This window comes from Theropithecus gelada, chromosome 2, assembly GCF_003255815.1.
Source record: "Theropithecus gelada isolate Dixy chromosome 2, Tgel_1.0, whole genome shotgun sequence".
NCBI classification, from domain to species: domain Eukaryota; kingdom Metazoa; phylum Chordata; class Mammalia; order Primates; family Cercopithecidae; genus Theropithecus; species Theropithecus gelada.
In genome coordinates this window covers 42,738,662-43,027,019 of record NC_037669.1, presented here as the reverse complement: position 1 = coordinate 43,027,019, position 288,358 = coordinate 42,738,662, and the positions used below count along the sequence as shown (strand labels likewise).

Below are 288,358 nucleotides of genomic sequence, written 5' to 3'. Positions count from 1 at the left end.
ATTCTTAGAAGAAAATATAGAAGTAAATCTTCGTGACTTTGGATTTGGCAATGTTTTTTGAGATATGACACCCAAAGCATGAACAATGAAAGAAAAAATAAATAGGACTTTATCAAAATGTAAAACCTTTTTTACTTCAAAGGATGCTATCCAGAAAGTGAAACAACAACACAGAGAATGGAAGAAAATACTTGCAAATAATATATTTGATAAGAGACGTCTATCTAGAACATACAAAGAACTCTTACATATCGACAAATAATCCAATTAAAAAGTGGGCATGGCCGGGCGCGGTGGCTCAAGCCTGTAATCCCAGCACTTTGGGAGGCCGAGACGGGCGGATCACGAGGTCAGAAGATCGAGACCATCCTGGCTAACACGGTGAAACCCCGTCTCTACTAAAAAATACAAAAAACTAGCCGGGCGAGGTGGCGGGCGCCTGTAGTCCCAGCTACTCGGGAGGCTGAGGCAGGAGAATGGCGTAAACCCGGGAGGCGGAGCTTGCAGTGAGCTGAGATCCGGCCACTGCACTCCAGCCTGGGAGACAGAGCGAGACTCCGTCTCAAAAAAAAAAAAAAAAAAAGTGGGCAAAGAATCTCAATTGACATTTGTTCAAAGAAGATATACAAATATACTAGTACATGAAAAGATGCTCAACATAACCAACCATCAGGGCAATGCAAGTCAAAACTACAATGAGATGCTATTTCACACCCACTATAATAGCTTTAATCAAAAAGCCAGCTAATAACAAGTATTAGAATACGGAGAAAGCAAAACACCTGTATATCATGCTGCATAGATGGTGGGAATGTAGAATGGTGTATCTACTTTAGACGCCTGTAATCCCAGCACTTTGGGAGGCCGAGGCGGGCGGATCACCCGTGGCCAGGAGTTTGAGACTAGCCTGGTCAACATGGCAAAAACCCATCTCTACTAAAAATACAAAAATTAGCCAGGCGTGGTGGCACTCGTCTGTAATCCCAGCTACTCGGGAGGCTGAGGCAGAAGAATCACTGGAACCTGGGAGGCAGAGGTTGCAGTGAGCCAAGATTGCACCACTCCACTCCACCTTGGGTGACAGAATGAGACTCCGTGTCAAAAAAAAAAAAAAAGAAAATAGTCTGGCAGTTCCTCCAAATGTAAACATAGGTTACATGTAATTCCACTTGTTAAAAAATAAACTGAAGAACAGTACATTTTTAATGAGTTTCTTTGAGCATTCAGCAATTCAGGAATCTGGCCACACCATAACACAAGCAGTTCAGTGAAGGAATATGAGGGGAAATTTTTATAAGGTGTTTGTGGAAGCAAAACAAAGATAAATTTGATCGGTTAAAGTGGAAAGTCCCTAGCTGGCAGTTACTTGGTTTCTGATTGGTTAAGTTTAAGTTTTGTTTTATTGTTGTCATTGAGTTGAGTTTTGGTTTGCTTACATAGGAACCCAACATGCTAGAGCAATCTTAGCCTAATGGCCTCCCAATTAATTATATTAACACATTCCTAGGTATATACCCAAGAGAAATGAAAACATATCTTCACACAAAAATTTGCCTGTTAATATTTATATCAGCATTACTCATAATAGCAAAAAAGTGGAAAAAACCCAATGTCCATCAACTGATGGATAAATAAAATATAATATACCAATACAATGGAATATTATTTGTTATAAAAAGGAGTGATGAACTTATACATGCTACAACATTGGTGAAACCGCAAAACATTATTCTAAATGAAAGAAGTCAGTCACAAAAGACCACATATTGTATGACCCCATTTATATGAAATGTGCAGAATAGGCAAATCTATAAAGACAGGAATAAGATTAGTGATTGCTTAGGACTGGAGGTGGGATTAGGAGACTGGAGAATGATAGCTACGGGGTAGAGGGTTTCTTTTTGGGGGTGATGAAAATGTTATAAAGTTGATTATAGTGATGATCACACAACTTTGTGAAACACCATTGGATTGCACACTTTTTTATTTATTATTTTTCCCATCTCCCTTTCCTGGTATAATTGCACACATTTTTTTTTTTTGACAGGGTCTCTCACTGTCTCCTGGGCTGGAGTGCAATGATGCAATCTCAGCTCACTGCAACCTTTGCCTCCCAAGTTCAAGCGATTCTCCTGCCTCAGCCTCCTGAGTAGCTGGGATTACAGAAGCCAACTATCATACCCAGCTAATTTTTTGTATTTTAGTAGAGACGGGGTTTCACTATGTTGGCCAGGCTGGTCTTGAACTCCTGACCTTGTGATCTGCCCGGCTCGGGCTCCCAAAGTGCTGAGATTACAGGTGTGAACCATCACGCCCAGCCTAATTGCACACTTTTAAAGAATCAATTGTAAAGTATGTGATATCTCAATAAAGCTGTTTTAAAAAGTAGGGACTAGTTACTTTAAAAAGAGTCCTTACCGGGCCGGGCGCGGTGGCTCAAGCCTGTAATCCCAGCACTTTGGGAGGCCGAGACGGGCGGATCACGAGGTCAGGAGATCGAGACCATCCTGGCTAACCCGGTGAAACCCCGTCTCTACTAAAAAATACAAAAAAAAAAACTAGCCGGGCGAGGTGGTGGGCGCCTGTAGTCCCAGCTGCTCGGGAGGCTGAGGCAGGAGAACGGCGTAAACCCGGGAGGCGGAGCTTGCGGTGAGCTGAGATCCGGCCACTGCACTCCAGCCTGGGCGACAGAGCGAGACTCTGTCTCAAAAAAAAAAAAAAAAAAAAAAAAGAGTCCTTACCTTAAAATAATTTACAACAGAATTCCCTTAACTGGCAGACTTAATAAGTGCATTTCAAAATATAATTCAATTACCATATATTTAAGGCAGGAATTGCTATAAGAAGTGTGGGATACATATGTGGGTCAAATTCACTCACCTGCTGTAACAAAGCATCTGTGAAAAAGATGGCACTTCTTTAATTCAGTCAACCCCATGTATGGAAACAAAATAAAATACAAGATGCAGTCATATACTTTTTCATAAATGCCATCTCCCAAAGAGAATGCCACATCCTCTAAGAAAAGAATGTCAGGTGTGTGTGTAAAGCATACATTTTAGCAGTTGTTTCAATGCGGCTGCTCAAGCTGGATCCATACTCGTGGAACACTCTTCCTTCCTGCCAAACCTTGAGCAGGACACAGAGGCCTGGCTGAGCTCAGAGCCACTCAGAGTAAGCTGAGACCCCAGTCCTGGTGACAGGTGAAATCAGACAAAGGATTTGGCTTGAGGGTTTCCTGAAAATTCATTCCACTCTGGGACACTTTATGCCTTTCCTGGGACATTGACTGGAAGTTACCAAGTCTGAGTAAATAATGAACTGAATATATTTGTATAAGCATGTAAGGAAGAGATGAACCACAGGCCTGGGTCTCCCTTGAGAGTCCAACACAAGGAACTCGTGGCCCATGAGAGTTTTGTAAGAAAGAAATAGATCAGATACTTCATAAGACAGTCCGGAACTGCAGGGTCAGGGGACAAGCCACTCAGACCCCTAAGTAATCATCGTTTACTGTTTTGTTTTTTGTGTTTTTGTTTTTTTTTTTTTTTTGAGGCAGGACCTTGCTCTGTTGCCTGGGTTGGAGTGCAGAGGCACAATCTCAGCTCACTGAAACCTCTGACTCCTGGGTTCAAGCGATTCTCCTGCCTCAGTCTCCTGAGTAGCTGGGATTACAGGTGCGTGCCACCACGCCTGTCTAATTTTTTGTATTTTTAGTAGAGACGGGGGTTTCACCATGTTGGCCAGGCTGATCTTGAACTCCTGACCTCAAGTGATCCACCATCCTGACCTCCCAAAGTGCTGGGATTACAGGTGTGAGCCACCACGCCTGGCAAACTGTCTTATCAGCATATCTTCTCTGGAACACAGGACTCCTGACAGATGGAGTTCTAGTTCCCTATAACAGGAGTCAAAGGTCACAAATTCACAAAGGGGGAGACTTCTTATTCCCCATTCATAGGACCTCAGTGAATATTTTTAGAAAAAGGAGCAAAAATATTTATTTCTCCTTAAATTTAACCTTAAATCTCTTTGTACCCAGCTTTTTGCTGGAGACTTTCTCACAAGACTGTTCTCTGTGTGCATATGTATCACATTCATATGTACACATATCTGATAGTCCATTCACAGGGTGACATTTTCCATTCATGCCTTTCCTGGGCATTGATGAATTCAGAATTGCACTTAAGAGAGTAGATGAAATTCTGAACTCCAGATTCATCTGAATTCACATTAAGACAGCCATGACAAGTCTTTCCACATAATCAATGTTTTCTGCACCTAGTATTCAGGAAACTGGGATTATTAGACTTCCTCTCCCCACCACCATTATCAGCAACCGGACTTCGATTCCTCAACTGTCAAACAGGGATGATCATACCTGCCATCCTCACAGACTTTGGGAGGTCATGGATAGGGAAGTGCTTTGTGAATTGCACAGACAGACCTCAGTTTGAGGTTTGTTTCTACCATTTATTGATGGCGGGACCTTGGAAAAATTACTTCACCTCACTGAGCCATAGATCTTTTATCTGTAAAGGACACTAGTATCTGTGCACAGATAAGCTATACGGATTAAACAGGATTTAATGTATTTGAACAACACATAGTAAGTGCTAAATAAATAGTAGCTTTATTTAGCTGCTAAATAAAGCTATTACTATTTAATAGTAGTAGCACTTATTATGTGTTATTTAAATACTGTTTAATTGCTGTTACTGCTATTACACCTATGTTTATAGCAGTTGCATCGACACTATTATCAGTTTTGTCAGCATCATCTATAGGCTTGGAACAATCCATAGGCTTGGAAAAAGACATTTTAGAGCAGAGGATTGGAAAGAAAAGTCTGGAAAATATGGAGAAGGAGAAAATGCATCACAGGTACTAGGAAAAGTTAGGAGGAAATGGCATTTCTAGTGTGAAGGGCTGCAGAGAGTCATGGGAAACTGGGTTCAAGAAGTCAGCAGGAGCCAGAGACAGTGAAAGCCTCTTAAAGCAGGAATAAGACCTGACAGAGCAGGAGCACCATCTTCTCGGACAAACACCGCCACTTTAACTTCCAGCTCCCTTTCTAGCCTCATGCACTTCAAGGAAATCACTTCCTTTCTAACTATAAGCAGCCAGAAAGAACAGACAGTAAAACACAGATAAGACAGCTTGGGCACAGAGGGAGGTGGGGGAAAGTCTCTTGGGTAACTGCCAAACTTCACCCTCATACAATGGGCCCCAGTAAAACAGTGGGCCTTAATAAGCACATCCCTTTCCCTTCAGGTGCACTAAGATAGGGAAGCTAAAAGCAGACTCGGGGGATATGCCTGCAGCTGCAGAAAGATTTATGGAAACAGACACACAACTCTCCCTCCCAGATAAGCACAACAAAAAGACACAGAAGCTGTCCAAGCCTCTGATAAACTCTCCCACCCTGAATCCTTAAAAACTCTTAGTCTGTAAGAGAGCGTGCCTCTGACCTAACTCGGCCAGAAGCTCCTCTCAGGTTTGTTTTCTCTAAAATAAACCTGTCTTGACTGGTGAACCACGTTTTGTGTTTCTTTCTTCTTTAATTCTTTCAAGACCTTTGATCACAGTCCTGGGAGCAACAGTCTGAGTAACTGTTTTTAGTATTGTCCAGAATGACTGAACTCTCTTTGGTGACCCAGGTCTTGGTGCCAGAGCCGCACAGCAGCAGAGCTTCCTAGTAAATAGGGCTGTGGGCAGGGCCCTTGGTAGATAGAGGCAGCAGCTGGCTTTCGTTAGGGGTCACTGGCTCCACGGCCACGGCACCAGCTGGGCTTCCTCACCTGTTTGTTCATTGGTGGCCCCACCTCCTGGGAGGCCTGATACTGCTGGGGTGTGAGGTCCTCAGGCATGGCCTAATACCTTGGCTATGTATTTATTTTTAAATCAGTTTATTAAAAAAGTAATAGATTATTATTATAGAAAAGTTTGATACATCTCAAAATCACAAAGAAGAAAGTAACAGTAATTTCAGGCCTCTTCCCAGTTCTAATGACTGCCTTTTTGCTTCTATCTATAGTTTTAAAATAGTTTTGTAATATGCTTTTTTCATTCAGCAATAGATCATGTACATTTTTTCAAGTCATAAATATTCTGATATAATTTTTTTTAAGGATTACACTGTAATCTAGTGTATACATTAAATGAGTTAATATATATATATAGTTCTTTAAAACAATCAGTGGCATGTGGTAAGCACTTAATACATCTTAGCAATTATTAAACTACGGATATGTCTATAAGCTGTATGTATAATTTATCAGCCCTTTATTATTGAACTTAAGGGTGGCTTTCACTTTTTCACCTCTATAATTATGCTGTAGTGTCCATCCTTGTGAACAAATGCATACTTTTTTCTCTAATGATTTCCTTAGGATATATTCCTAGTAGTAGAATGGCTGGGTCACAGAATAGATAACTTTTCTGATTATCAATACATGTTCCTAAGTACATTTACCAATTTATATGTGGTCTAGGCTATTAAAAAGAAAAACTTCTTTCTCACCTGATGAGGCTGGGTTTGGAGTTGGTTTCTTCTCTGACAGTGAGAATTTCTGCAGCTGACAAAAACGTGACTGCCCCATTTTATGACAACAGCTGGAAGGTATGACCCCAGAGACTTAAAGAAAAGCTCAGACCAGCTGTGCCATGTAATTCATCATGAGATCTTGGATAAGGTACCTGACTTCTCTGCATCTTAATTTCTTGACCTGTAAAATAGTTTTAACAACACCTGCATCCCTTAGAATTGATAAGATCAAATGAGAATTTCAAATCTCTTCTTTCCATGTTCTAGCACATAGGAAGGGCTCAAACACGGCGGTATCATTAGCAGATACAGAAGCAGTATAATTAGTCATAGCACCGCAGCAATAGCAGTAGTAACAAGAACTGAAAAGCCCAGCAACAACCCTTACCTCCTCCTCCTCTCCTGGCTCTAGTCAAGTGGAGACAATGTTGGGGGGCAGTGGGCTGGCCCCTCCCTCTCCCAAGCAGACTGAACAACAATACAGGTCTTCAGCTTTCTCCCACCACCAGTCAAGGAAGTGAGAAGACCCAAGCCTCCACTGCCTCAGGCTGTCCTCACCTCCTGGAAGTGGGCTAATCCAGTGGAAATCCAGCCAGACCTGCCAGAAGGCATTTTATTTTATTTTTAACCAATCTCCTCCACTCTCCAGGTAGTCATCCACCCATGTATCTAATATATATGTTGTTAAATATGCATGTATCTTTATAAAACATGTGTTGTGTTACGGTATTTGTGTAATCATTTCTTTCCCACGGGTAGTAAATGACATTGCACAAAGTCTGATGCAAAAGTCTGGACTAATTTTTAGAATGTTAAATAGGCCACTTTTTCCACAGGACTTTAAGGTAATGTGCTGATGAATAGACTATGCAACTTTATTGCATTTATGTGGTTTTCAATGCCCTTTGAAATGTGATTAATTATTTTAAGGATCATGGACCCTTGTGACACTTAGCTCATAAATTATTAAATCCAATTAATACTCCAGACTGAACCAAACCTAATTTATTTCAAGTTCCGGTTCTCAGCAGAGGAGGCCTTGGTTCACTACTTCTGAAATAATATCACTACCTCACTCTATCTTCCCTTCAATTCATTTGAGTACTAAAACAGGTGACAAAAAGGGAAAGTAATGCATGGAGAGTTTACATTAACATATAGTATTCTATTAATTTGAAACATGTTACAATTCAGAAAAGTAGAGAGAATAGTAGAACAAACTACATGCCTCCACATTTTTTCTTTAAAAAATGATTTATAAAGTGTGAAATAATATATGAAAAGCCATTAAAGTAATATAAAGAACATCACTATGCCCAGCCCGCAGACTAAAATCATACAAATGCAGTTGAAGGCACCTCCCTGACTCCATTCCCCTCCATTGTTTCACTGCCCAAATCACCGCTATTCTGAATTTCGTGTTTATTATTCCCATGCAACTCTTTTAGCTTTTACTACTCATACATGCATCCAAAACAACAGTATTGTTTCATGGATTTTAAGCTTTATATAAATGATATCATACTCCCAATATCTTTCAACTTTCTAATTTAATTTTTGGAGTTTTTTTCTTGTTAATAAGTATGGCTCTAATTCATTCCAACTCCATTGCCACCTGTTTTTAATTGCATGATTAAAATTTATTTTTGCCATGACCAATGACGTCAATGCCAACATTATCAAACACATCCTCTTTTGTACATGTGAAGGAATTTCTCTAGAATATGTGACGCTGTGTTTACAGACAGCAAATCTAAATTCAAAAAGAGCAAAAACTCAGCCTAATTTTTCCTTAATTATGTAGAGCTCTGTAAAATGGTAGAATGTATGAGGCTCCTAACAGGACAGACCCGAGAGTGATAAACCTCATATTCCACTGAGGTCCATTACTTTATATCTCTCAAATATAGTTTTTGAATGCAAGGTAATTTTATTAAGTTGGAAAAAATCTAAATTCAATCATTTATTTTGGTGTGAATTTTAAAAAGAAGAAAGAAAGTGAAAGAAACAAACATACATAGAAGCAAAATGGAAAGAAATATTCTACTTACTGACCTCCACAGAGCTCAGAGAAAGGCCTCCCTCTGGCCTCCCCTAAACATAGAGAAAAAAATAATCAGAATTAGGAATTCGAAATGCCCAGAAAGCCAAAAGAATTCTTCTTTCAACACTTTCTGCAAAAGCCATATGAATTGGGGAGGCATCTTCTCCCACCTCCTCACTTACAACAACCTATCAACCTGCAGAGAGAGGGCCTTGCAAACATGATGTGGGCTGAGAGTAGTGGTTCACAACCTTTTTTGCACTATGGATGCTCTATGACGACTACCACTAGCACTAATACCTCTACCATTCCTACTCCTATTGCTGACCTGCATTTATTGAGAGTTTGCCATATGCCATGTTAAGCAAACTCTACGTTAGTGCTCAGAACAACCTAGTATGAAGAAATCATCATGCTGTTCTCTGTGCAGACAAAGAAGCTAAGGCACAAGACAGGTTAGGTGACTTGCTCAAGATCACCCAACTAATAATTAATAGCAGCCTGGCCAAGGATTGTGATCCAGATCTCTGTTGGCTCCTGAGCTCACTAAAGTGCTCAGCAGCTCTGCCTCACTGGCTTTTTGATGATACATAACTGTTATCATTGATAACACTTTATTAGATGATGCCTGTTATGAACACTGCTTACTGCCAAAAAATAGATGAAAATGAAAATCATCGGTCATTCTAGTAGAGGTGTTGTACTTAAAAAAAAACTGCTTTATTGAAATATAATTCACACACCATATAATTTACCCACTTAAAGCATATGAATTTGACAGTTTTAATACCTTCACAAAATTGGACAACCACCACTGCAATTTTAGAATATTTTCATGGATCCAGAAAGAAGCCCCATATCCATTCTCCCACCCCGCTATTCCCCAGCCCTGGGACACCACTAATCTACTTTCTGTCCCTATAGATTTGCCTATTCTAGATGTTCATATAAATGCAATCATACAATATATGGTCTTTTGGAACCAACTTCTTTTTTACTTTTATTATTTATTTATTTTTATTATACTTCACGTTCTAGGATACATGTGCACAACATGCAGGTTTGTTACATATGTATACATGTGCCATGTTGGTGTGCTGCACCCGTTAACTCGTCATTTACATTAGGTATATCTCCTAATGCTATCCCTCCCTGCTCCCCCCACCCGAAGACAGGCTCTGGTGTGTGATGTTCCCCTTCCTGTGTCCAAGTGTTCTCATTGTTCAATTCCCACCTATGAGCGAGAACATGCGGTGTTTGGTTTTCTGTCTTTGCGATAGTTTGCTCAGAATGATGGTTTCCAGCTTCATCCATGTCTCTACAAAGGACGTGAACTCATCCCTTTTTATGGCTGAATAGTATTCTGTGGCGTATATGTGTCACATTTTCTTAATCCAGTCTATCATTGATGGACATTTGGGTTGGTTCCAAGTCTTTGCTATTGTGAATAGTGCCACAATAAACACACGTGTGCATGTGTCTTTATAGCAGCATGACTTATAATCCTTTGGGTATATACCCAGTAATGGGATGACTAGGTCAAATGGTATTTCTAGTTCTAGATCCTTGAGGAATTGCCACACTGTCTTCCACAATGGTTGAACTAGTTTACAGTCCCATGAACAGTGTAAAAGTGTGGAACCAGCTTCTTTCTCTCAGCTTGTTTTCAAAGTCCATCCATGAGGCTGGGTGTGGTGGCTCACTCTTGTAATCCCACAACTTTGGGAAGCTGAGGCAGGAGGATCACTTGAGCCCAGGAGTTGGAGACCAGCCTGGGCAACATGGCAAACCTCGTCTTTACAAAAAATACAAAAATTAGCCAGGCGTGGTGGCAGGCGCCTGTGGTTCCAGCTACTCAGGAGGCTGAGGTGGGAGGATCACTTGAGCCTGGGAGGTCAAGGCTTTAGTGAGCCCTATTTGTGCCACTGCACTCCAGCCTGGGGGACAGAGTGAGACCCTATCTCAAAACAAACAAACAAAAAATACAACAAGAAAGTTCATCCATATTGTAGCTTGTATCAGAACTTCATTCAGTTGAATCATATTTCATTGCATGTGTATGTCACATTTTGTTTGTCCATTGGTCTGTTAATAGACATTTGGGTTGTTTCTACTTTGGGACTATTTATAATGTCACTCTGAACTTTCATGTATGTGTAAGTTTTTCTGCCCATTTGTTTCATTTCTCCTAGGAATGTAATTGTTGGCTCATATGGTAACTCCACGTTTAACTTTTTGAGGAACTTCCAAACTGTTTCCCAAAGCAACTGCACTGTTTTACATTCCTACCAGCAATGTATGAGGATTCTGATTTCTCCACATCCTCGTCAACAGTATCTTTTTATTATAGTCATGCTACTGGGTAGAAAGTGCACCCACTTTGTCCTTCAAAGCACAAAATGTTTTAATTTTGATGCAGTTTCGTTTATATATTTTTCTCTTTTCTTGCTTGCCCTTTGTCATATCTAAGGTCAAACCTTATTTTTAATAAAAATATTTTTAACAAACGAAAATCAGAATACATTAGATAAAGCACTTTGTATCCAATTTTTAATATCATATTTCACCATAAGCGTTTTCAGCTGTATTTACCTAAAAATTCCCAGCCCCCCTCCATTTTACTTTATGTTTATGCTGTCTAATTTTATCAAGGCCTCAGAGATTTAGTGGCATTAAACAAGAAGCTGGAGGGCCAGGTGTGGTATTCCCAGCACTTTTGGAGGCTGAGGCGAGAGGAATGCTTGAGCCCAGGAGCTCAAGACCAGCCTGGGCATCATGGTGAAACTCTGTCTCAACAAAAAAATATAAAAATTAGCGGGGCATGGTGTCACACACCTGTAGTCTCAGCTACTCGGGAGGCTGCGATGGGAGGATGGCTAGAGCCCCTGAGATTGAGGCTTCTGTGAGCTGTGATTGCGCCACTGCACTCCAACCAGACTGGGCACAAAGTGAGACCCTGTCTCAAAATAAATAAAATAAAATAAGATAAAATAAAAAATAAAATAAAGGAGAAGAAGAAGGTGGAAAAACATTGGGGGAAAAAAACAACCCCAAGCCAGTAAAAACACTGGGGAAAAAACCAACAACTCCAAGCCAGTAAATCTCCATTCCAAAAATTTAACAATATTTTTATTTTTAAAGTAATATAATCACATCACAAAAATGTAGTAAGTATAGAAAAAGAATAAAAGTATCCACATGCTCATCACCTAACAGCCCTATCATTATCTTTTTCACGTGTTTTCTTCTGTATTTTTAAAAAGCATATTTTTGAAGAATTGCAATCATAAATATATTCAAACTGACATTCTGCTGTTAAAATTTAACCCATCATAAGGTTTCTTCCATGTTTTCCCTTAGTTTTTAATAACTATCATTTTTTACCACCTGCAGAATATAACAAATGAATGTGCTATAATTTACATGTTCTTTTATTAGCTATTTCAATTTTTTCAGGGTTCTCTCCTCCCTCCTTTTTTTCTATTATGAATAATGCTTAGATGATTATTATTTTTTGGTTGTAGCTGTTTCTGTGTTTGAGATTATTTCCTTAGGATACATTCCTACAGCTGGAATTGCTAAATTGAAAGTTATAATCTTTTTTGTGCCTCTCAATGTATATTGCCAGATTACTTTACAAAATGTTTGAACCACTTTAAAACACTATTGGTGATGATTGATAATGATTCTTTGGGTGCTATCGTTTAAAAAATGCTTTGCTAATTTGAGTGGGGGAAGAAAAGCTCCTTGTTTTAATTTGTATTTCATTTTATTACTACTTAGGTTATACTTAAGTTAAACATCTCTTCTTAGCTAGGGCTTTCTAGTTTTATTTTCTTTTAAGTTCACTATCAATGTAAGGAACACAGTCAGACCTGTCAAATATTAAATATGTAGTTCTCTATTCTGTAGATATGTGTATAGATAGATATTTCAAGGGATCCGGTATTTTTAAGTTTTATTTCAATGGGAAATTTATGTTTATAACTTTGTCATAGAGATATAACTCCAGTAAATGTATTCCATACTGGCTGAATCAAGGTCTGTAAATTGGTGAGTTTTTTTCCCTTCTAGGCAGAATAAGGGCAAGTGGGGTGAAAAGATAGATTAGCAAAAAAACATATTCATCTAGATAAGGTATTATTATGCTTAATATTGCTCATGTTAAAATTTTATAGCCAAGTTCCCATCATTTTGTAGACATCTTTTAGTATGTAATTATTTTAAATATAGCCTATTATTTTAATTATCTCTAATTAAAAGTACTTTCACACATCAATGTGTATTCTAATAAAAAGGAACTTTGAATTCTTTCTATTTTACAATTCAGTCTCTATTTCTCTCTTTAAAGTAACTTTGTATGTAGGCAGTAAGTCCTGGGGAGTTTCTTTAGATAAGCTATTAATTTTAACACTAACTCACATTTTTATTTTATTGTGCTACAAAAATAAATGTTAAAAGACTTTTCACTAAGTGTTTCTTGCCTTCACTAAGTACTTTTCTTTTATCTGATTATTCACATGCTGCTTTGAATGAATACTAACTACTTCTATTTGGCATTCTATTTCATAGAAGTTGGATTCACCACATCCTAATTGTCATTATTATTCCATTACCCAGGTGGTCCTCAGGAGACCACAAGAATGTGTCCTGTTATTCGCAGTTACGGTCGATCATTACCACCTGAATTAATGCACAATTAAGTCATGAATATCCTGATTCAGAAATCTGTCTTGAAAAACTGGAGATAAAAAGACATTTGGAGCAATTTCAGAATATATTTTTTTCTTCATTGATTTTTAAAAGAGCCCATCAGAAGTTTACAAAATGGGCCGGGCACAGTGGCTCATGCCTGTAATCCCAGCACTTTGGGAGGCTGAGGCGGGCGGATCACGAGGTCAGGAGTTCAAGACCATCCAGGCTAACACGGTGAAACCTGTCTCTACTAAAAATACAAAAAATTAGCCGGGTGTGGTGGCGGGCACCCGTAGTCCCAGCTACTTGGGAGTCTGAGGCAGGAGAATGCCAGAACCCAGGAGGAGCAGCTTGCATTGAGCCGAGATTGCACCACTGCATTCCAGCCGGGGCGGACAGTGCAAGACTCCGTCTCAAAAAAAAAAATTTACAAAATGATATCCATTTACTTGCTACTCAACTTGGACTTCTCCATTCACATTCTCATTAATTTATTATTCTAGGCCTGCTTTAGGAAGTTCTGAGAGTGGGCTCTCATTTCAATCCAAATGAGGGAAAGCCCACCTTGCTTCCTCTGCCCCACTGCTCCACCTACATTATTATATTCATCCCTTCTTTCTTTCCCTATGACTATCTTGATCTCATCAAGGCCTCCCATTCCCACCTTATTCCCCCTTTCTTGGCACTCTTTTTTGTTTTCCCTGACCTTTCTTTGAACACTACCAAATAAATACCAAGTCTTATCTCAAATTTAATGGAATCTCATTTTTCTCAACCCCCATTCTTTCCTCCATAGTAACATTTGTTGTTTTTATTATCATGCATTATCAAAGTAATTCATGCTCATTATAAAATCTGCAAAAACATAAACAAGTAGAAAGAAATGAAAACCATCTGTTATTCCAACTTCCAGAGGTAGCCATTTTCAATTTGTTGCTGCATTTCCTTCAAGTCTTTTTTTAATTAAAAAATGTCTTAAATAAATCAGGATCATAGTAGATACATTTTGTTTCTAGCTTTTTCATCTAGCATTTCATCATGAGCATTTCACTTATGTAAAATTTTAAATACATCACTGAAATGAAAATTGGAATATCTAGAAAAATAGGATTAAGAAAATGAAAATCAATCCTAGTTTTATCAACCCAAGATAATCACTTTAAAGATTTTGATCTATTTCTGGTCTTGTTTTTCTATGCATATTTTTAAACAAAAACTGGATCATACTCTACATACAGTTTGTGAGATATGGGGTTCTATGTGAAAATTTCCAACATTTATTCAACACCCCTTGAGTACTTATCCTTTTCTGGTTTTGGGGGCAAAACGGCAAACTAGACAGAAAATGTTTTTGCCCTCTAGATCTTACATTCTAGAGGGGAAGAAAGAAAATACGTGAACAAATAAGACAGATGTGATGCTCTTGGGATAAATACTATCAAATAAAAGAAAGCAGGGTGAAGAATGGAAACTGGCTCTTTATATAGACCGGACAGAGGAGAATTTCCTGAGCAGACTCCTAAGAAAAAATTAATAGAAATAAAAACATTGTATTGTTTTTCTGGATTTTATATTATTTGTGGTATATTTCAGCTTTTTAAGTGTTTAACTTGTGATTTCCTTTTTTCAAGTAAATAGATATTTACCATTGTCACAAATTTTGCATATATTTATATATTTTTCTGAGACAGGGTTTCACTCTGTTGTCCAGGCTGGAGTGCAGTGGTGCCATCAGCTCACTGTGGCCTCCACCTCCCAGGCTCAAGTGATCCTCCCACCTCAGCCTCCCAAGTAGCTGGAACTACAGGTGCACACCACCACACTCAGCTAATTTCTGTATTGTTTGTAGAGATGGGGTTTTGCCATGTTCCACAGGCTGGTCTTGAACTCCTAGGTTCAAACAATCCACCTACCTCAGCCTCCCAAAGTGCTGGGATTACAGGCATGAGTCACTGCACCTGGCCTAATTTTGTGTGTGTGTGTGTGTGTGTGTATGTGTGTATATATATATATATATATATATAAAATGTGTGTGTATATATATATATATTTTTTTATTTTATTTATTTTTTTGAGACAGAGTCTCACTCTGCCACCCAGGCTGGAGTGCAGTGGCATGATCTTGACTCACTGCAACCTTCACCTACTGGGTTCAGGCGATTCTCCTGCCTCATCCTCCTGAGTAGCTGGGATTACAGGCACCCGCCACCACACCAAGCTAATTTTTGTATTTTTAGTAGAGACAGGGTTTCACCATGTTTTGGCCAGGCTGATCTTAAACTCCTGACCTCAGGTGATCCGCCTGCCTCAGCCTCCCAAAGTGCTGGGATTACAAGCATAAGCCACTGTGTCTGGCCATTTTTGCATATTTTTTAAAAAGTGGGTCCTAAATTGCATCAGCTTCAAACCTCAGGAACTGCAGACCTATTGCTGGCAGTCCTGCCTGTGAGGGAGACTAGGAAATGTAACTCTTTTTTTTTTTTTTTTTTTTTTTAAGAGATGAGCTCGTGCTATGCTGCCCAGGTTGGACTGCAGCGCTCTTCACAGGTGTGATCACAGTGCACTGCAGCCTCAGACTCCTGGGCTCAAGTGATCCTCCTGCCTCAGCCTCCCAAGTAGCTGGACTATAGGTGTGTGCCACTGTGCCTAGTTCATAGGAGATGTAACTCTTAAGGGAAGAACAGTGTTGGGTGGCACTGGCTCAGCAGACCAGAAACCCAACCTGGCAGTAGAAAAGCCAAGAAACAGATTCATGCTACAGAACTCTGGAAAGGCGTAGGATTTGGAGGCCCCAACTACATCCGAAAGGGAGGCTGAAAATAGGGGGATAGGCTGAGTACGCGCAATACGTATTTTCATTTGTCCAAATGAAAATAAGCGAATTTAAAAATGCGTCCAAACTGTAAGGCATTCTACACAGGTAAAGAATTATTCTTTCATACGGTTATTAGATTGGTTCACCAGAGAAATGTGGTAGATACTAAATCCAGACCTCAACAAAACATTTGACATTGTCTTTCATTGTACCCTTTAGGAAAGGTTGGAAAATATCAGTTAGAGGCTGAGGTAATTAAGTGGGTTAGGGACTTGCTGAATGATTGTATCTAGGGATGCTGAACTAGTGGATTGATGGGAAATTTCTATTGGCCTGCTACAGGATTCTAGGTTAAACTCTATTTTTTTTTTACAACATTTAAATTCTTGTCAAATTTGCAAGTGACATGAAGTTAACGATAGAAAACTTTGTCAGAGACAGAGACAGGATTGAAAACATCCTGGCAAACTAAAATTTTCAAGAAAAAATTTAACTGAAATAATTGTCTTACAGCAAAAATAAAATTTGCAAAGATCTTTAAAAATTATAATTTCCAGAGCTAACAAGAGTTTAGGAGAACAGGTCATTTCATATACTCTTAGTAAGAACATAAATAGGTAATTTTTTAAAGGAAATTGACAATATATCACAGGCTTTATTTATTTATTCGAGACAGAGTTTTGCTCTTGTTGCCAAGGCTGGAGTGCAATGGCACAATCTTGGCTCACTGCAACCTCTGCCTTCTGGGTTCAAGCAATTCTTCTGCCTCAGCCTCCCGAGTAGCTGGGATTACAGGCACCCACCACCATGTCTGGCTAACTTTTATATTTTTAGTAGAGACGGAGTTTCACCATGTTGGCCAGGCTGGTCTCGAACTCCTGACCTCAGGTGATCTGCCCGCCTCGGCCTCCCAAAGTGCTGCTATTACAGGCGTAAGCCACTGTGCCTGGCCCTACCACAGGTTTTAGAAACATGCATATTCTTTGACGCAGAAGGCCACTTCTGAAAATTCAAAAATGTATAAAATAACAAAACCAGAGAGGTATATACAGCATTATTCATAGCACGGAATAATTATAAATAGCACGTACATCTAATAAGATAGATTTCTAAGTAAATGATCACATTTATCCAGGATAAAGTACTACATAGCAACAGTTCTCAACTGGGAGTGATTTTGCCCTCTAAGGGACAAAAATATCTGGAGACAATTTTGGTTGTCACATGCAGCAGAGTCGGGAGATGCTACAGGCATCCAGTGAGTAGAGGTCAGAGGTCTGCAACATCCTACAATGTTCAGAAAAGCCCCTAACAACAATTATCTGACCTCAATGTCCATAGTGCAAATATCGAGAAACCCCATTGCATCGTCTTTAAAAATTATGTTAAGGAGAAATACCAGATGACATAGGAAAATACTCAGAATATCTGGTAAAAACTTTTAAAAGGTTACAAAATGGTAAGATTTTCGTACGTGTGTGTGTCTCTGTGTGTGTGGAAAAAAACGTTTAATAGTTATTCATGAGCACCAGGATTACAAGTGATTTAAATCTCCTTCTGTGTGCTTTTCTGCACTTTTCCAGGTTTATTATACCACATGTGGTTACCCTGAAAACCAGCAAATAAAAATATTTGGTGAAAATGAACTATCAAGGATTGGCCTTTCCTGTGGGCAGCGTGAAAAAGCTTTGATGGATATTGTTGATGTCGAGCCTACGTTCTTAGATTACATTAACCGAGATAAAAGATCTGGAATGAGGAGTTCATGGCTCTCTCTACCCTGTGTGGGCCAGGTTTCACCTGCAGTCTTGTGTTCAGGGCTGGGCACCACATTTTATCAGGCATAGAGGAGTTGCATATTTTCGTTGTGCCTATTGTGTAGAGAAAGGAGTGTGAGTGTGTGTGTGTGTGTGTGAGTGTGAGTGTGTGTGTGTGTGTGTGTGTGTGTGNGTGTGTGTGTGTGTGAGTGTGTGTGTGTGAGTGTGTGTGTGTGTGTGAGTGTGTGTGTGTGTGTTTATATTCCTTGATTTAGTAGAAATGATGATCTCAGTCTGATCGAATACACTGAAAGTCATTTTTAGGTGACTTTGGGATGACTCTGGGTGAATGAATGCTCAGGGTTTCAGAGTTCCTCTCCTCCCTTCCCCATGAGGTGTGCACAAACTTTCATGTTGTCCTGGAGACAATTAAGGAGGAGGGTCCCCCCTTGGTCCTGCAGATACTCCCTCCCTCCACCAGTCAATGCTGCGTGGGGTGGCGGCTACTAACGCCTGAGACTCAGGCACCTTCCTTCCTCCTCTAGTCCTGGCTGGAGCCCTTTGTCTTCCATGCTCGCTGGCACCACCTCTTTCCCCTTTGTGCTGTGGACCCCTGAGGCAGGCCTGTGATCTCACCGAGGTCACACAATCTGGTAAGCTCCTTAGCCCGACTCCCAGACATTGTCTGCAACCTTCTGTGGAGGTCCAAGGAAATCCTGGGTCCTGGCCGCACAGGAAGCAGGCCTGCCTGGAGAGAGTTTGACTCAGCCCTCCTGCTAAAACGGCTTGCTGAGTTATTTATTAACGGTGTGCTGTTTGTTTCCATGTATAGTTTTTAGTGGGCGGGGGATTAGGAAGCACTTTTTATTTTGACGTAGTTTCAAACTTATAAAAAATTGCACACACCTTTTGCCCAGATTCACCAGTTGTTTACATTTCGCCTTGTTTTTCTTTCTCTTTGTGTTTGTATTTATGTGTGTGTATGTGGGTATCTACATAGTAGATAAACAATTCAGAAAAACAAATATATCTACATAGTATAGCAGATACACACGTACATACACATAGATATATTTGTTTTTCTGAATCATTTGATAATTTTTATATACAGGTTTACTCTAATTCCTATCAAAATCCCAGAAAAATTTTGATGTGGACAAAATTATTCCAAAATGTATATGAAAAGCAAAAGGAACTAGAATGGCTAAAGGAATTTGGAAAAAAAAAAGTAGTAGGAGAACTCAGTTTATCTGATTTCAAGGCATTACATAGAGTAGTTAAGATGGTGTGGTATTACTGGAGGAATAGACACATAGATCAAAGGGACAAAATAGAGAGTGCAGAGATATACCTGTGTAAGTATAGCCAACTGCTATATATTTTTTTATTTACAACATTAATCCTTTGTTTTGTTTTGTTTTAGAGCTGCAGTCTGTTATGTTGCCCAGGCTGCAGTGCAGTGGCTATTCACAGGTGTGATCATTGCACACTACAGCCTTGAACTCCTGGGCTCAAGTGATCCTCCTGTCTCAGCCTCCTGGGTAGCTGGGACTACAGGCATGTATCACTGCACCCGGCTTCCAGTTGACTGATTTTTTACAGAAGTGCAAAAGAAATACAGTGAAGGAAAGATAGTCTTTTCAACAAATGGCATGGGAACTGAACCTTGACTTAAGTTTCACACCTTATATAAAAATTAACTTAAAATTGATCATATCTTTAAATGTAAAACTTTAGGATAAAAAGAAGAAAATTTTTGCTATCTAGGGCTTAGTGATGAATTCTTAGATGTGACATCAAAAGCATAATCCACAAAAAAATAGTAACATTAGACTTCATCAAAATTAAGAAATTTTGCTCTGTGAAAGACTCTGTTAAGCAGATGAAAATATGAGCTACAGACTAGGAGAAAACATCTGCAAACCACATTTCTGACTAAGAATGTGTCTAGAATATGTAAAGAAGTCTCAAAACTCAATAGTAATAAAACAATCCACTTAGAAAATGGGCAACAGACATGCAGTGACATTTCCCTGAAGATGATACACAGATGGCAAATAAGCACATGAAAAAATATTCAACATTGCTAGCCATTAGGAAAATGTAAATTAAGACTATGATGAGATATTACCACATACTAATTAGAACAGCTAAAATTTAAAAAAAAGAGAGACAATAGCAAATGCTGGTGAGGATGCAGAGAAACTGGATCTCACACATTACTGGTGAGATGCAAATGGTACAAACACTCTGGAAAACAGTGTGGCAGTTTCTTTAGAAGCTAAACACAATCATACTCCTGGGCATTTATCCCACATAGATGAACATTTATGTGCACAAAAAGATTATACATAGATGTTCACAGCAGCTTTCTTTGTAAGGCTCAAAACCAGAAACAGCCAAAACATCCCTTAACAGGTAAATGGTTAAATAAACTGTGGTACATCCATACCATGGAATGCTACTTAGCAATAAAAAGGAGCAAACTATTGACTTATGCAAAAACTTGGATGAACTCTAACAGCACTATGTAGAGTGAGAGAGGCCAATCTTGAAGGTTACATATTATATGGTTCCATTTATATAACGTTCTCCAAATGACAAAATTATAGAGATGAAAAACAAGTTAGTGGCTGCCAAGGTTCAGGGGAGGTGGGGAGGGATGTGAATATAAAGGGGAAGCATGAGATGTCTTGTGATGGAATAGTTCTGTATTTTGATTACAGCGGTAGTTATGCGAATCTACACAGGTGATAAATGGTACTGCACGAAATTTCAAGGGACGCCCCCCAAAACCAAAACAATGTCAAAAAAGAACAAGAAGGCTGGAGGACTCACACTTCCTGATCTCAAAACTTACTACAGGGCTATAGTAATGAGTGTAGTACAGACATACAGACAGACATACGGACCAATTAAATAGAGAGTCCAGAAATAAACCCTCACATATGTAATCAAATGATTTTCAACTAGAGTGACAAGACTATTCAGGGAGGAAAGAACAATGTTTTCAACATGTAGTGCTGGGAAAACTAGATATCTGTTTTTTGTTTGTTTGTTTGTTTTTTCTTTTTGAGATGGAGTCTCACTCTGTCACCCAGGCTGGAGCGCAGTGGCGCCATCTCGGCTCACTACAACCTCCACCTTCTGGGTTCAAGCAATTCTCCTGCCTTAGCCTCCCAAGTAGCTGGGATTACAGGTGCCCGCCACCATGCTCAGCTAATTTTTGTATTTTTAGTAGAGACAGAGTTTCAACATGTTGCCCCGGCTGGTCTCTAACTCCTGACCTCAGGTGATCTGCCCACCTTGGCCTCCCAAAGTGCTGCTATTACAGGCGTGAGCCGCTGCACCCAGCCTGGATATCCATTATGTTATGTAAAATACGCATAACCTAAAATGTTATATATGTTGTCTAGAGGTGTTTGGCTTCCAGGGACTGTTCTGCTGCAGGCATGGGAAGGTGATGCTTCTGGGTTCAGAAACTGGTCTGCTCCACTGCAACATAAGAAGATGTGGAATCTCATCTGGAAAGCATCAGGCCCTCTTAGGAAGACAAAGCCTATGCTCAGGGGTTACGTGACCTGCCCACATCACACGGAATAACACAGGCACCAGCCCTGCCCACAGGAAGCTCCCAGTGACTGGGCATCGCTGGTCAGAACCAAACTCTGTGCTTTGTGCTCTTACTGTTCCCCATTATTTTATCATTAAGACTTGAACAACAAAAGTGCTATCAGTGCCACTGAATAGTATATGCAAAAATAGTTAAAATGATAAATCTTAAGTTATATATATTTTATAAAACAATGAAGTTGGACCCTTACCTTACACCACATAAAAATTAACTCCAAATGAGTAACAAACTTAAACTTCAGAACTAAAACTATAAAACTTCTAGAGGAAAACATAGGGGAAAACTGCAGGGCATTGAATTTGACAATGATTTCTTGGATATAATTGGCAACAAAAGAAAAGATAAAGTGGACTTTATAAAAATTAAAAGCTTTTGTGCATGAAAGGGCATTATCAAGGGAGTGAAAAGACAACTCACAGAACATGATAAAATATTTGCAAATTATATGTTAGATAAGGGATTAATATCCCAAATATATAAATAACTCCTACAAGGGAACAACACAAAACCAATGTGAAATGGGCAACAACTTAAAGAGAATAAGAGAATATCTTCTTCTCCAGATAAGATAGGCAAATGGAAAATAAACATATGAAAAGATGCTCAAGGCCAGGTGAGGTAGCTCACACCTGTAACCTCAGCACTTTGGGAGGCGGAGGTGGGCAGATCATTTGAGGTCAGGAGTTCAAGACCAGCCTGACCAACATGGTGAAACCCCATCTCTACTAAAAACACAAAAATCAGCCAGGTGTGGTGGTGCACGTCTATAATCCCAGATACTCAGAAGGCTGAGGCATGAGAATTGCTTGAACCCAGGAGGTAGCAGTGAGCCGAGATGGCACCATGGTACTCCAGCCTGGGCGACAGAGTGAGGCTCTGTCTCAAAAAAATAAAAATAAAAATAAGATGCTCAAAATCGCTAATCATTAGGGAAACACACTTCAAAACCACAGTGAGATGCCACTTCACACCCATTAGGATGGCTACTATTAAAAACGAAACCAAATCAAACCAAACCAGAAAATAACTGTTGGCGAGGATGAGGAGAAACTGGAACCCTCATGCCTTGCTGGTAGGAACATGGAATGGTGCAGTCACTGTGGAAAATGGTCCGTCCATTCCTCAAAAAATTAAAAATAGAGTTACCGTATGACCTAGTAATTCCACCTTCAAAAGAATTGAAAATGGGATGTCACAGAGGTATTTATTTGTACATCTATGTTCATAGCACCATTCTTCAGAATAGTCAAAAGGTGAAATTGACCCAAATGTCCATTGATGGATGAATGGGTAAACAAAATATGGTATGTACATACAGTGGAATATTATTCAGCCTTAAAAAAGGTATGAGATTCTGGCTGGGCGCGGTGGCTCATGCCTGTAATCCCAGCACTTTGGGAGGCCGAGGCAGGTGGATCACGAGGTCAGGAGATCGAGACCATCCTGGCTAACACAGTGAAACCCTATCTCTACTAAAAATACAAAAAATTAGCCAGGCGTGGTGGCGGGTGCCTGTAGTCTCCCAGCTACTCCGGAGGCTGAGGCAGGAGAATGGTGTGAACCTGGGAGGCGGAGCTTGTAGTGAGCCGAGAATGTGCCGCTGTACTCCAGCCTGGGCGGCTGAGCGAGACTCCATCTCAAAAAAAAAAAAAAAAAAAAGTATGAGATTCTAATGCATGCTACATACTTTCAGGAATGAACCTTGAAAACAGTGTGCTAAGTGAAATATGCCAGATACAAAACGATGTACGATTTTGCTTATATGAGGTTCCTAGAATAGTAGAATTCATAGAGACGGAAAGTAGAATAGAGGTTACCAGGGCTAGGAGGAGTGGGGAATGGAGAGTTATTCTTTAATGGTTACGGAGTTTCAGTCTGGGTTGATGAAAAAGTTCTAGAGATGGATAGTAATGGTGGTTGGACAACAATGCAAATGTACTTAGTGCCACTGAATTGTACCCTTAAACATGATTAAAATAGTAAATTGTGTGCTATGTGTATTTTACCACAATATAAAAAGGCACAGACATACACACCTTCACTCAGCTGCAGTAGCCAAATTTCAAGTTCTCAATACTTATAGGTGGCTAATGGCTATTGGATAACACAGGCCTAAGATAGAGGATTTTGGGGCCGGGTGTGGTGGCTCACGCCTGTAATTCCAGCACTTTGCAAGGCTGCTCCCCTGTCCATGGAGAAATACCAACGAGCAGACAAAACATGTTACCGCTGTGTTCAGGCTCTGACTGCACCGCTGGGCACAGGGCTGGGTGTCAGTCATGCAGGCATGCAGAAAGCATGAGGACTCACCGGAAAGGTGCGTCAAAAAAGAGATGTACACAGGCAGGAGGCCGAGCGAGGCACCCATCCGTGGAAAATGTGGTGTAAAGATTTGGGGTTATTGTGGTCAGTGGTGGGGGCTGGTGAGCAGATCTAACATCTGCACCTCAAGAACACACCATCCCTTCCATCCGGGGTGCACAGCAAGCAGCTGGCACAGAGACCCCCTTCCCCCACTCCATTCATGCCTCTGAAGCAGCAACTTAATTTTCTTTAAAGGGAGAATGGGGAGGGAACGGAGAGAGGAAGAGAAGACAAACAGCTGGAGAAAGATAAATACCTAAGTAAGTTCCAGGAAAACACACACAGAGGAAACACACCAATACTGAAACCACAACAATCCAGAAGCTAGTGTTTGGTTACCATTTGCTTCAGCATCCCAATTTCCCTGATCATCTTTTTTTTTTTTCTTTCTTTTACTTTTCTATTTTTGAGACAGGGTCTTGCTTTCTAGCTAGGCTGGAGTTGTCATGTGAACATAGATCACTGTAGACTTGAACTCCTGGGCTCAAGCAATCTTCCCTCCCCAGCCTTACAAGTAGCTGAGACTATAGGCATGTACCCCTCCGCCCAGTAACTTTATTTTCTGTAGACATGAGGTCTCATAATGTTTCCCAGGCTGGTCTTGAACACCTGGCTTCAAGTGATCCTCCCACCTCAGCCTCCCAAAGTCATCGATTATCTTGACGTATTTCCTCTCATTAGCTTGTCATTTTCCAGCAGGATATTCTGCGATCCAGTTTCCCTGTTCTGCTCTCAAATGACTGACAGGGGGCCGGCACTCTCAGGGGTGACCTCCATGCAGACAGGGCACTGGAGCACAGCTCTGTACCTCCCAGCAGAGGTGGAAGGAGAAGGATGTGAGTATCCACCTTTGTTAGTACAGGCTCCATGAAAATAAACCATACCACCAAATAAATGGTTTAATTTTATTTCAAAATTGTACAAAATGGCCATAAGCGGCTATAAAAAACTTTGTCTTCAGAACATGTGGAAATTCAGAAACAACAAAACAGGTATCATTCACAGTGTAATGGAAAAGCTTTTTCTGAGGCAGGAATTATAACTCTTCCTTCTTTTTCCCTAGTCTTTCATGGTCTCCCTCCCGGAGGGCTCGAATATAATTGGTAAATCCCAATTCCTGCAGGGAAGGGGGAGAGAGAGAGAGAGAGAGAAAGGAGCTTTAATCCCTGAGCTGGCCATGTGCGCTCCCTCCCCACCCGCCCGGCCCCTCCAGGGGCTCACTCCTGTGACAGGGAGAGGTGGGCAGACGTCTGCAAGGCGGAGAGGGTCTGCATGGCTTCCACCAGCCCTGACCAGCAAGTGAGAAAACCCTCGGCATCTGGAGTCCAGCCTGGCTCTGGGGACAGGACATCTGTGACAACCCCTTGGGACTCTCCTCCAGCAATGTCAAGCCTCAGCCAGGCCGAGGGCCTGTGGCCTCTCGGTGCAGTGTTCCAGCTGACTTCCGCGGTTTCTGGGACGCTGCCCAGTGCTGTCCCTCCTCAGTGGCAGTTTCCCTGCCCATCAGCAGAGCGAGCTCTGGGCAGACGCCTCTCCCCGACTTACTGTGCGGTCGCTGTCATACTTTTCTGTGAACTTCCCATAGTGGTAGTAGTGGAAAGTGGGGTAGCCCTTGACAGCCTCCTGCTGGCACAGGTCTTGGTTCTTGTCTTTGACACAGTCAACAGCAGCACAGGCGATCTAGGGGGCAAGGTAAGAAGAGTTGGCACAGGCTGTCCCCAGGCTGAGGCCTGGACCCCACAACACAGATTGCACATCTAGTCCACGTCACAGGCTCACTCTGATTTTTCTCCTCAGTGGCAGGTAGGAACTGAACCAAAGCACCCTCAACTCAGGGCTCCTTGGAGACTGATGGTGCTTGTTTTCAATTTCCAGGTGGGTAAGGTTAGGGGACTTGGCCTGGAGTGCCTTTAGCTGTCCTTTAAAATCAAGAGTATGACGATCATAAAGGAAATGATGACTTGAAAGCATTTGTAAACACCACAGTTTCTGTGGTGCTCTCTGTAAGGGACTGGAGGATTCAATCATTTCTCAACTAATATTTCTGGAACAGTTGCTTGGGGGACAGTATAGTGCCAAGGTTAAGAGCAAGAACTTTCAAGTCAAGTTCCCCAAGTGCACTCTTGGTTTGCCTGGACATTAAGACTTAAAGAAAATGACCCAGCCTCTTGGTGCCTCATTTTTTTCAGCTGTAAAATGGGGATAATAACAGTATCTTGGCTATCAGGATATTGTGAAGACTGAATGAGAGAATTCGAGTGAGGCCAGTGAGCACAGAACCTGGCACCGGATTCGTGGTCAGGAAATGTCAGCTGCTATTACAGTCACTTCTTCCGATCCCATATACAAGCTCTGTCCCCACTTAGGGGCTCAGTATCTGGGCAGGGGTTGGATAAAGTGACAATTCCAACACGGTGTGATGTGAGGGATGAGGGAGGTGGCCCAGGTGCCAGGTGAGTGGGGCAAAGGCACTCTGTATGATTCGCCATCTGAGCCAAGACTGGAAGAGGAGGAGACCAGGGAAGCACATCTGGAAACTGGAGGAGCCCCGCATGACTAAAGCCATCAGAATGTTTGGTCAGAAAGTGGTTCCCACATTGGCCACTGGCCTCTTCTTGACCATCTAGTAAATTCCACATGCTGGGCAGCTTTTCTTCATCATTAGTTGTTTTTTCAAAGGAAGAGAGTATAAAGCAGAAATGGGGAACTTGTTTCCTACTGAGGGTCATACACCAGGGAAGCCGGAGAGGAGGTCCTCAATGGCCACACCCAATACAGAGGTGTTACGGAAGATGGGGCAGACTCCCATGAGAGGGAGTCCTCCCACCAGGCAACACGCACTGAAACCCTGCTGTGTGCCAAGCCTGTTCTAGATGCTGGGGGAACAATGCTGACCTTGACAAAGTCCAGTTATCAAGCGTCTGCTGTATAACAAATGAGATCATTTTAGATAGAGCTCAACGAATGCTTGGAAGAAATTAAAAGAGGGTGATTCAATAAGATAATTTAAAATTGTTGAATAGCCGAGATTCACACAGTTCTTTGGTTGACGGTTATTTGCATTTGGACAAAGGCCCCTTTCCAAGTAGGACAGTCCTGCCAGCCCTCATGGCGACATTTACTCATCATATCCCGCATGCCCAGGTGAGCTGCGGGATGGATAGCTGGAGAGAAGAGTAAGGTGCGGCCTCCCCTGGCCACCAGGCGCCATCCTCACCTCTCTCACCCTCATGCTTCCCTTCTACTCTTTAGTTACGTAACATTCTATATAGTGAGACTTATAAAACAGAGTTTACAAACTTGCTGCCTGCAATCTGTGTCTGGCTCTTAGTCCTGTTCTATTTGGCCCACATTGAATTCAACAACAACAACAAAATAAATAAATAAATCTGAATTAGCTCCACCATAGAAACGGAGCCAGAAGATTTAATACAACAATTTGGCTTTCCAGCTTCTCTTTCAAAGTCAGAAGAGTTGATGGCACTTACCCTGCAGTCTCACAGGTGACAACTGGCTGGGCGGAGAGGCAGCTGTCCTTCAGGCAGGCTAAATGTACCTTCCCCAGCATCCCCTGAAGCCCAATTCACCCAGGCCACCAGACTGGCCCCTACACACTTCTGATAACTCCAGCCCACCTCTAAAGCACTTTAGTATTTAAAAACATGAGGCAGATGCTCCCCTGGCCAAATGGTGGGGTTCCATTTCTCAGGGCAGGTGCTATGGGGCCCTGCCCAGGGGCACGGGCATCCACACACTCTCCTTCCCTGCAGCCAGCAGCTAAGGCCCCATGTCCAGCCTGGGCCAGGAGCTGCTGCTCCGCTGTGAAAGTGCTGGACGAACATGGCTCCAGGCTGCTGCTCTCCCTGCATCTGCTTTAAATCATGAATTTAATTTGTATACATGCTCTGGAGCTGTTGGAAACACAGTGTATGGTTTTATAAATCTACTAAATTAGAAATGTATACTTGTTCTGAATCACCTAAACTAGCTGCCAGCTGCACACACGGAGTGCAACTTCTAGTTGCAAAGGCGAATCCATGTGCAGTTTCCACAGAAGAGACAAATGCGTCCTCCCCAAAGGCAGCAGCTTAGACTCTTTGGAAAGAAGGCAGCGAATAAAGCTCTTCTCAGCCGTTGAAATTTCACCTAAATGCCTGCACCCCTACATCCAACTCAAGATTTGCACTGATCACCTGCAACACGAACACCTATGATTTCTCAGTTTGCTCTATGGTGGTTGGTTCAAATTCCTGGGGCACACACTGCTGGTGTCCTGCCACATCCCCTCGGACCAGCCCTTGCCACAGCACCTGCTACTCTCAGCCTCAGAGCATCCTCCCAGCCTCAAGGAGCTGGACGTAAGGCCAATGACAGATGGGGTTCTAGAACAAGGACCCTGGCTTCCTTGGCCTTTGAGTGGAACAGCTCTGTGTCATGTTTCCTGGTGAGGTTTCCCGTGGGACTGAGCCTTGGTGACTCATACAGTCATCTGTCCAGAAAACACCTGCTTTGGTTCCTCCCCTTTCATGTCTCACTTCCAGGATCCTCTGTGAACTTCCTGAGGTCACTTCCCAAATAAATTCCCTGCACATGAGCCCAGGAGCAGAGTCTGCTTCTGGGAGAACTCAAACTCTGACAATGCTTGTTTGCGATTCTCACTCTGCCCCTCTCCGGCTGAGAAACTAGCATATGATCTCTCTAAGATTCAATCACCTACCTCTTCAGCAAAATGAGCATTGTAACAATACCTAGTTGAGCAAGCTATCGTGAGGACAACATGATGTAAGTAATGCTTTCAGTGGAAGAAGAGCTCTCAGTAAACATCAAATATGTTATATTGCTCCTTCATCCAGTCAACATTTACACAGGTCTGAGGGGTCATGACTGTGGGGAGTTCAAGGACAAATGAGGTCTCTGTCCTCAGGGAGTTTTCACTCGGAAAAGGCAGTAGCCAGCCTCATAAACAGGAGGACCTACACGTCATGGCCAGATTCCGGCAGCGAAGTGGGCTCATCGCAGAGGAGGGGCCCCCACTGTCTCAGGGCCTCCCTCTAGGAGTGACCTTCACACCTAGCCCCACCCCACCCCCAGGCTGGGGACACCTTGACGTGCAGTGAAAGGTAAGCCCCCCACCTGCTTGCCAGCCCACCACAGGTCCTGTCTGCCTTGCCCCTTCAATAACACCATCTGTTCCAACACTAACACATTGCAGTCCTTTCCCCATCAGTGTGCCAACCGATTAAGTTCCCAAGTAAGCTCCCGGGAGGGGGTGGAGGCTCCCCGGCTAAAATATGAGCTGCCACACACAGCTTTATTGATTCAGTAAAATAAATCTCTGCAGGACCTAATATTGACTTTGGCTATGAAAATGGAAGTGAACAACCAACTGCATATTGATTGGGAAAGGAACAGGGGCTGGCTTCTGGGTGGAAAAACCCCACAATTCCAGCTAAGAAGTGGCAGCATGGGGTGTCAGGAGACCCAGTTCTGGCTGTCAGTGACCCACTGGGCATTCCTGGGCATGGGACACAGCTCCTCTCTGAGCCTGGATCCCTCACATATAAAGGGAGAGGGGACAGGCCAGCAGTCCCCACACACCAGCCTGTGGCCAGCACAAAAGCCAGCTCTTAAAAACCACAAATTTCCAGCACCATCCCCCAGAGACTCCGATCTGATAGTTGTAGGATGGGACCCAGTAGTCACGGTGCCATGCCTGGAGCACAGGGTGGGCACCAGTAAGTTCAGCCCCCCAGGCCAGATGGATGGCTTCCCTGATGTCATGAATGTAATCTCCAGGAAACCCAGGCAGGCCACCTGCCTCGGACAGAGAGGTTATGAAGTGCATTCCTGAACGCAAGTGAGGGTGATCCCTGGCTTGGAATAAAGGAAGCTGAAAGGAGAGACAGAAGGAATAAGAGACAGAGGGATTGAACCCAGGAAAACGCCACAACACCACTGGTCTAAGACAATCAAGCAAAGGTGCGTCAGTGTCTAAGGGGAAGGGAGCATCAAGGAAATGGGCCCCCGTGTAGCAGTGGAGGGGGAATGGGAGGAGGAGACATGGGATCTCAGTTGCCCGCTGGAGGCCTGGCAAGTCTGGCCTCACCTGCACTGATGCGGGTCAGGCCATAGGGCAGCCTCAGCAGTGGTCTAGTGGGCAGAAAGGGGCCACATCAATGGGGCTGCCCCTTCAGGGTTTCCCCAGTCCCCCAGGTGCCTCAGTTGGACCACACTCCCTGACACCATGCTCCCCAGCATGGCTGGGAGGGCAAGCCCAGGCTGTGTGGGCCAGTCATGCCTCAGGATCCTCACAGATCTCCTGGGGCCTGTGGAGACCTGAGTGGCCGGTGGGACAGGGAGATTGCACACCTCAGCCTTTCTCCTGCTGCCCAGAGCACCCAGCGTTCTGAGTGGGGTATGACGGACGTCAATGCAGAGTGGCACCTATTCCAGTCCTGTGGACTGGCAGCCCAGGCCGTGCTGGATATCCTGGGACCCCCAAGCAGGAGCAACCACCCTGTGCTGTGCACAAGTGGGTGGGGACAGTGAGGGACATGGACATGGGAAGGAAGCTTCCGCTGCCACACACCCCTCAGTGCAGGGAAAGGGGCAGGCAGAGGAGAAAATGCTTCTGGTCATTGTACTCCCTTCCGGTGGGGGTGAGGGGTGTCTCAAAGCTGCAGCCAAGGCTTGTGGGTAACAACGGGACCTCCTGACTCCAGAGAGAGTCCCGGGCTCTAGGTCTAAGTGGGAATCAGGTCCCCAGTTCGTCCCTACTCTCCCTACATGGGCCTGTCCCCAGCCTGGCTTCTTTTGGCTTTATGTCCCTGTAAAGTTCTCATCACCCCATCTCTGCCACTCTCTCTGGGCCTGTTAAGGTGATCCCAGCACCTGTATCTCTGCTCCTACAAGGTCTGGATGGTACCTTCACGCCTGACCTCCTGTTGGCCTCGATCAAAACTGCAAGCCCTGCCCACCCAGCCCTGGGATGGCCATCCGTCTCTGCTTGTGAGTGCTGTTCCACTGATACCAGCTCCCCTTCCCTGCCTTAGCTGAACCTCCGTCTAGGCCTGCTTGGCCTGTTTACCATCCAGGACTCTCTGCTCAGCTTATGTCTGGCCTTGGTTCCTTCCAGCCTGCCCTCGCCCCACCTGGGATTCCACCCAGGAAAGTAGGTAAACCCACGTGTGACTCTGGGTTTGGGTGTGTGTGAATGCAGATCCCACATGACTGCCAGCTTCTAGGGCCTGTTAGGCCAGAGGTTCCCATGACTGAGTCTCAGGGTTGGGAGGAATCTTTGCAGTCTTCTGCATCAGCACTGCCTGGCATGGATGAAAAGGGAACTCAAAGCCTGGCAGTCAATCACACTTCCCCAAATTCAGGGGTATTTCCCTGTCCCACAAGCCCTCTCCCAGCAGCAGCCCCCACTGCACCAGCTGCCTTGGGGGGATGTGCCTGGGGGACGCACCTGGCGGCCCTGCACTCTAATCCAATCTGCAGCTCTAGCTTGTTAATTTTATGCTTCATCAGTTGGCAGCTGCAGGAGCCTTTCACTTAGGCAGGGCGAGGCTCCACTGACATAGCCTTGCTCTCCTCCACCGTGGCATCCTCCAGTTGACTTTTGTTGGATTTTTAAATTTGTATTTTTAATTATATAAGTAATGCATGATGACAATCCTACAGTAAAAATGTTCAAGCACTAAAAAAGTAAACAGATGACCCTTTTAACCATCCCTCTCCTCCAAGTAAGTGCTGGAATGGTTTAGCGTATCCCTTTTAGTTGATTTTGCAGCATAAATCCAGCCTGCCCTATCTTCCTTATAAAGAGAATGTCCTGGTTCCCAAGGAATTCCCTGCTTACAGGTCTTAGCTGACCTGCCCCTGTTTGGGGAAGGGACTTGAATGACAAGGAGGAAGGTGTAGGAATTAGCTGGAGGCAGATCAGGAGATGAAGAGGGTTATCCTTACCTTTCGGTCATCTTTGAAGGCATCAGCAGCAGCAGTAAAGTGCGGAATGACCTTCTTACAGTGTGGGCACCCTGTGTGAGGGGGGAAGAGAGCACACAGGACAGTGATGCATGGGCAGGGAGGCTGCAGGGCCAGGGGCCCTTCCTGAAAGCTCCAGAGAGGGCTCTACAGGAGCCCCAACCCAGCCCGCCACAGTGTCAGGGTCCTTTCATCAACCTTGCCAGTCTAACCACCTCCCGCCCATGTCTGATCTATTGGTAGGGGGATTGGTAGGAGTCCCTGTCACAAGCATCATATGCTCCTGCCCAGGCTGGGGGGCGATGGTCACTGTAGTATAGTTCTGCTCCTTCCACAGAGGACGAGGAAGAGTCTGATCTTGGGGGCAGAGGGAGCTTTGGGCTTAAAGAGGAAGACACGGAATTCTCAGAGCCTGCTACAATCTTCTCTTGCTCCAGGGACAATAGCAAATCTCTCCATTTCCTGACTGAGAGGAAGTGGCACTGGAAAATGCAGGCTGGGGGGATTTCAGGGCACCCACTGCTCATGCTTTGCTGCTAACTTCTGCGTTCCTAGCAACTCCCACCCAGCCTAGACTATGAGCAGCCAAACCAGGCCCTGGTCCCCGGGTCTCCGTTGACCCTCTGCTCTACAATAACCAGAACCTCGAACCCAGGAACCAGAAGGCCATGGTCAGGGTAAGAGGGAGAGAAGCTACAGGATGTCACCAGGCAGTCCTCAGATCCCTTGATGGTCTCTGTCCCAGGTAGAAAGCTTGTCAGAGCAGCCTAAGGCCTTTGAACTATACAGGGGCCCCTAACTCCAACATCTGTCTCTTGTTCTGGGCATCACCCTGAGCCCCAACTCTGACCTCAGTGTCTCAGAAGCAGGGTAGGGACCTCTGTGGGGGCCACTTTCTCCTCCTGTCCTGGTGAGCCCAGGAAGCTGCAGGCTGACCCAGCCCTTCCCTCAGCACTAACAGATCAGAACCCAAACCCCCCTCCTCTCTCAGCCCTTTCCCAGCCACTGGTGAACAGAACTGCCCAGGGCGCAGTAGGGCTCTGAGGGGAGGGTTTCCCTGAGCAAGGGGAGGCTCCAGCCCACACCTCCTATGTCAGCCGGCCTACCTCAGCCTCGGGAAGGCAGAGATGCCACGGTGGGAACAGAAACAGCTCTGCTCATCTACTTTCTCCTTTTTAAAATAAGATAATAATGACTGGCATTTCAAAGGGTTTTGTGAAACCAAATTAAGGCTAAGCTACAAGTTTAATCTGAATTTTTTCCTTGATCCAGTCCTGAGATGAGCAGGACCACCCACATGACCTGGCTGGCAGAGTGGCCAGCTGGCCCAGAGCATTGTGGGGGGTGACAGGGGGTGGGGGTGTAGAGGGATTTGCCAAGTCTCATGCAGAAGGAGCAGAAGAGACCTGGGCCAGCGATGGGTTATATCAGAAATGAGACAAGCACAGCTTAGCAATGTGTCTAGCATAGCCTAGCTCAGCAGAGACTGGCTGATTTTTTAATAGCCTAAAATGGCAATTACAAGTAACACTTCACTAATTTGACATAACAGAAAGAAAAATAGCTCAAATTCACAAAAATGTCACACTATAAAGGGATGATGTTATAAAATTTTCAAAACACTTAAAGAGCGCAATCTACTGGTTAACAAGGTACGTCACAGACAGCTCCTGCAGGCAGCTGCAGGCCCCTTGTGTGTGCTGTATGCCCATAATAGCATTAGTCTGGCTGAAAATAACCACCCCTTCCTGGAAACCTGGTTTGACTATTAATTTTTCCTTTTTAACCTTTGTTCATTGAAAGTCTAAAGGTAACTGTCAGCCTAGTGTAAATTCCTGTTACCATCAATTTAAAATATCTAGGCCTCAGATTAATGGACTTCTGTTGCATCTAATTTTCTCATTATCCAAAAGAAAGAGTGGGGCCAGTGAATAATGGGAGGAAGGGCTGTTTCAGAAAGTGCATGAAGATGCTTCCAAGAGGTGTCAGGAGGGCCAGATGTGGATGATTTTTTTTTTTTAATGTGGGCTTAAAAAAAAAAAAAGGCACTGCCTCTGTGTAGCAGAAAACCAAAGAAGCCTCTCAGAGAGGGGAAAGAGGAACAAAGACTGAGGACAGGCTGGACAATTGCAGTTCTAGAGACTCCGCCAAGCTGGCCTAAGAAGGGCAGTCACCATGACCAGACCATTCAGCATAAAAGGAGCAAAGAAACAGCAGGAGGAAGAGCCGTGCAGAAGCTGGGGAGACAGGATGTGGGGGCAGACATGGTGGGAGAAGGGATGTGGGAGGTGGAGAGATGTGAGGGGAGGTAAGGTGTTGGGGTGGGGCAGCTAGAAGGGGAGCAGGAAATGTGTGGGCAGGCTGCTTTTCCTTTAGACCTCTATCAGGCATTTGACTTTACTATTTGACATTTCTGTAGTGTTTAGATCCTTCATATACAAAAAGCATATAGTATATGCTATGTTTATATATAAAAATAAGTTTTTTTTATTATTAAAAAGTCAAAAGAGATATCTTTTTTGTCCTTGGACAGTCTTCCCCCTGTAACCCACTGATAAAGATGTATGTCCCTGGGGCAAGGTTTAGGGACAGAAAAACACAGTAAGAGAGATGAAGAAACTCTAAGGAGCAAGCCCTCTGCCAGAGGTTGAGTCACTCAGCGTTTAGAGTTTCGTCAGGGTAGACAGTGAGCCTCTTGAGGCCTGGCAGGGACATGTCTCCTTCCCTTGTACCCTGGGCCCTGGACACTGCACAGCACAGAGCTGATATCTGATGGATAGATGGAAGGCAGGCAGGCAGGCAGGAAGGCAGGAAGGAAGGAAGGAAGAAAGGAATGAAGGAAGGCAGGCAGGAAGGAAGGAAGGAGGAAGGAAGGAAGGAAGAAGGAAGGAGGAAGGAAGGAAGGCAGGAAGGAAGGAAAGAAGGAGGAAGGAAGGAAGGAAGGAAGGAAGGAAGGAAGGAGGAAGGAAGGAAAGAAGGAGGAAGGAAGGAAGGAGGAAGGAAGGAAGGAAGGAAGGAGGAAGGAAGAAAGGAGGAAGGAAGGACTTGTAGATCTTTGGCAGCCCAAAGGGGTAAGAGTCTCTCCCAGATTCCCTGGGGATTCAAGCACCTGTCTGCCTCAGCAGCCAGGGTCAAGGGTGGCGGAGGGCTTATGTCTGCTCTGAAGGCCCCTCAGTCAGGGAGGAGCTGAAGAGAGGCAGAGGAAGCACTGTGGCTCTGGTCCAGAGGTCTGGGGGAAAGTATTTCATCTGGACTTTGTAAAGTTCACCTCAGGGCTGGGCAAGGGCTCCCACTCCTGCAGCCAGGTTCTCACGTGCGGCTGAAAACACTCTCTCTCTCTGGCCTGTGCCTGTGACAGAGAGCGAGCCACGCAGGCTGCGGGAGGGGCCTGCCACTAACTTGCCCCATGGCCTTGGGCAAGGCTCAGTCCGCCAGAAGGAAGACGTCAGCTCCCGAAAATTTTCAGGCTTCTGGGCACACTGTACAGACTGAAGAGGACAGCCGGAAGCTCCCTAACGGACTGGGAGGGGACAAGCCCCACTCTGAGAAGGAAAGGCAGAAAGAGATGGGCAAGCAGGCTGCCTCAGGGAGGGGGCTGAGGCTGTGGCGGCCCGTCTCAGACCCTGAGATCACAGAGACTCCATGGATTACTGACACTTGAAAGGTGGGGGCAGGGGGAGCCAACAGGAGGGCCGGCTACAACTGAGCGGGTTTATGGCTAGATTGAGCTGCCTGGCTTCTCTGTAGACCGCAGCTTTTATTATCCTCACTCCATTAAGCTGAGTTGTAACCTGGGGGAGAGAGAGAAGGGCAGCAGAGAGTGGGAAATTCTAAGAACCTTTCATTGTAAGTATCAATTAACAACTTCAAAATGGGAATACACAGAAACCCGAGGTCACAGACGTCAATGTCGGCAGACGTGTCACTTCTTCAGCTTAAGCTATGATTAAAACGAGAACAGCACAGGAGCTCAGGAGTGAATGTGGCTGTGCCTATGCCACGGCTCCAGAGCCATTTGGAAGGGCAGGGAGAGGGGGTTCCAAGTGTCTGGAGGAGGAAGAGGGGGCGGAGGCAGCTGAGGGGTGGGAAGTGTGCGAGTAGGGGACAGGGGCATGGAGAAGCCCAGGGACAAGAGGGAACCAGCACAGAGGCAGAGGGATTTAGGATACGAGAAAGGCTGCCCCAAAGGAAGGGGAGTCCAACAAGGCTGACAAAAGGAGGCCCTGGATTTGAAGGGCCTGTCAGCCTGGAATAAAATTGGAGAGCCTGGTTCATAGCTGCCTTGGTCCCTGGGGTGGGTGTGCAGGTCTTCTTGGTTTGGTGGGGCCAAACACCTCTTACTGTGCCACTCAGTGAGCACCCAAGCTACTTACAAGGGGCGTAGAACATGACCAAGGTGTGTTTCTTCTTCTTCAGGGTCTCCCGGAAGTTGTCCCCCACCAGGTGCAACACGCTTGTCTGCTGCTCTTCCCACGTGGGCTCTGGCGGCGGGGGGGCCTCAGGGCTGCAAGAAGCCAGGGGAGGGGGGAGGCAGCCATGAGGAGAGATTTTTAGATGGGCAAGGAAGTCCACCCTCAATGTCCCAACCACTCGGGGGAACGTGCATGAAGAAACCACTACAATCCTTCTAAAATTTCATTTTAAAACCGTAGTTCAAACACAAACAAATCTGTGCCACCAGCAAAGATCTTCCCTGATTCCCTCTGAGGAGCCCCTTAAGGAGCCATTTTGTAAAATATGGAAGACTTGACCCCATTTTAGGGCAGGGCAGCCCCCCAGTTGTGGGCCATGAACTCCTTGACAAGGGCATAGCGCCACCTCCACTTGGGCTCCCAGGCCCCTCCTTCCTGCCCCCTCTAGGACCCTACATTATCGTTCATTATTTTCTGCTTCTCAGCCTTTGTTCTGGTGGAGAGCATGGGCCAAGGAGTGAGGCGGGCCTGGGTTCAAGTCCAGCTGTGCAACCTTACCAGCTGTGCAACCTTAGGTAAGTTACTAAACCCCTCTGAGTCTCCATTTTTTTTTCTGTTAAATGAGGACAATAGGATCTTTATGAAGAGCATAGAATATATGTAAAGCATCTACTCAGTCAAGGAACTGATATTTACTGAGAGCCTAGATGCTCTAATAAATGCCAGGTGTTGGATAAATATTATTGCTTCTCAGTCTCTTGCTGTCCACTGGGTCCTTCCACTCTGCCTCATGCAAGGATGGATCTCGAGGGCCTTGCAATAGCCTTTGCTCCCCTGCTCCCCTCTCTATAACCCAACTCCCCTTTTTAATTCCTCATTTAATTCCCTAGACAAGTCTATGCGGAAATTACTGTCTCCATCTTACATAGATGGAGATGGGAAGCTGGGGCTTAGAGGCGTCAAAGAAATGGCTCAAGGTCACGATCTGAGCCCAGGTCTCTCAGACTCCAAAGCCCATGCTCTTGACCTAAAATGCTTAAGAAAGTACTTAAACCTGAAAGCACTTAGCCTGAGTGCTTTTCAGGCTCTCAGTAGCAGCAGCGGCACACAGAAAGGGCGGAGGCCCCTCATGCTCGCTGTTTGTGTCCAGGACTCTGGAGCACTGGTTAGTGATGATCGACACTCTGGATTCCCTCGGCTCTCTAACCATAAGTCCAAGCATCACAGGGACCTGGCCAGATCCCCCGCCCCACCCAGTCCTTTCCAGTGAACCAGCTCTGGCACCAGAGCAAGGTTGGAAAAGTGGGTGTGAACAAGCCACTTGCTTCAGACACTAGAAGGCCTTGACGGGTGAGCACCTTGTCCGTTTCAGAGGCAAACCATCGTTTTCCTCTGGTCCCTAAGACAAAGGCCTGGCTACTTTCCGAATCCTCCCAGTGGACGAGCAGGACAAAGTGGGAGAAGCTGAGGCCAGGATCACACCAGTCCATTCACCTCTTGCCAGAGGCCAGAGGTGAATCTAGTGGCAACTTTGTTCCCATTCCACAAGCTGGTGTTTCTCAGAACACCATGGCTGAGGTTCCCATTCACACCTCCTGAATCAGAGTCTCAGAGTCTGTGCTTTAAATAAACACCTCATATCTGACCAATGTCCTAACAAAGTAGCTCAGACCGTATCGGTTCAACTGTGTCCCCCTCTAATTCCTATGTTGAGGTCCTAACCCCCATTATCTCAGAATGTGACTATCTCTAGAGAAAAATTATCCCTTTAAAGGGATAATTCAGTTAAGATGAGGTCATTAGGGTGTGCTGTCATCCAACATGACTGGTGTCCTTATAAGAAGAGCAGATTAGGTCACAGATTCATATAGAGGGGCGGCCATGGGAAGTCACAGGCAGATGGCCAAGGGGAGGGGCCTCAGAAGAAACCAACCCTGCCAACATCTTGATCTCTGATTTCTAGCCTCCAAAATTGTAAGAAAATAGGCTGCACACAGTGGCTCATGCCTGTAATCCTGGCACTTTGCGAGGCTGAGGTGGGTGGATCACTTGAGCTTAGGAGACCAGCCTGGGCAACATGGTGAAACCCGTCTCTACTAAAAATACAAAAAATTAGCCAGGGCGATGGCATGCGCCTGTAATCCCAGCTACCTGGGAGGCTAAGGCAGGAGAATCGCTTGAACCTGGGAGGTGGAGGCTGCAGTGAGCTGAGATTGTGCCTCCAGCTTGGGTGACTGAGTGAGACTGTCTCAAAACAAAACAAAACAAAATTGTAAGAAAATAAACTTCTGTTATAGTGTTATATTATATTGTTGAGCCATCTGGTCTGTTACTTTGTTATGGCAACACTAGCAAACTAATACACAGGCTGAGGGGGCTCTTCAAAATCTTTATCCTCAGCTGCAAACCACCGCAGCCTGCCCCGTGGACACTACCGGAGGCCCGGCCAACCACTAGCAAACCTGGACGAAATGAGTCTAGCTCTGGCTATGAAGAGCTGTGTCTCCTTCATTTATTCAAAGGGACTGGAATAAAATGCAGACAATGAGACTTGGGCCTAAGGAGGCTGAGATAGAGAAAAAGCAACACACGGTTTAGTGTGTCGATGAAGCTGCGTCCAGAAGGACTGCCAGCAGTGACCTGCTGATCAGGACATGTGATCAGCACACAAAGGGTGGCTTTAGGGTTGAGGAAGTCAGATCTGTCTTGACTCCTGTGGGCTTGAGCCCAGGATATTGACCATAAAGTTTACTTCATCTCCTCAAGGTGGTCTCCAGGGGCCGCCAGCCGGCAGTTAGGATGTGCTATTGAGATCGTAACACTTACTTTTGCATCCACTCGAGAAACTTCTTCTTTGTCCTGAGCACGGGCACTGCATATTTCTCTCCATTCTTAAAATACTTCAATGTAGGAAACTCTGAGATGTGGAATCTTTCTGCCAGGGCCTTGTTGACAGTAGCATCGACAGCTGCAAGGACACCAGAGCTCTGGGATGGGGGAAAGGCCAACCATGCATTACAGCCTCAGATGCTGTGCTGGTGGAACACAGGAGCCCAGACGCTGCCCCCACAGCCCATCCTGGACCTGCCGGAATTTAACTGGGGTGGCTAGCCCGATGGGCTCCCATATCCCAGGGAACAATTGAACACTGGCATGGCCATTTCTCATTTAGGAGCTGAGATGAGGCTTTTGAATCTGCCCCACCAGCCACGTTGAGTAGATTGGCACCTCTTCCCATTAGCCAGGGTCCCAGAGAAGAGAGGGAGCAGGTAGAGGTCACCCGGACGGGCATGGGAACATGGCCCAATAGTCCTTCTGCCCTCCTCTAGGATCCCATCTGTCTAAGGCGTTCTACTTGGGCACACAGAGGTACTGCTGGCCTCCAGGGACCAGGGGAGCTGCAGCAGGGCTTGTAGGGCAAAGTCATAATGATTCCACCTGTCAATGATTCTTTCAAAGAGAACGGTGAGGGGAAGGAAAGGAAGCTTACATCTGCTTCTCCATGGAGGGCTTCTGCTGCCTTCTCAAACTCTGGCTTCATTTTCTTACAGTGGCCACACCCTGTGGGGAGAGATCAAGAGAAACCATTCTTATGGCACAGAGGCCCTCGGGATGCTCCCCTGCGCCGCCTCTGTAAGGCAGCTCAGCCCCATTCCTAGACACTGGGGGGACCTGGGAGAAAAGCAGCAGCAGCACCAGCTCAAAGAAAAGAAATATTTTGCTTAATCCACCAGAAATGGGTTGGGGTATTGGGAAGGTACTCCAGACACAAAAATAAAACAACTACATAAAGAGGCCTCTGAGGCCTGAGGCCCTGAGCTGGGCATAAAAATTCACAGAAGCATGAGTATGGGACATAATTACATCCCAATTGTCCCCACATGACATGATAGGATTTTCTTGGGATAGAAACTGCTCCGTCCTTTTCTTACAGCCACATGAACACAGTAAGATGTCACAAATCATAAAATTTCATGCATTAAAAAGTAATTAAGCACTTCGTGTAGATGACAGACCTCGACATTTGTACATCGTTTTCATTTTAATAGAAAGAGTACTTTCTGGCCTCCGATGCTGGAGGGACTGGGAGGTGAGGGGTCTGCAGACTGGCTTAGGCTGGAGGCTGCTCAGAAGGTGAGCCCGGCTGTGCGGGGATCATGCATTAACCAGGATCAGTGGATGACAGGTCGTGACTCAACCTTCTCAGGGGTGTGCTACTATGTGGGAGCTGAGAACACTGTAATTCTACCACTGATTGTTAGGAAAAAGAAAGACAAGAAGAAAGGAAGACAGAAAGTCAAACAGTATAATCAGAGGAGACCTCCCACTGAGCTATGGAATCGGCTTGGCTTTCCTGCCTCCAGCTGAGCACACGGCAGGGATGAAAGCTCCTGTCTCCTCCTCCAAGGCCATTTCTGCAGAACTCAGCTCCAGGTGAGACATGAACCTGTCTCATGCTTAATCTCTCCACTCCACTCCTGCCTGTACCTGGCTTCCTCAGCTCATCCTCACCCTGTCCCTCTCAGGGACAAGGGACCCTGGAGTGCTACTCCCCACTTAACTGATAACAGAAAACCAAACCGATCCTCGAGCTCCCAGGCAGTGTTGTCAAGCTCCTCCTCTGGACAGAGCACTGGAGACATGACTTGGTCAAGGGCACTGACCCTCATGGAATGCAGCCAAGGGAGTGACTACAGTTCCGAGCCACACCAACATGTCTGTTCTTCCCAGGTGGATCCAAGAAGAGAGACACTGCTAACCCTCAACTGGGAGGCTCCACAGCAAGAAGAGGAGGAACTGCTGGGTATACAGGCATCTCTGCTGCCATTATCTAGGAAGCTCCCTACTCCTGTTGGGCTATGATGCAGAAGAAAGGGTAGAAAAGGCATTAGCCCTTAGAATCTTCCAGCATAATGACAGACAGGACCATGGTCTTTGGTCCAGAGGGGAATATAGTGGCACACATGATGTCTTCAAGGGATGAACCAGAGGAAGAGCACTCCTCACCTGCCCTGGCAGCCCTGGGGGAGCTGGCAGCTGCTTTTAGCCCTATTACATATTGTACACACACTACACACTCATCACGCTGGGCTCTAGGTACCGGACAGTGACTCTCTGTTTTTTTTTTTTTTTTTGAGATGGAGACTCGCTCTGTCGCCCAGGCTGGAGTACAGTGGCGCGATCTCAGCTTACTGCAACCTCTGCCTCCTGGGTTCAAACAATTCTCCCGCCTCAGCCTCCCGAGTAGCTGGCACTACAGGTGTCCGCCACCACGCCCGGCTAGTTTTTTGTATTTTTAGTAGAGACGGGGTTTCACTGTGTTAGCCAGGATGGTCTCGATCTCCTGACCTCGTGATCTACCTGCCTCGGCCTCCCAAAGTGCTGGGATTACAGGCGTGAGCCACTGTGCCTGGCCCCAGATGGTGACTCTAAAGGTGGGACTTGAGGTTTTTTTTACCTTCTACCTCCCCATGAAGCAAAAGGATCATCATTTAATAGATATATGATAAATATTTACTGGTCAGCAATGCAGATACCTAATTAAATAATTAGTAGACAACTCCTGGGGTGACCAGGGGCTTGAGAAGACCTCTTGGAGGTGGTAGATGAAAGGACACGTGGGGGCAAGTTAGAGACAGAGGACAGAGGTCTCAGTCAGGAGGGCAGGGCCAGCCTCAGAGAAACAAGGATGTCCCCATGCCCAATTCAGCAGTGCAGAACTCCGCTGCCAGGGCTGAGCAAGGCACACAGCCCCAAAAGTACTCCTAAGGGCTCCTCTGGGACTGCTGAGCTCAGCCACCTAGAGGCTGCCCCTGGGCTGGGCAGGGCAGCTTGGCTGTTCCTGGCCTGGTTCTCCACAGCAGATGTTCTTAATGTCCCCTGCAGTCAGACATTATGGAGATCATGATCAAAGTGGTAAACCCTTCTTCCAGAAAAATGCACACAGGGTTAGACAATGTTGGGAGTTTATGGTCTGACTAGACCCCACTTGGGATCCCCCCTATCATGAGCTGTAGAGGCATCAAGATCATCATTATTTTGAATGACAAGAATATCACTTTCCAGAAATGAACATTAGCATCATCACAAGCCATGTGTCGCCTAAATAATCCAGTTACAAAAGGGTTGTTTTGTTAAGTTGGCTGTTTTCCCCACAGAAACAATTTTACACACCGATTACATGCAGATTCCCAGAGGCAACCACAAAAGCCCATTTAATAGGATGCACCTGAAACAAAAGCATGCAGTGCTATTTGTATTTCCCTGAGCCTGCTCCCAATGGGACACGTGCAGCCCGTGATCCAGTGGGGAACAGTAGGCAGGCCCCTCCTTCTAGGCAGTGGCCCCCACCTCAGCAGTGAGAGGAAGAAGAACTTCAAGAGGGACCAGGGAGAGCTGGGGCAGGAGTCTGAGCCTCCCCGGCAGTCACATTCTTGAGACTGTCACAAAAGCCTCTCTTCTCCTTCCCCACACTGATACAGATACTCCACATGTATGTATAATTCCAGCAGGATCCTCAGAACTGGGGTTAGGAGCCAGGACAAAGGAGGCCACCAGACTCCAAGCCAATCACTTTCCAATGGGAGGGGAAGCGGAAGAACACGGACTACTGACTTAATATGAGGTATATTAAGATTAAAAATTATTTTTTTGCTTCTCACTAAAATAGAGTGGAGTAAACCATCCTTTGGGGCCATGGTCAGGATGAAAAAATTCTACAGTTCTTAAAGGGATCTTCCTGCCCCTGGGGCACCCCCAGGCTGCTGCTCCCTGCACCTGTCCAAGGTGAGCCCCCCACTCTCCTGCTCTCAGGCTGACCTCCTCCGACTGGGGCAGAGCGAGGGGCTCACCCTGCATGAACGAACTGCAGGAGAAGGAAGCTCAGAGACTCGCCTGCGGCTGTGAGTGAGTTCAACCTGCTCTGGAGAGACGTGAGTGGTCCCTGCAAAGTCCTCAAAGGTCCACTGCCCTGAGACAGACTGACTCAGCCCAGCAGCACATAGTGGAGGACACACAGGGAGGCCTCAGGAAATACAGGCGTGAGGCCCTGGGTGGCCTCCGTGGGAGTTGGGAGAGGTAGGGAAGAGAGGCTCCCTTGACCACTCTCCCCATACCCTCCATGATATGGATGGTGCTGTCAGGCCAGCTGCTGGCAGGGCCCACGGTCAAGGTGGACAGTGGGACTGCAGTAGGAGTCGGGGGAGGGAAGACAAAGAAAAGCCAGCCGTTGCCATTCACTGCGAATCACTGTTTCTTTCGAAAGTGACCCAGCTGATGTGGCAGGACTCCTGAAGATGAGAATTCACTGTGTGCTGGTAGGGAGGTTTACTTCATCCCTTTATCAGGCTCCAGGCCTTTGACGCCACTGCCCTGCTAGGGTGGCAAGCAGGTTTCATTCCACCTGCCAGCTTCCATCAGCAGTGGGCCTGAGACAGAGGCTGAGTCTGAGAACTGGCTCACTGGGAAGAGGAGCCGTGACCACCTTGCAACGTCTGCCACAGACATGCGAAGCCAGCTGAGGTCGATACCAGGAAACCAGTTTCTGCAGCTCACACACGTGGCTGTCTCCTGGACTTCGGCCTCAGCTCCCAGAATTCCCTACCTCTATAAGGAAAGCACTCGCAATCTGTGCTGGGCTTCCACACTGTATTGCAGCAGCCCCACCAGACATGTGACCCAGCTCAGTAGGTCCGTTTTACAGTGCCAGAAATTGTGGCTCTGAAAGATGAAGTAACAAATCCCCCAGGGCCATCACCACCTGCCCCCTCTTCCTCCCAGCCCCTGTCCTGATGGATAGGACCTCTCCACAGGCAGCATCCACCCTGGACAACCCCTCACAATCCTGCCTTGGTTCTGGCCCCTGCTTTGAGTCTTCCCAGTTCACTGTAGCCCCATCAAATGATCTGTTTCTCTTCTAATTACAAAATACTTCTTATTCAGGTATTTCTATGGCATTTAATTTTGTGTTGCTTTGTGACTGTGATACTGCTGTCTTCTGTTATTTAAGGGCCGCTGGGGTATATTTTCAAAACATCAATCATATCAAATCCCTTTGCTTAAAACTTCCCAGTGGCTTCCTATCACAGGTAGATTCAAATCCAAACTTACTATGGCTACAGACCCCACACAGTCTAAGTCCTGCCTACCTTCAACCTCAACTCAGGTCACTCCTACTGCAGCCTCTGGCTCTCCTTCTCTTCTGCAATCACACCAAGCTCATTTCTACCCCAGGGCCCTGCAACATGTTCTTTCCCATGTGCGGCTCACCCTTTACATCAGCCACTCAGGCTTCCACTCAAATTTCACCTTCTAGGAGACCCTCCCTGACCACCCATCCCAAAGGTGCCTCACGCTATCATGCTTTCTCCCAATAACCTGTTTTGTTTTCTTAATTGTACTCAAAGCAGCTGGAGTAATCTGCTCACTTGTTCCCTGCCCATCCCCTCAACTGGAATGGAGGCTCCGTATGTGCAGGCAGGGGCTGAGCTGTCTTGTCTAGTTGGCCACTGTATTCCTGATACTGCCCACGCTGCTCCACACACTTCCTGAATGAATTAGCCTCATGACTTGTTAGGTTGCTAGGTTTACACCTGTGCACACAAGGTTTGGCAGGACTAAATTCTTTATGGGCAAGGGTCATGGCTTGCACTCAAATAGTCGTTAATATGACTAAACACCTTGAATGAGCAGAACTGGCAACCAAGCCATTTACTGTGCACGCCCCCTCCCCTCCCCTTACCACTACCATCTTTGTGCCTCCTCTGCACCTCACTAGGAGAAAAAATGTCTCCCAAAACCTCTAATATCTAAGGATGCTGTTCTAAAGTTTCCCATACATACCCTAGAATTCTCTTGATATCGTTATGGTTTTCAATTCTAGCATCAATTCCCTCTGACCCTGAATAAGACACTAAGGCTAAGCAATAAACTTCTGCAAACAGAGTTTAAGATGAGGAACCTGGCCAGGCCCACAGGAGGAGAAAGGTCTGGCTGAGCAAACACCTCCCTCCCTGACACCCTCCTGTCTTGGGGAGCTGTGATGGATAGAGCTGGCCGTGACCTGAGCACCAGCCCCCTGGGCCTGGCCTTCATGATGTCTCTGGCTGTGGGACAGCTGGAGGAGGAGGGTTACACGCGGGGAGCGGGACTCCGGCCCACTGCATTCCGTGTCCTGATTGTGATTTGAGGGGCCATTAAGTTTTATTGCTAAACTTCCTTGTTGGGCTTTTATCATCTGTGTAAGTGCACTTACTCTGATTTCCATGATCTGGCATAGAGGTCTGCACATCAACTCCTTGATCATGCTCTTTTCTGGCTGTGGGAATGTTGGCCTCCTGTCGACCCCAAGCCCTCGGATTCCTCTGGATTTCATTAAATTCAATTATTCTTATGATTTTATTACAGACCAGCTATAGGTCTTTCCTGGATGTTGGAACCAGAATTTCCCAGGGGACTAGATTAATCTGTAAAGCTCCCTGGTAGCCAGGGTACTGGGGTAGTACTTGGGCCTCTAGAAGAGCCTGCTTCCTGCCTTGCTTGGAATCTGGCTTGGGGCATGCCAGGGAGGGAGGGTCTCCTACAAATGCCAGCAGAAATACGGACACGGAGGGGCCTACAGAGACCTCAGAGCTCTTTTAAGGCTTCCAAATGCATAAGCACCAAAGTGGACTCCTTGACGGTTACAGGCATCTTGGGGAAGACTCACGCACTCACAGACGCCTCTATTCATCACATGGCCCTTCCTTTTATGCAAAGAGTTTGTTTTTTCCTTTATGTTAGTGCAAAATGTCGATAAACAAGCTTTTAAAATTTTACTTCCAGGTTTCTATCCTAAGGAAATAATCTGACATGTAGACAAATATTTATGCATTAAAATGTTCTTTGCAGCATGATTTATAATGGGAAATATGGTCAACAACTCAAACTTTCAATATTATGATGCTAGTTAACTAATTTACAGTGTCATTATATTATACAGTGGAATATTATGTGGCCACAAAAAGCATGTAAAAAAAAACATTTTTAGTAACATATGAAAATGCCTACAAGATAATGTTAAGGGGAAAATATAAAGGAAAAAGATGCATATGAAAGACTTAAATAAATAAAATTAGGGCCAGATGCAGTGGCTCATGCTTATAATCCTAGAACTTTGGGAGGTCAAGGCAGGAAGATTGCTTGAGGCCAGGAGTTTGAGACCAGCTTGGGCAACATAGTGAAATTCCACTGCTATAAAAATTTAAAACATTAGCCAGGCATGGTAGTGTGTGCCTGTAGTCCTAGCTACTTAGGAGGCTGAGGCAGGAGGATCACTTGAACCCAGGAGTCTGAAATTGCAGTGAGCTATGATCATGCCACTGCATTCCAGCCTGGGTGACCAGAGTGAGACCCTGTCTGAAAAAAAAAAAAGAAAGAAAAAGAAAGAAAGAAAATCAGATCCCTTCCTCCCACCTGGCACAACAAACAAACGAAAAATAGAGATGAATTAAAGAAAGAAATGGAAAAATACAAACATTGTAACAAAATATAGGGCACTATTTTTATATCCTAAGGGAGAATTTCCTAAACAACCCACAAACCCCAGAGGTCAGGATGGGAGAAGGCAGACTTGCAGAATGGCTCAGTGGTTAGGCTGTGGCCTCTGGGACAGCCTGGGATTTCATCCTGGCTGCACTTTTTGGCTATGCGACCTTCGGAATGTTTCTTGACCTCTTGGTGTCTCTCCTTCCTTACTTATAAAATAAGAATAATTAATCATGACATCAAATTCACAGAATTTTTTAATGAAAACTAAATGAGTTAAAATATGGAAAGTACTAGAACAACGCCTGATCCATAGTAAGTGTGATCAGTGACCAATAAATATAATAGCCATTATTTAGCTAAAAAGGATGTAAAGCTTTGTACAATGAAAGGCACCATAAACAAAGTTAGAGCAAGAAATAGACTATCGGAACATGGAAAACAGAAAACAGATAAAGATTAATATCTATAATTGTAGAGTTCTAGGTCAAGAATAAAAAGACAAATAAATAAAAAGACCTAGCAGAAAAATGGGCAAAGCGTATGAATAGGTGGTCCATGGAAGAAACATGAAAAGCTGATTATCACATGAAAAGATATCCAGCTTCCCGAGAGGTCAGATAGCTGCAGACAAGTTGCTCTTTTGCCCAGCTTAGCAGAAATATAAAAGGCAGATGGTATCCATGGCTGCGAGGACAAAGGCTCTGTCACATGCTGGGGTTGGCAAAACCTTTCTGTAGGGCAATTTGGTAGCATCTATCAAAGCTCAAGCTTACTTACCCCAGGGCCAGGGAAATTCACTTTTAGGAATTAATCACAAATATTTATACATGTTCCCAATTATATATGCTTACCAATGCTCACTATGTTGTTTGAATAGTGAAAAATTGGAGATAAATACAATACCTATCAATAGTGGAATGGTTTAAAATTTCTGGCATGGCCGGGCGCGGTGGCTCAAGCCTGTAATCCCAGCACTTTGGGAGGCCGAGATGGGTGGATCACGAGGTCAGGAGATCGAGACCATCCTGGCTAACACGGTGAAACCCTGTCTCTACTAAAAAAACACAAAAAACTAGCCGGGCGAGGTGGCGGGCGCCTGTAGTCCCAGCTACTCGGGAGGCTGAGGCAGGAGAATGGCGTGAACCCGGGAGGCGGAGCTTGCAGTGAGCTGAGATCTGGCCACTGCACTCCAGCCTGGGCGGAGACTCTGTCTCAAAAAAAAAAAAAAAAAAATTTCTGGCATATCCAAATTATAAAATACTATTCAATGGTTAAAAAGATTGAGGTAGATTTAGGTGCCAATATCTACATTTACGTGAAAATATCTTCGAGACCTACTGACAATTTAAAAAAAGCAAGTCACAGAAAAATGGATAGAAAGTAGTGCTATTTATGTTAAAAACAAAAACAAAAAAACCCAACCCCTGTTGTTTAGGTAGAAGCACTGCAGAAGGAGAAGGAAGGATCCATCCTCCACTGTGAGTGGTGACCAGCCCTGAGAAGGGGCACGGCATGGGAAGTGAGGGATTTTCACTGTCTACACTGTACTCTTATGTATCCCTTGAACCTTGCACTGCTGACAACAAGAATACTGTTAATATTATTCTTAAATTATTTGTGTAATTAGAAAATACAAGTGGCCAAGTGCAGTGGCTCACACCTGTAATCCCAACTGCTTTGGAGGCCGAGGCAGGAGAATCACTTGAGCCCAAGAGTTCAAGACCAGCCTGAGCAACACAAGGAGACTCCATCTCTACAAAAAGAAATTGAATAATTAGCCAGATGTGGTGGCCTGTGCCTGTAGTCCCAGCTACTCAGGAGGCTGAAGTGGAAGGATCACTTAAGCCCAAGAGTTCGAGGCCAGCCTGAGCAACATAGTGAGACTCCATCTCTAAAAAAATAAAAGAAAAAAAAAGAGAAATAAATGAATGAATGAATAAAGTAAAATGACAGCATGAAGGCACTTAGTGGCATGATAGTTACACAAATCTATACATGTGATTAAAAAACAAGGTCAATTTTATGGTATATTCATTTTAAAAATAAAAGTTAAAAACAAGGGGAAAAAATAAATGAACGACAATAGCAAGAATGATGCCAAAAAGTGTAAAAAAAAAAAAAAAAGTGGTTACCTCTGGATAATGGGATTATAGGTAGTTTCTTTCCTTGATCATTTATATTTCACTGTACCTTCTAGGTTTTCTACAGAGGTTATATATTGCTTTGAGAATAAGACAAAAATAAAGTTAAAAGCTTGAAAAAAAAAAAAAAAGATAGCAGCAGAAAATCTTGAGTCTGATAGGGACCTGCTGCCAGAAACAGCCCGGCTCCTGGAAGGCAGTGCAGACACTTGCTGGAGGCGAGTTATGGCAAAGAAAACATCCCATCTCAGACCTGCTGCCAAGGAAAATGGGTTGATGAGTCAGGGGGTGGGCAAGGGTAGAGCCACGTGGCCCCCCACAGGCCCTGCAGCACAGGGGAGAGGAAGGGCGGGGGTGCTCAGGATCCCCAGCACCTGCATGGGTGTCCACGGGCCTAGCAGAGACGAGCTGCTCCTCAGGAACACCCCTCTCTGGGATGCCCGCTTTGCTCCCCTGAACATCCCCACATAAATGATGTCTACTCAGGTGGTCCCACAGCAGCCTGTCCTTCCCCTGCTAATGCAGGCCTGGAGTTACTAGAGAGGGAAAAAAACAGTGACAAGCGGCGATGAGTATGGCCACACACACTCTGACTTCTCTCATACAGAACGCTGCAGAAAAACAAAAGGTGCCACGGGTGGCAGCAGCCAGTGTCCTGCTGACACACCCTTTGCAGAGAGCATCTCTGTCGCCTGCAGGGTGGGAAAACTGGGCCTGGGGCTACATGTGAGGCCCCACCGTGAGGACCAGAGGGAGGTCAGGCATGAAGCCTCGCTACAAAGGGGAAGCCAAGTGCTAGCAAGAGAGGCTGTTCCTGGCTTTGGGCCCAGGCTCTGTCACTGGCAGTGCTACAAACGCCCCTCTCAGAGCCCTCTGCTCACACTCAGCCTGTCCTGCCCAGGAGGCCCAGCCCAGCTCCTGGGGGACAGTGTGGCCTGCGGCAGGATGGAGATCACCCATATGAAGGGCCTAGCACTGTGGCTGCCTCGGGCTCATGTATATAGTGACAACTTAGGCATCAGTTGGAGAGGCCACTGAAGTGTCTGTGGAGGGTTTCTAATGGGCTGTTGCTGGGAGACAAAGGGAAGGAAGACAATGGGGAGACGGGGGAGGCTGAGGTGGGAAGTGAGTGGCGGGAGTGCTGGCAAGAGGGTAAAGGAGCAGGGCCCATGGCATCTCCAGGTCGGTCATCACTCATGGTGATGGGTAACAGAACAGGGAGGGGTGCCATGTGCCTTTCCTACCAAGAGCCCAGCAGGGCGGCCTCACAAGTATCCCATCAGTTCCAGGCAGAGAAGCAAGTGACTTGCCTCTGGAACCCACAGGTGACAAGAGAGCACCGCCTTGGGGCAGCACAGATCAGGAGGAAGCTGAAGGCCCTTTCCCTTCCTGGCCTTTCTAAGCAGGATACGGGAAAGAAACTAACATTGACTGGGTACTTACTATGGGCATAGAAGCAACAATGCAGACCAGCCTGGGCAACAAAGTGAGATCCCATCTCTACAAAAAACTTAAAAATTAGCCAGGTGTGGTGGTGCGCACCTGTAGTCCCAACTACACAGGAGGCTGAGGCGGGAGGATCACCTGGGCCCAGGAGGTTGAGGCTGCAGTGTGCTGTGTTTGTGCCATTGCACTCCAGCCTGAGTGACAGGGTGAGACCCTATGCCAAAAAAGGAAAGAAAGAAAAGAAAGCAAACAATACTGCAAAGAAAGACCATGGTCTTCTCTGGGAATCAGTATCAGGAAGCATTTTAATTTTCTTCTCCATACTTTCCTGTATTATCCCCTGACAAAATGTACATGCATTACTTTTATAATTAGCATAGAGTCATAAAAAATAAATTCAGCTTTTTAGTTTGAACCCCACTATTTTGGTTTGTTGGGGTGTTTCAAAATGTCAATGCATGGCCTGATATTTCAGCTGGTTAGCTTTTTCCCAAGGCTAACCCTGCCAAATGTGAAAGTATGCCTTTTTATATTGTTAACAAAGTTGTTGATTAAAAACAAGTACATACCCTCTAGACAGACTCAGGCCAGATTCACAGTCACAATGTATTCAGGGGATGCTTCCCCTCAGGGTAGCTCCATCCTGTCTGATTCTCCCCATCACACTCAGGAAAAGAGCCACTCATTTTGTCAAATGTCTTGATAAAAGAAAGACATGCTAATTCATCAAGCTCAGCAATCCTGTACCAAGAAACAAACCGAGCAGCGCATTCAGCGATCTGGAGTAGAAGCTGTGGTCTGCTATGTTAGATGGATCCCAATTTGTTTCTGTGAGTTTCTAAAATGGTCTGTCTCCAAATCACTCCGTATTTGGCCTGGGACTGACACCTGGAACACTGTGATTTCTGGAATTCATCCTTTCTGCACTTAGGAAACCCAGGATGACACTGCTGGTCTCTGGCCTCTTGGCATTTGTCCTTTACTCCAGGTCCCTCAAACACTGCAAAAGTGGTTTCTTGATCACTGGGGGTTCTCAGAAGCACTCTGGCACGAGGTACAAAGCCAGGCAGCTACGAGCTCTCTGCTCTCAGTTCACCTGTCCTGAGCTCTGAACTCCCTAAAAAGCATGTATATTCCATCCCTTCATAGGCTAAAGACCACGCTCCTAATGAAAGAGCGTGTAGAAAGAGAATTGTTCCAGAGCTATTACCATCTAATGGGAACATTAACGGGCGGCACATCAGGAAGCTAACCACGTGCTTTTGCCCTGATCCCTCTCACTCTGCCAGCCCAGCAGAAATAAACTCACACGCGCAGAACCATGAATGGCCAGGGGACTGGTGGCCTCTCCTGACTGTAACTGGAAGGACAGACACATGACGGTGAAGACGCTGGAGGTTCCCAAGAACTGAAAACAGCCAGCCAGTATCTGCCGTCATGGTTGGGACGGGGTGCAAGCAGGGTGATTTCGGCTCTAGGTTCAACATAACTTCCTGAAAGACCTGCTTCCAGCAGCAGCTCTGAGGCTGGCCAGGGAGTGTATTTTATAGCTAGGAAGAGAACTGCAGTGCTGCCTGGCTGGCCTCACGGTGGGCACTTCTTCGGGTACCTTTACCCTCGGGGATGCCCTCACCAAGGCCCTAGCAGACCTGAGGCAGACACCCCTAAGGCCCCATCACTGCACTTCATCAGGAGAGGCCCACAAGACTGGAGGGTTTTTGAAACTTAGTTTTGGGGGCTTGTTTTGGTCTCTTTTCTAGGAACTCAGAAGAAGAGCTATAGGAAACCTTTCCTTTGGATTCCCTTAAGAATTTAGCACTTGCAAGAAAGAAAGAGTTCAGAAAATCCATGGTAAGAGTATGTTTGTGAACAATTCCCAGGCTAGCCAAACCCACAGCTACTGTGGGGGAAGGGGAGGCGGCCAGGAGACCAGGGCTCAGGCTCTGACCCTGTTCTTCCTGGATCCTAAGGCTCTTGAGGCCTGAAGCAGCTCAGGACTCATGGAGCCGTGGGCGGTCTACGTCATTTCTCTGTGTGATGGTCTCATCTGTAAAATGGGGCTAATCGTACTCACTTTTGGCACTCTGGGTAAAATGAAAGATGACCCTTCAGGAAGACAATTTGTTACCGCCGTCAGGTGACACACAATTGTTGGCATGAGGATCCTATGTTTAAGAGGAGTAATAACATTTCCTCCTCACAGAATATGCCTGTATGGACTAACCGTCCTCAGGCACCATGACCTCGCGATTTCAGCCCTGCTCCGTGAGGCACTGAACTCTTGCTTTTCCTCCACAATCTCTTACTCACAACACTCTGTGCCTGTGCCTGCCATCCCCTGGCTCTCACATGGCCTTGTTTGCCTTCCCAGGGGCAGCCCTGTCCCTCTTGGAAACCACCGATGGTCAATTTTCCACACTCCATGGGAGTAGGGAGGACACTGGCCCAGAAAACTCCTGAGCCACAGGCCTTCCAGCCCTTATCGCAAGCACGTTTGATAGCATTTACAGCATTTTACTTCCTTGATTCACTGTGGTCATTTCAGGCTGAAACTGCAACCAGGTGAAGCAGACAGAAGGCATTCTAGATGCTACGTGATCTGCAGCTCTAGTCTGGCCTCCCCATGCCTTCTCAGCTCCTGGGCAAGCACAGGCCCTCCTGTGTGCACCACCATGCCTGGCTAATTTTTTATTGCTTGTAGAGATGGGGTCTTGCTATGTTGCCCAGGCTGGTCTTGAACTCCTGGCCTTAAACAATCCTCCTGCCTCGATCTCCCAAAATGCTGGGATTATAGGCATGAGCCCCCAGATGAGGCATCAGCCCTAATTTTATTTCCAGGCCCAGTCTGTTCTAGGTAACATCTCAGGGTGCTTCCAGCCCAATTTCTCCAATTCATGCTGACTGGGAGGAAGATGCTCAGAGCTAGGGGTGGTGGAGCCTCACTGAACTCTAGCTAAGTGACAAATGCAGCCCAGTCAGGACTTCTGTGCTGTTTCTATGGCAATGGGGGGTAGGCCATGTGCACTATGAGGGTGGGGACCTTGCCCGTCACCACTGCATCCCCCAGCTTAGCACGAGTCCTGGCATCCAACAAATAAGTGCTTCTTGGGTTCACGTTGCAAAGCGCCACGCTCATCCTACTCTGAGAGAGGGGAGGGTGTGGAGGGGGAGGAGCAAAGTTCCACTCACATGGGGCGTGGAACATGACGAGGACAGAGGAGTGTTCCTTCACAAACTGGTCAAAGTCTTCATCGGTCAGGTGATAAACGGAGCCGCCCTCATCTGCCCAGGGAGTCTCAGGGACCTGGGGCTGTGGCGGCTGCGGACTGGAAGACCAAAAACAGGCAGAGCTCAGAGCAGGCCCTGGGGCCTGGGCAGCCCTTCTCATTCCAGCCCCCTGGACACGAAGCTCCCCACAGGCTCGGGATGGCCCACTCCAGGGGCTCAGCCTTTAACAAACCAGAAACTGCCCTCATGGAGGTGTCGTGGGGTGAGTGGTGCTGCCCTGCCCACCTCCACCTTCCCCACAAAGCCCCAGACAGGTACTTAGCTGATATCCTGTTATAAACAGTGGCTTCTGGCTACAGCTCTCTAGATAGCCTAAGAAATCTCACTTCCTCCTGGGAATCTGGGGGCTTGTTAGCTTTCTCAACCTATTTCAAACTTTGAGCAAACTGGAAAGAATAAATAGCAACAGTGAATGGTGACCTTTGGAAAAGCTCACTGTTGTGTTTAAAACTGCCCCCTGGGCAGTGGAGGGGAGGAAGAGGATACAGAGAGGAGGGGGTGAGGAGGAGACAGAGAGGCCAGGTATCTGAGAAAGTTCAGATTTAGGCCATGCAAGGGGAAGCTGCCACATAGGGGTGCAGGGAAGGTCGCAGTGAGGGAAGCAAGGCTGGGGGTATCCTAACTATGAGAGTGTGGACGCTACATCACTAATCCTTCCCAGAGGCCAACAACCAACTTACTTAGTTCTCCCAGAAGCCAAATCAACTCTACTACTCATCAGCTGCAAAATCTTAGGCAGCCGCCTGACCTTTCTAGAGTCCGTTTCCGCAGCGTGACTGTGTGCCAGTCCTGTCATCATCTGCTAGGAGGAGGGAGGCTTGCAGGGACCCTCCGTTGCTCCAAAGTTCAGGACAAGGCGGCTGGTGGTGACACAGTCTCTCTGCTGCTTTATTGCCACGACTACCCTTGCCAGAGCACCTTAATTGCAGCTTTGAAAAAACCCTCGAGGATGACAAATGTGAAAAGACAACCATTGTGTCCCGCCTTTGAGAGCCTACAGGAGGAAACATTTTAAAGTTCCAGCAGCCAGGGCTGGATAATCCAGAGGGAGCGAAGTGGCTGACACAGTGGAAATCTGCCACTCGCTTCCCTCCGCAGAAGCCCGGGTATGATGTCGCCTTCAGAAGCCCTCTCTGGCCCTTCTGACTGGGCCCCACTGGCTGCCACGGCCTCCCGGGTCCCAAGAAATGGAAGGAGGCAGGGAGAGGGCAAATCAGTCTCAGCCCATGCATATCCAATGTCAGATAGGACTGGTGACAAAATCAAGCTTCAGAATGAGTCATCAGCCAGACAATGGTCCTAGACAAACATCATGCAATCTAGGTTCCTATACTTGGGCTCAAACTACTGACCCCTCAAAACACTACCAATTCCACTTCTTATCTTTACAATACACCTGCACACAGTGCACAATTATGTGCATCTGAAGGCATTCACTGCAGGTTATTTGTCATAGCGGAGACTGGAAGGACGGCTTAGGTAAACTGCTGTCCATCTACACGAGGGAGGGCTGAGCACTACAAAGAATGATGTTCTGTATGCACTGATGTGGACAAACTGCTGGAGATGGAAGGAACAGTCTAGAATTTGCTAACTTTTGCATTAAAAGGGGGGAGATAAAATATACTTATTCACATTTGCTAATATCTACATAAAGCAACACTCTAAGAACATGAAAGAAACTGGTCTAAGTTGTAAACTCTAGGGTATGGGGGGGAGGATAAGAAGGAGGAAAGAAGTGAAAGGGAGACTTTTGAATGTATTCTTTTTAAGCATCTTAAAATTTTGCCAGCCTGCGCAACAGAGTGAGACTCCATCTCCACAAAAATATGAAATAAAAAATTAGCCGGGCATGGTGGCCTATGCCTGTAGTCCCAGCTACTCAGGAGGCTGAGGCGGGAGGATCGCTTGAGTCCAGGAGTTCAAAGCTGCAGTGAGCTATGATGGCACCCTCTGCACTCCGGCCTGGGTGACAGAACAATACCTTATCTCAAAAAAAAAAAAAAAAAAAAAAAAATTGAATTATGTGAATGTAATCGACTCAAAAACTAAATTTTTAAAAAAGTCCAGCAAGTGCACAAATATAGGATGGAGAAGCCATGGCTTTGCAGGAGTACAGGCACCGTAAGGAAATAACCAGAGGAACTTCTAGTTAACCACAGAGGCAAATACACTCTAAAACTGCTAAAATAACAGTTCAGGAGTTTAAAACAAAAAACAAAAAATTTTCTGGGCAGAAAAAGCAGAGTAGGGGCCCAAGAACAACACCCACACAGAAGACAAGGCTCTGAAGGGCCCGGAGGCCCACTCCTTGAAGCAGAGCTACAGCCTACAGCTGAGAACAGGAGGTTTAGCGGTCACAGGAGTGGTCAGATCCTCAGATCCTAGGGCGCCCCCCTCTCCCACCCAGGAGGCGACTGGAAGTTTCTTTTCGGGAGAGGACTGGAGAACTGGGCACCGTGGTAAGAGGATGTACTGGGAAGAGACGAACTGAGTGGGAGTCTGAACCCAAAACGCTAAATGATGCTTTTCACTCCCTGCCTACCCCAGGCCGTGAGCTCCTTGAAGACTGGGCTCTCCCTCACCTCTTTACTAACTCCTGCACCTAATACACAGCAGACACTCAATACATGCTTGTTGAATAGGAGATTCCTTGAATGAGGGAATGCTCATTTCTCTCATTCGGGGAAAAACGGCTTAAGGAACCGGAAGTGTTTAATTTCGAGAGAGGACATAAAAGAACACAGTGGCTATCGTCAAATATTCCAAACTGCATTAAGAAAAGAAATTCAGATTTGTTTTCTAGGGCCCTGAAGAGGAGAATCAACACTAACGAGTGGAAGCTCCAGAGAAAGAAACTTCGGTTTGGTGTAAATAAGAGTGTTCTGTCTATAGCAGGGGAGAGGGAAAGAAGGCCAAACTGGGAGTCAGAAGACCTGGCTTGAGTCCTGTTTCCTCCACTAGCCACAATCAAACAGCTTAAAACAGTGACAAGACAGTGCATTGTGGTCCTTTCTTTACCTAGCTCTTAGGCTCAGCTAAGCTGAGAATGGATGTGAGATGCTTTGTAACTTTATAAAGTACTACCCCAATGCTCCTAGATATAATTTATCACCTAAATAATAAGAGTCATTCAAGCATGAATGGGGAACCTCAGAATGAGTCCAGTGGGAGTGAGGAAATGCAAACTTTGAAAGGAGAATTGCTGGGGCAGATTTGATGACTTGTATGTTCCCTTACCATCTCCCTTCATGTGACTGATTTTATGAGCTCCGCAGTTTGGAGACAGCAATTGTCCCAGGCTCTCTAGGACTGGGAGGGTCACACAGTCAGACCCTCATCTAAGCGAGATGCACGTGCCATAGATGAGAAGACGCAACTCTACACATTATGAGTCCAGAAAACTTGGTGTTTGTTAATTCAGTTCACTTCTGGTTGGTATAAAGCTACACAGGCCAAAATGGCCCTGCCTAAAATGGATCACTGCTTATGCACCCCTCCCCCTGTCTTCTAGCCCAACTCAGCATGTGACAGCTTCAAGGGGCCAATGAGATATGTGGCCATTAGGAACACAAAAGACACCAGCGCCACGATCAACGATCAACGTATCTACTCCAGAGCCCTCATACACTCAGATGCCAGGGCTGACTCCCTGCCCTGCCTCACCTGATGCCACCCTTCCCTGGTCCAACCACCAGTGTCACACATTGAAGGGCGGGACCTGGGTCTTCTCTCCTAGGCATTGGAGAGCCATCTGGAGAATTAGTTAGGCTGGCTTCACCCTCATCTTTGTATACTTGGCTGCACAGAAGCCCTGAGCAGCTAAGGGCCAATGGAGAAAGCAGGAAAGATGAGGTCACTATTGCCCACCAGGATCCAAGGGGAAACTGGAAAAGGCTTAATCCACATGGGACCAGGAAAACCCACATGCGGAGCTGGATCTGTGCAGGGGAAATAACAATATGCTATCTTTGGGTAATAGGGTGGGGGAGGACTTTTTGTTTAACCACACTTTTAGGTTTTTCTATAATAAGCCTATCTTAGTTGAGTATCTCTAAAATCAGAAAAGATTTTTAAAAATTAAGCCAGCTGGTAGCAGAATGACATTGCTAGCTCTTGCAGAGGATAAGGCCGTTAACAACAGCTCCTTCTCTCCCACGGTGGGGGATGGGGGGAAGTAGGAAGTGGGGATGGGGTGCCCAGGACCAGAATCTGGAGGCAGCTGTGGGGTGCAGGCCAGCCAGAGCAATGTGGGTGGGGGAGCCGGGATGGGGTACACCGAGAGGAGAGGAGTGAGAGGACGGGGTGGGAGGCTCCAACGGGGAGATAACAACCTAGTTCAGAAATGCCATTGATGTGCTCCCTTTGTCTAGGGTTAGCAGGTAATTCTGAACACTTAAAAAAAACACATAAACCTTATCCTTCCAAAAAAGATATGAGGGTGTTTTGAAATCAGAAAAGGTTAGAGAAGGGAAGGGAAGCAGACAGATTTTATGCTCTGGTGACAAATGAGATTGCTATTTGTTGAGACCTTCTCCCAAAGCAGAATGAGATGTGTCTGGCTGGAGGAGAGGACACGCTTATTATCAAATGAAAAAGGAAAACAGGAAAGCAAAGGCCCAGGTTAAGACAATGAACACATGATAATGGGCAGCAGCCTTCCCAGGTGGGGGCTGGAAATGAGGTGGCCGATGGGGACAGAGATGTGAGAACGCTTCCAAGAAATAAAAGACATGATGCAAACATGTGCTAGCACTTGTGTCTTATCTCCCGGGAGTAGGCAGAACAAAAGATGGAGATTCTCCACCTTTAGAAATCTAACAGTTAGTTTCATGTGCATTTTTTTTTTCCTGGTACAAAACCCACCCTTCTTTCCCATTTTGAAAATACACATTTTCAACCTCCGTATCTTTGGATAACTAATTCTTTAACCCTGGGGTTTGCACACTATGTCCCTAAGGTAACGATAAATATCCACTGTGCTGGCAGCCGAGGGGAGGGGGTCTGAGCAGAACTTGAGGAGGCTGAGTTGGACTGTAGGGGCTGCAGGGATCCATCAGGGCCCTGCCACTGCTTACCGGCAGCACCACCCCCTCACTGTGCCTCAGGAACCTCATTCATAAAATGAAGAGAATGGTAACATCTTCCTTACAGTGCTGTTGTGAGGATTAAAATGATAATCCATGTAAAGAGCTTAGAACAGTGTCAGCCACAAAGGAGAGCCCAAAAGACATTGGCTGTTATTATTCCAACACATATGCACAAATACCCATGAAGCAGCAGTGGCTGGTAAGTGCCAAACTCGTGACACACAGAGCGCAGCCTGAGCCGGGTGCGTGCTCAGCGAGGGTGGCCTGGGGAGGCTTCCAGAAGGGGACATCGTGAGCCTGTTGTGGAAGTGCTGGTGAGAAGTGGGAATGGGGTGATTTGGCAGGACAAAGCAGCAGGCCTAGCACAGTGGGGGCTCCAGGTAAGGAGGCAGGGGCCAACAGTGTGGTGGGGTTTGGCATTACAAGGATCTAACCACGTTATAAAACAGGGATCACAGGTTGCTATGAAGCAATGCCTGTGGGGGTTGAACAGTAAAGCACTCAGCAAGCCTAAGGCATTAGAATATTTCTTAGTACCTTCACAGCACCTAAGACAGTGCTGTGTTTGAAATAAGTGTTCAACTGACAATTCTATTTTCAGAGAGACCTGCAGTGGAACCTCTCTCAAATCTGGTAGCCTAGGTGAGAAATACCTCTACCCACCAGATAGACGTGTTGAGGAGAAACTTGATGTGAAATGTGGGAAGATTTCAGAAAGGCCCTGACTATTCCCGAAGAGCTGATAGGCTTAGACAGCCCCTCCCCAGTTCCAACCCGTGGAGAAGGGAGGTAGGGGAGACAGACTCCACACCCAACACCGAGGCAGGTCTGATCATCACAGGCCAAAATCACACCAAATCCTCCTGGCTCCTGCAACCTAAATTCCCACAATCCCCATAGTGACCTAGACTCAAGCCAGAGACAGCTATGCAGGCAGTACCACAATTCCCTTCCTTATTCTCTCCCCCAATCCCCAGCCAGAGCCCTGCGACCCTCAGGCCCAGCAGGTGCCCCACCCTCTGGGTCCACGCCCCCTGACACACACACACACCCCACTTACTTCTTCAGCCACTCCAGGATGTCCTCGGCCGTGGACCCATAGTTGTCATACTGGAACAAGAACCGTCCTTTCCTGTGAAACGTGGAGAAACAACGTGGGCTCAGTCAGGGATGCAAATGCCACCCTGAGATTATGGTCAATCACCAGGAAGGGAGGTGAGCTTTAGAAGGAAAGTGGGGGACGTACTCAAAATAGCAGATGGTGGGGAAGCCGCGCACGCTGTACTCCTCCTTGATGTTTTCAAATTCAGAGGAGTAGACATTCATCCCGGCCAGCACCTGGGAGGAAGCGGAGAACAGCCGTGTGGAACCTGTGCCCTACAGACACCCTCTAGTCCACACGCCATCTGTCCAGCTGCTGTCCCACCAGAAAGACATGTGGGACAAAGCCCCACAGACTGATGTGCATCAGGGCTGCGGAGAAACAAGGCCAGCGAAGCCAGCCAGGAATCATGACCTGGCGCTGGAGAAGCCAGGCAGCTGGGCCAAGTGCTACACTCTGCATGCCTGCTCCCTCTGCCTCCCTGCAGAAGGAACCACCCCAGAGCAAAACAAATGTTCTGAGGGTTGCAGAAGAAGCCTGGCCTTGCCATCAACTTCACACTGCTCTCAGAGAGGGACCACAGTTAAGGATGTGTTAACGCCTATTTCTCTGCTCATGTCAACTAGGGTTGTACTCTTTCCTAAGCAATGGAAATAAGTGGCTTTCATACACCAGCAGTTCATCTCTGCACAACGTCCTTAGACACCTTCCTCGATACCTCACGGTTTGCCCACCTAGGCTTGAGTGTGATGTTTTCAAAACTCACAGCTTATCTGTGGCCAGGGAGGCTGTGTGGTTCTCATAACACAACATGAGAAACGAGGCACCTGCCTAACTCTCCTCCCTCTAGGCTGAGCTGTGTCTCCCCAGTGTTTTCTCCTGTTGGTGACCATTACCCACAGCCTGGCTGGATCATCATCTCAGAATTCTGAACATATTCTGGCTCCAGGGGTCCACATATCCACTATCCCTGAATCAGAAAGAGTATTTTAGTAGCTGGGTAACTGATGATGTAGCTAAATACTAAGACTGACTCAAAGAATCCCCTAAAACTCCCTCTGCAGTGGCATGATCATAGCTCACTGCACCCTCTAACTCCTGGGCTCAAGCAATCCTCCCCCATCAGCCTCCTGAGTAGCTGGGACCACAGGTGTGTGCCACTATGTCCGGCTAATAATTTTTTTCTTTTTGGTAGAGATGAGGTCTTGCTGTGTTGCCCAGGCTGGCTTCCAACTCCTGGGCTCAAGCGATCCTCCCTCTTCAACCTCCCAAAGCACCGGAATTACAGGCATGAGCCAGCATGCCCAGGCAGGACTTTGAATGTGTTCTCACCAGAGAACATAGCTAGAATGGCCAGACACACAAAGGATGTTCCACAAAGCAGAGTGGCATAGAAGCGAGGGAAAAGTAAGTTAAAAAAAAAGCCAGCAGCAGTTACAGAAGCAGAGAGAAGAAACCCAGGAAGCTGGACTTCACTGAATAATATACAAGGACACACACAGAGAGAAAAATAAATAGTGGTTTCAGTGGACAATAAACTTGATTGCAAAGACAGTTTCCACCTATGAGTCATGTGACCTTGGGCAAGTCACTCACCCTCACTGAGGCCCCTTGCTGGAAGATGTGAACATCACAGGGCTCTTTAGAGAACTAAATGAGATGAGAGGTTTTAGCACAAAACTGGAGCTGAGTAACTGTCATCTTCCTACCAAGTCTTCCTGGTGATGGGAGCCACTGTGCCTCTGGCCTCTCCATTCCTAGGGGCACCTGGATATCTTTCCAATTGTTTTAAGTCCCTAGCACAAGGCCTCACATACAGCAAGGACACAATAAATGCTCACTAGACCACTGATTTTTTTTTTTTTTTTTTTTGCTAACCCATTTTAGGATGCAGCAAATAATACAGGAAGAATAAATTTGAATTCAAATTTACTTGAAGCCCTGGAACGTTCTATAAAAGTCATTCTGCTCATTTCCCAGACTGCTCCAGTGGCCTGTTCCAGTAATATTTGTCTACTTTAAAAGTCCTTTTTTTTCTGCCTAATTGATCTCCCCAGTGTCAGTGTACATTCACCACAGATTAATCTTACATGTCCTCCTCGCTCATTACATCACTTCCCTGCACAAAACCTTCCAATTTCATTGAATATAGGCGAAAATCCAGCTCCATATTCAATGCCCATATGTTACCTATTTCATTTTTGAATCTTTCTTTCTTACAAAACTCTTCATTGTACACCTGTTAGGGTCTAGATTTTTTATTCTCCCAGGAACAAGACAGTCGGAGATTTCTGCACAGGAAGGAAGTTGGGCCGTCTGCCTTCTCAGACATCTTGCTGAGTGCAGCAGCAACATGGTGCAGTGGCTGGAAGCATGGGCTCGGGACGCCTGGGTTTGAGTCCCGATTCCCCATGTGGTCGTGCATTTCCTTCACCGAGTCACAGTTGTCTCTGTGTCTCACTTTCCTCATCTGCAGCCGCCTCATGTGGTTGTTGAGAAGATTCAATGAGATAATACAAGGGAAGTATCAATAACACTCAAAATGTATTAGCTATTTTTGTTACTAGGACTAGGAGGTGCTCTATTTCTGCCCACATTTCTGGAACACTCGCTGTTCTCTCCTGGTCCCCACTTGGTGCCTTCCAGTCCCCTTGCTGAGGCTGCCCATCCCTCACCTCCTGGAGACCCCCAGACTCACCCATCCCTTAAGGCAAATCAAACCTCACCTCTCTAGGCAGCCTTTTCAAACCACCTTTGCTTGGGGTGAGCTCTTAATTCTCCAAGTTTCTGTAGCACTTTTGTGCCACTTTGGGGGCATCTATTAGTTAACGAGACAAAGGTTTTTGAACAACTACATACAAACACTCTCTGGAGTTAGAATCTGTGAAGTCAAACGAGGCGAAACACCTGGTCTCGGCCTATGGAGAAGATAAGAACACAGCCTCCCCCCTCCCCACCGCCATCTGCATGCTTGGGGCCACTCAGCTGGCGTGACATGCTCTTCTGTGTGTTCAGCTCTGCTGCCAGGAATCATCACGGCAGCTTCTCAGCGTAGGTTGTATGTGAGCTTGCACTCAGAGGAGAGTAAGATTTCAACAGACGTCCTGGGATGGGGAACCGGAGGCAAGGCAAAGAAAGATGTGGCCCAAGAAATGGAGCACATTTCCTTCTAACTGGAAGGCAGGATGCACAGAAAGGAGAAGACATGAGAGAAAAGGCTGAATGAGTTGGCCAGGATCACTTTGGGAAAGGCTTGAAATGCCTGAGAAATCAGGACTGTATTCAGGAAGTGATGGAGACCTCCCGAGGGTTTCTAAGTAAGAAAGCAATCCGCAACCCAGTTGCATCTCTCAAAGCAGAAATGATGAGCTATGAGGGAATGCTGTGGTCGGGAGACAAGTCAGCAGCCTTTGGCAACCAGTTAGCATGGCCCATTAGAGTGTGGACAGGACTGGTGGGCAGGGAGAGGATGAAGGGCGCATGAGGAAGATGCCTGATGATGCCTCAGTAAAGAGATGTTGGGGTGGGGGGCGGGGAAAGAGCCTGGCCCCTGGGGAAAGGTCTTAATGCAAAGTTCACAGTCTGCCAGATGGAAAGATACTGAATTTTCAGACATGCATTTGAGACACAAGTGAAAAAATCCAGATGGAGATGTGAAGCAAGCCATCTGACATGTGACACTGGCACTTAGGGGAAGGACTCGGGCTCCACAGAGTTATGTTTTGTTGAAGCTATGGACAGAGATGCGGTCATTGGAGGGCAAACCGTAATAAGACAAACCCTTGCTCCAATGTGTTAACAGGAAAGCGGAACCTTGGGAGCACCCCCATCTAGCCAGTGGGAGGAACATGGTGCAGGGCAGCTGTAGGGAAGAGAGGGGATCCGTCATCTTTGTCTGTGAGTGCTCTGTGGGGTACAAGGCTTCTTCCGCACAGCCCATTTGTTCCTCACCACAGCCCAGTGAGGTGGGCAGGGTTGGCATTATCATCTCCATTTTACAGATGGAAAAATGGAGGCTCTAAGGCTAAGGAACTTGGACCAAGATCTCCCAGCTGGTTAGCAAGAACCAGCACTAGAGCCTGGTCTGTACAAATCTGTCGTCATGACGGTTCTATTTCATGGTGTTTATACCCAGACATGGCCGAGGTCCACCAAAGACTGGCAAAGCTCAAAGGCTCAGTGCAGATGTCAATAACTGGCAAGGCTGGGAAGAGGCAGATGGAGACAGGGCTCATTCTAACGGTTGCTCTGAGATAGGGGGCAGCGTGCCTGCTAATGAGGATGTCAATTAGCAGGAGTAGATGGGACAGACACGATGAGTCACCAGACGTCAATGACAGCAAAAAAGAGGCAGCCCTAAGTTTGGAAATGGCAAAGGCTGTGCATCCCTGACCTGGCATGCCTTCCTTCCTAATGATATCATCAGGTTGAACACCTCCCAAGAAATCTGTAGAGGAGGAAGATTTTTGACCCTTGCCAGAGACAAAGCCAGCCAAAAAGGCTCAAAGATGACAGAGATGAAGAGGAGACAGAAGGACCTAATCCAGCTGTGTTTCAGCAGCGAGGAGGAGGTGAGCTTTGATTTCTGGGGAACAGCAGCCCATTTATCAGTCCCACCTCTTCTCTGTGTGTGAAGACAAAAAGCAATTGACACCTGTGGTCACTCAACCCCTCTAGCCCGGTCCCCAGTTTCTGGTGAGCTGCCCCTGCAGAGTAAGCCCTAGCCTCTATGGGCCTCCTACATGGGTGATGCCTGCAGTGGCCAGGGCCCTTCCCCCTTTATAGCTGGGAAAGGGCTAGAACTTTCCAGAAGATGCTTTTCTAGGAAATGAAAGGGAAAATAAAACAAAACAAACCCAAGCAAGAAAATACACAAACAAAGAAATGAGTTTACACAACCCAGATGTCTTAGGCCAAGGCAGCCAACACCTGGTCACAACTTGACTTGCCCAGCTTTGTAGACAACGCCCCCGACTTTTCTGTAATGTTGAGGGAATTGGAATGGGTAACTTTTATATTTCTAGACCTGGGCCAGGCAGGAGAAGCTGAAATTCATTTTTTCTTTTTTTTAGAGACAGGATCTCACTCTGTTGTGCAGAGCATGGCACAATCATAGCTCACTGCTGCCTTAAACTCCTGGGCTCAAGTGATCCTCCTACCTCAGCCTCCCAAGTAGCTAGCATTGACTACAGGTGTATGCCATTGCACCCAGCTAATTTTTAAAATTTTTTGTAGACATGGGGTCTCACTGTGCTGCCCGGGCTGGTATTGCCTCAAGTGATCCTCCTGCCTTGGCCTCCCAAAGCACTGGGATTACAGGCGTGAGCCACCATGCCCTGCCGGAACCTGGTATTCTGAACACGAGTGGTCTTTGCAGTTAACCTTATAACCTGTCCCACAAATGTCCTTCTCACTATGCTTCTGGCCTTAATAACAAATGCTCTGAATTCCTTTAAAAGACAGAGAACCATCACTCTTAATATAGAGCTTAAAATAAAACATACCCATCAGGAGTGATGAGCCACAAGCCTATTCATTCATTGGCAAATACCGGGTATCTAATGTGAGCTTGGCCCTGTGCTATGTGCTAAAGAAAATAGACATGAACACGACTCCCGTGCCCAAGAAACTCACATATCATAATTAGTTTCAAGTGCTGAACAAAGTGATCTGGAACAAAAGCAAAGATGAACGTATCTGGCTGTGCGTGACAGGGACAAGCTCTGTGGCAGTGTGGGAGGGGGCCTGGAAGAATACTGAGTTTGGCAGTGGATGCAGCATTGGCTGAGAATGGCCCACGAGATGCACCAAGACTGGCACCAAGTCCTCTTCTGCTTCAGTGGGTCTGGCCAGGATAACTTGTGATCTGATTTGGGGCTGAGCTATTTACCTTCCACAGCACAGAATTCAGGAAGTTGAGCTGAGCAGATTTCTAAGTGTATGCGGGTGCAGGCAGAGAAAATACTGTGGGTAATTAATTCTTTTCTCCAGGCTAAATAATCTCAAAATATGGTATCTATTGAGGTCCCAAAAATGTGAAGCGAAACTTCCCTGGAGTGATGTATGTGTGCCCCAAGACCAAATGTCTCCAGGCAAGTTACTAAAAATTCATTAGTGAGAAGCAAGCAGGACCTCAGTGTCACCCCAGAATGAGGTCAAAAGAGAAAGCATTGGCTTTCTGCAGCCCCATCTTACAGCTGGCGAGCAGGGCCATCGCCATGCCCAGGTGCTGCCACTTAAACTTTTTAAGTTGACTTTGAGCTAATCACCACTTAATTTGATCCACAAAGATCATGATGCAGTTTCAGGACCTCAGGTCTCCCTTAATGGGGCTTTGGCCACACCACTGAGATGGCTCCTCTCGATCATCTTTCATGAAAGATGTATGGATTTTTCCACACTCCCTAGAGGAGCCAGCAGCTGTTTTTATGTTGCCATCAAAACAAGATACTTCTGCTACTTGGGGTAAGTGCAAAAATGGACAAACAGAAATCGAGAAGAATTAGAAGCAGGATCCCAGAGAGGTATTTGCACACCCATGTTCATTGCAGCATGATTCACAGCATCCAAGAAAGCTGGAAGCAACTCATCAACAGATGAGTATGTGAAGAAAATATGGTACGTACATACAGTGGAATATAATTCAGCCCTAAAAAAAGAAGGAAATCCTATGACATGCTACATGGATGAACCTTGAGGATATAATGCAAAATAAGCCAGTCACAGAAGGACAAATACTACAGATTCCACTCATAGGAGTAACTTAAAATAGTCAAAATCATAGAAATAGGCCTGGCCAGATGGCACACCCCTGAAGTCCCAGCTACTCAGGAGGCTAAGATGGGAGGATCGCTTGAGCCCAGGAGTTCAAGTCCAACCTGGGCAACATAGTGAGACCCTGTCTCTAAAACAGACAGACTATATAGACATATATAATCATAGAAACAGAAAGTAGAAAGGCAGTTTATCAAGGGCAGGGGTGGGATGAGAAGGCAGAATTCATATTTAGTGGGTATAGAATTTCAGGTTTGCAAAACGAAAAAGTTCTAGAGAAAGGTTGCACAACAGTGTAAATATACTCAACACTACTGAACTGTACATTTAGAAATGGCTAAGATAGTCAATGTAATGTTACATGTTTTTTACCACAATGAAAAAATAAGACACAAGGCAGAGAACAAAAAAGCCTGGCAGGGTGGGGGAACACAGAGGTACCAGGGAGCATTTGGTGACTGACCCTTGGCCCTTCTGGATGAGGTCTGTCCCCCCTCCCAGCTCTCTTCTCCCCTGCAACACTCCATGTTCCCCTTTTACCTCTCTGCCCCATCCCAGCTGCTCCTACTTCTCTGAAGTCCCATTTCCTTAGTGGCTTCTCTTCCTCCTCCTGTGGAGGTAGGCATCCTTAGGACACGTGTCTCCATTCTGCCTACTCCTTCCTGGGAGAATGCCTGCATTCCCAGGTGTCTCACTCCCCATCCAGACCCACCTCCTCCTCTGGTTTCCACCATTCTTCTCACCCCACAGGAACCACAGAGCCTGGGAAGCCTGGACAGGCCATCAACTCTGTGAGCCCCCTTTATGCTTCTGGTCCACCCCTAAGGTCATCGCACCCTCTTCTTTGCCATTGGGCTCCCCAACAGCTGCCTCAGCTCACTTCAGAGCCCAGCCCTCAAAATTCCGGACTCATGATGTTCTGACCTTGGTCCCTGGTCCCCTGACAATGCCACATGTGCATCTTGCTGGTGTCCTATTTCATCACTGGCCTTTGGCAGGTGTCAAACTCTCCTGGTCCTAGCAACTTGGTGGAGTTCTCAACCTTCACAGAGAACAGGTCTCTGAGCTCCAAGCAAAGCTTCGATTCAGCAACGGCCCAGGCAGCTGGGTCAGCCATCCTCACCATTTCAAAACCTGTCCCCACCCCACCCCCGGCACGCTTCCTCTGCCAAGTCCAAGAGTGACCCAGCCCTGCCAGGCAATGGTGCCTCACTTACGGCGTGGCCTCGCAGCTGAGTTGCAGCCTTCTGGAAATGCGGCATCATCCTCTTGCACATGCTGCACCCTGGTCACAGGCAGGAGAGAGACCACATCTGGTTACAGGGATGGCTGAGCCCTTCCACTCTGCCCTGCCTCCCCATGGCCATCCTCTACCCAACAAGAGCTTATCCAGCCTTGAGAAGCTCAGGACTATTCCAGACCCTGGGAACACAAAAGGAACAGGAGGTGGGAGTCCCGGTCCCCAAAGAGCTTACAGTATCAGTAGTGCAAAACAAGGCACTGCCCAGAAACCACTCATAAATGTTGGACTGAAGAAACAAACATGACACGATGGGAGAAGAGCAGAGCCTAGAATGCTTCAGTGCTGATAATAAATTCAACAGAAATTCAGAAAACCAGAACAGGTGTCAAGAAAGCAACTGCTGCGTGTGCAGCGAAAAGCCACCCCCACTGCCCAGGCAGGGCTGCAAATGAGCCAGAGTCAAACGCCATCATGAAGAAAAACGTGTGACCACGAATACAATCACTTTTGGAATGTCCATGCCTCCTTTCTCTTTCATTAACAAGGATAATTAAGCAATGACCAGAGGCAGGCTGACCGTGAACAGTGCTGGCTCTGGCCCGTGGGAAGAGTGACGGGCCAAGAATCGGGATGCCACGCGGACTCTGATCTTCGCTCAACTTGCTGAAGGCCTTGGAGAAGTCACTCCCTCTCCCTGGGCTGTTTCTTCTGGCAGATGAGGGGGGCTGGACCACACAACCTCAGGCCCCTTCCAGCTCTGATAGCAAAGGGTTCTGTCTGCGATGGCCTTGGCTCAGCCCTCTGGGGCTCTGTGATCTACCATGGTCACACTCCTCTCCTAGTGGTGAAGACCCGCAGCCTTGATAGGGGGCCTTGAACTCCTGGGCTCAAGCGACCAGGAAGGCCAGGTCCCAAACATCCACTAAAACATCAGAGTGACCTTAAACTCCTTCCCTTAAACCAGAGCAGACCATGTTTCAGCACTGATCCCACAGGACATGAGCAGTTTCTTCAGACAGCAGGGATTCTGAAGTGCCAGGCTATTACCCTTTCTGACCACCTCTCTGCTACAAAACAAGGCTTCAGATGCATCTGAAGACCACAGAACCAAAGCTGCCTGGAACCATGTGTCAGGCTGATCTCAGCTTGGCACAGCGGGCACACGGTCCATGTGGCGACAGGCAGCCTAGCTCCAATCCATGCTTAGCTGACGCCTAGACAGGCTGTGAAACCAGAAGGCCAACATTCCTTCTGGGTCACCAGAACCTCCCCAGCACCAACCCTATCGGACAAGATGCAGACACAGGACATTTGGCCATGAGGCTCCAAAAATGCCCCACAGCCCCCTCCTGACATTCCTGACAGGTGGACTCACACACACCCCAGTACGTGAACCCTGGGCTTAAGTTCTGCCATCAGTCCTGGCAGGAGAGAAGGGGCTGTTTCGAGGCCAGCCTGCAGTGGGAGCCTGCCGAATCTGCCCTCAGAAGGTAAGAGGCACCTCTCCCCGGGACCTGCCACCTCAATGCGACCACCACCAGCAGCATGAAGGAAGGAATATGACACTTGTCAGGGGCATTGTTCCCACTGTGGGGATTCAGAGAGAGGAGAACAGAAGCAGGAACAATGCTCTGGGAGAAATGCACCGGGTAGAAAAACAGGAGGCTGCAGGTGGTGCAGAGGAAGGAGCTCAGCTCTGGGAAGAACGAGGCCAAGACCGAGGTCTGCATCTCCCCATAACTCCTGCTGGCTGGGTGATCCTGGGCAAGTGGCTTGGCTTGGCTTCCCTATCTGTGCAGTGGGGATAGGTGCCCCGCAGGTGTTAGATAGAGCTGGGGAACATTCAGTGCCTGCAGAGACATCTTAGTTCAACGCCAGGCCTGAGAACGTGCTTCCCGGTCCGTGGTGGGGGAAACACTTCCAGTGAGGGAAGAGGATGTCGCTCCACTCCCCAGGAAGGAAAATAAGGAGGGGACACCTGCAGCCTTTCACTCATTCTTCGCTCAGTGACTTGAGTCTGACGCCCACTGGGCCACACTCATCTATCAAGAACTTTATTTACTATCTGTCTCCACAGTGGGGCCTCTCTCTTCCTGTGCTGCCTGTTTGCAGCCTGCAGCAACAACACCCTGAAACGGGGATAAGTCGGCCAGCTGTCCCAGTGGGCAGGGCCAGCGGTGCTGGGTGGAGGTTATTGGTGGGGGAAAGGTGATGGAGGAGGAGTAGGAAACCACAGGCCAAGCCAGTTTCCAATTTAACTTTACCAAAAATAGAGCTGGCCCTGTGATTCCTGAGTTTATCTTCTAGCTGATTCCACTGGGAGGCAGGGGGAGAGGTAAGACTAACTATCACTCTCAAACCCCAAAAGTCAGAGTAGTCAGCCTTTCTATATCATTAATTCAGAAAGGAAACCTGGGGAGCCAGGTTCCTTGTCACCACCAAAGGTTCCCACTGCCTTTGGGCCCATTCACCCCACATGTGACCAAAGGGTCACAGAGTCCTAACAGACGTCCCAGTTAGGGAACTGCTGTGTATCCCAGGAATCAGCTGAATGTTGATGCCATGAAGACTTGATTAGACTAGTGTGCTAAAAGCACAAGCTTGTTTCATTTTGTGAAAAAACATACACATGTGCATAATCAAAAAAAGAGTCCTGAGGTTCCTTGGGATCTAGGAGTCCAACCAATCTGACCCTCTACCAAAAGTTTAACTTAACCTCCGAGTTTTCTCCTCCCTCCCCGACCACCAATAAGCTTTGTGACTCTGTGAGGTACCTAACTTCCCCTGCCCCAGCTTTCTCTTCTGTAAAGATGATAACTGTGCTCGCATCTCTGTTGTGAAGGGTGAGAGGAGCACACTGCCACACAGCCTGGGTGCGTGGCGGGAGAGGGCACAGCATGCAGGTGCAAACTGCCAGTGCACCGCTTCTAAATGACTAATGGCATCACACTGAGACCTGCCTGGTTACACCTGGATGCTGTCTTGTGGCACGTGCTGCATGTTGACATACACTCCGTTTTACAGCTTCATTTAACCAATGTGTTGAGTTCCGAAGGACTTTAAGATACACCAAAGGAGGCCCATCCTCTAGGAGCTGTGTGGACAAGGATAATTCCTAAAGCAATTCACAGCTGGGTAGCTAATAATATTCCTCCAAGAAGAAACAAAAAGGGGTGAAACCAACTAATGAACATCAATAAAGAGGGTTAAAGTAGCTACCATTCAGGGCAGAGCTGGATCTATAGCAGGTAAGACACCAGGGCCTTCTCCCAAAGGCGAGCACAGCCCTGGGGCCAGCGAGGAGGCCTGGGGAGGAGGCTGAGACTGGAGGACACCCAGCAATCAAAACAGGGCTGGGAGGGCTGGACACGGTGGCTCACGCCTATAATTCCAGCATTCTGGGAAGCCGAGGTGGGTGGATCACCTGAGGTCAGGAGTTCGAGACCAGCCTGGCCAACATGGCAAAACCCCATCTCTACAAAAAATTAAAAAATTAGCTGGGCGTCATGGGCACCTGTAGTCCCAGCTACTTGGGAGGCTGAGGTAGGAGAATCATTTGAACCCGGGGGGCGGAGGTTGCAGTGAGCTGAGATGGTACCACTGCATTCCAGCCTGGGCAACAGAGCAAGGCTCTGTCTCAAAAAACAAACAAACAAACAAACAAAAAACAGGCTGGGGAAAGGCTGCTGTTATGGCGAATAAATTACTGGCTCAAGTCAGGCAGAACCACCAGAGTGCCACAGAGGGGCATCCGGCAGGGGGCGTCGTCCCCAGGGCACAGATGGGGAGAACCTTTGCTTAAATAACTCAGGAAGTGGGATTCGAGATGGGCTTTCATGAGCAAAGAGAACTCTGGTTTGCATGACAAACCAGAGCCTATGACACCCTCCTGGGCCACACACACACCTGGGCACACCTGCCTTGCATCATATACAGCCCCTCTGTCACCACAGCCTTCAGGGAGACAATGATGCTGCTGGCTTCATGAAGGGCTGATGCAGCTCACAGAGGGGCAGCACAAAGGGCCTTGCCAGGCTCAAACCCAGGATTATTTTCAGTCTGTGAGTTGGGACCCATTAGAATGTGGAGGTGCCAGACAGTGAATATTTGAGGCTCTGCAGGTCACACTGTCTCTGTTACAAGTACTCAACTCTGCTGGTATAGATCGTGAGCACCCACAGACATCACATCAATGTATGGCCATGGCTGGGTTCTAATAAACCTTTACAAAAAGAGGCAGCTGGCCCGTCGGCCATAATTTGGTGACCCCTTGTCAGAGAGTTATGAAGCAGTAGGAATAACCAATAATTTTTAAATAAAACAGAACAGAAAATAGTAGGCATTACATCTGGTAAACAACAGATGGCAATAGTAAGGGCAAGAGTGGTTTTGCAAAACTTTTGTTCCAGCTTATTTGCATATAATTTATACATACTTCTAATACTGAGTTGCAATATAAAACGTTTTTAATTCTGTGAAATTCAATCAAAAAATTTGAAAGCCACTACTGTGATCCAGTCCCTTCTCTTACAGATGTGGAAACGGAGACCTAGCGAGGTGAAGGACTTGGTCAAGTTCACCCGGCTTGCTGGTGGCACAGCTGGGATTCAAAGTCACATGTTCGGGCTGTCATCTGAAAGATCCTCCTGCCATTTCCACATCCTCCTGCCTCATATAGGGACTGAGCCCAAATCCTGGAACCCATTTCTCTCTGCTCCTGGTTCCCCAATCCTCCCAGGTAGCACCTGCAGAGGATGCCAGCAGAGGATGCAGGAGTCAGAGCTAGACGAGCTGCTGCCCCCAGAGGTAGGCCAGGCTCTGGACCATGACGCCATGCCTGAGGGGTGGAGAACAGCCACAGGGTGACGGGCACTGAGGCATGGCACCACCAGCAGGAAACGGGACATGGCTGGGGAAGGTGGAGCTGACCAGACAGGGTGGAGCTCTGGATAAAGAGGGTAGAAGGACACAGATTCTAGTGGAGACAGAGTGCAGGGCGGACAGCAGGAGGGGAGGAGCCAGATGAAAAGGCAAAGATGAAGGAAAAGAGGAGCAGATGGAGAGATGAGTTTCAGCATTCTAAGCAAGGCACCGGGCTAGTCCCCCCAACTCCGCCCGCAGCCCCTACCCGCCTCCTTCCCACAAAGAGACTAAACAACTAGCTCTGGCCCAAGGGAGAAAGTTTACTCACACGGGGCATAAAACATGATGAGGAGCGGTTTCTCTTCCTTCTTCAGGAGCCGTCTGAAGTCCTGAGGCACAAAAAGAGAATACCAGCAGCTCACACACAACACAATAACAGGATGAGACCCCCTCCCTGACCCTTCTGCACACAGTGGGGTGAAGGGTAGGGATGGGGAGGGGAGCAGGAATGAGCACTTCAGAAAGCACATGCTGGCAGCTGATTTGCAGGTGGGGGCAGAGCCGCGGCAGGTCAGGAGCTGGAAGAACCACAGAGATGGTCTATTTGAGACCACCATCGCCCTCGTGTATTACAGATGGGAAAACTGAGGCCTCAAGCTAACAAATGGCTTTGGCCACCTGGTGAGAGGGAGTCGTGAGGTCCAGGCTGCTGGCTTTCCTTTCAGTTCCACCTGAACAGTTCAAAGATGGCAAAGAGCGGCTTTTGTCCCATGGGGTTGTTGAATAGGCTGCCCCTTCCTGTGACTTACACAGCGGTTTTGTTGTGGTGCGGATGGCTGTTTTCATGTGTGCCCGACTTGGCCAGATGGGGATCCGCTCACTGTGGGAATAGGGGTTAACCCATACCCACTAATCTCTTGCTAATCTCTTCCCAGGCTCCAGCTCTGCCACCACCATCCTTGTCCCCAGGAGTCCACGGAGCACACAGGGCAGAAGGAGGGGGCCTGCTCCACCCTCCAGGAGGTTACAGGCAAAATGGATTTGTAAAACCCTTAGAACAGTGCCGGGCATGTTATTAAGCAATACATAATGATTTGTTAGATACATACAATAAAGGCAAAAAGACAAACGGCCACACAGTGCTCATGTAAAGACTTGAGTGTGTGAACAGGGTAGAGAGACTTTTCTTCCAACGAGAGCCAATGATGGATGGGAAAAAGCAGCTCTACCAAGGACTGCAGTGATGCACGATGATAAGAGCATATTTTGATTAAAGTAAGCTGCTCAACCACATTTTACAGAAGAAAACGAGAGGGTTTTCTCTTTTGAATAATAAGGAAAATAAGAAAATTTCAAAATGCAGCTTTCTGGCAGCAAGAAGGCATTAGGTAAATAAATGATGGCACATTCAGCACAATGGGATACTACTGCTTCATTAAAGCTGATAAAGAGGAGTGTTTAATGTCACAATCAGATGTGCACGGTGCACTAAAGCGGGGGGAAGCAAGTTACAAAACAGCATATAAAATGTAATGACATCTTTGTGAGTAAAAACATTATGTACACATTACCTTGAAAGCCTGGAAGACTACAAAAATATCAGCAGGCATCTCTCTCAATGTAAAGGTATGGGGTGATTTATTTTTTTTCTTTATGCTGAAGGTGTATTTTCTAAATTTTCAACAATGTGCATTAACTTAAAATTTTTCAGTTAGATTAAAAAAAGTTTAAATTTTTGTGGATATCCAAAACACTAGAATAATTTCTGGAAAAGTTTACCCTCGTTTCCATAACTAGAGAGAGGGTTAAGGCACTCATTTTCAAACAAATTTTGTTTGCACTAATTTCCAAACAAAATTAGTAACCAAGATATTTAACCCTAACTAGAGGTACAGGATGCAAACGCTTCTAAAATTGTCTTCTGGAATTTCTGGAGATAAAAGCTAGTAAAAGATCCGAGAAGAGATTTTTATTGAGCCTATAGCAATTTGGTTTCATATCCTGAGTAGTAACAGATATTACATTCAAAGATGCTTAATTACCTTCACAAAGTATGAAATTTCAAGCCTACAAATGGAATCAGCCATTCAAACTTGAATTTGGAATTTTTCATTACTTATGTGGACATTCTATTAGCAGACAACCAGCTATACTTCTTATTTCCATAGGAGAGAAAAGAGCACAAAGCGGAATGAGAGGATTCGCTACAGGTGTGAAAGAAATATTTCCGCTTGATATTCCTACAGTTACAGAAGAACAACCTGAGGAAGGTTAGGACGTTGTATCTGGGGGAGGAAGGCACCAGGCAATCACTTTCCAGAGGAACTCTCAACATTCATCCTCACAGGAGCAGCTCTCCGTTTAGGCTGTTGGTATTTCCATGGTTCTAGGCACATGTGCCATTCTCTCCTGGCACTTGCCCCTCTTATGTTTTTTTTTTTTTTTTTTGAGAAGGAGTCTCGCCCTGTCACCCAGACTGGAGGCAATGGCATGATCTTGGCTAACTGCAACCTCCGCCTCTCAGATTCAAGCAATTCTCCTGCCTCAGTCTCCCAAGTAGCTGGGATTACAGGCACGTGCCATCACGCCTGGCTAATTTTTTGTATCTTTAGTAGAGACGGGGTTTCACCATGTTGGCCAGGCTGGTCTCGAATTCCTGACCTTGTGATCCACCCTCCTCGGCCTCCCAAAGTGCTGGGATTACAGGCGTGAGCCACTGTGCCCGGCCTTAAAGATGTCTTTTTAAAAAACATGTGGGCCCAGCGTGGTGGCTATCACTATGTTGCCCAAGCTGGTCTTGAACTCCTGGCCTCAAGCAATCCTCCTACCTTAGCCTCCCAAAGTGCTGGTATTACAGGCATGGGCCTCTGTAACTTGCCTATTGACTGTACTCTTAATGCTTGTTGGCGCAAAAGAAAATGATGCCTTTTTTTTAGCCTTCTGGAGGAAGATAAAAAGTATCATCATTGTAGGCCAACCAAGTGGATCAGTGGTGATTCAAATTAAGGGCTGGGCACAACATTTTCTGGGATACAAAGAGCCAGTATTGTCATCTTGAAGATATCTTTTTTTTGTTGTTGAGACAGAGTCTCACTCTGCCACCCAGGCTGGGGTGCAGTAGCATGATCTTGGTTCACTACAGCCTCTGCCTCTGGAGTTCAAGCAATTCTCGTACCTTGGCCTCCCAAGTAGCTGGGATTACAGGCATACGCCACCATGCCCGGTTAATTTTTGTAATTTAGTAGACGTGGGGTTTCACTATGTTGGTCCGGCTGGTCTTGAACTCCTGACCTCAAGTGATCCACCCGTCTCCACCTCCCAAAGTACTGAGATTATAGGCGTGAGTAAAAAATTAAAAACTAGCCAGGCATGGTGGCATGCGCCTGTAGTCCCACTTACTTAGGAGGCTGAAGCAGGAGGATTGCTTGAGCCCAGGAATTCAAGGTTACAGTGAGCTATGATCACAACACTGTACTCCTCCAACCTGGGTGACAGAGCCAGACCCTGTCTCTAAAAACAACAACAAAAAAGAGCCAACAATTTTAAAGGAAAAGGGAGAGGAGGAAGAGAAAGATGAAAGCTATGTTTTATTTTATCGAGATAGGAATGAACCTTCTCCCTCCATCTACAGAAAGCACTGCTTGACTCACAGACCATCTAGACAATCACAGAGAAATTCTTGCCCATCCTAAGTGAAGGCATCATACAAACACGGATGCACATGGCTAAAGATGCACATTCAGGTCAGGTGGGCAGGCTGTGGACGGAGGGGCAATGTGTGTCACAGCTTTTGCATTCTTTATGTTTTTTAGAGATGGGGTCTCACTATGTTGACCAGGCTACCCTTGAACTCCTAGGCTCAAGCGATCCTCCTGCCTCAGCCTCCTGAGTAGCTAGGACCACAAGCACCTGCCACCACAACCGGCCTGTCATAGCTTTTGTTAAATACTTAAGAACTAACAAAGACTATAATCTAGATCTACCCTTCTACCTCCACCCCTGGCCAAATTTGGAAATCAAAGCATAAGAGGGTAAATAATTGGTTGAAAGCTATAGGATGATCCAGAATTGTAGAGATCTGCCTCAAGTCTCTGGAAATCTAACCTAAATGTCTAAGGTTATTCTTTAAAAAAAACAAAACAAAACAAAACAAAACAAAAAACAAGATGTAAAGCCAATCCTAGCAACATCTGGATTACACAATAGAGAGAGAACATTTAAACCTATATTAATGTATGGAAAATCTAAACGTGTTCAAATACATTAAATAAGGAAGGTGAAGAATGGAGAAAATTCTCAGGCAACATGTGATCACCACTGGTTACAAGATGGAGCTAGGAAGGGGAGTCAAATATTAGGGTCCTGGCCTAGCTTCCCTAGAGGAAAGTACAAGTGATCCTGGAATAGTCCCATTTCTCAGTTCGTTGGGCTCCTTTCCTTGGGAGGCCCTAGTACTAGGGAAGATTCCAGCACCCATCAGAACTGACAGGAATACATTACCTTTTCACTGTCAAGGTGGACAACATCTTTGGCTCCAGGATCTTCCTCCCACAGTGGGGGCCCTTTTGGATCCTTCAAAAAAGCCACTATAGACTGAGGAAAAAAAGAGAGAAGAGAAAATGCATTTTAGCCCTGAAAAGAGGGAGGTGGGGGAACCAGGAACCTGTCCTGTTTCCCTGCCTGGAGACCTGGGCACACCAGGTGCTGGGTTCAGGACTGCATGTGGCATGAGCTTTGAGGGTGTGTTATTTCCACTGTCCACTGACATCATGGATAAGTGCCCCAAAAATGCACCTCCACCACTCCCATCAGGCTTTTTCAATCACAAGACACCTTGCCCACTCCAGTCAGGTGGTCCATGCCTACTATGCATCTTCATAGACAAAAAAAAGAAAATTTGAGACAATGAGTTGGCTTATTCAAACCAGAGACATACTAGTGCTTCTACTAAATCTCATCTCCTCCAAGAAGTCTTTCTGACTAATGGAATAATGGTCTCAGTCTCGTCCAAAGGAGACATTTCCACATTCCTGCAGCCACTAAAACTGTCATCCCATAAGCAGATCATCATGCCTACTTACGACCTGCTTGGTATTTCATGATCTAAACTGGTTTTGGAGTGGATTAAATCCTGATTATCCTCCACTATATGTGAATAAGTGGGGTCCAGGCTGGGAAGCCCCCAGGGCAGGGTGAGCACCAATGTGGCCTCACCCTTGTGGCTATACTTCTCTTCCTGGGCCCCTCTTCTAGACTGCCTGGATTGAAGATCTGACAAAATTCTTACAGATAAAGGGCTTTGCTGGCCTTTGTTATGTGTACAATGACTCAAATCTCTACTCCCTTTGGGGAAGACGTACAGGGGCAGGGAAGAGGGGCACTGTCCTTCCACCCTCCTCCGTACCCCCCTGCCACTCTCATCGGTTCAGGGCAGAAGCAGCATTCCCTTCCCCCTCAGTCACTCAGAGACGGTGCTCAAAGTCTGTGAAAGCCAGGATCAGGTACCAGACCCCAGTCAGATTCTGTTACTTCTGTCAACTTTGACCACGCTCCAGCGAGCAGATGCTGAACTGAGAGTGTGTGTGTTTGTGTGTGTGTGCGGCCTGAGATGAGAAAGGGAGGTACCCTTCTATAATAATAAGGGTATGCATTCAGCCCATCCACCGGTCACACACGGAGAGGACCTTAGAAAGGCTTATTATTTCTGGAAACTCTATTTGGAAAGAACTACTACGGGAGAATGGGAGACAGCCAAGACTTCATAGGATTTCATTCAGGTAGTGCTTCCTGCCTGTCCAAGTGGAGCTGTGAAACGCCTCCTGGCAAGAGAACAGCCATTTCTGCCACAGCAAAAGGCGGATCCACCCTTTCTCGGTCCCTTGTCAAAGCTTTGCCATGACAACCTAAGGAACTATGGAATTGGCAGGATCTTCCCGACACCCGCACTCACCCACAGCTGCAGAGGCACCTGTCCACGAGGCCATGTGAGAAAGATGCTGGTAGGCGCCCACCTGCCTGGGGTTCCAGAAATACCCGGTGCAGGGTTCTTAATCTAGGGTGCACGAGGGACTTCAGGAGTCAGTGAAACCCCAGGCTCATGTGAAAACATTGACTTTGATTGTATGCACACACACTGTTTCAGGGAGGTCTGTGTTCAGCAGGTGCTCATTGGGATCAGGACCCCAGAACAAGTTAAGAACTGCTGCTCTGGGGGGCTCCTGGCCCCACGCCCAGTCCCCCGCCCCCATCTCCACCTCAGCCTGAGGTCCCATCCAGTCTGAGGGTGGCCAAGAAGAAAAGACAGCAGTGGATGGAAAAAGGAGAGAAATGACCTTTTAATGTGACAACTGACATGTCCGTACACACAACCTTGCTTTTCAGGTGAGGATTATTCTCATTTAACTGAAGCTGAATAACCCCACCCATAGGTTCTCTCCGAGTTGATCTAACTGGACAAGACCTCATGGGGAAAGTCTGTGGGGAGCAGTACTGGAAGCCCACCCTCAACGGTCCTATTCTGGGTGCTCTGAGTCCCAGGCACCGCCTGACACTGCATCTGGCCTTCAGGACACCTTCCCGGCTGTGATCCTGGCTCACAGCTACTGGGCCCTGAGGTCATCAGTGAGTCATCTGAATGCAGACTGCCAGGCACCTCTGGCCCTCACCACTTCTACAGTAAGGATTTGGGGAGTATGTGTGAACAAGGAAAGGGCAGCTTAAAGGGGATGTTCCCCGCTTTGAGTTTCCTATTCTTTGCCAATGGGGAGATAAGTTCTCACTTATCTGGCCTGTGACCTCTCTAGATGCCGTGGCACAGCATCTGTGACCAGGCTTCTGCCCAACCATGTGGGTTGACAAAAACCACAGCCAGAATATGGGCCTGCAGGCCATGGGCCCCTCCTATTGGGGGCTCCTCCGTCTCTCTGGAGTCAGGGTCCCAGGAAAGTTAATCAGTGACTAAGGTGGGCTCTGATCTCAGCTGTCTCAAGCTGAAAAAGCAGAAGCCATCAGCAGTCAGGGAACCATCCTGTCCCCTTCCCTCTGCCCTGGAGAACTCCAGGGACTCTGCCCCAGTCCTGCTGGGGGTGCTGGGACTAAGAGTGCCATCTGAAACTGAAGACTCTGGCCCCGTACAATGCTCAGCCACTTCTTCACCTTGTTGATGCCAAAATCACGGGAAGGTCAAGAGAACGCCGACCTCACACACCTGATCTTTGTAAGAGGTGGGGCAAAGCCAGGATTCTGCCTCTCCCACCCAGACACCCAGTGGCATGCTGGGGCCGCCTGGGCTCCTTGCTGCTTCTCTGCTACCACAGTTTTGAGTAGCTGCTCAGAACTCCCTGCTCCATAAGCCTAAGATGGATTCCTCAGAGGTCTCAGTTAAACATAAAATATACACAGCCTCCAATAATAAAACAAAACCCTAGCCCTCTCTCCATCATTGCATAAGCGCTTCCCCCATCCCACCCAGTTAAATCTTATTCCTGGGGAATGTGTGTTCTCTCCAATAACTTCGGTTGACGTCTTAACACAGAATAAGAAGGGCTGAGCAACTGTAGTTGGAAGAACTTTCTAAGTGTCTAAGTAGGTGTTAAGGTGATGAGTAATCAGGCTGAGTCCCTATATAAGGTGAACGTCGTAGCAACTTAAAAAAAGAATGAGTGTTAGTGGATAAGCAAGAAATGACCTGGAGAGATGGTGGGGAGAGACAGAGGGAGAAGGAAGGGCAGAGGGAGAGGGTCTCTGACAGCTGCACAGACAGATGGACAGATAGGAAAAAAATGGAAGAGACACAGATGGAGAAAGAGGGGCAGATGAAGAGACAGGAGCACAGGGTCCAACCCAGTGCGGGAAACAGGAGGGTTAGGAAGTGAGTTCAAACATGTCAGGACCAGAAGAAATATATGGCTTCAGCCAACACAGGACCAGAAAGCAGAAGACAGGTTGGAGGAAGGGAATCCTAACCCTGAAGGAGGAGAGTTGCAGTTCAGGAGGACTAAGGGCTGGGGCAGCTGCTTTGTGGTTACAAAGCATGTATAGATTACAGGATTTTATATTTCTTTCCATTTATGCTTTTTCATCTACTTCTAAACTGGATTGATAGCAGAGAACTCTTCAATGATACCCATATCTCATCTGGAACAAGCTACATCAGGCCAAAGGTGCCAACCTGCCTATGTGTGACATCCTGTGCTAACCTGGGCACCGTACGTCCCACCCAGCCTGAGGGTGGCCACTACCGCAGAGATGAGGGGAGGACTTTGAAGCTACAGCAAAAGGAGGCCCAGGCCTTTGGCAGAGAGAGAGGTGACATCATCTGCCTCACTGGACAACTGCTGATACATTCACAAACCCATCTCCAAAGCTGGGTTAATCTGTTGTGTTAAGAGCTACAAACTTTTCCAGATATTCTGCTGACATATGCTCTAGAGATAAGAATCTCTCAGGTCATTCAGAAGAGCTATTTGTGCAATCTGCCCTTTCTTTTCTCAGAGAGAAAACCTGCCAGACTTTGGGCGTCCATTCAGACTCCACCTCTGCTGAGAATGAGGGAGGTAAATTTACCTTAAATGTCACAGCTCGGTTATATTCAGTATGAAATGCACCATCCCTGTCAAATGAGGAGAAAAATGTGTTAACTTTAAGAATGGTTGTGAAGATACATACCTTTGGTTTCCTGCAGCATCTTAATAAGGTTCAGCTTTTGAATGCAGTTCAGGATTTTATTTTTTTAAAGAAACAATTGTAAACACAGGAAGAAAACCATTCTGAAATAAAATTAATCTAACTAAAAATTGCTGTTCACTGGAAATACCAATGAAAACGTTCGGCACTTACTTGGAAATTGGAAATGCCCATGTGTACTTACTGGTAATGGAATAATTCGACCTTTTTGTCCTTCGGGCTCAGGTCAACTTTCATCTTCTTGCACAATTTCCTACTCTCTGCATCACTGAAAGACACAAATGTCGGGAACCATTTATCACCTGAAGTCCTCATAAAGGTGTTGACAGCAAAATCTGCTGGTGTCCTAAGAAGTAAGCCAGGTAACTTGGAATTCCCAATAGCAGATGAGGGCCTTACTACAGATGGGCTGTGAGAACTGGAGGGAGGAGACTAACTAGGAGGCTAAGGGCTGATCAAGAAAGACAGAGGCTGGCTGCGGGGGCTCATGCCTATAATCCCAGCACTTTGTGAGGCTGAGGCAGGTGGATCACCTGAGGTCAGGAGTTCGAGACCAGACTGGCCATCATGGTGAAACCCCGTCTCTACTAAAAATACAAAAATTAGCCAGGCGTGGTGGTGCATGCCTGTAACCCCAGCTACTCGGAAGGCTGAGGCAGGAGAATCGCTTAAACCCAGGAGGTAGAGGTTGCAGTGAGCCAAAATTGTGCCACTGCACTCCAGTCTGGATGACAAAGAGAGAATCCACCTCAAAAAAAAAAAAAAAGAAAAGAAAAGAAAAAAAAGAAAAAAGAAAAAGAAAGAAAGAAAAGAAAATAAAGAGACAAGCAGACAGGAGCAGGTGTGTCACGACTTGTGGGTGGCAACACAGACAGACAGAGGGAGAAGGACATTTAGTAGAGATCGGGTTTTGCTATGTTAGCTGGACTGGTCTCCCTGCCCCCTTCCTCCCTCAGGCCCAGACAAAGACAGGTCCAGACAAAGGAGGTGCCCCAGCAGCTTAGGGGGTGGATAGTCCATGGTAACAAGAAAATAAACTCCAATCCTGGCCACTCTTTAGATTTACCAGGCAAGTTTTTAAAAAGATCGATGCCCTGGCTTTCCCCTGATTATTAATTTGGAATCACTGTCGGGGGTGGGACAAGCAAGATTTTTGTTTTTAGAGCTCTGACATAGGCTACCTGCTATACACTATGTGACCAAGGTAAGAGGAAAACATGCTACCATGTTGAAGAAGTTATGAAATCTGGCCAGGTATTGACAAAAGACAAAAGGAGAAAGGACCAGGCTGTGGTTAAAGGAGCCCCTCCCTTGGCATCTGGGATATTACACTCTCTTCCAATAAGAAATGCCTGTCAGGTACCATTCCCCGTTTACAAAGCACTCGTGCACAACCTCATTTCATCTTAGTGCCCTGCCTGTTAGAACAATGGATTTCAATATGTGGTCCCTGAACCAGTAGCACCAGCATCATCCAGGAACCTGTTAGAAATGCAAATTATCAGCCCCATCCCAGACCTACTAAATCAGAAACCCTGGGGATACCTGAGCAATTGCATTTGAAAAACCTTCTAGGTGATTCTGATGTGTGCTCAAGTTTGGCAACCACTCATTGCATTAGACTAGCTCCTTCACTGGCTCATGTTCCTCTCCCCTACCTCCACGAGGTTTGGCTCCCCTGTGCCCCACACCAGCCCCTTAGAGACCTGACCTGCTCCCACAGCTTCCCCATCCTGCCTGCACTCAGCCAGTCAGAGAATTCTGCTTGTTACTTGGGGGTCATCTCCCCAGCCCTGAAAAGACTCAGTGAGGGCATCTCGGCTACCCAATGCCCACTGGTCACCATTGACTACACAACTGGAGTCATCTTTTGGGGAACTTTGTTGGGACAGGTACGACAGCCACCTGAGGCAAGGCACTGTATCCCCCTGTTGCTTACACGCCTCACCTCCACCAACAGCCATTAGCTTCACACAGCTGTGCACCAGCCCAGAACAGATGGACTAATTAAACCACTCAGCTCAATTCTAAAAGCAACACTCATCAGTGGACATGTAAAAAACGCAGGACCTCATTTTAAGTGTAAAGAAGCAATTTGCAACTCAAGAAGCATGTCTTACTGGAGAGGTGTGTGATGGTCAGAGAGGAGGAGTGCCTCCCTGCTCCCTTCCTCCCTCAGGCCCAGGGGTTTCCTCCCTACTAGTCCCAGCTGTCTAGCCATCGCTGCAGCCACTGTAGCTTCCAGCCCTGGGTCTGGCAAACAGTGGGGACTCATGAAATGCATGAAGAATCCAGAGAGGAACTGCAGTAGTTCCTCCCCCAAGGTGGCAAGGACATTTTAGGATAGAGTCCAGAGAGAAGCGGCAAGCTGGGGGTGGGCTCTCCAAATACAGAGGGCAGCCCAGGGCATCCGCTGAAAACTTTCTTATCCTAAAGCCCTCTGAGGTCCACATATGCCTCTTCTGACCACTGCTATTACAGTTCAGGTGTGCCCTGTCCCACAGGGACTCTGTGGTGAAGCTGCACTGACAGGTGGTGGGTCTGTTTGAGAACAACTGCGAATGAGGTGCCCCTTCCCCGCTTGAGTTAATTCCCTGGGACAGAGGGCTCGACTGGGGATGTTTACAACCACTCACTTGGCACCTTCCTCGTTGGCCTTTGTTCTGCTGTGCTCCACTGTTTCTGTGACCACCTACCGTCCACCCAAATGCAACAACAAACAGCAGCTGGGGCAGGAGCCAAGGCTGGGATGGGATGTGCGCGGCCTCCCTCAGCCCCATCAGCCCCATCCTGGCACCCGCGGCATGCGAAGGGCTGGCTCATCACTTCTCCGTTCACGCTGCAGTGCCTGCCTGGGTGGCTCAGACGCTGCAAGGCAGCAACTGGAGGGGAGAATCCCTACCCTATGTCCCTCTCTCTTCCATCAAGCCTGGCTGGCAGCCTCTGCCTGTGACTATCACAAAGCAGAGGGAGGAAACAGGGGCTTGGTTCATTCCCACGCCAATCCCGGTCCACTCTGTGGGAAACCCATCCACGAAACAGTCCCACGACGGCAGCCTTAGGTTCCCTGAGGGGCCAGGCAAGTCTTAGGACTAAGAATCCAAATCAACTAAGTTGGCTGGTAGAGCTGGGGCCACAGAGGCACCCCTGCTTGTTCTTCAGCTTGGCCTCCAAGGTTCAGCCCAGTGCGCAGCCTCCTGCCCTCACTCCACCTAAGCAAGTGCCCCACGAGCCCTCACTCCAGACTCTGTGCCACCTTCTTTGTTAGGTTTTGTAACACTCCTAAGGATTCTCTCCTCTCCCCATCCCCTGCATTCTTTCTCTCCCTGAGAGGTGAGTGGGGAGGAGGCTTCCTGTCCCGTCTGAGCACACTTCCAGCACAGACCCGAGGACCACTGGATCCAGCACTCCTAATCTCCCCTCCCCTGTTGTCTTCCTCTCCACGGCGCTTGTCAACATCTGATCAACTTGTCCACTGCCTGCCCTATCAGAAACATGTGCTCTGCGAAGCCAAGGGCTTGGTTTTGTGCACAGCTATCTCCCCAGTGGCACAACAGCAGCTGACACATAGTAGGCACTCTATAAATCACCTGACTGAATGGCTGAAATGAATGATATTATCTTACCGCCGCTGGGATAAGGCTCTGTGTTTCTGGCTTTCTGGGATCTCTGGGCTCCGTCTACTGAGCTCCAGGAATCCTGCCAGATGACAATTCCTGACAATGTTCTCTCAGCACTGCTCCCCTCCTTCCCACAGTTCTGTCTCTCAGAGTGTATAAGTGTGAGTAGTGTGTGTGCGCGCAAGCATGTGTGCACACACTAATTGTGCAGTGCAGACAATAAATACCAGAAGAGTTCAAGTAGGGGAGAAAATTACCTAAGCTCAGAGACTTAAAAGGATCTGAGTTGAGAGATTAAGTACAATTAATTGATCTACTGCCTACCTCCCTCCCCCAGCCAGTGACTGAGGCTCTAGGGGAGAAAGGAGACAAAGCAGTGAGCAGGAAAACGAGATGCTTTGCTAGAATTGAGGGGATGGAGAACGCCACCAGGGGTCATGGAGAAGGGGCTGGCAATGCAAAGACCCTCACCCGCCACTCCCCTGGCCCCTGTCCTGCAAGAACCAGCCATCCCTCTGCCCATTTACTCACCACTGTTCCAAGGAATGAGGCGCCAAGGCCACTGATCTGCTCCATCCTATCCTTCCCCACTTCACTTGGTTCTCTTCCACGGATAATGTGGAAGAAAAGACTGCAGAGGCCTATACACACTTCCCTCCCCACCCCACACCCCCACACCCAGACAGACACATGGGCATGGGTGTTTTCATCTGAATCTGCCATGGGACAGCTGGCTGCCAGTCGGGAGTGGCTGCTGCAGGTACACAGTGCTGTGTTTATTGGATTTTCCTGTGCAGTAATTACTATCCAAGAGACTGGAGACACACACTCTGGGGAGTCAGGCCCAGGGATCAAAGTGGGGGTGAGAGCAGGAAGAAAGAGAAAAAACAAGGTCTGGGAGACGGCGGGGTCAGGGGGTGGGGGCCTGAGGTCTCTCACGAGTCCAGCCTAAGTACCACAGCCCACTAGAATGACAGTTTCAACATCTGGCTCTGCCATTAGCGACCTCTGGCAGGACCCTTAGTTTCCTGAGCTGCAAAATGCCAGAGTTATCCACATAAACTGAATGGAGCTTGATTTCTCTACGGGGTCAAGTCAGACTAAATAAAGCATTGAGACAGGTTGCCTTATATCCTGACACATGAACCACGAGCCAGAACCTGGGGCGAAAAATGGAGACAAAACAACCTCTGAACCCCTGTCATCTCTCTCCTCGCCTCCCAACCGGCTCCTCAGTCAGCCACAGGTGGGGTTCTCACGTCCACGGCAGACCATGTTCAGCCCCTCCTGGTGGGGTAGAAACAAGACCACACTGAAGATAAGAAGGAAGGCTTCTGCCTGTCTTAACATTAACTTTGTGCCCACGGCTACCCCAGCCTCTCTAGCTCCATTTCCCCCTCAAAGAAGGGATAACTCTCTTCCTCCCACCGGCCCCGGTCTAACATGGCAGGATTCTGGCCAGGTGGACCCGTGATCCCCTGGGGACAGGTAGGAGAATAAAGGTAGAAAGTGTCCTCACTTCAAGGACATGAAGAAAAGGGGGACGAGTGCTGAGCAAGAAATACTGAGTGACTGCCTGAAGCCAGGTACCGAGGATGACGTGAAAGAATGTGGCTGGAGGATACAAGGCAGGAGGCAATGAGACAGAAGTCCTGGAAGAGCTGAACCTTGACCTTGGACAGGCCGTGGTGGTCACGTAGCACCCTCTGAAGGAAGGATTCCCTACAATAGGGCTCCTCCCCGAGTTGGCTGTTTCCCTTGGTACATGCCTCAAGAAGGTGCATCATAGGGTCTGGATTACGCAGTACAGTTAGTAAGAGTGGTGGGAAAAAAAGAGAGGAACATGGCTTTTCTGAAGAAATGTAAGGTGCCTCCCCTCCGCTGCCCTCCCAGCCCAGCAATTCTAAGGCTCTGCTCCTCAAGGGGATGTGTCACTGCAACAAGTGCATGGTGGTGTGCTGGAAGGTATCTGAAGCCACAAGATAAACATGGCACTTCTTCTGGGAGTCTGTTTTACCCCCGGGTAAGTAATGTTGAACATGCTGAGGAGCAAATGCTAAATTCAAATAGTTTTTAGGAGAAAACATAAGTCTTCAAAATATGTTATGCCTGCTCTGGCAGGTCCCCAATCTTACACCTGGGAAGCTGTCACCGCTCCAGAGAAATCAAGCAGATGGGGAGAAGGGCAGGGAAGAAAGCAGATGTGGTTAAGCAATGACCCTAAGCCTTAAGGAAAAGAAAGTAGCAAGCACCTGATAGGACAGCCTTGCCCCCTGTGAGATGCAGCCTCAGGAATTAGCAAACCAGGCACAGCTCCATGCTGGCTCCAGCTCAACTTCCCAGACAGCAGCACTCCACGCCAAGCCCGAGCCCAGCGCCCAGCTGGCAGGGCACGAGGGGAATACCAACTCCTGCACACACAACCCGCTTAACAGCCGGACAACCACCACCAGCCAGACTGAGCGTGGCTGTTGAGGTCTGAGCCAGGAGTGGAGTGAGGGAGAAGGAAAGCTGACAAAACCCTGGACAGAAGTCAGACGCCCTACAGACACCCCAGAGCAACAAGTTACAGGACCTGGAGCAGGGAGAAAACCAGCGGAGAAGTGTTCGTGTGTTCCTGCAGGTGCGCATAGAGGAACAGGGAGGAAAGAGCCAGAAAAGCAAAAAAATTAAAAAAAGAAAAGGAAAAGAAATATCCATACAGAAAGGAGAGAGGAGAAAAGAGGCCAAAAGAAGGCCAGGCCAGGCACGGTGGCGCATGCCTGTAATCCCAGCATTTTGGGAGGCAGAGGCAGGTGAATTGCTTAAGCCTGGGAGTTCAAGACCAGCCTGGGCAACATGGCAAAACCTGGTCTCTACAAAAAAATACAAAACTTAGCTGAGCATTGTGGTATGCGCCTACTGGGGAGGCTGAGCTGGGAGGAAGGCTTCAGCCTGGGAGGTCAAGTCTGCAATGTACTGAGATTGTGACACTGCACTGCAGCCTGGGCAACAGAGACTGTCTCAAAAACAAAAAGGGCCGTGCAAGGTTGCAGGGAGTCCTGGACTCAGGATTGGGAAAAGGGAACAGAAACCTAATAAGGGGAGAGAAAAGAGGGAGACAGGAGAGAACCTCAGAGAGAAAGACACGCACCCTTCCAAAATGGGGAATGGGGAGGGAGGGGCACAAAGAGAAAAAGACCCCCCTCAAAGACTAGAAGGCACGCGCCCACCACCATGCTTATAACACACACACACCAAGCCTGGAAGCTTCTAGCATTTTTTGAACCAGGCTATTTAGGGATGAAAGCAACTTGGAAGACTCAACCCCACATTTCCCAGAAGATTCAACTGAAGCCCAGAGAGGGGCAGTGACTTGCCAAAGGCCCCACAGCTATTTGATGTCAGAGCCTAGACTTAAAGCTGGGTCTCCTGACCTTTAGTCCTACAAATTCCACTGCACCCTGTACTTTTTTTTTTGGACGGAGTTTTGCTCTTGTAGCCCAAGCTGGAGTGCAATGGTGCGATCTCGGCTCATCGCAACCTCTACCTCCTGGGTTCAAGTGATTCTCCTGCCTCAGCCTCCCGAGTAGCTGGCATTACAGGCATGTACCACCATGCCCAGTTAATTTTGTATTTTTAGTAGAGATGGAGTTTCTCCATGTTAGGCTGGTCTCGAACTCCTGACCTCAGGTGATCCACCTGCCTCGGCCTCCCAAAGAGCTGGAATTATAGGTGTGAGCCACTGTGCCCAGCCTGCACCCTGTACTTCTTAAGGGTCAGAGCAGAACACCCATGGCCTGGGGCTCACTCCCATGCCCAAAACCTTCTTCAGGTTCATCCTTACAAGAACCAAGGGGTCCTCACCCAGTAAACATTTGCTGAGTGAACAAGCATACCATTTCTCCCCCTCCAGCTTCCTCCTGAACAAACTTGTCTAGATGAAAAACAACACTAGGAGAACGGTGTCTCACATTTAAATTGTATTTCCTATTTTAGAAAGAACTTTCATTTACCCGATCCTTATCACAGACCTGGAAAGAAGGCAGAACGTGTATCGCTGTCCCATTTCACAGCTGAGGAAACAGACTCAGGGTGACCGACTTGCCTGGTGTCACAGGGCTAGTGAGCAGCGCAGCTAACTAACTAGTCAGCAGTCAGCCCGGGCCCCCTCCTAAGCCCAAGGCTTTCTCTTTTATTCCACACGCCTGCAAAGACACCTTGACACTGGAGTAGCATCTTCTCTCACCCCAGATGCTCCCTGTTCCCCTCACCTGCCTTTTAAAGGGAAAAGCAGGGTGGCCTGTGTACTCCTGACCTTCCTGGTCATCCCAACCCCAAGCCCTGTCCCCATCCTAGCCACCAACCCTTCGTGGGCAGGGCAGGAAGTGGAGCTGGAAACGATGAGAGATGGGTGCCTCAGCAGGGCCCATTTGAAGGAGGTGAGCTCTGGCTGGCTACCTGCTATTTTACAGTGACAAGGATAAAGAAGGCAGCCTGGCCCCGTGCCACCTACTCGCTCCTCAGCACACAGCACCAGAAAGCAAAGTTCCCAACGGCACTTCTGCCCATCCCTGGGTGTGTCTCATTCACAGACCCACAGAATGGACTGGACACACTTAGGACAACCGCGAGAGCTCTCATTGCAGGGCTCTGTGGAGCTAACACGGGGGCTCCCCATGTCCTGATGATTCCAGGCAAGTTTAGAAGTCTAGAAGCAGGAGTGAATGAGCTGGAGGGCAGGAGCTGAGTTCTCGGAGATCTCCTTTTCCAACAGTGGTTCGTGACAGCTGCCACCCAGAGTGGCCTACCTGGGCCACAGCCCAGAGTTCTGAACCTTGGGCTACTCAGGAAAGATTGCACCCTGCCTCTAATTTCAAACTCACACCCAGATATTCCTGAGTCCAACTTAATCCACTTTGGCTCCATAATTCACCTACTTATCCACACTATTTTAAAAGCTATCTAACATTTCAGTTTCTATTTCCTCTTACAGGAATAAATTCAACAGAGTAAGGCAACTACATAGAATAGTCCATCCTTCCGTCTTCGGGTTAACTCTTTCAAGCTCCAAGGTGCTTCCCTGCCCCAATTTTAATTTGAGCACGTGGAAATTCACAGGATGTTCTCATTGGCACTTTTATTGACTCCAGACATCATGTTTCCAAACTTGAGTCCTGAAGTTGAATCTCCATAGTCTATCTTCACCCACTACCCCTGACCCCATTTCACTCAGGCACCTTGCGCTGCATGTTTTCCAGGCTACTCAGGGACAGCAGCAGGCCTTTCACCTCCACAGGCAGTTCTAGGGGTCCACTCCATAGGTGGCCGCCTGCAGGGAAAGCCAGGGCACTGTGAGCATGTGGTATTGTGCTCTGAGGTCTTTGCACCAAATGTGAACACGACCTCCTCTGTGAAGCTTTTCTCAACCTTTCCAGGCAGAATGGAGGGGCTCTCCTTCCATACATAGAGTCTGTGTTTGTGGCACTGTTCACCTGACATTGGAATCACTGGGCTAAGTGTCTGCCCTCTCCTCACATACTGAGCTCCTTGAGGATGCAGTTATCCATCTGTGTGTTCTCAAAGCACGTAGTAAACGCCCAGTAATGTCTGTTACATGGACCCAGGTGGAGATAGCAACTAAGTCAAAGCTCCTCTGCCCATTTCTGCCACCTACAAGCCTTGTAAGAACTCCCTACAATAAACCTCCATCAGCTTGGCAGAACTGCTGTCATCTCCAGATATGGAAATTCCAAAGTGCCTTGTCTCCATCTAATAGGCTTTGTTACTCTGCCAGTCACACAGAGCACAGCTGGTCAAATATGGGAGACAGAGAGATGACTGGAAGGCAAGCACCCTTTCGGATCAACTATGAACTAGAATTAACCAATGGCTAAGATCTCACCTACTGCCTGGTGAGCAGCCTTTTCTGTTCAGTTAGTATCTGAATGAATCTGGAAGTATAAGGCCACACACACACACGCACACCCTCTACAGCACACACCACTTGGCTAAGACTTATTATCCTAGTTTCACTCAGTGTTTTGTCAAAATATGAATCTCCTTCAATGCTCTCTAATCACAGGCAGAACAAACTTGAGGTCATCAACTTATAAATCAGTTGTGTCCCAAAAATTCACTTGAAAAGTAACCATTTAGAACTCAGACTGAAGAGGAAGAGGATTACACTGGGGTGGGTACCATAAATGTTCACTTAACCTGCAGGGTAGTAACAGGGCGTATTACTCAGGCAATAATAGCTACATTAAAGATTCAGAAGACCTTTACAGGCCTGGGCCCCCTCAGAAGCCAAGGCACAGGCAGCTCGACCCACTGATTCTACCTTTGCATGTTGGGCAGCAGAGGCATCTAGTGGTAATGTCCTGGGTTGGGGGCAAAGCTCATGGTTCTTGCTGCAGACCCACCACAGGCAAACCTGCTGGGTAACCCTGAAAATCACCTTGCCTCTCGGGGTATCAAGGCCACCCTCTGTAAGACAGGAAGGCCCCCTCTGCCACTCACCTCCCTCTGGGAAGACAGAAGAAAGCAACACATAGAAATAGAAGAAAGTGAAATCTCTATGGAAAAAGGGAAGAAAGGGGGCTGGGCTGTGAAGAAAGGGGTGGAAAGCCAGACACCACTCTTCCAGTCCAGAGTGACCTTGAAGTATCACTAGAGGGAACCTTTCCATCGCATACTCCCTCCCAGATTATTAATCAAGGGACAGTTCCCATCCCCACCCTTCAAAGCCCCAAGTGCCCCCTGCCCAGCAGCCACATGGCACATGGCCCCAGCACATACCCACAGTCCACCCAGCAGATGGTGCCTTGTCCTTTCACCGCTTGGGCCACTGTGGACAGTAACCTGAGATGATTTTCAGCTGCCGCCTCTGTAAAAAAACAGAAAATTAAACATCTGTGCCCAAAGGCACTGGGTCACCTCTGCCATCTTCCCTCAGAGGTGAGGAAGGATGGAGACCAATCCCAGAGCGGGTGGAAAAGTCCTGAGCACCAGGTAAAACACCCATCCCTGCACTCAACAGTGCCAGGGCCTGTGCTGCAAGAATAGTCCTGGCTCTTCTCAGAAACCCCTGATCCCACCATCCTCAGGGGCCTTCCTCTTGGACACAGAACCCCCAAGTCACCCTGCCTTAATCCACACTTCACACCTTACTCTTCCAAGAATCTCTCAGCCAGATCCTCAAGGCCAGTAAAGTCTCTGACTCATGTCTTTCTGGGATACATTTTGAAAATTCCATAAACAATGACAATCCTATAACTAAAGCAGGGAATGATGCTGCTGACTCCATGTTCAAATGTTCTGGCACCCCACCTAGGAGCTGACGAGAGCTGGGGTCAGATCCTTCCTTTACTTGTGGAGCACACGCTTATCTAGGAGCTCAGTACAACCTGGTGGTAAAATGAGGTCTATACGTGACACTAGGCTCTGATGGGCCAATGCCAAAGACACCTAAGCCCCATTTAACAGCCCACTTCCCCAGAAGCCACGGGGCAAGAGCTGGTCCTGACAGCACCTCCAGGAGTCAGTTGCAGGAATGTGGACCACGTCTTGGGACAGGATGGAGTGATCGCAAGAAAGGAAGACTTTCTCATTGGTGCAGGTGTCAATCCTGATGGGTCAGGGCAAGGCACCCGGATACTACTGTGGGAGGGCAGGGTCTTAGGGACAGAGCCTCTGTGGCCAGGATTTCAGCACTGCCAGCCTGCAATGATCCACTGCAAAGTGGCTGTGGCCAGTGTTTGATTCCTATGGCCAGCAGGCTCCTGAGTCACATTCTCCTAGGTGACACCTGTGAGCTCACTTGAAAGTCCTGCCAGACAAAGACTGGTGGGGAGAGTGATCTGCCGCTTTCTCCCGCCAGAAACCGTATGATACATCCCCACGCCAAGCAGAAATGATGTCTGAATCATGTGCCTCCACAGATCGCCTTTTCTAGTGTGGATAATGGTAGCTGTTTGTGAATACAGAGCATGCTGAGCCTTTCACAGAAGCAAACAAAAGTATCGCTCAAGAGACATGCACGGAGTCACTCGGAGGAGGCACTCCCAGGAAACCACGGCCAGGGTGACAGGAGGAGGGCAAGCCACTGAAGTGGGGAAGCCATTGTTTCACTGTTCTGACTGGGTTCTGGGAAGCAGGATAGGGGGAGAAATAAACTAGAGCACGATAAAGTACCCCCTGCCCTAACCTGCATTTCAGCCATGGAAAGGGAGGCACTGCTTGGAAGGATGGGAGGGAGCAAAGAAAATCCAGTTTTTGCACTGCTCAAAATCCCACTGAAGGTCACATGTCTCTTGTGCAGCAGGCCTGGGCAAGGAGGCAGGAAGTTAAAATAATTGCCCAGGCCCCATCAGGCAATGAAAGCAGGAGGTAGGCTGACAAGTGGGAAGCACCAGGGCCTCTACTCGCAATGGCTCGAGACAGGGTGGGGTGAGGGAAAGAGAGCTTAGGCGCTACCTCCTGCCCTGCAAGCTCCTGACAACAGGCCCCACCTTTCCACTCTCTAACTCCCTAATGATTTTCCGGCCTCAGCCCCATTCTGATCTCAAAGCCCTTCTCTCATTGCAGAATCAATACTCTCTTCCCATCCTCCATCAGAGAAAATAAGAGGCAGCGGGGCATAGGGGACCAGCTCCCACCTGCTGCTAGGAGATCTCAAACGAGTCTGCTACTCCCAGCTTCCATTTCCTCATATGTACACTGGATGTCCTCTGACAACCCGCACTGCCTCCCTCCTGGCAAAGGAGCAAATGAGACTGTATTATGATGAGCTTATATGGTGGGATCTACCCTAGAGAAGGAATGGAACATGTCTATCACTGACAATCATCCTAGCTCCAACTCCAGGAGTATCCAAAGCAGCAAGCCACATGTTTTCAGGGCCCTATGCCCCAGGCCTCAAGAGTACACTGCTTCCCTTTCCCTTGATTTCACCTCTATTCCTGAGAGGTGACAGCAGAGAAATGCTAGTCACATGCTGCGCTCCCAACAATGCACTCGGGGTATGTGTGTCAGACCCTCAGAAGGGGAAGCAGCAGCCGCAAGTGGCAATGAAGACATCCCACATGCCAGGGATGCCGGGAGAATGCAGGCACATCTGGAGCCTCTATCATCCCCCAGGTGCCAGTGAGGGTTGAGGCCGAGCTGCCGGGGAAACCTGTGCCCGGAACCGGCCCAGCCATTGGCTGCTGCTTCTCCAGGGCCACAGAAAACTTGGCATCCTTAGAAGCAGCAAAAAACACTTAACTCCGCTGGAACAACTTCAACGGAGTCAGTGTTCACCCTCCCCCAAAGTCACTGCCAAGAGCCAAGCAAACCTCTCTCCATCTGCTATGTCCTTGCCAGTCTCAAGGTCGGAAGAGAGGCAGGCTGCTGCTCCTGCCCCCAAGAAATGCTGTGTCCCAAGCTTAGAGCCCACTCCAAATTCAGTCTTGCATCTGACCCCAGAGCAGGACAGATGGGCTTGGCAGGGCCAGGGCTGCCAGCTGGGGTGAGTGCTCCCGAGCCTGGGGCCCATTCAGCTGGCAACAGACCGGCCTGGCCAGTAAATCAACAGCTCTGGCAAAGTGTGCCCTGGCAGGGATCGGCCCCATGCCTGTGCAGGAAGCCAGGACATCCATCCCCAGTGCCCGCCATTGTGATCCTCCATCCTACTTCACACACGCCCTCTCCCTCTTGAGGAGTGAGGGGCTCCAGAGGGCTTTCCCAACACTCATAAAAAGAAACGGAACCACCCCTGGGATCAGAAAGCGGCAGAGCTAATGCTCCTGTATGCCTCTGCCTCTGTCTTCTGAGGAAAGCTGACAAATCCCAAGTCCCTTGGACCCTCCCTGAGTGGTTTTCATCCTAAGGTCTCCTGCTTTCCATGTCCACCCCCTTCCTTCCCCTGAATCCCATCCTACCCCGATGGTTGACCTCAAGGCTGGAAAGGGACACTCACCAGATTTGGAGTAAAGCACCAGTACATTATTCCGGGTTCTGAGCAGTTTTTTCAAGTCCTTGGGGTCAGAGATTCTCTCAATGAGTGAGGAGACCTTTGCAGAGGACAGCCACAATGGCAGGACCACCTGGGGATCAAGGAGCCAACGACCGTGAGTTCCAGCTTCTGGCTGGGCCCCAGAAGAATCGGTGCCCACAGATGTGCTGCCTAGAGTTGCTTTCCTTCCAGAGGATGAGGGCAAACCAACACATCTCATGCACCACACCTACTTCTTCACCTCTAGGGACACTCCGCAGCCCACTCCCAGTCTCCCTTCCCCATGCACTTTTATAAGGCTGTATGGACTACAGATATACATAGTCAGCCCTCTATCTCACAGGTTCTGCATCCACAGATTTGACCAACTATGGATGGAAAATGTTTGAAAACATAAAAAATAACAGGATAACAGTAAAATATAATACCAATAAAAATAATACAATATAACAACTACTTACATGGCATTTATATTGTATTCAGTATCATAAACAATCTAGAGATGATTTAAAGTATACAGGAAGCCATGCATAGGTTAGATGCAAATACCATGCTATTTTATATAAAGGACTTGCGCATCTATGGGCTTTGGTACCCTGTGGAGGCGGGATGCTGGAACCAATCCCTCAAGGATACCAAGGGAGGTTTGTATAAACATTCTGCATTGTTACACATCAGTCGAGAGCCCCCTGGGAGGTCAATGTCTGTCCATATTCCTCATGTTACCCCAATGCCATATTCTCGGGCAATGTAAAAACTCCATCCCATCTAGCAGCACCAAAGCATAAAATATACAGAGAAATAAGATCATCCCTTAATGCTTAGGGTGGGAATGGATGGGTAAGAGGCTTTTAGCTTTTCTTACTCAGGCAAGTGATCTCAGGAGGTTAGTCAACAAGAAATGAGCCAATTCTCCCCCAGAGAACCCTGGGAAACTTTGGGAACTGGAGGTGTCAGGCACCTCTGCAGGCACAATGAAGGGTGGGCTAAAAGCAGTGGGTGGGGGTTTATTAAAAGTGTGAATAAGGAGTAGACACAAAGCAGATCCCCTTGCCCAGACTGCACAGCTGGGCAACAGCCCCTTGCCCACCTGACAGAAAGCAAGAGGGTTACTATATGGAGAGATTGAGTAAGAAAAATTCCACTGGGAGATAACCCAGCAGAGGGTAGGAGGATGGCCGTCAGAAAAGACAAGGGGATTCAGAGGAAGTCTACAAACTGAATCTTGAGATCACTCATTTCTCCAAGCTCCTGGCCCCCAGCATCTCCCTTCCCTTCTCTGGAATGCGACCTGCCAGTCTTTTTCCCCAGGCAAGAGATTAGAGAATTTCCCTCTGGGGAAATTGAGAAGCATCAGAAAAACAACATAAAGACAGTGATTTGGAGATCAAACAGCTGAGTTCCTGCTCAAATCTCCACTGTGAGGCTCTCCCAGTAAACAAGCACTCTCCACTCCCTCTACACACTCACAGAGCTGCCAGTCCATGGGCTAGTACCTTGCTCTTCAAAACAGACAGATGATCAAAGTTCACCAGTTACAAATGACAGAGACCAGAACAAACCAATGGAAAGATGAAATGTAGAGGAAAAAGAAAATTAAAAGCACAGAAGTAAACAAGAAAATTATTATTCTCAGAGAAATAAAATGGTGCATCCATAAAATAAGAATAGAATGACATGAAGAAAAATAAATACTCAAAGAGAATCATGAAAATCTCTTGGAAAGTAAAATTATCACAGAAATAATTAGGGTTGGAAGTAGAATTGAGAAAACAAAAACAAACTCCTAGAAAACACAACAAAAAGATCAAGAAATAAAAAAGGACTTAAGAAAAATAAGAGAATGGACCCATTAAGTGCAAGAGCCAAATTAAAGAGACTCAAGAAAAAGAAAAAGAGAGAAAAAAAAAGAGAAAAATCAATTATCAAAAAGTTAATTCGAGACCTGGCACAGCGTCTCATGACTGCAGTTCCAATTACTCATGAGGCTGAGGCAGGAGAATCACTTGAGCTCAGGAGTTCATGGCCAGCCTGGGCAACAGTGACTCAATCTCTAAAAAAGCAAATAAATTAAAAATAATCATTCAAGAAAATGTTCCAAACCTGAAGGATGTGAGTCTTCAGATGGCAGGGCCCAGCATCATGAATAAAAAGACTCTTACCAAAATACATCACTGAAAACTTTCAGAACACTGCTGACAAAGGGGAGATCCTAACCATTTCAAATAAAAAAAAAATACAACATACAAAAGATCAGGAGTCAGAACTGCCATAAGACTGTTCATCAGCACACAAAAGACAATGAAACATTGGCTTCACAATTCTCAAGGAAAATGATTTCTAACTGGAATTCTGTAACCAGCTAAACTATCCACCAATCATGAAAATAAACTTACTTGAACAGATTAAAGATATCAGATGTATAAAATTTACCACCAGTGTACCCTTTCTCAGAAAGATACTAGGACCCATTTTCCACTAAAACAAAAAGTAAATGAAAAATTCGACATGGAAACAAAGAATTTAATGAAAGAGAGAGACAAAAGGTTGACCGCGTTGATGGTGAAGAGAAATCCCAGGATGACAACTGTTCAACAGCCTGCAGAGCAACCAGACCAGAACAGAGTGAGGACAGAGCTCATGGAGGAACACGGTCAATAAGAAGAGGCAACCATAGCTTATTTGATATGCTTGGTCATACTGAGAGGAGTTTTAATTTCTGCTACAAAAAATTGTTTTAAAAATAATATGACCAAAATTACACAGCTCGTTAAGTACAGCCAGGACCTGAATCCCAGTCTTTCTAATATGAGCTCACGCCTTCTCAGCCCCCTGCCTCTTTGCAGCCAGAAGCCTTGGATTGAGTCTGAGCCCTACCACTCAAGAGCTAAGATGCCTAGCCAATGTCACTCAACCTTTTAGAGGCTTAGTGACTCCCGTCTGACATAGAGATAATGATACTTCCTTCGTGGGATTGCTGTGAGGATGAAATGGGATAATTTATTGAACGTGTTTTATAAATCAGAAAGCACTCTGAGAGTATCAGTTACCATAATATGCAACACAAACTTCCATCTCAGCAGAGAAGAAGACTGAAACATGACCATATTCTAGTGTTTCTAAATATAATCTGCCATTGGAATTCAAAGTTTCCCTCTCCCCAGAGTAAAGCCATCCAAGAGGAAGCCAAGGTATGATTTCTCCCTCATCACACCCTGCAGAGCAGGGTAAAATGCCTGAGGACCCACTGCCCTTATGCAGGCCACCTTAAGAGCTCACCAAAAAGCTTGCTAAACTTTATTATTATTATATGTTATCCTACTGCTCCCAGGGAGCTAATGGAGTTCAGACTGAAAACTCCACAGCTCAATGCACATGATTAAAGGGAAAAAAATAATCTGTTGGAAAAACACATTGCCTCACTGCTGTTTTTAATCCTCAGATAATCTGACCAGTGGAGAGCAACAACTGCTCTTGCCCAGGGCCTCAGGACTCTGACCTGTAGCCCAGCCTCTCCTGAGGCTGGTAGGCACCTACGCTTCTGGAACTAGGGAGAAGGAAAAGGGAAGGCAGGAGGGAGGGTGAGCCTAGAGCTCATCTGCCAGGCAGCACCGTGTGCAGCTGAGTTGCAGCGACAACAAAGCGTGTACAAGAGAAACCACAAGAGGCTGAGGCTCACAGCACACCCTCAGCTTCCTTCCCATAAAACCCAGTCCATCCCGCAGGTCATCTAACCAAGGGCCACTGAGATTTAACAAACCACTTTCCAGCCAGCCAGCCAAGCCCCTCACCCAGCGTTTGGTGTCACGCAGTAGAGAAGTTAAGCCCAACCAGAAACGTGCTGAGCAAATTTACTTTGCTTGAAAACCATCACTGGGCATGACGCTGGGGCTCAGACTGGGCATAACCCACAGCCAAGCCGGTTTGGAAGCTGTGTGAAGGGTCCATCTCCCTACCCTCACCCCCAACCCCAAGATTAAGAGCTCTGGAGGAGGGCAGGGCCCTGCACAGGGCCTGGTCCATTGAAAGCCCTCAGGAAATGTTTGCCCAGAATTATAAACATGACAAATTATACTGTCACCACACTCCTGACCTTAGCAGAGGTCACCCACTATCAGCATGTGATGGGGTGAGTCCACAGCGGCCCTTGGGAGGCCCAAAGGGACTATGGAAACGAGACAGATCACAGCTCAGGGGGTGTCTGGGCTGGAGCACGGCAGAAGTCAGCGGGGCAGGCTGGGCTCTTCAAAGTCTGCCCAAGGGCCTGGCCTGGTGCAAGAAGAGAGTGGGAAGCATCATTGCCCAGTTAGCAGGGGAGTGAAAGGATGAACATGGCATTGTAGAGACTCATCTGGCCGTGACCTCAGACTGGGCAGCAGCCAGGGAGGCCGGAGGTGGAGGGCCCTGCTGGGTGGCTGCCCGAGTGGAGAGACATGGATCAATGCAAAAGCCTCAGAGGGAAAAACAGCAAAACCCAATGACTATTCATAGGTAAGTGAGGAAGAAAGAGAAAAAAAGTCTAAAATGACTCCCAGAATTCTGGGTTGGGAGGCTGGAACAACAGCCAAAGATGGAAGAATGGAGAAGCAGCAGCGAAGGAGGCTTTTCTCTCACATTAAGGAAGATGAAAATAGGCTCAGGTTTTGGACAGGTAGACAGTGAGGCATCAAATACAGGCATTCTCCAGGTTGCAAGGTGAGCCACCAAGTAAATGAAGTCCCCGTGGGCCAGGCTCAGAGGGAGGAGACAGGAAACACCCTCAGTGAGGGAGGAGGCAGGACCAAGAGGGAGGTGGGGAGGGCTGCGTCCACAGAGACTAGGGAGGGGACGCTTTTAAAGAAAAGGGAGTGATCCACAGGCAGGCAGAGTGGGGAGGGGCTGGGACAGGGCCAAAGGCGGTGAAGTCCCTGGGAACACTGGAGAGAATGTCAGTGGTACACGTGGCGGGAGCTGGAAGCCAGGTTGCAGAAGAGAGAAAGTCTACCCAGCACAGGAGCTGGGGTGATAATGGGAAGGTGCAAGGAGGTTCCACAGGGTCAGAAGAAGGATAAGTTGTATCCCATGAAGATGGGGGCGTGCAGGCATTAGTGGGCAGAGGCGAAGCAGGATTTGCCCAGAGTGGCAGGATCTGAGAACAAGAGAGGAAAAATCATCAAGATAGGCCGATCCAGGGAGAATCCTGAGACATGGGGTCCAAAGAGTTGAGACACTAACCGGGCTTTTGAGAAGGGGAAGGATGAAAGGCCCCTCTGTGTCTGGCCTCAGACAGACCCTCACCCTAGCAAACAACCACAGGGGCAGACAAGTAGGAGGCGTTTCCTCCCTCCCCATAAGCCCAAGGGGACTTTCCTCCTGCCACTTAACATTCTCCTTTCTCCTCCACTTCAGTCTATTTTAACCTTTCCAATGTACACGCTCCTTCCTTTCCTTAAGATGCAGTCCCAGCAAACCTCAGAGCACCTTGCCAAGAGCCTTACTGCAGACTTCATAAGTCACAACCCACAAACCTTGATAACAACAATAACTACAGCAACAATAACAACGTTAATGATGCAAAAACTATCTGCTCCTTTGTCAAGCCCTTGCGGGGGAAAGGGCAGGATTTGAGAAGTGCTTCCAAAGGCAGCCAGGGTTCCATGCCAGTCATGGCATTGTTCCTGGGCTTGGCAGGCTCTTTACATTCGAAGTCAATCGCTCTAGAGGTAAAGGAGAGAAAAAAGATCCCCTTTGTTCACCATGCAAACCCCTTCTGACCTTCTCCAATAATTGCTTTCTTTCTGCTCACAACCCTCAGCTTTAACAGTATTTACATCAGGGCTGAGCTGCGCCCGCTGGCTGAGCTGAGACCCATAAAGCATTTCCCTGGTGCAGGGCAGAACACTGCCAGCAAAAATGGTTTTCCCCTTTTCTGCTTCTGGGAAACAGAGGCCCCCAATGCCAGGTCCTGCCTATTATCAGCCAACCAGCACATCGCTGTCAGAGCACCAATGCCCCCAACCTCCAAACCCCCTCACAGAGCTTCACTACACCCCCTCCCTCCAGAGCACCAGTCCCCTTCCACCACCCAATCCCTCCCCTGAGTACAGGCTCTCTTCAGAGTCCAGCAGCAACAGAGTGCCGGGCACGGAGGTCCTCACTGCCCACCTCTGCCATGTCTGGAGGCAATGGGGTGGAGACTGAGTCCTTCCTCATCTTCCAGACCCCCTGCCGTGCTCTTGTAACAGGTGTCTGCTCATTCAGAGCCTGCTAGACAAACCACCATCCACTTAGAAACCCACTCTCTTCTCCCCGCTCTGCAGTCTTCCAGACACCACAGAAAGAGCACTGGCTCAGGAGTCAGACAGACCTGGGGAAAATCCAGGTGCCACCACTTACAGCAAGATGACCTCAGGCCTGTTACTAGACCTCTGAGTGTCAACTCCCCACCTACAAGGTGGAGAGGAGAATACCAATGCCCAGTTTGCAGGGTGGCTTAGGACTACATGAGGGGGGAAATGACAAAGAATCTAACGTTTGGCATGCAGAAGCACAGAATAATTGCACTTCTCTGTATTAACAAGACAACTTAGAAGGGGAGCAAGGACAGCAGTAACACGGGGACCACCTCTTCCTCTCCAGGGGCCCTGTCTGCAATCAGGCAGGGCAGCAGGTCCAGGCAGGAAGGAGCGAACACGTACACACATTCAGCCACCAGAAAGCCTCGAATCATCACCAGCTGCACAGCGACCCAGACCAAGAGGTCACACGGCACATTTAGAGCACACTTCCCAGGTTTCATACCCACTAACTCGTTTACCCCTCACAATACCCCAGTGAGTAGGTACCTGCCTCATCCTACAGATGAGGAAACTGAGGCTCAGACAGGTTACATTAATTACGAAGGTCACACAGTAGGTAAGTAATAGAGCCAGGACTACAAGTTGGGCCTCCCAACTCCCGACTCCTGGCCAGAGGAGGCCTGCTTCTCTCAACCCCACAGGTTCCCTGGACTGCTGCAACACATGGCACAACCCAAGCAGAAAAGGCACATCTCCTTCCAAGGCAGGGCCTGCCAAAGCAAACAGGAAATGCCCCCATCTCCCAGAATCCCAGGGCAAGGAGGGTCCCAGCAGGGGTTTAGACTAACCCTCTGCTTTCTGCAAGCCCAGCAGATCCTGGAGTCTCCCAAGGTTCCTGGGGCCAAGAGCATGAAGATCCTAAATGTGGCAATTAGCCCAGGTCTGTTCCCAGCCAGAGACTGTGTGCAGGAAGTGTGTGGTCCTCTCCATCTGCTAACATAGCACACACAAACTCCCCTCTTCACTTACCTCACTTAATGAGGCTGATCGCCACCCAGCATCACCATCAAACTAAAGAGATAAGAGTCCCGGTACGCTGGAAGATAATCAGGGAGAACAGTCCTTGCCACATTACACCTCAGCTTTAAAAAGCTCCTCATCTCTGGGGCATGTGCCAGCACCCTCACATTCTCTATAACTAGCAAAGCCGTCTGTCATTATGGATTTACTATTCAATGCAGACCATGAAGCCAGCGATATTCAATTATGTAAAAGCAGCTTGCTAACGGAGGAAGACTTGGGAACAGAAGTTTAACATTGAGGAAAAAGGGTGAAGGTGGGACTCAACCTCTTTTGCTCTGTCACCTGGAAAAAAGATACCCTTATGTTGAGAACTGTGAAGAAACAGGTTTAATTTAGTTTAACCCACATTTTGCTCAAAATAGTTTTGAAATGTCAGAATCTAAGTCTAGACTCTTAAGAAGCTGGTACTAAAGGGACTCAGGGAAAAGAGGAGGACCTGAGAAAACAGATGTGGCCCTGAATCCAAGGTCAGAGAACTTGAGCAGGCTGAGAATTTAGAGCTGTGGTTTGGCGGAAAGAGCACTGTACCTGGAGTCAGAAGCTCAAGTTTTGTGCTGACTTTGATTATTACTGGTTGGCGTCTCTCCTTCTCCAAGTCTGCTTCCTACTCTGGAAAACTGAAGAACTGAGAGTGATTTCCAAAGTTCTTTACAGTCGTATCATTTGGTAAACCTATTCTCATGATCACCACCAGAGGACTGTGAGGTAATCACGCTTTGTGAAGAAACCATTGAGTTTCCCTGGGTAAGTGGCCACCTGCAGTAAAAACCTCTTCACCTCTCAGTCTCCCTTGCAGCAAGTGGGGCCATGTGCCAGCCCCTGGAACGCGAGCTTAAGTGTGATGTGGCAACTTTAACAGACATCTGATATGACTCTTCTCAGTCCCTGCCTCATTCCTGCCAGCTGGAATTTGGACAAGATGGCTGGAACTCAAGCAGCCACCTTGAGACAATGGGGAGGAAGGGCCTGCTAAAGAGGAGCTAACAAGATAGATGTTACCTGGGTCCCTGACACTACACAGGGATATTCTGGCCCTGGAATATCCCTGTGCAGGCTTCTGCATGAGTGAAATAAATGATCTTTTTTTTTTTTTTTTTTTTTTTTTGAGACGGAGTCTTGCTCTGTCACCCAGGCTGGAGTGCAGTGGCCGGATCTCAGCTCACTGCAAGCTCCACCTCCCGGGTTCACGCCATTCTCCTGCCTCAGCCTCCCGAGTAGCTGGGACTACAGGTGCCCGCCACCTCGCCTGGCTAGTTTTTTGTATTTTTTAGTAGAGACGGGGTTTCACTGGGTTAGCCAGGATGGTCTCGATCTCCTGACCCCGTGATCCGCCCATCTCGGCCTCCCAAAGTGCTGCGATTACAGGCTTGAGCCACCGCACCCGGCCAATAAATGATCTTTTTAAGGAGTTCTCATTCTGGGTCTTCTGGCACACATACAAATAGATCTTGAACAAAAGCTTTAACTAGAAAGAAATACAAACATCTGTTCTAATTGGGATATTTCAAAGTGCCTCAAGCACCAAATCATGCATTAAACTTTAGATATGTTATCTATAAGGAAGGAGACAGAGAGACTGTCAAGGGATTGATTTACCCAGTGTTCTTCCTAGTAGCCCAGATTTTCAGTGTGCCTGTTCTTATCAGGTACCTTGGTCACCCGATGCCAGCTATCCACAAATGAAAGAAGAATTAGCCCAGGAACTCTCCTGTTTCCTTACCCCAGCCCTTTCTGGTAAGAGGACCATTCTGGAGACAAAAAAGCCAGGACATCTCTTTCAATTCGGATTTGAGTTGGGCTGACTGGTTTCCCACAAATATAGAAATCCCCTCAAAATTCCTCACATACCATCTCCAGCCTCCAGGTAGCCCTCCAGAGCCAGGGACTCAAAATCTCCTGAGACCACTCAACTCAGCTGGACCAGGAGGCTGTGGGAACTCAATATGCTAATATGTGGAAGTCCCATGTCCTACACCATACCCATATCATCTTGGAGCGCTCCTCATTAGAAATGTTAAATCCCCCCCGCCACGCGCGCACATCTGTCAGCCTATCACACTCCAAAGACAGCAAACATGTCTCTTCTAGGATTCTCTAGGTGAAATATCCTAATTCCTCATGCGTGACCTCAAATCCCCCACTGTCCAGACACCGCCACCTCAGTGATTCCCAGAGCTCTTCCCAATGCTCTGTTTCAGACTGTTACAGCTTGAAAAGAGTAATGTGCTATTTTATACCATAATTTGTTTTTAGAAATAAATACCTAGGTTCTCATAAATCAAAATATAGGAAATTAATCTCAACCCAAATCTTCATTGGTGGGTCACAGTTTAAAAAAAATAAAAGGTTGAGAAACACCATTAGTGAACCTCTTAAAATATGGAGCTCAACTGTCATATACTGCTGGCAGAAACCTCAACTAGTACCATTCTTTTGGAAAGGTAGCTGGCATAATTTATCATGTATCTCTAAAGTATTTATGCTCTTTGACTTGGTAATTCCACTTCTGGGAATGTGTCCTGAGGAAATTAGCAGAGGTCTGACACACATATGACTCACAACCATTCTACTCATAAGAGTTAAAACCTATAAACAACCTAAATGTCCAGCAACGACAGAATGGTTACACAGAGTAAGCCACTCAATAGAAGAATAAGCCATTTAGATGGTATTTTATTTAAATGGTGTTTTTAAAGACTTCGCAATGCAAAAATGTTTGCTTTAATGTTGTCTTTAAAAATAGAATTTAAAATATGCATGGTATAACCACAACTGTAAGTAAACAAAAGTATGCTCAGAAAAACACTGAGGATTTGCCCTCAGTAGTATTTATTCTTCCCCTTTCTCTATTTTTTCAACTTGTCATAATAAGCATGTCCAATCTAAATGTTTAAAGAAAAAAATTACCACCACTTGGCTACCATTATGAAAATAATTAACTGCCTCAAAGTGTCTCCCCATCAGAAAATGTAACTTTAGAGTGGTTCCCCACTGTAGATGGCAGAAACCCCCTTAATTAAGGGGCCAACAGAAACACCACCAGTAATGGGTCAAGTTGACGTCAGGTGCCCCCTAATATAACGCACTAAATGAAAACATCGTCAAAAACCAAATTGAGGATAATTCTTTAAAAATGTCAAGGTCACAAAAGACAGAGACTGAAGAACTGTTCCAGATTAAAGGAGACTAACGAAGGACAATTAAATGTACTGTGTGATTCTGGTTTGGGTCCTGAATCAAATACTACCTTCCTAGTTTTGATCGTTGTACTGTGGTTACATAAGAGAATGTTTTTGTGTTTTAGGAAATACTGAAGTATTTAGGGGGCAAAGGAATATCATGTATAAACTTCATATATATAGAAGAGAAGTATGATAAAACCAAATGTGATAAAATACTAATATTTGTGGAATCGAAATAAAGGGCACATAACAATCCTTTGGATTCCTCTTGCAACTCTTCTATAAATCCGATGTTATTTCTAAATAAAAGTTAAAAAGAAAAAAACTTGCCTAAAAAAAAGAAAGGAAAGAAAGAGGCTTCCAGAACACAACCAGATACTGCCCTTAGCTCTTGCATAGGCCTTCTGATTCCTCCCCGCCCAGCGCTTGCTCTGTGTCCTTTCCCATGTATGTGCAGTGCTCATGTGTCCTTCTGCACTGCTAGCTGAACAGTCTCGTCTCTGGTCATGAGACACTGGGTGGTTTGGCTTTTTTTATAACTATTATATGGAATCTGCAAAGTACTTGGCATGCAACATATACCTAGCAAATACTTGTAGAATGGTTTTGATGAGAGATATAAGAAAGAACATTAATTTTAGGCCAGGCGCGGTGGCTCACGCCTGTAATTCCAGCACTTTGGGAGGCTGAGGCGGGCAGATCACAAGGTCGGGAGTTTGAGACCAGCCTGGGCAATATGGTGAAACCCCGTCTCTACTAAAAATACAAAAATTAGCCGGGCATGGTGGCACGCGCCTGTAATCCCAGCTACTCAGGAGGCTGAGACAGAAGAATCACTTGAACCAGGGAGGCAGAGGTCATAGTGAGCTGAGATCGTACCACTACACTCCAGCCTGGGCAACAGAGTGAGACTCTGTCTCAAAAAAAGAAAGAAGGAAGGAAGGAAGGAAGGAAGGAAGGAAGGAAGGAAGGAAAGAAAATTAATTTTAAAATATGCATACTATATGCCCCTTAAAAGGGTAAATTCAAGAAAGAAAGAAAGAAAGAAAGAAAGAAAGAAAGAAAGAAAGAAAGAAAGAAAGAAAGAAAGAAAGAAAATTAATTTTAAAATATGCATACTGTATGCCCCTTAAAAGGGTAAATTCTAAACATCTGCCATGAGCCACCATAGCTAAACACTACTCTGCACAAGGAGTGAAGGCCTAACCTTAAATCAAGCCTGGGGATCTCACCACCGATGCTTCCGAATGTTCAAATGTCTACCCAGCAGCCTCTGAAATAAAACCAAGCACCATGCGTCCCTGAATGGTGGTGATACTGTTGTGTGTGTGTGTGTGTGTGAGAGAGAGAGAGGTGGCAGGAGAGGCTGGCCCTGGGATGTGAGACCCTTGGCTACTGGGAGCCAAGAGAGCTAACTATGCTTATTAACAAACAGAAATGCAAAAGCACCTGGCAAGGAACAGAATGCAAGAGAGGATCCTTTAATTCCAAATCCAGGGCTTAGGGATTAGCCCATGATAACAACAACAGCCAAAAGCAGAGTGCTTATTGTATGACCAGCAGTGAGCTAAGCAGTTCACATGTTATCTAACTGAATTATCTTGACAAGTGTACGAAGTAAGCACTTTTATTGTTCCCATTTTATAGATAAAGAAACTGAGACTAAGGGGAGTTAAGAAATTTGCTGAAGGTCACACAGCAAGTAAGAGAGCTATGATTCAGACCCAAGTCTGACAGACTCCAGCACCAGAGGTGGGGCTAAGGAAGACAGATTCCCAGAGCCACATACATCTTACTGCTTGCTGCTGTAAATACAAGGCCAGCTGCATTTCTTCTATTTCGCTTCCTTTAAAAAGCCACACCTTATATTTGGGGCTACGCAGCACAGTTTCTCCCCTCCCGTATTCCCCACGGCACAAATGTGGTTGTCAACAATAGACAATTCAGGGGCAGGGCAACTTATCTGAGAGGTTATGAAAACAGGTTTTCTTATCCTGAAATTGCAACTGCAGTGCATTTAGCCAGGACTTAAGTCCCTAAAGCTTTTAATGTTTTGGAAAACCTCTTCTTGAGCCAAGAGGGCTCTGGATCACTGCCAGCTTGGTGTGCCAGGCCTGTTAACGAGGAAGAACTGGGAGAGGGAACATTGAATTAGGCAGCAGGGAGGGAGGAAGAGCAGGTGAATTCCCACTCCGGAAATCAACTCTGCCTCCAAGCTCCGTTAACTGATAAGAAAATAACAACTCAGTGCTCATGACCCATGGTGTACATCTATGCTTTTACACACATGATCTCATTTCATCCTCTAAAGTTGAGAGTCTAAGCCACTGTTTCCACCCTTCAGGTCTCAACCCAAGAGTCTAGTCATAGAATCAGTGAGTTACAGTAGCATTTTTTAAAAATTACATTGACTAGAAAACATCAGTGAGTAGCATAGGTAGCAACACTGTGCATTCAGTGAACCGAATATTACTGGGTTACACTGTAAAATGTATGACTATTCTTGCAGGAGTTGAAAAACTATATCATAAACAATCAGTGTTTATAGGCAGAGGTGGTACTATCCCCACTTTAGAGATGTGAAAACTGAGGCTCAGAGAAGGGATTTGCCTCGGATTAAGCCTAAAACAGTAGAGCCAGGACCCTGCCAGGACAGATCTGATGCTTTTCTCTTGGCCTGTCGATGTGAATAGTTCCGACAGACATCCCTGGAGCATCATCCACTCCCCATTGCTCCACCCAGAATAATACCTGAGAGGCTGGCAAGTCTGCTTTCCCTTCCAATCTAGCTGTTGAGCGTGACCTGCTGAAAAGAGCCACAGTGACAACCTGATCCATCTTCCCTCTGCTACCAGCACGTTCACAAGCCCCCAAATCCCTTCAGAGAAAAGCACTTGCTCAGGTCACGTGACAGCAAGCAGACAACGGTGACACAGCTCCAATGTGAGCAGAACTTGTGCTACACACTCAATCGAGAGCACCCAGCTCGGCTGGCAAAGTACCAACAGCCATATAAGATTAACTTCGAAATGTGTCTAGTTTTGTAGCTGTACCACAGCACTCAGTATTCTGGGAATACAGATTCCTGGGCTTTATTCTTGAAGAAAAACATCTCCAGGGGCTGGGAGCGCAGGAATCCATTTAACACATATCTCCTTAAGGTGAAGAAACTCCATCACTGACCCATCTTTTAAAAACCCTCTCTCTGGGCCCCACATCACTCCCCTGTCCACTGTTAGCCAGAATTTTCCATCTCCCCCGCTCCTCCCATCCTCCTGCCTCCTTCTATTGCTCATCCCTCTGAAATCTGCCCTCCCTACCACCACCATCACCAAAAAGGCTCTTGGTGAAGGCTCAACAATGACCTCCCTGTAGATAAACCCTACAGGCACTACCCTACAGGCACTTCCAGTTCTCATCTTGTTTGGCCTCTTGAACTCCATGCCACACTTGGTTTCCCTCCTACTTCTCTAACAATCATTCCTTTCTTCTTTGTAAACCCTCCTCTTCCCATTCTTTAAATGTTGAAGTTCTGCAGCTCACTCAGTCTACCCTCTCTTCCTACCCTATATGCCCAGCCAACTTCACCCACTCTCCTGAACAGCACCCCCAAATCAACATCTCCAGACCAGACCTCTCTTCTAAGCAACACATCTTTACGTTCTGCTTACTCAGCAGTTCTTAAACTGGAGTCAAGTATAATTCTAAAATGTTAAAAGCCTAATTCTCATACAAATAGGTATTGAGCATATTTCAGTTTTACTTAACTCGCTAATAAGAGACCCTAAAAAAGAGGATATAATCCTGATATAAGACTGCTACATTAGATACCAACAGGTTAATGTCCTTCAGGGCAATAATCTTTGTGTTTCTCTTCTTTACCAAACAGAAATAATTTGCATCCTACCTAACTTTACAAAGTATGGCCCATAACAAATAATAAACAGAGTTACATCCCCTAGAGCACAGCTGGTCCTTAGGTGGTTTTTTATACAATACTCTAGTACGATACTAAAAGGTCACAAAATCATATTTTATTTCTAAGTTTTAGATAATTTTTTTCCACTGTAGTCTACGAATTTGGATGGAGAAAAATGACATCTTTATCTTCACTAACTTCTAACTGAAATTTAGCCTTTCCTGTCTTATGAATGTATTTATAAATGTATAAATGCTTTCTACATTTATGAATGTAGATAATAAATTACAGTAGTAATTAGGGTACCAGTGTCTGTGACTTTGCCACCAACAGAAATCAGATTTCCTTACCACATTACAAGATATCCTGAAACACTATTTATGCTCATCACTACTTAAAATTATAGAAGTTATCAAACTTGTACCTTCAATCTTTTTATACGATGCATTAATAAACATAAATATTATTTTATCACAACCTTGTTATATTTTGATAACTGTATTTCAATATAACTGCTTTCTTTGTAATTCTATGCATTTTACTTTATACATTTAAACACATTATTCCAAGAAAAACCCAGAGGTTCTCAGAGAAGCCTTTCCTGACTCCTTGAATTAGGTTAGGGAGCCCTGTTATACATTCTCTTACCACATTATATTAACACTTTCTGTTTTCAGCACTTATTACCTGAACTAAATAATTAATCAGTGGCTGTCCCACTAGGCCATGAGAGAAAGAGATGTTGTCTGACTTATTTATGGTTATCCCCTGTGCCTTAGCATGAGGCCTGGCTCATAAAAGATTCTCAAGGAAATATCCATTTGGGAAAAAAAAAGAAGTATCTGTTGAATGAATGAACATCTGTGGCACATGTAGGATGCGGATGCTGGTCCACTTTCCTTTGAAATAGGGGGCATGTACTAATACTCTGCTCAGGACCCATAAAGACTAGACCCCGTGATGAGAACAAATCCACTTGGTCCTCAAGACCCTTCCCTGCTTGGCCCAACAACAGAGCTTTCCTACCAGGCCCACATTTGGGCTCAGATACTGGATCACCTTTATGTTTAAGCCCCAGCTTACAAAGCTTAACCTTGATTTGCATCAACATCTTCCAACAAGGATTAAAGGACCTGCTCATAAATTCAAGAAATCTGCCTGCACCAGGGGTTGGAGGAACTGTGGGATTCTTTGTAGCAAATGGACATTCAACCCCTGTGCCTCCGCAGCTTTAATGAGTTGGAAACTCTGAAGCCAGACACAGGCCCACCATCACACCATCTAGGAATGGAATGTGCATCAAACTGGTGCCTCAGTATGATTTTGAGGAATAAAGGCTCTTTTAATCCCACACTACATGAGTGTCTTCAACCCCCCAGTGCAAGATCACAAAGCTAATTAATTATAAGTGGTTGCAAACTGGTATATGGAAAGAGGCCCTGTTGATGTAGGGTGGCAACAGGGGACAGCGAACTGGAGCTCCTCGGGGGAAGGACACAGTCAGCACGTGCCTGGCTGGCCACTCCCATACAATGTCACAGCCACGAGGGAGTAGCTGAAAAACAAGTTTCAGGGACAATCCTGGAAAATGGCTGCCAACACAGCTGCTTACACATTCAAGCCAGGCACTGAGAACTCTGACTGTGGTCCCCACCTATCTCTTTATTCCTTCACCTTCCAGGCCACAGACTCCTCAACCTCGTCTAAGGGCATGTCGCCTCCCACCTCCCTGTCCAGCCACCCATTCCTCTCCAGGGGTAATGGTACTGGGCTAGCCTACTCACCTCACCAAGTTACATGGGGCTCAAAACCACACTGATGTGAAATACATGGAAATGCTTTGCAAACTCTAAAGCCTTCTACAAATGCATCCGATTTAACAATTCTGCCAACAGATCACATGGGGAGCCAGAGGCTCCAGTCAGTGCTGAAAGATGGCCAGGCAGAAGGGATGGGCCAGCCCACCAGGGCTGAGAACTCCTGCTCCTTCCCTCTCCCGTTGGGACCTAAGATGTCAGGTGTTAAAGACAATACCACCACCACCCCCAACCCCTCCCCCCCACACACATGCACACGCACAAGGAAGGAGAGGTGGGGGGCAAATAAACCATCCCAAGTCCAGGTAATGTGGAAGAACCTCAGTCTCTCCTTATACCCCATGCATTCATTTCTGGCCCACTGTCACTCAGACAGCCTCAAAAGCTACCACAACCACCAAGCAAGACACAAGAGCCCAACAGAACAAAACCGCAAAGCTGGGGCAAAACCTCCAGGGATATAGTGTGTTTGCTGCCTTCATTCCCAAGAGGGGATCTACTTTCAGAAGAAAGGGGAGAGAAACCAAGCACACTTATATCCTGAGCCCTTCTGCACACCGCCCCGACCTGGGATCTCTGCAGCGGCCTGGCAGAGAGGGGGCAAGGAGGGAGTCAAGAGCTCAGCTCCAAGTAACTCCCGTGGGGAGAATCCTAGCAGCACAGGGGGCCCCCTACCTGGCATTCAAATCGTGCAGCCTCTCTCTGGCCCTTCCCTGCCCACCTCCTCCTCTTAACTGACTTCCCCATCATCTCTTATTCAACAACTGGCAATGACTGCTGAGACTCCCAGTGACTGGACACTTTCCTGTGCCAAGCACTGTGCTGGGTGCTTCCTGTATCTCTTCTAATCCTTTCAACACTTCAAGATGGATATCATTATCACCACTTACAAACAAGAAAACTGAGGCAGGGCCCAAGGTCAGGCAGCTCCTGAGTGTCTAGCTGGCTGAAAGCCCATGTTCTTTCCACTACATAACACTTGAATTTATCTTGTAGATAACGGAGAGGAAAGTAAGGATGAAAGTGTTGTTCTGGGAAAATTAATCCAGTCTCTCCCCCTCCCACCCAACCCTGCATGTGACCTGATTGATCTTGTTATTAAAAGGGCAGCTTTCATCATGTCTCTCCATTACCTTCAGAATCGAGTCCCCATGGCTTTGCCAGGCATTTAAGGTTCTTTACGATCCACTTTTTCAGTCTTATTTCCCTCATCCCTAGACTCAAACCCTCCCTCCATCCAGCCTGGCCTATCATTCCTCATTTTCCATGTCTCTGGCTTAGAAGGTTTCCTTCTCTGCCTGTGACATTAATTCCATCAGCCAAACACAGACCAGGGCTGATGACATGCCAGGCCCTGAGTTAGGTGCTGGGGACACCACAGCCAGGACAGGGTACTCTCTGCTGTCACAGAGCTCCAAGTCTGCCCTCCTTGTGAGGCCAGCTCACACCCTGCTCTTTCCTGGGGCCTTCTCTGGTCATTCAGTGTCCCACTGCTTGGCCTCGTCCTGAATTCCCAGCACACGGGGGTTGCCGCTCTTATGGCACTCAGCCACACTTCCACCTTATATGCCGGGTCTGTTTTAAGACTTCCACTGTAATGTGTTTATTTCTGTGGGAAATGTGCATTCCAGGTTCCAAATAGCATTTTAAATGGCAATTCAGTCCTCAGGCCAGCCCACAAAAGCCTATTAAATATATAATGGTCCCAGAGAAGTACAGAACCTAAATAAGTGTACCTTAAAAGCTCTACAGGAGAAGCCAGGAGCAAACATCTGCCTCCTGCACCTCCACCCACTGTCCTCCAGGGTCTGAGCTTCAAGCGACCATCAGGGGCAGAGGCAGAGAAGCAGGCGGGAGATGGAGGAGTGGGAAGAACCCGATTTACATTCAGCAGATCTGGCTCTTCTCCCAGCTCTGCCTTCACTAACTGGGTGGCCTTGAGTGAGTCCCTTCCCTCCCTAGGCCTCGCTATTCTCTTATAAAAGGAGAAGGCTGAGTTAGATCAGTTCTGAATCTCACAGATCAGCAGAATATATGTATTTTTAAATATAAATATGCAACATGGATTTTATATTATTAAAAATAAATTTTATCAAGAAAGGACTTTTAAAAAGAAATCACAATGTACCACAACCAGCCTCATTTTTCAAAAGGATGCTGTAATCCCCTCCCCCTCAAAATATGGTCATCATGTCAGAAAAATTGACAAGTTTTTAAACTGAAAACATTTGGATTCATGAAAAACAAACAAATACACCATTTTTTTTTCCAGTTTGACTGTAGACCAGAAAAGTCCAGCCCAGCCCAACTTCAGTCCTTGGCCCGATGCTTGAGAACCACTGAGCTGGGAGACCTAGAGTTTGCTCCAGTTTGATGTTTCTCCATCCTACAGGCTTGGTGGAGACCACAGGACAATCAGCATGGATAGCCCTAGAGAAGGGTCAGCTGCAGGGAGGAGCTGAGCTGGACAGCAGGAAAGCAGGCAGTCAGCGCAGGGATGGGAGCAGGACAGCACGGCCCGCCAGGGATCGCCCTGCACCCTAGGGCTACCTCCTGCCCTTGTGCCCAGAAGTGCTTGGGAAGGAAGATACCACCACCCATAGCCTCTGAGGGCACAGACACCCAGCCTGGAAGCTCTTGGAACTAACCTGTCCCATGTGTTTGACTGTGACACCTTCCACCCCAGTATTCTTCTGGAAGGCTGAGGGTTCCCAAAGGAACATTTTTAAAAAATCTTCATTAACTTTCCTGATTATAAACTAATACATATTCATGTGAAAAACTTGGAAACCACAGAAAAACATAAGCAAAGAAGCACAAGTCATCACAACTCCACCTTCCAGAACAATGCCTGTTAACATTTTGATGCACTGCTAATTCTTCATGCACGTAACTTCAGCCACCCCGGGGTTTGGTTTTATATCCTGCTTTTCCCTTAGTTATCACACTTGGGCATTTTTCCACATCCTTAGATATTCTTCATAAACATCATAAAATGTTTTCATAATAAACATAACATTCTAGTAAATATAAATATTCTTTACAAACATTGGAATGGACTGAAATATTTCTTCTTCTTTGTTTTTTCTTTCTTTTTGAGATGCCGTCTTGCTCCATCCCCCAGGCTGGAGTGCAGTGGTACAATCTCGGCTCACTGCAACATCTGCCTCCTGGGTTCAAGCAATTCTCCTGCCTCAGCCTCTTGAGTAGCTGGGACTACAGGTGCCTGCCACCATGCTCGGCTAATTTTTGTATTTTTAGTAGAGATAGGGTTTCACCATGTTGGCCAGGTTGGTCTCAAACTCCTGACCTCAGGTGATCCGCCTCAGCCTCCCAAAGAGATGGGGTTACAGGTGTGAGCAACTGTGCCCGGCCAGGACTGAATATTTCTGTCATTCCCCCAAAAATTCATATGTTGAAATCCTAACCCCCAAAGTGATAGTATTAAGAGGTGGGGCCCTTGGCAGGTAATTAGGTCATGAGAGTAGATCGCTCATGAATAGGATTAGTGCCCTTGAAAAAGGAACCCAGGAGAACTAACTGTCTAGTCCTCTTTCTATCATATGAGGATACAATGAGAAGTCAACAGTCTTCTGGAGGAGGGTCCTTGCCAGAATTCAACCATGCTGGCACCCTGATTTCAGACTTCCAGTCTACAGAACTGTGAAAAATACATTTCGATTGTTCTGCATCACCAGTCTATGGGATATTTGTTATAGCAGGCCAAACTGACAAAAATAAACATCACTTTTCATGATATGAACAAGGCCAGATATTATTTAACCAAGCCACTATTATTGAGCATTTAACCCATTTCCACATTTTTGCTATTGTAAAAAATACGGTGGGTGTATATCCCTGTACATGAATCCCTGCAGATGCCTTTATACCCTTCAGGTCACAGCCCAGTCCTGTGCACATATCAGCCCTCAGTAAATATTGAATGAACAAAGAAACCCAACCTGCTTCCAGGAACCTGGAGAGCCCTTATCAGATAGGCACAGCATTTAAATTTACAAAGGCCCAACCCACTGTCCAGCAATCACTCACCACTGCTCCTGTTGGCATGCTCCCTCCACCTCCTACCTGCTAAGCCAACTCTAGGGCTTAGGGAAAGGAGAAGATAGAAATTGCTTGCTCAGGACTCCCAGGTTCTAGTGCTTTCAGCAAACCTACCTGCTCTTCCGCACCTCCCAGTGAAGGGGAGCCGCAGCCCTCCAGTGCCTAGCTAACTACCACACTCCTCTCAGACTCTGTTCAACTCCACCACCTCAGGAAAGCCATGGCTGACCTCCCTTTAAATCAATGTATGGCTCCCGTTCAGTGAAGGTACCAGTACCTAAGGTCACAGCACTTACTGTTCTGTCATTATTTGCTCACAGGACTGACTCCTTTGCCCAATCCAGGGCAACACCAGATGGCAGGCACAATGTGTGTTTTGCTCTCCACCCAAAATCCAACCCAGTGGAGGGCAAAATATCAATCCAAACAATGTGATTGATAAATAAATGTCTGCCGAATGAAATTTCAGATTCTCAAGCCCATTGTTTTCACAAGAGGGAGGGGAAAGGGAGGAAAGCAGGACCTCCTACTCAGTCCAAGTGCAAAGACCCGTGGGGGCCTTGCAGAAGATAGCTCCCTCCTCCTGGCCCAGAGACCCGCCCAGACCAACTGGCTCCAGGGGACTGATGGCAAAATAGCGTTCAACAAACCCAGACGCAATGAAGTGACACTGCCCCACTCCAGCCTGGTTCTCCCCGAGAGTGAGAACACAGACCTAAGAGAACAGGGGGCTTCCTTCCCCAGCCGCTTCCAACCAGAGAGTCCCAGGCCACTCCTTACTGGTGATCCAGGGTATTGGGAGATGGAAGTGTTTCAAGCAACTCAACCCACACTCCTTTTCTCCTCCTCTTTGCCCAGTGTCCTTGCCACACCCAAATGGAAAATAACGGGAAAATCTGGGTTGGGGAGGGTGCCAGGAGCAGGAAGTTCCCTGGAACTTCAGGAGAAAAGGAGCCAGGATGGTCCTAAAATAAGGGAGGGCATAAGTTATGGAAAAGATGGGGAAGGAGGCCACAATATGCCATCACACATCCACAGCGACACGAAGGCCAAACCCCAGTCCTGGGCCAGCAGGCACACCCATTCCGACCTCTCTCAGGGATGCCTGGAGTCCCTCCACCAAGTGTAGCAAACTCCTCTTGGAGCCCACTCCTTTTCCACTTTCGTAAGATTTTGCAGTTTACACAGCTTCTTTCTCTGAGACCTCATCCGACCCTCAGAACCACCCTATGGGGGTACCTTTGCCTTTCTATATCATGGATGAGGAGACTAGCTCAGATACATTAAATGAACCGGCGCGTCACACGGCTAGAAAGTGGCTGAGGCTCGAGCCAGCCCCTCAGTTGGGTGTAGGAGCAGCTCCTCAGCAGGGGCGGGCTGCGTCGACCCCACCCAGCCCACCGAGCCTGGCCTGTGGGCGGAGGCCCAGGTGGTGGCCCGCAGTTTCCCAGACGCCTGGGGCCGAAACCAAGAACAAGGTGGCCCTAAACCAAGGTTTCCGGCAGTGCAGGTAGTAATCACCCCCATCCCACCCCGCACTCACACAGGTGCAGGGCTCGGAGTCTGGGGCTGAGCACACCCGCAGCCCGCCGGCGTCCCGCCTGAGCTGGTGGCTGTGCCCCGACCTGCATCCGCGCAAAGTTGTGGCCGTGGCGTAAGCACCCTGCCAGGGATCGCCCGGCGCCCCACAGCTGCCTCCTGCCCCTGCGCCCGGGAGCGCTTGGCGGGGAGGGCACCGGGACTCCCGCTGTCTCCCGCGTAGCACCCGGTGCCTGCCTGCCTGGCATGCACGCCCTCATCCCGGTGCCCCGGGGCAGCTTCCCGCACGTCCTGGAGAGGGCTGGAGCAGAGAGCGCAGAAGGGCACGCGGGGCACACGTGCCGGCCCAGCCCGGACCCCTGCCCCACAGTCTCACCCAGATTGCCAGCAGCAGCCATGCCGGCCCGGCCCGCGCCATCCCCGCAGCCGCTGCCCACCGCTGGCTCCTGTCTCCACTCCGGCGCCCGCGCCCGCCCGCCTGCTAGCTCCACCTCGGCCAACCACCACGGCTACTTCCCAGCCGCTCCCCGCCTCCGAGTTCCCGGTGCCACGTCTGCCAAAGCATGCGCAGCAGCCGGGGAGAGGCGGCCGGGAAGAAGTGCTCGCTGGGAGTTGTAGTCTGCAGCCTGGCTCAGCTGGGGGCTGCGGGTGCGGACTGGCCTCCGACGCCACGTGGCAGCGAGTGAAGTGTGAAAAGGCAAGGTCAGGGAGTAAGGAAAGGCAATTAATGCACGGGGGCTTACTCTGTGCCTGGAGCTTCAGAAACAGTATCTCACGCAGCTCACAGAAATTAGGTTTTATTTTCTCCACTTTGAGGATTAGGAGGCAGTCCAGGGAATTTAAGTACGTTGACCCAGATCACACAGCCGGTAAATGGCAGAGTCCAGTGCTGCCTGTGAAGGACAGGAGAAGCCCTCATTCCTGCCTCCCAGACTCCCCCCTGCTTATTCTATTTAACTTCAGTAAAACATTATTGAGCTGTTGGAAAACAATTTGGTGGCTCCTCAAAAACTTAAACATAGATTACCATTTGACCAGCAATTCCACTCTTAGGTAAATACCCAAAAGAGTTGAAAACAGATATTCAGACAAATGCATGTACACCAGTGTTCACAGCAGCACTATTTACAATAACCAAAAGGTGGAAACAACTCTAACGTCTGTCAAAGGATGAATGGATAAACAAAGTGTGATACATCCATCTAATGGAATGTTATTTAGCTATTAAAAGGAATAAAATGGCCCAGCAGGGCAGCTCATGACTGTAATCCCAACACTTTGGAAAGCTGAGGCAGGAGGATCATGTAATACCAGGAGTTTGAAACCAGACTGGGCAACATAGCGAGACCTCATCTCTGCTAAAAATAAAAATAAAATAGCCGGTGTGGTGGCAAGGAACTGTAGTTCCAACTACTTGGGAGGCTAAGGCAGGAGGATTACTTGAACCTGGGTTATGGAGACTGCAGTGAGCTGAGCTCATGCCACTGCACCCCAGCTTAGGCCACAGAGTGAGACCCTGTCTCAAAAAAAAAAAAAAAAGGAGCAGGGGGGATAACATGCTAACATAACACATGCTGCAATGAATGAATCTCAGAAATGTATGCTAATGAAAGAAATCAGACACAAAAAGTCACATATGATGTGATTACATCTTATGAAATATTTAGAATAGGTAAATCCACAGAGACAGAAAGCGTAGTAGTGGTTGCCCAGGGCTGGGGGTGGGGAGGAAGGAAGGGGGAATGACTGCTTAATGAGTATAGGGACTCCTCAGGGGTGATAAAACATTTTGGAACTAGATAGATGATGGTTCCACAACATTGTAAGTGTGCTAAATGCCAGTAAACTGTACACTTTAAAATGGTTAATTGATGTTATGCAAATTTTACCTGGGTAAACATTTTCAAAAGAGAAAAACTATTTAACCCATTCCATGTTCTAAAGCAGGGGTCCCCAAATCCTGGGCCTCTGGACAGTCTGTGGCCTGTTAGGAACCAGGAGGCGAGCGGTGGGCCAGTGAGCATTACTGCCTGAGCTCTGCCTGCTGTCAGACCAGTGGTGGCATTAGATTGTCATAGGAGTGTGAATCCTGTTGTGAACTGCACATTCAAGGAATCTAGGCTGTGGGTGCCTTATGAGAATCTAATGCCTGATGATCTGAGGTAGAACAGTTTCACCCCAAAACCATCCCCTGTCCCCCCACTGTCTGTGGAAAACTTGTCTTCCACAAAACCGGTCCCTGGTGCCAAAAAGGTTGGGCCCTGCTGTGCTAAAGCATTCATGCATGCAGTCAGTTTATACATTCGAGAATGTTTATTGAACACTTACTATGTCCTGAGGCTCAAGATATCCAGTAGTGAGATGAACAAGAGAACTGCACAGTCAGAGGTTGGTAAGTTATAGCTGAAAAGTCCTTGCCTTCCGTCAGGAGAGTCAAAGCTCAAAACTTAGAAGTTATCCATCACTCACTTCCTATTCCCAACAGGCCCATCCAACCCCTCACCACATCCTGTCAGTTTTACCTCCAAAATATATCTCTTCCATCTCCTCCTGAGTCTAAGTTGCTGACATGTCAGTGACTATTACCTAGGAAAGGGTAACAGTCTCTGAAGGAGTGTGCCTGCTTCTCCCCCATACCATCCGTTAATGTCAGTTGGATCTTGCTTGCCCCTCCCTTGAAACTCTCCAGTGGTTTCCCATCACCCTTAGAATAAAATCCAAACTCTTCCCACAACCTGCAAGCCCTGCATGGTCTTGGACCTCGCCTGGTAGACCTCATCTCCTGCCTCCCCCAACCCCTGTCCACTGGATTCAGATACACAGACCATCATTTCCTCATTCCTCCCCTCTCCAGAGCTGCTCCTACCTCAGGGCTTGTGCTCCTCCTAAATTCTTTGCCTCAGCAATTCCCTAGGCCTTTGTCTGGCTGGCGCCTTGGAATCCTTTAGGGTTCTGCTATCCATGGCCTCTCAGAGAGGCCCTTCAAGAGCAGTCCATCTACAGGTGAGTTTACCCTCCCCACGGCTGAGCTCCTTTTTCTCTATCCCAACTTCTGCTTAGGTTCTGCTGCTTTTTTGCCTAGCACCTACTACAATCCACAAGACTTACTGAGTCCTTGTGTTCATTGTCTTTTGCTCCAGCCTGAATGTCAGTTTCCTGTCTCTCTGTTCATCACCTTGCTTCCAGGGCCTAGCACAGGACAGAGCCACAGATGGTTCTCAATGTTCTTTTTGATGAATGACTGAATGATTGAGCGAGGTAATGTGTTGGGAAGTGTCAGAAATTCCTAAAGCAGTTTTGGGACAGGGCTTCCTTGGCACGCTCTGCTCTGCAACCTCAAACTTATGATCTGCACATGGGAAAGTGAGCCTTGCACCTCTCTGTGGGTCTCTGTTGCTCATTTGTAAAATGAAATGGTTGGTGAGGATGCAGAGCTACTGGAATGCTCACACATTGCTGTGGGAGTGTAAATTGGCTCACCTACTTTGGACAACTGTACATGTACAAAATCTGTGCCAAAATATTCATGGCAGCTTTATTCATAGAAGCTGTTATGGACTTGTGTCCCCCCAAATTCATATGTTGAAGTCCTAACTAACCCCTACTAGGTCAGAATATGACTGTACTAGACTTTAAAGAGGTAATTAAGGTTAAATGAGGTCATTGTGGTGGACCCTAATCCCACATGGCTGGTATCCTTATAAAAAGAGGACAGTAGGACACATATATAGAGGAAAGCCCGTGTGAAGACACAGAGAGAAGACAGATGGCCAGCGACATGCCAAGGAGAGAGGACCTCAGAAGAAATCAACCCTGCCAAAACCTTGATCATGGATTTCTAGCTTTCAGAATAATAAAAAAAAACACCAAACCTCTGTCATTGAAGCCACCCAGTCTATGGTGGTCTGTTACGGCAGCCCTAACAAATTGGTACAGCAGCCCAAACCAGAAACACCCCAACTGTCAGAACAGGAGAGGAGATAAATTAATGATAGCATATTCTGCAAAAAAGAGAGACAGAGAGAGAGAGAGAGAGAACAAACTACTGATTATATACAACAACGTGGATGAATCTCAAAACCCCGATGTTGAGCAAAAGTAGCCAGACACAAAATAATATATACTGTATGATTCCATTTATCTAAAGTTCAAGAACAAGCAAGTACAATCTGTGGTGATAAAAGAAAACAAGTGGATGAGGAATAGAGACGGACTGTGGGGAAAGCATGAGTAAACCTTCCAGGTACTGGAAACGCTCTGCATCTTGCTTTTTTGTTTCTCTGTTTTGAGACAGAGTCTCACTCTGCCGCCCAGGCTGGAGTGCAATGATGCAGTCTCAGCTCACTGCAACCTCCACCTCCCGGACTCAAGCCATCCTCCCACCTCAGCCTCCCGAGTAGCTGGGACCTCAGGCGCACACCACCACACTGGGCTAATTTTGTATTTTTAGTAGAGACAGGGCTTTGCTCTGTTGCCCAGGCTTGTCTTGAACTCCTGGGCTCAAGTGATATCTGCCTGATTTGGCCTCCCAAAGTGCTGGGATTACAGATATGAGCCACCATGCCCAACCTGTATCTTGATTCAACGGTAGTTACATGACATTTAACATGTGTTAAAATTAATGTATTATTCCAGCTGAATTGATTTATTATCTAAACTCTATACCAATATTTTACACTTTATATACACTATCTCTCAGTCTTTTTCTTAAGTCTAAACATTTAAGGGTGGTATGAATCAGCTAATCATCAGGATTCCTTGTAGCTTTTGTATCTTCCAAGTTCAAGACTGGCTAAAAGTTCCTGGGTCCAGGGAGGGCTAAACTCTGCAGAAATGTAACTGCCAAAAGGGGCAAGAGTTGAAGGGAGGAAGGGAGGAAGGAAGCTATGCACCTGAGAGCCAGGGAAACAGAGGGCAAGGGACTGAGGGGGGTGGAATAAAAATTTCCAAGAAAACAAGCCATTTCATTCTGCAATTGAAACAAGCTAAAATGCGATTTGTGGCCCTTCTGGGAATGCTTACCAATTCTCACTTCACTCTCCTTGAAATATTAGGAGAATAGCACAGGGCAAGCACTGTCCCTCCTCCATTAGAGCCCTCAATGGGCACCATCCATTTTCCAGCAGCAGCCCCGCGGGGCCAGGCCAGAGACACTTCTTGTCTTGCAGTTTATTGCGAATTATGACACCACCTTACATTTGTGTAGCCAGTTCCCCTCCATCATCTCAGCTGGGATGAGGACTAGCACAATGACCATTTTCTGACATTCAGGCAAGATAAGAATCGGCCCAGAAAAAAAGGAGGAATGTTGAACCAAAGAAGCCAGACACAGACAAGTATATTCTGTAGGATTTGTTTATATGAGCAACATGAGGCGAAGGTTGTCTATTTTGTTAGAAGTCAAAATAGTGGTTACCCTTGGGGGAAGGATGTCAGTAGTCACCGGAAGGGGTCTCTTGGGGTGCTGGTAAGATTCCACGTCTGAATTGGGGCACACGGGCATGTTTACACCGTGAGAATTAATCACACACATCCATGGATTATAAGGTAAGATATGGTTTGGATCTGTTGCCCCACCCAAATGTCAAATTGTAATCCCCAGTGTTGGAGGTGGGGCCTGGTGGGAGGCAATTGGATCATGGGGGTGGTCTCATGAATGGTTTAGCACCATCCCCCCTTGGTACTGTATAGTCAGTGAGTTCTCATGAGATCTGGTTGTTTAAGTGGGTGGCACCTCCCCCCTCTCTCTCTTCCTCCTGCTCTGGCCATGTGAAGATGCCTGTTCCCGCTTTGCCTTCCACCATGAGTAAAAACTCCCTGAGGCCTCCCCAGAAGCAGATGCTGCCATACTTCCTGAACAGCCTGCAGAACCCTGAGCCAATTAAACCTCTTTTGTAAATCACCCAGTCTCTGGTATTTCTTTACGGCAGTGCGAGAATGGACTAATAATACAAGGTACATATGTTACATTTCACAAAGAAGTTCAAGATTTTTTTTTTAAATTTATTTATTATTATTATACTTTAAGTTGTAGGGTACATGTGCATAACGTGCAGGTTTGTTACATATGTATACTTGTGAAAGAGGAGGAATGAGATGGAAGGAAAGAAAAGTCAGCTCTGAACAGGGAAGGTGAAAGGAACGGGGGATCCCAAAGAAGAAACAGCTGGGAAATAATTCAGTAACCTCAATGCCTGGGCAAGCAGTCCATACCCCCGAGAGGGACTGACCAGGACAGCTCGTGGTGCCCAGAATACCCCAAGCTGCCTCATAAGCCTTTGCTTCTGCTCATCCCAGCTGCTGACATGCAGCTCCTCCCTCACTTCCTTGCTCGGCTGGTACCTACCAAGCTTGAGCACCACTCCTTCAAAAACCTCTTCTTACACTTGTCATCCTCCTACTGACACCCTACCAGTCCAGAGCTAAGTGTCCCTGCTCTGTGCTCTTACAATTTCCCATGTAGAACATGGTCCTCAAGAACAAAGACTGGGTTAAATTCATGGAGACAGAAAGTAGAAACCTGGTTTCCAGGGGCCAGGGGGAGGGAGCTATTGTTTAATGGGTACAGAGTTCCAGTGTAGCATGATGAAAAGTTCTGGAGATGAATAATGGTGATGGTTGCCCAACAACGTGAATGTTCTTAATACCACTGAATGGTACACTTAAAAGTGGCTAACAATGGAGAACCAAAAAGTGGTGTCAGGAGAACTAGACGTCTACAGGCAAAAGAATAAAATTGGACCCTTATCTCATACCATATACAAACATTAACTCAAAATGGATCAAAGACCTAAATATAAGAGCTAAAACTATAAAACTCTTGGTGAAAACACAGTAGAAAATCTTCATGATATTGGATTTGGCAATTATTTCTTAAATATGAAACAAAAAGCACAAACAACAAAAGTAAAAATAGGTAAATGGGATTGTGTCAAAATTTAAAACTTGTATACATCAGAGGACACAATCAACAGAGTAAAAAAGCAACCTACAGAATGGGAGCAAATACTTGCAAATGATATATCTAATAATGGGTTAACATCCAGAATATAGAAAGAACTCTCTCACTCTCTCTCTCACACACACACACCATTTAAAAATAAGCAAAGGACTTGAATACACATATCCAAAGAAAATATACAACCAGCATATGAAAATGTGCTCAACATCACTAATCATTAGGGAAATGAAAACCAAAACAACAAGGAGACACCCCCTCATACCTATTAGGATGGCTGCTATAGTGGAAGGAAAGAAGGAAGGAAGGAAGGAAGGAAGGAAGGAAGGAAGGAAGGAAGGAAGGAAGGAAGGAAGGAAGGAAGGGAGGGAGGGAGGGAGGGAGGGAGGGAGGAGAGGGGGGAAGAAAGAGAGGAGAGAAAGAGGAGAGAAGGAGAGAGAAGAAAGAAGAGAAAGAAAGACGAAAGAAAGAGAAAGAAAGAGAAAGAAGAAAGAAGGGAGGGAGGGAGGGAGGGAGGAAGAAAATAAATAAAGAAATGAAGAAATAATATGTGCTGGCAATGGGTGGAAAAATTGGAACCCTTGTACACAGTTGGTGGGAACGTAAAACGGTTCAGTCACTATGGAAAGTAGCATGACAGTTCCTCAAAAAATTAAACGTGGAAATACCATATGACCTGGCAATTCCACTTCTGAGCATATATCCAAAAGAATTGAAAGGAGTGTCTTGAAGAGATATTTGTATACCCATATTCATTCAGCATTATTCAAAAGAGCCAAAACGTGGAAGCAATGCAACTGTCCACTGACAAATGACTGGATAAACAAAATATGGTATGCAATGAAATATTAGTCCTCCTTCAAGGAGAGAAATTCTGATACAAATTACAACATGGATGAATCTTGAGGACATTATTCTAAGTGAAATAAGCCAGTCACAAAAAGGCATATACTGTATGATTCCACTTATGAATTACCAAGGATTGTCAAATTCATAGAGACAGGAACTAGAATGGTGGTTGCCAGGAGTCAGGGGAGAAACAAATGGGAAAATAGAAAGTAGATGTTTAATAAGTATAGGGTTTCTATTTTGCAAGATAAAAAGCATTCTGGAGTTTAGTTGTACCACGATGTGAATGTACTTAATATTACTGAATGTACACTTAAAAATAGTTATGGTAAATTTTATGCTATGTGTATTTACTACAATTAAAAGAAAATGTGGCCTTATAAAGGCATGGATACGAGCCCTGGCTCTGCCACTTACTAGCTGTGTGGCCTTAGAGAAGTGACATGACCTCACATCCCCCTTCTGGAAAATGGGAATAGTAACAGTACTTTCTTTACAGAGTTATATTGATGAGTAAGTGAGATTACCTGTGTAAAATATCTAGCTAGCATTTGTACTGGATGGATATTTAGCTCTTCTTTGATAGTCTTCTTTACAAAATATTATATTTTCCTACAACATCCAGTTTCTCAACACCTCCAACACCCATATCCCAACATACACACACACACACACACACACACACACACACACACACACACACACACGGTGTTAACTCTTAAGGACAAAGATGGCACGGCATCTGGTTTACTTCATTTATCTTGGTATCCCCAGTGCCTGGCACATAGTAGGAGCTCATTAAATGTCTGAAATGAACTGTAGCAAGAGGGTTTGACAACACAGATAAGGAAACCCTGTCAACATGAATATAGACAAACAGCGGAACAAACTGATCAAGTAATTTTAAGACAAAAAAGAACTGTCACAGACCTGGGTTAGGCTACATCCTTCCAAAAATGGGCATATGGAAGGACAGCTTCAGGAGAATGAAACTGGGTGAGCAGCCCATCTCCCCAGGAGGGACTGACCGTGACAACAGTCAACCTTTGTTTCAGGGCAGGCCTAGGAAGCGTGTGGTTGGTTATTGAACAATAATTAGTAACTCATTATTGGACATTGATTGGACATTGATTGGACATTCATCATAGACTCATTTGTAGGGCCTGCCTCTGACATTTCATTAAGAAAACATCACATTACAAAGCCCAGTTCTTAAGTTGGTTTGTGTGCTTTCTGCCTGTCCTCTCCAGCCTGGGTCCTTATCTCTTCTGACCATCTTGCCCTCCTTTCCACCTACCCATCCTGACTCCAGCTGGTGAGTCCTGCAGGCCCACCCCTTGGCCTTCAGTTAGAATTATGACCACCCCCTCATGTGGCTGGAGTCCCCCAGACAAACTCTACCCAGTTCTAGGACCTGTGCTTTTGGGCCTCTTTCGTGGACCCTAAGTGAAACCATATGACCCTGTGGTAGTGCATTTGAACTTCATCCTACTCAGAAGGTCTCCCTTGAGAACTATATCTCCAATGTGTCTGTATTTTTTTCACTTTCCCCATTTTTTCTCATAACTTAGCTCTCCAACTGATTTTACCTACAAGGTCCCAGGCTCTAGCTCATTTAAAACAACAACAACAAAAACACATTGACTTGCTATAACCAAATCTAGGGCTGACCTTAGAAGACATCATTTTCTTCCTTAACAATAACATTCACATTACTGAAGACTCCAAGTTTATATTTAAAGCCAAATGTCAGCATCCAGGATATCCTCAGATCCTCTATCTTGTGGGGTCACCCTTCTGTTAATAGTTAAATTTAAATGACTCAAAACCTTTTCCCACTTATGATGGGAAACAACTCAACACCTTCTCCCCACTAAATACCTTTGGACAGTCTCAATCGAGGACTCTCACAGTGGGATTCTGGGGGCTCCCGGGGATGAGATGTTTTCCTTTGTCATCTCTAGCTCCCATATCTCGTTTCCACCAAGGCATACACATCTCAGTGGAAACAAGATATTGGAGCTAGAGATACTGGCACTTTGGTTTGTTTTCATCCTGTGCTGACACAAACATGAAGCGGCCCCTTAACCTTTGGGGTCTACACTAACTCTGGGAGTCAGTGTTAGAATTGAATTGAATTGCTGGACACCCATCTGGGGTTGGAGAATCAGACAGAAACCCTTCTGTGATGGGGATTGCTCTAGTGGTACCTGTGGATGTATGTGTGTTTGGCAGACCCGCAACCATGCAGGTCTTGGTGACAGTCAGAATCCTGCCTCATATTTGCAGCATCCCCAAAGGCCATATTGCAACCGAGGGTTGGGCACAGTGATCTAAACTCAGCCAACCAGCTGCCTAGGCCAGTGACTGTATCTTTGGAGGGAGTGCTATGAATAACGGAAGGAATGTTTATAGTTTATAAGAGGGGCACCCATGTCTGGGCAACATGGCCTAGGGTGTCCAGCCCTGAGCAGGCTACTCCTTGGTGTGGCCTTGGCTGGGACACCGGCTGTCCAGCTTTCTGTTTTTCAAGTCTCATTCTCCAACTTTCCTGGACAGTTCTAATTTTAGTATATGTCTACAAATTCTTTGATACTTCTCACCTGCAAGAACTGGGGCTTAATTCCCCTTTCTGTGAGGATGGGCTAGACTTAGTGACTCACTTCTCATGAAAAGAATGTGGCAGAAGTGGGCCAGGCGTGGTGGCTCACGCCTGTAATCCCAGCACTTTGGGAGGCCTAGGTGGGCGGATCACCTGAGGTTGGGAGTTCAAGACCAGCCTGGCCAACATGGTGAAACCCTGTCTCCACTAAAAATACAAAAATTAGCCAGGCATGGTGGCACACGCCTGTAATCCCAGCTACTCGGTAGGCTGAGGCAAGAGAATTGCTTGAGCCCAGGAGGTGGAGGTTGCAGTGAGCCAAGATCGTGCCACTGCACTCCAGCCTGGCCGACAGAGTGAGACTCTGTCTCAAAAAAAAAAAAAAAAAAAAAAGGAATATGGCAGAAGTGACCACGTGTGACCTGTGAGACCAGGCCAGAAGAGGCACTGCGGCTTCCTCCTTTCTGTCTCTCGGACTGCCCATATGTGAGAAGTCGCCTTTCATGTCCTAAGGACTCTCAGGTGGGATTATGGAGAGTCCTGCCTGTGAGAATGAAGCCCCATGCCAATAGCCAGTGAAGTGATGAGGTTTCCTATTGGCATCCCAGTGAGTGAGACATCTTGGAAGCAGCTCCTCCAGCCCTAGTCAAACTTCAGAAGACTGAAGCCCACCGGACATCCTGACTACAGCCTAATGAGAGACCCCAAACCAGAACTACCCAGCTAAATTGCTCCCTAATCCTTAACAGCAGAAATTATGAGATAATGAATGTGTGTTAATTTTTGGCTGTAAGCCTTGGGGGAATTTGTTGTGTACCATAATAGCTAATATACTTCTCCTGAATTTTTTTTTTTTTTTTTTGAGAGAGGTCTCACTCCCATTGCCCAGGTTGCAGTGTAGTGGCACCATTATGGCTCACTGCAGCCTTGACCTCCCGGGCTCAAGCCGTCATCCCACCTCAGCCACCCGAGTAGCTGGGACTACAGGCCCGTGCCACCTCACCTGGCTAATTTTTTGTATTTTTAGTAGAGATGGGGTCTTACTATGTTGCTCAGGCTGGTCTCGAACTTCTGGGCTCAAGCAATCCTCCTACCTCAGCCTCTTAAAGTGCTAGGATTACAGGTGTGAGCCACCGCACCCAGCCTTCTCCTGGATTCTGTGAGCCCTCCCTGCGAATTTCTTTTCTGCTTAAGTTAGCTAGGGTCAGGGTTGGTTTCTGTTGTTTACAAACAAGCGTCCTGGCTGATACCACTCCACATCTTCTCCCTCTACTAATGTGGCGGCTGCTAACCTCCACTCCCAATCCACGGCCCCAACCCCTCAACCCCTGCCCTGTTATTAGGCAGCATAGCTCAGGTTTCTCATGACCTCACCGGCATATCCAGGTTATGTCCTGGAGTCTTCAACCTTTCTCATCAAACAGGCCATCCAGGTATTTTCCTAGTTGTAAAATCATTGTCACCACTCCCTGAGAAGGCAAAAACAGCTGGAGACCACTGTGGCATTAAATGACTTGCAGCCTCCTTGCCGCAAGGCCTTCCCATCTGTCTTCCACCCTCATCACTGACTTGCCGCTCCTGTGGAGGTTTCCCACCGTCTCCTCCTCAGTGAGTTAAATTGCCTGGTCTCAGTCCCCTGAGAATGTCCTTGTTTGGCCTGTGTGCAGTTTTGGGTACCATTCACCAGGATCCTCTTCTGAAAACCCTCTCCTTCCTCGATTTCCTCTGTGTTGCACATGCTACATTTCTGCCCCACCTCTCCCACTGCTCTTTCTTTATTTTTTAGGTTATTTAGTCTCTAACTTCCTAAATAATGTCTCTCCCCTGGTTTCTTCCTCTGCGCTCTCCCTGGGCTGCCTCAGCCTCTCTCAAGCCTCAGCTCTCAGCTAAGGGGAACCCCTGAATTTCTAATTCAGCAGCTGACTTCTCTCCCAAACACCAGGCCCCATTTCTTTCTGTTCAGTTAACGCTAATTAGCTCTGTCACTGGTGCCTCAGCTCAGCAACAGTGTGTGAGAGCCAGAGCCCGCTCATCTTCTCTCCTGACTTCCCTCCTATGAATGGTATCATCCTTCCTTCTGGAAATCAGTCACAAATTCCCAGTCATCTTTGACATCCCCTTTCTTGTTACTCCCATATCTCCTTGGTTGTGGAATTCTACCAAGTCCTTCCCTTGGGCACCCCCACTTCCCTTCTTAGCCACTCTGGCCTCTCCCCTCTCATGCTCACCTCCGTGGGTATCTTTATAATCTCTGCCCCTGTCTGCACTCTGCCACCTCATCTCTCAGTCATACAGGCTCCAGAGCAATATTCCTGAGAAATAATCTCCATCTTACTTACTGCCTCACTTAAAAACCTTCCATTCTATTTAACAGTTATTGAGTTCCTATTGCATGTGTATTATTTATGATTCTTTGCATGCAACCTACTGAATCCAACTTGTGCCAGTTTAAACCAAAAAGGGGGTGTTGATTACAAGGATTCAGGGAGAACGCAGCCAAGCCTCAGAACTGGAAAACTCTCAGGACTCCACAGCGTGCTCTCTCTCCATCCCCTCTCTGCTTTTCTTGGCATTTACTGCCTCCTCCCCGGCTGCAGAGCCCAGCTTTGTCTGATACCCAGTCTCTTGCAGGAGATCCCTGTCTCAAAGGAGCCAAGGTTTATTTTTATCCCTGCCACTCAAAAGACCACTCCCAATAGAAATGGAGTCTTTCAGTCCCAGTTTGTAATTTGCAGGTGTGCTGGTCCAGGATCTTCTGCTTGCAAATGATGAAAACCCAACATAACTAGCTTGGACAAAACCATAATTTATGGGCTCTTATAAACAAGCCTTAGAAAGGGCAGGGCTGGGACTAAGCCTCCTTGACAGAGGGTGACAGGGACTGGATATCATTCATATCCCCATTTCTCTTCTCTGACTGTGAGCATCCTTTCTTTAATACAGACCTGCCCTTTACACATGTTGAAGGCCATGAACCCCTGATGACGACTGATGTATCTTACCACCTAAGAGGCTTGACTCTTCTTCCCCAAATTTCAATTTTTTTAAAAGAACCCTTAGAACTCTACTTGATCCTGCTTGGGACATGTTTCTACTCCTCATAGGCTCTGAAGTCAGACTGCCTGGGTTTAAATCCTGGTTCTTTTACTGATTAGCTCTGGGACTCTTGGCACTTAAACCTCTCTATATCTCAGTGTTCTTGTCTGTTAAGTAGGGATATCAACAGGACCCATCCCATAGATTTTATAAAGATTAAATTTAGACTGCTTAGAATAGTGCCCAGCACAAAGTTAGGCTCCGTATGGGTTAGTTATGATGATGATGATGTTGACGATGATGATGATGATGACGACGACAATGACAATGACCACAGGGGAGGAGGAAAGGAGTAACTTCTTCTCGAACCACATGCTTGAGAAGAGAGGAGAAGCTCACCAAAAGGAGGGTATCCTAGGACTGCTGTAACAAAGTATCACAAACTAGGTGGCTTAGAACAGATATTTAGTGTCTCAGTTCTGGAGGCTAGAAGTCTGAAATCAAGGTATCAGCAGGGTTGGCTCCTTCTGAAGGCTGTGAGGAAAAATCTTTTCCCTGCCTTTCTCCTAGTGTCTGGTAGCCTCGGGGTTCCTTGGTTTATAGACGGTGTTTCCCCTGTGTCTTCTTATCATCTTCTCTTTGTACATGTCTGGCTCTGTGTCTGGATTTCCCCTTTTTATAAAGGACACTGGTCGTGTTGGATTAGGGCCCACCCTAATGATCTCATCTTAACTGGATCATCTATTTCCAGAGACTTCATTTCCAAATAAGGTCACATTCACGTGCTAGGGATTAGGACTTCAACATTATCTGGTGGAAAGAGAACACAATTCCACCCACAATAGGCAGGGATGGGGCGGTGCTGGCCAGACCGGCAGCAGCTGTTCCTTCCACTGATGATTCCCAGGACTGCATATACTGATCAGGCTAGCTTGGATCGGTTGCTCAGCCCTCGCCCTATCAACAGTGGCTTGGGAAGTGGGATTGAAGTTGCACTGCACAAAATAATTGCTGGGGACAGTGACATGTCTCAGAGAAAGGGGCTGGGATGTTCACATGCTGGACAATCATCTCAGGTGCTGTCCTCTCCAATGTGTAAAGTGCCCATCACTCAGTGGGAGGTCCCTGGAGATAAGCAAGATGTTTATGCAGCAGTGATGCTTGGCAAAGTCCCCTATTGAAGAACAAATGTGGCACAGAGTAAGTGCCACAGAATAAGTGCTCCCGTGGAGGCACAAAGCACTATGGGACCACAAGATAGGGTGGAGAAGTTTCACATTGGTAGGGAGGGGCTGGAAAGAGCCTTTCCAGAGGAATGGCAGTTGAGTTCATCTTAGAGACAAGGGGAGAATTTGGTGGGTAGAGAAGATGCAGGAATAGGAGGGGAAGAGTATGATCCTATGGTCACAGAATGGTGAGGAAATAATCTAAGGTGTCAGGTTAGTCAGATGAAAAATGGAAAGTGATTGCAAACATTCAATGAGAGTTAACCGGATATGTGACATTGTGTTATATGTTTGATGTACATAATCTCTGCTCCCTTCACCGTGACCTCTACTTTGGTACCTTACCATCACTCCTATTCTACAGATGTGGTTCAGGGACCTGCCCAAGGTCACATGGCCAGGAGATGGTTGAGCCCAGGGTCTCCATGCTCAATTACTACCTCTGCCCCCTCTCCTATGAAAGGTTAGCTTGGAAAGCTGCGTAGGCACAGAATGTGACTGGCTTTGCCAAGGAGTGTGGAATTTATTCTGCAGGTAACAAGAACCCACTGAGGAGTTGTTGGCAGAAGAGGACCTGATTGGGCCCTTATTTCAGGATGACAGCTTGGTGCCAGTGTGGAGGATGCTGTGGAGCAGGGAGAGATTCCAAGGGAGCGAACACCTGTCTTCTCCTATCCCACTGGGAGGCAAAAGCATTAACCAGTCATCCTTCTATATAAGACAGCACCGGGGCCTCGGGGACCATTTGCTCACTCGTTCTTTTTAATTTAATTTTTATTGAAGCATAACCTACATACAAAAAAGTGCACAAATCATAAGTGTGGTTTGATAGATTTTTCATCAGATAAAAACACCTCGCGGGTTCATTCTTTACCTTAACAACTCCAAATAATTCCCTATCAAACGTAGCTCTGAACCCACCACTCTGACTACCCCATCCTTCCCTGGGAAACCTCTTACTGATTAATTATGGCTCTACACTTTCTGCTGGAGAAACACACTGTCCTTCCAAAGTCGTATGGGCAGCAGTGCTAACTCTGAGTCACATTTCTAGACTCCAGGCTTCCCCTTACTCACGGTGCAGCCTGAGGCCACAATTCCTTTACCTCTGTAGGGCTTAGTGTCTGCATCTGTAAAATGGAGTAGTAAGGGTTAGTTTCTATTTCACAAACTTCAAAAAAAATTAGCTGTAGGCTGGGCATGCTGGCTCATGCCTGTAATCCCAGCACTTTGGGAGGCCGAGGTGGGTGGTTCAGGACTGTTTGAGCCCAGGAGTTCGAGACCAGCCTGGGCAATACAGAAAAACCCTGTCTCTATGAAAAATACAAAATTAGCCAGCCATGGTAGCAAGCACCTGTAGTCCCAGCTGCTCAAGAGGCTGAGGTGGGAGGATCGTTTGAGCCTGGGAGGTCAAGGCTGCAGTAAGCCGTGATTGTGCCACAGCACTCCTGCCTGGGTGACAGAGTCAGACTCTGTCTCAAAAAAAAAAACAAAGAAAGAAAGAAAGAGCTGTAAATAAACAAATGCGTTATAAATTAAAAATATATAGAAACATAAAATTGATGAAATGTAATAATATGTTATGCTTATAACATATAATATATAATGTATATAATTGATGACATTAATTAATTAAATGGAATAATTATTGGCCATCACCATCTTTGATGGTGTCCATTCCTTTTACTTTGATATACATTTATGGAGGTGTTTTTATGCCAGTTGAAGGCAAAGCGCTGTGGGGGACACAGAGGCCAGGAAGATGCACCCCTCCCACACCTGCCCAACAAGCACTGGAGATATAGTGGAGAGTGGTAGAGAGGTGTACAGTGTGGAAGCCAGGTACACAAATGACCTTTAAAAGATTCTCTCGGCTTCAGCCAGTGTGGTGTTTTATGGGGCTCTGATGGAGCTTGAGCTGTTTACTATCTCTCTCTGCTTTGCTCTGAAGAATTCTGCCTGGAGGCAAGGGGGGATTGAGGCCCAAACTCAGTGGTGATGGTTGGTTAACCCTTTCTGGCCCAGAGTTGGTGATTAGGGTTGGACTGGGAGCTAACTTTAGCTGCTAAGCTTCGTGCTTCATGTTGCATTTTCAATGATCAGTGATTGTGTTTTCTCCTCTTCCCTCACACACTTCTAGCCAGGTCACTCTCAGACTGCCTCTCCCCTTCATTCAACTCACATCCTGGGAGACAGGGAGCCTCAGACCACAGAGCTCCCAGGGGAGGGGCCTGCTTGCTAAGTGGACCCATTATCACCACTGGCCTCCTTGAAGGTCAGTTGCCCAGCTCTGCTTCTCCCCTTCTCCTGTGGGAGCAGGCTCCCCGGGGTACTTTTCCATGCCTCGCAAGCTCCAGTGTGGGTGGCTGAGGATAGGAAAAGCCATGGCAGGTGGAAATCAATGTTTTCTGGGACATCCGAATCCTGCTTCTCTGGGATTTATTTCTGAAGCATGGAATCACAGAAAGGATGCTAAGGTCAGAGGGTTAGAAGTTGGAAGCCTGGAACTCAAGTCTACATGTGATCAGTCCTGATTATCTTGCTGTTTGTTTGCTTCTTGGAGCTTTAGTTTCTTTGCTTATAAAATGAGAATAATACTGACCCAACTCATCACAAAAGAGTGATTGTCCTTTTGAACTGTAATGTGCTAGGAGGAATGTATGAGATTATTATTCTTACTATTATCCTTCTTCCCTGCCCTCCCGTTATTGGAAAACCATATAATAGTCTTTTAAAAATAAAATTACAAAAGTAATACATATTTAAGACATATACTATAAGCAGTAGAGAAGGGCCCAAGGTGAACAGTTCAACTCCCCTTCACTCTCCTCACTCCCGCGCCTCCAAACCCACCCTTCTAAGATCGATGCTCCTGTTCATTTCTTTTCTTTCTTTCTTTTTTTTTTTTTTTTTGAAATAGAGTTTTACTCTTGTTGCCCAGGCTGGAGTGCAATGGTGCAATCTCAGCTCACCGCAACCTCTGCCTCCCGGGTTCAAGTGATTCTCCTGCCTCAGTCTCCCAAGTAGCTGGGATTACAGGCATGAGCCATCATGCCCAGCTAATTTTTGTATTTTTAGTGGAGCCGGGGTTTCTCCATGTTGGTCAGACTGGTCTCGAACTCCCAACCTCAGGTGATCCACTTGCCTTGGCCTCCCAAAGTGCTGAGATTACAGGCCTGAGCCACTGCGACCAGCCCTGTTCATTTCTTATGTATCTCTTCCGACACCTTCTGTGTGTACACAAGTGAGTATGTATGTAATAGGGTTCTTTTTACCTAAATCAGATTATACTGTACATCTCTTCTGCGCCTATTTTTTCATTTAGAATTTTGAAGAACTTTTCATTTTAGCACAAATAAATTCTTTCGAGTGGCTACATGACACTTCAGGATGTGAATATACTATGATGTGTTTACCAAGTGCCAAAGTTGAACATTTGGAATTCCCATTTTTTCTTTTTCTTTTTCTTTTTTTTTTGAGACAGGGCCTCGCTCTGTCACCCAAGCTGCAGCGCAGTGGTGTGATGATAGCTCACTGTAACCTTGAACTCCTGGCTCAGGTGATCCTCCCACCTCAGCCTCCCAAGTAGGTAGGACTGTAGACACACATTACCATGTCTAGCTAATTTTTTAAAAACAATTTTGTAGAGATGAAGGTCTCACTATGTTGCCCAGACTGTTGAACTCCCAGGCTCAAGCAATCCTCCCACCTCAGCCTTCCAAAGTGCTGAGATGACAGGCTTAAGCCACTGCGCCTGGCCTCCCATCCTTTTAAGGTCCCTTAGGCTGGCAGTTTGGAAGCTCCACAGTTGTCCCTGACTTTGTGCTCTTCCTCATTTCATCCTCTTAGGAGTCCTTGGGGCCCGTGGGAGCTGGATGTAGCCGGCATATCCGGCCTCAGGATGGGAGGAGCAGTGAGAGACTTGTCGGCACCCATGGGCTGAGGTCTCCCCAGGGCACAGGAAACAGAGGAGGAAACACTGGGGCTAGGGACATCGCTCAGTGTCTCTGTCTCTGTTGACCTCTTCAATCTTCCTGACTACCTCCCAACCCACGCCGGGGTGCTTGATCTGGCCTCGCAGTAGAATCACCGGGAAAACTTCTGCCATCTCAGAGTGAGACCACGTCCCAGGCTAAGTAAACTAGAATCTTTAGGGGCCAACCCTGGATAGCAGCAATTTGAAATATTTTAGGTGATCCTATCGTGCAACTGCAAGAGCTAAAGTGCCTAAGCCTGGAAATAATAACAGCATGACAGGCCTGAGAGTCTTTGCTTTCTTCCTCTTTTCAACTATGAGAGCGAGATGCTTATCTCACAGCATATGCACCAGAATGCATTTAACATCCGTGTTGTGTACAATTTTCTTATTTTATTCCTATTTTATTCTTTGCCAAGTTTTTATTTAGTTGCTCTTTTGACTCTTGTTTGAAATGGTTTTTTTTTTTTTTTTTTTTTTTTTTTTTTTTTTTTTTGAGACGGAGTCTCACTCTGCCGCCCAGGTTGGAGTGCAATGGCCGGATCTCGGCTCACTGCAAGCTCCGCCTCCCGGGTTCAAGCCATTCTCCTGCCTCAGCCTCCCGAGTAGCTGGGACTACAGGCCCCCGCCACCGCACCCGGCTAGTTTTTTGTATTTTTTAGTAGAGACGGGGTTTCACCGTGTTAGCCAGGATGGTTTCGATCTCCTGACCTCGTGATCCGCCCGTCTCGGCCTCCCAAAGTGCTGGGATTACAGGCTTGAGCCACCGCGCCCGGCCTTGAAATTGTTTATGTAAATTAGTAAGAAGCTCTTAGCAGACAATTTGGCAATATGTATCAAGAGAATAAAACTGTTCAGAATCATTGGCCTAGTTATTCCATTTTTGGAAGCTGTCCTACAGAAATAACATAAATGTAGGGGGACGCTATATGCGTAAGATGTTCATCGAAGCATTATTTATGTTAATGAAAAACTGGCAAAACCTAAATGTCCAATGATACAGGAATGGATAAGTAAACTGTGGCACATCTCTCTGGTAGAATATTAAGTAATCGTTAAAATTATGGTTATGAAGCCAAAGTAATAACATGGAAAATGCTTGTGCCATAAAGTTAAATGAAAACGTAGGACACAAAATTGTGCAGATACACTATAATCACAGCTACAGGCAGAGGGAACGAAATATAAAGGAAGCAGAAAGTAAAAGAACAAAATGCTAACATAGATTGTGTTAGAATGTTAAGACTTTCTTTCTTTTTCCTGCCTTCCAGGTTTTTATAATATGATTACATTACTGTTGAGCTGGAAACAAATGGTAAAAACAAAAAATTTCTCTTGTGCATTTTTTAATATGTCTGTCTGAGACTGGAAACACCCTAATGTTAAGATCCCTGGCCAGGCGTGTGGTGGCTCACACCTGTAATTCCAGCACTTTGGGAAGTCGAGGCAGGTGGATCACCTGAGGTCAGGAGTTCAAGACCAGCCTGACCAACATGGAGAAACCCCGTCCCTACTAAAAATACAAAATTAGCTAGGCGTGGTGGCTCATGCCTGTAATCCCAGCTACTTGGGAGGCTGAGGCAGGAGAATCGTTTGAACCTGAGAGGTGGAGGTTGCAGTGAGCTGAGACTGCGCCGTTGCACTCTAGCCTGGGCAACAAGAGCGAAACTCAGTCAAAAAAAAAAAAAAAAAAAAAAACACAACCCTACAAACAATGCTAAGGCCATTGTACAGCATGCAGCACCTCAGGCTGCCTACAAAAGGCCTGGCAACAATGGATCAGAAGTCAGAGGACCTGGCTTTTAGCCCCACTCTCAACTTCACAGTGTGACCTTGAGCAAGTTTTTCCTCCTTTCTGAACCTCAGCTTCCTAATCTGTGAAACAAAAGATTCGACCAGGAGGATGCCCAAGAGCCTGCCTGCTCTGAAGTGTGATGATCATGACGTGGGTGGTGAAAAAGATGATACTATTGAACCCCAAGTGCATTCAGATCCATCGAATGGGAGACTAAGAGGTAGAAAAGTATCTGTCCTAAAATGTGTGCAGGCCAGCTGCTCCAGCTCCTTGTTTCTACACTCAGAATTGCTACACTCCACCCTTTAAATCCTGAAAAGCATAACTGAATAAATACAAGGCAAATCACGCCCTTCTGTTCAATATTTGGTCATTTCTCTCCACAACACTTGCATGCAGTCCTGATAGCTTGTAAATATAAGTGCCTCTGAAATATGCAGGAGACTGTTTGGAGCCAATCAGGAAACCCTGCTCCACCCCCAGCCCTGATTTCTCATCTTGATAAAGTGATTTTCCTCAACAGGCAGAGGATGGGGAGTCATAAATCAGTGACAACACAGCTCCTTGGGGTCCGTGCTGCCCTCTGCTTGGGAACGATGCCTCTCTTAGATGATGTGGATGCACCAGCCTGGGGCTAGAGAATAACAAGGAGAAAGGTCTGGGGTTGTTAAAAGCAGAATCATTCTGATGGGAAGGAAAATTGAAACCCCAGGATTTAAAGAGAGCAATAAAGGTGACGATGGGAACCGGGAAGCCCACGGATACACAGTGCCGCCTCCCTCATCTGGCAGAAGGGAAGGAGCTGCTGGGATTGCTGCCTTTTCCACATGACTGAAGTTTAACTGTTGAAGTGCCAGAGTTGACCTTTAACCCCATTAAGATGCTTCTCGATCTTCTTAAATGTCGGTGTAAGACATAAGTTAGCGTTTTTCTAATAATGCAAGGGAAAGGAACCAAGAGTTATATCATCATATATTTATTTGGGTGATTATTTGGGGAATGTCCATATTCCTCACGGGACCATAAGTTCTGTGAGGATGGGGACTGTGCATTGAGCCCTCAGGATGTGCCTGGCACAGACATATTTGTTGAAGGAGACACTCAAGACCTATTTGTTGAATGAGTGGATGAGAACCCCCGACTTCCAATAAGCTGTATTATGAAGAACTCTCTGCACTGTACATATTGGAAAATGGCTTTTGCTAAGCTAGGCAAAACTGGAAATGTATCCAAGGGCTTTATGGGGCCTATAAAGGCACTGTTGTACTGAGAATTGACTAGGACCCGGCTGGAGCCCTGCGGAGTCCCAGGAAGAACTCCTTCTCCTCACTCCTGCTTGTCTTTGGACTCTTTCGGTTTCTCTCCCATTGAGGCCCATCTTTTTCTGCTCTGCAGAACAAGGATATCTTCATCTTTTATTGGTCCTCAGTTTCCAGGACCGAGATTGGCCCTTCTTCATTTTTTCAGTTCCTCAACTTCCCAGGATAGGGCTGCAGTTGGCCTGGTTTGGTTGGTGTGCATCTCAGAACCGATTAACTGTGGCCAAGGAGCAGGGGGTCTTGACACCATAGGATGACTGCCCTGGAAACCGTGTAGGTGGAATGGGAGTGGGAGTCCCCAGACAAAGGGGTATGGCTCCACAAAACAGTAGGCCCTCACTACATTCACACCATCTCCTTTAGTTTTTATCACAATAATCTTGTAAGGCAGGTGGGCCTGTTGTCTTCACAAGCAGAAAAACTAAGGCTAAAAAAAGGATAAGAAATTTGGCTGAGGTCACACTCCTAACAATAGGTGGAGACTAGAGGCAGGTGTGGCAAGAGAGAGGTGGCATCAAAGCCTGGGGTGTCCCTCTGTGCTGTGCAGGCTCCTTGGTCAGCCTTCCAAACATCGGCCACTTCTTTGTACTGCGGTAATTGCAGCAGACAGGATGGCCCACAGGGCTGAGTGATCACTGACCCCAGGAAACACGCTGCAAATTGCTCTTTTGGAAAAGCCCCAAAGTCAGCTTGCTTTTGGCTGTTTGTTTGTCTCTCTGAAAGCTGGATGAAGGTTGTGTCCTGTCTGCTCTTGGGAGCCATGTACTGCAGGTTGCCTTTTTGCAAAATTAATTAGCAAATCAAAGGTCGGAGCTGCCTCCTCAGTGATTGCTTGGACCTCCAGAATAGCTTTTTCTTCCTCACTGTGGCCGTTGGTGTCCTTTAACTCTTGCACAGCCATGGAAGCTGGCTCAGTTATATCCGCATCTCTACCCCCAGGAACTAGACTCACGCACTGTGCCTTCTATATTTAGGAGGTTTTTGTTTTGAGTGTAAGCGAAGATTATCCTTTGCCACTGCCAAGAAGCTGCACAGGTGTCTTTTGACCCCAGCTTATCCCATCACTGACATTATCATCTTTCTCATCACCAGGTGACACTTTTCTCCAGATATGCTACTGGTCATGATTTCCCCAAGTTCTTTTAATGTTTGATTCTCAACAACCTCTTAAGCACAAGCAATATGAAAACCATATCTTTAATATTGTCACAAGGCTGGAAAAAAAATCTTCTATAGTGTCTACATGGCAGAGCAGCTTGCTCATGACATTTGTTTTGTAATAATACTTCATATTCTGAGTATCTCCCTTCTCCACAGGTCAGATCAGGAAAGTAACATGGAGAAGATGAAGGGGAGGAGGCAGGGCAGGGAGACGGTGAAAATATTGTCAGCTCATAACCTTGGGGAGCATTTTATAATTACCTAATAATAAGATAGCTTGGCTTACCTAGGGAGTTCTGCTGTTCTCAAATAATCATTCATGAAAAGTTCAAATGGATGTTAGTACCAGTTAGGAAAAATATATTTGTCTGAGAGCAACTGGTGTCATGTATTTAAAAGATTCATTCAGTTAAATCTCTAAAAAAGATTGTAAACTCCTGGTGGGAAAGAGCTTTCAAATAACAGAAAACAACTTAAAATGCATGAAATGATGAAGAGATTTACTATTATTTCATGTAACAAGGACAGTTTTTTGGGTTGGTCAATTTATTGGTTTAACAACAACCTCAAAAACCCCAGCTCTGTCCATCTCTACTTTCTGCCATTCTCAGTACACTTGCTAGCTTTCCTCACAGTCACTAGATAGCTGCACTATCTCTAGACATCACATCCTCACACATCACCATCCAGAAGCAGAAACTGGACAGTCTTTTTTTGTGTGCCTTTATTTTTTATTTTATTTTATTTTTTTGAGATGGAGTCTTGCTCTGTCACCCAGGCTGTAGTGCACTGGTGCCATCTTGGCTCACTGCAACCTCTGCCTCCCGGGTTCAAGTGATTCTCCTGCCTTAGCTTCCCAAGTAGCTGGGATTACAGGCATGCACCACCACCCCTGGATAATTTTTGTGTTTTTAGTAGAGACGGAGTTTCACCATGTTGGCCAGGCTGGTCTCGAACTCCTGACCTCATGATCTGCCCACCTTGGCCTCCCAAAGTGCTGGGATTACAGGCATGAGCCACCGTGCCTGGCCCTGTGCCTTTATTTAAGACTAAGAAACCTCTCTTGGAATAATCTACCCAGTCAGTAGCTACTAACGGGTCACTGGACAGAATTCAGTCACGTGTCCTTTTCAAAGCCAATCACCAGCAGAATTAGCAGAATAGTTTTGAATGACTAAGACTGTTGGACTGGGACTGGAGTGATCCATCCTTGAAATACATGACTACCCGATATCTGAAGAGTACATATATTCTCTTAACAAAAAGGTAGCTATTGGGTAGGGCATCAACAATATCTGCTACAGGGTTCACTACACGTTTCTTGATTTTAATCTATTTTATTCTGCTTAAACCCCAGGACATTTGATTCACTGATACTTACTGAGATAGACATCATTAAGCCTCACATAATAACAAACTGGTTTCAGAAAACTATAAAAGTGCTCGAAAGAGACAGTATTCAGAAAAGAGTTCCTTGAAAAAGTCCCAAAATGGTCTACAACTTCACGACGAAGTGATTCCTTTTCACTAACTTGATATAATCAAATTCTGTGTCTCATTTTGAAATGCCAAGGCAGCCCTTCAGAAAACAAATGACTCCATCAACCACACTTGCTCAAATCTGTTTTTGCTTTTTCAATTAGCACTGGGCCAGAGAGAGGATGACTGTATGATATTTGAAATAACAATTGTATCCATATATACCTATATGTGTGACTGTCTACCTATCTATCTCTGTGCACCCATCGATCCACCTGCCACCTCTCATAACTGTCTACATTCCACAAAAGCTAAGATGTGCTCTTTGACATTTTCATTAGAGGAACTTGGGAATCCCTCTCATAGGATGGCACTCATCATATTGCAAGCTCTTTTTTTTTCCCCTCCAGTTTGACACTGAAAATCTTTCCATTGCATGTAGCAGAAATCGATCATGGTTAATTTATAAGGAAAAATAATTTATTTGGAGTCCATAGAATCAAGAGAAGATCCAGGGATCTGCGTACAGGAACTAATTACGGTTAGTTGCTGGGATGAATTCACTCCTGCATGCCAATCCTGCCCTCAGATTCAAGAGTCTGGAGAGAACGTCCAATTGGCTGCGCTTAGCTACAGGCCCTTGTGTTAGCCAGAGGCAGCTGGGGCACTTTTATTAAAATGCCTATCAAAACTGCAAAACTGGGGGAGGAGTCTTTCCTCATCAGGAAATCGGTGTTTGGGGGCTGGATGCTGGGCAAGCAAATACAGACACCCAAAGCAACAATGAGCACTGCCTGAAAGAAACACAGAAGCAGCACATGGAGCAAACAGGATTCATAGAATGTAACAATAAAATAACTTTTCTTGCTTTGCTTCCCATGTCTATTTAAAGCTGCTTGGTGGAGGAAATCTACCCTGTGACTGTAAACTCTACCCTGACTGTAAACTCTACTTACCTCTAGATAGTAAAACAACCCACGGTCACTTTAAGATGCAAACACAATCTGGAATTCAATAACAGAATGTTAATTTTATTACCACTTTCATCTTCATTCAAAGGTAAGACTCCTCCCCAGTTCCCTACCCGGGATCAGGGATCAGTTGCAGGCAACCTGTCTGCCTCTGGTCATGAGAGTGGTCAACTTTTCTTTCCCTCTCATCCCTCCCTGGTCACAGCGAGGGTGGAAGGCATGGGAACAAGGACAAGAAAGTTTGTATTTAACTGGTACTGTCATCAAATGTCCTTGTGTTCTCATGGCAGAGCAGAGTTTTAAAGATGATTCTTTGTCTCTGGGCACCTTCATGGATTTTTTTGAGACTCATTTACTGTCTTTTTGACCACAACCCTTTTGCTCTCAGCTTCCCAAGTAGCCCACCTCTCTAGCTTTCTAGGTTTCATGAAGCAGATGACAGACACTAGTCTCCTGTGCTCCCGGCCTCTGACAGTGAGGGTCACATACTTACTTTTCTGAGTGATCCCGTTGTATCCCCCTTCACTCGGCTTGAGCTGAGGGATTGGCATAGCTCTGATGGGGTGTGTGTGATTCTCGGCACAACGCTCTCCAAGGAAATTGTCTTAAGATAATCCCCCTCTCCCCAACTGCCATACCCTCAATTCTTTGGGTTCAAGAACACGAGGGGTTCAAGAATTATAATTTTTTTGTTTTTTGAGACAAGGTCTTGCTCTGTCAGCCAGGCTGCAGAGCAGTGGCACGATCACGGCTCACGGCAGCCTCAACGTCCTAGGCTCAAGCAATCCTCATGCCTGAGCACCCCCACAACACCCCAGTAGCTGGGACTACAGGTGCCCGTCACCGTGCCCAGTGAATTTTAGTATTTTTGTAGAGACGGAGTCTTGCCATGTTGCCCAGGCTGGTCTCAAACTCCTGGGCTCAACCATTCATCCCCCGTCAGCCTCCCAAAGTACTGAGGTTACAGGCATGAGCCACCACACCTGGCCTGTAAATAAGTTTTAAAAACCTTTGCCAATAGACGACAATATTATTTTGTTTTCATTTGCATATCTTTAACTACTAATGAGAGTACACATTTTCATATGCCCTGTGTGTGTCTAATAGTAGGAATAGTTAATACACAACTCTTACTATGCACTAGGTACTTCACTTAAGCCAACTCATCTAATCCTCACATAGACACTATGCAGTAGGTACTATTATTATTCCCATTTGGCAGATGAGGTTCAGGTTGATAAATTCACTTGCCCAAGGTCACACAGCTAGTGGATCTGGCTCTAGCGTGCTCCTGACTGACTTTTTCAACATTCCCTGCTCTGTTCATTCTACCTTACTCTGTGTCCTCCTCTTCTTTTTCTTTTCTTTTCTTTTCCAGTTCCTCCTTACCCTTCTTCTTATCTTCTTCATTTTCCCAGGGAGCACTTTGACCTCACTAGCTGTTGCCAACCTGTTTGTTTGGGTTCAACACACATATAGTGAACATTTAGCATATGCCAAACACTATGTGAGGGGCTGAGAGACAAATACAACTTGGAGTGACCCTCAGGAGACAACCATCTAATAGGGAACTTATGGGCTGCACACAAAAAGCACATCATGGTGTCCTAGGCATGCTCACAATTCCCCCTCCACAGTGACTGTTCTCAGAGACATTAAATGACCTGGAGGTCACGCAACTCAGCCATAGTGGAAGAGAGGAGACAGTATGAGGATTTCTGGCATACAAATCAGTCTCAGGTGAGCTCTGCAGACCTTTTATACTTTTACTGTTTTCATTGTCATTCCGTGTCCGGGGCACTAGAAATAGCCTTCATATCCATTTTGAGGCTGTTCCTGGAGCTTAAAGCTCATGGAAGGATACTCTCTGGTTAATTGAGGTGTTACTCTAGCAACAGCAACAATACAAATCAGAATAGTAGCTGCAAATTTCACATCAAAAGACTCAGGTGTGGAAACGTGTAACTTCATTTTCTTACAACTCAGTTAATTTCTGACCCCAAGCCTGTATTCTGCTTGAGGCAAGAAATTTATTCTAGTCACTTTCAAGTACAATCAATAAACTTCAGTATTTCTCAGTCTTTTTAAAATTCAAAACTTAGTCTATTCAGGATGATTTCCACTTTTCTGTGCTCCTGGAGAAAGGTGGGATTCCCTAAGTGGTCCCCCATTGGCAGTGTGCTTCTGAGGTGGATGGTGGTGTCTGTTTGCAGCTTCTGGGGGCCTCATTGTTGGGCTTGGCTGGGGTAATAAATAGTCCTGCTCAAACAGAGACTGCACTGTCCTGGTGCTGGGGATCCCTGAGTTGTAATCACATCCCAGTCAGATTTGCTATGGGGACAGTCCACACCACATCCCTCTGATGCGTGACCCCTCATCCCAACTGAGATCCCCTCCTAAGGCTCTCTCTCAGTTAACTTCCTTGACCCACCCATAAGAACCTGACTCACCCTCTCATGTCACTCTCAAGGCCTAGAAAGCCCAGGGGATAAGGGCTTTCTGTCCTCTTGCCTTATGGCCAGAATGAGATGGAGAAGAGGAAAAAGAGAAGAAAAGAACACAGCGGTTATCATCTCAGATATCATTCTGTTGCATCAGTACACATTGCCTCCTCCAAAGCAGTGCTATTTTTTCATTTCCAAGTTGAAATCTACCAACATGCTTCTTTTGTTGCCTTTTAACCAGGTTTCTACTTCCTTCTCAGATTGATCAAAGAAACACTGGGAACTTTCCTCTCCCTGAGGAACTTCCACAGATGTACTGTTCTGGTCTCCATCCCAAACGTGCTGACCTGTGAATGTTCATCCACTGCCAGCCATCTCTGCCCTCTCAGCCATCGGTCCTCTGCAGCTGGGACCTGTTGCTCTGCACTTATGGACAATCTCAGCTTCCATCCAGCTCCACGTTTCACTCTTTCCACTCTTGAATTGCATGAACCCAACCAACTGGTTGATATGTTTATTTTTCATGTCCTTCTTTTCTTCTATGTAAGTGTTTGTTTATTTTTTAACCTTTTTACTTGTCTTGAATCTTTTTTGGAAATAGATGAGGTCTAAATTAAAATTGTAATAAATAACACCAGTGTAGCCTTTTTAAGGTTAAATGCCTAGAACTACCCACATTATGCCAGATGTGGATACACCATAATTTTCCTGTCTCCAAATTGCTTTCATTTTGAATAGGTTTCTTTGTGTGAAGCCTTTGATGTTTTTCCTCCTTCTGAGTCAGTAATCCTAGTTAGGTAAAAGAAAGAAAAAGAATAATGGTGTTGGGTTATCTGTGATATCCCAGGTTTTATGCTGGACACATTTGTCTGCATTATCTTACTGCATGCATCCCAAATTCCTAGCTGGAGTCAAACCATATTTACCCTATGGTTCAAACAAGCCTATCTGTAAGACTGCAGGGGGAAATGGGTGGACAAATAGGCAGAGATTGGTTTGAGTCTCCTGTGAAAAAAATTAATTTTCTGAGCTTGAAGAGAGAATCCACCTGGAAGAGAAGAATTTGTTAATTCATTCAACAAATATTTATTGAGCATCTACAATGTACCCAGCACTGTGCTAGGGATACAATGGTGAGCAATTCAAGGGCAGTGAGCCAATTTTGGAGGAGAGGAAGAGTTCTGAGTGCAGCAGGGGTGAGTATATCGCTCGGCTTGTCCTCTGACCCAGACAGTCCTAAGGCACCACAGCTGCAGTGCAGAGACAAGAAACACCAAAAGTTGCTTTAGTTCCATTTTCAAAGAAGAGTGAGAGAAAAGTTGAGGCCAATGTGTTCTACATCCTGCAAAACAATCCCTCTTCACAAACATCAGGAAACTTAACTTGGAGACGTTCTTGGACACCAGAAGGGGACGTAAAATGAGACATCAATAGAGTCTAGGGGCATTGACCCAAACAACCAAGGCAAGGAGGGACACAGCAAGGGCAGCTGACAGGACTCGGGCCCTGGACTTGACTGAGGCATGTGCTGGGGCTTGCAAGGACTTATCGGGAAAAATTCGGGGAGAGCTGCAATTCCCAAGTTAAGAGGGTGGAGTTGGAGAAACAGCTTTGGGACTTGTGCCAAGTCTCTACTTGTATCCCCAGGCTAATGTGGCCTGGAGTGGGTTAAGTTATTTCACACTGGGGCTCAGAGGAGATAATGCTCTCTCAAGGTCATTGATTTGGTAACAGTCTTTCTCCAAAGTCCTTCCCAGACCCAGTCCACCATATGGTATTTTAGAAGAGCTTCAGGGTTCCCATCTCTGCTCTGCTGTTAACACATTGTAAGATGTTGGACAAGTGAATGTATTCCCTTGATTTGAGCTCTACTTTTTCATCTTTTGAAGGGAGTTGTTGGACTAGAGAAGCTGCAATATTCTGTGATTCTTGGGCTGATTTCACTGGTTCTGGGTACCGCCGATAATCTGATCCAGTCTTACGTATCCTGACTAATCCCCCTCATGTCCTTGGCCCTTTCGCTCTAGCCAAGCCAGTTTTCTCACTGTCCGTTGAATACAGCACACTCATTTCCATTCCTGACTCTTTGGCAAATTCCTCCCTAGGGACACTAAACACATCAGAATGCACATGCTGGTCAGACCACGGTCCCTCCATTGTCAGGAGGGACATACCCACTACCTTCCCTGATGCGGACTTTCCAGATGGGGGTATGTCAGCTTCCCTGGGCATCTATTTACATCTCTGACATTGCTTTGTCCAGATCCTTTGTGAATTCATTTATATTTCCCTCATGTACTACATCTTGGAGTAAAGTGTTCCACAAGTTTATTACCCATTCCTTTTATTTGCCCTAACTATTCCTCTCTCATCTTCCCCTCCAGCGAGTATTTGGGTTGAATAAGTCCTTGTTCACCTTCTGGTTGTTGATGAGTTTACTGATTGCCTTCGTGTCCTTTTCCAGTCTGGAGGGTTCTAACCCTTTCTGGCCTGTCTTCCCTCGGCAGCCTTCGGTTATTCTTTTCTGTCCCTTCTCCAGTATCTGAACATCAGAGGTTCAGGTACTAGAACCCAGCACAAATCAGTGAGAGGTGGATGTATCATGTTTAAAGAAATGCGGGGGTGGGGGCTCTGTTATTTTCAGCCACCTCCTCCCCTTGCTGATGCCTGACGTGTTTTCTTGGCTTTTGGAGCAAAGCAGGACTTTCAACTCATGTATCGGAAGGGAAAATTCTTCCAAAGGCCATCTCCTGACTTTTGACAGAGATGTTAGTCACAGAGTTCGGATTTTATTTTTAAACGTATCTGCACATACCACATTAAATTTATCTGCCCCTTTTCTTGCCAAATTATACAAACTCGGTGGGTAACAATAACTAACACTTAGTGAGCTTTTACAATGCCCCAGGCACTGTATTAAATGTTCTCCTTGCAGTATCTCTTTTAATTCTCTCTGCAACCCTATGAGGTAAGGACTATTATTACACAATGTTGAAGACAAGGATATTGAGAAACAGACAGATTAAGTAACTTGATTATCACACAGCTGGCAAATGACACAGCCTAGACTCAAACTCAGGGAGTCTGGGGTTTTCAGCCTTGATGCTCTAACCATTCGACCCTGGCTGTGGATTGGAATCACCTGGGAGCTTTGGAAAAAACCACTAATTCCTGGGGCCCCACCCAGGGCAGTTAAATCAGATTCTCTGGAGAGATCTTCAAAAGCTCCCGGAGATGATTCCAATGTCCATCCAGGGTCAAAGACCAATGCTCTGGTGCCTCCTCCTGTCAAAGCCTGTCAGTTTCTTGCTACTGTACCTGGAGGATTATAGTTGGAGCCATCTGCAAGGGAAAGATTTGTCATGTGACCTTCCCCTCCAGAACATGTATAAAGATGTTAAATTATACCAGTCTTGGCACAGACTCTTTTGTTTTTTTTTTGCTGTTGTTGTGGTAAAATATAAATAACATAAAATGTGTCATGTTAACTGTTATTTAAAAAATATTTACTTTTTAATACATAAACTGGGTCGTTCTACATATGTATATTTTCTTTTTAAATTGTGGTGAAACACACTAACATAAAATGTGCTGTCTCAGTGCTCTTGAAGTGCACAGTTCAGTGGCATTAAGCACATTCACATTCAGCCACCGTCACCACCATCTATCTCCACAACTTTTTCATCATTCCAAAGTGAAACTGCACCCATTAAAACCTAACTCCCCATTTTACCCCTTTCTCAAGTCACTGGCAACATCCATTCTACTTTCTGTTTCTGTGAGTTGACTACTCTAAATACATCATAAAGGTAAAATCATACAGTATTTATTCTTTTGTGTGTGACTTTTTTACTTAGCATGTCTTCAAGGTTCATCCATGTTGTAACATGTGTTAAATCATTTTAAAGGCTGAATATTTCATTGTATGTTTATCCACTTATTGCATAGATTCTTGAAGAGAATATTTTAACAATGGGCCATCTAAAGAAGCCTAAATTTTTTTTTTCTTTTCTTTTTTTTTTTTTTTTTTTGAGATACGGTCTTGCTCTGTCATCCAGGCTGGAGCAAAGTGGCTGGATCTTAGCTCACTACTCTCTTGACCTCCTGGGCCCAAGGGATCCTCCTGCTCAGCCTCCCGAGTAGCTAGGACTACAGGTGTGTGCCACTATGCCTGGCTAATTTTAAAAAATTCTTTTAGAGTGACAGGGTCTCGCTATGTTGCTCAGGCTGGTCTTGACCTCCTGAGCTCAAGCAATCCTCCTGTCTCAGCCTCCCAAAGTACTGGGATTACAAGCAGGAGACACTGTGCCTGGCTGAAGCCTAAATTTGTTCCTACCATCTATTTTCTGTTTCTAAGTCATTCTCTTGATAAAAGAGATATCGTTCTTTCCTCCCCCTCAAGTTTCATGGTGACTTAACCTTTTAAAAGAGCCTTTCTTAGAGAACTTTGTCAAAAGCTCTTTAAAAGTCTAAGTGGGTTATAGGTGTTTCCTTATTATACCTAATCCTCCTTTACTTTCTTAAAGAACTCCACTAAATGCATGTTTCCTCGCCTGCACCTGTCCACGCCTACATTTTCTTTGTGACCTAAGGCAATTCCCACCTCCTTGGAGAAGCCTTCCTGGACAGTAAGCCTCAGCGACTCCCTTTCCCCTGAACTTCTCCAGTGTTTATTGCCTGCAGCAGTCAATCTGGCATTTACCTGCTATTTACTTCTTGCTTGCACCTCACGTTCCCAGTAAGATGATCATCCCTTAAGCACTGCTTATCCTCTGTGTGTGTCCTCTCTAGCCTCAGAACAGAACTGAGCAAATAACAGGGGTGTGAAAATTCTTATTTAATTGAAGTGAGGAAGCCTGCTGCCTCCCACTCAAATCAGGGCTTCTTGGCTAACATCTCAGATCCAAGCTACCTGCAGCATCGCCAGGATGTGTTAAGGACACGTTCTATCCCCCTCATTTCCCAGATGGGAGCAGAGCCAGCACTAAGCCAAATGGATGGGGTTCAGGCAAAGTTGTCTTCATCAGGCCTTCACTTACCTCACTTGGCTCACACTCCCCCTTTCTCTACTGAGCACTCATATAGTTTCTCTTATTCTTTTTTATTCTTCCCCATCTCAGTTTCTTCTTCTGCTTTCTGACCCCTTAGGGTACTACCTCATGCAATAAGGGTGGATAATGGGTTTTCATTGTTTTTGGCATATCTGCCCCAATCAAGATCCTACTCAGGTGCTGGGGCTGTCATAACAGTCTCAAACTGGTCTCCCTCATTCAAGTTCAGCCACTGCTACCGTTCTCACTGTATCGGCCTTCTGCCCCAAACTTTGGATTATTTCCCTTGCCTGGACTATAGGAAAAATTCCTGCCGCCTTCCATGGCAGTCAAAGCCTCTCTGGCCCTCCCATAATCACACATCATCTCCTACTGCATACCTCCATGCCTTCTATCAATAATAATATCTTGAATGCCTTCTCTCCAGGGGCTAGGGTTCTAGGTGCTTTGTATGGTCCTGGTACAGTGGTGTGCTCAAAAGATCATTCAGAGGAAACAACTGTTTATCTCCCACTCCTGCTAAGGTGCTGTTAATGCATGGGTTGCCTTGTTTAGATAAGGCATTAGGCCAACCTACTGTTTCACTGCTATGAGGATTTTAGTCCATGGAACACCAGAGGAGAGACATTTTGATGGGGGCAAGAAGCCTTTCTGGACCTCTCAACCACTCCAGTGGTTTTCTACCCCCAACCAGGCAGAAGGTTCTCCCTCTTTATGCCGTACCCAGGGATCTGGTCCTGCTTGGGTCTTCTAAGCACCAGGCCAGGTCCATGCCCCTTCTTGGTTACAACCTGGGATCCTTTCCTTCCTTCCTTCCTTCCTTCCTTCCTTCCTTCCTTCCTCCCTTCCTTCCTTCCTTCCTTCCTTCCTTCTTTCCTTCCTTCCTTTCCTTCTTTCTTTCTTTTCTTGACAGAGTTTCACTCTTGTTGCCCAGGCTGGAGTGCAATGGCACAATCTTGGATCACTGCAACCTCCACCTCCCCGGTTCAAGTGATTCTCCTGCCTCGCCTCCTGAGTAGCTGGTATGTGCCACCACGTCCGGCTAATTTTTTGTACTTTTAGTAGAGATGGGGTTTCTCCAGGTTGGTCAGGCTGATCTCGAACTCCCAACCTCAGGTGATCCGCCTGCCTTGGCCTCCCAAAGTGCTGGGATTACAGGAGTGAGCCACCACACCCGGCCGGGATCCTTTTTCTAATGGGATGCAGATCTCCTTCTGGGAACACTGCTTTAGGTGACCTTGGCCAACGCCCATCCTGTTTTGATCTTGTCCAGAACCTCTGTGGCTTCACACTGGTCCTGGGAGATAATCACAGACACAGATCTCTAGTGTTCAAATGCCTTCAAGAAGGGTGACCACACCTTGTGTTCTTCCTTGGGTCTAAACATCCTAAGAGTTGCCGCTGTCCTCCTTGCCTGGAGTTCAGCCCTTGACTTGACCCTTTAACCTGCTCATCTGCCAGGAATCCTGGTGTCATCCCTAAACTAGCCATGCCTCTGATCATCGCACCCCACACCTCACTTCCTCTTGATGTATCCTCAGCCCAAATCTGACAGTCTGTGCCGGCTCAGCAGGAAAGAGGGAGGCAGAGAGGTACTTGTGAATGCCCAGGAAGAGAGGTGCGACTACCCCTGGGTGTCAGCCCGAGGCCTAGCTACAAAGCCTGCCTTTCCTCTCTCTCACCACACCCTTGACTTAGGACTGTATGAAGAAAAACTAGAAATGTAACACAGGGAACAAAAATGGTTCCAGAAAAAATGTGTGCCTATGGGACTGATGAACACTTTTTGTGGGTTTCAGAGCTAACTCTCCCCTCTGTTGTGACTTGGAACGCTGCAGGTGGTTAAGTGGGTTGAAAAACAATTATCATCTGTTTTACTATAATATACATTTTCTATTAAAGAGTTTTTAATTGCAAATATAAATATTAACTAATAATTAAGCAACTGGAGAAAAAAATTTATATGGAAAAATCTCAGTTCAAGTGTAGCTCTGAAAATTACCAATTGCATCCCTGATTCCTATCTGTAAAATGAGGATAATAATCATTCATTTATTGAATCATTATTTTGTGCCTTTAAAAACAAACAAACAAACAAAAACCAAGCCCTGTTCTGTAAGCTGGGGCTATAGTGCTGAACAAAGCAGGCAAAGCCTCTACTCTCATGGAATTTAGATTCTGGTCAGGGGAGACAGACAATAAATATGTACAATGTCAGGTGGTGATAATGACAAGTATTTGTCATTTTTGAAAAGATGGTAATACATCTCTGATGAACTGATATTTGAGCAGAGATTAAAGGAAGTGAGGAAATGACCTATGTGGACATTTGGCAAAAGAGGTTTCCAGGCAGAGAGAGCGTCAAGTACAGAGGCCTTCAGGTGAGAGCCTTGGGTGTGTGAAGAACAGCAGAGAGGCTGGGGTAGCCTGAGAGAAGTGAGGATAGGGAGAGCGCTAGCAGATAATGTCAGACAGGCCTTGTGGGGCTGCTAAGGCTTTTTCTCTAGAGAGTTGGAGAGTCATAGAAGGTGTTTGAGCAGAGGAGTGATAGGATCTGACTTAGGACAGCTTCCGTGTGGAGAATAGACTAGGTACAACGGTTAGAAATAGCACAGCAAACATCCAGGGGAGAGAAGAGAGTGGTTTGAACTAGGGCGCAAGTGGATGAGGTGGGGTGAAATGGTAAGATTCTGAAAATATTTCAAAGATAGAGACGATAGAATTTATGGATGGTCTGGATGTGGGGTATGAAATGACTTCAAGATTTTGACCTTGAGGAATTGGAAGAATGGAGTTTTTATTTACCAGGATGGGGAAGACTGAGGGAGGAGCTGGTTTGGAAAAGCAAATCAGAAGTTCAGTGTTGGGTGTGTTAAGTTAGAGATGTCTCTTAGAAGGTCATGCAGAGGAGGGGCAGGTAGCTGGTTCTGTATATCCAGATTTTAAGAGAGAGCGAGGGGTCAGAGCTGCAGATACAAACTTGGACGTCATCAGCACAGAGAGGTTTCCAGCCAATGACTGGACAAGCTCATCTAGGTCTTCAGTGTGGCTGTCTCCCTTACATGGCTCTGAAGGTCAAAGGGGATAGAACATGGCAAACACTTTTGTAAACTGTAAAGTGCTACACACAAGGAAAGGACCAAGTGTGCAAATATGGTAAAGAGCATAATGTAGAGCAGGATTTAAAGAAGTATCTTCAGGTAGAGTCAGAATCATAGAATACATGTGCAAGGAGAAGCTTACAAACCAGTGAATCAACCCCTTTCATTTTATCCAGGAGGAGCTGAGGTTGGAGAGGTTAAGAGGCTTGTCCAAGGACACTCAGCTCATCAGTGGCCCAGCTCATCCTAGGACTGGGGAGCCCTAACTGCTGGTGCGGTGCTCTTTCCACCACGTGAAACACCTGCTCACATTTACTGCTTCAGCTCTCTCTGAATCTGTTAACCAGGGCCAAGTAATTCTTCAAACAGAAATCTAATTATATCGCCTTGTGCTTTTATACATGCTACTTCCTCTGCCTGGAATACTCTGCCTCCTCTTGCTTCTCTGTCTGGCAAATTCCTGCCTTATCTTCCATTCCTAGCTAGAATGGCCCTTTCCAATGGAGACTTCTTTGTCCTGTTTGGTAGAGCTGGTAACTGACTCTCCACGTGCCTGCAGAGCTCCCATCCTGTGGCAGTCCTTGCATTTGCTCTGGCTACATCTGCCTCCCCTGCCTGCCTGTGAAGCTCTTCCTATGACCTCTCTGCTTCGCATACTGAGTGACACTTAAATGTTTGGGAAGGAAGGAAGGAAGATCTCTTCTTTCACATTAGTTCAGGACAATGGCAAAGCAGTCATTCTGTGACACTTCAGTTCCTCTGACCTGAGCATGCTTTTGGTTCACAAACTGACAATGACTTCTGGGGTGGGTATTTTCTTTTTTCTTTGCCATCCCCAGGCACAATGAGCAGACAATTCTGGGGCCAGAAAATGATTTGGACATTATACTTGCTTACTTTTTATTTTCAATTCTCTGTCTCCTATTAGTATATGACTGGCTGCTTGCCTTTTGCTGCAAGACAAGGTTTGTGTTTGTGCCTGGGCTATGCACAAGCATGTGTACACACACACACACACACACACACACACACACACGTGGCCTCTTGGGAGAGCCTGCATTCATTTTTTAGGTTTATCTCCCCAAAAATGCCCTCAGGTAGGAGGAAGAAGTGTTGTGCTCCCAGCTTATCCTGTCAAACTGCTTCTTACCATGGTCCAGGGGTAGGAGGACGGCAGGGAGGAGGTGCTTCTCTGGGGCTCTTAGTGTCTCCATTCTTCTGCTGTTCCACCCTTGAGCATGATAATTTGGACCTATTTCTTAACCTCTTGGAACCTTAGTTCAATATAGGTTTGGAATTTCTAGGTCAAGAGTGAATCCTAAAAACTCCTTCTCACCCCCTTTATTCACTGCTCTTTAGCTTGTTTGCTTGAGATAACACTGTTAATTACTATATTTCCATTCTGCTTAATTAACAATGTTTCTCAGTAGGAGGAGAATTGCTCCTAACAGAAACAATTATCTTATAGGTTATTGCAAAGGTCTAAGGAAGGTGGCAGAAGCTGGTTGCGACACTGCGGTGATGGGATCAACACTCCAGGTTTTGCTCCAAGTAAGTGATTCAGATTCTAACCAGGCTGGGTTTGCCAAAGAGCAGGTGGTAAGCCAGGCCAGTAAAGAAACTGTCCCTTCAGGAGGGTTGGGCTTCTGAAGCTCTCTTGTATTGAGAGCTCTTGAGTAATCACTGTTAATCAATACAATACCTTAGGATGCAATTAGGATTAATTAGCCCAGTGTTGCTAGCTGCCCTGCTAGTTGGTCTGTCTCTTTGGGTACCTCCTTATCTTGGCTCCTGCTTCCCCTGAAAAGGAAAATTTCCTTCCCTGTGTCCCCAGCCTGGGGTCTCCTCTCTTCTCTTCCTGTGCCAGTCCCCAACCCCCTCTCCACTTTACAACGTGGAGAGGGAGAGCCAGGAAGGGCCTTGACTTGACAGTGGGAAGAAAAGAAAGAACACCATCAAAACATGGTAGCAAACAAGAGAGCAGGTGAGAGAATGTGTGAAGGGTGGAGAATATTTTGGTTATCTTTCAAGAGAGAGCTGTGGCTGACAGAGCCACTTAGAAGGCATTTTGTCTGTTCTCCCAACCAGACAAATTGGAAGCTCTCCTGTTCGTTCCCTGGTCCTACAGTATGAAATAGCTTGAAGGTTTTTGTGTTAATTAAAAGGTATGTCTATATTGCACATACTTCTATTTTTTGTGATGACAAAAACATTCCCCACAGCTCTGTAGGGAATGAGGGGTGCACGCTTATAACAGTGGGAAGGTTCCACAGTGGGGATCAGGAGACCTATCCCCATCTCAACCTGGGACCTGGAAGAATGGTCCAGGGCTCATGATAGATTTTCACTCAATATCCTGTGCTGCCTCTTCCAACTTGATTTTCACCCCAATATTAAATGAATGGGCTACCAGACTAGTATGCCCACACATGCCCATTTCCTTCCTTTTCTTCTCTGCGTCTCTGCCTTTGTGTCCAGAAGGTGTTTTCCCTTTGTAAGTTTCTCTCCATTCTGCACATTATGAGTTTCAGCATTTCCGTTGCCTTAGAAAGTCTATCTTTGAGGTCTTGCACTGTTTCTCTTTCTACAGTGTCTCATAAACTCCCTTCTTGGATTCAGAACCACCCTTTCTTTCCCATTATCCTGTCAAACTGCTTCTTGCCATGGTCCAGGGGTAGGAGGATGGCAGGGAGGAGGTGCTTCTCTGGGGCTCTTAGTGTCTTAATTCTTCTGCTTTATCGGGGTTTCCTTTACCCAGAATTTTATTATGTAAAATGCCTCACTCAGACTTTGTTCTAATTATCCGATTTTTGGCATACTCTAGAAAGTCTTTTGATATTTTCCTTCCTCCAACTTATCTATTTTTATTCCATAGTTCTCTTTGGTTATCTCTTAGATTCACACTTTCCTGGTTTTAGCTTTTCTGATCCTTTGTCTTTCTCACTCGTTCTTAGGTCACCTTTTTTTAAATTTTCAAATATATTTTTTGTTCAGCAGAGGGCTCCCTTCCCATCCCTCTTGCAGCCCGGGCAGCTAGGATTTGAAGCTTGCCCCCTGCGTCTTTCTCTCCCGCCTTCTAGCCAGCAGAAACACTAGATCACTTAAACTTGTAAACAATTCGGCCTCGCTTGTTTTGATTGCGCTAAACCTTCCGTCCTCAGCCGAGAACGCTCCAGCACCTCCGCGGATCGCTCATCTCTTGGCTGCCCTCCCACTGTTCCTGATGTTATTTTACTCCCCGTATCCCCTACTCGTTCTTCACAATTCTGTAGGGTGCGTATTACTAACCCCAGTTTACAGCTGAGGAAACTGAGGCTTGGAGAGGTTCGCTCAATATCGTACAGTTTGCAAGGTTAACCGAAATCGGCCAGTTCTGGCTTTCCAGCCCAGCCCAGCAGCCTAGCCTTCCTCTCTGCCACTGCAGGTTATAACGGCTCTCCCCTGTTTTACACGAGGTCCCTTCCCCTTCAAATCCACAGGCAGGAAGATCGTTCCGAACTGATGGGGCTGGGGAATGTGGGAGTCCGGAGTGGGATTTGGGGGAGCTTCCTCAGGCCCGGAGTGTTGGGTTGGGCAGGTCCCGCCGATGGCCCGCGAAGATGTAACATTCGAGATGGGGTGACCGAGCACTGCAAGGCGGGATGTGGCAAACGGCGGCAAATGCTCGGGGGCCTAGGTCTCGCCGCCGGAATGCCCGCCGGGGAAGGGGCTTCAGCCCACCCGGCTGGTAACCACACTCTGCAGGCCCTGGGCGGGAGTCGGCCGAGCGGCCGCGCCGCAGGGCGCCCCCTCGCGCTCCTCCGCGCGCCTCGAGGCTGGCGGGTGCAGCGCCCACCGCGGCAGGTCCGCTCCAGCCCCCTCCTCTCTTTCGCTCCCGCTCCCCTCCTTCTCTCCTTTCGCTCGCAACTCCTCCCCCACCTCCCCCTCCCTCCTTCTGCTCCCGCGGTCTCCTCCTCCCTGCTCTCTCCCCGCGCCGGGTCGGGAGCTAGTTGGAGCGCGGGGGTTGGTGCCAGAGCCCAGCTCCGCCGAGCCGGGCGGGTCGGCAGCGCGTTCAGCGGCTGCTGGGAGCCCGAGTGCAGCTGGCGCGGGCCGGGGTCGGGACTGCACTGGAGCGCTGAGGGAGGCCTTTCCTGCGCGGCCGCCCTATTCCCAGACGGGCCGCCAGCTCTCCTGGTTGGCCCCCGACGCTCCGCGCCGCCCGGGAGTCGGGAGCCGCAGGGAATTGGGCACCTGCACCCGTCGCTGGGAGGTGAGTCCCGGGAGCCCCGGGCGCTTCCCCTGCGCGGGTTGGGGCTGCAACTTGCAAACTTCAGCAACTCGGGTGGGTATCGGGGTAGGGAGGTAGGGGTCTGGGCTCTGGCAAGTTGAAGCCAGGTAGGTGAGGCTGCGGGCGGGAGGACAGGGGGTCCTCTGGCTTCCGCGCCACCCGCTGCCACCTCGGCTTAAGAGCCCTTGGCGCTGCCGCGTTCCCGCCGCCCGCCAGCTCTGGGTCCCGGTTGCACTGGGCCCTGCCCGGGCTGTGGTCGGCGCATCCGGGCTGCAGCGGCGATGGGGACCCGGGACCCAGGCCTGGAGAAGGAGACGGACGAGTGAGGCTGAGGGACAGAGGGACAGAGGGACAGAAGGACAGAGGTGAGGAGATGGAGGCTTAGGTAGGGCCGGCTAGTAAACAGCGCGGAGGGAGAGTGCGGGCGGCGAGGCGCGTGGGAACGCGTGGCCCGCCTGGAGTGTGAAATCTCCCGCTCAGGGACGTCCCCGCTCCACTGCCGCCGCCTGCGGAGCCGCCGCCCAGATTCTTCCCAGACCCCCCTCCAGGACACTGTTGCCCTGCGGAGCACGAACTCTGCCCGTCAGGCCCCAGGGGCAGTGGCTCAGGGCCCTGCACTCCCGGCTGGGAGGGTGGAGAGGGGTGCGGCAGCTGGAAGCGGGGACGCGAGCGGCGATTTCCCGATTTATGTTTCTCATGGTAATTTGTCTTTGTGGTTGGGGCTGCCCATTCACTTTCCGCTCACGTCCTGCGGGAGATCCAGCGAGAAGGGAGGGAGCGGGGGGCGCTTGGGCACAGAGAGGGATGCAGACGGGAGAGGGGATCGGGGACCCGCGCGGGGCGGGAGCCGAGAGGGAAGTGGTCGCGGGACTGGAGGAGGAAGAAGGCGAGGCTCGAGAGGATCCGGCCCAACGGAGCCGACTCCTTTGCCCACCGCAAACTTTAAACAAGGAGGAGGACCACCTGCAGCGCCGTTCTTACCCCCTCCTCCCCCCTCACCCCAAGCCCAGTCTTTGGGTCGTTCCGACTGCCCACCGCGCCAGGCGGGAGTGGGCCGCGAGTCTGGATGAGGAGAGAGGAGCGCTGGATTCTGCCCGCACCCCTGCGATCCTGCCCAGGCTTTCTGCAGAGGGGCGGGGTGGGAGCAGCCGGAGCCGGGAGAGCTGCCTACCCTGGGGTGCACTCCTTCTTGGCTAACGGAATTGGGACTGGGGGTTTGGAAGCTTGCGTATCTAGATCTCACCACGATCCTACCTTCTCTGGCCCTAGCCCCATCTTTTTCCTTCATCCCCTAGTGAATCCTACCTCCTTCCACGTTTCTCAGGCACCCCGACCCACTTCGGCCGCGGGGCCTCTCTCCACAGCCCTCCCTGCCCGCTTGCTCCTCACTTCCCACTTCCGCTCATCTCTTTAAGCCTGTTCTCTTCTTGACAATCAGCAGTGGCCTCTCACCTTTTCTAAGCCGGGACAGATGACCTTGAGCAAGGGGCAAGAGGGGAACTTGAACCTTACAACTGGACCTCACAACTTAGGAAAAGAGGGGCAGATTTAAAAACAGCTTGGAAAGAAATAGCCAGTACCTTGCCCCAAGTCTAGATTTTCAACGGAGGAGGAAATAAAATATAGGAGAGATGGGGGAACTTGCCACTTGGTCACTCATGGGGTGGTGAGAACTGTTCTGACCTTGGGGTGTGGGAGTAGACCACTCGCGAGGAAGGGCTGCCTCTGGCTGTGCTGTGTTGGGAAAGGTGAGTGTAGGTGAGTGTGGGTTTTCGGGGGTGCTCTTTTCTCCATGTGGACACCTATCACCACCAGTCTGAGAAGGAATGGCAGATCTTCCATCCCTTTTCTTTTTCCAAGCAGCCAATGCCAGAGCCTTCCTCCTCCAAAGCCAACAGTAGTGAACATAATCATCACTGTGGACATCTAACACTGTTTAAACCCCTACTGTGTGCAATGCACCATGCTAAATGCTGGTAGATAAAAAGAGGTACAGTGCTGAGCCCATGCCTAGAGAGGTTACTAAGTTCACCAGTTTGATCCTGAGACACTTGTCTACGTGTTTGGGGAGGGAGAACATGGAGAGGAAAATGCAGTGGCTGTACAGGCAGCAAGGTTCCTGATGACCCAAGGGTTTAGGAGAGGAAGGGTTAAAGAAAGCTTGATGACTCAGGTCAACCAGAGAGCTGAGCTTATTGACTCTGGCCTGAGATAGGACACCCACTAGCGAGGGGAAAAAGTTCCTTTACCACTTCTAGTGCCTTAGAAAACCAGAGAAGCCGAGAGGTCCAGCTCCAAACTATAGATTGCTACCTCCCCATTAGGACTGAGGAGCCCCAGAAACTTTCTTGTCTTAGGGTGAGCTTCCTGGCTTGTTTGAAAGACCCTCCACTGGTCACTTCTTATTGAGACTCAAAGCTGGAAGAGGCCCTGGAGATTGTCCATGTCAGGAGAAGCACAAATTCAAATGCCTACAGAGGGCAGGCAGATCACAATGTGTTGATCAGGCAATTAGAGTGGCCCAGCTTATGGGCAATTGGGAGTTCAAAGCCAAACTGGCCAAGTGAAATGGTGTTAAGAAAATCAATTAACAGCTTTAAGTAGCCTGACCCCTTATATCTATAGAGTAAGAAATTAAGATTCTAAGAAGTGAGCTCATCTGCCTTGAATGTACATGTTATCTTTTCTCCCTATACCTTGAGGATTGATTGAAATATCTCATGGCCTGGTTCTACCTCTGACCTATTGGGCCCTTGGCTCACCCTCATTCTCAGGGCCCATTAAGATTCTTCTGTGAGATGATAAGTTCCTTGAGGGAGCCATCTTGTTTTACTCAAATCTGAGCACATCACATCCATCAATATTAGGTTCCACATGCAGAGCCAAGACTGGATTCAGATCTCCTGTCCCCCTTCCCACTGGGAATCCAGTGGGTGTAAACCAATTTTATTCTTTACAAAAAAGAGAAAATTCAACCATAACTTTTTGTTTCATCTAATGTAGCAATAGGGTTAGATGAGATAAGACTAGAAGCTCACATTGGATGTTTGCAGATTCCAAGGAACATCCAGAAAGCCCTGATCCCTGAGTGGGGATCTAAAAAGAGGAATGGGAACCATCATGGGGGTAGAGGAACAGCAGACATTTATGGATGGAGTACATATATTTGGGAGGAAGATGCTATTGGGTCCAATTATTTGAACACTGACCATGACACTCCTGTCCTTAGTCTTGGTCACCCTCTTATATCCAATGATCTGAGTTAGCAACTCATTACCAGTCAACCAGTTCACCACTTTCATTGATGACTGAGGTGGTAGAATAGACAGAGAGGACAAAAAGACAAGATCCCTGATTAGAAGTGCATGTCACCTTGTTATGTCTATTGCCTTAAAGAACCCAGAGCTGAGTTCTGGTGCCACATCACCTATACCTTGGCAGTAGACAGAAGTTTCCTATGATCTTCTAGTGTTGGCTTTGTCACTGCCTGGGTACAGGGTAGAAGAGACCATCAGTGGCAGTAAACTCCTGTATTCACTCACCTACTATGTGCCAGGCACTGTTCTAGGAGCTGTGGATACAACAGTAAACAACATATGCCTCTGATCTCCCAGGATGGGATAAATCAGCATGACTAAGAGTACACAATTATCAGCATTGCCTCAACATCTGTGGTGGAATTTACTGTGATGTTTTTCCCCCTGTGGGTTTGTCTGGGAGACCTGACAGCTAATGTGGAGTTGTCTAAAGGACTTGAAGTCCAGGGTTTTGAGGGAGGGTCAGAGGGCTAGGATTCCATCACCTTAGCTGTTTCCTAGTTTCAAGTTCCCTCTCTGTGCCTCAGATTCCTCACTCATCAAAAGTAAACATGTACTTTGTACCTACGGTGTAGATAGAGGCAAAGCCAGGCTCCTGGAGGTCTGGGCATCTGGAGCTCTGGGGATGACAAATGCTTGGAGGGAGTGTTATTTATACTTAAGTGTCTAAACCACAGTGGATTCTGGGGACCATCTTTTGCCTCATTCAGTCACCTTGATCACTAGCTTGTCTTCATTTCGTGTGTGTGTGTGTGTGTGTGTGTGCGCGCGCTGGAAATGGTTACTTCTAATGAATGAGTTTTCTTTACATTCAGATCTTTGCATTTGAGTTTAGCCATCACTAAGTTGGCCTTAAATTTATGACAGCACTTAACTAACTTGGTCTTAAATGTATGGCAAGAGGCCAAAGCAAATGCCTTGACTGACGGAATTTCATTGAATTGACAGAATTGAGCCCTTCATTTATAGCATGTGTGGACAACACCTGGATTTTTCACTGGCATCGTACTATACTTTTGCAAATCCCCCTCTTTTTGACTTTTGGTTTGATGACATCTGCCTTAGCTGAGGAGATAATCCTCTAATGGGTAATCTGGAACAGGATCTTCATGAATGCCATTCTCTTTCAGATGGATCTCCTGCAATACTTTCCTTCTGAAGAAATTTCCTTTATAACCAGCTTGAATGCTAGAAAATGGCAGGGAGAAGTTCCAGCTGAGAATTGAGTTTTGAAAGGAAAGGGACAGGAGGGTGCTGAATGTTGTGTGGCTCTGCCATGCCACTTCCCTTCCCTTCTGTTTTAGTGAGCATGAGAGATGAAACCCAAACCTTGCATGATGGCCTCTCAGTCCTGATTTGAGTGGGAGACTCACCAGTGAGAAATTATTCGACTTGGTGGCTTCAAAGCGGAATAAAAAATGAAGATGGTTTTCTGTCCAATTTGCTGCTGGGCACAATAGAGAAAGCAGAAGGAGGGATCTCTGGGACGGGGACTGGGGTCAGGAGAGTTTAACCTTGAGCTCTTCTTGGCAGTTGGTCTGCTGATTCTCCTCCACTCTCTCTGACTTGAAATAGAGGGACAAGGATTCCATCGGGCTTTCCCTGAGTACACGAAAGCTTTAAAGGCAATGCTGTGTGTGCTGAATCCCTCCATGACACTGTCCTCATTGATCTGCGTTTAATAAGGATGACTTAATCAGACTTACACGTGGAACTCGTTTGAATTTGAAGCCTTGTCGATATGATCAGAGTATCTTTGCATTCGAACCAGGAATGTCTCTGGCCAGCATCTTCTGTGATGGGAAAGGTTGGTACGTGAAGGATGGTTGGTGACCATCTGTCCTGCCAGTCCCCTGAGGATCAAATTCGAGGTTTCAGTTATGGAGCGGGGAGGCTGGGTTAGAAATGAGGGAGGCTTTTCTGCTTGAGCACCTCTGCTAAACCACTGGGTTCTTCATCTGTGAATGGGAGGTGTTCACAAGAATCCTAAAGCCCTTTCTGGCCCTCAAGTCAGTGGTTTTGAATGGATATTACAGTTGCTTCTTGATTTTCCAGGAGTGGCTCATTGACTTTTCTGTGGATTCTTTGTGCGGAATGTGAGTCTCAGGCTAGTTTCTAGTTACCATCCAGCCCCTCTGTTGTTAACCCATCTGACCGACTGCCAGTTGCTCCATCTTCAGAGAATGCATTTTCCTGTTTGCCTCAGCCTGAGCCAAACATCATTTGGAAGGTAAATCTGCTGTATACTGAGGCATACATGTGCATATAAACATACATATATATGTATATATATACACACATATAAATGTAGATGCAAGGCATTCCAAAGCTGTGTGTTACCGGTTGACCATCTGATTAACCGCAGTTCTATCCGCAGTTCCGTTCCTTGCCAGCACTGATGTGAGCCCGCCCTTGGAGGCAACTTTAGGGAAATGGCTTGCGGGGTAACAATTTAGATCCAGCCCGCCACCTCACCCGGCTAATTTTCTTGTATTTTTAGTAGAGACGGTGTTTCACCGTGTTAGCCAGGATGGTCTCGATCTCCTGACCTCGTGATCCGCCTGTCTCAGCCTCCCAAAGTGCTGGGATTACAGGCTTGAGCCACCGCGCCCGGCCTAGATCCATCCCTATTTGCCAACCCCACTGGCCTACCTGAGCCAAAACTCCCTCCCTACTGCCCTAGTCATCGTCCCAAAGGCCCCCCAGGAGCCCCACTGTTAAGAATACAAAAGAGCTGCAGTTGACTCTTAATTATTCAGGGACAGATGGATCCAGTGTGTGAAGCACCCGACTCAGGCCTCTTCTTTCCCTTCTTTCAGTGCCTTGAGTAACTCTATATCTGTGGTGAGAAGCTGGGGGAGATCTTATCATTTAATACAAACTTTTGTTTCTAGCAGCCAGCTCCCTCTGCTTCTCTTCCCTCAAGGTGCCCGGGGGAAACTAGTAGCCCTCTCCCAGAGGCCTCATCCACTCAAAGCAGACTGCTTTTAAGGTTTACACATTGCCCTGTTGGTTGGTGTGTATTTCTGCCCAAAAGCAGGACAGAAGAGGAAAATCCCACTAGCTCAGGCTGATGCAGGGTCAGGCCCCTGCAGATTTCCCCCTTTTGTAGAGCCTGGACTTTCAGTGTTTGGCGTCAGGGGTACCCTGGGTCCCATCAGGAGTCTAAGTATAGAGCAGTGTCCTCGTGGTAAAAGCTCCAAACAGGCAAGGTCTAAGGAGCACTTCTGTTAATGTCCCCAAGGCTGAGGGTAATGTTTCTGCATAGACCAGGTGCCTTGGGGCACCTGCTCCCTTTCAACAGCTCTCCACGTTCCAGAGTGAGACTTTCCTCACTTTCCTGCCTAGGCCCTGTCCAGAGAGAAGGCAGCTGTGAAGTGGGGTGAGCAGCCTCAAGTCTACCTCTGTATACAGGTAACAGTGGCTTGGTCCAGCTCAACAAGTAATTCACTGACTTCTGTAAAAATCACCTGCAGAGCTTTAAAAAAATATATATTTGACAGCCCTATCCTAGACCTTAATTAAGAAAGAATTTCTGTGGGGGGAGCCTGGGCACTGGTATTTTTTTTGAGCTTCAAATAGGCAGCCATGGTTGAGAGCCACTGACCTAAATCTTCTTTTCTAGGCTCTACCTGGCCTCACGCCAATGGCATGCAGAACCTCTTAGCCCTCAACCCTTCTAAACAGCCAGGTCCTTTCTAATGGGCACCAGCTACAGCTCCTGGCATTCAGATCATAGCTACTGTTTGTGTTCTGAATTTAATGACTGTCTATTATAAGCTGATTGTGAGAGCTCCTGTCTGGTTACTTCTTTTTGGTCATTTTTTTCTTAAAAAGCATTTACAAAAGTAATGAATATTCATTCAACATTTTTGTGTGTTTCGTCTAGATAGGTATGTAACCAAATTGTGATTGTACTCTTTGTAACCAGCCTTTTCATTTAACTGCATATTGTGATAATTTCCCCCTTCCTAAGTATCCTACTAAGATGGGCTTTATAATGGCTGCCTGGTATTCCATCATGTGGATGCACCATAATTTATTTAACAAACCCCCAGGGTTGGACATTTAAATTGTAAACCACTTTTCACTATTATAAACAATGCTGCAGTGAACATCCTTGCACATAAATCTTTGTGCCTATCAATGATTATTTCCTCAGAACAGATTTCTAGAAGTGGAATATTGATGCCTTTTCACATGGACCATTTAGACCATTTTTGACTGACTTCCTACAGCAATAAAAAGTTTCTGGGGCCGGGCGCGGTGGCTCAAGCCTGTAATCCCAGCACTTTGGGAGGCCGAGATGGGTGGATCACGAGGTCAGGAGATCGACACCATCCTGGCTAACACGGTGAAACTCCGTCTCTACTAAAAGATACAAAAAAAACTAGCCGGGCGAGGTGGCGGGCGCCTGTAGTCCCAGCTACTCCGGAGGCTGAGGCAGAAGAATGGCGTGAACCCGGGAGGCGGAGCTTGCAGTGAGCTGAGATCCGGCCACTGCACTCCAGCCTGGGCGACAGAGCGAGACTCCGTCTCAAAAAAAAAAAAAAAAAAAGTTTTTGGATTCAGAGTTTTAGAGACATTTTTCACTGCTCTCCTCTGAGACTTCGCGCTGACTGCTTCCCCCTCCCGGATTTGAGGTCAGCATCCCTTGACCTAGCCTTGGTCCGAGGCTCTGTCTCCAGATCAGTTCCACAGAATGCTGCCTCTCCCTTCGTAGGAACTCCTAGGCTCTCCTGCCCCCACCTCCAGCATCCTTGTTTCTCCTTTCACCTCTTCAGCCCTTTCATCGTCATACCTCCAGCCCCTGAACCGTAACACTCAGTGCCTTCCAGCTAGTGTTCTGTAAAAACAGCTGTGGTTTATAGAGTTGTTACTATACACCAGCCTGGTAAACTTTTTATGTGCATTATCTCTTTTAATCCTCAGGTGCCTTATGTACACATTAAAAAAATATTTATTAATTTATTTGAGACAGGATCTTACTCTGTCACCCAGGCCAGAGGGCAGTGGTGCAATCACAGCTCACTGCAGCCTCACCCTCCTGTGCTCATGCCATCCTCCCATCTCAGCCTCCCTCCCGCGTAGCTGGGACCACATGCACACACCACCATACCTGACTGACTAACTTTTGTGTTTCATGTAGAGATGGGGTTTCTACCCAGGCTGGTCTCAGACTCCTGGGCTCAAGCGACCCACATCCCTTGGCCTCCCAAAATGCTGGAATTACAAGCATGAGCTACTGCGCCCAGCCCACATATTATTTTTATCTCCACTTTCCTCATAAGGAAACTGAAACCTTGAGAAATAAAATTATTTGCCTAAGGTCACACAGCTAATAAGTAGTAGAGCTGGGATTTAAACACAGAACCTACACATTTAACTACCACATACGCTTTTCTCAATCTTCTTGGTGTTAACTCTTGGCTTGTTGTCAACAAGTTGTTCAGAAATGTTCCCTCAGCATCCCATGGACATATGCTGTGTCTTTCTCCAGTAGAAGAGGGGCATTTCTCAGTACAAACAGCAGGAGAGTCGGGATGCTGTTCATCAACGCCCCCCTTTCCTTTTTACTTCCTGGGTCATGTCCTCATCATCCCTTTATCCAGGTAACCCATTCTAGAAAACATTTCTTGCTCCTCACTGACCAGCTGCCAAGATTCCAGCATGCCTTGCAGCTGAGTAGGTCCAAGTTATGATGTATTCCTATTACAGCTTCTCCAGCCAGTTGGAAGAATGTGGGTGCTACTTTCCCAGTGTGGAATATAAGGCTGTCAGGGAGGCATGCTATAGTCATGACAGGGCATAGGCAGTTTGACTTCTACTGGAAACCAGATACTGCTTAAAGTGGAGAATTGGATGTATTCTTGCATTCTTGCCTCTGTAACATTGTCATGACTGAGAAGGTCAAGAAATGGCAACTGAAACTATCCTGATTCAATTCTGACCATGATCCAGAATGAGGTGACAAGATATGATAGGATGATCAGATGAAAGTGACCACATGCGCCTGGTGTTTATAATAGCCAAGGAAAGAAACCATGTACCCGGAGACCTCCCTTAGACTATAGGAAGTCTGACTTGGGGAATTATGATCCTAGAATTAGGGATTTTAAAAGAGAAGACAGTTTGTGGAAGGTGAGATTCTGGAATATGAAGCTTCACGTTTTTATCCATGACTTGGATGAAACTGGAGTAAGCAAAATCAAATCTGTTGACAAGGCCATGATAGGCAGCTCCAATAAAAGACAGAATAAAGAGTCAAAAATGATCTCAACAAACTGGAATGCTGGGTTTCAACTAACAAAATGAAATCTAACAGCAGCAGATGGAAAGTTGCATTTAGATTGCAGAAATTAATTACTCAAGTTCATGAGAGGGTTGGGGACAGACCTGATTTGGTTGAGGTCCTGAGAAAAAGATCTGAGGGATTCAACTGCACACAGGCTTCATCAGAGCCGGCAAGGTGATGGGGTGGCGCAAAACAACACCATCTTAAATGGAGCTAAGAGAAATGTGGGGTCCAGATTGGGTTCTTCCTGGTCATTCTGTGCTCATTTATGAATATGGATTTGAGAGGGGACCCTGCCCAACTCAGATGTGCTTCGTGGAGGGCATCTGGCATCAGGAGGAGGTTGGGAAGCCCAGCCGCAAAAGGTCTGGTGAAAGAAGCTCCTCTGCTAAGACAGGGAGAAAACGCTGAGGGTGACTGTGGTCAACCACAGAAGAAGCAGGGCTTCCTATGGAAGAACATACTCATCAGCCCGGGAGAACCAGAAGAGCCCAGAGTGAAAAGTACAGGAACCTAGGTTTTCTAGAATGAGCATCTTCCCAAACAGATGGACTCTAGTGAAGTAAGCTTCTGTTTCAGCACTGGCCAGCAGTTCTGCTGCCTGGCTTTTGCGGGACTCCTGCCCTGGGAACAGGTGATCATCCTACCAGTGTACCTCTATGTCTTTGCGGCTCTGAGGCTGGAACGCCAATTCCTTTCCTGATCTCTTTAGAGCTGGGATTCTCAAAGTAAAGCCCCTGACCTGTGGCATTAGTGCCACTAGAACTTGTTAAGAATGCAACAATTCTTGGGCTGTACCCCAGACCCACTAAAAAGGTTCAGTCAACCTTTTGCTGGGCTGGGGCCTAGCAAAAAAAACTTTTTTTTTTTTTTTTTTTTTTTTTGAGATAATGGAGTCTCACTCACTCTGTCACCCAGGCTGGAGTACAGTGGTGCAATTTCGGCTCACTGCAACCTCCGCCACCCAATTTCAAATGATTCTCCTGCCTCAGCCTCCCAAGTAGCTGGGATTACAGGCCTCCACCACCATGCTTGGCTAATTTTTTAATTTTTAGTAGAGACGGGGTTTCACCATATTGACCAGGCTGGTCTTGAACTCCTGACCTCAAGTGAACCGCCCACCTCGGCCTCCCAAAGTGTTGGGATTACAGGTGTGAGCCACTGCGCCCAGCCAACCTGTGCTGTTAAAAACCCTGTTGCATGCTAAAGCTGGAGACACTGCTTTGGACCACGTTAGGTCATTCTTTCTGTTGCTGGATGCTTGTGGTGATTATTTGAAACTCACAACCTACATCCCTTTACTAGGGAAGCATTGGAGAACCTTGGAATGAGTGTGGGTTTGAAAATGAGACAGATACTTGGCTTCAAACCCAGCATGGCTGCTTTTTGGTTGTGAGTTTTGTGTAAGTTCCTTTCCCTTTCTGAGCATCCTTTTCTTTTCTTTTTTTTTAACTGTAAGATGAGGTAGGACTGTGTTTAAAGGAGGATTAAATGAGCTCATTTAATAATCCTGGGAAGTATAGTCAGCTCTCTGTATCTGTGTAATCCATGTGAGGATTCAGCCAAACTTGGATTGAAAATATTTTAAAAAAATGCATCTGGGCCAGGTGCGGGGACTCACGCCTGTAATCCCAGCACTTTGGGAGGCCGAGGTGGGCGGATCACAAGGTTAGGATATTGAGACCATCCTGGCTAACAGTGAAACCCCATCTCTACTAAAAATACAAAAAATTAGCTGGGCGTGGTGGTGGGCGCCTGTAGTCCCAGCTACTCGGGAGGCTGAGGCAGGAGAATGGCATGAACCCGGGAGGTGGAGCTTGCAGTGAGTTGAGATCATGCCACTGCACTCCAGCCTGGGCGACAGAGTGACTGTGTTTCAAAAATAAATAAATAAATAAATAATATAATATAATATAATATAATATAATATAATATAATATAAATGCATCTGAGGCTGAGCACAGTGGCTCACACTGGTAAACCCAGTGCTTTGGGAGGCTGAAGCCAGAGAATCACTTGAGGCCAGGATTATGAGACTAGCCAGAACAATAGCAAGGCTCTCCCTATCTCTACAAAAAAAAAAAAAAAAAAAAAGGTTTTTTTAAAATTAGCCAGGTATGGTGTTATGCACCTGTAGTCCTGGCTACTTGGGAGGCTGAGGCAGGAGGATTGCTTGAGCCCAGGAGCTCAAGGCTGCAATGAACTACGATAGCATCACTGCACTCTAGCCTAGGTGACAGAACGAGATCCTGTCTCTAAAAAATAAAAATTAAATTAAATTAAATTTTTAAATGTATCTATACTAAACATGTACAGAGACTTTTTTCTTGTAATTATTCCCTAAACAATACAATATAACAACTGTTTACGTAGTACTTACGTTGTATTAGGTGTTATAGGTAATCAAGTAATGATTTAAGGTATACAGGAGGATGTGTGTAGTTATAGGCAAACACTACACCATTTTATGTAAGGAACTTGAACATTTGTGCATTTGGGAATTTGCAGGAGGTTCTGGGACTGATCCCCCAGATATACTTAGGGATCACTGCGTCTTCTTACCGGCATCACAGTTGCCTCTCCTGCAGAATACTGTCTTCCCGGTGAGTTCTCCCTGAGCCCCTCAAAGAGAGGTCTGAGTGTAAGTTCCTCTGTGTCCCCTCACAGCACACACCAATGTGGGGCTCCCTCAAGTTAGGGATCAATTAACTCCCTGGACAGTGGGGAGTCAGGGCAGCTTTCCTTCCCACCCCTCATCCTCCTGGTACCCCTATTCTGTGAGCATGAGCAGGTTCATCCCTCCAGTGGACCTGGGTCTCACGAAACCTGATCTTCTGAGACCCATGAGTCAGCACACAGTTTAATCTGCTGAAGCCCTGGATGAACAGTCTTGAGGCCCAGACATGGCATGGTGGCCTCTAACTTTAAATAGGTAAGAATCTCGAGTTGCTGGTGTCAAGCCAGGCTGGGAATGTGAGTGGACCCTCTTTGGAGCTACAAGTTGCCTGAGTCTTTGGCACAAGTCTCTACTGAGTGGTCAGCAGGTGGAGTCTTGAGTTTCTCAGAGACAGAGAGCTCAGGTCCCCACGAGATAGCCCATTTGATGTTTTGGGCAACACTGCCCAATAGCATTCTTTTATTTCTCTGAAGTCTGTTTCTCCCCCTGTGGGTTCCATCACTTCTTGGTGTGGATGGCTGTTCGTCCCTCTTCTATGCCACAGCTCTTCAAACATTGGAAGCTGGTGAACCTCCCACCTCTTCCCCACTTCAGCAGTCATCCTCTGGCTTGTCTCTTCATCTCTGGGCATAGGACTCTGAAGATCTCCCACTTCTCTCCAGTTGAGGTCACCAGGGACCAAAGGTGGCCCTCCAGGTGAGGCCTGACCAGCATATCCATATCAACTCACCTAGTGTACCTTCTGTTAACATACCCTCAACTCTAATCTGGCTGTCTTTAGCAGCCACACAGCACTGCTGATTTCTACTGAGCTTACAGCCAACCAGCACCCCAGGGTCTCTTTAACATAATGTACTCAGCCGCGTCTTCCCAATTTTACCTGTGTGTTTGAATTAGTTTTCTAGGGCAGCTGTAACAAAACACTCCACACTGAGGGGCTTAAACAACAGAAACTTATTATCTTCCAGTCCTGGAGGCCAGAAGTCTGAGATCAAGGTGTGGGCAGAGCTCCTTCTGAGGGATATGACAGCAGATCTGCTCCATGCTTCCCTCCTGGCTTCCGGTGGTTTGCTGGCATTCTTTGGTGTTTCTTATTTTATAGAAGCATCAATATAATTTCTGCCTTCATCTTTGCAACACGTTCTCCCTGTGTGCATGTGTGTCACCAAATTATCCCTTTTAATAAGGACTCCAGTCGTAGTGGGTTGGGATCCACCCTCCAGTGTGACTTCATCTAACTACATCTGCAACAATCCTATTTCCAAGTAAGGCCATAATCCGACATACAGGGGGTTAAAACTTCAACCTGTGAGCTTTTTGGGGGGACACAATTCATCCTACAACAGTGCTGTAGCTTTTTGACCTCCTGTTTGGGACTTTACATTTTTCCCTAATTTATCTTATCTTGAAATAATCTCTCCAGCTGACGAAGATATTTCAGATCCTGCCTCTGTCATCCAATGTATCTGTTGCTGCTGTCAACTTCAAGTGCTTCTTGTACATTGATCCAAGGATTTGCTAAGAGGTTGAATGGGGTGGTGTGTGTGGGAGCTCTGCAGCATGACCCCTGGACACTTCCCTCCAGGTGGCTGGGATCCATTGCTAAGCCCCCTTGGGGTACAACCAGCTGTATGTCCCACTAATGCTACTGCCTTCCAGCTTCCTCTCTAGCTTATACACAATGATTTCGTGAAGAGCTTGTCGGATGTCTCATTTAAGATCTGGTTGATGAGCAAACTCCATTTCCCTTGTCTACCACCATGGTGACCCTGTCAGTGGAGGAGATGCACTTTGCTTGACAGGACTTTTCTACCAAACACACACTGTCTGCTGGTGATCTCAGCTGTCCTTCTCAAATGCCCACTAGCCTTCGTTTAGAGTCTCTGCAGGAGGCACATTGAGTTGACCTTTGTGGTTTGCAAAACCCACCTCAGACCCCTTTCTGGAAGTTAAGACTGCATGGTCCCCTGGAGGCCTCCCAGCCACCCTAGTGCTTGCCAGGATCCTATCATGATTCCTGTGAGATCAGGAATCTACAGCTGTTCTGAGCCTCATTTGCATGTTCCCTGTTCGCTGGATGTGTGTCCGGGCCAAGTGGCTTGAACACATTCAGAGCAGCTGGAGCTTCTCCAGGCCTCTCACCAGCCTCCAGCTTGGCCCTCCTGTGCCCAAAGCTCCTCTCACCATTTCCTTCCTGTGGAATACCGCACCCTGATGGGGGAGACAGAAGCCAAGCTGGAGACAGCTGTAGGACGTGCCAGAGAAGCCTCCCAGATTGATGAGCAGCAGCCTCGTTCCCCTTCAGCATCCTTTACCCTCCAGCTCCCCTCTTCCCTGAAGCCTTTCCCTCTCTCCTTCCTATTCTGGCTCTTTGACTCCGTGGGGAAAGCACATAAGTGAAGATGGTGTGTGCCTCCAGACGCTGGACGGGGGGCATGAATCTGGCTAGACTGGGAGCAGGGAGAAAAGCTAGATGTGAGGGCCTCAGACACTCTGCTGAGGAGTGGGGCTTGGAAGACAGTTTGGGGTGGGAGGAAAAGCCGGGAGCCACACAGAGCTGGGTCGAACACCTACTTTGCCACTTACTATTAGAGTGGACTTTGGGCAAATTATTTCTGCTCTCCAAGGCTCAGTTTCCTCATATGTAAAATGGCCATCATACCTACTTCAGAGGGTTGTTATGGGAATTGAACGACACAAGTTCCTTTCTGTATAGCGGGTCACCTGGTAAAGCACCTGGGACCTCAAGGTACCAAGCGAACCAGACCTTTTGCAGAGTGGACTAGCGAGCTGGAGCCCAGGACTCAGCAGTTTGCAGAAGGGGACGGGTGTTGTGAGGATTTCCTGGTTTCCTGAGAGCTTACACTGTAGCAGCCTGTTTTAAAAGCTGTATGTGTTTTAGCTCATGAAATTCCTCACAGCACCCCCATTTTGGAGTGACTGAGCCAGGCTGAGATAGGAAGGTATTAGATAACTAGTAAGCCAATCCCAGTCTTCCTAGCCATGTGGGCCAGTGCCTCCCAACTCTCTCTTGTGTGTGACCAGTGTGTTCTTTTCATTCCCGCTTTTCCTTCATCCATTGCATTGCCTCCATCCCTGGCTCCATTCTGCAGGACGCTGCATTGAAAACAGTCCTTACACTCTCTCCTCCTCATGGTTGGGCTGGGGGCAGGAGGGGACTCAAGGCTCTGTCCATCTCTAAGGACACCTCTCCAGGCACCTTCCGTGAAGCCCTAGTCACAGCCAGGTCTGTTATCTCCACTCCCTCCATCCATCTGTAGAGAAAAGGATGTCATCAGTTAGACTACAGCTGATGGAAGGCAATTCTGGCATGGCCTGGCTGGAGAGCTTTAGGACTGGGGTGGGGGGGTGAAGGAAGAAGGTGGGGGAAAGGTGGTGTGGGTCCCTTTCTTGCCTCCTGCAGCCCTGAACCTCTGGATGCTTGATGAGAGGAGGTGAGGTGCTTCTCTATTCAAGATGGCTGCACACCTAATTAACCTGTGGCTTTAATGACACTTCGCAGCCCAATCCTGCTGGGAGGGAGGATTGTTCAGAGATTGTCGCACTGGGCTAAGTGTCTGCAGCGGTTTCCACTTCAGGAAAGCCTCTCCTTGAAAGGGTAGGACCGGCGAGGATGGATCCACACAGACCTGGGGTCTAGGTAGGGCAGAGATGCCTATGGCTTTGCCCTGGTCATCTGCTGGGGAAATCTCCCTAACCTAGGATGAATCTTGGCCTGGTTCGGTGCTTGGCCTCCTCCAGGGGCACAGAGGAAACTGGTGGTGGGGGTTGGGGGAACATGGGGGAGAAGGCATAAGAAGGCTTAGGGGTGGTTGAAAGCCTTCAGCCCCAGGGATTCTGATGGGATCTGCATTGTATTCTCAAATAACAACTTCCACGTGTAAGGACTTACTACCGGCCAGTCTCTCACTGAAGTCCTCATGAAGGCCTCCCAGGGAGAGATGATCCCCGGTTTACACACGAGGAAAAGACCTCAGAGAGGTTAAGAAACTTGCCTCACATCTCATGACTGTATAGAGGTAGAGGCAGGATTTGAACCTAGGCCACAGTGAAGCCAAAGTGTGCTCTTTAACCTGACACTGGGCCTCTCCTGTGGCTCCTGTGGGCACAGTGCCAGACAGAGCCCAGGAAATGCATGTGGTGTTGGAGGGAGATTGGAAACCAGGAGGGTCAAGCAATCCGAGGAGGCAGAGTTTCACTGCAGGGATGTTGTTCAGAAGCCCTGTCTTTGCTGGGAGGCCCAGAGGGGGTTTCTGGCTCATTCTCTGTTCTGGAGAGGTGATGGGAAGCCACTCTACCCTTCAGCACAGGAAGTGCTTTCTCAGCCAGCATTGCCATGGCCGCCTCCTCTCTCTAGCCCTGTACTGGTTCCCAGTCTGTCCCTCTCCTGTGGCCTCTCTGGGGTAGCAGCCTTAGTGCCTGTTCCTCTGTCAGGAGCATGTGTCCTGGGCTCTGTTTCTGAGCTTCCAGGATGCAGGCATTAACCTTGGGTTGCAGACTCTGTGCATGAGTATGCTGGGCAGGGCTTCATTTCACAGAGGCCTAGGGGCAGAGTCTTTTGTCCTGGGGAAACCCCACCTTCCAGCTGGGCCTGAATTCGGGATTCCCCCCTTCTTGGGCAAAACCCCAGATTCTGTCTCAGATCTTTCCATATGCACAGGGAATATGGGTAAATCGAGGCCTGGGATGAGCCCTGGCTACCCCACAGTCTCCTACACTGAACTGCACAATCCTGACCTGGCTCAGGTGTGACACAGAGGCTGAATGGGGTGACCATGTCTTGGATGCTCGATGTGACAGGCATTCTGTTTTCTAAACACAGGCTCCCTAATCCCCAGGGGGCCATCCCAAGAGCTCTTCCTTCATCTCATGAATGGGGAAACCAAGGCTCTGGTAGCTAAGTCACCAACCCCAAGACACACTCTTTCCATTCCTTTGCTGCTCTGATGGAGGTGGGAGAGTGAGGGTCGTGAGATGGCAGCTTTGGAAGGGGCTTCACTGTTACATGAGAGGAGGGGCTTGCTGTACATCTCCCCTACTTCCATGTGCTCAAGAATGGCCTTTGGGCCTGTGCATTTGAGAGTAGGCTCCCAGGATGGGTTGTCTGGCCCCATCTTCACAGGAGTGTCCTGGCCTCAGTGACAGAGCCCATGACTGTCGGTCCACATGTTCAGTCCGATTCACACTTGCTATTTGCTGTAGAGGTTTGGGGTGGTGGGTCCCAGATAATTCACCCTCACCTGCTCTGGGCTAAATGATGATGATATTGAGAGAAACCTTTTTTTTTTTTTTGAGACAGAGACTCATTCTGTCACCAGGATGGAGTGCAGTGGCGTGATCTCAGGTCACTGCAACCTTCACCTCCCGGGTTCAAGCAATCCTCCAGCCTCAGCCTCCCAAGTAGCTGGGACTATAGGCACGTGCCACCATGCCCAGCTAATTTTTTGTATTTTTAGTAGAGATGGGGTTTCACCATGTTGGCCAGGATGGTCTCCATCTCTTTACCTCGTGATCTGCCTGCCTCAGCCTCCCAAAGTGCTGGGATTGTAGGTGTGAGCCACCACGTCCAGCCGAAACCATTTTTTAATGGACCACTTCACTGTTGTTGAAGGACATCTGCATCCTCATTTACTTCTCCCAGAAGCCACAACTTCCCTTTCCTTAACTCCATGCCAGACACTGTTCTAATGCCTTCTGTACATTGCCTCACTTAATTCTTACAATTACTAAGTTCTGAGTTTGGTACTGTTATACCCATTTTAGAGGTGAAGAAATTCTCCAGAAAGGGTATGACCAAGGTCGTACATCTACTAAAAGGCAATTTTAAACCCTTGTCTTCCAATTCTAAATTCCATGGTCTGTCCCATCCTACCACATGGCCTCTGCTGTTGGTGTGAACATGCTGGGGGATTATGGGGTGTCAGGCCCTGGCCCTGAGCCGTGGGGTTCCAAACCTCCCGAAGGCACTCCCCACCTCTCACCCATCCAGAGCCAGCCACCTCCTGTCCTCCAGGCCCCACCATCAAAGAGGGACTCAGTTCATCCAGCGGGGAGCTTGGGCATCAGCATATGTTTTGGGGCTCCCGCGTGAATCAGGCACCTTTTCCTGCTTTTGCCTTCAGCGCCTGCTGCTGCCTGTACTGCATCACCATGTGGTCTCCCTGCTATGAACTTCATTTCCCAGGGCAGGGACAGAGCAGCATTTGTCTTTGTGTCCCTTTGCCCAGCCCAAAGCCAGGCACCAAGGCCTCAGTAAATGTGTGTCGAGTTATGGTTAAAGAGAGAGCTAAAGCCATAAAACATCCCAGTTTCCCCCTCCTGCATCTGTCTTTCAAAGCCTGGACAGAGCATCTTCTCAAAAAGAAGATCCTTGATTTTCTATTTCCACTGTAGGGTGAGGACCAGAGGTCCTGAACCCCTGCAGGATTTCAAGGTCACTTGATGAGCCTCAGGGCCTAGAAATGGAGCAAGGGAAACGGGCTGGCTGCTGCGTGGAGCAACCATGGAATAGCATTGTCTTTCTTTTCCTTTCTCTTTTTTTTCTCACTCTCTCTCATACACACACATGCACAGACACACATACACGCACACACATACGTGTGAATGGAGGGAGTAAATCTTTAAATACAGTGGTGGGTGGGTGCGACGTGCAAAGCTTGGGGGAACACATTTTGTACTCTGTATTTATCCCTGATGTGCTCACAGGACCCTCCCTCATCCCACAGAGGAAGCTTAGATAATTAAAACCTGCAGAGGTAACACAGACCCTTCCCTTACCCACAGTCCCCTCTCCTAAAGACACTCCCACTGTGTGTTCTTACCCAGAAGGAAGAGAGGAAATGGAGAAGAAAGTAGGGAAGTGTCAACCCCCGCTCCCTGCACTGAGAACCCCTCTTCACAGAGTGGGGAGGGGAGTGTGGGTGCATTGATAGGAGTCTGGGTAAAAGCTCCCTTTCATCTCAGGCTGAAACACTGAGCCTTGATTTCCTGCCAGCCGCTCTGTCCATAAAGCAATTGCCCTGCCACAGGTCCACCGGGTCCGTGTCTTATGCAGCCTCATTGAAAACTGGGTGGCATTGATGGAGCAGGTTGCACTGGGAAGCTTGGGTTTCCTCTGCCCAGCAGCCTGAGCCACATCAAAGGTGCACCTGTGGTGGGGGGCAGGGCACTGCTCTTCGGGCTGTCCTTTGGCGACACCCAGCCCTAGGAAGCTGCAGCCCCCCAGCTCCAGCTGGAGGCCTCTGTGCCCCTCAGCTCCTGAACCCTGAGCCCAGGGGAAACCCCTGCCACTGTTGGTTGACACCTACCTGCTGCTTGGAAGGCCACACCTCTCTCCCCCTGTCTTCAAATGGGCCCAGTGTGGTCCTTCTCCAAAAACCTGCACCTAACTCAGCTGGCTTCTGGATTGTCTGTGCTTTTTCTTGTCTACCAGGCTTCTGAATGTGTAGCCCCTACCTACTGCATTTGTGTAATCTCCCAAATTTGACACTGTTGACAACATCTTCTCAACACCCTGTCCTTCCCCAGCTTCCTCCTGACCCTCCTCCACACCTTGTCCTCACTCTCTCCTCTGCCTCCACTCTCCTCCCTTCACATTCGGATCCCACCCACCCATCAGGGCTATATCCAGCCATTCCTGATGCAAAAGGCCTCTTCTCCTGGGCCCCGAACTCTGGGGTGCCTTCAAATAATCCTTTAACAAATACCCACTATACACTTACAGGTGCCGAATACCCTTCCACCACTTTGGAAGGGGAAAGTACTGACAAGAACCCTGTCCCCATGGAGTTTATATTCTAAGCAGCGGAGACAGAAAAAACAGTGTTCGATTCTCAGTTTATTATTGATTAGATGCCAAGCCTCATGAAGCTAGATGTTAACATATAGGCAGATAAGTTGCAAGTGATTTTTACCAAGTAGAGATGCAAATTATTTCTGTCCAGTAGAAAAGATAACTCCAAAAGTTATGGTGTTATTGCCCTGTAGGACAGTTCTGTCTCGACCTAACAGACTTATTTCTGCATGCCTTTCTTGATCATGCAAACCCCGTTCTTCAAGTTCTTTTGAGCCAGCTTTACCATTCCTCATTAATGAGTTAAATAAATATACATATATGAGAGCATTTTGAAAATTATACTTTGACAGTGGCTTACACATTTTCTGTGTCTTTACTTAGTTTGGTCTGCCTCCTGGCATTTCTGGAATTGGAATTATACTATATTGGAGTATACTGGAATTGGATTTATACTGTACTTGGTATCTGTCTTAGTTCATTTTCTGTTGCTTATAACAGAATACATAAAACTGGGTAACTTATAAAGAAATGGAATATATTTCTTACTGTTATGGAGGCTAAGATGTCCAAGGTTGAGGCACTGCATCTAGTGAGGGCATTCTTGCTGTTGGGAACTCTATAGAATCCCAAGGTGGTGCAGGGTATCACATGGCAAGGGGGCCAAGCATGCAAATGTGCTCACTTAAGTCTATTCCTTTTCTGGAAGGAGCCACTAGTTCCCCTCCCATGATAACCCATTAACCCATGAATGAACTAGTCCATTCATAAGGAGTGAGCTCTCATGATCCAATCACCTCTCAAAGGCCCCACCTCTAATACTGCTAACAGAAGATTAAGTTTCAACATGAGATTTGAAGGGGATGTTCAGACCATAGCAGTATGGATAAGGGGAAGAATCAATGTTTCAATTGAGAAGTGCTTAGCAGATATCACTTAACTCTCAAGTGAGGGAGGAGGTGGCCAAAGAAAGTTACCCTGGCTCTGGCCTCCCTGTGATCTACCCTAGAGAATGAGAGGAGGGTCAGGGTCTGTGTATGTTAGAGGTAGTCCCAGGGGCTATCTAGTGAGCCCTTGTCCACCCTCAGCTCCTGAGAGCAAAGCCCTGATACAGCCCTAACACTGAGTGGGGCAGAAGGAAGGGGGCAAGAGCAAGATCCGTGTGCATAAGTAGGTGTTGGGAGGTCCAGGGATGTCCCCAAGGGTACACTGGCTTGCAAATTTGCCCCATGCTCAGAGGGCAAGGGTAACATTGTGGGAGTATTCTGTTATGTCTAAACATTACCACCCTCTCATTCCTCATGCTTTTCTGGGTGGGAAGTTCTGCTTTATATTTTATTCCAATTATTCCATTATAGTTTAGACCCGGGGATGCAAAGAGAGGCTGGAATATCTGAAAACGCAGCTGGGATTGTAGTGGGAGGGCTTGTTTGTGGTGCAAAGCAGCTGCCCTTTTCATCTAAACGGCTGTGTTTCTGTTCTGAGAACGGGGGTGATGGTGGTAGGGGATGTGTGCGGAGCAGAACTGAACATAGATGGGAGGAGAATGGTAAGGATGATTCTGTGGGTTCCCAGGCCTGGCAGTTGCTCAACACAGAAGACCAAGGCTTCCCTGGGCTTAAAAAAGCCCAATTGCCATCCTGGTTCTCTCAGCCTCCTGAGTACCTCTTCCTCCAGGAAACCAAAGCAGCCCAGAGTTAGGGACAGGGTTTGCCCCTCCCCAGGACCCCACCCCAAGCTTCCAAATCTCCCAATTCCTACTTTCAGCTCTCAGTGCAGCACCAGCAAGCCCTTTAGAAGGCTGTTGTTTAAAATAGGGATTTCCATTCAGTTTAAATGTTGAATGTGTTCAGTGTTTATTTAAATTGGTATGGGAAAGCTTTACTAACATCCTTTTCTAATTGGAGCTGGGATGACTTTAAAAAGTTACCTAATCAGTGGTGGGGGCCACTATTTGGGGAGCATTGTTAGTTCCTGGAGACTGAGGGCGGCAGGAAAGGAAAGGCATTTCTTCTTTTCTCTCTCTCTCTTCATTTTCACGCTCCTGACTTGTGAGTTACTCCCATCCTCCTCTGTCGTCCCCTCATTTGGTTCATGTACCACCCAGCAGCCACCCCTCGGGGGTCATTTACCAACACCAGACATTGGAGGCACAAAGATGGATGAACTGCTTTTCCCAGCGGCAGACACTCCTAGCCCAGTGGACAGTGACCCTTCATGAATGGACAGTGCTTTCAGGTTGACAGAGCACAGTCACATTTGTTGTGTTTTGAGTCTCATGAGAACTGGGGAGACAAGCCAAGGCAAGCATTATCCATCTTAGGAGGAAGTTGAGGCTCAGAGACATTGCAGAATAACTCCAAAGTCACACAGGTGGTGTTTGACCAAGCCAGAAAGAGAAGAGCCTTCTGAGTAATGGCCAAGCCCATAATCTCTGGCCATGCAGGGGCTGGCAATGAAAGATTACAGGAATTGGTGGGATGGAGACAAAAACAGTCTGCATGGTAGGCAGGTCCCCGGGACCAGCGTCCCCCTGAAACTGGAGTGTTTCAGGTATCAGGATTGCTCTCTCCATTGCCTGGAAAAAAATGAAGAGCTCAAATGACCCCCTCAGGCCAATCACTCTTTCATCCCTGGGAGTCACATTCTGGTGGCCAAGGAGTCCTGAGTCCCTATTTATTCTCTATTCCACCTCCCTTGCCCTCAACCTCAGCCTGTTACAATGAGAGGAATTGGAGTTAAATATACAATGAAGCCTGGGCAACATAGCAAGACCCCATCGCTCTAAAAAAACCACAAAAGATTAACCAGGTACGGTGATGCACACCTATAGTCCCAGCACTTTGGGAGGCTGAGGTGAGAGGATCACTTGAGCCCAGGAGTTTGAGGCTATAGTGAGCTATGATCACACCACTGCACTCCAGTCTGGGCAACAGAGCAAGACTCTGTCTCTAAATAATAATAATAATAATAATAAGCATCAAATGAAGAACATTTCTTCAGTGAGACAGAATGGGGTGGGGAGTCAATTACAAAAGGAACTTGTGAGGTAAAAACTGGCATGATGTCCTTTAGTAGGTGACAGATAATGTCCTTTCTGGCTAGGGAGGACCCTGATGCTGTCAGGGGTGGGGCCAGGTGGAGGAAGGCTGTGGGCAGGAAGAGGGTGTGTAGGGGAGCAATGGGGTCTGAGTGGTGGATTGGCTATGGTGCTTGAGTGAAAGTGTGCTCATCCCCGGAAGGAGTGAGTGCTCAGGGCTTCTGCCATTCCTCTGACCTTTCATGCTGGCCTTCTTGAAGGCAAGAGAGGGTGTAGAAGAGATAACCTCTCAGAGTTCCATAAGGCACTGGTTCTCCCATTCAGGAAGTTTTTCCTACAGAGTATTCTGGATTTTCAGGGAGGCAGTGTGAGGTTTGGTCAGACTGATCATCAGATTTACTAGGGGAACTTTAAGAAAAGACTGAGTTTCAGTCTTTGAGATTCAGATTTGATAGGTCCAGGTGGGGCTGGAAGCCTGAATGTTTGTTCTAAAAGAGCAACATCCTAATCCAAATACCAACTATTTGTTCACTGGAAATGAGGTGCAATCAATTTCCATCAGCGTGGAGGAGCCTGGTGGGAGGCCAGCTGTAACATATTGTTGCCTGGGTATGTTATATTTGCAGTCTGCCCCCGGAAATCCCAGCTCTCCAGAGAAGCTGGGGTGGGTCATTCTAAAGTGTAAAGTGTTCTACCACACTTTAGATCGGCCTCTTTAAGCAACAACACTTTTACATTGTTAGCCATTGTGTTTGTGATTCTCTATAAAATGTGTTATATGCATCCCTGCCTTCTTACACGGGGTAATGCAAGTGTAAATGTAACCTTTTCTTGGTGTCCCAAGGGTATATTAGAAACCTTAATTAATGGACTGGGCTCTGATTCAGTGGGGTGTATGGGACAATTTGCTTACGCCAAATGGCCCCCTGAGGTTTTGAATTTTGTGCCTGCTCTTTCCTTTTTCCAGCTGTGCCTCTTGCTGACGGATGTCCCTTCTTGCTAGACACAGTGTATCTGCCTAAGGCAAATTTTTCTTCACGTTTAATTTGCATTTCTTATATGGGCTTGGAAAATGGGTAACTAAAGTTCTGAGTAGGGCACCTTGTAGTAAACTTCCCATCCTCCATTCCACACCTCCTCCCGGAGTAGCAGCAGTGAAACTCGGGCTTGACTAAGGAGATGGCCTTGACAGGTTTAAGGGTACGTATGCTGTTTAACTTTAGCAGGGGTTGGGCCATAAATGGACACATGACACGATTTTGACTAATGAGATTCGAGGAGAGGTTTTTGATTTCTAGGAAAGTTCTTCCTGTTTGTCAATAGAAAGCCACCAGAAGTCATTCTCTAGGTAGATGTTAAACAAGGAAGGCTGCCCTGATTGTTCTTGGCAGCTGAATTATAACTTCAAGAACTTTCTTTTTTTAAAATTTTTTTTCAAGACGGAGTCTCAGTCTGTCGTCCAGGCTGGAGTGCAGTGGCGCAATCTCAGCTCACTGCAACCTCCGCCTCCAAAGTTCATGCAATTCTCCTGCCGGCCTCCTGAGTAGCTAGGATTACAGGCACCTGCTACTACGCCTGGCTAATTTTTTGTATTTTTAGTAGAGATGGGGTTTCACCATGTTAGCCAGGCTCGTCTTGAACTCCTGACTTCATTATTTGCCTGCCTCGGCCTCCCAACGTGCTGGGATTACAGGCGTGAGCCACCACACCTGGCGAACTTCAAGAACTTTCTTTGGGGAGAGGCCTCCTGAGGATGGAGAATGGCAGGATATGGAATTTTAGCGGCTGGCAGAGTGGAGAGATGGAAAGAACCTGAACTGCATGGTTTTTATTATCTCTAAAGCTTCTCTCATGTGAATTATTCTATTTTCTTTGGTTTAAGCCTCTTTGAATTGAATTGGGTTTTGGGTTACTTGAACTAAAAGCATACCAATGGCAAATACTGAGTGGATGAGCTAATAGTGTGTGGGTGCAAGGGGAAGCCTGAGGCTTTAGTGGGAGCACTTTGTTACTGTGTTTCTGTTTCTCTGAAGGTGGTTTTATGTTTTGTTTTGATTTGGAAGTAGGCTTATTTCTTTATGAGATTTTCCCGGTGGGTAGTGGCTGCTTCTCATTCACTTTTGTGTCCTCAGTACTTTTTGCAGTGCCATGCACTTACTGGACATTCAAAAAACTTAAATTGACTTGAACTCAGCCATCTGCAGGTGACTGCAGCGTGCTTTCCCCTTCTTGGTGGTAACTGTACCTGCTTGTTGATTTTACCTGTCACGCTCACTAGGATGATAGACATATGACACACTATGGATGCTAGTAATTGTTTTTGTAGTGCTTTCCGGGTTACAAAGCACCACCTCATCCTTATCTCTGGAAATAAGTATGTCTGGGGTCATTACCGTTTTACAGATAAGAAAACTAAAGGACTGTGTGTTTACGTGAAGTTTAATTTTCTGGCTAGTTCTTAACAAATTTAATTTGGAAATGGCATCCAAAGCATTTTCTTTGAGAAGAAATAACCCTGTGCTCAAAAAGGAACCCCTCTTTTAATATTTCTCCTAAACAAGTGTCCCACTGTTTGCTGAGACGTGAATGACTTATAATGATCAATGTCTGCAGGTTGGGGCTTCAGGAGGCTACTTTGACTGGAGGCTGCCCCTGCCTCCCACCGCTCCCTCCAAAGAACTGCAATTTGCTGTCAGGTTACAGCTCTTCAGGATTCACAGCTTGAGCTTCCCACTTAGTTAATTGGTGCTTATTCTTCAAATTGGGTTGTTTTCACCAGTAGAAGAGAAGCAGGAGTTTGCATCCGTCTGCTGCTCTTGCAAGCTTTGCAGCAAGAAAATGAACTGGGAAACTTGAAGTGTCTCTTACTTAGAACGGTGATTATCCACACAAAAGCATTTGGGAGCGGGACACTGAGTAGGTTTGCTTCTGAGGGAATGCACGCATTTTCCTGTGTCTATCAAGACTGACAGGCTCCTTCGGAATGCAATGCACTGGGTTAATGGAATAGTGAAAGTTGAGCTCCACCTGCATACCCCATCCGTGATGCCTGTCCACCTGACACCAGCACAGGGCTCCAAGAATGATGCCCTCCCAACGCCTCTTTCCTTGCTCTCTCCCCATTACCCCATGGGTTTCACCCATTTGTGTTTTCTGGCACTTGGGTTTCTTCATCCTTGTGCTCACTGAGGCCTCTCGACATGCTGGGATGCACAGCCTATTCTGATTCTTGTGCCTTGGTTGTCTAGCTGAATTCTCTTTCACTTCAAAACACCTATAGAAATTGGTGCGGAGAACACTTATTTTGACATTGTTTCAAAAATGGCATTGCATGTGTATCTTGTCTCCCGGAGGGCAAGGACTACGTTTTACATTGCTTTTGGAGGAATGAGCAGTGCCCAGCATGCACTTTATTGTGTAGAATTTGGAGTTATCAAAGGAGTTTGTTACCCAATAAGTGCCTGAGGAATGTCATCACCTCTTCTTTTTGCTTTATGGATTCCCTGTGCTCGCTCCTCCTGCCACTAAGTACCTTGCCTGGCTGCCTGCTGTGAGGTTGAATGCAGATGTCACCAGGCTTGGGCTTTTAAGGGCATGAATGGGTATGAACTTAGCTCATGTTGTCTAAATGCATTCTTCAGTACATTATAAATGTAAATGATAAATGTACATTCAGTACATTATAAATGCATTCTTCAGTACATTATAAATACATTCTGGAGTTTCGGTCACTGGGAATTACGAAGGGGAGAGAGGTAGGAAGAGAAGAGTTGGATAGAGTGGAGCGGATGTATTGAGTATGAAGGGAAAAAGGTTTGAAGATTCCTCCACTGCCCCGATGACTGCAGCTCTTTGTGAATTTTCTGCTGCCACCAGCTAAGGTTTAAAAAAAACGGAGGGAGTCAGGGTGGGGGTAGTTCCTTCTCCAAAATCTATGGTTCTTGGACTTATTTTTCTTTTTCTCCATGATACTCCTGCTGCTCCCCAAGCCTCTGCAGAAAAGCTCACCCCACAGAGGCTGAGCTGTGGCCGGTGGCTGCCACCCACTGTGTGAGAGAGGGTGGGGATGCCGAGGTCATCCTCACATTCAGACTCCCCTGAGATTTCCCTTCAAGCCTTGGTTGTCTGAGTTTATAGTCTCTTCCCACTGCCTTTCCTTCTTCTCCAGCATCACCCCCTACCCCGTGTCACATCCTGCTGGGGCCCAGTACCTTGAGCTCTGGGGGGCACTTGGATACGAAATCCGTCTTGCTCCTCCCAGGGCTGCCTCCTGGGGATCAACCTGTCTAGCACAGTCCCTTGCAGAGCGAGGCCAAGCCTCTGGGATTCAGTGTGTGCTCCCACTTCATCCTTATTTCTCGCCTCAGGTGGTTCTCCACCTGGAGTGGGTCGACTACCACCACGTACGCAGGTGTCTGAAAGTACGGGGCTGTTTTGGGTATTCAGGTGACTGGGGTATCCTATTGTCATTTGGTGGCCAGGGATGCTAAATCCTTGCAGCTCACCAGGAAGGTGCATCCCTCAAAAAATGCCATGGGCTCCCCTGTTAAGAAGCACTGTGCACCCCAGGCTGGAGTTCCAGCTTTAGTCTTCTACAATGGCAGTGTGTTGGAGTCACAGTAGGTTTGAGTCCCTGGGTTTGAGTTCCTGCTCTGCCACCTATTGGCCCTGTTACTTTAGTTCCCTAGCCTCTGTCTCCTCACCTGCACCATGGGGTGATGACAGTGACCCCACTTCACAGAGCTTAGATAGGGTTAGATTTGTGAATACACCTAAAGCACTCTGGACAGTGCCAGGTGCGTGCCAAATGCCAGAGAGCCATTTGCTGTTATGATGCCCTTTACAGCCTCTTCCTGCCTGGCCTCCAGGGCCACCCCTTTGGCCTCAGGTTGAAACTGTTGTCCTGGCGCTTGCCTCATGATGACTGGGCCATGGCCATCATGACTGAGAACCTTGGCTCAGGGTTTGCACCTGCACCACCTCTAGGACCTGCTCCCCTTGCCCCATTCCTTCCCAGTCCAGCTCCTCCCTCCTGCCCTTGCCTTATTCTGTCCTCCAGGAGGGCTGCTCCTTTTTTCCTCCCCCCCTTTTTTTTTTGAGACAGAGTCTCACTCTGTCACCTAGGCTGGAGTGCAGTGACGCAATCATGGCTCACTGCAACCTCTGCCTCCCGGGTTCAAGCAATTCTCCTGCCTCAACCACCTGCTGGGACTACAGGCGTGCGCCACCACGGCCAGCTAATTTTTGTATTTTTAGTAGAGACAGGGTTTCACCATGTTAGCCAGGATTGTCTCGATCTCTTGACCTCGCGATTCACCTGCCTCAGCCTCCCAAAGTGCTGGAATTACAGGCGTGAGCCACCGTGCCCGGCCTGTTCCTTTTATTAGGAGTCTATTTTTGTGGCTGTCTTTTTCTCTGTGTCCCCATAGCTGTTGTGGATGTTCGGTGTTTTCTTCCTTAGAACCTGTTTTAGCCTGTGTAGATTCTTGGGCCCCACTTCAGAGACTGTGCTACAGGATGTCCAGTTGGGACCGAGTATCTGCATGGAACCAGGTGCTGGCGGTCTTCGTGGAGCCAGCCTGCGGCTCCATTGGTCCTGTCTGTATGACTGCTCCTCCCTGGGGAGGGGAAGGGAGAAGGGAGGGTCCTCGCTGCCCTCAGCTCCAGGAGGTAGAGGCTCATTCGTGTTTACCATTTGCCTCAGGTACAGATGTCATTATCTTTGGTGAGTTTTTTTTTAAATCTACTTAAAATTCTACATTTGTATTTTCTTCCAGCTGGGGACACGCCTCAATTCTAAATAGCTGCTTTGGGAAATGAAAGATGATGGAAGGTGAGAGGTGGCATTGCCTTCCCTTAGGAATGTGGTGTAATGGGAAGGGGGGCCTCCGGGCTGGAACTCGACGGCCTGGGTTTCTAGCTCCGACTCCATCACTAGCTGCTGTGTGACCTTGGTTGAGTCAACTACCATCTCTTGCCCTCATTTTCCTCATTTCTAACATGAAAGGGTTGGACAGATTGGACTTGCTGAAGTTGTCTTCCCACCCTCAAAGTCTGTAAGTCAATAAGTCTGTTTAATTGTGCTGACAGCTTTAGAGTGGCTAATGAATGAGAGTTTAGTGGGAACACAATTAAGTGGTAATGAAGGCCCCAGCAGTAAATCTCTCTACTTCTTGCAATGAGTTGAGAAGATGAGACTTGGAGTGCCTTTTCACTGAGCGGAGCCCCTGGGAAGAGGGAACAAAGAACTCTAGGCTCCTACTTGGAGACTAAAGGAGGCCAGGAGTCAGGGACGAAGTCACACCTCGGGGGAAGCTGGGTAGCTAGCTGACTATCCTACAGCCAAATGGGTGGACTAGCAGGGTAGGTCTGGAGCTTTGTGGGGTGGAGTGGAATACTGACAGCTCTGCAGACCTGGGTAACACTGACCCAGGCTTCCGTCCATTTCCAGAACATGTTCACCTGCTTCACCTTGTGGAATCCTCTCACACCTGGTGAAATAGATAAGCCTGGAACTTTTATCTTTCCCATTTAACAGATGAGAAAATGAGGCTCATAGTGGTGACTGGCCCAAGGTCAGGGAGCTGATAAGTGATAGATCAGGATTCAGCCAGGCTTCTTGATACCAAAGCCCCATCCTTTCTGCTCTACTCGACTAGCTCCTCCAGTCTGCGGGCCAACCTCTGCGGGCTGCTGTGAGTGGCCGACCCCGGAGTGAAATGGGTCTTGCTGTTCAGAGCACTCCCAGAGGGTTTGCCAAGGCTCCCTGGGCCTTGGCTTTGTGGATGGGCCCTGGGAGAAGGAAAGATCAGGTTGGTATACGAGGTAGGGATGCCTGGTCTGTGGTAAGAAGGCCCCAAGGGAGGCTCCTGTGAGGCTTCTCAGTGCCTTGACAGGCTGTGGCCTTGCTGCTGAGAGCTGGCTCAGCCAGGTATGTCACTGTCACCAAGCTCTCCATGGCGGTTGTCAGGCAGTGTTTGCCGTCTGAGGTTGCATCAAGCTGGGAATGTCCTAAAGTGGAGGCGTGAGGAAGAGAAGGGGTGATACCTACAGACTGGGGTATCTCTGTCCCAAGGAGACAAACTATAACAAGACCCGGTGAGGAGAGAGGCCCACTCTGGGTGGTGTGGGGCAGGGGCAGGGGCAGGGTCTCCTGGCCTGGGGGTAGAGGCCTCAGGCCGATGAACTTCCCTCAAAGACTCTGGCTGCTGGTAACTTTGGCTGCAGAGACACAGACCTTGACCTTTCCCTTCTGAGTGAAACAGGGCGCAGGTGTTATGCAGAGATGCAGCATCTTTGCTGCAGAGGGAGGGAGGAGGGAAGGGAGGGAGGGAGCGAGTATTCGTCTGGGTCCTGCCCTAGAAATGCTTCAAGTAATAAAATCAGGATGACTTAAGAAATCCATTACCCCTCTTGGCCTCCCACAGCCACCAACATGCTCTGGTGGAGATGGGGAGGGGAGAGGTCTGGGGACCAGCCAGGTAACGTGGCCTCAGTCTCCTGGCCTGTGAACCAGGGGATGGGGTAAGGTCCCCATCAGCTCTGACCTCAGGTGGGTCTGGAGGAAAGAAAATCTTCTGGGGAGGGGCAGAGGAGGGATTGAGAGGAGATGCCAGAAAGAAAGGAGAGAAGAGGAGGAGCTAGAGGGGAGGAGAGGAAACTGAAGGAGGCTGAGGAGAGGGGGAGGTGAAGAAAGCCATGAGAAAGCGAGCAACCCACAGAACACAGGTGTTCGAGTCTCTGCCTGGCCGTGGTGAAGTCTGTGACCTGGATCCGGTCAGACACTCTGAGCCTCGGCTTCCACACCCGAAGAGGAGATGGCAGTGCCCACTGCACTGTTGCGAAGGGGGAAAGGGCAGTTCACAAACCATAAGTGCCACACAAAGTGATATGTTGAATTCACAAGAAAAAAAGCAAGAAAGGAGGTAGCGAAGGTGGAGCCAGGGCAACAGGAGAGAGCATTTTCGGGGCTTCCCTTTCCTTGGGTGTGGACATAGGACAGCCGGTGGGAGTGGCAAGTAAAGAACCCACAGGTGGACCAGGGAGGGAACCAATCCTCCCTTGGTGAGGCTGTTTGCGCCCCCTCCAGGAGACAGAATCCAGGGTCTCTCTGCGTCTCTAGCTGAGGGATCTTTGCCTGTGCAAGAACATTCTTCGTGGGGACTGGACAGGTCGAACGCTACTCTGGCTTCCTTCCCAGAGGCCCAGGGCAAGGACAGGGCAGTCTTGGGCTCTGGGGCCTCACGGAACATCCCAATTTCTGTCAGACTTAAACTCTTGAAGGGCTGAGGAGGCTGGTGTGAGGGGTGCATGGTTATAAAAGAAAGCCTTTGACAGAATCTTGAACAGGAAGGCTAGAAAGACAAAAAGAGAAAAATATGGCTGAAGAACATTCTGGAAAGCCCCAAACCAAGACAGTGCTCTCAGTCCACGTGGGCCCAGCCCCACAGTCCCTCCTTCCACTGCTCATGCCTGGATCTTGGCATGTGCGAGGCCAAGGCGGGGAAGCATGGGGCCGGGGTCAAGGCAGCCAGCTCCCCTGGCAGGCTAGATTTATGATTTGGCTGAGCTGGGGAGAGAGGGAGCCTGCGATGATCCAGAGTATGAAAGGGAGCCCAGTGTTTCCTGGAGCAGCCGTGGTGCCAAAGGCAGGGACGTCCATCTGGCCTTGCTGTGTAGTACATTTGTCACCCGGATCCCGGGGCCGAGACGGCCTCCCTTCTGCCACCCGTAGCCACTGAGGCCAGCTCCCACCTTCAGCAGCCTCTGCAGTGGGACCTGCAACCCCCGTAGATGCTGAGTGTGTGTGTTGGGGGAGAGCTGCCCCCTCCCTTGGGACCCTCTTAGGCGTCGCCCTCCAGCTGGCACCCATCCAAGTTGGTGTCTACTCAGTGTTCCGTGGGGATGAAAAGCCCTGGAGTCAGAGAGGGGAAAGGCCCTCAGACTAGTGCTGTGATCTCAGGCTGTGTTCTGAGGAGCTCTAGAGCACCTCCAAGTTACCTTAAGAGCTGCTGAAGGAGGCTGGCAGCCAGGCCCCAGCCCTTGACCCATCAACGTAGCTCTGCTTCTGTCTGATCTGGATATATACAGATATTCTAGATAAGATTTCACTTTAATAATGAGAAATGGAGGCTCAGAGTGATGAGAATGGGTTCTGCTGCTGAAAAGTAAACAGTTTGAAGACCACAAATCTGGTCTCATTTCAAAGAGGAAGATACAGTGGGCCAGGGAAGACCAGCAGCCCAGCCAACTGTTGGCAGAATAGGGACTAGAACCCAAGCCTCCTGCCTCCCCAGCCATGATCTCCCCATGATACTGGGCTGTCTCATTTGAGGTGCTGGTCTGAGCATTCACGGCCATCCCCTCTTTTGAACCGCAGGCCCCGCTCTCAAGCTTGGGTGCTGTGTCCTCTCGGCTTTAGCTATGCTAGAGGGGGCTTCAGGATGTAAACCATGTGTGGCCCAGGCCAGCTGTTTTCAGGTATGAATCGAGACCTATGTGGCTGACCCACGATTACAGCTTCTTCTGCCTAGAACCTGTCTCTAGGCGCCGATGCTTGGGCTATGGACACCCTGTCATCCCGGGGGGCTGTTGGTCGTTATCAAGGGTTTTCTGGTAGAGCATAGGCCATTGCCTCTTCTTCCCTTTTGGTCTCTGGAGAAACTTGTCCTGTTCTACTCAGGCCTCCATTTGTCCATTTGGGATTCTGATGGTTGTTGCTGACCCAGCCACCCTCTGCCATGGTCCCTGGGTTCTGTTCCAGAAAACCCCAGACTAACATTTTTCCCAGGGAAGCAGCTCTCTCCACCCCCACCACCCGATGCCCTGCTTCTCACAGGGTCCCTCCAGCCCTGGCCACAGTCCTGGTCCCCAGCTTGGCTTGTCCTGGGTTACGTTCCGCCTCCTTGGCTGGACTTGCTTTTCCAACCTGACGTGTTGCCCCTCCGCCTCTCCTCTCTGGGTTTACAATCCCTGGCTTTCCTCCTGCTAAACACCCCTCTCAGCTCCTTCCAGCCGGCCCTTCCCCTTTAAGCAGCTCACCTGGGGGCCTCCTTCCCAGTGCAAGAACCACCACCTCCGTTTCCCAGGATTCCGTAGAAGAAGAAATAAAGGATCCAGCATCTCTGAGGGCCAGGCATTGTGGGCGGCATTGTACCCATTTCATCCCATTTGATTCTCACAACAGCCCTATGAAATAGATATTAATATTCCCACTTATCATATAGGGAAACCGAGTCTCAGAGATTTAGCAGCTTGCTCAAGGTCACACAGTTGATAAATTTACACTTCTGGTCCTGCCTAACCCCTGAGCCAAGGCAGTCAACCACAACAGAGAGCTCCTGGGCGGTCACCTCGCATGGTCAAGCCAATTACCCTTAGGACGAGGGTGGCACAGCCTGTGGTGCTGTGTCTCCAAAGAGCTCCTCCCAGCGCCAAATCCCTCACTCTGTTTACCTCGTTCCCCATTTCTCCCTACAGACCCATCAGCACACACCCATCATGGCAGGAAAATGTAGGAAGGAGAGGCAGGGGCCTCCCTGCTTTCACAGGTCAAGAAAGAGTAATCACTTTTGCACTCGTTGAGAACCACCATAATTGTTTGCAAAGCAAGAGGTAAATATGAAAGCCATAGATGGGGTCCTGGCCTCCTCTGTGGTAGCCAAGATGTGAAACAGAGAGGTGTTCCACCCTACAGGTGGCTAATCTTACAGGAGAGGGAGAGATGAGAGGCTGTGGAATATCCTCTACTCCCCACTACACTCTCTGCAGTCCTGGCTTCCCTCCAAATGAATTGTGCAGGCAGCCTGGAGTTACCACTCATCCTGTTATCTGTGGGGTGTCTTGGTGGGCAGCACAGAGGAGGGAAGGTTGAGGAAGTCAGGCTGTAGTGGCGCTGGGCTGGTGGCACACTCCAGAAGGGCTTGCTGTCCTCCCAGCCCAGGACCCACAGGAAGCCTGGTGAAGAGGATATAGCTCTGAGATGGGCGGGTGGGGAGAGGCTTCTGAGGCTTATGGACAATGGGCGTGGGGACAGGTGGGCTTGAGGCGGGGAGGACAATGACCAATATGGGAGCATAAAAGGACCTGGGCTGGGAAAAGGAGGGGCGATGCCGCTGACTATTTGGTGAAATGCTGCTTCTTCCAAAGTTGTTCCCCGAGAGTATTCGGCAGGGGGAGCTGACTGCTGACAGCAGCAGCTGTGGGGGTGGCAGGAGCGGGAGGGGTGGCATTATCACCCTCTCAGAGCGGGTGGCAAGGGGGCGGGGAGGAAGGGATGGTGTCTCCTGCCTCTTCTGGAATCTGTGTCTCTCACTGCCCATCCCCCGTCTCCAAATCCAGGAGGAAAGAGGGATTGGATGAAATTAGAGAAGGACAGAGAGATGCTCTGGGAAGATGCACGCACTGCTTCTCACCCTCCTCTCTTGCTCACACGCACACATACGGTCTCTCACACACTCTTACACACACACTCTCTCTTCCTCCCTCTCTCACTCTCTAAGCCAGGGCATTACACCACTGCTCTCTGGTCCAGCCAAAGTTGGGACGAATAATCCACTCCACGAGGATAAATCCTCCTAAACCATCCTCAGGCAGCTTTGAGGAAACACGGGAGAGGAAGCCAGCCCTTGTGGGGTGGCCAGGGCTTGGCCAGCTGGGAGGACAGTCTGGCGCTGGTGATTGGTGTGTCACAGCCGGGCTGTGAGCTGCTTCCAGCGCTTTTGTCTGGCGCTGGGAGTGAGGCTCAGCAGTGCGAGGGACAATCGGAGCTGCTCGGGGGCAGGCTGCCGCGTTGTGTCCTGCTTTCCCGGGGCCAGACCAAGCCGCCTGGAGCTGCTCGTCAGGTTTTCTTGCTGACCTCACCTGAGCACAGTGGCCTGGGTGGACTCTACAGGAAATGTTGGTTTCTCCCCGTGAGCAGTAGCAGCAGTCCCGGCTCTCCTGGACTGAGAACTCATCAGCCCCAGGAAGCCCAGAGCCCCTTTCAGGGATCTGGAACCGGAGTGCCTGTGGCCTCAGGTCTGCTCCCAGGCGTGGGCTGAAGTCCTGACCTCTGTCGCTGGGGGCGAGGAGTGGGAGAGCCCAGAGCCCAGCTGCTGCCCAGGCTCTGGCAGACAGCAGGCTGATGGTGCTGGCTTCCCGGGACTGCTTCTCCTGCCTGCTGTCTGATTTCCCTGCACGGTGCCCGCAGCTGAGCTGCTACGGGTGAGTACTTGGACAGATGTCCCTTTCTGCGCTCGCTGGATGTACCCAAGTGAGTCACAGTGGACCAGCTCTGACGGTGTATTTTCAGAGACTAGACGTTAGTTTGCCTCACCTCATGCCAGCTGGATGGGGTGGGAGATCTAGGGAGCAGGGCCAATAGGGGGTGAGGAGGTGGGGCATCAGGGAGCTGGGGCTGCAGGTATTTTTCTCGGGAGTCAGGAGACCCTGGAAGAAGTTTCTCCTACTTCTTCCCTCTCCTGGTTGGGTAGAGATGTGTCTAAGAGCATGTGGAGGGATGGTGTCTCCGAAATGCCCCACACCCACAGGTGCTCCAGGCTTTCACTTGTACTCTTACTGCTTAACCCCTGCTAGGTAAAGCGCATAGATCGCAGAGTGAGATCTGCCCTTTCCTTTCCCTGGCCATGTGGCCTCCTCCCACGCTGACATCATCTTCCCAAAGCCATTGAAAAGTCTCTGTGATCCTTCTGCTTTTGCCCTGGAGTCCCTGACCCGTGGGCTGCTGGGCTTCTCAGAGTCACTTTGCTATCAGCGCTGCCAAGAAAGAACACGGGAACTCTTTTTTTCTTTGCAAACAGTGGTGGGTCCCCGCTTTGAATGTGCGCAAAATGAAACACCATAAGGCTGGAGAACCACAGCCTTGGGAACCCAGAGACCCTCTGTTATAGCCTGGATCCCTGCCTATCCATTAAAACCCTTCCCCTTGGTGGTTACAGTTTTGTTTTCAGCTTGGGCTGCGTCTGGGAATAAGGAGGCCTAGGAGGTCGCCACATGCTTCCTGTATCCATAACGGGTTCTCAGCGATCTGTTTTGCCATCACAGGGATGCCCATCTTCCTGGAATTCCTAACATGCCTGCAATCGTGTTTTCTCTCCTTTGTGATAGTATGGTCTTTGCTTAAATCTCCCTAAGTTTCATACGATGAGTATGTTTTGACAAGATAACCTCTGAGGTCCCACTGGGAACATTTCCAACTTTCCAGAAGGTTGTGTGTGGGAAAACTCTGTGGTGCACCCCACCCCCACCCAGTATACTCCAATCCTTTGGAGCTTGTCTGAAATCTAAGGCAGGGCTGAAGGACCATGATTCTGACTCATCTGAGATTTTCCTTCTTACAACTCACTCAGTAATCACGGCATGGAGGGTGCAGCGGTGTTTAGGTCAAGGTTTCTCAACAGCAGCACATTGAAAATTGCAGATGGATAATTCTTGGTGGGGCAGAAGGGGAGTGTCCTATGCCTTGTAGGAAGTTTGGCAGCTTCCCTGGCTTCCAACTGTGAGATGCCAGTAGCACCTTCATTTGTGACAGCCCCAAATGCCTCCAGACATTGCCAAAGGTCCCTCAAGGGCAAAATTGCTCCTGGCTGAGAACTACTGGTTCAGGTGAACACTGCTGCTGCTACATCTTCTCCTTGGGCCCCCATGTGGCCTTTGGTCCCCTGAGACTCGGTCTCATCCTAGCCAAGTGAAGTGTAACCATGTCTGGCCTAAGAGTGCAAAGGCTTGGGCTCTGGGCTTGTGTGAGCTTGCTCACGTTCTCACCCAATCCTGACTGGAGAATCACTTCTCCCAGCCTCCACCAACCTCCAGCTCTTTCTAGTGGAAATGCGGTGGTGAGTCTCGGCTGCTGGTTTGGGTCCTCCATCTGTGCAGTGTGAAGTCTGGGAAGGAAAATCCCACTGTAGGGTACCACTGTTCCTTCTTGACTCCTGCTCAAAAGCTAAAGTGGCATCAAGGCCAGGATGGGTTTAGCATCCAGAGCATGTGTGAGCATACACACGCGTGTGCATATATTTACACATACACTTGCTGGCAGCATTCTGGGTCCTGTACTGAATGTGAATGATGTGGAGGTGAGCCCTGCCTTGGGGAGCTGTTGAGTGAGACAGACACCATGTTCTGCACCAATAATGAAATAAATCAATCGAGAGGATTCTGTACCTTGCTTGGATTAAGTCTCATCCTAAAGGCAAAATAATTCTGAGGAAGAGTAAGCAGAGGAGAAGAGCCTCTTGAGTTTCTTGTTATCAGAATCCCTGTGGGGTCACAGGGGTCCTGTTCTTCATCGGTCCAGGAGGGCTCCGTGAAGGAGACGTTCCAGAACCTATGATGTGAACAGGTGGCAGTGTGGTTGTGTGTGTGCATGTGTGTACATGTATGTCGTATATTGTGAAGCCCTCGGGTCCTTCTCTTACCTGACAGTGAGTTTGGGGGGCAGGTAGAGAAGACAGCTCAGGAGTGCCCTTGTCTCCTCCCAGGCAGGCAAAGTTAGTCCTGGGTGAGAACCACTGGTTCAGGTGAACCCTGCTGCTGCTGCTACATCCTCTCCTTGGGCCCTCGTGTGGCCTTTGGCGCCATAAGACTGGGTCTCAACATAGCCAAGTATTTGGCCAAGGGCAAAATCCTTCTGTGTAGGAAGTATTGCCTCCTGTGTAGGAAAAAAGGCGCCGCCCTTCTTTCCATGTCTCCCATTGACTGTGCAGAAACTTGTCCCCAGAGCTGGAGGGCAGGATCCCCAGCTCCCCCTTAGCAGAGGAGGGACTGATAGGAAGCCTCATGTTGCAGAGAAGTTATTGGCCAAAATCCAGTTTGTGGAAGGGAGCTGAGAGGTGCTCCAGGTGCCACAAACCAGCAAATCATCTCTTAATCAGCCTGCTGGGCTTTGAAATGCCTTGTATGATCTATTTCAGCAGATTTTATCTCTAATGATGCTCGATACTGGCAGGTAAGTTTACAATCTCTAAACAGCATCTGAAGAACAGGGACAGGGAGGTGGCTGGACAGTGCTGCCTGGGATCTTTAGTCACCCCAGACAAGCCACAGCATATTGTTTTTAGGGCCCTGAGTCTTCATGGTCTCTGCCTAACTACGCAGAATCAGTTTGCCCCCAGCAACTGTTTGGGAGCCTTCACCCTTCTCTTTTTCTGACCTTTACTCCCCCAAGGAACCAGTTTTCTCTGAATAGCTCAATGGACATTGGAGTAAGGGAGAGAAATCTCGCCAGATGGACAGCTTTGGGGTAATAAGCAACTCTGTGATTTGCACCTTTCCAACCTCTAGGGTGTAATGCTCTGAGGTTTGCAGTTTCATGGCCCCAGGACAGAGCTGGGTCACATCTACCGTGTGTCTATTCTGTTCTGTGCTGGTCTGTGAAACTTCCAAAAGTGACATGAGGATTACCCAACGTGGAACAGAGACAGAGAGGTCCTTCAGAGGCCCTCGTGGGCTGCCGTAGAAGGCACAGCACATGTCCATGAGACCAGGTGCAGAATCAGGAAGCCTTCCCAGAACGCTGATGGGCCAGTCCAGGGTCGACTATGAGGGGAAGGTTCAGAGCCAGGACACTGCCTCTGCAGTCTCAGCGCAGCTCTGCACTTGGGACCTTTCTCCCCACAACTAAGCCTGGCAACATCAGGCAGCAGACCCCAGCTCACAGCCTTCCCTGACCCGCCAGCAGCCTCTGTGTGGCTGCTGGGAATCTGCAGGGGCTCTGAGCCTCCCATCTGAAACTGATGGGACAAGGGGCCATCTGTGGACAATAGGAGCTTCTCATAGGGTTAGGGATTCCAAGACCGGTCTCCCAGAGCAGGGGTGTGGACTCTCTCAGAACATACGCTGGTTAGATGCAAAAAGATTGTTTTCCCCTAGCAGAGCAGGGAGAAAGATGTGGAGGGGACATTTTGGAGAAGAGGGACTCCTGTCCATACTGTGCCAATTAGCAACAAACACCCCACTGGCCATCCCCAACTGGTGGGATTACACAGGTGGGATTCCTCTTGAAGTACACTGATGGCAGAGCCTGTTTCTCCAGAGCAGAAGGGCTGCATTCATGCCTGCATTCATTTCTTTATCCAACTTTTACCAAGTGCTTACCAGGCTAGAGCTAGGTGATGTGTCTCTGGCTTTGAGGAGCTCCCAGTCTCGAGGAGGATGAGGCTGATGTGTCTCGAGGAGGTGTGGTAGCCCTCATGGGCATGAGAGCCCAGATGAGGTGAGATTAATTGTTTTTTCTGGCCATTCTCCCAGCAGAGCTTTCCAGGCCCCACCCCAAGGCCTTAGGAGATAACAGATGTGAGGTCAAGTCACAGCTGGAAGCAGCAAGCTTGCTCCCAAACTGCCAAGTCCTAGAGAGACTTATTAATATCTGCCCTCCAGGGCTGGCAGGAGGCTCCCCAGTGTCCCTTAATTGTTCACTCTGTGTTACTTGCTTTCCGTAATCTGTGTGCTCCCTCTCTTCCTCCTGCTGCTGTCTGCCTGTCCAACTGGTCACTTTATCCTCAGTTTCCCATTCCGCCCCTCCAGTGGGATCCGGGTGGTTGGGGTTCTATAGACTCAACCTTAGCACATGGAGGATATAGACGGTGTTTGATTTTAGCAGAGTATGGGCTTTGTCCTATCCCTTCTGCCTCACCTCCACACTGGGGTTTCATGCTAGAGCTGGGTGCCACACCTTCTTTTCAGGAAACCTGGCTGTGAGTTCCTGGCTCTGCCATTAAAGCCCTATCGCCTCAGTTTCCTCGCCTACAAAAGGAGGGGTTTTCTAGAACAGTTGTTCTCCCAGTGTGTTCCTTGCACCATAGCACAGCATCACTTGGGGACTTGTTAGAAATGCAAATTCTCGAGTCTCACCCCAGATGGAGAATCAGGATCTCCGTGGCTGGGTGCCAGCAGCCAGGGTTTCTGCGTGGCTTCTGGGTGGTTCTGATGCAGCTCAGGTTTGAAGACCACTACTCTTGCACATCTCTGGGGCCCCCTTCCAACTGCACTTCTGTGGCTGGTCTCAGCATTTTCCAACTTGCGGTAAGTAACCAGTGACGTGCAAAGATCCAGTGACCACATTCTGGAGCACTGCCAGCTATTTTGCAGGTATCATAAAATTCTCAAAATTGAAAACAAAAAAATCCAAAAAACCCAACCCCAGCAAAACCCACTCCTTATGTCCTGATTTTTCCCGAAAGGGATTCAAGGTAGTTTACATCCCCATTAATTTCAGTGTCTGTCTTCTCCCAGTCCCTGTCAGGAGGAGGCTGCAGAAGTATCTGTGCAATCCTGTGACCAATACAGGGCGTCCGTCCGTAGCACACACCATGGCCCAGCAGCATCAACACTCCTGCCCTTCCAGGACCTCTGGGGAGAGGGGTGCCTCAGTGATTTTCATGAGGGCTCTGTCCCCAGAGCAGCAGAATGCCCTAACATCCCTCTCCTGCTGCTGGCATTTAGCCCATTGCTGAGTTAATTCGAGCAGTGCTAATAACCAGTTTGAGGGAGAGGACCTCTTGCAGACCCCTAAATCCTACTCACTGGGGTGCTGATAACAGGATAAGAATCCTGCCCGGCCACCTGCAGCCATTCAAAAACGGCACGTAAAAGGCCTGCCGCTGGCTGGATTCTGTGGAGATAGCAAAAGAGGCAGACCTTTTGTCCCTGTCCTTTGTGAACCCATGTACGGGGGGAAGAAGACTGCATGTTCAATGTTTAGTAGAGTTTCGCCCCCAGCCTGCATTTTTCCCTTCCCAGGACTTCCCCTCTCCAAGCTTTCTCTCTCTCTCTCTGTCTCTCTCTCTCTCTGTCTCTCTCTCTGTCTCTCTCTCTCTTTCTCTCTCTCCCCCCCCCCCCCCCGTCTTCCCAGTGTCACTTTCCTGGAGGTCCTCAAACCCCAGCCCATCTGGCTTCACTGGGTCAGGCACAGCATCCCTTTTTCCGCAGGTTCTGTGAGGGCCCAGCCCCAGCTGAGACCTTTCCTGGCCTCTCTCTGGTCTCCAAGGAGCCTGCAAGAAATGCAGCCTGAGAAAACAGCCTCCCTTCCCTTCCCCCACCTCTCTGTTCTTCTTCCCCACAGTCCCGGGCCCCACACAAGCTCCCCAAGGCCTGCTAGCTCATGGCCCTCCTAAACTCATGTTTTATGCAGGAACATCCCCATTCTCATGGAAAGTGCAGCAAAGTTTGGGAAAGAATTTCAAACCTCTTTTGAAGATGGTGGAGTAAATGCAGGGTTATAGGGTTAACTTCAGCTGAGAGTTTTTTCTTGGCTGAGTGGACACCCCCTTGGCAAGTGTGTGTGTGTGTGTGTGTGTGTGTTCCTTTCTACCCAGCATTTGCATTGCAGGGAAGTAGGGGGAAGACCAGCACACTTACACACCACACACACCCACCCCCCAACATACACACACACACACACACACACACACACACACACACACACTCTGGGCCTGCCTCATCTCCCAGTGCCCCCTCCTGCCTCTCTTGCCTTATAGGGAGCAACAGGAGTGACTTGTCTTGGATTTAAACATTCTTTGGAAGCACAGGGAAAAAAGATCATTTGTTTCTCGAATATTAGAAGGAAGATGAAAATTTGTGTGCAACTTTGGTTTTGGTGATTTTTCAGAAGATCTCGTGTCTCTTTGTTTCAAAATGTCAAAAATGGTTGTATATAATTGATTTAATAAAAATGAAACTATCTTGTTGGGTAGATCAAATTGTATGTTGCAGTTTGCTCTGCTAATAATTTCAAGTTTCCCATTATAAAAGCACCTGTCCTTTCAGAAGTCTCGCATGCACTGTCTTCTGACACTTTTTAATAAGCAGGCAAAGCCTTGAAGAGAAGAAACCATCTACAACGCACTTAGAGTAAGACAAAGGACAGTATTATGCTTTCTGGACTTGGTGTTGGCAAGAAACAGAAAAGCACTTATTTTCAGAAAAGGAATTGTGAAAAGAAAGGAGAGGAAAACCTTTAAATCTCATTGAACACAATTTACTCCATAGAATTTTATCTAATCAGCTTCATTTTTTGAGCCATCACCTTGAGTCATATTTGATTCTTCTAACACTTCGTTTTTATCATCTTCCCAGAGTCCTGAAAACTGAAGATTTGCCTAAATTGGGACAAGCTTCTCTCTCTTTTCACATGTTAATTTATTTCTTGATTTGGACTATGTTTTTCCAAATATGGCTCCATTTCTTTTCACATGCAGTAGAAGATGGAAGGGGCAGATTGGAACCATAGGCTGGCGTGGCCACCCTGTTGGGGGATGGAATTTTCTTGGGAGATCCCCCAGCTTTCTCCAGGCTCACACCTCCTCCTGCAAGATTCCAGCTATCTGCAGCATTGAGCAGCTGGGCGCTGGGGTTTGGGAGCTTTTGGGGGGTAGATCTGTCAAACACTGTGGCCATTCCCCTTTTACCTCTTCACAGGTCTGCCTCCAAATCCTAGATCCAGTACTTTCATGGAAGCTGAAGTTGCTGGGGACAACATTTTTCTCATTTTTCTTTTTCTTTTTCTTTTTTTTTTTTTTTTTTTTGAGACGGAGTCTCGCTCTGTCACCCAGGCTGGAGTGCAGTGGCCGGATCTCAGCTCACTGCAAGCTCCGCCTCCCGGGTTCACGCCATTCTCCTGCCTCAGCCTCCCGAGTAGCTGGGACTACAGGCGTCCGCCACCTCGCCCGGCTAGTTTTTTTTTTGTATTTTTTAGTAGAGACGGGGTTTCACCATGTTAACCAGGATGGTCTCGATCTCTTGACCTCGTGATCCGCCCGTCTCGGCCTCCCAAAGTGCTGGGATTACAGGCTTGAGCCACCGCGCTCGGCCTTCTTTTTCTTTTCTTTTCTTTTTAAGAGACACTCTATCACCCAGGATGGAGTGCAGTGGTACAATCATAGTTCACTGCAGTCTCCAACTCCTGGGCACAACGGATCCTCCTGTTTCAGCTGGGACAGAGTAGTTAGAACTACAGGCAAATGCCAACCACCAGGCTACTTTCTTTAAAAAAAATTTTTTTTTTTTTAAATTTAGAGACAGGGTCTTGCTATATTGCCCAGGCTGGTCTTGAACTCTGGCTAGAAGCAATCCTCCTGTCTTGGCCTCTCAAAGTGCTGGGATTACAGGTGTGAGCCACTGTGCCTGGCCATTTTTCATTACAGTAATCCATTTTACTTCCTCTGTACTTATAAGTTGAAATGTACTTGGATTCTCAGGAACAATTGATTTTTCTGTAGGTCATTTAGAAAGGAATGTCAAACAAGATGCATCATTATATGCAGACAAAAAGATTGATGTAGCTTTTTTAACTTAAAATCTTACGGTGTAATTTTTAGAAATGGTTGGGGAACATAAAAATACCCTGTCCTAGACACTTCATTCATTCTAAAAAGTTTTAGGATCCAGAAACGTATTTGAAATCGTATATTTCAAAGAAGTCTTTGGGACAAACAGGGGGAAATTATTTTTTCCCGTATGTGATTTTTCTGGGCCTTTACATTTTCGGTTGTGTCCCTGGGGAACTGCCTATGTCAGACAAATTTAGAATAAAATCTAATTTCCTCTTTCCTTCTCTGAAGCTTTCGTTTTAATTACTTTTTTTTTTTTTAAGTAGAACTTTTTTTCAATTTAAATTCTACTTCAGATTCAGGGGATACAAGTGCATGCTTGTTACATGGGTATATTGTGTACTGGTGGGGATTGGGCTTCTAGTGTACCCATTACCCAAATAGCAAACCTTGTACCCAATGGGTAACCTTTGTCGTTATTCTTAATGAAAACTATTTGTGATGTGCCCAGGATTCTGCTGTGGGTTTTTGTTGGAGCAGAGGAGCCCCAGAGGGAGAGAGAGCAAAGAGACAAAGACATGGGCCCAAACAGAAGCCACAGACGGACCTGAAGAGGCATGGACATATTGGCAGCCCCCGACTGGCAAGTGACAGCAAAGGGGGCTTTTAGTGGCAAACCCAGATGCTCTCCTTCTGAGGCCACCCCTGCTGGCAAGAATGGGAGTCATAAGGTTAATGGGAGGGCCTCCAAACACTTTGCCAGGCTTCTTCATTAGCTGTGGAGTTGGGGAGGAGGTGAGGCAGACAGACCTGAGGGGAGGGTTCCCACTGGACCTTCAGAGCCCACCTGCAGCTTCCAATCCCTGAGGGATGGCCCTATGTGAATGAGCTGTAGGTGGTGGGGCGGTGGGGGAGGGGGAGGTGGGGTGGGGAGAGGATTGGGGCAGTGGGGGCATGTGGGGGAGTGAAGGAGAAGAGAAGAAGGAAGGTTACTTAGAGAACTATGGGCAAGCCCTCCATAGCAAAACGTTGTAGGAAGGAAAAGGTGGCCTGTACCAGCTTTGCTAGCTGGTTATTTCTTTCCTCCTCTGCTCCTCTGCACGTAAGACCAATGATGAAGCTGATGATGAATTTCCTACTAAGAGCCAAACTCTTGGAATGACCTGCCCTTGCTTCTCTCCTTCCTCCTCTTTTCCCTATCCCTTACCCTGTCCCTTACCGCTCCCTTTCCCTCTGCTTCCACAGCAGGAGTAAGATAATCATAACACTAACATTTATTGGGCAATTACTGGGTGCCAGGCTCAGGTGAACTGGCCCTGGTCAACCAGGTCCTGCCCAACTCTTAAATTCAATTTGGTAAACATCAGTAGCCTCCAATCTTTAGTGGTAGGTGAGGGCTGTAGGCCTCCTCCTCACCTCATTCCTGGGTTACCATGAAAGTCAATCTCAGGCCAAATTCTGCCTGTTTAAGATATTTATTAGCAAACCAGCACAAAACAGTCACACAGCCTGTTCTGGAAACTCAAGGAAGTCCTGGCTCTCTGATCCTTTAAGTGCTCCAGCAGTACCTGGCCTGAAAGGTTCTCTCGAGGCCTGAAATGTTCCCTCGAGGCCTGAAAGTTTCCCTCGAGGCCTGAAAGGTTCCCTCGAGACAGTTGCCACAGGATTTGGTCAACCATCTGGTGCAGGGATTCTAAGCCTTGGAGGAGATGCTAAAGAAATGGGGGTTGTTCATTCTAAAGGAGAGTTTCATATGGGAGCCTGAATGAAGATACAACTGACTAAACACTTTGATGACTTTTTTTAATTTTAATTTTCAAACTTTGAGAATGCTATAAAACAAATATAGAAAACCACTCAAAGTAGATGTTTTAGTAATGGGTTATTATAAAGTTAAGCTTTTTACACCATCACCCAAGTCAAGTAATAGGACTCTGTCAGCCATTCTAGAAGCTTCTCTGTGCTCCCCCAAAAGTAGCTTGGCTTTCTTGTGTGTCTTTATAGGGTTTTTCCCCTCCCCTGGATGATTTATTGTGCACAAGGTAAGGCTCCAGCTTCCTGAGCTCAGAACAACCCATAATGCATTGAACCTGCAGGAGAAAAAATTTAAGTTAGACTGTAAAAAGAATGTTCAGGATTTTAGAACACTAGAAATCCGTGACGTGAGGACAGAGAAAAAAATGAAACAAAACAAAACAAAACAAAATCCTTGAGATGACTTAGATGTACTTCTGGTTGGAGGCAGGGAAATAAAGGAGACGAGCCTTAAAGATCACCCCAATGCCTGGAGCTGCCCCTCAGAATTAGACTGGCCACATGCCCCTTGCCTCTTCTGGCCAGCAGGAGGTGGAGGAGTGCTGCAGGTGGGGTTGGGGGAATGGACACCAGGCTCAGGTGAACTGGCCCTGGTCAACCAGGTCCTGCCCGACATCCCGCAGCCGCCCTGCCTGGCCAGCTGGGGTCTGCCAGGTGTCTATAACCCCTCCTTCTGTGATCAGAGGCATGCTCTTCCTCCTGATGTCTTTAATCCTGCCTCAGCCCGTCAGAGAGAGTGACTCTCGAAAGAGAGAATGACCAGCTGGTGGACAGGCCTGGGATCTGAGCCCATGCCATTCCCGGGTGACCAGGGCAGCCGAACAAATACACTCTGGCCCTAGGCCCAAGGGACATCAGGCAAGGTGCCTGGAGGAAATGGGGCAGTAGAATAAGAGGAGAGTGAATGGTCTCCCTGCTTTTTCTCCATTCAGTGTGTGGTTTCCATGGGACTCTAAAAGTGTTTACAGGCAGCAGACCTGGGGAGTTGGGGGTGGTACATGAAGGGATCTGGGCTGCGTGGCTGCAGGGACTAGAAAGGGAAGACCAGGGGTTGGTGGGGGAACAGGGGGAGGGCTGGGGCACTTCAAAAAACCAAATAAAAAGTTGGCTGTTGAATGCTTTTTGCCAACCGTAGTCAATTCTTAATTATCCCCGTAATGGGCGGGAGCGGTGGCAGGAATCATGCAAAGTAGCAAACAATCCCAAACCATTTAAGCTACATGATTTTTTAAAAGAGAGAGAAGATTTCCCTTCCTAATGATGTCTGGCTCAGGCTGATGTTAAATGAGGGAAGTATTAACAGCGAGCTCCCCAGGGATCGAGGCTAGAGCCAGTCTTATTTAATGTGTTTATGAATTATTTAGCATCCACATTTCCTGATTTTGTGAACCAGTGCTGGGAGGGGGCTGTCAGTCCTCCCAGGAGCCAGAGGAAACACTCTTCCGGAGACTATGCCCTCACTGGAGGAAATCCTCCACATGGGAAATGAGGAAGGGTTTGGAGGTGTCAGGCTAACCAGCTGCTGCTCGTGGGACACGAGAAGTCAAGAGGCACGACCCTCCACCCTTGTCCTACCTGTGGCTAAAAGGAGTGTGGGTCTCTGCTCTAAAGCACTGCATGGCTCCCAAATTCTCTCTAAATTAAGTGCAGCCAAAGCCCTCCACTGTATGGTCCCAGCCTCTGTTCCTGTCACTCCAGCCCTGACTTGAGGAGCACAGCCTACAGGGGCTGATGACCTGCCATGGTCATGTGGCCAAATGCAAAGCACTTGGAATTATACCCAGACTTCCGACTCAGAGACTCCATCCATCCGTGTCACACCAGATCCTGGTTGCCTCCCAAACCCACATCACCTGTTTCTGGAATGTGACCCCTGCTGCTTCTATCTACTGTCAGGATTCTGTCTATCTCAAGTGCCACCTCCTCGGAGAAGCTGAGAAGCCTTTCCGGCTCCAAAAGTGTTCTGTCTCCACTCAAAAAACAGTGCCTGTGTGCCTCTCTCATGGCTTGGGTCAAGCTCTGCCTGTGTGACAGCTTCGGTGTTCTTGTCTCATTCTGCCTCCAGCATGCTGGTGTGCTGTTCAGGAGTTCGTTGAGAAGCGAGTGGGGACCTCCATGGGAAAGAGTAGGAAGTGAGTGTAGGAAGTTAGATCTGACTCTCATAGGCCAGACATGCTCTCAGGGATGTGCTGACCTTATTTCCCAATGGGACCCTACCTGTTGGTTTTCCCAGGAAGCCGTCAAATGCAGCCTGGCCACACATGAACCAAAGCTGGGGTCATGTCTTTCCCTTGTGGAACGTGGAGCAGCCCTGGGACGGAAGGCCTCCCAAAGTGGGGTGCCCAGTCCCCTACCTCAGCATCACCTGTTGCACCAGACCCAACACAAGCTCTGAGGGGCCTAGGACCCACATTGTAACCAGCTCTTCAGGTGTCTCCTATGTTATGCGCAGGATGGTGTGAGAACTGCTCCCAAAGGGAGGGAGGGCAGGCCCCTGCGATTCGTGGAGGGCAGTTGGAGGGGGTGCACAAGCACATGTCTATTTAACACACACCAGCCTGCAAGAGCCAAGTGTGTGTTCGTGCCCACATTTATGGGTGCCACTCCAGTAACCATGTCCGTTCTTTCTTTGCCATGTCCTCAAAGCACTACCGGGTGACATGCTTTAAAAAATAACTTAAGGGCCGGGCGCGGTGGCTCAAGCCTGTAATCCCAGCACTTTGGGAGACGGCGGGCGGATCACGAGGTCAGGAGATCGAGACCATCCTGGCTAACACAGTGAAACCCCGTCTCTACTAAAAATACAAAAACTTAGCCGGGCGAAGTGGCAGGCGCCTGTAGTCCCGGCTACTCAGGAGGCTGAGGCAGGAGAATGGCGTAAAACCCGGGAGGCGGAGCTTGCAGTGAGCTGAGATCCGGCCACTGCACTCCAGCCTGGGTGACAGAGCGAGACTCCGTCTCAAAAAAAAAAAAAAAAACTTAGGGATACATGCTACAACATGGATAAACCCTGAAGACATTATGCTAAGTGAAATAAGCCAGACACAAAAGGGCAAATACTGTAAGAGTCCACTGATATGAAGAACCTACAGTAGCCAAATTCAGAGACAGATAGTAGGATGGTGGTTCTCAGGAGCAGGTGGGGAGTGGGGCTTGGGGAGTTACTGTTTAGTGGGCAGAGTTTCAGCTGGGACAGTTGAGTGGGTGCTGGAGATGAATGGTGGCGATAGTACACAGCAGCGTGAATTCACTTAAAGATCCTGAACTGGACACTGAAAGATTGTTAAAATGGTAGATTTTGTGTTATGGATAATTCACCACAATAAAAATAATAATAATTTGGGTCATTGCCCAAATGGAAGAGCATCCAGGAAGAGCATGGCTGGCCAGAATTATTGGCCTTGGTCCTGGTCTTGAAGCTCTCCAGGGAAGCTGATCATCAGTCACCACTGCCCACCCCAGCGTCCCTGAAACAGGGAGTGCTTCCTTGGTCCTTTAGATCCACACCAGAATACATCATCCTGGGACTGGGATGGAGTTTTGTGTCTTGGGTCAGAGACTGGCTTAAGAATGACACAGAAGCGAAATGATACTTTTCGGGTGGGGGATGTCAGTGGCAGAGTCCAGTACAAAATGTAGGTAACATCAGCAGCTTCCCAGTGATGAAATGTCAGGCGAGCTGTTGCATATGGCCCAGATAAGTATAGCATCCCTTCACCCTGGATATGCAAGGCCACACACTTAGGGGAAAATCAGTAAAGTCATATCCACAAATGGGGAGTTGCCAGTGCTCTGACATAACCCAGTAAATCTAAGGATGTTAGAATGTAAATCTAAGGATGTTAGCTGTTAGAATGTTCCCTTAAAGGTTTTGAGCGCATATGCTGGTTTGGCCAAAACAAACAGCCAGAGAGCCGGGCATTATTGCAGGGGGATTGGAGACAACATGGTCCTGGCCTTGGGGAAACCAGGTGGATGGCCTGTTGTTCCTTCTTTAAGGGATTGTCTTTCTGGATTTAGTTGAAAAATCTACCAGGATCCCAGGACAGAAAGGAGACAGTGATGGGGGGACATCCCAATTGTGAATGCCCCTCTCCCTTAAGGCTGCCATAGGGTGACATGTAATTTTCATCTCCAAGTCCCTGAAATCAGAACAAGAGAGAAGGGGAGCCCTTGAAGGCAGCCAAAAGAAACTGTAGCACAAATGAAAGTAAGTGCTATTTACACAGCAGGTAGTAAACTTATGTGGAACTGGGAACCCCCAGAAGTGGCACAAGCTTAATCCGGGAAGAGAGTTGGGGAGGATGTGGAAGCGTTTGTGGATGGCAGGTTGTTTGGCTGGCTCTGCAGGCCATGTCAGGCAGAAAAGCATTTCTTCCTGGAGACACCCAGGTGATCTCAGAGACAGAGGGGCTCTCTGCTGCTCCCATCCTGAATGTTCTCCTCGGCGGGTCTTTCCACTGTCCACATTCACCTTGCCTTGTCCTGAGAGCGATGGTGTCTCTGGTCATCCTCTCTCAGTTATAACCCTTCAGACACCTGAGGACTTTGGTTCTTCCCCCGCCTCCCATCCCATTTATCCCATTGTTCTTTTCCAGCCTGCAGAGCCCCAGTGCTTTGTCCTTTCTTGTCAAGGCATTCTTTGTGTCTTGCGTCTCCCTCTTTGAACCGCCTTCCCAGTTGCTGTGCGATGGCTCACAGGGCAGGCTGAAGATGGCCAAGCAGGACCTGGGCAGGAGGACGGGCATGAAGGGAGCCAGGTGGCATTTGAGGTCACACAGAAGGGGTGGAAACAGAGCAGCCCAGAGCTGCAGGACGTGGTAACAGGGGTAAAAGAGGCCTGGAAGAGGGGCAGCCACTAGTCTCCTCTCCTCTTGCTTTACCCTTTGCTCAGTTGAGCTGAACATGCATTTGTTGAGCACCTACTTACTCCCCATCAGGCAAGGCCCTGAGGATGAATGCCCCTTCTGACACGAAGCTGGCTGCCCATGCCTCTCCCCTCCTGGAGGCTGCCCAGCGGAGGGATCCGCCTCCAGCCTTCTATCACGATGAAATGTTTAGAACGCTGGTCCTGGGAGATGGACCTCACCCACCACCAAGAGTCTCTTTCTGCCCAGACGCTGTCATTCTCTGGCAGTTACCTATTTAGCTGTAAGGTTTTCAGGGACGTAACTCTAACCACCAGTCTATGGGAGTCTATTAAAAACAAACAAACAAACAAACAAACAAACGAAACAGCTGTGTCATCATGGGCTTGTACAACCCAGGGTTGATTTCCTTCCTTTCTGAAGTGTTTGGGATGCTGCGCGGGTCCCTGTGGCCCTACGCCCCGCCTCCCCAGCCGGCCTGTGAACATTCAGCTGCTCGCTTCCCCAGCTGAGTGAGCGGTTCTTTTCAGGGGCAACCGACTGCACATAGATTCCTGAGCCATGATCTCATCGGCTCATGAGAGGCCGAGCACGTCCACCCCACCGACTCACATGGGACAGAGAAGGGCACCCTGGGGCCCAGGTGGGGCTAGGCCTGGTTCAAAGGTTTGCCCTTTGGGTTAGTGCCAGGGCTGGTGGAGTTGCCCACTGCCTGCAGCTCTGTCTCCTGTGTCTGTCTGTAAACTCAGCTGTGGGTCCCTGCCTGGGGGCAGGACTGGCTGGCTGGCTCCCCATCTGCCATCACTCCACTGGGGGCCATTCACAGAGCCCCTAGGACACAGTCTTGCAGAGCTGGTCTGGCCCTGGCTCAGATGCCTTCCTGCCCACACTCCTACCTCCAACATCCCTTTAGTCGGCAAATATTTATTGAGTGACAACTGCAGTGCTTCCCAAAGTGGGCCCGTGGAGCCCTCGGATCCCAGCCATCTGGAGCGGTGGCTAACATGCTGGCTCCTGAGCACTGTGCCAAACCTGGTGCATCAGAATCTCTGGGGTGGGGCCTGGAGACCTGCATTTTAATTGGTTCTCCCCAGTGAGACTTTTGTACTCTAATGTTTGAGACTTGCTGACTGTGATGGTTAATTTTATATGTTAATTTGGGTGGGCCACTGTGCCCAGATATTTGATCAGACATTATTCTAGTGTTTTTGTGAGGGTGTTTTTGGATGACATTAACATTTAAATCCTAGGAGCATGAGAGGCTGGCTAGGCAGAGCTGTAGTCCCTGTTGCCAGCCCTGACTCTTCTCTGGGTAGAGGGTTCTGATCCTGGTGCTCTCCATAAGACAGGACTGAGTTCTAGGAGTGCCAGACTTAGCAAGTAAAAATATAGGTTGTTCAATTACATTTGAATTTCAGGTAAGCAACAAAGAGTATTTCAGTATGAGTATGAGTATGTCTCATGCAATATTTTGGATACACTTATACTAAATAATTATTTGTCATTTATTTGCAATTCGTTTATTATTCAGTGATCCTGCAACAGCTCTGGACACCTTCCTCTCCAGCATGGAGTCAGAGATTGCTTTCTGTTAATCATATGACCCTTTACAAAGGGCTTTCTCAAATGTGATCTCATTCAGTCCTCGTAAGACTGGGACAGGGAGGCATAGTACGCATCATCCTTCTCCTCCTCCTCATTTCACAGCAGGAGCTGAGCCTAAGAGACTGTCAGTTTCTCACCTGTGATGAGAGAGGCCCTGACTGCACAGTGTAACCATCTGGAGGGCTTTTCTTCTTTTTCAAGACAGAGTCTCACTCTGTCGCCCAGGCTGGAGTGCAGAGGCCCGATCTTGGCTCACTGCAATCTCCGCCTCCCCAGTTCGAGCAATTTTTGTGCTTCAGGCTCCTGAGTAGCTGGGATTACAGGGGTGTGCAACCGTGCCTGACTAATTTTTGTATTTTTAGTAGAGACTGGGTTTCACCATGTTGGCAAGGCTGGTCTTGAACTCCTGACCTCAAGTGATCTGCCCGCCTCGGCCTCCCAAAGTGCTGGAATTACAGGCGTGAGCCACCGTACCTGGCCCCGGAGGGCTTTTAAATCACTCAGATGTGTTTGTGTGATGTGTTTGATGTCTGTAACTTACTTTGAAATGCACCAAAAAATAAAATGGATGAATGCATGGGTAGACAGATGTGTGATAAGGGAAATACAGCAGAATGTTGGTAATAGAATCTAGATGGCGGGTATACCGGTGTTCACTGTGCAGTCTTTTAACTGCTTTGTATGTTTGAAAATATTCTTAATAAAATGTTGGGAGAAAAAAAAACATGGATGCACAGGCCTAACCCCAGATCAATTAAATCTGAATCTCTGCAGGTGAGGCCCAACCAGCTGTATTTTTTCAAAGCTACCCAAGTGATCTGATCTAACCCATCACTTCTCTCTGTGTACCAAGCATCACCTGTAGGGTGCAGGTACCTTACATCAGTGGTTCCCCAACTGAGTGTGCAGTAGTTTCTGGAGAGCTGGTTAAAACACAGATTACTGGGCCCTGCCCCCAGACTTTCTGATCCAGTAGATCTGGGGTGAGGCAGGAGAATTTGCATTTTAAACAAGTTCCCAGGAGGTGCAGATGCTGCTGGTCCTAGGAGCACACTTTGAGAAGCATTTCCTGCATCTGCACAGCCCAACACAGGGCGGGGAAATGATGAGAGTATATAAACCACATGCTGCATCTGTCAGCAGAGGAAGCTGTTGGCTGCGTGAGGGTCAAAAGGAGCTTCATGGATGAGCTGGCATTTGTCTGAGCCTTGGTGGCTGAGGAGGTTTTCGTTGGAGGAGAGGGCATTCTACAGGGATGGGCGAGCAGAAGTGAAGGGATCGAGGTGGGCAAGTGCATGACGTGAAGAGTATCTAGATTTGGGATGTGATGAGGAGGTTGGATAGAGGGGGAATGGCCAAAGAGGAGGCAGGAGAGGGAGTTTGAGGCAGATGGAAAGGCCTTGCTATGCAGGGCATTTGGATTTGATTGTGTAGGCAGTGGGGAGCTGGTGGGGGTTTTAAGCAGCAGAATAATGTGACCAAATCATTGCTGTAGACTGTGTTCTGGCAGCTTTGTGTAGGACGGATTGGAGAGGAGAGATGAAAGATAGGAAGCGTACTTAGGAGGCTATTGTGAGCATCTGGAGAGAGAGACGGAAGGTCCGCATAATCACAACACTAATAATGATGATAAAATAATGGCTGACATTTATTGAGTGTTTTCTAGGTGCCAGATAGTGCTATGTGCTTCCGCAAACATTATCTTTTAATCTTCACAACTGCCCTGTGTGGTTTTACAGTTGAGGGAACTGACTCAGAGAGGCTAAGGGAGCCTGGGCTGGGATTTGAACCCAGGGCTGCACGTTTTGTGGCATGAGTGCTTCAGTGTCAACCCAGGCTGTGCCAAAGCAGGGGGGTAGTGGGGAGGAGAAGGGGGGGGGCAGGTCTCTGCCTTGGTCTCCGCCTCCTCAGGCAGAAATCCGTGTTCCCTGGCTCAGGGTCTCATCGTCCTTCCTTCCCCTGCCAAGGCTGAGGCGCAGCTGGGCAGGGGAGCATCCATCACACTCCTTTCCTGCCAGGCAGCAGCGGCAGCTCTCCTGGCAGACAGGGGCTCAGCTGTGCCTCTGCTTACTCCACTGCTCCTCACCCCTGGACCCAGGGTCCCCACTCCATCTCTCCTTGTCTGGTGCTCCCCACGTCTGCCTGCAGACCACACCTGTGGGCACTTGACTAAAGCTTCTGGGAGGAAAATGACATGGCTTCCCGCTCCCTTCCATATCTCTGCTGTCCTTGTGGACCTGAGCGGAGGACACTTCCGGGCTCCCTCCCCAGAATTCTTGCATTTCAGATGCTCCTCCAACAGGCCTCTACGAGGATAACTCTATTCCAGTTCCATTGTGGAAAAGGAGAGCTGGGGGTGGGGGCCGGGCCTACGGGGTGAGTCATAGATAAAGTCCTGCAAATAGTAAGCCTGTTAGCTGTTATTCTTATTATAACTGAGCTCTATGAATATGGAACTTAAGGGGCTTTGGCACCAATGGCCAGGTTTAAAGAGAGATATTCATTAAGCACTGGAAGGGTTTTGTCAGCCCTTGACCATCTTTCTGTCTCCAAGAAGGGCTTCTTTTATACCAGATCAGAAAGAGCTCACTGTACTTCTCTTAAAGACCACCCCCCTTCTCTTCCCATCCCCTGGCCCAGGGCTGGAGCTCTCTATTCTGCCCACAACCAAGCCCCATGGCCTGCTCACCTCCTGGACACCCTCGACCTGAGAGGTCCTCAGGCATGTGTCCCTGCCTCACCCTCCCCAGCCCATACACCCAAACCCAGAAGGACTAGTCACCTGCCTTGTAGGCGCTCAGGGCTAGGGCGGCAGTGAGGCTGCATCATTGCACCTGCAAAGAAGCTTTGAAGGAATGATCTGGATCTCAGGCATGTGCGCAGGCGAGTGTGCACCCACATACACCTTCCTGTGTCTGGGGCAGTGGTGGTGGTGGAGTCCCAGGCCTGGCCTTCACTCAGACCTGTCTTTCCCCTGTGTGTGTGCAGGAGTGAGGGGGCTCACCTGGCAATGGGAGTAGGGCTGAGACCAGTTCCCAGAAAGGCTTCTGGCTGGGGCTGGACAGGGTTTTTGCTGGTCCCTGCTCTTTCTCCCACCCTCCCCACTACATCAGCCAACCACCTCAGGCTTCTCCCTCCCCGCCTGCAAGTGTGTGTCACATGGCGGGAGCAGATGGGGGGTGGTGTGCTTGGGCTCTCTCTCCCCTCAGCCAGCCATTTGCTCTCCAGATGGATCTGGGCACTGACAGGGTGTACATTCGGGGAATGGCAGCCTGCTCCTAGCCGGCCCGACGCTGTGCCCTGCTGAACTGGAAGACAATTATGTTCTGGAAGTTCAGGAATCTGAGCTGGCAGGACCCAGAGTACCAGGTATTGAGCCTGGTGAAGAAGACTCACAGCCCTCCAGAAGGAAATCCTGAATGGGGTTTAAGGAATTTCTCCCTACCTTCCCCTCCCTCTCCGCCCATCCCCACTCCCATACCTCTGCCCCTCTGTCCTGGGCTCCACACTTGGTGGGTTGTAGATTTCCAGAGTGGGATAGTGAGGCTCCACATTGCCTGCCCTCCCTGGGAATCTACAACCCACCAAATTTGCAGCTTCGTGCAACCCCAACACAGACCCCAAACACTTTCCCTTCACTGTTTCATTTATTGCACAAACACCATCATAACTGCAATAACGTACACCAAAAGGAACAAAACTCTGTCCATTTCACGACCTTCACAGATGAACTGGCCTCAGTGTTCTTTATTCCCTTCTGATCACTGTCGGTGTTCCACCCCTCCTCACTCTGCAGCACCCTCCACTGCCTGCCAGGCTGGGCCCCACTCATCTTGGGGTGGGGTTTGGGGTTCTGCTTTTGGCTGGTCACATGGCAGAGGCTGAGCTGGACTAGCTTATGCCCTCTGGGTTAGCAGCTCATTGGCTGGCTCCCCTCAGGGCACCAGAGGCCCCGGGCCACTTGGCATCGAGTCTGGAAGCTAGGGGTGTAAAGGGAGAGAAGGGCGTAAACGTAGCTTGAACACAGGCTGGAGTCAGGGGCTCAGACTGGGATGAGCATCCATCATTTCTCTTTGCTGCCCCGGAATCAATACTGCTCACTCCCCAGAGAGAGCATTGTGAGTGATTTTTCTGGAGACCTTGGGATCCTATTATGTTTACCTCTTAGATTTCCAAAACAAGGTATATAGACACTCTGAATGACCTGTCATTAATCCGTAGGGGTTCTCCCACAGTTTCCAGGCTCCCAGCTCCCAGTGGCTCGGGGCCTTATCCAGTGTGAGCCATCACGGCTTGACTTGGGGAATAAGGGTGTTTCCGGGAGCCTGGAGGGGCTGTGGGGTGGGAAGGCAGACCTGGGCTAACTTCCCACTCTGAGCATTTGGATCTGTAGCTGCTCTCAGGGCCTCTGGCTTCTCATCAGTTAAATGGGAGCCATGACAAGCCTTCTGCAGACTTCACAGGGAATCTGATGGCATCATGGTTGTGAAGAACAGCAAAGACCCATCCACATGGGGATTTGCATGATTCCTGACACGGCCTTTCTGCTTGTCACCTATCCTGCACCCAGCCCAGCATCCCAACGGCTCTTACCAACTCAGGTGGGGGTCTCTCTCCCCAGTGCTGGCCCAGTTACATCTGTGAGATCATCTGGAGCCAGTGGTTAAAGAGCTGAATAAAGTCAAACCATAGCACAGATAATGCAGAACAGGGTGTAATCCAAGAACAATTTTTATTTTTAATTTTATTTGACTCAAATTTCGAGGGTGACTGATCCAGGCTGAGTTTTGCACACACGTAACTGGATGAGGGGAGAGATCTGGAGTGTGCCACATGCCAGGGAAAAGGGCTGGCATGCTTTACACACGGGCAGCAGAACCATTTGTCTTACCATGTGGCTTGGAGTTGCACTCATTTGAATACATCTTAAGTCACTGTACACTCTCCATAGCATTAGTTCCTGGCTCCAAAAAGTGTGTTTCTGCTGCTTTCCCGGGAAGGCAGGGGAGACCAGTGTTAGAGAGAGCTTTCACCAACTGCCAGCCTATTCCTTGTCACCGCAGACAGTGGAGTAAAAGGGTTTAAGTTGCAGCAAGAGGAAAGCAAGTCAAGTAGTGGTAGAGCTTCCTATCTGGAGCAGTGAGGGACTCTTCTCAAAACTCTCCACGCTGGAGAAGTGAACCAGCCATGGTGGATCTATCAGCGGATCCATGTGGACAACAAGCATTTGTTGAGTGCTTGTTCCACTCTCAGTGCACAAGTATCCCACCTTCACAAGTCTGTGAAGAAGTTGTTATGATTGCTATTGTTGTTGCTATCATTATTCCCCCTGTTTTTTAAAGAGAAGGGAGGCAGCAAGGCTCAGGGATGAAGAAGACGGTGCCTGTTGCTCCCACTGGGATTGTGTCTATTAACGAGTTCAGGAGTGGCTGATATCAGGGCTTGAACCACAGTTTCCCACTCCAAGTCCATGCTCTTCTCACCATGCCCCACCTGCCTTCCAGAAAGCCTTGGGGAAGGCTTCTTGGGCAGAGGCCCACCAGCACCCACGCAGCAATCAGTGTGTGAACACCTTCCCCACTGGGCATTCAGGAGCAGAGACTCGCTTTCATTCATCAATAGACATGGGCTGAGGATCCAGAGGTGAATAAGACCTCATTCTTGCTGGCTCTTGGCAGGCAGGCCTGTTAATATCTTTGCTTCATGGCCCACGATGGATTTGGAAAACATTTCCGATCAATTACCTGGAGCAGAATTATCACCTGCCACATCTCCCTTCTCAAGGCTGGCTGCTTTATGAGTGTCTACACTTTCAACCATGAGTGGGCACATTATCCATAGTCCCTTTGCCTGAGAGCAAAGATTCATTGCCCTTTGTTCCACTATTCAGTCATTCTCTTATTCAACAAATAATTCAGTGTCTCTTATGTGACGGGTGCTGGGTTAGCAGCTGGGGATATAGCACTGAGCAAAACAGACATGGTTCCTGCCATGAGTTTGCAGACATTAACCAGCTAATTCTCCCATCCCGCTCTGATGTATTCCCAAGGACTAAGGCGGTTTGTTCAGGAGTGACTTCCTCAGGCATGGCACTTCAGGGCACTATGCTGCCTCAGGGTCAGCCTTCCTGTCTCCTGGGAATTACAGGCCACTGGGTAGTGCTCCAGGACCAGGTCTTTATTGATCATTCCCTTTGGAAGGAGGCAAAGGACTCTCCCCTCTCCAAGCCTTCTGGCTCTTGACCCAGCCCTTCCTGTGAGTTGCCCCGATGGACACACTTAGAAGGGCCCCTAAAGGGAAGGCTATTCTGCTCAACCCCCAGAAAGAAGGTATATTTTGCAAAGAGGCCCAGTTTCTCTGTGCAGTTTGATGATTTGGGAAAAGCATGGGCACTGGAGTTAGGCTGATTTAGACTTCAGTCCCAGAATTGTCCTTCCTAGTTCTGCGACCTTGGGCGAGTCATGAACATCTCTGTGCCTTAGATCCCCAGCAGTAAAGTAAGGGCAATAATACCTACCTACCTTGCAGGAAGGCTGTGGTGATTAAACGAGATGTTCATGAAAGTTTCTGATGCATATTTGCCATTTAATAAATGTGTCTCACCCTTTCTTCTGACTTTTAACTTCTAAAGGACACGATTACCTCTTGAGTTGATACTTACCAAACAAAGCCTTGCCAATATTAAAAGCTAAGGAAGTGGGAAACTCTCCTATTCTATAGCTGCTGGGCTATAGCAGTGGTTCCCAAAGTGTGGCCCCTAGACTGTAAGCATCACCTGGGAACTTGCTAGAAATGCAAAATCTTGGGCTCCACCCTAGATCAACTGAATGAGAAACTCTGGGGCAGGGGCCCGACAGTCGGTTGTAACAAGCCCTCCAGGCAATTCTGATGCACATTAGTGTGTGAACCACGAGGCTGGAGACTGCAAACCAGTTGTCAGTGGGCCAAATTCTTTCACAGATGTGTTTTGTTTGGCCTCTGTCATCAGCTGGAGCTGAGGAGCAGCTCCCCCTGAGGAGTGATGGTGCCCTCCTGAAGGGGTTCACAGTCCTCGCTCTGCCACTCCCTTTTGTGTGACACCAGCTGGCCTCACTTGGCTACCCACCTGCTGTGGGCATCCACATTTGCAGCCCAGGCTCTAGGTCAGGGGCAAGTGTGGTTTCTGAACCCTAGAGAAGTAGCAGTTCTGCTTCAGCGGGCCCTGAACATCAGCCGAGACACGGAGCCACCCAGCTCTGCAGGAAATAGGAACAGAGTGGACCGCTTTCTAATTCCTGAAACCAGCAGCCAGGTCTTGCTGGTTGAGCTTCAGTATTTGGTTTGAAGTGTTGTGAGTTCCCAGCATATAACATACACCCACATTCAACTGTAAGTCCAAAAATACCTTCCACAGCCAAATAGAGACGATTCTTACATTCCCCACTACCTCAGATTATCTGCCTCGCTGCTCTCTGCCACCCGCGCTGTTGGCACAAACTAATGAGCAGTGACTTTCCCTGCGTCAGGGAAAGGAAAGCAGAAGGGACCAGTGACTCCAGCATCCGCAACAGTGAGTGGGACACAGAAATATCAATGCAGGTGGGTGCCAGGAAGGCTGGGGGCACCTAGGGGCTGTGGTGTCCATGAGGTGGAGCAGAATGGGAGTGGAGCTGGGAGCTCTCATTGGAGACACTGAAATAGAGAATTATGATCAGAGGCCCTGGCAGTAGCAGGCATCCTGACCAGGAGAGAGAAAGAAAATGCATCCAGAACCCAGCATGGGATAGGACACAGGGAGGAAACTCTGGGCAGTGGGAGAGGAACTGGGCTGGACTCAGCTTTGGTACAGGGAATCAGGAGGAGACCTGATCCCTAAAGGGTGGCATCCCTTCTCTGTGCCCCACAGCCAGGAGAGAGCACCAAGCCCCTTCACCTTCCTTCCTGGGGAACCTCTCTCCAAAGCATCCCTGGAAGGAGGCGGGAAGCAGGTTGACTAAGAGCATGGGCTTTGGCATCAAAGAGATCCGAGGGCAGATCTGGCTCTGCCACTTGTGGTCTGACTTTGGGCAAGCCGCCCAACCTCTCTGAGCCTCAGTTTCCTCATCTGAAAAAAAGGCAGCAAAGCTTATTTTATAGCCATATGGTGAGGATAAAATGAGATCACATTTGAAAAACAATTAGCACACTGTCTGTCATAGAAAAAAGAACATGAGAAAGCTTAGATATAATTAAAATTATTCGAGCACAGAACCCATGTATTTTCACCAGAAGTCCTGGTATCTGGGATTTGACAAGTTGAGGATCATTGGTGAGAAAAATGGAGTCAGATGTAAGCATTGGCAAGTGAACAGAGGATAGAATGCTCAAAAGAGGGGTTCCCCAAAGAGAGAAAATGACCTGCCCCAAGACTTATGGCCCATAGCATTTATTAGGACCCTTGATGAATGTTGGGTAGAAAAGATGTAAGAATGTCCTGACAGCGATGGCCACCAGACACAGCTGAGGTCACCAAGAGATGTGGCTGGAGTAAAGCTGCCCTGGATTGAAGGAGGAACTGTCTTCCCTGGAGCCTGGAGGATGGACAGGATGACCTCAGATGCCCGCAGAGACATTATCAACCATAGGAAGATCCAAACTGACCTGATTTCCACTGCCCTTCCATTTCTACTGGAAAGAAATGTATTTCCGGCCGGGCGCGGTGGCTCAAGCCTGTAATCCCAGCACTTTGGGAGGCTGAGACGGGCGGATCACGAGGTCAGGAGATCGAGACCATCCTGGCTAACCCAGTGAAACCCCGTCTCTACTAAAAAATACAAAAAACTAGCCGGGCGAGGTGGCGGGCGCCTGTAGTCCCAGCTACTCGGGAGGCTGAGGCAGGAGAATGGCATGAACCCGGGAGGCGGAGCTTGCAGTGAGCCGAGATCACGCCACTGCACTCCAGCCTGGGCCACAGAGTGAGACTCCGTCTCAAAAAAAAAAAAAAAAAAAAANAAAAAAAAAAAAAAAGAAATGTATTTCCAGTAATGTTGGGGTGGGCGTTGGAGTAGGGTACATAAGAGTGCAAACAGCTGCTTCTCCCACCCTTCCAATCTAAGAGGCACAGCACCTGTGGGCTGGACCCCCATCCTACCCTGCTACTAGGTCACCCCCAAGGCCACCATCCCTCACTCAGGTTCATTGCCTCTAGGGAGGCAAACCCTGAAAAAAGAGCCTGGGGTCGGGGATTTGCATCCATACATTTCTGTCTGTGCACCTGTGTAAATGGTCCAGAGGAGAATAAAGCAGACCATAATTATCACAATTATAATAACAGGGGAGAGGCACAGATGCAGAAGTATAATCCAAATTAAACTGTGAAGGAGGTAGCTACATCACCTCTCAAGGCCCTTTTTACACTAATACTCTGTGAATCTCTGAGCCTAAACCTTCCTGGGGGCCCAATTCTGATAATGTGGTGACATGAAGACCAATTGACTTTTGGATTTACAGTTTTCTGGGAAAGTGTTGCTGAGCCTTGGAGAGGATCTGCACATTTTCTGGAGAGAAGGGGGTAGCCAGGGAGGTCAGGAGCGCATGGAGGATGCAGGAACACATGCTAGCTCTAGTCAAGGCTGCTGTCCTTGGGCGGGCTGAGGGCTGGGCCTGGTGCGTGGTCTCTCGTGCACATAGAGTGACAGGGCAGAGCCCTGGGCCAAAAGAGAAGTATGAAGAGCTTAGTTTTGACGCCAGCCTGCTTCTTCCCCTACCTCCTTCTCAGTCCTCCTCTGGGAAGGCAGAAAGGGCCAAAAGGCCTATCTCAGTCCAGGTTCCCTGGAACAAGCAAAGCCTGAATATATTCTTGAGCAAGTGACCAACCAGGTAGTGCCCTCCAGAAGAACCAGCATAGAGCAGAGGACGAGGCCAAGGCTACACGATCCCACGATCCCACGAGGAGCCCTGGAGCATGAATAGCACCACAGAATCCGCTGCACCTGGAGACATGGGGGCTGGGCTTCTGTACTCCTCTATCAGCTGGTGATTGCCTAAGAGCCTTGGAATGGTGGTGAGGGTTGTAGTCTCCAGGAGTCTGCAGTGGGTGAAGGGCAGGCCTCTGGAGAGGGTTGCAGGTGTGAACCATTAACAGCCAATCTGGATGGGTGCACCCACCCATGCATGGGGCAGGCACCAACAGCACCTGCTACTCTTTCTCTCCTAAGAAATGTCATGTTAATTCAACAGAAGAAGATCCTTGCTTACTTCTGAAGATAGTTTCGAAGTCGTGTGGGGGTAGTTAGGAGGAGGAATTCTAAGGTTCTTCACCACCCTAAAATCTACAGGATTACATTCAAAAGTGAATAATTGCTGGGATAATTCTTCCAAGACTTGTCACTTTTAAAAGCTTATTATAATAAACATTCTTAAGGCTGGGTGCGGTGGCTCACGCCTGTAATCCCAGCACTTTGGGAGGCTGAGTCGGGCAGATCACCTGAGGTCGGGAGTTCAAGACCAGCCTGATCAACATGGAGAAACCCCGTCTCTACTAAAATTACAAAATTTAACTGGGCGTGGTGGCGGGCACCTGTAATCCCAACTACTTGGGAGGCTGAGGCAGGAGAGTCGCTTGAAGCCAGGAGGCAGAGGCTGTGGTGAGCCAAGATGTAAGCGTTGCATTCCAGCCTGGGCAACAAGAACAAAACTCCGTCTCAAAGAATAATAATAATAATAATAATAATAATAATAATAATAAACATTCTCACAGTGAACTTCCACGCTGAGTCGGCACTCCCCTCCCACAGAACTGTTGCTCAGAGTGGTGGTTTCTCTTAAGGTGACCCAGCCAGTCAATACGGTCCATGTCTAATAGGACAATTTCAGGCAGTACTACAGACTTCTGGGACTATTCTTTTTAGGAGGGGCCCTTCTCTGAGCAACTCTTTAAGTCACAAACCTCTTTGCATGCTCCAAAGCATCAACTTCAAATGAAAACATTTATCAATTGTTTTCAGTGTTCAAGACACTGGTAGGTCCTGGAGGCTGAAAAAGGAAGTGGTATCTGCCTCCCGGGGTTTGCAGTCAAACCAAGAGCCATATTTGGAGCGAATGGGGAGGTTTGATTAAGTGCCAAATAAGAGGGTAGGTGGACATCACAGGAAGTGGGGAGGAGGAGGGAACTTCTGAAGGGGAGCGGTGTTCCAGCATGGCCTTCTGAGAAGGGTCTGGAATCAGAGAGATTCAAGCTAGCTGCTGGAGAGTCCCTTTCTTCCAGCTGGTTGTTGCTGGGCCACCTGTGCCAAGAAGCGGCACATCCAGCCATTCATGTGTTCACACAAACCCCTGTTGGCTGAGCTCCCACTGTCTGGCAGGCTGTGAGAGGACTCCCTCGGAGCTCCCATCTCATGCAGCCATGGCCCACTCTACTAGCTGCTTTCCAGTTCCTAATCCTGCGTCCTGGGTCATCCAGATTGGGAGGCACTCTGAGCAGCGTGTCTGCTCTTGACTTTACCCCACTCTAATTAAACAAGTGGTCGCTTACTTATCTCCCTAGAGAGAAGAGGTTTTAGGGTAGGGAGTGTATCACTTATGAATGCTTTTGGATGCATGTAACAGAAAACACCACCTACAATAACTTTAAACATAGAGATTTATTTAATCACTTCCCAAGAGGTTTCAGAAGGGGCAGCAGCTGCTGGTCTTTGCTCACTGGCTCAACAGCATCAAGGTATTCTGTTGCCCTCTTGGCTCGTCTCTTGTCTTATGGTTAAAACAGGGCCACTGTAGCTCAAGACATCACATTCAAGTGCAAAGGAGGAAGGTGGAGAAAGGAAAGGGATTGGTGCCCACTGAGTCTATCTCTTACAAGGAAGACAAATGTCCTCCCAGAGCCTGTAGCAGACTTCTGCTTATTTCTCCTTGGTCAGACCTGGGCACCCGTAGCTTCAAAAGAGGCTGAAGAAGCAAGTGTCTCGCCTGAGGCTGGAAACATTGCCACTCTGTGCAATGTGGGAGTTTATTATCGAAGACAATGGGGGAATGAATTTCAGGGAGGCAATCACGTTAGCCACAGAGAGCTGGTGACTTCCTCGTATAATCCCAGGCACTGAGCTCCTGCCCAAGAAACTTCTGGACAGTCCCTACCACTGAAACGTCAAGCTGCTTCTTCCTAGCCCGTCCTTAGATGAACCTTGAGAACATTATGCTAAGTGAAGTAAGCCAGTCACAAAGCTACCCTACTGTCCTCTTCCCTCCAGCACACGGAATCAAACACCAGCCTCCTCGCCCTCCCTCCCTGACTCAGCCAGGAGGCTGTTCTCCTGGTTTCTGCTCAGTTTCACCCATTGTGGAGCCCCTCTGGGAAAGTTAAAGGGAGGGAGAATGAAAGAGGAGGGAGAGTGCTAATTAAACACCAGATGTTTAACTCTGTTAATTAATGGCTCTGTCACCCTGAACAGCAGCCTTCTCTTCTCTGTCTCCTTCACCCTCACTATTCTCTTTTTCTCTGGAGGGCCTTGAGTTTGAAGCTAAAGGACTCAACATTTGTTCAGTGGGGCCCTGAGACCAGCAAAGGGTGAAGGGAGAAAGCTGGCTAGGGCAACCCAGGAAGAGGGGGTTCCCTTGTCCAGGAGGGAGGCATAGACATATTTGGCAGTAGGAACGGAAAGAAGGAACAGTGGGAGAGAGACCAAAGCCCAGAGATCAAAGGAGACATGTTTTGTTTGGTGCATGTAGGGATTTCAAAAAATGCAAGCGGTTGCAAGCTTTTAAAAATGGGGAAAATGTCACATAAATCCAGATGTGCAGATCTTTAAAAATAGGCAGGTCGGGGCCTGTGTCCTCACACAACAACAGTTAACTGGTGGAAAGTGGAGCGGGGTAGCTGGTAGCTGTCCCACCCAGACGAAGTGTGTGTCCTCCCATCCTCCTCTGCCTCCACCCCACATACTTGGCTCATCTGTCACATGTCACCTGCCATCCCATCTGGGGTTGGGATCCACTGAGGTACAGGTGCCAGGACTCGACAATGGGTTGCCTGTAGGAGATGATAGAGAGGAGAGCCTGAGAATGCTGAAATGTGAGTCAGGATATTTGGGGAAATTGTAGGACCAATGACAGAAATGAGGAACGTGGGAGGAGCAGGTTAAGGGAGAAAAATGGCAAATTTATTTTGAGCAGGCTGCGGTAGTGATGCCTGGATGACATGGAGACGGAGGCGGCCTGGTGGTCTGGAGTCTGGAAGAGAAGGACTGGCAATCCGCAGAGCTGGTGGGGCAGGGGTGGAAGTGAAAGCCCTGGGGAGGGAGGGAGAGAGGGCGGCTGAGACCACCCAGTATTGCCTACAGTGAGAGAAGAGGGAATTGAGGATAGAACCTTTGAGAACCACACATTTGGGAGAAAGAACCAGAAAGAAAAGTTAGGGTCAACTGAGAGGGTAGAAAGAACCTGGACTGTGTAATGACAGAGAAGTAGAAACAGGGTTCAATATTTTTCTGGCACTTTCCTCTATATGATCTGTTTTGATGCCCAAGTGGTATTTCCAGAAAGCCAAGGGAGTCAGATGTTCTGCTCCTCCCGATGCCCCATGTTCTCTGTCTCCCTTCTTATCTGCTACAGCTGGCTCCCCAGTGAGACACGAAATCAGCCACTTATATCAGCTTTTTAACCTCTTTCCTGCCTTTCAGATTCTTAGCTCTAATAACATTGGAATAAAATCAGCCACTTATATCACAGCTTTTTCTCTTCTTCTTCTTTTTTTTTTTTTTGAGTCAGAGACTCACTCTGTTTTCCAGGCTGGAGTGCAATGGAATGATCTTGGCTCGCTACAACCTCCGCCTCCTAGGTTCAAGTGATTCTCCTCCTCAGCCTCCCAAGTAGCTGGGATTACAAGTGCCCACCACCGTGCCCAGCTGATTTTTGTATTTTTAGTAGAGACAGGGTTTCACCATGTTGGCCAGGCTGATCTCAAACTCCTGACCTCGTGATCCGCCCACCTTGGCCTCCCAAAGTGCTGGGATTACAGGCGTGAGCCACTATGCCTGGCCCTATATAAGCCTTTTAACCTCTTTCAGGCTGTTCAGATTCTTTTTTTTTCTTTTTTTTTTTTTTTGAGGCGAAGTCTCATTCTGTCACCCAGGCTAGAGTACAGTGGCGCGATCTGGGCTCACTGCAACCTCTGCTTCCTGGGTTCAAGTGATTCTCTTGCCTCAGTCTCCCAAGTAGCTGGGATTACAGGCACAAGCCACCACACCTGGTAATTTTTTTGTGTTTTTAGTAGAGACAGGGTTTCACCATGTTGGTCAGGCTGGTCTAGAACTCCTGACCTCAAGTGATCTGCCCACCTCGGCCTTCCAAAGTGCTGGGATTACAGGCATGAGCCACAGCACCCGGCCAGTTCGGATTCTTATTTCTAATAACTTTAGAAAGAAAGGCTTGGTCTCTAATGGAAAGTTTCATTAGCATCCCAGAAATGACCCGCTAGGTAAGCAATGGCCCCTGGTGCTGTCTGCTCATCTCCTTGAGCGTGTAGGAGGGATGCAGCTTCTGTGACCAACACAGACACACACACGACTCTTTGCCACCCTGAAAAGTCTCTGCTGTCTGTGAGTGGCTAAAAGAACGGGGCTTTGGAGTCAGAGTGCCCTTGGGCCAGACCTGACCTGCAGCCACCCATTGTGACTTTTCCCTCACCTCTCTAGCCTTGGTTTATACATGTGTGAAATGAGAGTAAGGGTGGTGTGTGCATTAAATAGGATAATTTTCATGGGGGGGCAGGGGGTTGAGGAAGCTGGGGCAGAGTCTGAGCCCATCACCCCAGTCTGTGGTTCTTTCTGTCTCCCTCTGACACCACCAGCACAGAAAGCAAGGCAGCAGATGTTACTGGTCTCACTTCATTTCCATAGATTTACAAGCATCCCTTTATGTGTTACTGAAAAATTCGGTGTAAATCCTATTTTAAAAACACAGTAGAACTCATTACTTAAAGAACACTTTGGAAAATCCTTTTGGGAAGTGAATAATAATCACCGTGTGTGCTGGTGTTGATGAATTTCTTTTTGTTGGAGTGCAGTTCACCTGGAAGGTCTTCCCGCAATCTCCCTCTTTCTATTTTATGGCTGTCCTCTTTCTCATGGGACAGACCCTGTTCGCTTTTCCTGTGCCTGTCGTTTCCACATCTCTGCTCCTCCCTCTTCCCCGCCCCCTGGGCCTGCGTGTCCGGCTTCCTGATGTTCCTCCAGCAGTAGCTCCTTCTTCCCTGAGACCATGTGACCATGACTTGCTGGGATCTATTTACTGGCTGCTACTCCTTCTTCAGAAATTCAGTCACAGATGAGTCTCTGGATGCCAGAAATGTGTTTGCCATGTGGGTATGACTGAGCGGGAGTCCCTAGGGTGGCTGTGGCAGGCAGATTAATGGCTCACCAAAGATGTCCATGTGCTAATCTGTAGAACCTGTGAATATGGTGCCTTACAAGGCAAAAGGGAATTTGCAGATGTGATTCAGTCAAGGACCTTGAGGTAGGGAGATTATCCTGGATGATCTAGATGGGCCCAATGTAATCACATGGATCCTTAAAAGTAGAGAATCTTGCCCAGCTGTGGTCCACAGGAGAGGTAACAGTGGAAGAAGGATTAGAGATTGCAATGTGGCTGGCTTTAACTATGAAATGTGGGCAGCCTCTAGAGGCTGGGAAAGGCAAAGAAATGGATTCTCCCCCAGAGCCTCCATTGAGGAATGTAGTCCTGCTAATGCCTTGATTTTAGCCCATTGAGACCCATGTTGGACTTCTAACCTATAGAAGCATAAGACAATACATGTGTGTTTTAGGCCCAGTGTGGTGGCTCATGCTTGTAGTCTCTTTGGAGAGAGAGAGACAGGAGGACACTTTGGGAGGCTGAGGCAGGAACATCACTTGAAGCCAGAAGTTCAAGACCAGCCTGGGCAACATAGTGATATCATCTCTACAAAAAAATTTAAAAATTAGCCAGGTATGGTGGTGCAGGCTGTTGTCCCAGCTCCTTGGGAGGCTGAGGCAGGAGGATCTTTTGAACCCAGGAGGTCCAGGCTGCAAGGAGCTGTGATTGTGTCACTGCTCTACAACCTGGGCAGCAGAGCAAGACCCTGTCTCCAAAAAAAAAAAAAAAAAAAAAAAGTTTGTTTCAAGCCACTAGTGTGGTGATTTGTTAAAGCAGCACCAAGAAACAAACACAGCAGCAACCATGTGGTCCCAGGGGCTGTCTGGCCTCATATCTGACCTCATCTCTTTTGCCTAGTTCATCATGTATCCATGACTCACCCAAAATTCTCCCCCTTCAGTGAGTGGTTCCAGCTGGTGCCTGGCCTGCGTCTCTTGGATGCCTTGAGGCTTCACTCCGTCTCCTGTTGCCCACCACCTCGTCCCTGGGCCACCTGATACTCCAGCCCAACAGCTAAGGTGTGGATGGACAGTAGGGGGCTGGCTTCTCTCACTGGTCAGGGGTAAGTGTGCCCAGGGGAGTGTAAGGGGGCTGCAGCAGGTACCAGACTGAGGGGAGAGCAGGGAGAAGACCCCCTCATCTGGGGTATCATCAGCATACCTCCTAAGACCTCAGTCCACTGTGTTTGAGCAGCTCTTCCTTTTTAAAAATTATGGTAACATATATATAACATGAAATTGGCCATTTAACTCTTTTTAAGTCCATGGTTCAGTAGTATCATGTACACTCACATGGTTGTGCAGCCATCACCACCCTCCATCTCCAGAACACTTCATCTTGCAAAACTGAAACTCTACACCCGTTAAACAATAACTCCGGCTTCCTTCTGCCCCAGGCAAGCACCAGTCTACTTTCTATATCCATGGATTTGACTATTCTAGGTACCTCATATAAATGGAATCGTGCAGTGTTTATATTTTTGTGACTGGCTTACTTCGCTTAACATAATGTCCTCAAGGGCCATCCATGTTGTAGCGTGTGTCAGAATTTCCTCCTTTTGTAAGGCTGAATAATATTCCATTGTATATATCTTGCACATTTCATGTATCCATTTATCTGTTGATGGACACTTGGGTTACTTCCACCTTTTGGCTATTGTAAACAATACTACTATGAACATGTGTAGGAATATTTCTTCAATATCCTACTTCTGATTCTTGGGGGTATATACCCAGAAGTGGAGTTGCTGGATCATACGGTAACTCTATATTTAATTTTTTGAAGAACCGCCAGGTTGCTTTACATAGCGGCTGCACCATTTTACATTCCCACCAACCCATTTTAACCATTTTCAAGTTATGCGGTTCAGTGTCATTAAGTATTCACACCGTCCTGTAACCATCACCACCATCCATCTCTGTAGGAGCTCTTTGAATTACAGAGAACTAACTCTCTGGATGTGAGGAACGTTACTGGAGGAAGTGAGCAGAAATGGGCCCTCCCCACAAAGGTTTATGCTGAGCAACTGAATTTATGCTGGAAATCCCAAGAAAATCCAGGCCTTTAGTTGGATTTGCTGCCTGTTTTTGAGCTGTGGGCATGTTTTCAAATGCAGTTTTCATTTTATGCCGCAACTGAGTATCTGATAGTGAAATGTTTCCACGGAGAGAGCCTGCCCATGGGGAGGAGGAAAAGGAGGCTGCTCTAATGAATAGATAAGCTTGATTTGCGTCTGGTGACATCCTTAGCATTTAATTTCAGCAATTAAAGTAGGCAAGTCTCCTTTGTTTTCTTTTTCCTTGCAAAAACAATAAAACATTACAGAATGTTTGGTAAATAAAAACAAAATCCTAGTCATCATATTACCTTAGTGAAGCCACCACCACCATTTGTAATGCTAATCTGTGCAAGGCATGAACCAAACATGCTATTCACCTTATTTTGTTTAAGCCACACTGCTACTCTATGAGGCAAGGGCCTGGTTCTCCCCGATGATTGCACGCTCTCAGCGCATGCATTTGGTCCATCTTCCTCCACATGCCTGTCTTCTACACAATTGCCCTCATGATGTTCACACTTTGTTTTCCCAAGTGATGTAAACATTCTTGTTGTATTCTTGTTTTCAATTCTTACCATGTGTTGACTTACTCTGTTCATAGGAGCAAGACTAGTCTCTATGATCACAAATACAGCAGATTATAGACCATGTTTAAGAGGTTTTTGCCATCTGCAAACCTTCCCTGGAGTGGCCTGGGCTCTACCCACATTGCTATGTCAAATAATGTCATTTTCTAAATGGCTGAGTCCTGTGTGATGTGCTGGCATTGAGTAAGGGGCAGACTCCTGAGCCCGACTGCCTGGGTTTGAATCCAGCTTTTACAAGTCTGACCTCATGCAAGTTACTTTTTACTGGTCTGTGCCTCAGTTTTCCCATCCATGAAATGGGGATGATTATAATACCCGCCTCACAGGGTTATTGTTTGGATTAAGTGGCATAATATAAAGAGCATAGAACACTTCTGGGTACATAATAACATTGTTATTATTGTTGTCACTGTTACTTGATCCTGCTATTATTTAGTCTCTGCTGTGAGCTCCCTGCCCAATCTTGCTCTGTCCTCCCATCCTCAGTTTCTTCATCTATAAAGTACAGTGTTGAACCATGTGATCTGTGTCAGAGTCCTTCTTGTTAAACTTTCGGTCATCACCTTGTTCCTTTTATCTTCCCCACTGCAGCTGGAGGGATGTAGGTGGGACTGCAGGGAGGACTGCCGGAACACTCATGACACACACGCGTGACTTGGAGGTTTCTAGGAATATATGGAGGAGAGAAGAACTCAACCCAGATTGCAGAAGGCAGAGGCAGGGGATGAACTTGCCACTGGGAGAGGGCAAGGGAGTTGGGGTAGGAGAGGCTCCCCATGTCCTCACCCCCCAGATTTTAGAGCTGAAAAGTGCTAGGAAGGGTTTCCTCCCCCTAACCCTCCCCGCTCTGGTCCAAACCTTCCCTCTGGGCCCCAGTCCCCCAGATGGTCTTAAAGGGAAGAAAAGAGGAAAATCCGTATCCAATCTGCTCTATTCAGAGCAATGGGAAGGCATCTGCATCTCAATCTTATCTTTGTGCTGAGTTGGGCTAAGCTTGGCCCCCCAAGTGGTGAGTGATGGGTGGGTGGGAAGATGCCTTCATCGCCCCCACGGAGAAGCCCGCTGCGGGGCCACCATATTCGTGGCCCTGGGCAGGGGCAGGAGAGGGCTGCCTCCACAATGCCTTTCCCCCCCTGCCAAACTGCAGACAGTACACATTCTTCCCTGCTCTTGGTTTCCCCTCTATTTCCTCTTCTTTTATTTTCCTTCTCTTTTTCTCCCCCTTTCCCAGGCAGGCAGCCAAGTGGAGACTTTGAATGGAGGCAAGGATGGAGGGGACTCAGGAAAGAGGACCAGCCTGAATCCCCTTCCCCAAAGATCCTCATGTGCTGAGCTGGAGGTGGGGAGTAAAGGAAGCATCGCCTTCCTTCCCACCCACCCTGGCCCCTGGCTGTCAGGCCTGGGCTGGGGGAAGCTGCCAGGTGGCTGTCATCGCGCTGGGCTCGGGGCTCCAGACTCTGCCCTGTCCATCTGGAACCTCTAGAATTTCTCCGGAGCCATTCAGGACCCGGAAAACCTGCCTCCCACAGCCCAAACTCACAGGAGGCTGGTGTGCAGCAGGAAGTCAGCTGAATAATTTATAGCCAGAAAGCACTCTCCCTAGTAAGGAAGCCAACTCAGAAAACCAAATTAAACTGGGAGGGCTGCTTGGAGAGCGTGTGGAGCCAGGGCTGTGGAATGCAACGATAGGGCTGGGGCCAGTTTGTCTTCCAGGGAGGATGGTGAGTGTAGCGGCCTAGGGTGTGGGCTTGTGCAGCAGACAGTCTTGGATTCAAATCCCCGCTTCACTGGCAGTGGCAGGGGGACCTTGGGCAAGTGCCTCAGCTTCAAGAATGATGCTTATGTGGGCACCTCTTGGCCTTCTTGCAAAGCTGCTGTGAGATCCTGCAGGGGAAAGAGCGTACTTAGCACAGTGCCTAGCATGCTGTCAATATGCTCCAGGCACTTGTACTCAAGCCCTCATCTTTTAGGGTTGTAAGTTGTCTTTTTCTTCCTGATGACACCCTTTCATGGTTTTTTTCACTAAAAAGAAAAGAGGTCTGAGGTTACCCTGGAGAGGACCTCCTTGTCGGCCGCAGTATGAGTGGCCGTGCTGCTCCTGCCTGGGTGCAGCTCTGTGGGCCACACGACTTCCAACCTGGTCCCTCATTCTCCCTGCTTCTGTCTGGAGCCAAGCACCGCAGTTGGATTGGGGAATTCTCCACAAGGGTGCAAATGGGCCTGAGATCTAGCTGCATTCTGGGTGCAAGACCAGCTTCCCAATGTCTACAGTTGCCCTGCTGATAAACGGCCTGCTCTAATTCACCTGTCCCCTTGCTCACTGCCACCAAACCTCCCAAAGCATGCACCGACCCGACCACATCTTTGTACTGTCCCAAACTAGCCACAAGTCCTCTTCAGCAGATGGAGACCTCCTGAATCTTTAGGTTTGTGCTCAAGTCTCACTGTGATTTGGCCTCGGTCCTCCTTTCCAGACTCAACTCCCTCTCTGCCTCCCTCCACCAGCTTCTCCAGATTGTCCAAGGATAGACCAGGGCCAAGTCTTTCCCCTGCTGTGCCCTCTGGAATGCTCTTCGCCCCTGGTGGCTGGGGAAGCTCCACCCTTGTTCTCTTCAAGAGAGTCCCGCTTTCTACACGAGGCCTCTTAGCCGCCCTCCTGACTGCAGCCCGTCAGCCACTTTCCCAGGGCGTCTTTTCTCTTTTAGGGTATTGCCTGCTGCTCTACCCATGCATCCATCTTGCTGGACCCTGCAGGAGGGCCGGGCCCGATGCATCCTCCTGCTGAATGGAATGATCCCAGTGTGGCAACTCAGCTGCTACCCACCCCAGAGTGGTCTGGGTAGTCCCCTCTCTGAAAATGGGGGAGGGTTCAGTTGTGCAGGGGGCGCCTGTTAGGAGGCCAGTTTGGGCTCTGTGGGGAATTCAGCTCTCATACTCACTCTCTTCGCCTCTGTCTCCGTCGTCCTTTGCCCCTGAGCAGAGGGCACGGGTCGCTCTGTAGCTGTGGGCCTCCTGATTGCTCTGGCCTTGGCTCCTGCCTCCACTTCTCTGCACTCCTTCACTGTCACTCGCCAATTTCACCCCCTCCGCCTGTTTCAGCAAACCCTCTTCCTAATCTCTGTGCTGGGAAAATGAGCCCAGAAGAAGTCCCATACAAGGCGGGGAGGCCTCAGGGGGCATGTGCGTGGGCGTGCATTCTCTCACACACATACACGTGCATTCACACGCCTCCAGGCATCATTAGAGTGACCCCAAACCCAGGACCCACAGGGAACTGGGACAGCAGCGGGAGAGAAGGCAAGAGAAACTCTGGCCAAAGATTTGGGAAAATGCTTTCTTCGCTGCTGAAGATTTCCCAAAATAGCAGGAGTCAGCTGGTGCTGCATCTCCCCTCTCCCACTCCTAGAGCACTCTGCCCCAGCTCCAGTGCCAAGCAGGCCTGAGGCAGGGCAAGACACGGGCCTTCTGTGCCCCCTTCCCCATCCAGACCCCGGGCCACGGGTCGCTGTCTCTGCTCACTGGAGACATGTCTCCTCTCCTCTTTTAGACTGTAAGCTCCTTGAAGGCAAGGACCATGCTTTTGTCTTGTGAACCTCCCTCCTCCCCACTTTCTCATCTATACAGGGCCCAGCACATAGCAGGTGTTCAGTAAATGCTCAGTGAAGTATTGTATAAATGAATGAACAGATACTTAGGTAACTAGTGGAATATGTTTTACATATTACTAGTAAACTAAAATATGAATTGGATTTCATAAAGAGCCTACTCGGTACCAGACTTAGTTCTGGGTGTATCAAAGCATTCTCTCTAAGCAAGAAGCTATTAACCTTATTTCACAGGTGATGAAACCAAGGTTTGCAACCAGGTAGGGCAGCCTCCCAAGCTCAGGGCTTTGTATGATACTATACAACCCTCAGGATAATTGGATTGGCTATGCACTGCTGGTGGGAACTTCTGGAACTATTTTAACATCAAATCAGACAGACGTGTTAGAAATAGAAGTTTCTGTTTGTCTTGGGAGTATTTGGTTGTATGTATGAGAAACCAAAGTGTATGGGATATGAATTATATTTAGTTAATATAATCAAGATGTGAAAAGCAAGGACTTAAACTAGTTAGGAGTGTATTATTTGCTCATAATAATAATAATAGCACTTATACAATGCCTACTTTGTGGCAGATGCTGTTCTAGGCCTGTTAGATAAAAATAACTTATTTCATCTCCACAACAGCTGTGAGCTGGGTGTTATTATTCTCCCCATTTTGCAGAGAAGGAAACAAGAGACACAGCAAGCATAGGAAAGGAGTCTGGAGGTAGACAGAACGGAGTTGGTTCCATCTTCAACGTCCCAGGTTCCACCTACCTCAGCATATGGCTAAAGGTCACGTCCTTTGTTTTTTTAGAGACAGGGTCTAAAAAAAAAAAAAGAAAAAGAAGAAGAGAAGATGACTACTCAGGTAGGCTCAACACCTGTAATCCCAGCACTTTAGGAGGTCAAGGTGATAGGATAGCTTGAGTCCAGGAGTTTGAGACCAGCCAGAGCAACATGGTGGACTCTGTTTCTACAAAAAAATAAAAAATTTAAAAAATTTAAAAAATTGCCAGGCCTGGTGGTATGTGCCTGTAGTCCCAGCTACTCTGGAGGCTGAGGAGGGAGGATCGCTTGAGCCTGGGAGGTTGAGGCTGCAGTGAGCTGTGATCATTCCACTGCACTCCAGCCTAGCTGGCAAAGTGAGACCCTGTCTCCAAAAAAAAAAAAAAAAAAATGACCACCACATAGGGTCCATATTTATCTGTCCCAGTTTCCTCTACAAAGACTGACCTGACCTGCTTTGCCATCCTTAGCATATGGCTAAAGGTCACTTACCTGCTGCAGATGGCTACTGTGGCACCATTCCTCCTATCTGCCGACCACTCTGGAAAAAGGGAAGCTCTCTTAGAACACATCCCTCTAAGCCCCACTGACAACCTCCTCATGCATCTCATGGGCCACCTCTGCCTGAAAGACTAGGGAAAGTTTTGAGCAGGGCGGGTTGCCTCCTGCTGTCATGAAGCCGAGGCTCCTTTAGAAAGGAGGAAGGCAAGGACAGACTTAGGAGGCAACGCCTGTCGGCAACTCCTAGTCTGATATAACTCCAATGGGATTAAGTAAAAACGGGAAATTTTATTACAAGGATCTGGGAGTGGGGGTGGCTCATGGAAGCAGAATATATTTAAACCTCAGGAAAGGGCTGGAATTGGGAACTGGAAAGCTGTCAGCACGCCTCTGTCTCCTGTCACTTGTCTTTGCCTTCAGATTGTCCTCAGCTCACATGGCAGGTAGCAGATAACCACCCCACCGTGGGCACAGAGGCTCATGCCTATAATCCCAGCATTTTGGGAGGCTGAGGGATTACTTGAGGCCAGCAGCTTGAGGTTACAGTGAGCTATGGTCATGCCTACTGCATTCCACCCTGGTTGGAAGCAGAGTGATATCCCGTCTCATTAAAAAAACAAAAAACAAAACAAACAAACAAAAAACAGAATATGACCAGGGTCCACATTTACATATTCCAGTTTCCTCTACAAAGACTGACTTGACCTTGGGGGTTCACACACCCACATTGCTGTGGGAGAGACCTGATTTGTTTGTTCTGATCACATGACCATCCTGGTACAAGTAGCTGTGGCTGGGATGGGGACCCCATGGTACATATGAGGCTGCTGGGGCCTACCCCTTTGACCACAAATGGAGGGGAGATGATTGCCATAGATGGGTAATTCTTGGGAGTTGGGAAGTCACCTCCCAAGTCTAGAACTCGCCTCGAAAAGTCAGACCCCGAACATTTCCAGTGATATGGGAACCGACCACTCTTCTTTTTTCAGTATGATACCCGTAGTTGTGCTGAAATTTGCAAAGCTGCAGGCATAGACTCCTTGCTCTTGCCTCACCTGGAGGGAAGGTAACTGAGTAGAGGAGATCCCAGATCTAGGCTTTGCTCCATCCCTTCCCCACCCTTCGTGTCCTGTCCTTCCCTTCTCTCCTGAAACAGCAGACAGACGTGCTGTGCTGGGCCCCAGGTGGACACAGTAATATTAATCTGCAATTACTGATTCAAAAGGGACTTGGAGGACATATTTACATAAGAATGGAACTTCTGCTGCAGAACTTAGGTACCTTAAGTCCTAGGGTTCAGGGTAGGAGAAGGGGCCCAGGATATGCTTCTAATTCCGGCCCCTGGAGCTTGGGATCTGGCCACATAGAGGGCCAGGCCTGGGGCTCTGAAGCTGGTGGTCAGACCTGGGGCGGGGAGGCAGAGAGGCCTGGGAAGGGAGCACAGGTCAGCGGGAGGGTGGGAAATAGTGAGGGGAGAGGAGGGCAATTGTCCTGGCACCTTGGATATTCTTAGGGGCTGACAGGAGAAAAGCCCCAGCTAAGGGCTAAAAAGCTGCTATTTGCATATGCATTGAGTATCCCTAATGAGGTGTTCTATCAGTCAGGGTCCCCCCAGGAAACAGATGACATACTCACTTGGGGTAATGTGAGGGCAGTTTAATAAAGGAACTGTTTACAAAGGTGTTGGAAGGGGGTTTGGGAACCACATGGGATAACTCCCTGTGCAGTACCCAGGGGCTGGTAAGCAAGGAGGCGGCACCACCCCTAGTTCTGAAGGGAGGACAGAGGGAGCGATTTCCTTCCGAAGCCTGGAAGCAGGGGAGCTCTGGTCTGTCGAGGGATGCAGCTGCGCTCACTCTACTGCCTTCTCCTCCCTCTGTTGGCCAAACCCAAGCAGGGCCTCCTTGGATGCAGTTCTCCCACATTCGTCCACCTCCCAGGCACAGAGCAGGGAGGAGGTGCAGGCAGAGGGCATCCAGCGTAAGTGTCAGAGGGCAAAAGGAAATGCTCCAGTCCCTGTTCCTCTCTCCCCAGAGCATCAGAATAACTCATGCTAGTTGATCACTCTGTCTGCCAGGTACTGCTCTAGGCCTTTTAAAGGTAATAACCCGTTTCATCCTCACAACTGCTAAAGAAGTTGATATTGTTATTATCATCCCCAGTTTGGAGAAACTAAGGCAGAGAGAGTGTTTTTCCCAGAGTCACACAGCTAGCAAGGAGGAGGGCTAGGACTGGGCCTCAGGTTGTCTTGCTCCAGAGATTTGGCCTTGCCCTTTGAATCCCTCTTCCCCAGTCCTGCGGCCTTGTTTGAGGGGCCAGGGGTCAATGTCAGGAAAATTGGTGGGCTCCAAGGATGGGCAGCAGAGCCAAACCCCATGCCACAAGACGGACCCAGACTAGCACTTAGGAAAAACTCCACATGAGTGACAGTGTGAAAAATCACTTCAGGGAGTGGGTTTGGACCAAATCTCCCTCCCAGAGGGTCTCTGCTAAGAGGAATGGTCAGGCTCTTCTGGGGAGGAGTAAAGTATGAATGAGTTTGAGCCTGAGGATAAGGGGATCAAAAAGGTGCTGTGGGTCCTAATTCCCTATGGGGTGCAGACCAGGGAGGGAGTAGGGGGAGAAGGGGCCAGTTGGGTGCACTGGCTTCATCCTGTTATTTCCTTGGAGGCGTGCAACCATTCAGTGATGGGTATTATTCCATTTCACACACATGTGAGGAAACTTAGGCAGGAAAAAAGTAATCCTACTGTGATTTTCCAGACCTGGAGTAAGGTAGTGGCAGTAGGAAGGGAAGAGCGAGGAAGGGTTGGGGCAAACGTCTTAGAGCAGGAAGGAGCCCCAGCCCTCTAGTCCTCCAGCTTCCACCCTGGGAGCTGCTCATCAGAATCACCTGGGAATTCCATACCTGCCAGCCCAGGACTCTGCTCCCTCAGGGGGATGATTCTAATTCACCCCAGCTCCTGGTCGGAGATCCCCAATCTAGTTCAACCTTTCATTTCATTGCTGAAGAAAGTGACACCAAGGAGTTCACTCTGGGTTAGAGACCTTTGAGAGACATAGGGTCAGTGGGGCTTGGTGACATGTTGGATGGACTAGGGAAGGAGATAGGAGGTGGAAGGGACTCAGATGCGACAAGTCAGACAAATGTTAGGGTTTTCCAGGAGTTTTAGTGAACCCAAACTAGTTTTTTTTAAAGTTTCTTAAATCTAAAAACTTTATTGAGTGGCCAATATGATTACCTGGTCACAAATGAAAATAATATAAAAAGGTATTTACTGAGAAGCCTTGATTCTCATTTTGCTACTTAAAGATAACCTACTAAAATTAGTTTTGGTTTCTTTTTCTAATGTATATCAATGCTATTATAAACATATATAAATACATATGTTCTTATTTTTACCCTCTTATTTTCACAAAAGGTACCATGCTATTAAGCTGTTCTGCACCTTGCTTTTTTCACTTTTTTGATATGGATATTTTTCCATATCAAAGCCTAGAGGAAGCCTGGGCAGCAGAACAAGACGACCCCTCCACTTACTACAGAGCATGCCCCTCTAGCCATGCATGATGGTGCATGCCTGTGGTCCCAACCACTAGGGAGGCTGAGCTGGGAGGATCGCTTGAGCCCAGGAGCTCAAGACTGCAGTGAGCCATGATAGTGCCACTGCATTCCAACCCGGGCGACAGAGCAAGACTCTGTCTTTCTAAAAATTAAGTAAAATAAAGAGAGAAAATCTTCATAGTTTTTAACAGCTGCATAATATTCCATTGTGAAGATATACCCTAGTTTATTTGAGCAATCTCCTGTTTCTGAATATTTGGTTGTTTCCTGCCTTTCTGTTCTTTCAAAGAATGTCACAATGAAGAATCTCGTATGTAAGTCACTTTGCACGTGTGCAGGTGCCTCTGTGGTCTGTTTTTGCCCTCAACTATCTGTGAAGAGGCAGGTTTGATTTTTCAATTTACAATCTGTCACAGATGGATACTTACATAAAATTCAATAAAAGTGAATTACTAGAGAAATGAATTGAAATAAAACATGCAACATACAAGCCTGAATATTTTGTTATTAGATTCAATATACATAAAATTACTCTGTCAAATTATTATAAAGATTTTTAAACACTGACTCTCAGATCTCTGCATTTCTGTGACCGTGGAGTTGTTTCAGTGTGTGAATCGACACTGGTTTGTGGAACACACTCCAAGGAGGACGAGTGTAGACACAAAGAATTAGGTTGCTAGGTTGAGGGGTAAATACATGGGTAGTTTTGCCAGATATTGCCAGGATCACCCCACAGGTATTTGCCATCTTGCACACCCCAACCCCCACAGCAGTATATGGTAGTGGCCCTCTCCCCACTGCTTCACCAAAAGACTACAGCATCTAACTTGGATTTTTGCTAAACTGATAGATGAGAAGTGGTATCTCAGTCTATGTTTTAACTGGTGTTGCTCTTATTATGAGTGAGGATAATTGTCATTCATATTTTAAGCTCCTGTTTATATTTATATTCTTTGCCTATTTTTCTACTGGATTGTTAGTCTTTTCCTTCCTGATTCCTAGAAGTTCTATAATCGCTGCATGAATTCATCTTGCTCGCTGTCCAGAAAAGCTGATGCATTGAGAACAGCGAGTTTTTGCAATAGAGAAAGAACTTAATAGATGCAAAGCCAGCTAAGCAGAAGGACAGGAGTTTATCATTATTCAAAGCAGCCTCCCCCAAAATTCAGAGGGTAAGGCTTTTAAAGGATAGTTTGGGAAGCACTGGGGCTAGGGAGTGGAGAGCACTGATTGGTTAGGTCGTGGATGAAATCATAGGGAGTTGAAGCGTGTCGTCTTGTGCTGAGTTCAGTTCCTGGGTAGGGGGGCCACAAGGTCAGATGAACCAGTTTATCAGTCTGGATGGCACCAGCAGATCCAATAGAATACAGGGTCTCAAAAAATACCTAGAACACCAATCTCAGGTTTTACAATAATGTTATCTATAGGAGCAATTATTAATCTTGTGACATGTGGCTGAATGACTCCTGAGCCATATTGTCTTATCCTGTGGCTAAATTGTTAGTATTACAAAGGAGGTGTGATCCCCAAGCAAGGAGGGGGTTTGCTTTGGGAAGGGGCTGTAATCTTCTCTGCTTCAAAATTAAACTGTAAACTAAATTCCTTCCACAGTTAGCTTGGCCTAGGCCTAGGAATGAGCAAGGGCAACTTGCAGGCTAGAAGCAAGGTGGAGTCTGTTAGGTCAGATTTCCTGCACTGTCATACTTTTTGCAAAGGCAGTTTCAGTTCTTTATATATTAGTAATATCAGTCTGTTGTTTGTGATATGAATTACAAATATTTCTTTCTAGTTTGTCATTTTCCTTATGATTTTGATGGATTTTTTAAAAAAATTTTTATTTATTTATTTTATTTTATTTTTTTTAAATTTTTATTTTTAGTAGAGAAGGGGTTTCCCCATGTTGGTCAAGCTGATCTTGAACTCCTGACCTCAGGTGATCCGCCCTGCTCAGCCTCCCAAAGTGCTGGGATTACAGGCATGAGCCACTGCGCCCGGCCTGATTGATGTTGTTTTGGGGGAGAGGAGGGGGAAGTGCAGGTGTTTGCGATTTTAATGTAGTCAAATGTATCAATCTTTTCTTTGATGGCTTCTGGATTTTGAGCCATGGTTTCTCATGCCAAGGTATAAAGGATCCTGCCTGCATTTTCTTCTAGTATTTTTATGATTTTTATCCTTAACATTGAAATCTTTTGTCTATTTGAATTTTTTCCTAGTATATAAAGTATGAGTTACGGATCCAGATTTATCTTTATACAAACAACTACCCATGGCCTCAGCTCCATTATTAAAATCCCTAAGATACTACCTTTATCATTAAAACTAATTTTAAACCATTTGGAATCATAAATAGAAAAGGCACTGTAATTTGTCAGTTTTGTAGAGAATGCTATTACAGGGGAAATTAGCTTTCAGGGAATGATCTATATCTTTGCATTTACTAGAGCAGAGCAAACTCTGAGTAACATAAATACAATAGAAATTTATTTTTCAAATCCGGTGGGGGCACTGATAACCACAAGGAAATGGAGGGAAGTGGGCCCAGATGGAGGGAGCCCTTGGTGAGACTTAGTGTTTACTTTACAGGTCTTCTCCCCTGTCTGCCTCCCGGAGCTAGGACTGCAGAGGGGCCCACCATGGTGCTTGCAGGCCCCCTGGCTGTCTCGCTGTTGCTGCCCAGCCTCACACTGCTGCTGTCCCACCTCTCCAACTCCCAGGATGTCCCCAGTGAGCCCAGCAGTGAGCAGCAGCTGTGCGCCCTGAGCGAGCACCCCACCGTGGCCTTTGAAGGTAAGAGCTGCTTCCTACTTGGCCCTGTCTTGCAATGGCCGTGTCCTGAAGGACTTAGGTCAGGCCTTGGCAGGATGTTTCTGGCTGTTGAATGTCCTGGGGATGTTCATTAACTGCTGGGTCCCGGGGTCCTGAGACTCTTCCTCTGGTGCTGGATGTTTTAAGAAGGATGGGGAACAATGGGCTGGAGGGGTCTAATTTTTGTCTCTCGGTAATTTATTCAGGCCCTTCATGCATGCCAACCTGGGGGAAGGGGAGTCTTTTGCTAGAAAAGGAAGTTGTGGATGCCCTGGGTGGAGGTGGCCAGGGGTCTCAGCATGACTCACGCATTAGGAGGTACCTGGAGATCTCTGGAAAGCTTCCTTCTGCTCTAAGGGGCTGCAGCGATCCCTCTCTTTAGGGTCTTGGGAAACCTCAGTGCAAGGGCCCTGGTGACTCATAATGCCTTCTGTTTGTCAAGGGAGGGTATGAGAATGTGCTATTAAAGTGTTTCCCAAACTGTGATCTGTAAATCACTGGACATATTCCAAGGGGTCTGTAAATTCTTGATAAGAGTTTCTAAAATTAGTATATACATTCTAATACTTGCTAAAAAACAAAACACAAATACCAGAGCATCCCAGACATTCTCTCACGACCTGTTACCCAGTTTGGGTGGGTCCTGGTTGTGTTACAGTCACATTAGTACTTCATGAACCACCATCTACTTGGCAGCTCACACTGGGATCTGCAGATGTAGTCTCAGGGGTCCCAGGCTCTTAAGTTTGATCGACACTGGCTGGTTTCCTCCTCATAGTAACCCTGTTGGGGAGGCAGTGCAAGGAGATTGTCACTGCCTTTTACACATGGGAAGCCTAGGTGTGGCGGGCCAGAGAGGCTTGTCGGAGCCAGTCCTCAGTGCTGGGCTCCTGACTCCACGTGCAGTGCTCTGTCCACTGCCCACTGCAGAGCGATCAGGTGCTCTACCCTCTGGTGGCCCATATGGGAGGACATGCAGAGCCCCATCCTGCAGGAGTGGGCGGGGCAAGATGGAACCCGATTGGAAAAATCAACCAGTGAGGCCCAGGATTTGAGGGGTGGGAGAGGCAGTATGTATGAGAGTCTGGGGGTGTTGAGGAAGGGTGGGATTCCCAGCTGTGGGCTGGTTCCTCTCAGGGAGGAAGGTTTCCAGCTGTCTTCTCGGCGCTGTCTTGTTTGAGCTGGGATCCAAGGCTTTGAAGGCTTAAGTGGATTAAAGTAAATTAACAATGTCCTAAGCCTGCAAAACGCGGGCACACCCTCAGACTTCTGATGGCTCCTGGAGTGCTGGTGGCTGTCCCTGAAGAGGACAGAGGGAGACAGAAGGAGTGGATTCTTAGGGCTACCCTCCTCACATTGGGGCCCCTGTGGCAGCTCCTAATGAAACATTTCCTCCCAGGGGCTTTGTTGGGGGCACTATTGGCCTGGCTGAGTCTGGGGGCAGGGACATGGAAGGAGAGCCGGGGAATCCCTGTCTCCCGACCAGGCAGGTCTCCATCTGTGCAAATTAAATTGGGGGAGGAAGTCAGGGAGGTGGGAGATATCTTCCTTGTGTGCCTGGGGTCCTTGAAACCATTTTTGATCCTCAGGTATGAATTGAATGAATCTGACTTCTCACCCTACCCTCCTACAGAATGAAGGAATGCCCTCCTCCCCTTCCGCATTCTGACAGCTTTGAGTTTTCCTATCCATTTGCTGAATTTGTATTGGGCCCTGCTTTGTGCCAGGTACAGAAGGGGATGCTGTGGGGCCTTGGAGGTGAACAAAAGTTTTCTTTGCGTACCTAATGATCTTGTATTGTTGGTTAAAAGTCACTGCCTTTGGTCCCTCAGCCCAGCTGGTACTGGTTCTGGTCTTGGACCAGGACTGGTTCTCTTGTGTTCCTACATCCCTTAGCACGGCTGAGCACACAGTAGGGACTCAGTTCACACTGGGCAAAGGACTGTGCTCTGGAATGCTGTGCTCAGAAGTTGCCCTAATCAAGGACAGCACCAACCCCAGCCTCCAAGCCCCCTAGGATGTTACACTTCCTTTCTGACCAATCTGTAGGCTGCCAGCTTGTAACTGTGAGTTTCCCTCTCCCCTGACACCTGACTGAGCTGTGCATAACCCCTAAACACCCTAGAGGAGCTGCCAGTCGCCGAATCTGACTGCTGTTTTTCTGTCGTGTAAGGTTAAATTTTCTCCTGTGGGTTTCTCTTGGGGGGGCCAAGCTATGTTTCTCTTCAGCCTGCATATTCTCTCATTTGCCAGTGTTACCCTTCCAGGCAGCAGGAGAAGCCAGCCTGGACTTAACACTGGCGGTGGTTAATCCACAAGGTGGGTAATTGAATTGACTATAATTAAAATCACAGGCGCGTCATGGAGAATGTCATTTTTCTCTTAAAGTCACCATCCAAAGCCTTTGCCATACATGGAGCTCAGAACGTGCTTGGTGTTTTAAAGACAGCCTTCCCTCTGGTCCCCTTGGCCTGTTTAATACAAGCAGTCTGGTTCCCTTCCCAAGGCTCCCCCAGGATCCCCGTGCTATGCCCGGCCCCTTCTGTCCCCACTTCCCCCATCCCCCTTGCCCGTGTTGGTCGGGGCTATGGGAGAGGGACTGAAACTGGAAGAGGCCACCACCCTCCATACCTCCACTCCCACCTCCCCATTTTTATCCCAGCTTCTACCCTGTTTCCTCTTCTTTTCCCCTCCTCCCCAAGAAAGGGTCTAAGTGAAGACTGAGCTGGGAAGTCCCCAGAAGGAGTATCCGCTGCAGACCCATCATGCCACCTCCTCCCTCATTCAGCTGCCTATATCGGGAATACCCTTGTTGAAAGGGAAGGAGGGAATTAAGGTGTAATCTGTTTGCTGCTGTTAGGGAGCACCCAGTCTCACAGGGACAGGGAAGACCCCACCCTACACACACAGAAAATATTTGACCACATTCAGAGTAACAATAACATACAATGTGAATGGAATGAAAAGGATAGAGAGAATGTGGAACAAAATAAGATCAGGGTGGAGAGGCTGTAATCCAGGAAGGCTTCCTGGAAGAGGAGGACCCTTGGTTTCATTTCTAAGGTAATATAATATTTATCCAGGATTTCTGAGAGGTCAGCTAAAAACCTAACCCACCAGACTCCAGATCCACTTCTTATCCTATATTGCCCAAAGACCATCGTGACTACATGACAATTCTTGCCAACCTATGATCACCTGCTGGGGGCAAAGGCAGGCCCAAGGGGTTTGCTTCATTTTGCTGCAGAATTTCTTTCTTCTTCTTTTTTTAATCATGCCTATCACAGTTTTCTGAAAAACATCCAATTCGCAAAACCTTCAGTTCTCCAGGGAGCGATTAAGTGTTTGCCTGTCGTGCAGAAATGAAGGGCTGCTTTTACTCTGTAGTGGAGGGATAATGAGCAATGATTTATTTCCCTTGGATTACACACACAGTCTCTCTCCCTCCCCAACCTCTCTCCCCGCGCCCCCCTCCCGCCACCCGGCCGGCCGGCCCTTGTGTGAGTCAGTTGCTAAGGCGCTATGGGGAGAAAGCACAGTGCCTCCCATTACCCCGGAATCTTTACTACCATCGGCATGAAAGTCCCTCCGCTCCATGGCTCTCTCCTTACTGGTGCCAATTCCCACCCATCCATTGGTCATGCACAGGCTGAGGGAGAGCTATCAGGAGGCTGTGAACCAAGAAGGGAGAAGTGTGTCTCCAGCAGGAGGGAAACAGAGAGAGTCAGCTGGCACTTTCTAAGCAGGCCCTCCCAGACCACTCCCCATCCGCCCAGAGGCTGTGAGGTCTCCTCTCTGCCCACCCAATCCCTTTGAAAGGCCTTGATTGGGAACAACCTTCCTTAGAGGCAGGGTGGACACTGACCGCGCAATCTCTGCACCTCCCACCTCTGCAGAATCTTGTCTGAAAATCCAGTTCCCCTCATACAAGGAGGGATTGAGGATTATTCATATATTTGTTCAAACACTGCTAGGTGCTGAACTGAGACTGGAGATCTAGGAAGCAAAGTCTTTCTTGGCCCCCAGGGCAAACTACCAGGCTAGACACACAGTGTGGCAGTAAAGTAGAAAACTACGGGAGCTCTTAACCCTGGCTTGAAGCAGTCAGGGAAGGCTTCTTGGAGGAGGTAGGGATGGGGGTGAACAGGAATTGTTCCATCGAGGGAGAACAGAAGCACAAAGGTTTGCAGGCTCTTGTGGGATGGACTTGGGGAAGTATGAAGTGTTTGTTTAGTGTGGCTGGGGTGGAGAGTTTAGGGAATGTAAAAGGTGAAGCATCATTCTTTCAGGGGATCAGTAAATAATCACTGTGCCAGGCACTGGACTTGGGAGGACAGGGGACCAGAACCCAAGGGCCTTCGCAAGAGTTGGACTTTTCCTGGGGGTGGTTGGGAGCTGTGGACGGGTTCTGGGCTGGGGAGTGACATGACCACATTTGCATTTGAGAACAAGCGCTCGGGTTGCTTTGTGGGAAATTGACTAAAGGGGCAGGCGTGGAAACCAGGCTGGTTAGGAGGCTGTTGGCACTGCTCCAGACAAGAGCTAGTGGTGGCTTGGATGGGGGTGGGATACAGTGGGAAAACAGTGGAAGGATTTCAGAGGCAGTTTAGAGGTAGAACAGGCAGGATTTGCCAGTGTATACTCATGTGGCTAGTGAGGGTCTGGGGGAAGTCAAGGGTGAGTATAGGTATCCCTTCATGCCTCTGCAGGGACGGTAATGCCCTCCTCTGAGATAAGGAATGTGGCAGAACAGTGACTACAACACCCACTCCCAAGTCCCTGGGGCCACAGAGGTGGGCAGGTGACACCAGATCTCCTGGGTGGCACTGCCCCACTTCCCCCCCGATTTTCACCCTTCTGTTCTGTGGTCTGCTGCGGTGCAGTTGGGAGCCCCTGGCCCAGCAGTAACCACAGTGTTGCCTCTCCCTCCACCAGATCTGCAGCCATGGGTCTCTAATTTCACCTACCCTGGAGCCCGGGATTTCTCCCAGCTCGCCTTGGACCCCTCCAGGAACCAGCTCATTGTGGGAGCCAGGTAACAAGGGGCAGAGGGGTGGGGGCCGGAAGTGCAGGGGCTTGGAGCTGAGTGGAGGGAATAGTATTCAGGATGAACTCACCTGGGCAGACCCATGTGCTGGGCCCCGTCCTCTCTGCTGGGCCCTCTCCATGTGGATGTCTGTCCCCCACAGAAGGAAGCGTGTTTTGGCTGGGTGGGGGTGGGGGTGGGGGTGACTCTTGACTTCACAATCTCAGCCAGCTGCAGGCCTCTGTGGTTGGCAGTTAGTGAGGGCAGGGATGCCTGCTGACCACCTCCTACCCGGTCCCTGCCTGGTCCCTGCTCGGCTGCCAGAATGGCTTTCTGGGCCAGTTCCCTGGGAGCTCCATGCAGAGAAGGTGCCCAGGAGCCCCCTGCCGGCCAGCCGGTGGCCTGCACCTGGGACGGCTGGGTAGGGGTAGAACCTTTCCTGAAGGACCTCACCTGCCTGTGGCCTGACTTCTTAGTCCGCTGTTCAGATCCAATATCCAACAGACAGTACTCTCCAGGGGAACCTGCGGAGGCTTTCTGGGTGGACTAGGAGGAGCTCATTCCTCATGAAACCACAGACCACTGGCTCTGGTAGGGAGGGGGCTTAGAGAGGGCCGATTCCAGAGGGTCTCAGGGTGCAGTCCCTGGCCCAGCAGCACCTGAGAATGTGTTGGAAATGCAGATTCTTGGGTCTTTCTCAGACCTCTTGAGTCAGAAACTCTGGGAAGAAGCAACCTGTGTTTTAGCAACCCTTCCAGGTGGCCTGATCACACTCAAGTTTGAGAATCTCTGGTGTCATCCAACTGTCCTCATTTAAAGCAGGCGGTAGCAGAGGCCCTGAGAGGGGAAGGTGACCTTCCCAGCATCACATAGCATGATGGCAACAGGGTGTGGGGACTACAGCCAGGTCTCCTTAACCCAGGCCTAGAGTTGCTCTGCAGGTCTGTCTGTGTCATCACCTGGGACTGCACTATTTTTCAGCTCTGCAGCCCAGAAGTTCTGACTCAGTGGGTGTGGGGTTGGGGAGGGGGTGGCCACTGGGTTGGGCACTTCTAGGCCACGCTGTAGCTGACCATCCTTGCCCTGGAGCTTTCCTTAGTGTCTCCACCCCTTCATTTGCTGTATGAAAATGAGGCAAGTCAGGAACAGAGCTCTGGATTAGGTGTGGATGAGCTGGGTTCCTGTCCCGGGGGATCTTGACCTTGGAGCCTCAGTAAAGTAACCTCATCTGTAAAGTCTGAGTTACTGTCTCTGTGCCACCAATCTCACAGGGCTGCTGTGAAGCTGGGCCTGAAAGCATTTTTCTTTTAATTTTTTAATCTTTAAATTAACTATTTTGTCTTATGGTAGGACATTCAAAAGGTACAAAGGAGTATATGGTGAAAAGCAGGGCCACCCTCTCAAACAAGCAGGACCCCCAACTGAAGGTGCACCCAGTGGTGAGATTCTTGACTGTCCCCCGAGAGGGAGTCTGTCCATATGCAAGTATACAAGAGGATGGACTTTATTTTCCCAGCAAAGAGAGTAATTGTTTTACTCTCTATTTTGAGATGATTGTAGATTTACATACAGTTGTAAGAAATAATAGAGAGAGATCCCATATACCCTTCACCCAGTTTCCCCCAAGGCTAACATCTTGCATTACTGTAGGACAACATTACAATCAGGAAACTGGCCTTGATGTGATCCTTCAACCTAATTGTGATTTCTCCCGTTTTACATGTGTACTTTAACAAACCTAGATGGTAGCATCCGAAGATTCTGCTCTGAGCCTTGTGAAAGCATTTCGAAAGCTGCCATTTATTCCGCACTGGCCATGTGCCAGGCATGTGCTATATATGTAGTAAGTCAGTTATTGCATGTAGTAAATGTAGTAAATCACACATGTGTTTAATCTAATACATGTAGTAAATTATACCTGCAGTAAATCATTGAATCTTCACAAGTGGGTGAACCCAGGAAGTGGGTTCTATGTACCCCCATTCTATGGACCAGGAAACTGAAGCTTGGAGAGGTTAGGTTACCCTGTGACTGTGGTCACACTGTTCTTCCTGGTCTGCTCTGTGGCTTCCCCAGAAGGTGGTTATGTTTTCTGTCTGGAGGCTTCCCACACACAGATGGAGGGACACGTTTTCCTGCATCCTTAAGCCTGGCTATGCCCTCAGATGGACGGGAAAATCAATTCTAAACCTGGTCCCTCAGGCTTCTTAGAACCAACGTAGTGGGTCCTTGGCCACTTTCTTTTCCTGTCTCCAGCTCATTTTCCTTCCTCCTTTTCTTCTGCCTGACATTGTCTTCCCTTCTTCTTGACCCCTGGACCTCTGGAATTCAGGCTAGGGAAATTTTATATTCATTTATACCCCTCCTTGTTCCACAAGGGATTTAGGGTGGGTCAGGCTACAGAGATTTCTCTCTGTTCTCATATTCCAGCTCCCAGGAGAGCTGACTGCGATGTTGTGATGAATGATTTTTGATGGGATAAAAATGAATAAAGTGATGCAATGTTTCCTCTAATTTGTTAAAGCTGTGAGCAGATGCCTGTGTTACCTGAGCAGGCAGCTGGGGCACAGCCATAAGCTGGAGCTCATCTGTTCCCAGCCCAGGAGGGTGGGACGGGGGGAGCTCTGCTAAGGACTTGGGGAGCGGGTTGGGGAAGGACAGCAGAGGCCTGGAGCCAAGGTCACCCAGGAGGCCCCCCCAGCCCCAGGACAGCAAAGAAGCTGAGTGGGACCTGGGCCTGGAGCCAGAGCTGGGAAGAGAAGTCTCTCGGCCTGCGGCGTCTCCTTCCGGCTCTGGATTCCTTCAACACGGGCCCCTCTTTCTCTTTCTGGCCCACTCCACGGCCTTTCCCCTCATTTCCCTCCTCAGCTGAGGCAGGCCAGAACTTTCTAAAGTCTTTATTCCTAAAAAGTTTAGGAACCGAAATAGGAATAGCCCAAAGAAGACCGAAGAACCAAAGCAAGAAAAGTGTTGGGGAAACCAAGACCTTACATGTGTTCAACATGAACAGAGCCTTTTAATGTGCATCACACCATTCCTCTGTCTCCACAGTCCTGTGAAATAAGAAAGACAGCCATTCACTTCCCCATCGTACAGACAGGCACTGAGGCTCTCAGAAGGTGGCAGGTGGCTGAGCTGGAATTCTCCCTGTCTGTACATGGTGGCCTTCTGGCTCCAGCGTCCATGCAAAGAAATTGCAGCAGTGGCTGACACTTACGATACTCAAAAAGTGTCTGATGTCATTATTCCTAGTAGTAGTATCCTCTTTATTACTGAAGGTGAAAACGGTTTGAGGTAGGTGAGCCTGGAAGCCCTGTGCAGGCTGGACTGTGGGGAGAAGGATGGTGAGGTGGTGGATGGGGTCTTTTGGGCTAGAGGAGAGAGGGCGGTCCAGAGAGGTGGCCACAGAAAGGTCAGACCCGGAGTCACCGACTGCTGGAGAGACTGCAGGAGATGAACAAACAAACCGGACTCAGGACCCCAGGACATTAAACCTGGAGAGATGGCTGGCCTGTGTGAGGAGGGGTGGGTCAGGGTGGCGGGCCAGGATAGGAGGAAGCTGGCTGTCTGCATCCCTGTAAGAGTGCTGTGAGGCTTTACGTTTAACAGCCTCCATGTTTGGAAAAGGTGGGGTCAAGGGGTTCCTCTCTGGGCCAGCTGAGTTGGCTGGGAGCAGAGACAACATGGGACTTGGAGGAAAGTCTGGGTTTGAATCCTAACTCCTTCACTTACTATCTTGGTGACTTGGGCCATTTACCCACCTTGCTTCATCATCTGTAACATGGAGCTTCCTGGATTTCCTCCCAGGGTTGTGTGAAGATTAAGTGGGCAAATGGAGGTAAAGCTCTCCTTGGGGGTTGACCCTAGGCAATCAGCACCCAGTCCTGGCATCCCAGAAGGCCCGAGCCAGGAAGCTGCTCCTGGGTCCTGCCTGCAGAACCAGCGTCACTTAGGATGTCTGTTTCCATTTTCACAGGAACTACCTCTTCAGACTCAGCCTTGCCAATGTCTCTCTTCTTCAGGTACGATTGCTTTCTTCCCTTCCCTTCCTGTAATTTCCCCTATTCCAGAGCCCAAGGCAGGGCAACGCAAGTGGTGCCATTCAGAATTCAGCCTCTAAAGCTGAAAACAGGAGCCACTTGTTCTTTTCACTGGCCATGGACTCAGACCCTAGCTATCAGGGTCACTGCAGGGAATGTATGTGGAGGCGGGGTGTGGCTCACATCAACGCAGAGGCATACAGGGCTCTTGCATCATGCAGCAAGGCTGCTAATGAGGAAGGGAGGAAAAGAACACCAGGCTGGGCTGACCAACTGTCCCTGACTGAGAATGCAGAACTTCCAGTGCAAAAACTGGGACAATACTGGGCAAACTGGATTGGTTGTTATTGTAAGTCCCCAACCTGGATCCACAGGAGGGTCTCTGAGTTCAGGCCTCCACGGAAAGAATATTCCTAGTTCCTTTCCTAGCCCAACCTGAATGATCCCATTCTAACTCAGCATTTTCTCTGAGCTGTGATTGATTTATTATCTGCTGCCAAGAAGGACTTCCCAAGCATAATTCCCTAAGTGCTCTGAGAGGCGTTTTAATGGGACTCCTTGATCCAGAACATTTATCCCAGATTGAGAAACAGATGCCAAACCATCTTTGCAGAGGCTGAATATTGTAAAGAAAGGAAGGCCATCTCTTCTTCTTCAATGAGGGGAGAGCCTCAATTCTCATGTCTAGGAGACATGTTCTGGTCTCCCAATGATTAAGCATTCATTGAGCACTTACTGTGTACCAGAACTCAGCTAGGGGCCACGGGACTATAAGAAATGCAGAGTCTCTGGCCTTCAGGAAAATATGAGAAGTGACTAACCTAATCAGAAGTTAGAACTTAATCATGGGCTGGGCTGTTTGTATAGAGTTTCACTGCCAATCAGGGGAGACCTTCTTGGGGAGCTGGTATGACATTCTGGTCACACCTGGGTCCACACACCCAGGGGCGTTGCAGCTCTTGGCTGGTTGCTAGAGGGGAGGTATAAGGAAGCAAATGTGTGCCCAATGGAAGGGAAGAGTTGGGAGGAACTAGGGCAAATTGAAAGAAAATGCCATTCATTTGTCCATCTGTCCTTCTATCTGTCCATCTGTCTTTCTATCCATACCTTTACTAGCCAGCCTACCCATCCATCCATCCATCCATCAATTCACTCACCCAATAAACATTTGTCGAATAACTACTGAAGGCCAGTCTCATCCTAGGCATGGTACAAGGCATTTGAGTTCCAAAGTGAATCAGGCCCGGTACCTTGCCGCAAGGAATATGCACATAAGAGATCACATATGATTCCCTTGAGGGGCTGTGCAGCGTATTCCTGGGATCTGGGCTGGAGCGAGGCAGGGGAAGTTCCCCAGAAGCAGCATCTTGTGGCCTGTCAGCTCAGTCATAGGCAGCCAGTCCAGAGCCTAGTTTCCAATTGGCAGGAAAGTAAGCCAAGATGCCAAACCCAGCAGGTTGGGGCCTGGGGGAAGCCAGTGCAGAGGAGGTTCAAAGTGGGCGGGAGGAAGTGGACCCAGGGGTCCCACCCTGAGCTCCATGCAGCTGGCTTTTTATTTGGTTCCTGTGGTGTGTAGATGAAGGCCTTCTGGGAGTGTAATGTGGCTGAAGGGAGGAAGAGAAATAGATACACAGAAATAAAAGCAAGGCTGTTAAGACTCTGCGCTTGATGACTGAATTCTGGGGTTTGGTTCATCCAGGTCAGTGTTGACCCTGGTGTCAGCCTGGAGCAGGTATCTTATGGCAGCCCATAGCTCAGGCTGCCAAGGGCATTCCCTGAAGGGCCCTACAGGCAAGCCCCCAAAGTGCCAGGAACTGGCTTGAACACCTTTCCAGCGTGTCTCTTAGGGCCTGACCTCAGTATTTCAGACTGGATTCACTGTGACAGAACTAAGGAAATAAATACATTTTATGTCCACATTCCCACCCTGGTGTGTGCCATCTGTCCACAGAGGGGAGAGAACAAGCAAGAGGTTGGGGCAGGCCGTCCAGCGTCCCCTGGAGCAGACCTTGGCCTCTGGTCTTCAGTGCCCGGTCCTCCTGTCTGTTGTCTGGTGAGGAAGCCCCGACTTGTAACTCTCAAAGCCTGACTTCGGGGGTTATCCTGCCAGTGCCTTCTCCGGGGGCTTTGGGTCCCTGGTTATAAGCTTTCAGTTCTCAGTGTCTGCTGTCACCAGCAACCAAGTGCTGAAAATGATCTGCACCACTTCGCTGACAGGGGCGGCTAGGCCAGGGTTCCCCAGCCCAGCTTCCTCTACTCTCTCTGTGGCCTGGGGCTACACTTGGGTTAAAACTCCCCAGTAAAGAGCCAACTGATTCTCCCACTTGGCCCCAGGGCATGATTTAAGCAAACTTAAAACTCAGTGCTTTATTGATAGTTTAAATAATTAACATTCTGTAAAGAAAAATCTTAATGTAAACAGTTTTTGCAAACCAGTATCCATTAAGGGACTTCTAAGTACCTAACCCCTATTAAACAATTTATGTAAACCACTCTTCCTTAAAGAAAATTGAATGCCCAGCTCCTTCCCAATCCTCCAAGCTCTGAAGTAGGGAAGAGGTGCAGCTAGGAGCAGATGGGGCAGTGTGTGTGTTGGGGATGGAGGAGTAGGGGGAAATCAAATCAGCTCACCTGTATGGTTATTTATCAGTCTAACTTAATGAACTGGTACCGGGAAAGAAAAGGAGGCCAGTGATCAACAGCGTCCCCGGGCTGCTGAGAGGACCAGCATGATGAGCTGTCTTGGAGTTGGCAATTAGGAGCTCGTGAGCGACCTTTGCCAGAACAGTTCCATGGGACGACCTGGCTGGTGGCCTAATTGCAACAGATTTATGATCTTGGTTTGCCAGATATCCTGCGAGGCAGAAACGAGGACTGTTCTGCACATATGCGTCAGGACGCACAATGGGGCTTTGTTCGGGCCTGGGCAGACATGGAGGGCAGTGCCTGAGCTCTCTTCCAGTTTATCTCCACGTCCTCCAAGCTCACATCTGGCAGCCCTGGAGTGGTTTGAAGTTTAAACTCCACTGAGCAGTGGACTTAATGCTCCAAAAATGCGTAGACACTCAGCCATTGTCCCTGGCCCCCAAGTGTCCGTGGGAGTTGCTGAGTTTACAGGGAGATGATCCACGTCTCTGAGTGTCGCCTGCTTCCTCTCACAGCATGAAAACCACGGAGCTACTGTTACTAGAGATCATTCTGGAATTTCTGGGACAGCCCTTGTTTAAAGCACTCTGTGTTCCAGATTGATCAGACACATCTCTCTCCACCCCTTCACAAAACTCCACTAAAAAGAGTGAGAAATTTTAAAGGGTGCACATTCACAATAACAGAGAGAATGAAAAAGATGTCAGTAAAGAGGAGATTATGCATTCTGGGGCAATGGAAAGTGGTCAGAGGCTGGGCATAGTGGCTCACGCCTGTAATCCCAGCACTCCGGGAGCCCGAGGCGGGTGCATCACCTGAGGTTAGTAGTTCAAGACCAGCCTGGCCAACATGGTGAAGCCCCATCTCTACAAAATTAGCTGGGCATGGTGGTGGGGACCTGTAATCCCAGCTACTCGGGAGGCTGAGGCTACTCGGGAATCACTTGAACCCGAGAGGTGGAGGTTGCAGTGAGCAGGGATGGCACCACTGCACCCCAGCCTGGGCAACAAAGTGAGACGCTGTCAAAAAGAAAGAAGGAAGGAAGGAAGGGAGGGAGGGAGGGAGGGGAAATAAAGAAAGAAGAAAGAGAGAAAGAGAGAAAGAAAGAAAGAAGAAAGAAAGAAGGAAGGAAAGAAAGAAAAGAAAGAAAGAAAGAAAGAGAAAAGGAAGAAAAGGAGGAAAGAAAAGTAGATAGAGCAGATTGGCTTGCAGAGGGGATGCAGTGGACAGGCAGCTGACTCCTCAGAAGGGCCCCAAAATTGGGTGTCCCATATTGTGTGATGTGAGGATGAGGTACAAGGATAAAAGGGAGGATTGATTGAAATTCTCTAAATTAAAGGGTTGGGACCCAGGTCTCCTATCCCATCCCAAACAGCAATCCCTTCTTCCATCTTCTCCCTCCCTCCAAGAAAGAAAACCAAGACCCTTTCTCCAAACATTCAACTGGAAACGCCCTATATTTAGGGACTCCTAAAGGGCACTGATGGTGTGTGATCAAACGAAAGTCTACTTCCTCCTCCCACCCCCTGCTCCCCCAGCCCCACTTCCAGGCAGGAGACTGAGGGAGTCTTTGCTGGAAAAACTCAATGACTCCAGAGACCAGACTTTTAGAATATGACATAGAGGGTCTCCCAGTGAAAAAGGCTCCTCACCCAGCACCCTAGGAGAAGCCCACCAGTCTCTATGAGCCCTCCCATGGAGTTTCCAGTGAGCTGGTTAGTACTTTACTCTTAAGGCAAACAAACAAAGATGCTTTTTTATCATGTAATTTCATACACACACAAAAGCAAAGAGAATTGTACATGAACCCTGTGTATTCAACAGCACTTAAAAGCTTTAACAATTATCAGCTCATGGTCAATCATCTTTCATCTACATATATCCCCCCACGTCTCTGTCCTGAAGCAAATCTCAGACATATCATAACATCCATAAATATTTCAGTATACATTTCTAAAAAGTAGGGAATTTTTTTTTTTTTTTTTTTTTTTTTTTTTTTTTTTTGAGGTGGGTCTGACTCTATCACTAAGGCTAGTGGCACAGTCATTACTCACTGCAGCCTCCAGCTCCTGGCCTCAAGCTGTCCTGCCTCAGCCTCCCAAAGTGCTGGAATTACAGGTATAAGCCACCATACCAGGCTGGGATTCTTTTTATGTAAGTGGCCCAAAGTTAAAACTTCATATCACTAAATGTCCAGTTATTGTTTACATTTCCCTACTTATAAAAGTTTAAAATAATTTCAGTTATTTAAATCAGGATTCAAATATGCTGCAATTTGTTGATATGTCTCTTTAAAACAATATTTCTCTCTGTGCAATTTTTTATTGAAGAAGCCTGGTCACCTGTCCTATAGAGTTTCCCACAGCCTGGAATTTGCTGATTGTAATGCAAGTGGCATGACTGAACATGTTGCTTTCTTCCCTGTATCACCTGTACATTGATTGTTAGAGCTAAAAACTTCATTCAATTTAGATTCTGGCAAGATTTCTTCATAGGTGTTCTTGTGTTCTTTCTTTAGGAGGTACATAGTGTCTGATTTTCTCTTTTGATGTTAGTAACCAATGATGATCTGTTTCTAGATCCCTTAATTCTTTAGGTATTACAATCAATTACCTGGGCTACTTTTATAAAAACAAACTTTTTGGGCCGGGCGCAGTGACTCACGCCTGTAATCCCAGCACTTTGGGAGGCCAAAGCGGGTGGATCACCTGAGGCCAGGAGTTCAAGACCAGCCTGGCTAGCATGGTGAAACCCTGTCTCTACTAAAAATACAAAATTAGCTGGGTGTGGTGGCACACACCTGTAATCCCAGCTACTCAGGAGGCTGAAGCAGGAGAATCACTGGGAGGCAGAGGTTGCACTGAGCTGAAATCACACCATTGCACTCCAGCCTGGGCAACAAGAGTGAAACTCTGTCTCAAAAAAAAAAAAAAAAAAAGAAAGAAAGAAAGGAAAAACACCTTTTCTTCATCTACTACATGATGACCCAGTGATGTAGTCATATAGGAAAGGCAGGATAAATATTTGATATTCCATCTTTATTTACCAGTTTTCAAATAATGAGCTGGTTTGCTAGTATCTTTCAATGGTGATCAATTAATTTGTCTTTTATTATTATGTTCACCACAGACTGGTGGATATAAACATTGTTGATGTCTTTCAATCCATTGCAGTTATTTTTCACGATTACCCCATCTTTCACCAGCAGGGACCTCTTCATGTTGACTCCCGGGTCCTTTAGACCCACCCTAGTCATCTTTGATTACGTCCTTGGTATCTGATGTGACAGAAAGTTCCAGCCTTACCTTGTGCATTTGTTGCCCCAGATCTGGAATCAGCCATTTCTCCAAGAAGCCCTGGTTTCTTTCTGGGGGAAGTGGTTAGTAATTTATTTTTAGGTATGAACAAAGAGCCAGAAATCACCAGACACTTGAGGAAAGCCTCTAAAGTGAAAGAGAAGGCCAAAACAAGCAAATGGAATGAGAAATACTGTTAGAAACAGAAACAACGAGAGAAATAATTTTAAAAAATTTTGGCTGGGCAGGGTGGCTCATGCCTGTAATCCCAGCACTTTGGGAGGCCAAGGTGAGTGGATCATCTGACGTCAGCAGTTCAAGACCAGCCTGGCCAACATGGCAAAATCCTGTCTCTACTAAAAATACAAAAAATTGGCCAGGCGCGGTGGCTCAAGCCTGTAATCCCAGCACTTTGGGAGGCCGAGACGGGCGGATCACGAGGTCAGCAGATCGAGACCATCCTGGCTAACACAGTGAAACCCTGTCTCTACTAAAAAATACAAAAAACTAGCCGGGCGAGGTGGCGGGCGCCTGTAGTCCCAGCTACTCGGGAGGCTGAGGCAGGAGAATGGCGCAAACCCGGGAGGCGGAGCTTGCAGTGAGCTGAGATCCGGCCACTGCACTCCAGCCTGGGCGACAGAGCGAGACTCCGTCTCAAGAAAAAAAAAAAAAAAAAAAATACAAAAAATTAGCTGGGTGTGGTGGGGCATGCCTATAATCCCAGCTACTCAGGTGGCTGAGGCAGGAGAATCGCTTGAACCTGGGAGGCAGAGGTTGCAGTGAGCAGAGATCGTGTCACTGCACTCCAGCCTGGGCAACAGAGCAAAAGTCTGTCTCAAAAAAAAAAAAATTTGATTAATGATAAACAGCGAATTAGTATCTTCTGAGATATACAAAGTATTTTGTTTATAAAACAATAAACTTAAAATATGGAAATTTAAAATGTAATTGGGAAAATAAACATTGAATTGAAGGATTAGAAAACAGTGTTGAAGAAAAACCTACCAGAACAACAAAAAACAAGAAATGAAACGTAGGAGAGAAATATCAGAAAACTAGAGGATCAATGCACAAAGGCCAACAGTGGATTGGAATATTAAGAGTTCCAAAAAGAAAATAGAGGAAAAGGTGAGGAAGAAATTAAGGATGAACTAACATAAGAAAATTCGCCAAAACAGAGAATGAGTCTTCAATGCTAAAAGGTTGACTGAGTTCCCAAAAGAGACCCGTCCTAAGGCACATCAGTGTGAAATTCAGGACACTGTTATTAAGGAGAAGATCCTAAAAGTGTCCGGAGCCTAAAGAAAAAAAGAAAAAGAAAATGTCGTCAGACTCCTCAATAGCAGTGCTGGAACTTAGAAGACAACGGAGGAATAAATGCCTTTAAAATTCCAAGTGAAAGTTATTTTCAATCTAGAATTCGGTATCAAAACTACCAATCAAGTATGAAGAAAGAATAAGTCAGACATGCAAGAATTTGAAAAATTGATCTACCATGTTCCTTTTCCTAGGAGGATACTGGAGATGTGTTCCACCAAAATAAGCAAATAAATCAAGGAAGAGGGAAACATGGGATTCAGAAAGCAGGAGAGGAAAGAAGGTAAGTCCCAGGCTAACAGTCAAGCAGGAGGCCTCAAGAGCAGCCAGAGCACTGAGCAGGAGGATGGAGGTTGGGAGATGAGGAAGAGGATGGGAACTCGCAGATTATCGGAATCATTTGTGCGTGCAGTAAGAAAATCATATTGAGGCCAGCATGGTGCCTTACACCTATAATCCCAGCACTTTGGGAGGCCGAGGGGAGCAGATGACTTGAGACCAAGAGTATGAGACAAGTCTGGGCAATATAGCAAGACCCTGTGTGTACAGATACTTTTAAAAACTAGCCGAGTGTGGTGGTGTGCACCTGTGTTCCCAGCTACTTGGAAGGCTGAGGCAAGAGGATCACCTGAGCTCAGTGTTAGGTTTTGAAGGGAAGGTGAAGGTTAAAGAAAGACACACACATAGCAAGAGGGTGGCTCAACAGCAAATGCAGGCTTTATGTCCAGCATAAAACCTATAGAAGTGGGAAACTAGCCTAATGCCAGAGCGCACCGCTGCCTACAGGCTGGGGGTACTTGTAGGTGTGGGCAGGAGGGGTCTGGGCAGTATGGCTTGCTGCCCGGTGGGATATTGATAAGATGTTCCCATGATGAGGCGGTTCTGGCCCTTATTCCCATGGAATGTCATCATGGTGTTCCTTGGACCTTTGCCCAGTGAGCTATGACAGGGATGTTTCTTTAGTTGGGCCTTTGTTTACCTTGTGGTCAGGTGGTTAGGAAGGATGTTTCTCACAGCCCGAATGCCTGGGAAATGTTTCGCTTTGACCAAGGTTTGCAAAATAGTGGGGAAGCTTAAAATGGTGCAGTTTGGACTAACATCCGGGAGGTCGAGGCCACAGTGAGCCATGATTGTGTTACTATACTCCAGCCTGGGCGACAGAGCAACACCTTGTCTCCAAAAAAGCAAAAAAAAAAAAAAAAAAAAAAAAAATCATATTGAGAGGGATGTGTAAGACCTGTTGGACATTTGGGGAAAATCGGTGATAGGTCCACGCAAAACAAGCAAATGGAGACAATCAAGACAATTATTCAGTCCAGGAAAAACAAAACATTGTTCAAATAATAAGAAAACCTTATCAGAATACGAATATTTCATTGATTCTCACTCACATGCACATGTTTTCACATTTCAATGAGTCTGAAGTCGGGACGTGTCTTTCAGTCAAAGACATCTGACAGTCACTATCAGCCAGGTGCAGTCTTGATGTTGTCATGCCCGTGCAGGTATGAACTTAGTCATTTTTTCTGGTATTCTGACCAGACAACAGCAAACCCTCGACGTTTCAGTCCACAAACCACTTTAGGATTACACGAGGGAAGAATGTGAGTCCTGGTTTGTCAGAAACCTGTGGGCATCTTTTGGTATGGCGCCCATTCTGTAAGCATCCAAACTTGCAGGATGAGGTCAATGGTATGGAAGAAAATTGTGGAGACCAGAGTGGAATGCTCTGTAAGAATTACTGCAACACTGACACCTAGGTAGTTCAAAGAATGGTTCTCCAAACAGACAAACAACAAAATGAGCACTGACAACTCTAAAAAGTGATTCAGAAGAGATGAATGCTCAATTCAAAGGTTTAAGGATACTCAATTTTGCGTATATTTTTTGTGTGCACGAGATTGATATATGATAAAACATATGTCTAAATAAGAGCACTTTCAATATGTTTACGTTAAAATTTTAACTAATAAGAACATTTGATTGGCAGCAATTTTCTTTCTCAGTGGTTCGTATTACAAATTGATGGTGCCATACATTCAGTGAAATCTGGGGTACTGGCTGTAAATACCAATGTTGATTTTAATTAAAACTGTCATTACAATGGGAGGATGGGGAGACAGGAAATGTTATGTGTGCTTTGGTGTTGGGAAGAACGGTGGTGGGTAAGTGGGAAAAATCTTCACCTCTGTAGCAGGAATTCAAAAGATGAAGCCTGAGATTGAAACATCTTTTTTAGAAATCAATTTAAAAAAACAGAGAAACAACTAAAAGAAGTGAAGGTGGTTGTCCTTGGGAAAAGGGGTGGGGTATGGGAGGAGTGGGTCGCCAGGGTTTTAATTAATACATTTTAATACTATTTAACTTTTTAAACTCTGTGCATCATTAATTTGATAAAAATAATTTTTGAAATGAATTAAAAATAAAAAAATGGTCTCAAAAAAGCCATTCTGTGCTGTTCTCTCTATAAACACATATCCTCTTTTTGGGGCATATGGTCTAACTTTTGGTTAGAGAAATCTATTCACCATGAGAGGCTGCAGGATATAGCAGAAAGAGCTTCGTTCTGGTGTCAGTTGTCTGGATTCGCATCTTGTTTCTCGTTTACTAGCTGTGTGACCTTGGGCAAATTGCTCCGCCTCTCTGGACTTCAGTTTTCTTCCCTGTAAAACAAGCAAAAGGCTACGTGTTTCACTGTTATCTGTGAGGATCAAAGAGAAAAAGTGTGTCAAGACCCTGGCACAGTGCCTGTCCCATTGTTGAGTCCAGCATAACTTTAACTCCTTTTATGGTACAGCCCCCCTTCAATGGGATCAAGGCTGACCTCTGCTCAGAGACTCGAGGACCCTTTGCTCATGCAGTCCTCCCAAAGCCACCCACCGTCCGGGGCTTTGGGCTTGTGCAACTGCAATGTTTGTGGCTCATTGCTCTTTTCTAGCCCCAGAGGCCCCGAGATTTCTTATTTATGTCCCTCTCTTCTCTCATATCATGCTCAGCCTGGGAGATGATGGGTCCTGAGTATGACAGTGCTCAGTTGTTTCTGTCCAGATGAACACCGTGGCTCTGTGGCCAGACTCAGGGTCCTTTGCTCTTCTCCAAGGTCTGGGAGACACAGAAGCCTGGGCTCCAAACTCATCACTCAGCTTCCGAATCCAGGGTGTGCAGGAGTCAGCCTCCCTCTGCCTTACAAAGCAGCCATCGCCGGTGGAGGTTGGCTGTGGGCTGGAAAGCATAGAGAGGCCTGCTACTCCCTCTCCCAGCCCCCTGCCTCCCCTCCCACACTGCGGCCTCTGGAGCTCTGCAGGCAGTGACTTCATGGCTGGAAACAGCTTTGTTAGAAATTAAAAGTAGGTGGGCTCTTTTTTCCCTCCCCATTTGGATGACAGAGCTGCTTGCTCAGGGTTCCCTCTCCCAGGACAGGTAGGCAGTTCATGTTTATACATGTGACCCAGAAATATATAATGAACCACACCAGGGCTGTTGACATTGCCTGGATGTGGAGGGCATCACACCTCCCTCCAGCTGCTGTTCAGAGAGAGTAGAGGCAGAACAGATGAAGGGGAAGAAGGGATCCTGGGTTGGGGACAGCCCTCTCCTAATGCCATGGACATGTGAGAACATGGCACTGTCCTGCAGGTCCCCACATGAAGGCTGTGTTCCCAAACACATTACCCCACGGCAGAGCATGAGTGATGCTACCAGGGAAGCTGAAAGGAAAGTGCAGACAGTGGGGGTGGGAGGAAGAACAGCAATTAGGAAAGGGGAAGTCCTAGCCCTTAAGACTATGGGAACACACATAGCCTTTGGAATCAGAAATGGGGGTTCCAGTCCCTGCTCTACACGAGGTTCTGTGTGACTTGCTTAGGTCACACAGAACCTTGGTTTTCCCCATCTGTTAAGAAAAAAGCCCAGAGTTGTCATTAGAAAATTAAATCTCCTACATTCAGGGTTTGCCAAATCTTTTCTCCCTTCCTGCCTGCCACTCAGTTGAGGGCCATCTGGCACAGAATAGGCGCATTTCCCACTTAGGGCCTGGGGTGGGATTGAAGGTCCTTCGGCCACTTCCAGCTCCCTGGCTGACTCCGAGGGCAGAGCTGCGTGGGGATGATGAAAGATTCAGAAGCTGTTCCTCCAGGCCGCCTCTGACCCAAGCAGGCAGTGTGGGTGTTGGACTGAGGGTGCCCACCCGTGAAAGGCCTCTGGGTAAGGAGACTGGGCAGCCCTCCCAGACCCATGTGGATGTAGTGAGAGGAGCCCTCACCCTGCAGACCATCCCTCCTTCACAGCTTCCTGTCAACTCCCGACACCGGCTGCTGCCTGCTCTGGTGGCGAGTGGCAGTGAATGACACAGCCATGTGATGTCTGTGTGTTCCTGTGTTCCTCCCCCAGGCCACAGAGTGGGCCTCCAGTGAGGACACGCGCCGCTCCTGCCAAAGCAAAGGGAAGACGGAGGTACGTGGTCTCAGCGGTCCGGGGGCCCCACCTGGAGCTGGAAGGAGGCCTGTGGTTGTGGGGATGGAGTGGCACTGTGTGGACATGAGGTCCCCTGCTGGAGAGGCATGGCCAGGATGAGCTGGGGCTCCTTGGGCAGGTGGGGATATAGCTCTGTGGCCAGTTGGTCCTGAGCATCTGAGTGAGCAGTGAGGTGGAGAGATGACGTTGGTGGGAGGGGACGTCCACAGATGTGACCTGGACATCGGGACAGGTAGATCTGGGGTCAAGGGAAGTGTTTTAGAAGACTTGTTGGCATTCATGACGCAGTGGTGTGAGGGTGAGATACCCAGCATCACACCTGGAGAGCTATGCTGTCTGCTCCTTTCCTTCCTGCCTCAGGAGGAGTGTCAGAACTACGTGCGAGTCCTGATCGTCACCGGCCGGAAGGTGTTCATGTGTGGGACCAATGCCTTTTCCCCCGTGTGCACCAGCAGACAGGTGGGCAGCTCAGGGTGGAGCAGACTGAAGGGGGCACCATGCCGGGGGCTCTCCTGCCCAGGCACACAGCCTTGAAGGCGGGTTGCCAAATTTTGCAGACAAACAAACAGACACCCAAAACAGAAACATAAAAGGACACCCAGTTAGAGTTGGAGTTCAGATAAACAATAAATGATATTTTAGCATAAATGTACCCCATGAAGTGTTTGGGATAGACTTATTCTAAAAATGTATTCCCTGTTCATCTGAAATTCAAATTGAACTGGGCCTTCTGTATTTTACTGGTCAGCCTTACCTTGGAGGGTCCTGACTGGGGCTGGAGGCTGATGGAGCTACTGGGAAGACCTCTCCCTCCCTGAGGGCTGCTCCCTCAGAGGGACCGTGAGCTGGGCAGTGAGATGATGCTAGAGGAGGGGAGAGACCCAGAGAGACCCGGGCCCAGGAAGAAACAAAACTCAGATGGAAAGAACAGGCAGCCCCAGGGCCTCAGGGAAAAGTGTCCCCTTCTCCCCATTGTCCCCAGGTGGGGAACGTCAGCAGGACTATTGAGAAGATCAATGGTGTGGCCCGCTGCCCCTACGACCCACGCCACAACTCCACAGCTGTCATCTCCTCCCAGGGGGAGCTCTATGCGGCCACGGTCATCGACTTCTCAGGTCGGGACCCTGCCATCTACCGCAGCCTGGGCAGTGGGCCACCACTTCGCACTGCCCAGTATAACTCCAAGTGGCTCAATGGTAAGGAGGCCCCAGTGCCAGGGGTGGGGACTCCCCTGGTTCTGATCCCACCAGCCTACCCTGAGCCCCCCATTCATCCGCCTTCCTGCCAACCTCTGCAAGTGCTCCCACTTGCCTTATCAAGGAAGAGGTCCAGAGTAGGGCAGTGTAGACCAGAGCATGCTGGAGATGAGCCCCAGATGAAATCACAGATGATGTCCCAAGGCCCCAGAACAGATGGAGGGTAGGCTATTAGGAGAGAGGGAGATAATTAGGAATTGTTTAGGAAAACAAGTTATGGATAAGAAGAACTTATGGGGCCAGGTATAGTGGCTCATGCCTGTAATCCTAATACTTTGGGAGGCTGAGGCAGGAACATCTCTTGAGGCCAGGAGTTGGAGACCAGCCTGGGCAACATAGCAAGACCCTGTCTCTAAAAATAAAAATAAAAAATAAATCAGCCAGGCGTGGTGATGCATGCCTGTGTTCCTACCTACTCAAGAGACTGAGGTGATAGGATGCCCTGAGCCTAGGAGTTTGAGACTGCAATGAGCTATGATCACATCCCTGAACTCCAGCCTGGGCGAAAGAGTGACAGCCAGCCTCTTAAAAAGAAAGAAAGAGAGAGAGGTTATGGAAAGGGCCATATGAGTTTCCTAACCCTTGGGGCTGAACCCCTGCTTCCTCACTAACTATTAGGTTGGCGCAAAAGTAATAGCGGTTTTTGCCATTAAAAGTAATGGCGAAAATTGCAATTACTTTTGAACCAACCTAAATACTGTGTGTCCTTGAGCAAGTACTTAAGCTCTCTGTGCCGCAATGTTGTATCTATAATATGGGGATAATCATAGGATTTACCTCATCTGTTGATCGACTGGATTAATCCGCATAAAGTACTTAGGATAGTGTCTGGCACCCAGTGAGAGGTGTGCGGTGACACATGTTTAATATTATAGCTGCACTTGGTATTGAAAGTGGGAAGAGAGTTAGTTAGGGTCCCCAGGCCACCAAGCTTGCAGGGAGAGGGGTGTCTGGTGCCCATCTGGGAAAACTGAAGTGGTTGAGTCCTCCTGACTCTGCCCTCTTCTTCCCCGCTGGCCTGCCTGCCCCTTGTTCCTCTTCTGCCCACCCAGAGCCAAACTTTGTGGCAGCCTATGATATTGGGCTGTTTGCATACTTCTTCCTGCGGGAGAACGCAGTGGAGCATGACTGTGGACGCACCGTGTACTCTCGCGTGGCCCGCGTGTGCAAGAATGACGTGGGGGGCCGATTCCTGCTGGAGGACACGTGGACCACATTCATGAAGGCCCGGCTCAACTGCTCCCGCCCGGGCGAGGTCCCCTTCTACTACAACGAGCTGCAGAGTGCCTTCCACTTGCCAGAGCAGGACCTCATTTACGGAGTTTTCACAACCAATGTGTGAGTCCTGTCCTCTGCCAGCCCCTTTCCTGTGATGTCAGGAGCTGGCCTGGCCTCATGGCCTGGTGGGCTTCATCTATAAAATGGGGACTTCCATGACTCCTGCCGGGGGTCATCTGAGGATTTTGTGACTTACTGCTTCTGGAGCGGTAAGCACGTGTTCTGGGTTGCTAGGAAGGACAAGCCTAGGCCAGAGATGAATAAAGCAAATGGATCTGGCTTAGGCTGCATGAAGGAGGAACATGCTGGTGATGAAGGTGGAAAAGCCTGCCTTGGATGAGGGGATGTAGCCATGTAGGGGAGGGGAGCAGGCAGCAATAGCCTCAGGGAGGCTCAACAGGGATTCCCTAAGGTCCCTTCCAACCTCAGGACTATGGGATTCTGTTCAATCTAACCAGCAGTCTTCTGGTAACCCTGCCATCACCTCCCATCTAGACTGTGCTGGAAAACCAGGCTGGGAATGACAGCTCCTTTTGTTTTCTAGGTGTGAGGACGAGTAACCCTCACAGATCATGACACCTCCTTCTGTGTAAGAGGCTAACCCAATCAGGCGACTCTCCTATAGACCAAGCTTGTCCAGCCCACGGCCTTTGGGCTGCATGTGGCCCTGGGCAGCTTTGAATGAGGCCCAACACAAATTTGTAAACTTTCTGAAAACATTACGAGACTTTTTTTTTTTTTTGGCATTTTTTTTCTTTTCTTTTTCTTTTTTTTTTTTCTGAAATGGAGTCTCACTCTGTCACCCAGGCTGGAGTGCAGTGGTTCGATCTCGGCTCACTGCAACCTCTGCCTCCTGGGTTCAAGCAATTCTCCTGCCTCTCAGCCTCCCGAGTAGCTGGGACTACAGGTGTGTGGCACCACACCTGGCTAATTTTTTGCACTTTTAGTAGAGATGGGGTTTCACTGTGTTAGCCAGGATGGTCTTGATCTCCTGACCTTGTGATCCACCCACCTTGGCCTCCCAGAGTGCTGGGATTACAGGCATGAGCCACCACGCCCAGCCAGCAATTTTTTTTTTTTTTTTTTTGGCTCATCAGCTATGCTTAGTGTTTAGTGTATTTTATGTGTGGTCCAAGACTATTCTCCTACCAGTGTGGTCCAGGAAAGCCAAAAGATTGGACACTCTGATATAGACAATGACGGATGGGCACCGAGACCAAGGAAGTCACTGGCTGCACAATGTTCTTTGTAGGAATACCAGAAACCTATGAGCCATGGAGTGGTGTTTGCTCACTTTGGGCCCCAGATAGCAGGCACTGCATGAGGGCCAGGCTAGCTATAGGAAGGACAGTGTGAGGGGGTGGACAGAGAAGAGAGTCAAGAGTAGGTGGAGAGGCATCGAAACTGACACCATCAGTGTGAATTCTAAATAGTGTATTTATTGCATGCCTTCTCCATGCAGGTGCTTGTCCTGGTAGGGGTGGGGCGTCAGGGAGCAAAAGCAGACATGGTTCTGCCTTTAAAAGCTTAAACAGGGTGATGGATATTAACAACAAATTTTAATCGTGATAAATGCTACAAAAGGAAAGGACAGTGTGTGGAAAAGCCTCTAACAGTATAGAGGAGTGATGATCAGGGAAGGTTTCCTGTAGGAAGTGACATCTATAAGATGAATAGGAATAAACTAAAGGAGAGGAGCATTCCAGCCTGAGGTAACATGTGCAGAGGTTTGAGGTGGGAAGAAATATTTCAGGAGCTGAGCAGTGATCAGTGTGGCAAGACATTTAAGGGTGAGGAGAAGAAAGACAGGAGAGGAGGCTGAAGGGGTAGGGCAGGGAGGGTATGTCCCAAAGGACATTGCAGACTGCTTTAATCTTTATTCTAAGAGCAAGGAGAAATTATTGACAGGTTTGAAGCAGGCCAGCAACCAGCTCGGAGGTGCGTTTTGAAACGCTCACCACTCTGGCTGCCGTGTGGAGAATGGATTAGGAGACTAGACAGGCTGCGGGCAGACCACCAGGAAGACAGTGCAGCATTCAGGGGCCTAGAGGGGGAGCTGAAACCAGGCAGAGGTGGAGAGAAATGGACACATTTGGGAGAAGAACTAAATGTGAAGAATAGAACTGGAGGCATTTGGTATGGTGGTTTCCTCTCTGTGAGCTGTTCACGTAAGATTCATGGAAACATGCTTCTGTGACTGAAAGGGTCTCCTGGGTCATCTGGACTCAGGGTGTGGCAGGCTATGGCATAAATCAGTGGTTTGGTAACCAGCTTTTGTAAATAACTAAATCAGAATAGAATGGAATAAAATATCAGAGTCTTAACATATTTAGTAAGGGTAAGTTCATACACTTCTTTATGGATGTGTGCATATTATACTGAGTTGTAGGGTAAGATATATCTCTTACCATGGGCCATGGACTACAATGTTTGAAAGTCACTGTATTTCAGCCTCCTGCTGGATAAGGGAGGGAGGGAGGCAGTAGCACAGAAGGATTCACCAGTGCTTCTTGTCAGTGGGTCGTTCCCAGGGGGTTTACAGAGTGTGAGGACCACATCACCTCCCTTTGAGATCCCCCGGTGGTACACCATACTCATCATAGATGCTTACAGAGCGTTGGGAATTGGACATGACAGCTGGCTGTGGGGTATATGAGGAGGGTGCCAGGTCTTACAGGGAGGGCCTTGTCCTACTACTTCTTGCCTTTCAGAAACAGCATTGCGGCTTCTGCTGTCTGCGCCTTCAACCTCAGTGCTATCTCCCAGGCTTTCAATGGCCCATTTCGCTACCAGGAGAACCCCAGGGCTGCCTGGCTCCCCATCGCCAACCCCATCCCCAATTTCCAGGTACAGAATCTCCTCCTGTTTCCCTGTCTTCACACACTGCCTTTCCCCCAGATTACCAGCCACAAGCTGATTCCCAACTGCTTAGCAAAGACAGACATCAGCTCTGTTCCGGCCAGTCCATGCCCATCTCTGGGATCCACAATGGTTTCCTGATGGTATTAGCCTGTACCACTGTGAGGGAGAAAGGGAGAGTGGGTGAGGGGCAGTGTGAGGAAGCATGGTCAGAGCCATCTCTAAATGTGAGCCCATACCTCCAGGGAGGCAGGGAAGTGGGACCTCAGCTCTCCACAGTGTAGAGGACCAGGAAAGCACTACACAAGCTGTCTGGCTGGAATTTGGGGATATTAGCCAGAGCTTTCTCGCAGTGTGTTCAACATGGCTACTAATTCCTGGAAGTGGTCAGTGCTAGAAGTGGTCAGGGAATGGTTAGGGCCCAGCCGTGGGTAGTGTTAGCATGCCCCATCCTGTAATGGAGCAGGGGAAAGAACGAGAGGGCAGAGGAGGCTGCTGATGGTTGACTTTCATGTTCGCCCAGCTTCCCACCCAGGGCGTGGGATGGAGCAGGGAAAGACCTCAAGATTTGCAGTCCTACCATCCTGACCCCGATCTAGCCTATCTCTTTGTGACCTTGGACAAAAAAAAAGTCATCCAACCTCCTTCAGTCTCTTTTTCCTTATCTGGAACTAGGGATAATACTGTAAGAGATAACACCTCACAGATAATGTCCGAAGGTTCATATGCCTGGAATGTAGGAGATGCTCGGTAAAAAGTGGTTGGCTTCCAGCTTTGGTTTAGAAATCATAAGGACTTTGAGCTGGCAAGGACACAGCAGAGGGACAGCAGGGCTTGGCCCAAGGTAGGAGGGGGCACCTGCAGCAACAGCATAAAAATCACCAGACACTCGTCCACACTCAAATTATCCGTTTTTAGATAGTCCAGTCCTCTTTGCTCTTCTCCTTCCTCTTCCCCAAACCTGGCAGGATCATCCTTCCCCTTCTCCCCAGCCTCCTGTTCTTAGTTCCCAAAGAAGAGGCATCCCACCCTGGAAAGGGTGCAGGACGCCCAGCAGGGATGCTGGGGGTGGGGGATGCTGGAGAATCAGCGTCCGCTGCTGCGGCCACCTGGGTTGCCAGGAGGAGGGAGCCGGCGGGGGATGGCGGCAGCCCCGGTGGCCGGGCGCGTGTGACCTGGCTCCCCGCGGCAGTGTGGCACCCTGCCTGAGACCGGTCCCAACGAGAACCTGACGGAGCGCAGCCTGCAGGACGCGCAACGCCTCTTCCTGATGAGTGAGGCCGTGCAGCCGGTGACACCCGAGCCCTGTGTCACCCAGGACAGCGTGCGCTTCTCACACCTCGTGGTGGACCTGGTGCAGGCTAAAGACACGCTCTACCATGTACTCTACATTGGCACCGGTGAGCCGGCCCGGCCCAACCTGGACTGCAGATCGGGGGTGGGTTGAGGGTTGGGGCAGGGCTGCAAGCTTCCAGGGCCTTCAAGGCCACCTTGGTCTGGCTCTCCCTCTCTCCCAGAGTCGGGCACCATCCTGAAGGCGTTGTCCACGGCGAGCCGCAGCGTCCGCGGTTGCTACCTGGAGGAGCTGCACGTGCTGCCCCCTGGGCGCCGCGAGCCCCTGCGCAGCCTGCGCATCCTGCACAGCGCCCGCGCGCTCTTCGTGGGCCTGAGCGACGGCGTCCTGCGGGTCCCACTGGAGAGGTGCGCCGCCTACCGCAGCCAGGGGTAAGCCGGGACGGGGGCGACTCCCAAGGCCCCCACTGCGGAGGCGGTGCTTAAGAGGCGGGGCTTTGGACCCGGGAGACCTGGGGTCGGTCCCTGCAGTCTCCACTAGTGTGCCTTAGGACGAGTCACTCCACCTCTCTGAACCTTGGTTCTCTCCTCGTAAAACATCTTGCAGGGTTTTTGTGAGGGTTAATTGAGATAATCTCCTCCAGGTACTGACCTGGAGGAAGTGTGTGCTTAGGGAATTTTGGTGGATGGCTGTTTTTATCTCTGTTGTCAAACACATAGCTAGGGTCAGTCAACCATCTCTAGCCCACTTGATTTATTCTCAGTCCCTTCAGTACAGAGAGGTCTTTATCTTTGAAGCCACAGCACTTATTGCCCGGATATGGGGCAGATGGAGATGGTGCTTTAAGTCAGCCCCACGTTTTGGCTCCTCTTCCTTCCTTCCTTAGAAGAAGTAAAAAGGGCTGCTGTAGGTAGGGCAGGGGTGAGGCGCTACGTGGCGGGGTTGCCCTGGCTTCGCACTGCTTCTGAACTTGGTTCTTCACACCATCGCTTCAAGTGGACTCACAGATTTGACAACTGTGGCATCAATGTTTAAGGGGGAAATCAAAGCCTATTCCAAAGCCAAATGGAAATGTAGCCCAGACTCCTACCACCTGAGGCTCTCCCAGGCTGCATCGCCTCATTTTCATGATACTCAGAAGCTGGCATCGCCACAGCCATGCAAGCTTCTGTGGCCTTTGCAACTGAGAGTCCTGGCTATGCCATCTGTCCTCAAGATTCGGAAGACAAATGGTATCCATGATACAGGGCTGTTCTTCAGCTCCCGTGGGGTGTGCTAGGAGCTGGGCAGAGGCCCGTGGGGCCAGGAGGAGTTGGATGGTTTTGGTGAGGCAGCCAAGGAGGGGGGGTCTCAGGGCAGACACTCCAGCTCCTTTCAGCCCCAACACAGGGCTCCATCAACAAGACACCACACACTTACTAAGCCCTACCATATTCTGGGCACTTTGTAAGACTGTTGGTGTGAGAGAAGGCAAGAGAAATAATCCCCAAACGCTGACTTCTCTCAGATCTCCAGATATCTGGGTGGGAAGAGAACCTCGGCCTATATCAGACATGTGGGGAGAGATGGTCGGGTATGGCGGGAAGGACTCCAGTGGTGGAACCAGACACACCTGGGGCTCCATCTCAGCTCCATCATCTACTCACTATATGATCTTGAACAACTGAATCTTTTTGAGCTTCGGCTCTCTCATCAGGAAAACGGGGAGACATTTGATGGAACAAATGATGTTTAACGCAGGCAGAGTTGTAAGGATTGGGACTGGTATTCATGAAGTGCCCAGTCCAGTGAATCACAGGTGGTAGCTGGTATCTTTATTACTTTTTCATCTCCCCAAATGCATTTAGGAGCCCTCCAGCCTCCTAGGCCCTCTGGAGTCTTGCTGAATATAGACAGGACAACTTGGCAATGAATCACAGGTTTTCACACATGGCTTGTTCTCCGAGAGGTTGTAAATCCTTAAAGGCAAACCCAGTGGCCCAGTACTTTTTATACTCCACCAGCGAACCCCACCCAGCCCAAGGCACAACGTGGCCTTCCACACATGACTGATCCTTCAGTTGACTGATTGTTTGGCTTGAGAGGAGTTTGGTGCAGGAGAAACATGGGGAATGGCACTGGAAACTAGATTGAGGCCAACTGAGAAGGCCAAGGGAGGATTTTGACTTGAATCCTGTGACTGTGAGCACTGGAGTGGTCCTAGAGCAGTGGAGTGCAGTCATGGGCTGTGTGAAAAGATCAACCAGACAGTGGTGAACAGCACTGTCATATAGCAAGTGGATGCCAGGTGGGCTAGTATGAGTCTAAGCCAGATCTGAAGGAATGGGGCCTGTAGTGGATGGGAGGAAGGAAAGGCGCTGGGATGTTCAGCTCCAGTGGGGTGTGCTAGGGAGGCCTGTGCTCACATTCTGCAGAGAGGGGCTGGGGAGGTTGCATAGTGTGCCCGTTGCACTCCTGCCCTGGAGCAAGGCAGAAAGAGGTCAGTTTGGAGTTTGGTGCTTTCATCCTATTTGGTTTCCTGACTTTGGGATAGGAGCCCTTGATGTGTATAGTGAAAACCCTGCTAAAAACCTATAGGTGAATCCAAAAAGTATGAAATGCAAGGTCACATTATCGGAAGATTAGTAAAATGGCTACAGCAAGTACACACAGTCACCAAGCTGTGTACTCCAGGAGTCTGGGAGCCAATTGCCACAATATATTAGAATTTGCACTGTTGTGGGATGTGTTGTCACAAGGTTTTACTGTGTCCTAGGATAGACATTTCATGCTTTTTCCCTCATTCCTTCCAAAACCGGCAGGAAGATGAGGGTGGGTAAGCAGAGGCCTCTTCAGGCTCTCTCCTCTGCCCAGGATCCAGGGGCGTATCTCCAACTGCCTCTTTTCACTCAGGAGAATCTCAGCCCCATGGGGCACCACGGAGACCTGGCCTGGCCAGAGAGAGACCAGTGATCCCACGAGGAGGAGCCTGGGGAATAAACTGCTGACTGGCTCTGCAAAGCGGGTGTTTTATGCATGAACCACCCCTTTCCTCCTTCCAGCATGCCTTTCACCCTGCCTTTGAGAGGGATCCTCTACCCCCAACTCACTCACAGATCTCCCCTGGCTGCCCCATGAGCGCAGGGAAGGCCCACTCTCAGCCATTTTTTGCTCACAAGCTCCAGAGATACCTTTTCCACCCTGGACAGCTCCCACTGTGAGACTATTGCACCACAGTGCAGGAATTCGCCTGCCTGCAACTTCCACCATCCATCTGTCCCGCAAGCCCATGGAATGAACGTGTTCCTTTTTGTAATGGCTGCTTGAGACACTGTAGTAAAAAAAAAAAAAAAAAAAAAAAAAAGACAGACATGGTGATATATTATTGGTCTGATGGCTCCTTTATGAAAAGAACTCTAAACTGCCACCCATTTCTACAGTGAGAGACACACTCTAAGTCTCTTATCCTTGGAGCTTTCATTTTTCCTAAGAGCGTTCCCTGCTCTGTAAGCTTTGAAGTGGCCTTTGGCCAAAAGCAGCAAATGTGGTTCCACTTGAGCCAAGGAGGCAGTTATCCCTTTTTATTCACAAGAAGAGAGCTCGGGCACTGGCCCCAAGAAGTCTCAAGCGTCCCCTCAGGCTGCCAGGGAAGGTGCAGGGCAGGCGTGTCCATGGAGAATCTGGTATCTTCTTCTCTGGGACTTAATTGAGGGCAGGGGAAGCTGAAGGGGTGAGAGGGCTTGGAGAAAGGAGGCTGGAGCCAGCATCTACTCCATGTTTTTCTTCTTTCCTATTCTGCCATGGTTTGGAAAGACAAGACACTTCATCCCTTGGCTTGGGAATCTTGACAAAAGTGGCCCCTGGCACAGCAGTTCTTGACCATGGGTACTCAGCAGAGTTACCTGGGGCCGGGGGGTATTTAGAAGATTCCAGTGCCTGGGCCTATTCCAGTCCAAAAAGCCAAACTACAGGTGGGTGGGCTTTTTGTTTTGTTTGCTTGCACTTTTTAAAGGGTGCCCAGGATATCCTAATTTGCAGTCAAGACTGGGAACTCCTTCTGTAAAACTGGTTAGGCTCTAGATGGAAGAAGGAGCAAGAGGCAAACTGCGTTTCTCCAGAATCTTCTGCATTTGTCTTATATAGGCTGATTCAGGTTTTCTGCCCTTACCCATTTTCTCTGCTGGCAGACGTTGGTTTTTTGATGGATAGAATATTGTTTATTATTATTGTTAGTCACTAGCTATGGCTAATTCTTTTTTCCAGTTTATTTGTGTCACTTCTAAATTCCACATCCCCTGCCTCTAGAGGTTGATACCCCTTTTTGAGGGCTGAAGGAAATAAATTCAGGAGTGGGCTTTACTGAGTTCTCATTGGTTGAATTTGCTAGCACTCCTCTTGATCCCAATGTCAGCCAGTAAGCAGAGTCTCAAAACCAAGGTTGCTGGGACTACTTGTGTACACGTGTTGCATGCAGTCCGATGATGTCCAGTTTGATGGACTCTGCTGATAAAACACCCTCAAATCAAACCATTGATCCCAGACGAAAATATGACCACATTTATCTTGTATAATTTACTGAAATTGCCCTTGAGTGAATAAACTGGAAACAGATTCCTGAGCAACAGTTGAGTATTCTGGATTCCTGGGTGGGCCAGAGTATACTCACCGGACTCCCATGATTGCCTCGCTTATATGAGGTCATGCGTTGGTCCCGAGCAGCGGATAGTACTGTCTTCTTTGCCCTCCTTTGGTGACAAGGAGAAGCCCCACCCTCTTCTTTGTATAATTAACCTCATTCTTCTCTGGGGCCTGACAGGATTTATTGAACTCACTGAAAGTTAAGAATTCACCTGACAGGTGACTCTCCCTGAAGCTTCAAGAGATAAGAAAAATTCTACCCCTGAGGAGCCAAAAGCGGCAACTCTTAGCTCTTTTCTTGTTTGTTTGTTTTTGGTGTATCTCTTTAGCCCTAGGCATCTTTGTTCCCTTTGTCCAATGGGACGATCCCTCTGCAAACTCACAGAATGGTGTGAAACTCCCCACCAGGCTCCATCTTCTTTGTAGTCCAGTACCTCCTCCAAAGCCTCTTCTGTTTTCCAATCTCCAATTTCTGAGCCCCTGCTTAGTGCTCTCTCCAGACCCTCTTCAGCAGACTGGCTCAGAACGGGATGGAAGCTGGGGACAGGAGCCAGAGGGATCGAGGTATCCCTCCAGGATTGGCAGTGGGCTGAGTGTTGGAGGGACCCTCCTTTTGGCACCAGGATTGGCTACTCTCTGTACTTAGCAATGGATAGCAAAGCCTGATTCCATAATCGCCATAGACTTTTTCTCCCCTTTGGAGTCCTACTAGTGGAGGTTAGATTTTTCTGTTAAAAAATTACACGAAGACATCAAAAGGAGAAAAGGAAGAAAGGAGCTCTGGACTATGAGAAGTGGAGGCATTTGGGGCATGCAACAGTGTGTGAACCAGTATCATTCTGGGGCCACTGTAGAGAGACCAGCCCTCAGGGTTGAGGAATCGAGAACTAGGATGTGACCTCCTATAGTTTGAGCTCATTCTCACGATGCTAAACCACTGGACTCTGATTCCTGCCACTAAGCAGCACAAGCATGTGGGTGCTCCAGGTGACCATGGACAGTATCCAGGTGTCTGCTGATCCTGTGCTGTGTTTTGAGGGATGGGCTCATATTCAGTGTGTGAAATCAGACACAACCTCCCATGGGAAGCAGAAGTATGAGGGGGAAAGCGTGGTCAAAAGCTTAGGTCTGGACCCAGCTCCACCACCTCTGATCTGTGTGATCTCAGGAAAATACTTATCCCTTTGCCTTTGTACAATGAAAAGTCTGTGTAGGGGATCCCAGTGGTTCTCAGCCTGACTCCCATTAGAATCACCCAGGGAGCTTTTAAACACTACTTCGCCCCCAGAGAGTGTTGATTGGGGTGGGCTCAGGTATTGGTATGTTTTGAAAGCTCCTCAGGTGATTCTAATGTGCAGCCAGGGTTGAGAATGGCTGGATCAAACCATCTGTAAGGCCTTTTCCACCTTTAATGTTTTATGACTCTATGATCATAGCATGTGTCAGGGAGGCACTTCCTCTTTGGGTTCCTGGTAACCACATCTGCCCCTGTGGCTGTGGGTGAGGAGTATGGGGCACCCATATCTGGGGAAAGCAGTGCCGTCTCTTTTAAATGTGCAGTCTCTGGAGGATGAGGGTTTGAGTCCTGGGTCAGGTCATTGGGTTTCCCCCAGATAACATGGGGATAGTAACAGTACCTACTTCATTGGGGTGCTGGATTTAAATTAATTCATGCTTATAAAGTGCTTAAAATGATGCCTTACACACAGTAAAGGCTCAGTGAACTTCATTATTATCATGGAAGACAAATGGATGGAAAGTGGTGCCCAGAGGGGAGTGTTCAGGTGTGTTCCTGAGATACAGGTGAGACTGGGAAGCCAGTGGGCTTGAGTCCCAGGACGTCTGTCTGGCAGGGCATGCCTGGGGGCCCGGGACCCGTACTGTGGCTGGGACGGGAAGCAGCAACGTTGCAGCACGCTCGAGGACAGCTCCAACATGAGCCTCTGGACCCAGAACATCACCGCCTGTCCTGTGAGAATCCCTTTGTGTCTTCCCATCTCAGACCCCTCCTTCAATTCAGGCTATGACTCCCCACCAATATTCCCCCAATCCCCTGAGATCTTGTGACTTCCCTGCCCTTGCCTTGGGTAATAGGGGTACTGTCCCCCATGCGTGTCTGCAGGTGCGGAATGTGACACGGGATGGGGGCTTTGGCCCTTGGTCACCATGGCAACCATGTGAGCACTTAGATGGGGACAACTCAGGCTCTTGCTTGTGTCGAGCCCGATCCTGCGACTCCCCTCGACCCCGCTGTGGGGGCCTTGACTGCCTGGGGCCAGCCATCCACATCGCCAACTGCTCTAGGTATGTGAGGACAGGGCTTGCATGGTATCTGCCTTGGACCAGGATGGGGAGAACTAGGGAAATGGGGCCCCCTCACTCAGGTGTTTGCACTAAGGGACAGAAACCACTTCAGGGCTGTGCTGGGGACTGGATAGGCGGCTAATATCTGAGGCAGGAAACCTGAGCCCTGAGCGAGTTTCCACGCTAATGAGAGATAAGTTTCTATCTCTTGGTGGCTCTTGATGCAAAGAGGAATGCTGGGCAGACATGGAGGTCACTCCCAGACAAAGGTGAGCCTCAGTAAGTCTCATCCCAAACATGAGGGACAGCATGAGATGGTGGCAAGTCAAGCAAACCTGGTGCCAATCCCGGATTACCACCGTCTGGAGGTGTGGCCGTGGCCTAGCTACCTAACCACTCTGAGTTTCTCTCAGTGAGGGTTATAGTACCCACCCAAGAGTTGTTGAGAGAGTTAAATGAGATGAGGTATATACAGAGCTTTCACAGTGCCTGGTACCTGGGGACTCCATAAAATAACTAAGCCATAATTTCAGGCACTTTTTTTTTTTTTTTTTTGAGACAGCATCTCACTCTGTTGACCTGGCTCGAGTGAAGTGGTGTGATCATGGCTCACTGTAATTTCCTGCCTCAACCTCCTGATTAGCTGAGACTACAGGTGCCCACACCACACCCAGCTAATTTTTGAAATTTTTTTGTAGAAACAGGAGTCTCACTATATTGTCTAGGTTGGTCTCGAACTCCTGGCTTCAAGTGTTCCACCTCAGCCTACCAAAGCTCTGGGATTATAGGCATGAGCCACCACACCCAGCCTTGGACACTCTTAAAACAACTATTTCATACACATTATTAATGTAGCCCTCACAGCAACCTCATGGGGGTAGGAATACAATCATTATCCTTACTTTAAAATTAAGAGTACTATGAGGCACAGAAGGTTCTGGTAACTTGCCCAGGGTTTCACAGCCAGCAAGTGGTAGAGCCCAGATTTGAAAATTGGAGTCAGAGTAGGCATGAGTGCACAGTGTCTGAGGCTGGAGCAAAGCATATGCAGTGTAGTACAGGGGACAGAGTGTGGGTTTCAGTGCAAGGATTGTGACCAGCCAGCAAGGCTGAAAGGGAGTCTGCAGATTGGAAAGGGGACTAAGACCTTCTTCTCTAAAGTCTGCCCTTTTGTCCCCTGTGAGTAGGGGCCATGTCCTATCTCTGCGTCCTTAGTCCTGAGCACAACCTGATATATAGAAGAAGGCTCTCAATACATGTCTGAAGGAGGAACAAATGAACAGATGGATGAGCGAGTCTGCCTGAGATGACCTGTTTAGGAGAAGATATTTCTATGTCACTGTCCAGCTCTTTCTGACAGCAATAGAAAATACATCGGCCCAGAGATAGACTAGATCTAAGAAGCTAGGGCTCAGAGGGGCATCTGTCTCTATCCCCTCCCACTCCGCCAGGAATGGGGCGTGGACCCCGTGGTCATCGTGGGCGCTGTGCAGCACGTCCTGTGGCATCGGCTTCCAGGTCCGCCAGCGAAGTTGCAGCAACCCTGCTCCACGCCACGGGGGCCGCATCTGCGTGGGCAAGAGCCGGGAGGAGCGGTGAGGGAGAACGAGCTTGCTCTGAGGTCCCAGACTTTCCCGGCCCCCCAGAAAGCGGCATGGATTCACCTCGTGATTCCGGGGACTCTCGTCCTTTCCGGTCTTGCATTCCCAGGGATCTCTTGTCAGGGAAGGGGGTCCCCCTCCTTGGATTGACGCCTCTCCCCCGACCCCAGGTTCTGTAACGAGAACACGCCTTGCCCGGTGCCCATCTTCTGGGCTTCCTGGGGCTCCTGGAGCAAGTGCAGCAGCAACTGTGGAGGCGGCGTGCAGTCGCGGCGTCGGGCCTGCGAAAACGGCAACTCCTGCCTGGGCTGCGGCGTGGTGAGGGTCGGGGCCGTGGGCCAGGGGCGCGGCGTGGGGCGCTGGGGCCGAGGGGAGGGCGGGCCCGGAGGCCGCGGGGCTCTAAAGTCGCCTCTTCGCCACCCGCAGGAGTTCAAGACGTGCAACCCCGACGGCTGCCCCGAAGTGCGGCGCAATACGCCCTGGACGCCGTGGCTGCCCGTGAACGTAACGCAGGGCGGGGCGCGGCAGGAACAGCGGTTCCGCTTTACTTGCCGCGCGCCCCTGGCAGACCCGCACGGCCTGCAGTTCGGCAGGAGAAGGACCGAGACGAGGAGCTGCCCTGCGAACGGCTCCGGAGCCTGCGACACCGACGGTACTCCGCCCCCCCGTGCCCCACTCCTTCCTCCCTCCCAGCCCCGGCGCGGTGAGGGCGGGGGCGGGAGGCCCTGGCCGGGGTCGGGGTGGCCGGGCGCCCAGTCGCTGAGGCTTAGCCCCTCCGCAGCCCTGGTGGAGGACCTCCTGCGCAGCGGGAGCACCTCCCAGCACACGGTGAGCGGGGGCTGGGCCGCCTGGGGCCCGTGGTCGTCCTGCTCCCGGGACTGCGAGCTAGGCTTCCGCGTCCGCAAGAGAACTTGCACTAACCCGGAGCCCCGCAACGGGGGCCTGCCCTGCGTGGGCGATGCTGCCGAGTACCAGGACTGCAACCCCCAGGCTTGCCCAGGTAACCCTGCACGGAAGGAATCCTTGGCCCAGGGAAACTCTGTTATCCTGGAGGCTCCCCTCCCCCCGCCCCAGGCCTATCCAGGAGCCCCCATGCCTAGGTGACTCCTTCTCCCTGACATCTCTGTGCTAGGGACCCTCAGAGCAAATTTCTGCCCCGGCCATAGATGCAATGGCTACTCCGGTGGAGTAGGGCCTCAACTTATCCTCCTGGTTTTTTGTTTGTTTGTTTGTTTTCACTTTTCTTAATGAGTTAGACAGGTAAGAAGTTTGATTGGAGGTGGAGTCGGTCTGTCTACCTCCGGGTGTCTCTGCTGCTTCCCGCGTGTCCCTCACCTGCCGCATGGGGTGGGGGCGCTCCCTAACAGTGGATTGTTGGGTAGCGGGTGGATCAGGTGGATGTTGAGGTCACTGTGGCTCAGGGCAGAGTGGCCTGGCCTGGTATGGGGTGGAAGACCGTCTCGGGCCCTGCCTGCCCCTACAGCGCCTGACAGACCCCGTCCCCTTGCAGTTCGGGGTGCTTGGTCCTGCTGGACCTCATGGTCTCCATGCTCAGCTTCCTGTGGTGGGGGTCACTATCAACGCACACGTTCCTGCACCAGCCCTGCACCCTCCCCAGGTGAGGACATCTGTCTCGGGCTGCACACGGAGGAGGCACTATGTGCCACACAGGCCTGCCCAGGTACGAGGCACATCCCGCCGGGGCTGGGAAACGCCATGGAGCCCTCTGATCCCCACCAGGGGGTCCCTGGGCAGTTAACCTTATCCTACCCACAACCCCCAGAAGGCTGGTCGCCCTGGTCTGAGTGGAGTACGTGCACTGAGGACGGAGCCCAGAGCCGAAGCCGGCACTGTGAGGAGCTCCTCCCAGGGCCCAGCGCCTGTGCTGGAAACAGCAGCCAGAGCCGCCCCTGCCCCTACAGCGAGATTCCTGGTGGGTCCCCCTGCCAGCACCAGCGCAGCAACCCTTCCCAGCCTACACTCCCAACTTCCTTCTCCTTCTGAAGCTTGTGTCCTGGTGGGGAACGGGGGGCACAGGATGAAACATGGAGGTGGGAAGGAGATGCCGAAAGAGAACTCCCATATTTGCCTCTATGCATACATTTGGGGTTTGGGCCCTCCTCATTCAGTGGATGGGCTAGCCCTTCTCAGAGGTGGGGTCTGGGGAGAGAGGGAGGGGGAATGAAGGCCCCATGCCCAGTCGTACGGCTGAGCGTTGACCTAGGGATCCTCCCAGGGTTGCGCCTACCCTCCTCTCGTCTCTGCCCCTGACACCCTGTCCACTGGTCTTCCTGCAGTCATCCTGCCAGCTTCTGGCATGGAGGAGGCCACCGACTGTGCAGGTAAAAGAAACCGGCCCCACCTCATGCTGCGGTCCTCCCAGCCCTCCAGCACCCCACTCCAAAGTCTGGACTCTTTCCACATCCTGCTCCAGACAGCCAAGCTTTGTTGGGGTTCCCACTGCTTTGAGATAGTGTGTAGGGTGGTCTGGGCAGTTCCCTCCATGCCCCCCAGCTAGGAGGCCATGATAAGTCTGTATCCTGTCATCTGACTCTAGACCTTCTGGTTGCCACCTCTGACTTGAGCCACAGGGTGCCTTGTGAAAGAGGTCCCCAGTGACAGCCTCCCCAACCTCCCCGTTTCCTTTGGCTGTGGCCTCAGAGCCCTTTCCAGAGCCTCCTGTTGCTGTTTCTGCTCCCAGGGAGGCAGGCAGGAGTCTGTCCTCTTCACAGTGGCCCTTATCTTACTACCTGCCTCTCTTCCCCCAGGGTTCAATCTCATCCACCTGGTGGCCACGGGCGTCTCCTGCTTCTTGGGCTCTGGGCTCCTGACCCTGGCAGTGTACCTGTCTTGCCAGCACTGCCAGCGTCAGTCCCAGGAGTCCACACTGGTCCATCCTGCCACCCCCAACCACTTGCACTACAAGGGTGGAGGCACGCCGAAGAATGAAAAGTACACACCCATGGAGTTCAAGGTGGGAGCCTTCTTATAGAAGAAGAGGGCAGGGTAGGAGGGCAGGGTGAAGAGCGCAGGGGTTCTGGCCCTCAGCTGGGTGGAACTGGGCAGTGGTGGTGTGAACAGAGCACTGGATCTGCAGTCTGAGTGTGCTTTCACGACTGGCTTCTGGACTCCTTGCTCTGACTTGTTCCCTTCCCTTGTGTGTTCCCTCACCCCTTTCTCTGGTTTCTTCTTCTTCCCACAGACCCTGAACAAGAATAACTTGATCCCTGATGACAGAGCCAACTTCTACCCATTGCAGCAGACCAATGTGTACACGACTACCTACTACCCAAGCCCCCTGAACAAACATAGCTTCCGGCCCGAGGCCTCACCTGGACAACGGTGCTTCCCCAACAGCTGATACTGCCATCCTGGGGACTTGGGCTCCTTGCCTTCTTAAGGCACAGAGCAGGTGGAGATGGGACAGTGGAGCCAGTTTGGTTTTCTCGCTCTGCACTAGGCCAAGAACTTGCTGCCTTGCCTGTGGGTGGTCCCATCCAGCTTCAGAGAGCTCTGGCTGGCATTGACCATGGGGGAGAGGGCTGGCTTCAGGCTGGCATATGGCTGCAGGTCCAGTTCAGCCCAGGTCTCTCATGGTTATCTTGCAACCCACTGTCACGCTGACCCTATGCTGCGATGCCTGGGCTGTGGACGTACTGGGCATTTGAGGAATTGAAGAATGGAGATGGCAAGAAGGCAGGCTTTTAGGTTTGGGTTGGAAACAACTTCCTGTGGCCCCCACAAGCTGAGTCTGGCCTTCTCCAGCTGGCCCCAAAAACGGCCTGTGCTACGTCCTGATGATCTCTGAAAGTAATCAATAAAGTGGCTCCAGTAGCTCTGGATTTTCTGCCAGGGCTGGGCCATTGTGGTGCTGCCCCAGTGTGACACGGGACCAAGGTCAGCACAGGTTGTCCACCTCTGCCTGGAAGTCTATACTCTACCCAGGGCATCCCTCTGGTCAGAGGCAGTGAGTACTGGGAACTGGAGGCTGGCCTATGCTTAGAAGTCCTTTAATCTGGGCTGGTACAGGCCTCAGCCTTGCCCTCAATGCACGAAAGGTGGCCCAGGAGAGAGGCTCAATGCCATAGGAGGCAGAAGTCTGGCCTCCGTGCCTCTATGGAGACTGTCTTCCAGTTGCTGCTCGACAAAGTTGTTGGCTGAGACCTGCTTGGGAGTCTCTTCTGGCCCTTCATCTGTTCAGGAACACACATACACAAACACACACACAATCACAATTTTCTACAGCAACATAAAAGACATTGGGCTGTGGCATTATTAATTAAAGATGATATCCAGTCTCCAAATGTCTCTGTGCATCTGTGCGTGGGCTCCTCTTGCATGGTCTAGGCAATCTGAGCAATGCACCAGGGTGGCAGATGGTCTCTCAAGGCAGAGGAAATGCCCCAAGTAGCCTTATCTTTAATAGATGATATCTTTCCATTTGTGGAGTAGAAATATACGTACAGTGTACACATACATTGCCCTACACCCTTTTTGGAAAAGATGTTGGGGATAAGCAAATTCACAAGTGGGGTCGTAAGGTACACCAAAGGCAACAAAACAGGAGAGAGTTCTGCCTGCTCCTTTAACATCTCTTCCAGGCAATAGCTCCAGGGTGTGAGTCCAGAGGGAGAGTGTTGATGAGAATTATTTTGTGAGATATTTATACTGCTGAGTTTAATAAAATCAAAATTGAGAAACAGGCAGATCTGTGAGGTGGGAGAAGCCTAATATAGTTTTTGCTGTATTAAATAAAGATAACCTCAAAGCCTCAGCCCACCAAATCAATGCTGCCATTTTGGATGAGATTGACGGACATGTTAAATTTAGAGAGCAATTTCCTGACTTAATTGGCTGGATCAATTCTCCTAGGATTCCCAGCAGAATCTAATTGTAGGTCAGGCTGTAAAATCTGCCATTCTAGTGGTAGAGGAGGCAGAGGCTCTTGGGGAGGGAGGGAGGAGTGCTTGAAGCTTAAAGGTTCTTGGAAGGAAGGAGGAGGAAAGAACATTCCTGAAATCTTTCCTGTTTACCCCGGGACAACTGGAATGGCAGTGTCATCAGCACAGTGGAGCCCCATCGGAGAGCTCAGGAAGCATGTGAGTATTGCAGTTTTGGGATTCCTGATTGGTTCCTCCTGGCCCCATATGTCCTGAGCTCATGGGGGCCTGCAGGGCATTTGATTTATTTATTTATTTTTATATATTTATTTTTGAGACAGATTCTTGCTTTGTCCCCCCGCTTGGAGCACAGTGGTGCGATCTCGGCTGACTGTAACCTCTGCCTCCCAGGCTGAAGCGATCCTCCTACCTCAGCCTCCTGAGTAGCTGGGACTACAGGCATGTGCCACCATGCTTGACTTTTTTTTTTTTTTTGAGAGATGAGGTTTCACCATGTTGCCCGGGGTGGTCTCGAACTCCTGGACTCAAGCAGTCTGTCCCCCTTGGCCTCCCAAAGTGTTGGGATTATAGGCGTGGGATTATTATAGGCGTGGGATTATTATCACCACACCCAGCCAGCAGGGCATTTTAGATCCTGGGGTCTCAGAGCCCCTTGGACCTGAGGGTCATTGAAGTTTAAAGAGTGTTCCAGGGCCCAGGGTGCCTGCTTCAGAAGGGTCACTCATGGTGTGTTCAAGTGGAGGGATTAGGCAGGACTGCAGGAGGCAGTCATGGAGACTTCCCAGGCAATGCCCACCCACTGTTGACTGCAGTGGCATCAGCAGAATGCAAATCCTTGAGTGCCTGGTCAAAACACACACACACAAACACGCACACACACACTGAATTCTCTTTACAAAAATGTGGCTTTGGAGGCATGACTATTCAGAATGCATGAAGGATCCACACTGCTCGCAGATGAGCTGACAAAGTTGGTAAGGGCTATTAAGTAAACAGCCCTGGCCCACAGATGAGGAACCCCGGGATGTGCTCCCTGACAAGGAGGGTGTGAAGATCTCTGACATGTCAGGGAGCTGAGGTGTGAAGGGCAAGGGGTTCTTCTTTGTCCCAGCTGGCTCAGCAGGAGTAAGGAAGATGCAGGAGTGGGTGCTCTAGGCTTTTTTGCACCCTTTTGTGTATAAACGACTTTTTGAGTATGTGTGCATTTTCTTATTAAAGTCATATGTGTCCACTGCAGAAAATTTAGAGGATACAGAATACCAAAAAGATAGTTATACTGAAAACCAAGGCAGAGACTTAGGGATTTTAAATGCTGGTATAAAGACATTTATCCCTCTTTCTCTCAGAATCACCACCAAAACAGAATGAAAAACAAAAGTTCTGTCACTATTTTCAGTAAATCTAGGATGTATGTGTAACCCCAAATCATGATCCATGAAGACAGAAAGCAGATGGAGGAACCAGGCATCCGGTAGAGTGGATGTGGGCCAAACTTAAGCATCCAAGTGATTTCAGAAGGAACCAGATACTAAGCATCCAAGTGATTTCAGAAAGAACCAGATACTGGAGAAACCAGGAAGGAGAAAGGTGGGGTTAAGGTGGGGACTGAAGAGAGAGGGATTGGTTGTATATCTGTGTGTAAGCTTCAGCTAGACTTTCAAATTGTCTTCACTCTCCACCCTTACAGTCTGTCACCACTCCTCTGTCTCCACAGGGGGCAATAAGTATGTTCCCTTAAGACACTGAACCAGAGAAACCTTGGACTTGGGGACACCAGGCCCAGAGGTGGGTGTGTGGTAAGGGGTTGTTTGGATAGACTCGTTGTCAGTGGGATTCAGCCATTGCCTTTCCTAAGGTAACTCCAAGACTCTGACAGACAGGCTTTTCCTCCCCCTCTTCTTCTTCCTCCTCCTCCCCAAGTAAAAGACTAGAAGATGAGCCTTTGAAGAAATGAACTAACCCTACAAATTTTGAAATAAGCCAGCTGCTCATCATGCTATGTAGTCCTACAGCAAAGTACACTCGTTTACAAACAGTACCCTGTACACAGAGCTTGCAGTTAATTTTTAGGGCATCCACACTGCTTGCAGATGAGCTGGCATAGTAAGCAAAGGCTGTTTGGTAACCAGCCCTGGCCCCAGAGGTGAGGAATCTCAGAATGTGCTCCCTCACAAGGAGGGTGGTATGAATGGGCACATAAGGATCACAGACACCAGAGGAAAAGGTCCAACATGAAAGAGACACCAAAACAAACAAATAGATAAAGTGGAACTCAGTGAAAACAGAGACAATACAGAGAGAGCACTTCAAAGACACCCCATTCTTCAGAAATAAGTGAAGATACCATATGAAATAAACAAAGGATGTAATTTTTAAAGGACATACTTAGGTTCACAGAAATTAAAAAATATGACAGCAAAAAAAAAAAAAAAAAAAAAAAAGCTAAAGGGCTTAAAGAGACAAGAAATTTCCCAGAAAGTTGAACAAAAGACAAAGAGATAGAAAATAAGAGGGGATGCTCTGGTTTCCCTTCAGAATGAATAAATCTTTTGCCTCTTACTAAAACACACACACACACACACACACACACACACACACACACACAGAAGAAAAGGAAAAAAGAAAACAAGAGGGAAAAGATAAGAAAACAAGAGGATCAGTCCAGGAGGTCTAACAGCTCATGAGAAAACTCAGAGGAGAAATATCAAAGAAAGAGTACAGGAAAATTCACTAGGACCAAAGGAGGAGGTCTCCAGATAAAAGGCCCCACTCAGTACCTAGCACCATGGATGAAAAAGATCTCCCCTGAGTCATATGACTTTTCAAAATACTGGCTTCAAAACACTAGGCTTGAAAAGAACATTTCAACAACAGACCGAAAAAAAAAAAATGGGGATATGAATGGTGTAAAATCTCTTACTAACAAAATTTGAAGCTAGAATACGATGAAAATTGTACTTAAAATTTTTTGAGTAAAAATGATGTTCAGTTGTGAATTTTATACCCAGCTGAACTATGAGTCAGTCATATGAGAATAAAGACATTTAGACATGCAGAGTCTCAAAGAATATATCTCACATGTGCCTTGGTTTCACTAAAACAAGGAAATAAACAAAGAAAATGTGCATCCAGAAGAAAGGGAACCTAACACAGGAAGGGAGTGAAGAGGGGCTGAAGCCAGGAAGCAGTCCTAGTGGGCAACCAATTCAGATTGGTATTGGAGGATAGCATGCACCCAGCAGGATCCAGGAGAAAATGGAACTGATAGGTTATGTGGCAGGTTTGTATGGAAAGTTGTATGAAGATTTATTTTATAAAACTACTGGGGGTGGGTTGTAGAAAGACTTAAATTTGCATTCGAAGAAAACTAAGCAAATAAAAAGAAGCTTTTTTCATTCTTGTTGCATAGTTTATTTAAGCTTTTTTTTTTTTGGTAAAATAAAACACAGGTACAGAAAATCATTAAAAAGCAAGTATAGCTTAGTGAATATAGGGCAAACACCCTTGTAACAACCATCCAGGTCAAGAAATAGAGCTTTAACAGCCAGCCCAGAATCCCTTTCTTTGTCTCATCGCTGTTACATCCCTTCCCTCCAAAAATGAGATCATTATTAGCACCAGGAAAGGAAAACAAAAAGAGCACAAGGAAGGGAAATGTAGTCCTTGTTTGCCATTTGGTTCAACCATGATCATATTGATGATAATCACAGTAACTGAAACACTGTATATGGACTTAATAATAACTTTTTAATATATATTACAATTTTTAATCATGTAGGATACAACACCAGAGGGACAAACCTTTGAGCTTTTTGGTCCCAACTGAATGTTGGGGTAAATTTTGGGAGGGAAATAAATAACTTCTTGTTTTCCCCTAATGATAACCATGGTACATGTTCATTAAAGAAATTTTGGAAAATAAAAAGAAAAACATATTAAAAAGAAAATATAAATGCTCTAAAATCCAACCAGGAGACAACTGTCATTTTAATATATTCTTTTTCCAGGCATTTTTCTATGGCTCTGTGCAGATTTGAGAGTGTTTCATAAAATTAAGATATTCTATGTGGATGGTTTTTATTCTGATTTTAAGACAGAACGTTATATCATTATTTTCCTACACTGTTAAAAATTATCTTGGGAGGCTGAGGCAGGCAGATCACCTGAGGTCAGGAGTTCAAGACCAGCCCGGCCAACATGGTGAAACTCCGTCTCTACTAAAATAAAAATAAAAAAAAAAATAGCCGGGCATGATGGTGGGTATCTGTAATCCCAGCTACTCAGGAGGCTAAGCCGGGAGAATTGCTTGAACCCAGGAGGCGGAGGTTGCAGTGAGCTGACACGGTGCCACTGCACTCCAGCCTGGGTGACAGAGTGAGACTCCATCTCAAAAAAAAAAAAAATTCTCCCTAGAGTCTCAGGATCCCTTTCAGTGGCTGCCCTAGGATGGGGTCAGGGAAGGGAGAGAGGGCTTCGTTTGCAGGACTCCACAGGTAACAATGTACCCCACCCCACCGCTTCAAAAAGAGAAAGTACACTTTTTATATATTTGTTTGTGCCACTAAGATTTACTTTGGAAAAGGTTTGCGTAACGGTTGAAAATCCCAACTTTCTGTTAAATAAGTTCTATTTCTATTGAAAAGAATTATCCATTCTATGACATACATTTATTCTCTATTATGTAAATGTACGGTTATATTACATAAATGTATCATAATTTATTTAAACCACTCTCATTTGTTTCAACATTTCTTTTACCAATGAATACTATTATGGACCTCCTTCTATTATACATAGTCCTATGTCCTTAGGATAAATTCCCAGAAGTGAAGGCTTGCAGGTAGCAAGTACTCATCAATGTTAGCCCTTAGGTTAGTAACCATGAAATGAGCATACACTGCTGGTGGGAGTGTAACATACCAATCCCCTGAAGAGAATTTTGGTCATAGAAGTAGCTGCGTTCCTTAGGCTGGGCCATCTGGGGAAATCAGACACCCTGAACCCATTATCCTCACACAGGAACCTGGGAATATGTCTTCCTTGGAGAGTCAACTGGACGAGCCTTGCCTCTGAGACTTGCAGCATTCCAAAAGGGGATCTTCCAGAAGAGGAGAGACACCCCACCATTTCTACCAAACAATGTGTCAGTCACCTAGGTCCAGCATTTCAGGAGCTCGCTAGGAAGGAGTCTTTCAACTGGAGGTCCACCAGGCCTGTGCTCACTGGGGCCCCAGGCTCCTCCCAGGACCCAGCTGTTCTGGACCAGCCTTGCCTGCCACTCAGACCACTCCATGGCCCCCAGCTGCACTGCTTGGTCACCCTGACGGCTCACTGAGAACCCTGCAGGCCGGCCCCAAACACACTCCTCTGGCAAATCCGCGCACCTTATCCTCAGCTGCCAACAGGGCACTCACTTAGTCCTTGGGGGCTGGGCCTCTAATTCTGTAGTGCTGACTGGAGGAGGCTCAGGCTTTAGAGTCTGGAATGTGAACTCTGAAGTTTGTGGGAAAATTTATCCCTACCCATAAGGTCCTTCCACTAATCACCCTCCAAGCACCCTAAAAGGGAGATGTTTCCCTAGGTTTGCACCCCAGTTTCCAGGGCTGGTAGGACACAGGATCCCCACAGTACTTGGACATTCCTAATCAGCTCTGCCCAGCACTGAACACTCTCAAAAACAGAGGGTCCACTTCCCCCACCACCCCTGATAAATCTCCCTTCCGAGATTCCTAGGGGTGTAGCTCCAAAGAGCTCACGGTACAAAAGGATATCCAATAAAAAGTGAATCTCCCATTCTCGATTCCTAGGCCCCAAGATCTCATTCCATGAGGCACCTAGAGGTAGATCAGGGACACACACACATACATGTATATTTATCATGTCTGAACATAAAATGCACCAAACATTGGCTTTGGCCTTGATATTCGGTAAAAATCTTTGAATAGGCCTTCAATCTCAGCTTTTGGAAGTCTCAGTAGCTGAATGCCTACCTCAATATTATTTATAATACCCCTGCGAGTTTGTGCTTAATCTATAGTCATCGTTACACAGGTTATCATTAAATCTTCTTTTTTTTTTTTTGAGACTGGGTTTTGCTCTGTTGCCCAGGCTAGAGTGCAGTGGTGTGATCATGGCTCATTGCGGCCTCAGCCTCCAGGGCTCAGGCAATCTTCCTACCTCACCCAAGTAGCTGAGACTACAGGCACATGCCACCATGCCTGGCTAATTTTTTTAAAGTTTTTGTAGAGATGGAGTCTCAGTATGTTGCCCAGGCTGGTGTCAAACTCCTGGCTTCACACCATCCTCCCACTTTGGCTGCCCAGAGTGCTAGGATTACAGGTATGAGCCACTGCACCTTGTCTATCATTATATCTAATCAGCATGTCAACATTAGTAATATGCACAAGGCATACCATTTAGATTTATTAATAGATGATACTATAAATATCAAATGAGTCTTGAAGTGAAATGAATGTCTCTTTTATGCTTCATATGTTAAAATTCTCAGTCATTTGAACTATATATATTTATTATTACAAGATTAAAAGGCCACAATAATTAATGTTTCACATAATGATGGTGAAAGCTGCTAATTTTATGTTCAAAAACAATCACTTTTAAATAGCAAATAAATTGAGAAAAAGACTGAGAAAAAGGATATAGAGAGAGAATGTTAGTGAGATAACTTTAGGAAGAACATTGTCATCTCTGTGAGCCAATGAATGTTGAACAATTTTCAATAATACCAGGCAGAATAATAGATATTTGATTAAGTCATAACTCTAGTATTTGTCAACTAGTTTGGTGCATATCTCACATGCATTACGGTAAATAAAATCACCTTTAACAATTATGTTTGATTTTTGATATTTAATTCCATTTAGGTTATGAGTCTTTCAGGAATAAATTCCATTTGGGAATTCACATTTATGAAAATGAATTTTTAAAAATAGAATGTTAGCTTTTCTACCTAACATTCCATAAGCAGAAAAAAAATTGCAAAACCATGTACAATATCCATGACAAATCACCTTTGATTCAGACATAACAAGAGATATAAAGAAAATGAAGAAAAGAAAAAAAGTGCAGGAAAATGTAATATCTGAAAAATACCTGGCTTCTCTCCCATTCTCAGTGGAAAGTGAGCATCTATTTCTTATGACAAAACTGCCGTAAAGGCCAGGTGCAGCGGCTCATGCTTGTAATCCCAGCACTTTGGGTGGCTGAGGCAGGTGGATCACCTGAGGTCAGGAGTTTGAGACTAGCCCAGCCAACATGGTGAAACTCCATCTCTACTAAAAATACAGAATATTAGCTGGGCATGGTGGTGGGTGCCTGTGATCCCAGCTACTTGGGAGGCTGAGGCCAGAGAATCGCTTGAACCTGGGAGGCGGAGGTTGCAGTGAGTCGAGATCTCACCATTGCACTCCAGCCTGGGCAACAAGAGCAAAGCTCTGTCTCAAAACAAACAAACAAACAAACAAACAAACAAACAAAAAACCAAAAAACAAAACTGCAGTGATGTGACCACAGAGCTGTTTTGTAGCTGATCATGCTGGGTGATTACTGTTCTTGCACCATAAGGCCAAACTTAGAATTTGACCATTAGCAAAATTATAAGAATAATTACATTCTTTGGGATGAAATTTCAGGTTAATTCTTACATCCCAGGAGTTTCATTCTGAGATGGTATTATTTGGTTTTGACCCCAACTTTAATTCAATATTGATTTTAGCATTTGCCCAAGTGTGTGTTCTGGGTACACACTATTCTGCACCAGCTTTCCCACTTAACAATCTGTCATCTAGAGTGTTCCACCTCTGTGTTTTCCCTAACAATTGCCACCAGCATTTATTTAACCAAACCCCTAATGATGAACTTTTAGGATATTTTCAATCTTTTGTTACAGTGTTGCAAAGACTTTTTTTTCCTTTTTTTTTTTTTTAATGAGACAAAGTTTCATTCTGTCACACAGGCTGGAGTGCAGCGGTGCAGTCACGGCTCATTGCAACCTCTGCCTCTGCCTTCCAGGCTCGAGCGATCCTCCCACCTCAGCCTCCTGAGTAGCTGGGACTACAGGTGCATGCCATCACGCCCAGCTAGTTTTTTATATTTTTTGTGAAGACGAAGTTTCACTATGTTGCCCAGGCTGGTCTCAAACTTCTGGACTCAAGCGATCCACCCGCCTCAGCCTCCCAGAGTGCTGGGATTATAGGTGAATACTATCCTTATATATATACAGCTATAATGGCAGAATGAATTCTGAAAAAACAGAATTACTCAAAGAGTACACGTTTTAAAATTTTGATAGATTTGCCCAATTTACGTAACATTACATTATATCTTTTCTTTTTATCTGTCTTTCTCTTCTTATAGAAGTGATTCTCCACTTTTAGTGCAGGGGTCATTCTAGGGGAAGGAGAAAGTCGGCCAAAGTGGCTTGAGAGTCCCTGCATCTCCAGGCCCTTCTCATGGGAGGAGAGTCCCTTCTTCCTCCCGTGGCTCTGGTCCCCCTGGAACCTGGTCAGATGCTCCTTGAGGGCCACACTACATCTGGTTTTGTTTTGTTATTTGGGTTGTTTTGTTGTTGTTTTGTTTTGTTTTTTGATATGGAGTCTCGCTCTGTCGCCCAGGCTGGAGTGCAGTGGTGCGATCGTGGCTCACTGCAACCTCCGCCTCCCTGGTTCAAGCAATTCTCCTGGCTCAGCCTCCTGAGTAGCTGGGATTACCAGAGCCTGCCACGACACCCAGCTAACTTCTTCTGGTTTTAGTAGAGATGGGGTTTCGCCATGTTGGCCAGCTGGTCTCGAACTCCTGACCTCAAGTGATTCACCTGCCTCAGCCTCCCAAAGTGCTGGGATCATAAGCATGAGCCACCACGCTCGGCTTACAACTGTTGTGTTTTTTTTTTTTTTTTTTTTTTTTGCCATCAAATCTTGCCTCTTTTGATGTCATAGGCTTGCTGGGTCCCTTTTCTTTAAAATACCAATTGGCTAAGCAGACTCTAGCCTAAGTGTGGCTGGTTGACCGTGCATAAAGGTTTTCAGGATCTGACTGCAAAGAAGTCAGTGATGTTGGGGCTTTCAGGATCTGTCTCTGGGCATTTTGGGCAGAGGGAATCCCAAAGCCCTCGACATTGAAGCTGTCTGGCATCCTACGACCCTCCCTTCTTCCACCCCTTTCCTTATCTCAGGAGTAGGGACAAGGCCCAGGCTTTCTGGAATTCCTCCCTGGATCCCCCGACCCTCTGTTACCAGCACTTGTGATCTGGGCAAGGAGTGGGGCCCTTCTGGCTGTTTAGGGCATCTTTTCAGATTTAGAGAGTTCCTGTGTTCTCTTCATCTTCATTTTAATGTCCATATGGTCC

At 47.8% G+C, this 288,358-nt stretch overlaps 2 protein-coding genes across 3 annotated transcripts; one reads left to right on the top strand and one right to left on the bottom strand.

Moving 5' to 3' along the window:
• Positions 1-24,747: 24,747 nt before the first annotated feature.
• On the bottom strand, positions 24,748-117,460 carry PDIA5 (protein disulfide isomerase family A member 5). The gene is made up of 17 exons (XM_025376001.1): positions 117,266-117,460; positions 94,974-95,100; positions 91,814-91,901; positions 81,598-81,681; positions 81,294-81,339; positions 77,229-77,321; positions 73,057-73,117; positions 67,840-67,907; positions 59,993-60,084; positions 59,807-59,878; positions 53,558-53,694; positions 39,745-39,815; positions 39,081-39,241; positions 36,216-36,346; positions 31,825-31,895; positions 25,402-25,536; positions 24,748-24,973 (listed from the first exon to the last, which is right to left on the bottom strand). Exons 1-17 carry the CDS (start codon positions 117,305-117,307, stop codon positions 24,893-24,895), a joined length of 1,560 nt encoding a protein of 519 aa, XP_025231786.1. The 5' UTR covers positions 117,308-117,460; the 3' UTR covers positions 24,748-24,892.
• A 38,511-nt stretch (positions 117,461-155,971) lies between these two features.
• Positions 155,972-278,388, top strand: SEMA5B (semaphorin 5B). Of its 2 annotated transcripts, XR_003118101.1 has the most exons (23): positions 155,972-156,130; positions 225,089-225,250; positions 237,862-238,065; positions 243,019-243,118; positions 247,086-247,131; positions 258,798-258,860; positions 259,242-259,340; positions 259,864-260,077; positions 261,190-261,475; positions 264,127-264,262; positions 265,467-265,674; positions 265,792-265,999; positions 272,039-272,156; positions 272,308-272,489; positions 273,941-274,084; positions 274,261-274,405; positions 274,517-274,742; positions 274,872-275,090; positions 275,601-275,771; positions 275,877-276,023; positions 276,388-276,563; positions 276,859-277,064; positions 277,293-278,388. XR_003118101.1 is itself a non-coding variant. In XM_025375798.1 (22 exons), the coding sequence occupies exons 2-22, from the start codon at positions 237,912-237,914 to the stop codon at positions 277,449-277,451; spliced, it is 3,174 nt and encodes a 1,057-aa protein (XP_025231583.1). In that variant the 5' UTR covers positions 156,768-157,106; positions 237,862-237,911; the 3' UTR covers positions 277,452-278,388. The 2 variants fall into 2 exon arrangements, 1 of the variants encoding a protein (XP_025231583.1); XM_025375798.1 differs by lacking the exons at positions 155,972-156,130; positions 225,089-225,250 and adding an exon at positions 156,768-157,106 and having other exon boundaries at positions 274,261-274,408; positions 275,709-275,771; positions 275,874-276,023; positions 276,388-276,432.
• The last annotated feature ends 9,970 nt before the right edge of the window (positions 278,389-288,358 follow it).

Coding starts and splice junctions, on each gene's coding strand:
- PDIA5 (XM_025376001.1), bottom strand. CDS start 117,307: ATGGCGCGGGCCGGGCCGGCATGGCTGCTGCTGGCAATCTGG. Junction 73,118..77,228: donor TCCACCTTGACAGTGAAAAG/GTAATGTATTCC, acceptor TTTGTGCCTCAG/GACTTCAGACGGCTCCTGAA. Junction 25,537..31,824: donor CCTTCAAAGATGACCGAAAG/GTAAGGATAACC, acceptor CTTGCCCCCTAG/ATCGCCTGTGCTGCTGTTGA.
- SEMA5B (XM_025375798.1), top strand. CDS start 237,912: ATGGTGCTTGCAGGCCCCCTGGCTGTCTCGCTGTTGCTGCCCAGCCTC. Junction 272,157..272,307: donor AGAACATCACCGCCTGTCCT/GTGAGAATCCCT, acceptor GCGTGTCTGCAG/GTGCGGAATGTGACACGGGA. Junction 275,772..275,873: donor TGCCACACAGGCCTGCCCAG/GTACGAGGCACA, acceptor CACAACCCCCAG/AAGGCTGGTCGCCCTGGTCT.